At 48.9% G+C, this 286,606-nt stretch overlaps 1 protein-coding gene across 1 annotated transcript; it reads left to right on the top strand.

Moving 5' to 3' along the window:
- Positions 1 to 107,225: 107,225 nt before the first annotated feature.
- GALNT2 (polypeptide N-acetylgalactosaminyltransferase 2) lies at positions 107,226 to 286,337 on the top strand. The gene is made up of 16 exons (XM_082718864.1): positions 107,226 to 107,744; positions 199,966 to 200,059; positions 221,206 to 221,359; positions 251,571 to 251,669; positions 251,935 to 252,002; positions 252,243 to 252,308; positions 255,407 to 255,528; positions 257,986 to 258,073; positions 261,704 to 261,791; positions 262,973 to 263,076; positions 267,293 to 267,419; positions 271,485 to 271,577; positions 271,913 to 271,996; positions 273,996 to 274,122; positions 279,911 to 280,030; positions 283,697 to 286,337. Exons 1-16 carry the CDS (start codon positions 107,619 to 107,621, stop codon positions 283,850 to 283,852), a joined length of 1,716 nt encoding a protein of 571 aa, XP_082574990.1. The 5' UTR covers positions 107,226 to 107,618; the 3' UTR covers positions 283,853 to 286,337.
- The last annotated feature ends 269 nt before the right edge of the window (positions 286,338 to 286,606 follow it).

Here is a 286,606-nt window from a genome sequence, read left to right as displayed (position 1 = left end):
CTCCGTCCTGTGCCTACATCACGCACGCCCCTTCATCTCATCATGTGGGCATTTCATCATCTCACATCATCACTAGAAGGGTGAGCACAGTATGCTAAGATATTTTAAGAGAGAGACAGATCACATTCATGTAATTTTTATTATGGTATATTATTATAATTATTCTATTTTACTATGGTTGTTAATCTCTTATGGTGCCTAATTGATAGATTAATCTTACCCTAAGTATGTGTGTAGAGGAAAAAATACGGTATATATAGGGTTTGGTACCATGCACAGTGGTAGGCATCTTGAAAGCTGCCCTCTATGGAGAAGGGGGGGATCGCTGTATCCCTGAAATGCACTGGTTGCTTCTGCAAAGGTATGAGAGGGGGCACCCCCCCTCATGAGAGGCGCAGCCCATTTCTACAAAGAGACCATCATTCCTGTGGGAGGATAACACAGCCAAGGGAAGATATTTCAGTGTCTGGAGCATCAGGGAAGGGTGGTTTAAAAGGAAGGTTCTTGTTTGGGCTGGAGTGGATCCTGGGAAGCATGGCTGCGAGCCAGAATCAAGAAGACGGATGGCCGGAGGAAGAGGTCCACAGGCAAAACAAGGTGAGAGGACTTTAGGATCGTCCACATTGGTCTTGAGAGGCTGGTTTTCTGAAGCTTTCTGCTCCCAGGTTGGTGTTAACCCAACATTACCGTCCATGTTCAATGTCTGTGTGGAATCAAAGGCTTGGGGGGATAGAGGGTGTGGGGGACAAGAGACAGGACAGGATGTCCGCTAGCCCAGACTCATGCAGAGCAGCAGCTGGAGCAAGAGGCAAAGAGATGTTGGGGAGGTGCAGAGCATTTGGGGGGCCCAGGCTCCTTCCAGGCACACACAGTGGGGGCTCAGTTCATGGTCGTTGAACCAGGAGCATGGAGAACTTGGGACGTGTGGACTAAACAATAATGAAAATGATGAGTCCCTGACCTTGGGAGATTAGAATCCAGACAGAGGGATAGATCTGCAGACAGATCAGCAGAGCACTGCACGCTAGGCGGGCTGCAGAGCACGTGGAGCCCAGAGGACACTTTGCCTGGAGAGGGCTTCCTGGAAGAGGCAACATCCTGGCAGGGGAGGGTGGCTAAGAGGACAGCGTGAAGAACAAAGGCAGCAGAAGGAGGGAGGGGAAAGGTCGGCAGGTAAGGGTCAACTTGACAGTTTTTTTAATTTCCCAGGTCCTGTGCTCAGCCTTCTCCTTCAATCCCTGACTCCACGGCTTGCAGTGATACTTCCCCAGCGGACGGGCCCCGGAGACGCAGCTTGAGCCCTCTGATCCGTGCCAAAGGTGCAGCTCTGGTAAGAAGTTGAGCAGTGAAGAGGCAAAGCTCTCGGTGCGCCTGCTGCTTCTCCATCCGTGGCGGGTCCATGTGGCCAGCCACGCACTGACTCTGACGGCCTGTGGCTGCCCACACGCCCCGGGCTGCTTTCCCTCCATGCACCCAACCCTCTCCCCGCTGCAGTTTGGTGGTCCTCTCCCTTCCCTCTCCCTGCCTTCCAGCAGCTTCCCAGAGGGCATCCCGGAGGGTCCCCACGTTGGGGCCACTGACCCAGCTCTGACCAAATCACCCACTCAGGGCCCCATACGGCACACCTTCTGCTGGGCCTGTGAGTCCTTCCCGTGCTCCGTGTCAGCTCTCTGGAGCTGCTCTTCCTCTAATTGGTAAATGATTTCCAGATGTCTCCATAACTCATGTGTTTATTGCTTTCTTGAAAGACCATCTTCCCTTCGCCACGGGCAAGGCTATGCCGTAACAGAGGCATAGGGGACAGTGAAAAGAGGGGACAGTGAAATACATTTTCAGTGTCATCATCCTTTGAAAGAGAACAAATGGAAGTCCTTTAAGATGGCAGTTCCTTTCACGCCGTGATGGGGAGTCAGGAGCCCTTAAGTGCTGGCATCAGCTCTGTTAGAAATGAGTGTTTTTATTTTGGGCAGGTCGACGCATTTTGAGTTTGACTCAATTTTCCCATTTATAAAATAGATAAAATAGTGTAGTTCCCAGGCTTCTTTCTTCTGAAGAACATTAAAATCCAACTCTTGGTCACCCTCGCTCCCCTGACTCCCCATTTCCTAACACCTGTATTTCCACCAATGACATTATGACTCTGACTCCCCTCGGTGCTGACCTGATTGTCGATCTTTGACTCTTTCCCATCTTGTTATCCAAGTCCAGTTGGTTCCCAAGCCCTGCCGGTGCCCATGATGGGGACGCCACTACCATGGCCACATCTGAACCTAATACCCCTCTCAAATGCCTGGCCTCCAGATGCCATCACACTGGGTGATTTGGGGGTGATAGAAATAGTCATACCATAATTAAGATCTGTGGAATTCAAAGTGTGCGAGTGGGAAATGAGTGTGATGTCTTTCCTTCTGTTTATCTAATTGGGACCTCAGGTAGAAAGACAAAGTGAGAAAATTTCTTAGGGTATCTATTGCAGCATTATTCGTAATAGTGAAAATTGGAGATAACCCAAAGTCCAGCGTGGATGAGTCAGCGGTCGGATACTCAGCAGTGAGAACAGACAATGTCTAGCTACAAGCAAAAGCACAGAGAAATCTCCCCAGCACAATGTTGAGCAAAAGGAGCTAGACACAAAAACTACACATAAAATGATTTCCTCTATACAAAGCTTGAAACACAGTGTATGAGAGGAAGGGACAGGGGTGACTTCCAGGAAGAAAGGCGGGAACAGGGATTAGGAGAAGAATGTGGGATCACGTGGGGAACTGGTCTGCCTGTTTCTTGTTGTGAGCAGTGGTTACGTTGGGTGTGTTCTCATCGCAATAATTTGCTGAGCTGTATATTCGTGACTTGTGCATTTTCCTAAATGAGTGTTTATGGGAAAGAATTCATACTTAGACCTTTCCTTAGCATCTCTCCTTAAACGCACGGCCTGATTTACCTGAAGTCAGGAACTGGCAGCGTTCCACACAGCCAGCAAAGAAGACTGTAACATTTGGAACTTGTTAAACCAAAGTAACGTCTGTTGGTGGTTGCTACAGATCCTACAGCCTTTGAGTGAGTCAGTCTGTCAACAAATGTTTATTAAATACTACCCTACACCCCATTATTCTCATGAACTGCAGAGCCAGAGTTCAGACAACAATCTACCCAAGCAGGAGTGGAAAGAGCTTTTAGTTGCTTAAGCCAGGCAAGAAATTCTAAGCCTCTCCCTGATAGCCCTTCAGGGATTTTTCTCATCTTGGCCTCCTACCTTGAAATGCACTCTAGGGTAATGGAGAGAGTCTGGAAAAGGAAGAACCGAAGCAAAATAAGTTGGAGGCTAGAGAAGCAATCTTAGAAGATTCCAGACAGTAAAGACAAGCTATTTATAAAGAGTTTCAGATTGGTAGCAGATTTCTTTCTTTGTCTAGAGACAAGATTATGGTAATTTACGCCTATGGACTAGGAAGAAAAAAACCTGCAGTCCAAGAATCCTCTTCTCAGCCATTATTCTCTGGTCAGTGTGTAAGAATTTACAGAATTTGCAAGACACTGGTGTATACATTGCCCACACACCTAGGGCTGCCCCACTGTACAAATCCAATGGGCAAACCCATATGTATTCTATCCAATAAGAACTACCTGACAATTCACTAGCCAAATGAAAAAGGACCAAAGCAGAGACCTCAATTTTGGAAATATAAAGGCAAAAATAAACAAGATATATCAAGGTGTGTCTTTTCTCACTTGGCCACAATAGAATCCTTAAATGACAAAGAAAAAGTAGAACTTTCACAGCCATTTTATCTAGTCACAAGTCAATAAAGTTAGAAAAAAATATATAAATACCCTAGAAAGCAATGTAAAGGAGTACATTTTCTGTCAATACCTCTGTGCAGAGCAAAAACTTTTTATGACTGTAAATGCCTTTAAAAAAAAAGAAACCTAAAAATTGAGGTTGTATTTACCCATAAAAAGGAGGGAAAGATACAGAAAAATAATCCAAAATTGAAATTAGGAATTAAATAGAAAACAACAACAACAAAAATTTGAAAAGACAAATAATTCCCAAAGCTGGTCTTGGAAGAGACTGATAAATGGCTAATTTTCTTGAACCTAATTTATGAAGAAAAAGAATGAGAGAAGGAAGGAAGGGAAGGAGGAAGGAAGGAAAAAGGGAAGAAAGAAAGGAAGGGAATCTCTAGGGGAAACGGCTGATTTTCAATGAAGTACATAATAACAAAATTAAGAAGAAATGGGAACCTTACATACACCATTTCCACAGTAGAGACAGGAAAGGTGAATAAAGATTTATCACTAAAACAGATACTGAAAACAGCTTTAGAGTTGAGTTCTATCCAACCTTTAGAAAAACAGATTAATTCCAGTAATAGTTATATTATTCCACATATAGAAAAAGATGAAAGGTTTTCTAATTTATTTTATACAGTTGACACAGAAATCTGATAGAGTACAGAAAGAAAAACTATAGCCCAGTCTCATTATGAATATAAAAACAGAAATTATAATACTAGCAAATAAAATACAACAATGTATCAAAGGAAGTAAACTATGACTAAATAAGTTTTAGTCTAGAAACATAGGGGTGACCCAAATATCAAGAAATGAATGTATGAAACCGATTACAACAACAGATTAAAAGCGAAAATCTGTGTGGTCCTATCAATAGACTCTGAAAAGGTTAATAAAGCTTATTAAAGTTCAGCCACCATTTTTCAAAAGAATTCTAAACAAGATAAGAATAAGAGACAACTTAAATATGTTACAGGCTGTTTCTAGTCTCATTCGCTATCATCCTAAATAGCAATTCTAAAACCATTTCAGTCACCATCAGAAACCAGACCAGGATAACAGCTCTGCCGTTTTCCTTGAACAGAGCCTTAGAGGTTTTAACAAATGCAATCAGACAAGAAAATGAAATAATTGGAATACATATTAAGTGAGGAAAAGTACAATTGTCTCTTGCTGATGCCATAATTTTTTCTTTTTTTTTAAAATTTCCTTTCAGTGTTAACAGTATTCACTGCTCTTGCACCACACCCAGTGTTCCATGCAATACGTGCCCTCCACAATACACACCCCCAGGACCACCCAACCTCCCACCCCTCGCCCCTTCAAAACCCTCAGGTTGTTTTTCAGAGTCCATAGTCTCTCATGGTTCACCTCCCCTTCCAATCTCCCTCAACTCCCTTCTCTCCATCTCCCCACATAATTTTTTTTTTTAAATCTAGGTGAGGAATTTAACAAAGTAGCTATATGTAAGATAAATATACAAAAATTAATGTTCTGCTTTTCATACAGAGAAAGAAACAGTAAAAAATACTTTGTTCATAATAGTGACAAAAACAGTACAAAAGTCACACAAATAAATATAATGGTGAAAGTGATGTATCTATATAAAGAAAACCTTAAAATGCAGTTGAAATATATAAAATGAGTTCTAAATAAGGGAACAGATATGGCTTTTTATGGATGGGAAGATTTAATATCATAAGAATTAATTCATGTATCATTATTATGTAATTATATAATTTCAGTTAGAATGTTGACAGAATTTACTTCACTCTGAACTTAGATAAAATTATCTTAAAGTTCACTTGGAAGAATGACTAGCTGAGAAAAACCAAGAGAGATTTGGAAGAAAAACATGAAGACTTGTTTGTTCAAACATCTACTTGTAGTTAAAAGTTACTGTACTCGAATCAATATTATATTGACCTAGGAATAAGCAAATAGATGTTAGAGAGAAAAAAAATGGTCCAGAGGTAGATTTTTGTTTCAAATGAGAATTTAATATATGACAAAGATTGTGTGTCAACAAACAAGGAGGATTTTTCGGGTTTGTTTAAAGATTTTATTTATTTATTTATTTATTTATTTATTTATTTATTTATAGAGCGTGAGAGAGAGAGTAAAAGCAGGAGGCGGCGCAGTGGGCGCGAGAGAGGCTCCTCCAGCAGTCTCGACCTGGAGTGTGGAACCCAGCAGGGGGCTCGATCCTGCAACGCTGAGATCATGACCGGAGCCGAAATCAGGAGTGAGGTGCTCAGATGATGGAGCCATGCAGGTGCCCAGAGCACGGAGTTTTTTTTAAAAGAACATTCTCAAGTTGTTGACATGAGTTATCATTTGAGGGTTGGGGTGGGGAATTTCATGCAGTTGAAGTGGGGGGGGGACAGAGAGGAGGATTCAGCAAGTATATTTAACAATAAAAATAATCAAAATAGCTAGTGCTCATATAGGTCTTTGAGGTATTGGACCCTGATAGACATATATGTGTATATGTATTCTCTCTCCACACACATATTCTATATATGCACACATATCCACATACTTATGTATATACTCTCTATATTCTCTCTCTAAATTTTATATACATATATAAATTAAATATATGAACATTATTTTATATGTGTGTGTGTGTATCAATGAGATAAATACTATTAAATTCTATTACTGACCCACTTAACAGATGCTGAGACTGAAGTACTTTCTCAGAAAGTGAAGTACTTTGCTTTCTGAGTGAAGTTGCCAGAGTTCACACAGCTAACAAGGAGTAGAGTCAGGATTCAAGCCTAGGCAACCTGGTTCCAGAGTCTGTGCTCTTTGTAACCACACTGCCTCCTAAAAATAAAAGGGTTGCTTGAAAGACAAAAAGTGATGGGCACGACCTTGACACAAGGACTTCCTTAAGTTCGGCCACCTAGCCACCTTGTTTGTCCCACCTTAGCCCCAGCCCTGCCATTTGCATGAATTCCTTTATATATATACACCAGTGCAAAAGCTAGAATGTGATCCCTATTTATGGACCTGTAGGGAGATACATGATACTGACAAATGAAAAGGGCAAGTTACAGTGTAATAATTGGATTTCACTGAGAACAAACACATACGTGCAACAAAATGTTAAATAGGGAGCCCTGTCATATAGGGTCAGTTGGTAAATATCAGAGGTCAAGAGTCAGTTAAATAACAACCCTGCAAGAAAGGTATTCAGAAGTTGCAAAACTGGGGAAGACTCAGGAAGAAGGGGAAGATTTGTAAAGTGATTTCTTAGAACACGGTAGCCTCTGTGTGAGTCCCATTCCCCCATTTCAAGGAGAGGGCATTGAGGTCACCTTGCTTGCCTCACATCTAGGGAGAGCCAGCTTCAACAGACCCTCTTGGGGCCCGATTATCTGCTTCCAGAAACTGAGAAGCACACACACTGGTCCCAGCACACGCCCACACAGCTTCAGCACTTGGCACTGCCGCAGACAACACCATTCTCATTGCATTTTGTAGGTCGTGCCAAAGCCACTTAAGGCCTTGGCCATTGGCCTGGAAGGGACATGGCACAGGGAGAGAGAAGAAAGAGACATAGCTGGGAAGAACATGCAATTTCTCTAGGACGGGGACCAAGGTATAAGAAGCCCAGAGACCAGATGTGGAACCTACAAGAAGAGGAGTATCTCTTGGAATTTTTGATAAAGGATCCCATCCACAAGATTGTTCCCGAAGCGAGTGGTTCCTTGTTGCGGATGGTCTCTGGATGGCTGGCTAGGAAATGGATGCTGAGAGGTAGTGGGGTCAGCCACTGAGGCAGGAACCCCCTCACCTGGGCTGTGGGGTTGCAGGCATGGGAGTGAAGAGGGAGGCCTCCCAGGAACCGACAGGAATGGTCTAGAGAGCAAGGGGCCTCTTTACACACCCACCAGAACAAGTGGACTGTAGCCAAGAGCACCAGCCAAGCGAGAATTTCCCCCACCCGTCTTTGTCTTCCTGCCCCCCGCCCTAGAAGGATATGAGCTGGGGGAGGATCAGGAGAAATCTGCACCTTGAATTAATAATGCATTAAACAGGATATTCCAATTTTTTATCAGATGCTGAGTTTTGCCATGTAAAATGACTGACTTCCTATTTCTCCATGAACCAAGCCCAGTGAGTCTCTATCCATTAAAAGGCGATAAAACGCCTCCACTGAATGCATTTTAAAGAGACAGCGGAGGATGAAAGACGAACATGCTTGGACCGTATCCCACAGGCCCCGCTTGTACAACATCCCAGTTACACAAACAACACTCTGCCTTGTACCTGCACGTGTCATATGAAGGAGGGAGTGCAGGGAGATATAAGCCAGGATGTGGGGAGACAAGAGGGACAAGGCAAGGCGAGGAGGGAGCAAGGGGGCATAAAAGAGAAGGATGAGGTGTGGGGGTAAGTGTGGGAAGTGCCGAGCCCTCCAGCAGGCATGTTGAAACTGCTTCCCGGTGTTCCTCGGTGCCAGACCTGTCAGTATTTGTGGAACTGCAGAGAGCCCGAAAGCCAGGAGCCCCGAGATTTGCCCAACCGCTTCCCAGTCTCAGTCAGTCCCGTCTGAGAACCCCTGGGTGCTCAGGGTCTTGTCTTCCTGTGTGTGACGGCAGAGCTGACAGGTATCCTGATGAGGCCAGACAGTGGATGTCCTCTCTCCATGTCCTCTACACCCCTCAGCTGCCTGGTTTCCAGCACAGACAGCACTTTGTACATTCTGTTAAAATGTTATATTTTATGTCTCTTTCCTGGGAAACAAGTCCCTTAAGGGATAAATCATAGTCTTCCTTGTATATTCAATGGTTTTCTCATGGGTACTAATAAATATTAGTTGCACTAAAATACACCTATGCAGGCTCCTTGCTGGAAGGTTCTGAACTGAGTGACAGATGACACAGTGAGGACCCCTGTTTATGGCGGAACTTCCCGGAATAAGTCACAAGAACACAGAGTTCTGTTCCACCCCAAGGTCAGACTATTCGAGGACCATGTGGGGCATTTGCTCACATGCCCGTGTCAGTTTTTCTTTCCTTCCCTAGAATGTCCAAGAACATTGTCTCATTTGTTTACTGTTATTCCAGAACAGTACATGCCAGAGTTGAAAGAAGGGACAAATAACGGGCAGGTTTTTTCGGATGGGACCATGTGTTAGGGGTTAGGGATTCAGAGAAAAGCACGATGCAGTCCTTACCCTCAAGAATGCCACCTTCTGCCGTGGGGGTAGGTGGCAAGCCTGGAGACACACGGGTAAACAAATCATTATGGCACAGACTAGTATCTTAAGACAGTAGGGGTTTTGAGAGAGGAGAGCTGAACACCTCTGTCTCCAGACTGACAGTGTGGGCAGGATAGGAGAGGTTTTGTTTTGGAGGAAGTCATGGTGGTTGAGAAGTAGTCAACCTCTCCCCTCTAGCTCCATGCCCAGAATCATGTAAACTTGGAGACCTGCCCTAGACAGAGGGGACAGCTCTGTGCTGTGATTTGAGGTGGCCACAAAATCCAAAACATCTCACCTCTGGACCGCCACATGGCAGCAGATTCCCCTCTGACTTGCTCATTTCTCTGGTCACAACAGGGAGAAGAATTCTGCCGGAATAGTAATTCCCCCTGACCAAGCATCACGATTGGAGTCTGCAGAATTGGAAACTCAAACCAATAAAAATGTTGGTAATTTCTGAGAGAACCGCTATGGAGCAATGTTTGGACCCCCCAGACCACAGCTGTCTCATTCTTGTTATGTAATATACAAAATATAATACATGGTTTTAAATCTTCATGCTAGGTTGATTGTTAATATGGAATTTTAGGTTGAAATTATTTCCTCCAAATTTTGAAAGCATCCCTTTAGTTTCTCATAGCTTCTGGTGCTGCTACTGAGACCGCAGAGTCATTTCGATGCCCCATCTTTTGAATGTGCCCAGGTTCTCCCCACCCTACCTGAAAGGGTGTAGAATCTATTTGTCCCCAGTTCTCACTACTACACTGGGATGAGTGTTCATTTTCATTCATTGTGAGGAGTCCCAGAGGGGGTCCTTTTAACCGAGAAGTCGTGTTTTCTGCTTCTCTCTTTTTCTCTACCTTTTGCGACAGTTCTGTAAGTCTATCTTCAAACCTTTCTACGGAGTTACCATTTGGTTGTTTGTTTTCAATTTTTATTTCCTGATTTTTTTTCCGTGTCGGGGTAGGGGGAACCCCTTATTTCTATTTCACAGTTTCAGTATCTTCTCCAATATCTCTGACACTATTAAAGAGAATTTTTTGAATATTTCCTTTTCTTAAAACCTGCATCCTTCAAGCTGTGTGGTATTTATTTGCTTATTTGTATGCTTATTTGTCTTTTGTGATGCAAGTTTCCTGATGTCTGGTACTCCTTGGCTGCTTGGTGGCATTAAGAGCAAGGACTATAAGTCTAGTTGGCAGCTCTGAGCATGTGGGAGGGCTCGGCTATGGTGGGCTTAATCTTTCCCTGAATCATTTCAATAAGAAAGGTACTTTGTTAGGGAATACGAACCCCTGTGCTTTGTGCTAGCATTGAAGAGGACACTTACCTGAACAGACTGAACAGAGTTGGAAAGTGTAATTTAGGACTCTATCTGCTTTTTGAATAGGCACTCCATTGTTATACCTTATTTTAGCATTCTGCATCAGCTGATACTACCAGGTGTACCTGGTACCTCTAATTCCTGAGTATTCTGAAGATTGTGCAGTCTAAGCCAGTTACTTTCCCAGCTTGCTTTGTTGTTGGTTTAGAAATTATCCTTTGCTAGTCCTTTAAATCTTCTATTCCTTCCTGCTTCCAAAATTTCGTTGATGTTGCCTTCTTTACAGTTCTCCCCCTCCTTCTGGGGAATTATGCTTATGTTATAATTTTCAGACTGTGCTTTTCCAACTGTAGTTAGCAATCAATCAATCAGTCAATCTATTGCTCTCCTCTCCAAAATGTCCACATTCTTATCCCCAGAGCCTGGGAATATATAATTTAAATGGCAAGGAGGAATTATAGTTGCAAGTAGAATTAAGTTCGCTAATCAGTTGACCTTGAAATAGAGAGATTATTCTAGATTATCCAGATAGGTCCAGTGTAATCAAGAAGGGTCCTAAAAAGTGGAAGAGGAGGTCAGAGCGATGCAACATCAGAAGGAATCGATCCACCATCTCTGGCTTTGAGGTTGGAAAAGGGAGCTCATCAGGAATTCGGGGGACCTCTAAAAGACAGAAAAGGCAAGAAAATAGGTTGTTTTCAGAGCTTCTGAGATGTCATAAGGCCAGTCAACACCTTGATTTTAGCCCAATGAGATCCGCATAGGGCTTCTAACTCACAGAACTATTAAGATAAAACATTTGTGCTGTGTGTTTAAGCCACTACATTCATGGTGACTTGTTACAGCAATAGGACACTACCACATAAACCATGAAAAATTAGCTTCATTTGTGTTGCCTTCTAGCTATAAGAGAAAAAGTTAACTGGACAAAATAAATGAAACTATTGTTTTTAGACATTGGAAATGGTAGTGCAGGACTGTGATCCCTAAGACCTGGTATACAAAGTGAGACCTGTGATTGTTCTAGCTTTCTGCCTGAAGACCATTTGCAACCTGCAGTGCACAGAGGGAAATCCAACAGATCTCAGTAGTGTCACAAAGTTGAAGAGTCTAAAATCAGTGTTTAAAGAGAATAAGGAGCCAAGAATCTGTGGGATAGAGTACTGGCGAGGCCAGAAGCCATATGGAGAACGTCTAGGAATCTGAACAGGGATCTTCTTGGAGTGTAAGAATGCCAATCTGCACACAAATAATGTTAAATTCCATTAGGCTATGCAAAACCAACTTTTGGGGGAAGAAAAATTCCTGGGAAGCTATAAATTGAGCAATTCCCAAAATTCATACAGGAATCACACAGGCAGGAAATCATTGAGTCCCCATAAGTGGAGAAACTTTTAGGAATAAATGGGCCTTAAAATAAAATGCTTTGAGGGTGAGACTAAACCAGCCTTAGAGCAAAAGGTACTCTAGATTCACTAAAAAAATAAAACTGGAAAGCAGTTCCCCAAAAAATCAAGCTCCTGAGGCACCTGGATGGCTCAGTCAGTTGAGAAGATGCCTTCTGTTCAAGTCATGATCCCAGTGTTCTGGGCTCAAGCTCCATGTCCACCTGGGCTCCCTGATCAGCAGGGAGTCTGCTTCTCCCTCCCTTGCTCTTATGCTCTCACTTTCTCTCTCTCTCTCTCAAATAAGTTTTTAAAAAATATTTTAAAAAACTCAAGTTCTTTATCTTTGGAGGAGATCTAAGTCCAAAGCATAAAGTTCACAAACTAAAGCATTCAATCGCAAATGGGTGAACATTTAAAGAGGCAAGAATAAACGATCTAAAGCCAAGAGAAAAGATAGGTCAATAAAAATGGTCAACAGAAATGACAGAGGATGGAATTGTCAAAGATTTTAATTACTTACTTGCATATTACAAATACATACAGGATTTAAAAAGTACAAACACAATGAGGAGTGAGTTTGAAGACATAAAAAAATGGATTGAACTTTTAAAGCTAAAAAATAGTGTCTGAAATGGAAATTTCACTGGTAAAAATTAATGGCAGATGAGACCTGGCAGAAAAAAGATCACTGAACTTGAAGTCAGAACAACAGAAGACCACCAAGTGAAATACAGTTAGAGAAAAAACTGAAAACAATGAACAGTGTGAACTGCTGGCAAATTAATACAACATACAAATGACTGGGGTCCCATTCAGAGAAGAGAAGGAAGGGATATTTTAAAAAAATGCCAAGATTTTTCCAAATCTAGTGAAATTTATAAACCCACAGATCCAAGAAGAATAAGAAAACCCAAGGAAGATAAACACAAAGAAAATCACACCAAGGCACATCATAATCAAGTGACTGAAAATCAGTGATAAAAAGAATATATTAAAAGCATTCAGAGAAAAAGAATACTTTACACATTAAGGTGGTGGGTATTATGGAGGGCACGTATTGCATGGAGCACTGGGTGTGGTACATAAACAATGAATTCTGTTACGCTGAAAAAGAGATTTTAAAAAAGGAGGAAAGATAAGAATTACTGCAGATTTCTTGTTAGAAATTACACAAATCAGAAGAAAATGAAATAATATGTGGTAAAGTGCTGAAAGAAAAAAAAAAAGAAAAACATCTTTAAAAACTGCAAGTGAAATACTTTTTCAGATAACCAAAATTTTTAAGAATTCTTTGCCAGTAGGCCAGTAGTACAAAAAAATGTGAAAGAAAATTCTTCAAGTAGGAAAAAAAATGCTATTCCAAGTTAAAATTGGATCAATAAAAGAAGAGGCAGGAGAAATGCATTTAAAAGTGATCTAAAATAAACTTTGGAGAGTAACAGATATACCCATTTCTTTGAGTGTCGTAATTATTATGTAAATGTATACCTATGTCAAAATCCATCAGTTGTAATTTTAAATATGTGAAGTTTGGTGCATACCAATTGTGTCTCAATAAAGATATAAAAAAGTCATAGATTTGGAGAAAATATCTGCAACACACAAATTTGAAAAATGATGATGTGCATTTATTCCTCACAACTGAACCAAAGGAGATAAACCAACCCTTTGCAAATGGGCTAAGGTCAGACAGACATCTCACACAAGAAGCTGGAGAGGTGACAAAGCACTTGAAAAAGGTTCAACACCATTAATCATCAGGAAAATGATCATTAGAAGCACAAGGAGTTATCACTACACTCTCATGAAAATGGCTAAAATTTAAGACATTGGCCTCCCCAAGTGTTAGTGATAGAATAGAACTAGAATTCCTGTATAGTGCTGGTACAAACACTTTGCTGGGTTTTTTGAAAGTTAAACATACACTTAGCAGCTGACCCAGCTTACCTTATGATTTCAACTTACTTAAGAGAATGAAAACATATATCCATACAAACACGTGGACTTAGATGTCTTATTCACAAGAGCCAAAATCTCCAAAACCAGGTGAACAAATTTAGTTTTTCCACACTATGATATCTTATTCAGCAATAAAACAGAAGGAATGACTGATATATGCTACAACTTGAATGCATCTCAAAACCAAGCTGAGCAGAAAAAGCCAAACTCAAAAGACTTCATATTGTATGAAAGCCTCAAAAAGACCAAACTAACTTACCATAGTGACAGAAGGCAGATAAACGGTTTCCTGGGAACAGAGTTATTAGTGGGTTGCCTGTCAAGAGGCAGAAGGGAACTTTCTGGGTGATAGAAATATTATACCAAATATTACACCAAATATTTTGATTGTGATGGTGCTGATAGCAATGTACTAATTTATGAAAGCTCATCAAACTTCATAAAATGGGTGAATTTCATTGTATTTAAATTATAACTCAAGCACATGTATTTTGTTAAAGATTTTATTTATTTATTTGACAGACAGAGATCACAAGTAGGCAGAGAGGTAGGCAGAGAGAGGAGGAAGCAGGCTCCCTGCTGAGCAGAGAGCTAAATGCGGGGCTTGATCCCAGGACTCTGGGATCATGACCTGAGCCTAAGGCAGAGGCTTTAACCCACTGAGCCACCCAGGCACCCCATCAAGCACATGTGTGTTTTTTTTTAAATACTTTTATTGTCCCTTTAGTAAGGCTTAGGGAGGGAAAGAAATAATATGTGCACTTCGAATCTACTATCTTAACTAATAATTTTTTGGTAATTTTTGAAGCATCCCTATAGGGCTTGGCTGCATGTTGAGTACTCGAATACTTATATAACTCTTAATATTTTTATACTACTTCATAAGTTACAAGGACTTTCACACATATCTCATTTTATCTTCAAAAATACCTCGAGAGATTTGGCATTGATTTTTTGGATATGACACCAAAAACATAAGAAACAAAAGTAAAAATAGTAAATTGGACTACATCAAAATTAACAACTTCTGTGCATCAAAGGACATAATCAACAGAGTGAAAAGACAACTTATAGAAAAAGAGAAAATACTTACAAATCATATATCCAATAAAGCATTAATATTCAGAATATTACAAATCATATCTCTGATAAGAGGTTAATATTCAGAACATATAAAGAATTCCTACAACTCAACAACAAAGAGACAAACTGATTTTTAAAATGGGTGAAGGAGGGGCACCTGGGTGGCTCAGTGGGTTAAGCCTCTGCCTTTGGCTCAGGTCATGATCCCAGGGTCCTGAGATTGAATCCCACATCAGGCTCTCTGCTCAGCTCAGCAGGGAGCCTGCTTCTCTCCTCTCTCTGCCTGCCTTTCTGTCTGCTTGTGATCTCTCTCTCTGTCAAATAAATAAATAAAATCTTAAAAAAATAAATAAAAAGTGTAAAGACATTTCTCCAAAGAAGATATACAAAGGACAAAGGCATATAAAAAGATACTCGACACCGATAGTCCTTAAGGAAGTGCACATCAAAACTACAATGAGATATCACTTCATATCCATTAGGATGGCTGCTGGAAAGTAAATGTTGGTTTTGATGTGGAGAAATCAGAGTTCTTATGCACCACTGGTGAAAATAGGAAATGGTACAGTCACTGTGGAAAACAGTGCAGCAGTTCCTCAAAAATTAGAAGTAGAATCACCATATGACCCAGCAATTCCACCTTTGGATATGCATCCCCCCCCCCAAAAAAAAAAAAAAATTGAAAGCAGGGACTCTAAAAGGTATTTGTATACCCAAGTTTATAGTAGCATTATTTATAATAGCCTAGAGGTAGAGAAGCAATCCTAGTATCCACCAGCGGATGGATGGATAGACAAAATGTGCGATATATGTGTATATATACCCACAATGGAATATTATCCTGCCTTAAAATGGAAGGGAATTCTGATATATGCTACAGCATGGATGAACCGCCTGCTGAAGGAAAGAAGCCAGTATGAAGACATATACTGCATGAGTCCACTTGTACGAGTAGACCTGAGTAGTCAAAATCATAGGTACAGAAAGTAGAATGGTGGTTTCCAGGGTCGGGGTGGGGGGTTGGGAAGTTAGTGTTTAATGGGGATTGGGGGTCAGTTTTGTAAGACGGAAAGAGTTCTGGAGGTGGACGGTGGTGACGGTCACAAAAAATGAGAATGTGTTTACTGTCTCTGAACTGTATACTCAAAAATAGTTACGATGGCAAATTTTATGTTGTGTGTATTTTAGTATAATTTTAAAAAAAATACCCTGAGTTGGGGTGCCTGAGTGGCTCAGTCAGCTGAGAGTCTGACTCTTGGTTTTGGCTCAGGTCATGATCTCAGAGTTGGGAGATCGAGCCCCATGTCAGGCTTTGCCCTCAGCGTGGAGTCTGCTTGAGATCCTCTCTCTCTCCCCAATCCCTGCTTGTGCACATGCTCTCTCTCCCTCTCTTTCTCAAATAAATAGCAAAATCTTAAACAAAAACAAAACAAAACAACTTTGAGAGGCACCTAGCTGGCTCAGTCAGTAGAGCATGAGACTTTTGATCTCAGGATTGTAAATTCAAGTCCCATGTTGAGTGTGGAGCACACTTAAAAACATATAAAAAGAATAAAAAATACCTAGGAAGGTAGATTTCCAGCACCATTGTTCAAATGAGAAATGGTGGCTCTAGGTTAAACAACACGCCAGAGTCTTTTGGCCAAACTGGTAGCAGGGCCTGAATCAGAACCCAGATCTGACCGTGGACTCTGTTCTTTTCCACTTCCTGTTGAAGCCGGATTTTTAAAACTATGCTCAACTAATTGCAGAGGGACAACATGTTGTCCTAAACGTTTCCCAGGCAGGTGAATGTCTGGACTTCACTTTCACTTTCCTCCTTCGGTGCTCTTCAAAATGGCCCTGAGCCCACGGGCGGGGCAGCCCTCCCTTGGACAGCAGTGAGTGCAGAGAGTACCCTTCCCCAGCTTTAAACTGTGCTTCCATAGGACCCCAGACCATATGGCCACGGGGTCTGGATGAGGGTCCCCAAGCTGGGAGATGGGACGGAACCAGCGGACTGCTCAGCGAGAGAAGGGGGAATCTCCAGACTGTGGGATTGAAGGGGTACTCTGTTCTGGGCTGGTTTGAGACTTGATGTCTCCCTCCTTCAGAAACCTCATTAAAAAGCCTTAGGAGCACTTTTGTTGTTGTTGTTGTTGTTACAGGTTATTTTCTGGTGCCAGTTCAGAACTCCTTACCCTGTATCTGTGTCTAAATCGCATGTTGAACCCCTGCCTTCCACAGTCCTGGCCGGCCACCCCCTGAGAGGTCCCCATAACCTGCTTGTTCTAGCACCTGCTTGGTTCAGGGCCTGGCTTCACTCTGGAAGTTTCTGATTCTGTTGGGCAGCCACCACAGTGAACTGAGACCAGTCGCGGATGTTCCATTCCCTCCCCCTCACCCACACAGACTAAGTCTAACAGGCCAATGGGGCCCTCTTGCCTAGGACAGAGGAAGGCATCCCTGGGCTCCTGGATGGCATTCCCAGGGACCAGAGCCTGGCTCTTGCTTCCCAGGGCTGTCCCCGACTCCTCCTCTCTTGGGTTCTCCTGCCAACAGCCCCCAGCCCAAGGATCCTGAAAAATGACAAGACCACACCCCCACTCAGCCCCGCTTCTCATGGAGTGTTGATGCATTTTCTCCAGAACTCAGCAACTCCCTTCCTGTGTGTTCAGTGACAGTGACAAGATGCCACTCCCTGCTCCATGTCACTCCAAGACACACACAGGCCCTCCTCTCACTTCATCATATGCTCATTTGGGGAACTTACCACGACCTCAAAGTGCCGACAGACATGCACACCACAGACTTCTCTGCCCTGGATCCATCCCTACAGTGATGGGCTGGTGTTAGGGGTTGGGCTTAAACAATTAGCTCGTATTTCAAAAACACACCAGTCTCCATCAGGAGAGAGAATAAATGGGACATTTTTATGACCATAGCACATATTTGACGGGGACTTTAAATAACTTACAGCAAATACCCAGCCAAACACTGTTGCACAGCTGGGGATTTGCCCAAAGGGCACTGCTTTTCCTGAGCTACACCCTCCACTCAGAATTCAAGAACTCAGAGATGACAGAGTCATAGTTCTTTGAAAACAACTGGATTCCCCACCCAGAGGCTCCAGGCCTGCTGATCTACTGCATCTTCTAAAGGGAGATTATTCTTCTGAAAATATAGCAAAGGTTAGTGTTTGCTACCTTTCTCCTTTGGGACATCAAAATTGCCAAACTTTGGAGTTGCAAAGTGGATGTGTGCAAGCCATGAAGTCTCCCAGAACTGCTCCAGCTCCTCGGGCAGCACCGGTTACTAGAAGCTTCCCGCGATTGTAGCTGTGGCTGTCTCCTCTGAGAGGCCCTAAGCAGCCACTTCCTGCTGTGGTTGGCTCCCCTCGCCTGGCGGGTCCTCTGGGTGCTAATGATAGCAGCTACTGGCAGGGCCTCTCCTGTCTCTTCTAGCTCCGCTGCTAGCTCTGAATGTGCAGTCCCTGTCACCTGTGCTGAAGCCATGCCCACACTTCCATGTCTCTGCTGTATCCCTAGTAGATGCTGACCCTTTCTTGCCAGTCTACAAAGGGGAAGAAATTCTGACATCCAACCACACAGGCCCCACCCAAACTATCCCCTTAGCACTCCTTTCTTGTGCGCGGCAGCAGGACAGAGGCGTAGACACAGCCTTGTTTACTGAGCTCTGCCTCCCCCAGGCTCCCGGGATGGGTGCACAACCACAGATTCCTCTTCACCACCCACCTCCATCCACCTGTCCCCCACCAAGGACACAGGATGCACGTGTAATCAGGGCAAGCCCGCGGTTGGTTATTCCAAGGCAAATGCTGCTGGTGCCCAGGATACGTTAAGCTCCCGTGATCTCCGCAACTGTGGCCCCGGAGAGACACCGGCCAGAGAGCTGGGGCAGCTGGCGATCTCCCCTGGTGCTCTGGGCTATTCTGCTTTTTCTCTTTTCTCATCTTCTTTTTTCAAGAAGAAACCTAAGACCATTTAAAACACACATTTTAATATTCCAGTGCCTTGCTACAACACGGAGCAACAGTTCCAAAATAACTCAGCATCTGTAATCCATAATTTATCATCCAAATTTGTTGTGTTCAATTATTCATATCCTGCAACAGCGTGTCCCCAGAGAGGCAAGTGGACTCAAAAAAAATCTCGCCAAGTGGAGAAGATAGAAAAACAACCAAATGCTGCCATGAAGCTATCGAGGTAGTGTAGGCAAGTATAGGTTGTAATCAGAAGAGTTTCACAGAAGACCTTTCTCCAAGACCCAACAGCGTTGTCATTTGCTGCCATGTTTTCTTTCGAGGGGCAGGGGTGGTGGTGGGCAAGGTTTCATCTGGACATCTGAGGGGACAAAATTCCATCAACATTTCTACAGATGTTTATTAATCATATGCAACCTGCAAGTCACTAGGTTTGGTGTGACAAGATGAATCACATACAGCTGTTGACCCTCAGGAAGCTCCATGACAGGTAGCTACCAGAGCGCCTTGAGAGGGATTTGATTCCCTCTAAGTGCCAGAGGAGCCCTTGGAAGGTTTTGAGAACGAATAGTTTTCAGAAGAGCCTTCTAGACGCTGTTAGGGGAATTGATTATCAGGGACAAGAGTGGATAAATAGAAAAGTGTTCAGAGGCTGCTTCTTCCGTAGTCTGGGTGAGAGCTGGAGGTGATGGAGCAGGACAGATTGCAGAGGTGCTAACTAGGGAGCTGAGGCGAGACAGAGAGTCTGGGGTAGTTGCCGCTGGCGTGCTCGTGCTGCGTGAGGAAAAGAGAAGGGTCAGTGTGATTCCCGGATCCGGGACCAAACATTTGGGTGAATGATGGTGCCATTTGCTGAGGAGGAAACAACGGGGGAGGATGAGTTTCAGGCGTGAAATTAAGCTCCGTTTTCGATGAGTTCGGTTGGAGCTGGGTATTAGTCATCCACATGGAGAGGTTGAGGTGGCCATTGTGTGCACCAGTCTGAGGCTCCAAAGAGACGTCAGGGCTGGAGATAGACATTTGGAGGTAGCCAATTTATAGATGACATTTCAAGTCCTAGGAACTGAGAGTATTAGAGATGAGAAGAGGTTTAAGGACTGGTCTTTAGACATGCCCAAAAAGCACAGGAAATAAAGGGCAGGACAATTCAGCAAGCTGTCAGTTCCCTTTTAAGATTTCCTGAAAGTGCCATCCAACAGCTCACCAACTTACACTCTCATCTCCTGTGGGTCTGCACTTGGTTAAGCACAGTGCTGTTCCAAACGATCAAGAAGGAAGAGGAGGAGAATGTCTAATGTAGAGGAAATTAACAGTCCCTTCCTCTCACCAGTGGGACTCTGACGCTCCTCTTCTGATCCATTTGTCCACCTGTCCCTGGTCCAAGTACAGCTGCCATGCTGTAGCAGGAGATACTGGTGTCCCAAAAGGCAAAGAAGAAAGCATTTCAAGAAGACTATCAAATCTTTCCAAAGATAAGGCACTATGACAGACTATATCCAGAGCCTGGCCCATTGTGTGACCCCAGTGAACAGCTGAGGAGGCAAGAAAAGAAGAAAGAAAGGAGGAGATAATGAGGTAGGGAAGCAGGGAAAGAGGATCTAGACAATGATTTATAAATTTTGTAGATTTTCTTGGCAAAAGAGCACAGGAACTGGACCTGTACCAGCCATAGGCTCATCACTTACACAATGTGAGCCTCTTTTTACAACCCAACAAGCAATATTTCAAATACTGATTCTGCAGGAAGGTAGGGACTCTGACATATTGCTAGTGCTATTGTGAATAGACACACCCAGCCAGAAATTCAATGTATCAATATGAGTCAAGAGTCCACAAAAATGCATATTTTAACCTATTTCTGAATTTCTATCCTAATGAAACAGCTTCAAATATTCTCAAAACCATCTGTTCAAATATTGAAATAGCCTGGGTCCCTAATAACATTGCAGGAGAATAAGGCATTAATTGTTTAACCACTGTGGCTCAGTCTCCATTACTAGCATCTGGACCAATTCCTCACTAACACCACGGCAGGGGAGTCTGGCTACTTAGGTTAATCTGGAAGTCGGGGACTTCTGGTGGTGACAGAGGAAAAGAGGAAAATAGCATGTAATAAGAAATGAAATTAGTCCTGCTGATCTTTTAGGGGAAAGTGAATAATCAGTTCTAATTTTAGTTTCCGGTGTGAGATTGATAAGGAGAGATGTGTAGTGAGGAGATGCTGGAAAATGGATATCTTCCATAGAATAGGGATACTCTTAAATGAGCAGAAGCACTGGTTAGAACTCTGTGAGAGTGACTCCATGAACAGAAAAGGCAAGCCAATGTGTATAATATACATTCTGATTAAAACTATGCAGAGATAGATTTTCTTTTTTTACCTTTGGAGACTTTAACAATGTTTTTTTATTAAGCTATAATTTACATTAAGAAGAACTCACTTGTTTTAATGTACCATTGTATGAATTTTTTGACAAATGCATACAATCACGTAACCACCACCACAAGCAAGATACAGCATTGTTTCCTCACCCCAGAGAGTCCCTTCATACACTCTTTTTTTTTTTTTTCATACACTCTTGTAGCCAATTCTGTCCTTCTGCTCTAGTCCCAGCCACAGGCTATTCTGCTTTCTGTCTCTATAGTTTTGCTTTCTCCAGGACATCACGTAAATGGAGTATACGGGAGGCAGCCTTTTGAATCTGGCTCTTCTTACTTACCATAACGCACTGAGATTCACCATGTTACTGTATGTTTACGTCTTTTGTTCCTGTGCAGCATCCCATTGCATGGAGGGACTACAGTTTTTTATCCATTCACTAGTTGAAACACTTGAGTTTCCAGTTCTGGCAATAAATAAACAATAAATGTTGATATGCGAGCTTTGTATTTGGTAAGTGCATGTTTAACTATAAAAAAAAAAAAAAACCCACTAGACTGTTTTTCAAAGAGGCTGTGCCATTTTTCATGGTCACGAGCAATGGTTGAGAGTTCCAGGGGCTCCAGATTCTTACCAACACTTAGTATTGTCCCATTGTTGTTATTGTTCTTCTTGCTGTTGTTACAGCCATTCCTAAAGCTGTGTCATGGTATCTTATTCAATTTTAATGTGTATTGTTTTAATTATTAATGGGGTTGGGCATCTTTTTATGTGCTTATTTGCATATCTCATCTGCGTATCTTCTTTGGTGAACTGTCTATTCAAATCTTTTCCTCATTGGAGGCTGGGGATTGCTCTCTTTCTTGTTGCTGAATTTCAAGAATTCTCTATATGTTCTAGGTACTATACCTGTATCAGATATGGAATTTTTAATTGTTTTGGCTAAGTCTGTGGTTTGTCTTTTCCTTCAATATTTCTGTTTAAAAAACTGAAAAGGAGAACTCAACAATCTGTGGCCTAGCCCCTAGTCCCAGTTCTTTAGAATAAACCCTCAGCTACAGCAAGGTAGACTTGTTCTAGGATAATATCAAGTCTTGCCCTCAAATCAGTTGTACTTTGAAATAATCATGACTTTCATAGCCCCACCCTTCAAGTGCAAAGTTTTCTGGAGCTTCTGAGGCTCTTATGTCCATAAGGATTAGAGTTTCTTCTGCCTGGGTAACTTGGGAGCTTCTTGGTCTCCTCTTTGACTCCCAGGCACAAAGAAATACCTGTTATCAACTTAGGGAACCACCATCATGAATTTTCCTTAATCATTCTTCTGCTTTTATTTCTTTAATTGCTGATATATGTATCCCTCTATATACACTGTGCTAAAAGAAGAAAAACACAAAATCCTATACAATGTTCAATTAAAACCAGAGAGTTGGAAAAAAGTAGAAAATAAAACAAGGAAAAGGAGAAGGAGGAGGAATGAAAGAGGAAGAGGAGAAGAAACAATGAACAAGGGCAATGACTAGAAAATAGTAACAAATATGGTGGATATTAATCTAACTATATAAATTATTTAAAACACCCTGGTCAAAATATACCAATTAAAATCAGAGACTGTGAGTACATTTTCAAAATACCCAAATACATTTTGTCTATAGAAACCCACTGTAAGTATAAAAAAACATAGAATAAATGTAAAAGTATGGAAAATATATACCATGCTAACACAAGTCAAAAGAAATTGAGAGTTGCTTTATTAATTTCAAACTAAGCAGATTTCAAAATAAGGAAAGTTATCAGGGATAAAGAGAGTCATTACATAAAGGGGTCAATTATCCAAGAAAACAAAATCATCCTAACGTATACATGCCTAAAAACAGAGCATCAAAATACCTGGGGCAAAAACTGATAGAAATGCACAGGGAAATATATGAACCAATTATTATATTTGACACCCTTTTATTGGTAACAGATTATTTGGCAGGAGGAAAATCAGTAGGATATAACTGAACAACACTAACAAACAATTTATTTAATTGATACCTACAGAGTATTTCATCCAGCAACAGCAGAATACATACCTCTCAAACTCACAGGGAACATCTACCAAAATAGACCATATTCTGGATCAAAACACACATCTTAAGGAATTTAAAAGGACATAACTCATACAAAGTATTCTTTCAGACCACAATGAAATTAAATCAATAATAGAAGGATAACTGGAAAACCCCCAAAGTTACAGGTTACAACATACTTCTAAATATATATGGGTCAAAGATGAAGTCACAGGAGAAATTTCAAAGTATTTCAAACTAAATGAAAATGAAAATAACATGTATCAATATTTGTGGGATGCAGCAAAAGCAGTCTTTAGAGGTAAATTTATAGCACTGAATACATATATTAGGAAAAAAAGATAGATTTAAAATCAATAATCTAAGCTTCCACCATAGGAAGCTAAAAAGAAACGAGAGAGCAAATTAAATTTTAAAAAAGCAGGAAAAAAATCAATAAAACTTAGAGAAGAAGTCAATAAATTTAAAACAGGAAATTAATAAATAAAATCAACTACCCCAAAGACTGTTTCTTTGAAAAGATCAATAAAATTGATGGCTCTAGCTAGGTTAACAAACAACAAACAAAAAGTATAAAGACACAAATTACTATCCAAAGTGAAAAGTGAGCTTCACTACTGATCCCACTGATATTAAAATAATTACAAAGGAATATTATGAACAACTCTATACCCACAAATTCGATAACCCAGATGAAATAGCCCAATTTCTTGAAAGACACAATCTGCCAAAACTCACACAAGGAGTAGCAGATCATCTGGATAGGCCAATATCTACATAAAAAATGGAATTAATAATTAATAGCCTTCAAAACCAGAAAGTACCAAACACAAATGAATTCATGAGTGAATTCTACCAAATCTTTAAGGAAATAATTAGATCAATTGTCCACAATTTCTTCAAGAAAATAGAAGCAGAGGGAATACTTCCTAACTCATTCCATGAGATTAACATTACTCTAATGCCAAAACTAGACAAAAATGTTATATACAAAGAAAGGAAAACTAAAGACCAATATCTGTTATAAACATACAAAAAGTTTCAACAAAAATTTTTCAAATCAAATCCAACAATGTATAAAAAGAAAGTAGTGAAAGCTCACTTTTCACTTCGGATTGCAATTTGTGTCTTTACACTTTTTGTTTGTTGTTTGTTAACCTAGCTAGAGCCATCAATTTTATTGATCTTTTCAAAGAAACAGACTTTGGGGTAGTTGATTTTATTTATTAATTTCCTGTTTTAAATTTATTGACTTCTTCTCTGAGTTCTATTGATTTTTTTCCTGCTTTTTAAAAATTTTAAAATATCACAACCAAATGGGATTTATTCCAGGTATGTGAGACTTGTTTAACATTCAAAAATTAAGGTAATCCATCCAATACAATGAAATCCATCAGAACAAGAGCCTGAAAAAGAAAAATCATGGATCATATCAATAGATGCAGAAAAATTATTTAACAATATTTAACACTTGCTCATGATTAAATGCAAGACAAAAACAAAAACAAAGAACTCTGCCAACTAGGAATAGAGCAGAACTTGATAAAGAATGTCTACCAGAAATAATCTACAATTAACATCATATGGTGAGAAACTAAATGCTTTCTAACTAAGATCTAGAATAAGTCAAGATGTTCACTCTCAACCCCGCTATTAAACATCAGACTGAAAGTTCTAGCTAATGCAATAAGACAAAAAAGGGAAATAAGAAGTACATAGATTAGGAAGAAAGAAAAAAACTTGCCTTTCTTTATGGAGCAAATGGTTGTTCATGTAGAAAAACCCAAAAATCAAAAAACTATAAAAAACAACAACAAAACTAGAACTACAGTAAGTCTCAACATTATCAGATTAATTTACAAATCAATTGGTTTCTTATATACCAGCAAAGAGCAATGACAATTTGAAACTTAAAACACAATAGTATTTAATTAACACCAAAGAAAAAAGAAATACTTAAGCATAAATCTAACAAGATATTATAATACAGATGTGAGGAAAACTAGAAAACTCTGAAGAATGAAATCAAAGAACTAAATAAATGGGGAAATAGTCCATGTTCATGGATAAGAAGACTCAACACTATCAAGATGTCAGTGCTTCCCAAATTAATCTATGGATTCAAAACAGTCCCAATCAAAATCCATGCAAATTATTTTGTGTGTATCAACAAACTGATTCTAAAGCTGATATAAAAAGGCAAAAGACCCAGAATACCCAAAGTAATATTAAAGCCCAAAATTGGGGGACTGACCCTACCTGGCTTTAAGACTTACTATAAAGCTCCTGTAACCATGACAGTGTGGTATTGGTGAAAGGGTAAACAAACACATCAGTGGGATCAAATAGAGAACCCGGAAATAGACCCACATGAATGCAGTCAATGGATCTTGGCAGGAGCAAAGGCATTCTGATGGAGAAATGATGGTCTTTTTTTCAAATAACTTAAGAGCTGAATAGCTGAACTAACTAGACACATATATAGAAAAAAATAAATACAGATGTAAAACCAGCATCTTTTACAAAAATTAACTCTAAAATGAATCATAATCTATATGTGAAATGCAAAAGTATAAAACTTCTAGAAGATAAAATAGGAGAAAATCTAGGTGACCATGGGTTTGGTGATGACTTTTTAGATACAACACTGAAAGCATGATTCATGAAAGAAAGACTTGATAGGGTAGACTTCATTAATATTAAAAAATTACTGCTCTGCCAATAACGCTGTCCAAAAAATGAACATGCAAACCACAGATTAAGAAAATCTTTCCCGGGTGCCTGGGTGGCTCAGTAGGTTAAAGCCTCTGCCTTCGGCTCAGGTCATGATCCTACGGTCCTGGGATCGAGCTCCGAATCGGGCTCTCGGCTCAGCGGGGAGCCTGCTTTCTCCTCTCTCTGCCTGCCTCTCTGCCTACTTGTGATCTCTGTCAAATAAATAAATAATATATTTAAAAAGAAAATCTTTCCAAAACACACATCTGATAAAGTACTGGTACCTAAAATATAGAAAGAATTCTTAAAAGTCCACAATAAGAAAATAAACTACCCAATTTATTTTTTTTTTACTTTATTTATTTATTTAGAGAGAGAGAGAGCACAAGCAGAGGAGGGAAAGGAAGGGACAAGGAAAGGAATAGAGAGAGGACCTCAAGCAGACCCCCCACTGAGCATGGAGCCCAACTTGGGACTCAATCTCACCATCCTGAGATCATGACCTGAGTCAAAATCAAGGGTCAGACACTTAACCCACTGAGCCATTCAGATGCCCCAACAACCCAATTTAAAGATATGCCAAATACCTAAATAAACACTTCACCCAAGAAGACACACTGATGGCAAATAATCTTGTGAGAAAATGCTCAACATTATATATCGTTATGGAAATGCAAATTAAAATGAGATACCACTCCATACCTATCAGAACAGCTAAAACCCAAAACCCTAACAACACGAAACATTTTAAGGATATGGAGCAACAGGAACTCTCGTTCATTGCTGTTGGGTACAGCTGCTTTGGAACACAGTCTGGTTTCTTACAAAACTATACATGCCCTTACTGCACAAAGTGTTTATCCAAAGGAGTTGAAAACTTATGTCCACACAAAACCTGCACAACCATGTTCCTATCAGCTTTATTCATAATCACCAAAACTTGGAAGCAACCAAACTGTCCTTCAGCAAGTGAATGGATAAACAAATTGTGTTATGTCCATACAATTAATTATTATTCGGCAATAAAAAAAGAAAGAGCTATTCCTCCAGAAAGGACGGGAGGGATCTTAAATGCATATTGCTAAATGAAAAGAACCAGTATTAAAACCCTGCATGTTGCATGGTTCCAACTATCAGACATTCTGGAACAGGCAAGGTCAGTGTCTGTCAGAGGTTCTGAAGAGCGAGACACCAGTAACCTGAACACAGACCGTGACTGGGGACCAGAGCTCTTGTGTACGACTCTGTAATAGCAGGCACGTGGGCACCCAAAACCAAAACTTCTCTGAAAAATAGTCTATTAATTTTTTTAAAAATATAGAATGACCTATTTAAGCAAATACTCTTAAAAGAGAAACCTCTCACGGGGCGCTGGCTGGCTCAGGTGGAACATGCAACTCCTGGTCTTGGTATTGTGAGTTTGAGCCCCACATTGGGCATAGAGATGACTTAAATAAATAAGAACTTAAAAAGGGAGGGGGGTACCTGGCTGGCTCAGATGGTTAAGCGTCTGCCTTTATTTAGTTCAGGTCATGATCTCCGGGTCCTGGGACCAAGACCCATGTTGGACTCCGGCTCAGTAGGGAGCCTGCTTCTCCCTCTGCCTCTTTCCTCTGCTCATGCTCTCTGTCTCTCACTCTCTCACTCTCTCTTTGTCTCTCTCTCAAATGAATAAATAAACCCTTTTTAAAAGGAGAGAGAAACCACTCCCTAGCTTTGTTTAGCTATAAAGACCACAAATAGCATCTAATTCATTACCCTTGTTTCACCTGTGAAAAGACAGATATTCTTATGAATAAGTGCATTGTCTTACCCTGTATTTCACAGTTGGTTAGAGGCACAGCTAGGACCAGAATCCAAGGTTTCTGGCTCTTAGCCCAATTATTTTTCTTCCTGAAACATTGGAAATTGCACATTTTAATGTTTGCATAGTTTTTTAAAGATCTGCACTTGCACTTGGGGTTCCAAGTGGCAAGAGAGAGCTACTGACCCCACCGCCTCAGCCTCCCTCGTTTCTCTCCACTTCAACAGCCACCGTATGCTGTCCGCACACCGGGAGCCCCGGTCTGGACCCCTCAGCCCGAGGCCCTCCCTGGGCCAAGTATGAAAACATTTACCAAACACGCTGCGGTCTGCCACTGTGGGCCAAAGCCAGGGTCCCTGCTGATTTGCGTGAAACGAGATTTGTGAACCAGAGAATCAGAAGTAACTCCTGACATGTTCAAGGAGCTCCCAATACACCTGGACACTAAGCAGAGAGGGATCTGTAGGAAAAGTGAGACCTGGGCACGTTGCCTGCTAACTCAGTTTGAAGAATCATTCAAGTATCCATTCTTCCGTTGACCGAATATTTCTAGAGATCTGGGACTATACATTCTGAATCCATGGGAAATTCTAAACAGTTCCCAGACATATTTAATCTACATCAAAAATCCTTGGTGATCCTCTTGTCCAAAAGCAGGCTGTGAAGGCTGGCCTCCTTGGGGAGCAGACGCTGAGTGGGAGTTGGGCATGTGGGATGTGTCTGAAGGGGCGCCCCTCGGCGCTGTGGCTGACAGGGGAGGAAGCGGGAGTGGGCAGAGAGAGCGTCAGACTGGGATTGGAGCCCAACAACGGACTCAGCCCACCACACAGGGAACCCTGAAGCTAAAGTGACCCTTCAGATCCAACCCATCCTCTCCACCCGCCAAACTCACCAGTTGCTGTACGTGGGCTGCCCCGGGGAGGAGTATGATTTGGGGGGAGCTGACCCTCTGCCGCTGAGGCCGACAGGTGAAGGTGGCTTCTGAGGCATCCCCAGCATCTGAGAGACAGTCCTGTCACCTTAGAGCCTGCCACACAGGCACTCAGTCATTATATGCTGAAGGAATGAGGAATACCTTGAAAATCCTGTTACTTTAACTCGAACGTCCACTGTCCAGAGTACTGCAAAAACGTGGGTCTCCTGTCTACAACAGAAGTCCTTTCCTAGACCCCAAAGAGTTCTCTAGCTTTCCTTAGGAGGAGGGGCAATCAGGGTTTAGAAAATCTCCCAACTAGATCTCTACTTCTCTCTTTGTGTGCTTTTGACCTAGAGACCAGCGAGCCAACCTGTTCCATCCACTGGGTCACGCAACTTGCTGCCAAAATTAAACATTTTCTCTGTGTTTGACTTATTGACCATGAAAACTCTTCCCCAGTGGTCATCTGGCATCATCTACTTGATCGATAGGTCTCTCTCTCTTTTTAAATGTATTGATTTTAAAAATTTATTTATTTGAGAGTGTGTGTGCCCGAGTAGGTAGAAGGGCAGAGGGAGAGGGACAGAGCGGGAGGGGCAAGCAGACTCCCCACTGAGCCAGAGCCCCACATGGGGAGGGGGGATCCGTGGACCCTGAGATCATGACCTGAGCTCAAGCTGGACACTTAACTGACTGAGCCACCCAGGCGCCCCTGATCTCTAGGTCATACCTGCTTGATCTCCAAGCCGAAACCACTGTCAAGTCATCCTCTGGGTTCTTGGGGGGCAGAAGGGGGTTCTAAAAGAGGAAGGGGTTTGAACCAGCAACTGCAGTCAGCAACTGTTGGTCTCCAGACCTCTGCACCTCCAAGCCTCTCCTGGCCAGCGATTCAGGACTGTAGGGGATCAGGAGAATGCTTTGGAAGATTCTGAATGTTTGCATGGGTAAAGCAGTTTTTGAAGGGGTCATGCGTTTTTATGCCCAGTGATGGGGCTGGGGCATTCCGAGGAGAGACGGAGCATGAGGCAGAGTTGGGAGAACAGAAAATATAGGTTAGAGGATGCCAGGAATTCAGTTTGGTCAAGACATATGTAGGGGGGGAATGTTTCTAAAAAGAGAATTTTTTTAAGATTTTATTTGTTTGACAGAGAGCACAAGCAGGGGGAGCAGCAGGCAGGGGGAGATGGAGAAGCAAGCTCCCCGCTGAGCAGAGAGCCCAATGTGGAACTCGAACCCAGGACCCTGGGATCATGACCTGAGCCGAAGGCAGACGCTTCACGGACTGAGCCATCCAGGCGCCCCAGAAGGAGGGTTTTAAATGCCATGCTGGAACATTCTGGAAGTGGTAGCACACGCATGCCAGATAGATGACCAGAGTAAAGAGTGTGCCCCTTTGTCATGCAATCCACAAACGGCCAGTTGCCCAGGGAACGCTTGGCAACAAACCCCACGGGCCGCAGGAGTGAGCGCGCCCTCTGACAGAATGAGGGCAAAGGATCAACAAGAAGACAAACAGGTGCGTTTTCTAAGCAGAATTATCAGTAGCAGAAGAGATCAATACAAGGCCACAAAGCCAGCTCTGAAGTCTAGACAAGCCTCTCCTTCTGCGCCTCTGTTTGTATCTCTGTCCCAGGAGGACTGTCCACTGTCTAACACCTCTGTGATGACACAAGCCTCCCACCGTGGGACTCCATACAGAAAGCCTGTAGCCGCGTGGCTCCGCCTCAGCCCACGAGGGCCACTGCCACCCACACCTCTTCCCAGAGCAAACCCATCACGTCCACCCTGCACGGCAGCATTTCCCGAACAGCCTCCGATCATCTTTTCTGTAGCTGGAAAGCACAGTGCCAAGCTGCTCTGTGAACTGCCCCGGGAGGGCTGCCTGTTCCTGTCAATGCATTCAGAGTCGTACCTCAGTTGCTCCCATCCCTAGCCTGCGATTTGGAGAGCTAATGTGGACAGAAGTCCCCTTCCCCACACCCCTCTCTGCAGCCTCTCAGTCCAGCTGAGAGCCAGCCACCAGCCCCAGAACCCGCTCTGTGCTTTCTGTCTCCTGCCTTTGCCTCTTCTTCCTGCCTCCTCCCTGGCCCATTTTTCAGGACCTCGGTCCTGTTCTCCTCCAACCCAGGGGTAGAGCCCAGGTCTGTCCTTTACAGGGACCTGCCTGGAGCCTGATCACTAGCACAGTGGGCCGGACCTAGGGAGGCACTGGCGTGGAGGCACGGCTCTCTCATACTGGCCAGCGGGAGGGCAGGACGGCGGTGGACTCAGACTCCTTGAATGCCCCCAGGTTGAGAACCGTCCATACCCTGCTCACACGCAGGGGCAGAGCCAGGGGGTTGGAAGACCTAAGCTAGTGCAATTTGAGAGTCTACTTCAAGCAGAAGAATTCACAAAGTTCACAAGCCCATAGGACGGCAGGCACACAGCGCTAGGCTTCCTCCCTAGCCAGCCAGGGGCCTGGGGCTCAGCACAGCCTAGTCTCCTGTCCTGGCCGTTGGGCTCCTCCGACAGTGTGGAGGCGGGGGTGGGCGTCCAGGCCACGGAGCAGGCAGAGTCAGTCTTCTCACTGCACCCAGAGCCCGTTCACTCACTCCTTCCTTTGCTCCCTCGCACCCGCCGAAGCCAGGCTGTGTCTCTCTCCTGTACTGTCGCTTCGTGCCAGGCGTCCTGTGCGTGCAGTGTCCACACCGAAGTAGACCCCAGGGTGTGCCCTGGGGGCAGTTAGCACAAGGGGCTCCTGAAGCCTGGCCCGTGTTTCTGCCACAACCCAGCCCCAAGCACAGGCAAGTTCAGCGGTACCTGCTCCCCTCCTCACGGACACGTGCGGCCATCCCCCAGCCTGGCACACTCCCCCACCGGCAAACTCCTCCACACCCACTGGCAAACTCCTCCAAGACAGGGGTCGAGGCATGCTGCTTCTAGAAGGCTTCCCTTGACCTGCCTAAGCAGTTCCCGCCCTGACTTCTGTGTGTTCTGTGTGTGCCCATTTTCCTGCCTCCTGGATGCACCCAAAAGTCCCTTGTTGAGGGATGCCTGGGTAGCTCAGATGGTTAAGTGTCTGCCTTCAGCTCAGCGCATGATCTTGGGGTCCTGGGATCCAGCCCCCGGCAGGCTCCCTGCTCAGCGGGGAGTCTGCTTCTCCCTCTGTCCCTCCCCTCACTCATGTTTTCTCTCTCTCTCTCTCTCAAATACATTTTAAAAATCTTTAAAAAAAAAAAAAAAGTCCCTTGTTGAACATTTACTATGTCAGACCTTTCTGGGGCTTTGTACAACATCCCACGCATACTGGAACTGAATTAATCCAGGGCTCTGTATACCCCTCCTGCCCATTGGAAATGGGCCGGGACTGGGCTGGCAGCAAGGGCCAGGCAGGGCCGGGCGGTGGTTGGAAACCAACATACTCTTGGCACTTCTCACTGCTTCCTACGATCTGTCCTTTGGGTGACGTGTTCCTATGGAGCATGAACTCCCTTCCAGGCGGGGACCCTTTCTCACAGTTCATATACACTCTTTACTAAACAGCACCGGCCTTGTGCGCCGGGTCGGTAAATAAATATTCGTGGCATGTCAGTTGTCCCAATTCAAAAGTGGGCAGCCTCATATTGAGAATTCATCTCGCCTTCTACTCACCTTCAAGCAGCCACACAAAGATGATTCACTTTGGCCTTTGACAAAGACGCCCCGTCATTCATCAGAGCTCCGTCTCCCCACATGGGAGTCCCCCACAGCCCTTCCGGAATGATCAATGCAGCCCAGCATGCTGCAACCTTCTGTTTCTAAATCAAGCATCAGGCCTTGGGTTCCAGTGCGCCTGGGACTAGGGTACAGGTGACCCTTGATTCTCATAAACACACGCAATTCTGCAACCATTCCATCCACAAACTACAAGGGAAAAATTAGGTACCTGGACTGAATATTAAAGGACAAGTACACGCGTTTTGTAAAATGTGCTTTCAGGGAGGTTATGCTTTTAAGTTAGGATAAAATACGAGGATGAGTTTCGGTGTGGGTTCCATTGTTAATTGGAAATTTCACATCGGGCAGGTTGATGAACTACTGTTCAGTGAACTGTTGACTTCAGCTCAGTTGGTAACAATTAGAACACTACATACATACCACCTTCTTTAGAAATATTTGCTTTGTCCCCCCAGTGGTAGTTAAGATGTCCTCCTGCTAAGTTCCATAACACTAGGTGTCTTCCTTGACGCTGTCCTGGGTGCTGGCCACACCCCCAGGGAATGGGTCAGGTGATTCCTACTCTCTTGGAACTTAGATGATTCCAGCAAGGGAGGCACACAGGAGACAGACCCAAGCATCTGTTTCTTCTGCCCCAGGGGACTGCAAGCTCCTTGAGGGTGGGAACCACTTTTTTTTTTTTTTTTGAGATTTTATTTATTTATCTGGGAAAGAGATAGGGAAACAGGCTCCCTGCTGAGCAGAGAGCCCGATGCGGGGCTTGATCCCAAGACCCTAGGATCATGACCTGAGCTGAAGACTGAGGCCATAACCCACTGAGCCACCAGGTGCCCCAGGAACCACTTTTGAAAAAGTGAAAAAGAACAAAATAATAGAAAAGTCTTTGAACGGTGGGCTTCTACCGTACAGATTGCTTTCCTGGTGAAATTTCCAAGTTCCAACTGGTAAAGAGATCTTGGGCCCACAAGACAGTACTCAGCCCAGGACTCAGACTCCACAGGGACCAGGCAGCCAGACTTCTCCCAGCACTTAAGCTCTCCCCTTGCTCTAAGAGGGGAACATCAAAGACTGAGATAAGGGGTCAGAGAGAAAGGAGTTCTGGAATGTAAAAGTAATTTGGCTCCTTGATCTATTCTTATCTAAAAATCTTCCTGTGATTTCTATGAAAGTAATTAAGGCCTGGGGTGAATATCCATGAGCTTAAATGTGCCAAAGGCTGGTTACCTCCTCTCTTGTGCACCTAGAGTAAGACAGGCCCTCCGTTCACCCCCTCCCATCCTAGTCAATTTCCACTCTCCAAGTTATCCACCAGCAATGGAGCTGGTCCCCATCAGTTTGGTGCAAGTCTGGGAGAGTGACCCCTAGATGGATGACGACTCAAGCCCCATGATTAAGAAGGGGAGCCAAATGCAGGGGCAGGATCAGGCTTGGCTTCCTACATATTTGCCCTTTTACACTTTGTGGGGGGGTCCTTTCAACCCCAAACTGCTATTCTCCAGAGAAGGAAGGACTTCAAGCAATTTCTGCTAGCAAAGCACTGGGGCCCCTCAGGAGAAAACAGAGCCCCTGTGAGGCCCGTCTTCTTAGAACCCTCACTGCCTAAAACCAGGCAGCATTGGCTTTAGGATTCTGCTAGCCCCTCCGGGAATCATAGAGCACTCACCATCACTGAGAACCTTCCAGACCATCCTTGGCATACATTGTTCAAAAACCTCTCAGAGATTTTCTGCATGCCCCCCCCCAACCCAAACCCCAGGCAAACTGCTGGCAGTGAGGTCATCAGAACCTGACTTCCCAGATATTCACTAACTTATGTATGGGGACGGTACAAAACTTCGGTTCACTAGATATTCACTAACTTATGTATGGGGATGGTTCAAAAACTTCCTCTTTTGTGAAGTTTTAATGGAAAGGTTAGCATCCTTGAGAATCACGAAGGTTGTATGAGGAAGCTGCTAAGTCAGAAAAGGGTTTCATAAATAAGCTACCTTGCGATCACCTAGGGGGATAGTAATTAAGAGTTGCTCAACCTTCTGACTTTCTCCATACTGTCTTCCTTGTCCTATGAACTCTGAGTAACAGTTCCTGAAGACATTAGGATCCTTAGTAGGGATTCTGGTTTTCCAAATGTCCTCCTTTTTCACAAACGAAAACCCCAAGGCCCAAGACTCTATGATATATGTTTTCATTTGTAAAGTATTTACTCTTGTCTAGATCACCTAACCCAGTCTCGACTGGCATTGAGTTTGGGGGCCTCAGATGGCTGGTTGCCCCTCTTGGACTGCCTCACATGTGCACTGTCTTCCCCTTGAGGCTTCCTCCAGAAACTACCAGAGTCAAATCCTTCCACAGAAGGCTGAACTCACTGTCAGGACTGTGCGGTCCCTTGCTACCTACTACTCCCAGCAAACCTTCTGCTTCCTCAGTTGGCATCTCTGTAGAATGGGGCTACTCAACTTGCCATACTTCTGACTTGTGGATCTTGAGAGGATGGGTTGAGATAATGCATGTGAATCTCTTAGACAGAGTGACTTAGGTTTTCATAAAAGTTCACTACTACTTCTATTGTTGCTGTTTGCTCATAATTGGGGTTGTCTAGGGGCATTGCTGCTAATGTAGATTTGTTTCTGTTAAGCAAGGAAAGCTAAGAAAAGTTCCTAAAGTGACCCATATTCCCTGAAGAATATTCTTGACTGTAACTTAGGAAACATAGCACTATTTGTACTTCATAAATGGATCGTGTCTACTTTCCTGGCAGAATTTCCATGCATCCCCCTTTTTTTTTTCTTTTTTGAGTTTGTTTTATTTCCCCCTTTTAAATTCTAGAAGAGTTGGATGTACAAAATATATTTTTGAGGCTCACATATCTGAAGAAAATCCTTTATAACAAGGCATTCGCTCTCCTGTTATTAATAAGGATGTTAATAAATAATGAACTAGCCCTCAGAACTTATGTAACTGTGCTTTCCATCTTCAGAGGAATTTGCAAACATTAGTCCTCATAAGCATTGCTTCTATAAAGTAGGAAAGTATTACTTCTCCTCCATTTGCCAAAATATCACAAACACCCAGTAAATGAACCCCATGTTTTCTTAGTGTCCTTTTCTGTTATTATTTGTTTTTAACAGGGAAGAGAGAGAATTACATCTTGGCTTTGCATGTACTCAGTTTTCAAGATTTGACTATTTTTAACCATTGAGTCTCTTTACTCAGGAAATACTAGCTAAATCTGAGTCAGAAAATTCCAACTCGAACAGTCTTGTCCCCTTGAGGTGGGGGACACAGTTTGTTCTGTTTATTTTCACACAAAAAGGACCAGGCAAACCTCGGAACCAGAGCTGACCAATAGAAATTCCCAAAACCTGGAATGGTTCTATATGATCTACAGTCTTTTTCTTTTTTTTTCTTTTTTAAAGATTTTATTTATTTATTTGACAGAGAGAGAGAGAGAGTCATCAAGAGAGGGAATAGAAGCAGAGGGAATGAGAGGGAGAAGCAGCCTCCCCACTGAGCAGGAGGCCCGATGAGGGGCTCGATCCCAAAACCCTGGGATCATGACCTGAGCAGAAGGCAGGGGCTTAATGATGGAGCCACCCAGGCGCCCCTGTGATCTACAGTCTTGAGGCCGGCATCTGCCAGCCACATGTGGCTCCTGAGGGCTTGAAATGTGGCCAGCATGATCGAGGGACTGAATTTTTAACTTAGTTCAATATGAACTACTTTGAATTTAGACTGACGTTGCCACACGTGACCACAGCCACCATACTGGTCAGTGCAGCCTTAACACCTCTGGAAGAGGTCATCTCTACCCTGAAGAGGTATCATAGCCACAAGGAAAGTATATGTACATCCCTATTTTTAAAACCTGTTCTTTAAAGTGAGTTCTTAGATCTTTAAAATAGACAGATCTGGCCATTCTGAATAGTCTCTGGAAAAATCGGGCTTGGAACCACTGGAACCCTAGCAGGGCTGTTGATGTGTAATCGATCTTTAATGCTCTGTGCAGAGTAACCTCTGCATCAAGGTTATGTCCAAGTGAAGGGAGTGTATTTATTGACAAGCAGGCTGTCTCAGGTTCATGAGGAAACCCTTTGTGAACACTCCCTTTCTCCACCAGGCTCTTCTAGAATGGAGTTGCTTTTTTAAGTGTAGAAGGGAGCTGGAAATTAATAGTTTTTCTGAAAAAAGTGCCTGCCAGTTGGAACTACTGATTTTTTGGTTGTTACCAATTTGCTATTGAGCAATTTGTGTAAGTGCAAAATACAGATGATGCCTCAGTGAAAAGGAGTCCAAGAAGGGCAGGTCTTGGGCTGGAGAAGTGGGTCAGGTAGAAACAAAACAAAGCAAAACAAGATCACGGTGCTATTTGCAGAGGAAACAATCAAGCAATTTGAATCACTGCCAGAACAGAAGTCCAGAAATGCTTGTACTAGAAAGGCAAGTACCGTGGACTAGATGGTAGGAATCCTCAAGAAGTTATTTTTTTTTTTTTAAGATTTTATTTACTTATTTGACAGTCAGAGATCACAAGTAGGCAGAGAAGCAGGCAGAGAGGGGGTGGGGGGAAGCAGGCTCCCTGCTGAGCAGAGAGCCCGACATGGGGCTCTATCCCAGGACCCTCGTGAGCTGAGCTGAAGACAGAGGCTTAATCCACTGAACCACGCAGGTGCCCCTCCTCAGGAAGTTAAAAAAAATTTTTTTTTTAAGATTTTATTTATTTATTTGACAGAGAGAGATCACAAGTAGGCAGAGAGGCAGGCAGAGAGAGAGAGAGGAGGAAGCAGGCTCCCTGCTGAGCAGAGAGCCCGATGCGGGGCTCGATCCCAGGACCCTGAGATCATGACCTGAGCTGAAGGCAGCGGCTTAACCCACTGAGCCACCCAGGCGCCCAAAAAAATTTTTTTGATAGGAGTTAGTTCTGACCCAAAACTCTCCTGGAAAGCCTTGCAAAGTTGGGTGGGGCTGGAATGGATAGTTCAGGAGCCAGGCATGAAATGTGACACCCAGTGTCACCTGAATACTATAAATATACATGATATTATTTTCTCTTTAAATTTGTTTTTAGAGAGGTGGGAAGGGGTGGAAGGAGAGGGAGAGAGAGAACCTTACACAGGCTCCACCCTCTGCAAGGACTCGGGTCCATCCCACGACCCTGAGATCATAACCTGAGCCAAAATCAAGAGTCAGATGCTTGACTGACTGAGCCATCCAGGGGCCCCTAATATTTTCTCTTTAAAGCAGAACACAAGGGCAAGCAGTTATCAATAACAATTAACCTCAGATGGAAAGTACTGATTTATACCAAGGAAAGTACTGATTTATAACAAGGAAAGTACTGATTTATATCAAGGTATGTGAATTTGTAACTCGTTCTGTGTTAAGCCATCTTTTTTTTTAAGATTTTATTTATTTATTTGACAGACAGAGATCACAAGTAGTCAGAGAGGCAGGCAGAGAGAGAGGGGGAAGCAAGCTCCCTGCTGAGCAGAGAGCCCGATGTGGGGCTCGATCCCAAGACCTTGAGATCATGACCTGAGCAGGAAGCAGAGGCTTAACCCACTGAGCCACCCAGGCGCCCATGTGTTAAGCCATCTTTTAAAACACACTTAGAGTTAGCAGTTCTACTCATTGAATATAGGGGTTTTCTATCACGGCTAAGAAGTCACTCCAGGGGCTTAAGGCAACAAACACCATTTATTATCTCGCTTGCTTCTGAAGGCGGAGGTTCCAGAGTGGCTCCGTTGGATGGCTCTGGCTCAAGGCTTTTCTGAGTTTGCGGTGAGATGGCAGTGGGGGTCACCATCATCTGGAGGTTCGACTGGGGCTGGAGATCTGTGCCGAAGGAGACTGACTCACACGGCCGGCAAGCTGGTGCTGACTCGGGTTTTCTTGCACTCTGTGTGCAGCATCTTGAGAGAGTGCCTTCGCTGACTGCAACTGACTTCCCCTGCAGCATGCAGTCTGAAAGACCCGGTGAGGGGGCATTTTATGACCTGGCCAGAGAAGTCATGCCCCCTGCCCCCTGTCCCCCCTCCTGCCACATTCTATGAGGTATACAGACCAGCCCTGATGCACTGTGGGAGGGGAATGGACAAGGCTGGCTAAGCTCATTTAGAGCCATCTTGGAGGCTGGCTCCCACAACAGAAAACTTTTTAGAATAAAGGTATAATTGATGACTAATTAAAGCTACAATGAGATGACATGGTTTCCTATTCACTGAAGGAAGCATTTTATAGACTAATAGTGTCCCATGCAAGGGTCGGGGAGGAAGGGCCCTCTCCCTTCTGGTCGGTAAAGATGGTAAGACCACCTGGAGGACAAGAAGACACTGGCATCTCAGGTGTGCCCACCTGCAGTCCTGCTGCACTTCTATCTCTAACCACTGATCCTAGAGAATTACCCGTGAATTACACAAAGCACCATAGACTAGAATAAACTAGAATGCTCCCTGCATCTTTTTTTTTCAATAGTAACAGATTAGAAATAACCTGAGTTGTTTCTTCATAGGTGACTGGTGTAAAGGTTATACATCTCTGAATTTCCCAAAAACTGAATTAGAGACTCTAAATACACAAATGTTATAGTACGAACTAGTTTTCTGTTTGTTTGTTTTTTAAAGATTTTATTTATTTATTTGACAGAGAGATCACAAGTAGGCAGAGAGGCAGGCAGAGAGAGGGGGAAGCAGGCTCCCCGCTGAGCAGAGAGCCTGGTGTGGGGCTCGATCCGAGGACCCTGAGATCATGACCCAAACCGAAGGCAGAGGCTTAACCCACTGAGCCACCCAGGCACCCCATGGCCAAACCGTTAAAATGTACATCCATTGAAAGGAGAGCATGCAATGCTACTATAAAAAATTATGGTGATTATAGGCTGTCCAGGATTTCCTAAGTGAGAAAACAAAAACAGACTAGTATATTCCATATGATACATCTGGGGCCAAAAAAAAAAAAAAAAAGAGAGAGAGAGAGAGAAAATCATACTATGCACTTATATTTGCTTCTATCTGCATGAAGAAATACTAGGAGACAAAAGAAAGTAAAGATGGAACAGGTGGGAGAGGAAGGAGGTAGACAGGGATGGGGTCCACAAATGTATCTCTGTGTGTATCATGTCACACCATTCTGATTTTCGAGCCACTGGTGTGTGGCACCTAACGAAAAATACAATAAAATAATAAATGCGACATAACTTTCAGAAGTTCTGACTCAATTATTAACTAACTCTGCAGTCACAATCTAAGAAATGCCACTTCTCTGAGTTTCTGATTTGCCTTCTGTCGTGTGGATTCATTGGTCTTCGACCCCTGGCAGTCACTGGAGGTGTTTCCTCAGCTACCTAGGCTTGCCCCACAGCCACACTCCATCTGTCACCTCAATTATAGGTCTGGTCTCTGAGAGCACAGAAGCTTCTGGAGAACTTGATCCGTAACCCACATCTCCGTGGAACGCTCCCACCACGTAACTGCAGGGTGCAGAGGGATATCGGTGGCAAGAGCAAGAGCTGTGTCTCGTCCTACAGATGAGAGGAGTAGAAATGGAAATGAGAGGCATTCCCGCACCAAAGCAACACTAGATCAAGCCCTCGTCTGCAGAAGTCTCCTCTTAACCTACATCAAACCAGAGTGACACATGGAGCTGCTGGCACTTTCGAGGGCATGAGTATAGTGAAGGCAGAGCCCTTGGTTAGCTCCAACAGGGAAGGAAACAGGGCTCCAAATGGAAACAGCACAGAGATGTGGAAGGAGGCCTAGGAGGGCATTGCGGTGAGGGCAGATGAGATGTGGAAATGGACCCTTGGACCCCAGAAGGAGTTTGGAAACAGCAAAGACTAGACCTGCCTGCTTGGCACTGAAAGCTTAAAGCTGTCATGTTGATGAAAGCATGGAGGTTGACTTTTCTGGAAAGCATGCCGAACCGGTGGCAGTCAGAAGGAGGAGTGTGGCTCCGAGGAAGGAGCTTTCTGGGAGGGCTGTGCGCCCCCAGAGCAGGCTGGCTCTGGTGTAGGGGGCCCTCGCCACTCAGGCAAGCAGCCTGCAGGACTGCCTTCTCTCACGGATGCCAGACAGATAGCCGGTTCCACCCCCAGAGACGGATCCAAATCACCCAGAGAAGCCTGTCGCAAATCAGCATCTCAAACCTCATCCCTTGAGACTCAGTTTAGCAGGTCAAACGGGGACCCCAGAATTTGCAGTCCCAACAGGCACCCAGGAGCCTCTGGACGGTAGTGTGTGAACTGACATTTGAGAGGCACTTAGATAAATCATCTAGAAATGACTCATTTCAAAGTTCCATTTTCTCTAGAGTTCACTCTGCCCTGAGGAGAGGTCAATTATAGTAATCCTTTCAATTTCTTCTCAAGAAAGAAAATGATTTGGTTTGCCAACCTTTGCCATGGTGACATTTCCCTGAGAGTTCTGTATTTCATTGCCCAAATCCTAACTCCCTAGGAGAACACGGGGCTGCGGGGGGGACGTCATAACCACCCAGCACAGTCTTGTAAACAGGACTAATGGGTCCCAGTAGAGTAGTCCTCTCCCTGGAAAGGAGGCCTGGCCTCTTCAAGGGGGCTTGTCATGGTCCCCAGGCCATCTGGGCAAGGGAGAGGTAGGAGGAAAATGCACCATGCCGGAGTTGTGGGGGATCAGGGTTCGTGTCTTTTGTGGCCGGACCCTGAGCCTATCATCAGTCTTTCTGGAACCTTGGTTTTCCATCTGTAAATACATTAGGTGGTTTTTCAAATAGTTTTATTTTTTTTTTAAAGACTTTATTTTTAAGTCATCTCTACCCCTAATGTGGGGCTTGAACTCACACCCTGAGCTCAAGAATCCTGTGCTCCACCGACTGAGCGAGCCAGGCACCTCTCAGATACATTTTAATTAATTCTAGTATTTACCGAGTGCTCCCTTTCTCCGTCATACATGTATGTGTACACATGTGTGTATATATGTGTGTGTATACACATGCACATCTGTACGTGTGCATACCTTCTTCGTGTATAAACACACACACAAGCCTCATATATGTATTCTTGCAAAGGCACTGTGTATGTGTATATAAATACATACGTGTCACATACATGCCCCTATGCATATATATATTGCGCTTATACGTATGTTTATTTTCCATCCTTAACAATACCCCAAAGGTTTTGTGACTTCCGTTTTCTGGCACAGACGGTGAAGTCCCAGGACTGTAGGCATCTTCAGGCAAGTCTCACAGCTGGTGAGTGACTGACCCAGGATGTGAACTCGGTTCTCTCTGGCTCCGCAATCCAGACTCTTCCCCCTGTGTGGTCTTGTAAACCCCACAATGGATTCGCTGGAAAGACCAGGCTGGAACTCCCTCTGGTTTTTTTCAAAGCCTCCCGAGCACCGCCCGTAGGGGGCGCTCCATGTGTCGGAGTTTCTTGGCTGGCTTCCCAACAGTTGCCCCTGCTGTCTCTTGTGTCTGCTTGTTTCCTTCCCTGTGGACCCTCATACGGTTTCTCACCCTCCCATCCTTCCCAACTGCTTTCTTCTCCAGGCTTGGCCGGACAAGGAGGGACTGAGGCCTCTGATTCCTGCCTTGAACAGACCCCGCAGCGTCTGGGGCGAGCTCCTATTTCTAAGTCAGCCCGACTCCCCTCCCTCCCAGCTCTCTTGCGGAGCTCACAATCCTTTCACTGCTTGGACTGAGCACAATCCTTTCACTGTTTGGACTGAGTCCAAACCCAGCAGAGGCTTCGGCCTCTTCCGAAAGCTCCATACTCTGCATACCACGGCCCCATGCACTTCACAGACACGAGCCGGGCACCCCAGCTTTTGCAGTTACCTTTAGGCTGTCTTTGTCCTCCCCTTCCTCCCAGGGAGACAACACATGGACTCCTCCTTTGTGCCCAGCCACACTTGGGTCACTGACTTTAGCCTTCCTTGACTTGACGCTCTAGGGCCCCAAGCTCCCCTACCCAAGCTGGGGCCAATCCCAGGACCTTCCCTACTTGCCTCTCGTCACACAGGAGGGGGAGCTGAGCTATCTGTCTAAGCCATTTTGACTGTGGTGCACCCCAAGAGAGGCCTGGCATTTCTATCAGGAATCTCTCTGCACTCAAGACAACTCCAAGTGGATGTGGACTCTCCATTGAAGCAGCGGTCTTGCTGTCTGAGTGCAAGTTCAGGGCAATCTCCCATATCCAGCTGGCCAAGTTCTGAAAGTTTGATGACATACTACATGGGTGCAGATGTGGGGAGACCGCCTCTCCCATATACCTGGTGAAATTGCAAATTGGCTATAGTTCCAAGGAGAGCACTTTGACAGCATCTATCAAAATGCCAAATGTTGAATGCATATACTCTTCATATACCCAGCTGTTCTATTGCTTCTGTAATAGATCACCACAAATTTAGTGTGTAAAATAACACAGATTTATTATCTTGTGGTTCTGTAGCTCAGAGAGTTAGAAGGCTCTGCCGGTTTCTCGCCTCCAGATCTTAGGAGGCTGAAACCAAAGGGTGGCCTGACTCTTATGTAGAGTCCTGGGGAAGAATTTAGCTCCAGGCTCATTCTGGTCATTGTCAAAATTCAGCTCCAAGTGATCGCAGCGCTGAGGTTCCCCTTTCTTTGCTGGCTGTTGGCCAGGATTCATTCTTGGCTTCTAGAAGCTGTCCACATTCCCTGGCTCATGATCGCCTCCATCTTTAATGCCACCAATGGTGGACTGAGTCCTTCTCAAGATTCAGATCTCTCTGGTAACCCCACATCTCTCCTGTCTCTAACTGGAAAAAATTCTGCACTTTTAATGGTCCATGTGATTAATCTGTAGGCCCAAAGAAGCTAGGATAATCTTTCTTTCTAATCATAATCGTAATCATATCTGCAAAGTCCCTTTCACCAGGGATTGTAGCATTGTTACAACAAGGGATAAGAGCATGAGCATCTTGAGAGGAGAGCCAGTCTGCTTGCCACAGCCTCACCTGCACAAAACGATGCGGCTCTAAGAACGTTCATTGCAGCGTTGTCGCAACAGTAAAGTAACGGAAACGGCCCAAACGGGAATCAGTAGGCAGTCGGTTATAAATTACTGCTGATAGAATGAAATATACTTGGAAGTTGTTTAAAAGAATAAGCTGATACAGAAAGATCCCATTCTTGTATTTGGTGCAAAAAAGGAGAATATATAAATGTGACTATTTGAAGAAAGAAAAAATATATGCTATGTTTTATATATGTATAATATACGCTATATGTGCTTGTGTGTATATAAATGTATAAGCGCCCTTCGGTATATTATTTTAATAAATACATCAATCTCTTGGCAGTGGTGGCCTCCAGAGAGAAGAGTCAGGAGTCTAGAGGGTAGAGGCAGGATAGCAAGGTGAGGGCACCACACTGGGCGAAGCTGCCCACATTCCCAGCCACACTCTGCCTCTGCCACCCAGCTGAGTCAGAGAAAATAATCTCTTCTGGCTTCGTCTCTTCATCTGTTCATTTTTTTTTTTAACCTTCATCTCTCTATGCCTCCCATCCTGCTCTGTAAACGGGAATGGCAATAGTAGTGTGGTCTAATAATAGACAACCCTCTCTTGAGTTGTCGTAAGCATTAAATGAATTAAGATACGTAAAGTTTCCAGCGCAGGGTAAAGTCCATGTAAGTATTTGCTAACACGACCTGGTCAAAAATAAATAAATAGACTGGAGAAGACGGGGAGGGGGGATACGGCACCACATGGCTGACCCGGCGACTCACACGAGGATCTCCTGGGCGTCCACGCCAGTGTGCCGGCTCAGAGCAAGGGTCTAGAGACGGCAGTGCCTTGGTGTAGGCACTCTGGGACAGTGGAGTTGAGGCGGTGGTGGGCGACCAGCAGGGTCTCTGGCCTCTGGACCTGGTGGTTCAACCTGTGCCCCGACATCCAAGGAGGCAGTGGAGCCTCCACTCCATAGCTCCCCATCCATGAGGGCTTTCCTAGAGCTTTCGTGGCTTAAGAACAATTTTTGGAGGAGAACATGTCAGCCCAACGTCCCTTCTGCCTTTCCCTCTGTGCCCCCCTTGCACAGCTTCAGATCCCCGGATATGCAGGCCAGCCATACGTCAGGTGGCCAGCAACCCCTCTGTGGGTCTTGTTTTGAGCTGTGAAATGGGTAGATTAAGACGGAGAAGTTTCACTGGAAGAACCGGAGTCGCTGGGGCCATGTGCAGTTTTCTGAAGCTCTAGGAAGTGGTCTGAGAAAAATGCTAAAACGTTTTCAGAAGGAGCCATCACCGCCTGCCGAAGGAAGGCCTGAGCTGTGACGCCTTAGGGGGAAATTCAACTATTCCCATGATGAACCAAAAGGGAAGGAAAGGGAGAAAGGAAATAGGGAATTTGTACTAAATGACCTCACCTGGACGCTGGAATCCTGGAGATTCATTCTCAGCACTCGTCCTGCCAAAAGGAAGGAAGAAAAGAAGCAGTGAAAATCCCCTTCTCTCTTTTCCCTGATTTCTTTCTTTATTCTGCTCAACACGCAGCTTATTGGTCGAGGGCCTCCAGAAATCCCCGCCTTCCCCTCAGAAGCTGAAAGGTCTTTGTTGCAATGGAGTAAAAGTGGAAAGACCTTGGGCTGCGGGAATTCCCGGGGACCAAGCTGGCAAGGACACCCACCCCACAGAGGCTCTGTGACAGTCCCTGCAGAAGCAGAAAGGGTCATACAGCGTATACAGCGTACAGGATGGCCGTTCCCTTGTTTTCTCTCTCTCTCTCTCTCTCTCTCTCTCTCTCTCTCGGCTACATTTTGGATTTTGGCCTGTGGAGAGCAGATGCTCTGTCTCCGGGTCTAGACGGTCATACCTCCTGGTGAAACCCGCCCCAGAAGGTGGGTTCCCTGATTTCTGGGCTGCTTACTAGATGGAGGTGGGGAGCTCTGACCGAGGGCTGGCTCTGGCTTCTTGGGGAAGAAATGGGAACCACAGGAGCCCATGCTAAAGGACCCCAGTTCATTTCTGAGGAAGTCGACTTCCCTGTGACAGCACCTGCCACAGGGGACAGCGCTGGTCCCATGTGCCCACCCCCGCCAGGCCAGGCGCCCCCGGACAGTTCCCTGGGCACCGTCTCAAAGAGTTAACGCAACTTCCCAAGCACGAAAGCAATGGCTGCTTCCGTTGAATGAATGAGCAACGGCCAGTGCTATTTTTGGTCCCATTTTCAGGGTTTGCCTAACATGAAGTAAATCACTACTGTTTATCTTGGGGTTTTTCGGTTATTTTCTCTGGAAGCCCTATGCTGTGCATGCGCTGGAAGGCGGAAAGAGCCTGAGTGGGGGGGAGGAGGAGGCAGAAAGCTGAAGAGGGCGGGCAGGTGGCCACAGAGACCCCACGGTAGCGGGGGATGGGGGGTCCCGAGGCATGGGGGTAGACCAGAGAAAAGTGCTACCTGGGAGTTAACACTCGGAGAGCTGCTGTGCTCTTGTCTGCAGTACACAACTGGTCACTTTTGATTGACTAGGGAGATACAGTGGATGAAAAAAAATACAGACTTGCCATGCAACGGCCCTGGTTACAGTTGCCTGTTCAAATCCCTGCTCCCACGCTCATTAACTCTGTCTTCCCCACTGACTCCTTGGACTTCATAGCAGCCCTGAAAGGCAAGGGCTTCAAGGATCCTGAGCCTAGAGGCTGAGCAGCGGGCTCCGGAAGCTGACTGCTCAGGGTCACACAGGCAGGAATTATCTGAGCAGGGATTTGATCCCGCGAACGTAACCAGAATGGGTCCGGAGGAGTTACAGTGATGCACACCCCTGCCCTCGTCTGCAGGGGGGGTTGTAACAAAGTACATAGAGGGAGCGGCTTAAACAAACATTTCTTTTCTCCCAGTTCTGGAGGCTGTTAGTCTAAGATCAAGGTGTTGGTATGTACACCAGATTGGTTTCTCAGGAGGCCAATCCCCCTGGCATGCAGGCCTCTCTCTTGGTGTGTCCTCATGTGGCCTTTCCTCTGTACCCACACAGCCCTGGTGTCTCTCTGCATGTCCCAGTGTCCCATCCTTGTAAGGACGCCAGTCAGACTGGATCAGGACCCACACTAAGGGTCTCCTTTACGTTAATTACCTCTTTAAGACCCTTTCTCTGAATAGAGTCGCATTCCCGGGCACTGGGGGGTTAGGACTTCAACATATGAACCTGGGCGGATACTACTCAGCCCCCAGCACCCCCATGTCTCAAACAAGGAGACTGAGGCACCCAGTGGTTAAATTGTACAGCAAGTGGGACCAGCACTCGGACCTGGGCAGACCGGTTACCAAGTCCCATTGTCAAACTCTACCACACCCTATTTGCCAGCCTCTCCTACTGGGTCACTCCATCCCTTTATGCCTTGAGACCATGACCTTGGATGGTAGAAAATGAGGGGGCTGGGCTTACGAGAGCTGGTAGAAGCTAACATCAGACCCTGTATCTGAGGCAAGGACAAAAAGCTACCTCAGGAGAAGTGTCTGATCTTAGAATAAATCTGCAGGAGGAAAAAAGGTTTCCAGGAAGCCAGCTCTCCTGGGACACATTCCTCCAAAGGGGGCCATCTATCCAGACCCCTTAAAACCTGGTCCCACAAAGAGCTCAGGCCTGGAGTCAGACCAGAGTGGGTTTGTGTGGGATCTGGGCGAATCCCTCTAACACTCTGAGCCTTTGTCTCTCCTCAGGAAGGAAGACGCAGGAGGCTGACTGTGAGCATGACAAGAGAGCACGCATTCCAAGCACTTTGCACGAGGCGCTGTCCTGAGTGTGAGCCCGCCCCGCAGCCATGAGGCAGGAGGAGCTGGAAGGTGGGAGTCCCCTGTCTGCAAGGGAGTGACATCAGGCGGCAGCCCTGGGCCTTGATCTGAAACCCCTGTCCCTGCTCCTCTACCCTGGGACCTGGAGCGAGGAGACTGGAGGGTGATTCTATCCCTGCTTTTTGCCTTCCCCCCAAACCCCCCCCACCCCCGTTTGCAGGCAGAGCCAACTATGCCGAGAGGCTTAGAATTCCAGACTGATTTATCCTCTCTAGTGGTTTGTGAAAGCTGTGAGTTTGAGAAGAAAGTCAAACTTTCTGAGCCTGAGATGGGGGTCATGGGCCAGGGAGTGGGGGAGAGGTTAGGAGCGGTCCATACAAGTTTCTAGACAAAGCCCTAGGAGGCACAGGCTGTGTCCAGGCTTTGCTGCCGCTCTGAGGACACAGCAAGATTGCCTTGGCCTGGAGCCAAACTCATCCTGGTTTCTTGCCTCAGAATCCCAGGGGCAAGAACAAGCCTCTCTTCCATGGGAGAGAAGGAGGCAGGAATCCTGTCACTGAGGACTGGGACATGTGATGGGAACTTGCTCTGCCCCAGATGGGACAAGAAGCATCCCGGGCTCTGGGCATGGCCAGATCTTTAGCCAGGGCATCTGTGGCCCAGGGAGAACCCTTTATCTCCTTAGAAGAAGTGCCTTTCCTTGGGGCCCCTGGGTGGCTCAATTGGTTAAGCAACTGCCTTCAGCTCAGGTCATGATCTCAGGGTCCAGGGATCCAGTCCCGCATCCGGCTCCCTGCTCAGTGGGGAGTCTGCTTCTCCCTTTGCTCCTCCCCCTCCCCAGCCTTGCTTGGGCACACTCTGCCTCTCTAATAAATAAATACAATCCTTTAAAAAAAAAAAAAAGTGCTCCTCCTCATCTAGGAAGCCAGTCTACCATGGTTAATGTTGTCTACACCTCCAATGTCTGGGGGACTAGATGAAGAAGGTGAATAGTTTTGAAAATAACCAAAAGGAACCCCACAGAATCCAAAATGCTCATGTGACCAGGTGTCACCTTCCCCCCAAGAAAGCAGCCCAAGCAGCTGTGCCTCCCCATGCACCCCAGTGCAGGTGACAGAGCCCCAGGTGATTGACACTCCCTGGAATATTCAGAAAATGTATTAGCAGTGAGTTCTGGGCATTTCCATTTATTCTCCCCCAGTAAGAGGTGGGTAAAAGTCATGACACGAGATAAGATGATTATAATCACAAGCTCCATGAAATGAACAAGTTAGTCGTTCGTTGAGAAGCAATGAGATATGAGAGCACGCTGGTTACTGCAGAAGAATCCAGATAAAGGCAACTTTCACCACCTCTGTTGGTTCGTTCTTTCCTTTATTCAGTTCAATAAGCATCTATTTAGCTCCTGTGGTCGAACACTGTGCCAGCTTCCGAGGGTTTGCACGCTTTAGTACAAAAACACATGAACGTGATAAGTGGTTTGGTAGATGAACAAAGTACCAAGGGAGTGAAGAGGAGGGGAAGTTAATCTGGACCTAGGAAATCAAAGAAAACTTCCTGGAGGAGGCAGCACTTGAGCTGATCTCCAGCACTTAGAGATGGAGAAGAGCCTTACAGACAAAGTGTGAACACAGCTGTGGGTCAGGAGGGTCTCTGGTGGCTCCCGGGGTGGCAGGTGCCGATCTTGGTGTAGGAGGTGCTAAGACAAGAGCTGGACCCCTCTCAAAGTTGTCACTTGGCCCCAGGTCCCTGTCCTCAAACCACCTCCCCACCTCTTTTTTTTTTTTTTTTTTTAAGATTTTATTTATTTATTTGACAGACAGAGATCACAAGTAGGCAGAGAGGCAGGCAGAGAGAGGAGGAAGCAGGCTCCCTGCTGAGCAGAGAGCCCGATGTGGGGCTTGATCCCAGGACCCTGAGATCATGACCTGAGCCGAAGGCAGAGGCTTTAACCCACTGAGCCACCCAGGCGCCCCAATCTCCCCACCTCTTGACCCTCCATCTCTCTTTCCCAAATTCAGCTCTGGCCTGGTTCCACCACAAGCAGGAGGTGAGGAAGGGAATTATTAGCCTCAACTGTTACCACTGGCCCCTGCCCTTCATCACCCCTGGGCCCGGGTTAGACCTGGGACACTGTGCCCCTTTCACCGGCCTCTCATTATAGGCTGCGCCCTCGTTTTGCATCAGTACTGACCCGAAAATAGAGGGCCACGTGGGTGCCCCTAGCTCTCTCCTCACTCCCACCCAGGCCTGCCTGAGCCCACTTTGCCTCTCCCTCTGTCTTGTTCCTTCAGGTGTCCCTGAGTGCAACAGGCGCTAGACCCTTGGTGCTTTCCTTAGAACATAATTCCAGGGCTTTCTTATGCTAATGGCCTAGCAGGTTCCTTCTTTTCTTTTGCTAACTGCTCCCCCACCAGCCTCCAACAAGGGCCAATTGGGGGAAAACTCTGCTCACCCCACAGGCCATGCTGAATTCCCCTTTTCTCCCCCCCGGAATGCAGAACAACCAAATACAACAGTGAGGCGCCAGTGAGGGGCCTGGGCTGAGCAGCCGTACTTTCTGAGGGGGACTCTGGGGACTCAGTGCAGATGGATAAGGGTGGGGGAGGCGGGGGGCTGACAACAGTGAAATCTGGTGGCCGCTGCATTGTCTAAGGGAGACACGGTGAACACCTGAACGGAAAGCCAAACGGAATGAAAAGACATGAAGGCATGTGGGAGGTGGCCTACCAGGGTCCGCTGGAGGCCTGCTCTTAGCAGATTTAGGGGAGGCAAGATGACAGTTGGTGCTAAGGTTTTGAGGCTGGGTGACTGGGAGGAGGGCCCGGCTATTAGCAGAGTAAGGAAGGAAAGAGGAGGAACTCGTGTGTGTGTGTGTGTGTGTGTGTGTGTGTGTGTGTGTGTTGGGGGGCAGCTGAGGAGGCAGAAACATTTAAACAGGGACATTGAGTTAGGACAGTTCTTTGCTATAGCAGAGATAGACACTGTGGACAAGAGGCCACAGCACTTGGCACAAGGTCAAGCCACAAGGGAAGGAGAAATAGGGATGGCCCATGTCACTGGGCCTCAGAATGGCAGCGGAATGTTCTACAGCTCAGCCCTGGGAGGCCTGTCCCTCTGCCCACCACCCCTGAGAGAAAACCTCAGGGCAGTCCTAGTGGCTGTAAGGGCCACTCCAATGTGCTGTAGTCTCAGACTAAAAGCCTTTCTGCTCCTCATAGACATTTGCCCTCAGATACTCATGCTCAGGCTTCTGGCATTTTCCTCCTAACTCCAGCATGGAACTGGGCCTCTAGATCATGAAACCTCGTTCAGGGAGACTCTTTGGAAGAATAATGAATAAGGGTTTTTCCACGTTGCAGGAAACCAAGATCCATCAGCGAATCCTAAAAGAAGGCAGGCAGGAGGCAGACAGAATACTGAGTTTTGCCAGAAGCGGGCAAGGCATCATCATGGGAGCTCCTGTTTCTTCCCAGTGGCTGCTTATCACCCAGAGTGTTGGTCTCCATCCGGCCTCAGATAACAGTATGAATCACCTTCTCTTCCTCTTCCATGGGGCGAGCGAATTGCTAGCGGGAGATGGCGGGAGCTTCCCTCTTCCCTCCAGCATGAGCACAAGTGCGGAGAAGGGAAGGTCGCGGCTCCATGGGAGACGCTGGTGCTGGTGTCTTGCAACCAGCCCTCAGGATGGCTCCTTTCGTGGGTCACAAGCCCCTGGGCAACTTCCTCCCTGTGTCCTGTGTCCACCCCTTTGTCCCCACTGCAGCCCCCACACAGTCCGTTCACACTGCGGGGGAAAAACCCCACCGCCTGGGTGACTTAAACCACAGCAGCGTATAGTCTCCGGGTTCTAGGGGAGAGAAGCGCAAGCCCGAGGAGCGGGCAGGGCTGTTTCTCCTGTGGGCCATGGGGCAGGCCCCTCTGCCGGCCTCGGGCGGCTTGCTGAAAATCTCGGTGCTCCTTGGCTCATGGAAGCATCGCCTGGGGTCCCCACCTCCGTCTTTGCATGGTGCTCCCTGTGTCCAAATTTCCCTTTAATAAGGACAGCAGTCCTACTGGTTTCGGGCCCAGCCTCCTCCAGTGTGAGCTCCTCCTTCTAAGGAACTCCCCCTGTGCTGACCCTATTTTCAGGTCAGGTCACACTCTGAGGGCTATGCCTTCAACATGTGAATTTGGGTTTAACCCATAACATCCTTCCCTTCTCTCTTTCAAAACCCTTTCCCAAAGCCCAGAAGAATAAATGGGCTAACAGTCACAGCGCCCCCCCCCCAATACCTCCAACCAAGTATTAGTCTCACAAAAGAGGATCGGGACCCTCAGCATCTACAGGAAGCTCCACGGGGGAAACTGAGGCACCCACCAGGGATTCTCTGAGCTCTGGGCTTTCTGGAGCACCAGAAATCTTAAGGCACCCACCGGAACACTGCCTGCTGACCTTGCCGGGCCAAAGGCCCTCAGGCTCTTTTCTGCCCTTGTCTGAAGACCCTAGAGTCAGGACCCCATAGAGAATCAATGGTTTTCACATCCAGGATGTTTTCCCTGGAGAGAATTTTAGTCAATCCCAGGTTCAGATGTTTGTTTCTCTACCACCTGAAACACCCCTTTGATTAAATATTACTCAAAGAACACTTGGAGCTTTGGTCCATGTAAAAGAAAAAATAATTCTGTCTTGGTGCTCTCTGCTAATAAAGTTGTTTTCCTTTGTCCTTCTGAATTGCCTTCTTGCTCGGCGCCCTCCTCAGACCCCTTATCCATGAGATCTTGGAAGGACACCCTGTGGTTCAGGGCAAGGAGCTTGTCTCCGGCAGCCGCTGTCCTCTTTGCTCCGACAGTCAAGGAGGACAGTCAGTAGAGACGTGCCACATGTGGGCCTGGACAGAGGCGGCCCCCAGGAGGAGCCATGACCAGGTGTGTGAGATACCTGTTACCATGGGACCACCCCCAAGGGCCACCCCCAGGTGGGCCCCAGCCCCAGAGGGCTTGCCACCTGGGCCTTGTTGGAAATTTCTAAACAGGGTCAGTCTAGTTTGCCGGTGCACCAAAGGGAGCTCTGAATTATCGACGGGGAGAGAGGATTTCGGGATGAGATCAGGGCTGGAAGGGAAGAGCTGGGAATTTATCTTGAAGCTGCATTTGCATGCAGACCCAGTGGTTTCTTCTTGAAGAACGTTCTCGCCAGGAGGACGGGTGACCAGGACTCCTTGCTCACGGAGCTCTGGGGGAGCTTCCAACCCATCCTCAAGTGAGGGCTCCATTCTCCGCTCCCGCTCTTCCCTGAAGGAGTTGCACCTGTTTCCCACAGTGAGGCTGGTGACCTGAGCACCCCCAGCCCCCACCAATCTGTGTGCCCCACCCAGCCTATGCCCCTGGTGATGGACACAGCAGAGAGGGATGGTTCCCCGGATCCTGGCTGAGGGGACTCCTCCCTTCCAAGAGGAAATGCCTTCTACATCTTCACCGCTCAGTTCCCAAAGTGCTGGACACTTGTACCCTAATCTCTCTTTTGTCCAGTTTAGACCTGTAACTGGTCTCTTACTTCCGCTGACCGGGAACCCCACAGATCGGGCCTGCGGGCACCGTAGCCTACAAGCAAGGGCCCAGGAGCATGAGCTCATCCACCCAGAGCTGGGGCGCTGCCCACCTGTCCACCCCCAACTCCCCGAGGCTTGGACTCTGTCACCCCAGTCCCCTCTCTCCCGCCCCGTCCATGGGGATCAGAATAATTTCCACTCCACATCCCTGGGATGATCAAATGGAGCGGTCCACACAGCAGAGAGACTGTCTTGTTGCTGAATCTTGGTCATTGCTAATGGGACCACCATAGTCAGTGCCATAGCCTGAGAGAACAGTGGCTTCCAAGAACCCACAGTTCTTGCGGGAGTGACTTCATCGGGGTTCCCTGCAAGGCGGATGCTGAGACTAGTACGTGGGGGAGGTGGCTGATTTGGGTGTTGACCCCAGAACAGGAGAGCGGGAAATGGAGAGGAAGGCTGGGCTGTCAGGACTTGACCCTGTCAGGCCCTGGGAGAAGAGCGCCTCCTGGAGCCCAGGCTGGGAAGGACGGGAACTTTCCCTCCCAAGTCACTTGCCTCTCTAGGCTCACTCCCTGGGGCTTCAATTCCCCTGAACCGCCCTAGCATCAGACTCAGGGTGTAGGTAAAGGTCCTGAGGTAGAAAGTGGAAGGACACAGGCCCACGGCAAGTGCAGATCACTGGAACTAAGTCTGAATGCACGGTTGCAACAATGTGGGGGTTGTAGGAGGTGGTGGACCTTCTAGGGGCATCTGCTACGGGAAACAATACCAGAAAATGGGGTCCCCGTACTCACAGAGGCTGTGTATGTATAAGTCCTCACTTCTTCATTTCAGTTTCTTTGCCTTGTGTTGTCTTTACACAAGTAATAAATGCTCATGAGAAAACAATAATTTACAAAGTTGTCAAATGAAAGTAAACAAAAGCACCTCTCTTACCCACACCTCGTTCTCTAGAAGTTATTTCATTTTTATTGTTTCTCACGTTCCCCTCTCAGTACTCTGTGCACATATAAACACCAATACCCATATCTACCCATTTTCGCTTTCCTGCAAATGCATCCCAGTCATACATTCTGCTTTTTCATGAAATAGCAACTCCCAGACATTGTTCCAGATCAACGCTATAGATCTAACTTATTCTTAACAGTTGAATAGGAATCCATTGTGTGGTTGCCCCTTAGAGGACATATTGTCTCCTACTAACGGATGTTCAGGTTGTTTCCAGAATGTGCTACCATAAACAATGCTGCCAGGACCATTCTTACACGTTTTGCTTGCTTCTCCAAATATACCCATAGTGTAAGATGTTTGAATATCCTTTCATGAAAGCCATGTGTCTTTAAAACTTTCACATGTATTTACAATTTCTACGTGATAGCTAAATGGTTCTGTAAACACATTGTATCAAGTCACATTCGCACCAACAGTGTGCGGCCGTGTCGGCTTCCTCACAACTTGTCATGCTGAGAATTATCCAGTGTTTTCAGCATCGCCAATTTGTCGGGTAAAAACAATCACATCTGGTTGCTTCAACAGTGTAGTAGGAAGGATGAACATCTTTCCATGTAACCATTGATGACTTCTGTTTTTTTTTTTTTAAATAAAACTGCCTTTGTCTTCTTTCCACGGCACCGTTCATATTTTTCTTATTGATTTAGACGAGCTCTTTTTATGTCAAGAGGGTTTCAGTGATTGAATCACCAGTGTGAGAATTCTATTTGGATTCTTTATGTCAGACTTTCCCCAGACCTAGTTTATGATTTGAATCACTTGGGAAGGTTGATAAATTACACATTCCTGGACTCCGCCCCAGAATTCTGGATCCAGTGTCCGGGGTGTGGTCCAGACATCGGCACGCTTTTTTTTAAGCTCCCCAGGTGATGCTGACGATGAGATTACTCAGCAATTGGCATAAAGACTGCCGAGTTTATTACCCTCAGGTTTCTGTTTTTGTAAGACTGTAAGATGGGTTCCCATCTTTACAAACCTAAAGTAAGAGACTTTAGGTTTCAGGTCCCTGAGCCCATCAATGGTGGTCCTTCCCAGGTGTGTTCTCACAAAGGCTCAGAGGACAAGAGAACAGAGGCTCAGCACAGCTGACCTTGACTCACAGTTGACCTGAATCCCTCTAGGACAGCATTGCCTGAGGCCAAGAGAGGCCATGGGCATCCCAGCTCCCAGCTCCTGGCCTGGCAGATCAGGGACTGACCCCTGCCGGCCCCACACCCACTCCCTCTCAAAGGAGAATGAACCCAAGGCTTGCTCAGGGTAGAACTAGGGTGTGGCACACCTTCTTGATCTGGTTAGCTGTTTCCTTAAGGTGCCTCTTGCTGGCCCGCCTCCCTGGTTGTGGAAGGCTGACTCATTCTCCTTAGCTTGACTGACAGGAGCTTCTTCCCACGCCCCTACCCAGAGCCAAGTTCAACTCTCCATGATTAGACAAAGCTCTGGCCGTTGACAGGGAAGTGCGTTCCCCTCAATGAGGCAGGGAATCTTTCTTCCTGCTCTTAGGTCATCGTCATCTGGCTTTGCAACCCTCCCATGTGAGTATGCATTGCAGAAATTGATGAAATTCAGCTGTTTGTAACTCAGAATTCATTCTCCCATGGAGACCCTACTTGGATGAAAGTGAACTCCCAGCAGAGTGTATATTTCATAAAGCCCATTTTGTCAGCGGTGGGAGAGTCTGTGTTGTGTGAATGGAGGTCTCGGTCCTTGGACTCCTCACGAGATTTACGTGGGATCTGTGCTCTAATAAAAGACAGCCAGAAGGAAAGCAGCCAGCATAAAGCAGTTAATTAAAGCCGAAGTACACTTTCAAGGTGAGAGAGGGAACAGGTTTCTCTAGGGGGATGTGGCCCCTACGTTGTTCTGGAATTGGATATTACTGTGTCTCTCTGGACTGGGAGGAGCTGGGACGCACAGTGGGGTGGTCTCCAATGGAGGCTATTTCCAGTCCTTTGGGAAACTCCTCACACAGTTTTTGGCCCTTCGAGGTTGGTCCCCAAGCATCAAGGCAGCCTTTCTTCATGGGACTAGGTTGGGAGGGAGCTGTACCTGCAAAGCAAATGCATTATAATGAGTCCAGGGGTTACTCTGGGGCACAGGAGGAAGAGGAGAGCACTGGGTCTGCACCTGTAGCTCTTGATCTATCGGGCCCAAGGTCTTGGAAGACACAAGGGTAGAATATGGTGCTCCCCCTCCCCCATTGCCTGGGTTTTTAATATATAGCCTCTTTGTCACCATCCTTGCCTCTAGCTCTTGTCTCTACATTCCCCCCATCAAGGACTTGGACTCTGCCTCCGGGAATTCCTTCCACTACGCAGGTCTAGCATCTAGCTAACAATTTCACCCATGGGGTCGATGGATGTCAGTCCCAAGGGGTCAGGTGAACAGGGCAACAGTGTCCCCTCTCATGACCATGGCTCTTGCATCAGTTAGGACTACCAGAGGTGCTCCCCAACTAGCTCAACATGTCAGAACCTGGGGTGGGGGGGGGCATTCCCAGAAGTGGCCAGCAAGTCAGAGGAAGAGAAGCTCCCATCCTTCTATTCATTAATGTTGTCTATAAATTAGACACATTCAAATGTTCTAAGTTGGGGACCTCTGATATTTCACAGCTGTGCAGCTTCACGGTCCAAGTAACACCAGGCTAGCTCAGCCTATTTTATGCGAAGAAATGCTTAGAAAATAGATCAAGTTTAAGTTCATAAATAAAACTGATTTATAGATTGTAAAATCCACTTTTTTAAAAACTCTGGCACTAAAACAAATTTACGACTGGCCACAACCCACAAAGTCTGTTTCTTACTTTCCCTCAAAAAGGGTTTGATTTAAGCATTCTTCTACTCAAACCCTTCCAAATGCTGAATTCTAGTAACACTCCAACTTATCAAGACCGGCTCTGTTCCAAGGGGCCCCGCCCAGTTAGATGGTTACTTTGTCTCTAAAACTTCAAAATGCAGGATTGGCTACCAACCGTCCTCCACGCCCAAAGTGGCCCATGGCAAGTCCCCTCACTGCCCATGACTTTCCAGATCATCCCTTTGAAAGGTTAGGGATGGTCTTTCATAACGTCCTTTTCGTTTTTCTTCTTTACTTGTCATTTTGGGCGCGGGGTGGAGGAGGCAGGGCTGCCGCTAACATGGTGAAGGCAGAGATAGACCCGAAGGTTCTTAACACCTGTTAAAAAATTCAACCAAGTACATTGCAAGATCTAATCAGCTTTACTAAATGACTCAAGAATCCCTAGAGGGCTGCTCCGAGGAGCTGTACAAAATAGAAAGTTTTTATAGGAAAGAGGGTGGGGCAAAGAGTTATCAGCAAAAGAAAGGAGTGTTTTCAGGCAAGGTTACCTTCCCTCAGGGGGACGGATAGCGGGTCTTATTAGGTGGATGACATCATCTTCCTCTGGTGGCTGGAGAGGGCCTTATAGGTTTTGATCAGGAAATTCCTGACAGAGCGGTGAAGACTTCCATTTCTGGGGGAGGCTGAAACTGCAGCGAGGTTCGGTGTTAAGACCCGGGTTTGGCGACTTGGCCTCCGTGACGCCATTTTGAGCTTGTGGGGTTTTCCACGTGGGCACTGGCCTCCGGCGGTGAGGTTGGAGTTTTATGTATCCCTGTCCCTCTTTCCTACAGTCTTATCCCCTGCCCCTGCTCGACTTTTCCCCTTTACACATCTCCTCCAGTAGCATACTAAATATTTTACTTATTTATTTATAACCTTCATAAGGGTGGGCATTTGGTCTGGTTTATCCAGCCTTATCTCACCTACCTTAAAACAATGGCCGGCACATTTTAGATGCTCGATAAATATTTGCTGAAGGAGTGAATGTTGAGAATGTTGCTCAAGGTCTACCTGTTTCACATCAAGCGTTTATCTATTCCTTTGTTTATGAATTTCCTCCTCACCTTCCTCCTCCTCACAGCCTGCTCTTCCTTCTGGGTTCACTTTCCTCACCCCCGAAACACGTACTTCATAATTCTTCCAGGGAGCCTCTCTTAGCCGAAAATTATTTTAATCCTTGTTTGTCTGAAAATACCTCTGTGTTCCCCTGACTCTTAAATAATGTTTATATTGACATAGATTTCTTGGATATCAGTTATTTTTCTCTTAGTACTTTAAATCCCAGTGTAGTCCACATTCCGCTGTGGCTTCGGAGAATTGTACTATCAATCTAACCATATTTGCTTTTTCTACTGTCTTTTTTTTTCCTGGGTTTGTTTTTAAGATCTTTTTTGTTTGTTTGTTTAAGATTTTATTTGTGTGTGTGTGCGTGTGTGTGTGTGTGTAAGAGAGAGAGAGACCACAAGCAGGAGAAAGACAGAGGGAGAAGCAGACTCCCCACTGAGCAGAGAGCCCATTGTGGGACTTGATCCCAAGCCCCTGGGATTATGACCTGAGCCAAAGGCAGTCGCTTAACAGACTGAGCCATCCAGGTATCCTCTGTTTCTAAAATCTTCATGTCTGGTGTTCTGTAGGTTCTCTCTGATGAATAAACATATGGGTTTACTTTTCTTGATCTTGCTTGGGATTTCTTGTCACACTCTGGGCCACCACCCCTGTGCCCTAATCATCCCAGTTGGGGTACCGGAGCCCCCGGAATAGCCAACCCTGAGCCTGCATTCCCTACCTACTCTTTCCCCTGGCAACTACAATAAAGGTTCTGGCTCACATTCCCCCCTCTCTTCTACTTGCCTCCTTGACCAGCCCTGGTGCTTCCCCATGTGTCTCTCCTAAAGTGGTATCCCCCTCCTCTTGAAAGCTATGAGTATAACTCTTAGGGTACCTGCCTTGAGCCACTGGCACAAAATCCCAGAGACCCGGGTGCTCATAAACAATAAACATTTATTTCTCACGGTTCTGGAGGATGGAAGTCCAATGTCATGGTGCCAGCAGATTCACAACTGGTAAGATCCTGCTTCCTGGCTCATAGACAGCCTCTTCACTGTGTCCTCACAGAGCAGAAGAGGCAAGGGAGCTCTTGATAGACTAGGCAATAATTAGACAGGAGCTAGAGGCAAGGGCAGTGATGTAAAGGGGACACATTCAAAGCCCAGAGTAGAACATTCTGACCTTGTGGCTTCCAAGACCCCAAGGTTTAAGAGACCAAAGCCACAGGTGCAGAACATGCCCTCTCTTCTTCTTCTTTCTTCGTCTTCTTCTTCTTAAGATTTTATTTATTTATTCGACAGACAGATCACAAGTAGGCAGGGAGGCAGGCAGAGAGAGAGGAGGAAGCAGGCTGCCTGCTGAGCAGAGAGCCCGATGCGGGACTGGATCCCAGGATCCTGAGATCATGACTTGAGCCGAAGGCAGAAGCTTTAACCCACTGCGCCACCCAGGAGCCCAGGCCCTCTCTTCTTCTACCTCTGCCCCAGGGTAGCCCCCAGGTTCGCTATAACTCACTTGTATTGAGGTTTGGGGCCCCCTGATGGGGGAACCCTGCCATGAGGTTTGGTACAAACCTTGCAAGGTCAAAAAATCCCCTCCTGATCTGTGGGAGGAGTCCCCCAGACAACAGGAAGCAGCCTCCAGTAGAGACCATCCCATCTGTGACCCAATACCCTGCTTATAGAAAAAGAAAAATCCCCTGTAGCATCAGGGCCATTGCCACATCTGGGCCTATGCACTCTCCCACCTCGAGATAGTGCTAGCCTTAAGACCCTGCTTGCTACTTTCCTTTCCGTCTTTATCTGAGCACAGATCCTCATGTAAATCTTCCATGGGGAATCCAAGAACTGAGACCTCCATTCACACAACACAGAATGTCCCACCTGTAACTCTAGGGGCATTGGTTCCATTCATGAGGGCTCTGAATCCCAGAGGCCCCATCTCCAAATACCATCCCATCAGGCATCAGGTTTCCAATACAGAAATGGAGGACCGGGAACACCCCCAACACTCATTCCATAGTGAGGACAAACCCTCTTTTCCATGGCATCATTTCTTGACCTGTTGGCCTCACCATACTTGAATAATAATAAAATCTGTTTTTTAAAACAAAGAGGGAATGATTTCAGGAGCGCTAAGATCAAAGAATCTGGGGGCTCCAGAAACTACCAGGGCCAGTGTGGCTGGAACAGAAAGAGAAGGTCTTGTGGGCCTGTCCCTGGTGCACTGCCGAGAGTCAGGGTGCGATGAGACTGCGGAGGGCCTGGTGCCCTTTTCTTTTATTTCTGTATCAACTGAACCACACACCACTACTCCCCAGACACCTTGCAACTTTGCACTTTCCAGAAGGCCTTCAGTATGGAACCTCACCGAGTCTGTCCCAACACATTTTCTGGAATCACCCTGTTATGCTTCTTCCTCTTCTTTCCCTGAACTTACTGCTCCTCTCTCTCCCCACACAAGTTCTATCTTCTTTGTCCCACCGCTTGATCACTGAACTTAAGCGTAAATTTATCCAGGCTAATTTACTGTTGGGTACGAGTGGGCTACTCTAATCTCTGTGGTCTAGGAGACACATGCATCCATTTATTCAAAGAGCAGGTAACGTTCTTATCGAACATGTGTTAGGGGAGAGCTGCATTACACAGTTACAAGGCAACAGAGGACTTTCCAAGGGAAAAAAAAAAAAGCGATGAATTCAAAGGAGCAAGCCGAGGGGAGAATAGTAACCATACTGCAGAAGCTGTTGGAGGAGACACTTGGGAGGAAGATGGAAGTCCAGGTAGCTCTGCAGGTGTGTTCTGCTCACTCTAGCCTTCCTACCAGCCCAGGTTCATCCCCTGGTGTTTATGAACATTCCGTATCTCTACCAGTCTCCTTTATTTAAGAAACAAAACCAAGTTCTGTAGACTTTTGATTTTGTACTCAGCTTAGATCAGAGGATGACTATTTACCTTACATATCATTGGGTCTCCTGGCTTTTCATTCTGTTGAGATCGAGAATAGTCTCTTGGTCTTGACAAGAGATTTGGATTTCGTGCTGACATAAGTCAACAGAGAGCCATAGGTAGGTCTAAATCCCAGGAGTGGTTTTAAAAAGATTATCTTGGCAGCACCATGGGGAGTGTCTGGAGGAGCATTGATTACAGGAGAGATGATAAGGCCTCACAGAAGGCAGGCATGGGGGAAGAGAAAGCGACCAGATGAATGGCGGGTGAGTTTGGGTGACATCGTGAATGACCGAGGCTGTCTTCAAAGACCAAAAAAAAAAAACATGAGAAGAGTATTTAGGAAAAGGGCAGCAAGTTTGATTGGGCCTGATTGAGCATGGGGACGATTAAGCTTGAAGTGGCTGAGGGACATTTGACGGGACACTTAACAAATATGGAGATTTGGGGGTGTGGAGCTCCATGGGGAGGCTCCAAGTCACACGCTAAGGTTTGAAAATTGTAAGGAAGAGATGGCAGGTTAGAGTCATGAGAACGGACAGGAAATATTTGCATCGAAGAGCTAGAGAGTTCTGGGAAGGATCAGCTTCTAGATAAAAAGAAACAAGGACCATGATGGCCTGGGCCCGGGAATAGGGGATGTTTCTGGGAGAGTCAACGAAACAAACAGAAAAATTGAAAACCCTGCCTCGAATCGAGCAACTGGAGGGCACTGGGAAGCTTGCACAGGGCAGTGTTCAAGGAACGTTGAAAGGCAAGGTGTTTGGGGCTGGTGAGCAGCTGGTGGTGGGCAAGGGGCTGCCGACAGCCGACGTACGTGTCCACTGCTTCAAGAGGGAGGTGCTGTTGGGGGTAGAAGGCGAGCAAGTGGGTTGAGGGCAGCAGAAGGATCATTTTTTGACAATACTGGAGAGCATCACTGCACAGGAAAGCATTTTATTCTCTTCTGCCATGTCCTGGTGATGTATGTGTCCCATCCACACTCCCAGGAAGGGTAATGAAAAGGACAAAACAGAGAAAGATGGTCTTGATTAATAAAATCCCACCATGAATACTAAGGAAAGAAAGCTTAGTCTGTCTTGTAGTTGTTTCCGTGGGTGGCTGGACCATGATGGGCCTTTTCTTTCTGTCCCCTTCTTCTACCCAGAGCCCCTGAAGCCTCCTTCATCCCAGCAGAAAGCCAGATGGCACCCATGGAACCATGGGTGAGAGAGAGGAGCCGCACAACCCAGGACTAGGCAGGGTGCCAAGGCCAGGGGGCAGCGTCTCTTGAGCTGGACTCCATATGGTCAAAGTGACTATAGAATGGGTGGAAAGAGAAGACCGTTAGCCCCATCCTCTGGTCGAGGATCGCCCGACAGCCAACAGTTCCTGTTGAGGAACCGTAGCCTTTCCTCTTAATGCTACATGTGGTTGGGGTGCTTATGAACTGGCAGGAGAAGGAAAAGTGGGGGCTCCCAGGTAGCAGTGGCTACCGGACCGGGTCCAGGGCAGAGACCCCTGAGGCCACAGGAGGGGGTCCAGCTGGCTTGGGGAGCAGAGGTACAAGAGAATAGCTGCTTCCAGATGGGCTCCATTTTCTCTGTGGAGTAAGAGGTGAGGTCATTCTATGAAAGAAGGCAGAGGAGGTTTGAGGAGAATGACAGAGGCCAGACAGACTCACTGACAGGAAGGTGTGAGCGAAATGGTTGTGACAAGAGCAAGGCCCTCAGAACCTGGGAGCCCAGGTTCCCGGGGCCCAGGGCCAGAAGGACAGGGTAGAGCCCCCACGAGGGACTGCGTGGGGACGGAGGAGGAGGGAGGCCGCCGAACCATGTATCACCGAAAGGATAGAAAGAGAAAACCAGAATCAAAGCCAAAGAGGTCAGACCAGAGTTGAAAATATCCTCTCTCGCGTTCGTTTCTGCACAAGGCTTGGGTGGTGTAACTCCCTGGAGGAATTTTCAGTTCAGTGCCCTGGCAATCGACCTCATTGTTCTAATTACAACTTGGTTGCAATGCCCTGAAATTTGGGGATTAATGGTTAGCATTTCTGCATCCTCGAAGACTGAAGATTCAGCTGTTTCCTATAAAGTGTCACTCTTGTTGATTTCCTCTTTGGCGCTAGGCAGATCGGATTCTGCTTCACAGATGTGACACGATCCTGGAGTTGAAAATATCAACATGGAATTTGGGGGCATCGGGGTGAAGGGACAGTTTCCTGGGGAACCCCAACCTCCTCACCTTCATCTAGCCCACAGCCACCCACAGCGGTGTTCACGCCCAGCCTTGGGTGGGCAGTTAGAAATTGTGCCTGGGGGCCTGGTGAGAAGAGCGAAGCCAGCGTCACTAAGATTCCTGAATGGGGTTCTTAATTTGCATGCACCTGCGCTCCCCTCCTGGAAGAGGCTGATTTCCCCATCCTCCTCTAGCCACCTTCCGGGTCAGGACCACAGCTCTAATCCCAACACCTGCAGTTTAAAAGTGAGTGAACAGATACCCAGAAAGACCAGGCCACTTCCCAAGGTCATAAGACCACCCACCTACAAAGGAGCAGGAACAGAATCCAGGCCTCCTGACTGCCCCCCTTACCCCACCCCGGCCTGTCTCTAGCCTTCTCTACAACCGCACCAATTCCACCTTCTTTTGCTTCTGCCCAGTAGTATATGTGTGGGATGAAGAAGCCATGAGGACAAAGTGTACCCATCTTATTTCCAAACTGAGAGCACGCTGGGGGTGAGCGTGCCTAAGCTGCTCTGTCACCCCTGGCAGTGGGTGCTGCTCACCTGCCCCTCTGGGCTTTCAGGGGCTATTCAAAAGGGCCTTGGGCTTTGCCCTAGGGTAGCCCTCTCCCCACATACATGCATTTTGTTCTCTAGAAACCTCTCCATCTTGAGAGGCTCGGAAAAGTCAGAGGCTTCTGGAAGAAGAGATCAGGACTTGCACCATGAAAAGGCACTGGGGGGGGGGGGGGGTCACAGAATCACATCAGGCTCGAGCCTGCCAGGTGCTTTCATAATCTGGGCGCCTGGGCTGGCACAGCTCCGGGAACCTCTCCCGGGTTCCCTCCAGGAACTCCGAGCAGCGCCTCCGAGCTGGGCGCTCTGCTCTCCACATGCACTGTTGGGGAGGTGAGTGTCCGCCGCAGACTCGGAAGGCTTATTCATTCTCCTTGGGTCTGTCTTCAAGGGCAGTGGCTCTGTACCTACGGAATCAAAGCCACCCACTCATTCGAACTCCTTGATCTGGCCGCAACCTGCTGGCTCGCTCTTCTGCTCTCTCCCCTCCTCTCTCTGCCTCTGCCTCTCCATCTCCGTCTCTCTCTTTGAATGCTCTTCCACCTCCTTTCTGACGCTGCCAGCACGCACTGCACATTCTTGCCTCAAGGCATGTGCTCCTCTGCCTGATTCGGATCCAACACATGATAGACATTTGTTGAGCAAATAATTTTTTAAATGAGTGGATGGATACTGTGATTTTCGTCGGCCTGAGAGAGCTCCTTCCTGGCTCTCGTAGATTTTAAAATCCTTGTGTTCCTTAGACTTTACCTACTTTTCAGAACTAATCCAATACCCACTGTCCAAACTTACGCTTTGACCTCTTTCCTCTTTCTGTGCCTGTTTGCTACATAACCAGGCTCATTTAATAAAAATACCTAACATCTCTGGAGCACTCTAGAACTTACCACGTGCTTGGACATACGTTACTCCAGGCGGTGCCTATAGCAACAAGGATGGTTAGGGATTGGGGCTCTCTTGGCCAGATAAGAAAACTGAGGCTCCTGCCCAGAGTTGTATAGATCAAGAGAGACCTTCCAGAGGCAAAATTCACTCCCCCTCCTCCTGGACCGACTGTCAGATGAAGCCTGTTAGGAACAGATGGTCAGCCTGGCCCATTCCTGATGTCTGTGTGGTCCTTTATGTCCTTTGTTTTGTCCTTTATGCACTGGCTTTGCTGGTCTACCTGGACCAGGGGTTCTGGTCTGGTGAACACCTCATCATTCTCCAACAACCAGATGTTAAAAAGAAAACCTCAGGCCCAAAATGGCGTCACTTAAGGCAAGTTTCAACTTTCCCCAGATATGTAATTTTAGCCAGTCATTGAGGAATTTTCTGTCCAGAATAAGGAGGTGGTCCGTCACCTGGCTTTCTCCATCCTCTCCCCAAAGACTATCTACTCTTCCCCCTAAGGGAAAGTGATATTGCCTGAAACAATCCTCAGGTTTTTTTCTTTTGTTGATAAATAATCCTTTCTTTTCTTCTGCTGATAATTTCTTGACCACCCTCCTTCCCCTTTGTACAACTCCACAAACCAGAGCTCCTCTCTATTTGCTAAGTGGGCTGCTGCCTGATTCATGAATTGATTAATAAACAACTAGATCTTCGAATTTATGCAGTTGATTTTGTTTTTTAAAATAGGTAATCCACAACACATTTTTGATCATCCCCCTAAGTTAATTCTACCTTTCGTCCTCTCCAAGAGTTTGCTCACAGCAGGTAGTAATTATTAGACATTTTGAAACTACTAATTATTCAGGTAAATATATTTTTTTCTCATTTGTACATTATGCAAAGGGTAGAAACCCTGGATTTCCATATCGTGTTGATTGCTTCACCTGATTAAGTTTTTAATTAGATTAAATTTTGCACCAGTCAGAAGGAATGCAGAAATAAATTGGCTGATGCATGAATGCTCAGGATGTCCAGGCTTGAGAACAGCTGGGTGGAAGGCAGGAGGTATAAAGGGATGTAAAAAATGATGATCATCTACACTGGCTTCAGTTGAGCCACTCAAAACGGGGGCACCCAATCATTTTTATCTAGGATCATCCTGGGCCGCTGGAAAGCCAGGTAAAGCCCCAGAGTCTGGGTGCACAGAGATCTTTGTCTCAGACAAGTCCTTCAGTTTGAAGCTTTGGTTCATTTAAATGCAAATGTCCGTGGGAATGACTCACACCTTAGGGTACTATCAGCAATCTTTGTTTTTCTTTTGAGAGTACCAGGTGGGAGGTGGGGAGGAGCCCCCAGAGAAAATGTTCATTTTGCATTATGAGTCCAGTTAGACACCAATTCCCAGCGGTTCCCAGCTTGCACCTAGAAAGATTAAGAACTAGACACCAATTAAGTTTACTCTTGTTTCAGGTCAAGCTTCTCCTTCAGTGTGTCCCTTTTATGCATAGGGAGGCAGGGGGCAATGTCATCTTGTGGTTGCTTCTCTTCGAAAAGCAATTTAAAGAAGGACTTGGTTTTCTTGGTTTGTGTTTACCCTTGTGGCTTCCCAGAGCTTTATTTGCAAGTCTCAGCGTGCAGGATCTGTCTCTGGAGAAAGCCTACTTTGAATTTCATGTGGATTTGCCCCATTCTACAAGGTCCACTTTTTGTAGTTTCAAAGTCCCTCCTCCCTGCCCCGCCCCCCAGCCACCACCGCCCCCTGACTCTGAGATGTGGAACAGAAAAGAAAGTCCGGTTCTTCCCTGTTCCCGGGTGGGCTGATGCTCCTGTGAGCAAATGAACTGAATGGAGGACAGATTCCTTAGGAACTTCCGGGTGCTCCCTAAAAGTGTCTGGAAAGCTGGGGTCTCAGGTTTTACAGGCTCCTGTCCAGCAGGGGATTTACCTTTCTCCCCACATGGTCAGTTTACACACATGGCTAACACTGTTATCTCTCAGTCAAACTTATGTCTCCGTGACTTAATGAAATCAGTGACATATCGACCAATGGAAGAACAGAACAGTCCTCCAAAGGCCACCTCAAGACCGAGCCCCCCTCCCACCCCTGTCGGCTTAAACAGTGCTCCACATTGTGTTTGTAGAAGCAAGCACCGCATAGGACCAACAGCCTTCCTTCTTGTCCGGAAAGGTATTTTCAGTCATTTTTCTGTTTGTTAACTCCCTGTTCTTCATGTTCGTTCCCCCGTGTGACGGCAGCCATCCTGATGACGTCACTGGCAAGCCTCCAATTGTATGTTGTTCCCCTCTGACTGTGTCCTGCCCCCTCCCCTAGAGAGCAATGCGTTTAGACTACCCTGAGTCACCAGTAATCCAGGAAATCCTAAAACAACCCGCAGGAGAGACTTTGGGCTGCGAAGGTCTTTCATTAGGCAGATCTTTCCCTTCATTTTATTGAGATGTAATTGACATGGAACTTTGGATTAGTCCAAGGTGTAGAGCATAATGATTTGATAAATGTATTTATTGTGACGTGATGACCACAATAAGTTTAGTTAACATCTATCACTGAGTTACAACTTTTTTCTTGAGATGAGAACTTTTAATATCTACTCTCTTAGCAACTTTCAAATATACTATACAGCGTTGTGAACTATACTCTCCACTTGTACATGACATTTCTGTGACTTATTTGTCTTACACTGGAAGTTTGTACATTTACTCCACTGTCACATGTTCCCACTCTGCCTCCTGCAACCATCAATGTATTGTGTGTATGGACAAATTTGTTTGTTTTTTTTTAAGGTTCCACATGTAAGTGGAATATCATCCAGTATTTGCCTTTCTCTGACTTATATATTGCACTATACACACACCCATCCACCCACACACCCACCCACCCACCCACAAAGGCTGTTTCCAAGTTTTGGCTAATGTAAATAATGCTTCAATGAGTGCACTGGTGTAGATACCTGTTCCTTCATTTAAATGGTCCGTATATACAGTGGGATATTATGCAGCCATCAGAAAGGATGAATACCCAACTTTTGTGTCAACATGGACGGGACTGGAGGAGTTTATGCTGAGTGAAATAAGTCAAGCAGAGAGAGTCAATTAACATATGGTTTTTCTTATTTGTGGAGCATAAGGAGTAATACGGAGGACATGGGGAGATGAAGAGGAGAAGGGAATTGGGAGAAATCGGAGGGAGAGACAAACCATGAGAGACTGTGGACTCTGAGAAACAATCTGATGGTTTTGGAGGGGAGGGGGTTGGGGGTTGGGTGAGCCTGGTAGTGGGTATTATGGAGGGCATAGATTGCAGGGAGCATTGGGTGTGGTGCATAAACAATGAATCATGGAACACTGAAAAAGTAAAAGTTTAAAATAAAATTTTAAAAAGGGAAAAAAAAATACCCAGAAGTATAATTACCAGATCATAGGGTAATTCTATTCTCAGTGTTTGGAGGAGCTTCCATACTGTTTTCCACAGTGGTTGTACCAGTTTGCATTTCCATCAACAGTGCACAAGGGTTCCCTCTCACCACATTCTGTCCAGCACTAATTGTCCTATCTTTTTGATGGCAACCGTTTTAATAACTGAGAGGTGATATCTCATTGTGGTTTTGATTTGCATTTCCCTAATGATCAGTGATGTAGAGCACCTTTTTATGTCTCTGTGTTCTTTGAAAAAATGTCCACTTCTTTCCTCTGCCCATTTTTTAAATCAGATTGTTTCTTTTGCTATTGATTTGTATGAGTTCTTTACAGGTGGGGAGTATTAACCCCTTACCAGATACATGATTAGCAGAAATATTCTCCCATTCTGTACATCGTCTTTTCAGTTTGTTTATGATTTCCTTTGCTGTACAGTAAGTTTTTTAGTTTAGTGTAGTCCCATTTGTTTATTTTTTCTTTTGTTGACTGCTTTTGCTATAATATAAAAATAGTCATTGCTAAGGCCTATGTCAAGCAGCTTACTCTCTACATTTTCCTTGAGGAGTTTTATGGTTTTAGGTCTTAGGTTTAAGTCTTTAATCCATTTGGAGTTGATTTTTGTGTATGGTGTAAGACAGTGGTCGGATTTCATTCTTTTATGTGTGGCTGTCAAATTCTCCTAAAACACCATTTATTGAAGAGACTATCTTTTTCCCATTGTGTATTCTTGGCTCCTTTGTCATAAATTAATCAACCATATATGTGTAGGTTTATTTCTGCACTCCCAGTTCTGTTCTATTCACGTAAGTGTCTGCTTTTATGACAATACATATTGCTTTGATTACTATAGCTGGTAATATAGTTTGAAATTAAGAAATGTGGTACCTCCATTTTTGTTCTTTTTCCAGCTGTTTTGGCTATTCAGAGTCTATTGTGATTCCATTCAAATTTTAGAATTTTTTTTCTATTTCTGTGAAATATTCCTTTGGAATTTTGATAGGTATTGCATTTAAACAGTAGGAGGCTTTGGGCAGTATGCACATTTTAACAATATGAATTCTTCCTATCCATGCATACAGAGTGTCTTTCCATTTATTTGTATCTTTTTCAGTTCCTTTCAACCACATCTTATAGTTTTCAGTGTACCTATCTTTCACCTCCCAGATTAAATTTAGCCCTAGAGATTTTTATCCTTTTTGACACAGTTATAAATGGGATTTTAAAACAAATTCTTTCTGATAGTTTGTTGTTAGCATATAGAAGTGCAACTAACTTCTGACATTGATTTTAATTCCTGCAACTTTGCTAGATGCTTTTGTTAGTTCTAACAGCTGTTTTGTGCAGTCATAGGGCTTTCTACATATAATACCATATAATCTGCAAATAGGGACAGTTTCACTTCTTCCTTTCTGATTTGGATGCCTTTTCTTTTTCTTGTATAATTGCTCTGACTAGAATGTCCCATACTATGTTGAACAGAAGTGGTGAGAGTGGACCTCCTTGGCTTGTTCCTGACCTAGAGGAATTGCTCTCAGCTTTTCACACTCGAGAATGATGTTAATGTGGGCTTATCATATATGACCTTTATTACACCGAAGTATGTTCTCTCTATATGCAGTTTATTGAAAGTTTTTGTAATGAATGGATGTCAAATTTTGTCAAATGCTTTTTCTGCGTCTGTTGAGACGATCATATAATTTCTGTCCTTCATTTGTTTCCGTGGTGTATCACAATGACCGATTTGCAAATATGGAGCCGTCCTTGCATTCGTGGAATAAATCTCACTAGATCGCAGGAACTTTTTTAATGTGTTGTGGAATTTGGTGTGCCAATATTTTATTGTGGATTTTTGCATCTATGTTCACTAAAGATATTGGCCTGTAATTTTATTTTCTTGTGGCATTCTTGTCTGGTTTTGGTATCAGATGAAGGTTGATTTTGGCTTATAAAAAAAAAAGAACGAGTCTGGTTTGGGCTTATAAAATTAGTTTATAAGTGTTCCCTCTTCTTTTGTTTTTTTGGAAAAGTTTGGGAAGGATTGGAATTAATTTTTCTTTAAATGATTGGTAGAATTCATCACTGAAACCATCTGGCCCTGGACTTTCGTTTATTGGGATTTTTTTTTTTTAAGTTACCTGTTCAGTCCTCTTAGTAGTAATTGGTCTGCTCAGATTTGCAGTTTTCATGATTCAATCTTAGTAGATTGTATTTTTCTAGCAAGATCTTATCTCTGATTGCTCTCTTATCTAATCTCTGATTTCTCCTGGGCTTGTCCTAGGCTCCTAAAACTTCAGGGCTCGGCTTCCCCTCTGACCTTGAAGATTGCTTCAGAACTCTGGCCCTTACTGATTGATGTTGGCATGAAAACTGAAACCTATTCTCCTTCCTCGACATAGCCTCTTTAAGGGCGGAAGGGCTTTCATTAGACCAGAGAAATGGATTTTAGTACCATGTGATGAAATACAATAATTTTGGCAAAGAGGCAGTGTATTACTCAGAAGGAGGGTAGAGGTATAGATTAACATTACTTTATGATAAATTAAGAACATATGTTGTCATTCCTAGGGTAACCACTAAAAGTACAGAAACATTCAGCATAATGCCCCAGCCAAGAGAGGGAACCTGCAAAACCTGAGAGCTGGAGACTGAGCTCAAATTGGATAGGAAATCAAAAGTGAGAGGTCAGAACACCTATGGGATGATGACAGCCATGTTGTTCTTTCAGGGGGGAGCAAAAACTTCTAGGGAAACACAAAATGGACAGGTCAACTGCAGCTTCTCCCATAACTACTTATATTTGGTCACCTGTTTACAAACAGCCCTACGGGCCAAACAGTGCTGTTGCTCTGGCCCCAAAATGCCCTCAGCTGGGCATCAGAGATGCAGTTGGCATCAGAGGGGGACTGTGCTCTCAGAAATAGTTTGGCATCTGGGAAAATCTTGAAAAGTCATCTGCCAAAGGTTATTTTCTTCCTTATTTCTCTAAGCTTTACCTATACCTTCACTTTTTGACCCAGAGATTAGAGTTCAGCAATTACCATTACTATACTCACAATCCCATTAGCGCCCCAGAGACAAGACTAATTCTAGAACATAATTCCTGACGGTAACAAATAAGAACCAAAGAGAGTCCACACAGCTCGGACAAATGCCTGCTAACTAACCATGATTTATGAGTACCTCCATTCGTTAAACTGACACTTCTCCAGTGCTTACTATGTAAAATTATATTAAAACTGGCATTTCTTGAGCATTTGCTATGCCTCAGATGTGATTCCAAACATATTACTTACATTTATGCATTTAATCTTCCCCACAACTCCGCAAAGTACGTCTTATAATCATGTCCATTTCACAGATACAAAACTAAGGCACAAAGAAGTTAAATAATGCCAAGATTGTAGAGGGGCAGACTTGGAAATGAAATATGGACTGTCTGACTCTACCTCACACTGTTCTCCACACTGTGTATATGAGTTTCCAGAATGGTCTCTGCCCTCAGCAAGCTTTTTGTGTAGTAAGAAAGTAAACAGGTACCTGCAAAACCCTAAAAGCAGACAGACAGGATGAAAAATAAAAAAGAGTTGTAGGTGGTGTAAGAAAAAGGGAGAGATCGTGCAGCAAGAAGAGAGTGGTTTTGAAAAGATAAGGAGGATTTACTTCTACCAGCCTCATCAGTAAATATGAGCCATAAAGCGAGTATTAGGAAGAGACAGGACAAGCATGCCAACAGCAGATAACAATGTGAGCAAAGGCATAGATCAAGCAATGATTATGTTTGGGAAATGGCCAGCAAGCCTGGTTTGCCTGGAATGTAATAGTAAGAACACCATTTTTCACAGTGAAGGAAACTATCAACAAAACAAAAAGGCAACCAACTAAATGGGAGAATATATCTGCAAATAATATATCCAATAAGGGGTTAATATACAAAGTATATAAAGAAGAAATACAACTCAACACCAAAAAACCCAAGCAATCCAGTTAAAAAATGGACAGGGGACCTAAATAGGTATTTTTCCAAAGACACACATACAGATGGCCAACAGATACATGAAAAGATACTCAACATCGCTAATCATCAGGGCAATGCAAATCAAAACCACAATGAGAGGTGTGCCTGGGTGGTTCAGTCAAGTTGGTTAAGCATCTTGATCTCAGCTCAGGTCTTGATCTCAGGGTTGTGAGTTCAAGCCCCATGTTGGGCTCTGCTGGGCATGGAGACTACTTAAAAAAAAAAAAAAAACCCAAATGACAACAACAAAACCATAATGAGATACCACCTTACCCCTATTAGAATAGCTAAAATCAAAATACAGAGAATAACAAGTGTTGGTGAGGATGTGGAGAAAAAGGAGCTCTCATGTACTGCTGGTGGGAGTGCAAACCGGTATAGCCATTGTGGAAAACAGTACGGAGGTTACTCAAAAATTAAAAATAGAAACACCATAGGGTGCAATAATTCCAGTATTTGGTATTTGCCCAAAGAAAATGAAAACAATAATTCAAAAAGATGTGTGCACCCCTAAGTTTATTGCACCACGATTTAAAATAGCCAAGATATGGAAGCAACACAAGTGCTTCCTAACTGGAAGTCTGTATCTCCCACTCCCCTTCACCCACTTTGTACAACCTCTCCTTCCCCATGGCAACCATCAATCTAACTGAGAAATACAAATACCATATGATTTCACTCATCCATAGAATTTAAAAACATAAATAAATGGACAAACAAAAAGCAGAATCAGACCTGTAAATACAGAGAATAAAATAATGGTTGCCAAAGGGAAAGGGTGTTGGGGGTGTGGGTGAGAAAATGGGTTTGCGGGGGCATGAGAGATGCAGGCTTCCAGTTACGGAAGGAATAAGTTACGGGGATAAAAGGCGTAGCATAAGGAATATAGTCCACGATATTGTAATTGTGTTGCATAGTGACAGATGGGAGCTACATTTGTGGCAGGTATAGCATCACATAAAAACTTGTCAAATCACTATGTTGTACACCTGAGACTAATGTAACATTGTGTGTCAACTACACTCAAATAAAAAAGAATTTTTTTAAATAAAGATTTAAAGAACCTTCTCACCTATGTTGAAAAAAAATACCTTTAAGAACTTTACGCCCATTTACACCTTCAGCAATAGAATAAAATATGCCTTTCCAGCCGCCCCTTCATGGGCACTGACTATTAGAGTCATTTTGAATGACCTGTTGTGCTAACTTGTAAAGAAAAAAAAATTGCTAATATATGGTTTAATTTGTGCCTCTCTAGCTTACTAGTGAGAGTAAACATTTTTCACATATTTAAAACAAAACAGTAAGAACATGATCATGGTGATGGTAATGATAAGAAAAGACATTAATATTCCAACATACCAGACACAAGTCTAAGTACTTTATGTACAGTAATTCATTTACTTTGAAGCACACCACTGTGAGATGCCTGCTGTTATTATCCACATCTCAGAGAGGAGGAGACAAGGACAGTACTCCCATGAGATCACAAGGCTAGATGAAACCTGGGGTTCAAGTCCCCTGAAGACTGGCCCCTCATGGGTGGTAGGCTGCCTCTCTCCTGTGGAGGTTGAGTAGAGCATTAGTCAGAGTCACCGAGGAAAAGAACACAGGCTTAGCAACCTGGATTCAAACACCCATTAACTAGTGATGTGACCTTGGGCAAGTTATCAAACTTCTCTCCATATCGATTTCTATGGCATCAAATGAGACAACACTACCTGCCTCGGGCCACTGTGAGGGTCGGAGATAATGTGTGTAAAGTGCCTGGCACATGACTAGAAAGAGGGTCTGGGAATGCCAGGTTAAGGAAGTAATATCTAATTCAGTACATGCTCTTAAAGGCCTTCTGCAAGTGGCAGGATTGCAGCTGAGCTCTAGGAAGAATCATTTAAAAGAGTTTATTAGAAGCACAGGCTCTTAATTGGAATGTTCTGGACCTTGAAGGGAATTTCAGACTCCTAGGTTTAGCTCATCAGAAATTATGGGCATATCATCGAGGAATTCATCCCATGGAAATACATGTGCACTGAAGATAACTATGCAAGGGCGTGATATTTATAAACAAATAGAAACAACTGAAACATTTTTTACTTAAATAGAAGATCCAGGTTATATAAATGATACAAGGTATATAATAGAATGTTACAAAAGACATTAAAAATACTATTTTGGAGGAGTATATGAAGACTAAATGCTGCAGTATAGTCCACTAAAAAAAGAAGCAGATTGTAAAAAATATATATATTGTTTTATATATATATATATAAATATGTATATAGTATGACCACATAAACTCTCATATATCAGTCGTGCATGTCCATAAAAAACCTGAAAAGCTATAAAACAATGCTAACAGTATTCCTTCACCACTGGAATGAGGCATTTTTGTTTTCTTCTTTGTATACTCTCTATTCTCCAAATTTTCTGAGGGAACATTTATTTCTTTTTATATTTTAAAAAGGAATTATATATTTTTATATATGTTTAAAACCTTGGGTAAATAGCTTTTATTAGGAAATTTTTAATTACAGTAATAAACCCACGTGAGGGAGAATGATTCTGAAGTACCTGTCTGGTCAACATGGCAGGTTACCAAGGGCTTTGTTTTGCTTTCATACTGTTGTTAAAAGCTAGCTTTTTTGTTTTTAGGGTAAAGCTTCAGAATCTGAAATAATTTAACATAAGCCCGACCACATGCAAACGCTGAGATCTTTTTTCTTTGCTATAATTTTTCGAGAACGGAGGTTCACATCCCAGTGAATCAGGGAGGCGACGGGCGTCCCCAATCAGTGCATTGGTGTGAAGAGACTTTCCACATGGGCACGGTGAAAGGTTGCAGAAGAGGCATTAGTTCCGCTGAAGAGCTAAGGGGAAGATGCGGGCTTCATCTTACCGCTGACTTTCTTTCTGTTTCGGAAAAATCTCTGTGTCACAGCAAAAAAAAAACACATTAAATCATTAAAGTCTGTGCGCAAGGAGCTGAGGAGAGGTGTTTTGCGAACACTGTCGTGACTATTAAATCCATTTTACTGTGGACTATGATTTTATTTTCTTAAATTCACGGTGACGTGCTCCTTTGACTCATGTAGGGGGGCAGGCACATTGCTTTATGAGGTAGTTTCCTGGTTTAAAAAGTGCCCTGGAGGGCGCCTGGGTGGCTCAGTAGGTTAAAGCCTCTGCCTTCGGCTCAGGTCATGATCTCAGGGTCCTGGGATGGAGCCCTGCATCAGACTCTCTGCTCAGCAGGGAGCCTGCTTCCCGCTCTCTCTGCCTGCCTCTCTGCCTGCTTGTGATCTTTCTCTGTCAAATAACTAAATAAAATCTTAAAAAAATAAAAAATAAATTTAAAAATTTTAAAAAGTGTCCTGGAACCAAAAGGAGAATGATCAGCGAAGGGAAGTTCGCCTTTCTGGAAAATAGTCCCAGCAGACAGGCCATCTCACAGTTAGGAATGCATGTGTGCTGAGGACTCAGCCTAAGAAGGAGTAGAATTGTCACGATGAATGACAGTGTGTGTGGCAGAGGATGGGAGGGGGGGTGCAAAAGAGTTGTGGGGAGGCGAGTTCCAAGGGAAATTAGCACGATACTATACGTGGCTGTGCGTCAAATTTCAATGAGACCGAGGGCAGTGATTATAAACTTTCACTGGAGTTTGAAATGCTAACGTTCATTTGCTCTTTCTTAGGTATCTCTTCCAGTTGTAGGTATATACTGGGTTTCATTAAAGCAAATTTGGGTTCATTTCTTTTAAGGTTTTCTTTACATCCCTTGATATAATTTAAGGCACTTTGGATGCCAAGACTGGGTTGGTCTGGGCTGTTCTATTTGGAAGCGGTGAGTGAGGTCATGTGGGGATGTCATCAGTCACACCCAGCCAGCATCCTCAGGAGCGCAGAGGACTAAAAACAGAAGCATCTCAGCGAAGACCAACCTCAGGCAGAGGAGCTTGGGGAGAAAACCGAAATGAAGCAAGAGGTGAGAGCAACCCAGGATACAGAGAGATTAAGAAAGCCAGCAGAGAAAGCCTCAAGAAGAAGGAGTGATTGAAAACGTAATATGACAGACAGAGCAGCTGGAGGCTGAAGGTAGAGGCAGCTCATAAACCTGGAGAAATTCTCAGCAGAAAAGTGAGGGCAAAACAAATGGCCGCGTCCGCTGAGCTGTGACAGGGGGGACATGAAACATGTGTCATGCATTTGTGTATGTGTTTTCTAATCAGCTTTACTGAGATACTATTTTATAAATAGTAACACGTACCATTTCAAAGCATGCTTTTTGATGAATTTTGGCTAATGTATACAGTCGTAGAACTGCCATGCTATGGGACAATTCCATTATACCAAAAAATTCCCTTGTATTCCCTTCAGTCCATCCTGTTTCTCCCGAGGTCCCCCAGCAAACACTGATCTACTATGATTTTCTGTCACTATAGTTTTGCCTTTTTAAAGAATTTCGTGTAAATGGAAGTATACACTATGTAGTTCTGCTTCTGGTTTTCTCCACTTGGCATAAGGCTGTTGAGATACACCCTTGGTATTGTGTCTCAGCTATTTGCTCATTTTTCCTGCTCAATACTATTCCCTAGTATACCAAATAATATATTGTATTTCTAATATACCAAAAGGTGCTGACCCATTCACCAGTCGGTGGCTATTTTGTTGTTAACAGTTTGGGACTATTATGAATAAAACGGCTAGAAACAAATAAGAACATGTGGACATACATTTTCATTCCCCTTCGGCAAACACCAAGTAAAAGCAAAAGATTGGGGTGCCTGGGTGGCCCAGTGGGTTAAAGCCTCTGCCTTCAGCTCAGGTCATGATCCCAGGGTCCTGGGATCGAGCCCCACATCGGGCTTTCTGCTCAGCAGGGAGCCTGCTTCCTCCTCTCTCTCTCTGCCTGCCTTTCTGACTACTTGTGATCTCTGTCTATCAAATAAATAAAATCTTTAAAAAAATAAATAAAAGCAAAAGATTTTTAGGCATAAGGTAAGTTTACACAACTTTGTAAGAGATTTCTAAACTGTTCATCAAGTGGCTATATCATTTTGCATTCCCACCAGCAATGGGTGAGAGTTCCACCAAAAAATGGCAAGTTTTAGCAAAGTTGCCATGCATCTTTGCCAAAACTTGATATTGACACGTTCTTTAAATTTAGCTGTCCTAATGAGTATCTGGTAGAATGTCATTGGGATAGTGATGTTTATTTCCCTAATGACAAATAATGTTAAACATCCCTTTATAGGTTTATTCATATACCTATTTTAGTGACATGTCTGTTTAAAATATTATCTACATTTTAGTTGTGTTGTCTTCTTGTTATTGAGTTGTGAAAGTTCTTTATATGTTGTTCTAGATTCAAAGTCTTTATCAGATACATTTTTTTACAAATATTGTTTCTCTGGCTCTGGCTTGTCTTTTCATTTTCTTATAGCATATTTTAAATAGCAAAATCTCTAATGTTCATGATGCCCAATGTATTGATTCTTTCATGTCAATGATTTTCTGCCTGTTTCTTTTCTCTTGCCTTTCTAAAATTCCCATTATGCTTATATTCATATGTTTGACAGTATCCCACAGTTCTCTGATGCTATTTACTTTTCTTAATTTTCTTTTCTCTTTCTCTCTTTTTTTCTTTTCTCTTTCTCAACCTGAATAACCTCAATGGGCTTACTGTCAAGTTTGCCCAACTCAAATTTTTAGCAACTCAAATTTGCTGAATTTGCTGTTGAGTTCCTCTTACCCTTCATGTTAGGCACTGTACTCTTTGACTCCAAAATTTCTAATTTCTAATTGAGCATATATGCATATATAATTTGTATTAGATATATACATACATAATTTATAAGTGTTTTATCTTTATTAGTATTCTAATAAAATATTCTCTTTGTTGAGGCATTATTTTCATACTTCCCTTTATTTCTTTAGATATGATTACTTTTAGTTCTTTGAATTATTCAAACTATCCGGCTTGAAGTCTTGTCTAGTAAGTCTAATGTCTCTACTCCATGTGTGGTCTCTGAAATCTTTGCATGAATAACTTAGTGCTCAGCTTATTGGAAATTTCCTGAAATGCTTGGAACCAATGAGTTTCCCAGTCTTTGTTGTGGGGCTCTGTGTATATAGGGAGGTACACATACGACCCTAGTCAGTCTATATTTCTACCCTGGCCTTCACTTATTGCTTGCACACAGCTTCAAGGTCAGCCAGAGGTGAGGGTGTAAAGCCTTCTCAGGTCCTTCCTGAGGATCCTCATGGCCCTGGGCATGAACATAGCCATAGTTATACATATGAACTTCTAAATTCCCAAGCATATCTCAGAGCTTTCAAATCTTCCTATAAACATCTCATTCCCCAATGCTTATTTTTAAGCTTTTGGGTAACTTTTGTTTTCCCAAAATGCTAATCCATTGCTTCAGACAGTTGCAAGGTTAAGCAATTGCCTCTGACTGTTTCCAACAAACACCCCTTGAGAAAAGACTTTTCACGTTTGGCAAGCTCCCAGTTAAGTCAAATAAAGAGAACTCTTGAGAGTAGTCTCTTTTAACGAACCACCAAATGGGTCAAATAATGTCAGTTCTCTGGGAAAGGGGCTTCAGGGAGTTCTAATTTGGTTCTGCCCCCTCTACTGGTTAACAGGCTGCTGATTTTCATGTGACTGGTGAGCTGTTTGTTTTCAAAGCTACTGCAGAGTTGGGGAAATGGGCATGGAAATAGGACAAGTTAAAACACCACAGAACTCAACGTTCTTACTGAGATTTAGCTGCTTTGCTTGAATAAAGACTCCCCAGTTTGTTCCAAGGTTTTGGGTAACTTCCAGAGATCAGAAAATGTTGAATTTCACTGATTTTTTTTTTCCCCAGTGGTCTCATTGCCCTAATGGAAGAGGGCATTTTCAGAGGTCCGTACTCTGCCATTCTTGCTGAAACCCTGTCCCTTTGATCTTCTGTCTATATACAAATACCACACTCTCTTTAATACTGTGTCTTTATAGTAAATCTTAAAATCAGGTAGTCTGAGTATTCCAACTTGGATTTTTTTTTTTTAATTTCTTTTCAATGTTCCAGAGTTCACTGTTTATACACCACACCCAGTGTTCCATGCAATATGTGCCCTCCATAATACCCACCACCAGGCTCACCCAACCCCCCAGCCTTTTCCCCTCCAAACTCCCAACTGGTTTCTCAGAGTCCTCAGTCTCTCATGGTTCATCTCCCCCCCCAATTTCCCCCAACTCCCTTCTCTTCATCTCCCCATGTCCTCCATGTTATTCTTTATGCTCCAGAAGTAAGTGAAACAATATGATCATTGACTCTCTCTGCTTGAATTATTTCACTCAGCATAATCTCCTCCAGTCCCGTCCATGTTGATACAAAAGCTGTGTATTCATCATTTCTGATGGAGGCATGATACTCAATAGTGTATATGGACCACATCTTCTTTATCCATTCACCCGCTGAAGGGCATCTTGGTTCTTTCCACAGTTTGGTGACTGTGGCCATTACTGCTATGAACATTGAGGTACAGATGGTCCTTTTTTTCACTACATCTGTATCTTTGGGGTAAATACCCAATAGTGCAATTGCAGGGTCATAGGGAAGCTCTATTTTTAATTTCTTAAGGAATCTTCACACTGTTTTCCAAAGAGGCTGCACCAACTTGCATTCCCACCAACAGTGTAAGAGGGTTCCCCTTTCTCCACATCCTCTCCAACACACATTTTCTACTGTCTTGTTAATTTTGGCCATCGTAACTGGTGTAAGGTTGTAACTCAATGTGGTTTTGATTTTAATCTCCCTGATGGCCAACAATGATGAGCCTGATGTGGGACTCAATCCCAGGACTCGAGGATCATGACCTGAGCCGAAGGCAGTTGCTTAACCAACTGAGCCACCCAGGCGCCCCTTCCAACTTGGATCTTATTTTTTAAAATTATTTTGGCTTTTCTAGGTCATTTGCATTTACATATAATTTTAGATTTGGCTTACCAATGTTTACCCAGTGAACCTGCTGGGATTTTTGATTAGAATTCTCTAAATCTATAAATCAATTTGGGGAAAAGTGACACTAAAAATATTAAGTCTTCCAATTAATGAATATATCATCCCATTTATATAGGTCTTCTCTAATTTTTCTCAGCATTAGTATTTTAGTGCACAGGTCTTGTGTATATTTTGTAAAATGTATCACTAAATATTTTTTTATGTAATTACAAATAGTATTACATTTTTTAATTGTTACTATGAAGAAGTACAATTGACTTTTGTATATTGATATTGCTAAACCCACCTAATAGTCTAGCTACCATTTTTGTAAATTCATTAGTATTTTATACATGTACATGTCACATCTGTGAATATCATTAGTTTTATTTTTTGCTTTTGAATTCTGTGCACTTGGCTTTTTTTTCTAATTCATAGAATCAGTGAATGCCTCCAGTACAAATTGAAATGGAAAAAGCAAAAGCAAACATTCTTGTCTTGCTCTAGATCTAAGGGGTAAAGCATCTGTCTTTCATCACGAAGTATGATGTTGTAACAGACTGAGAAAATTCCCTTCCATTTCTAGTTTGTTGAGTTTTTAAAAATCATAAATAGGTATTAAATTTTGTCAAATACTTATTTTTGCAATTGCTGAGATCATCATATGGTTTTCCTTTTTGAAATCTGTTGACATGGTGAATTACATTGATTTTTCACTTGTTAAACCAAACTTGCATTCTTGGTACAAACTCTATTTGATAACGATATATTCTAGAGTATGTTACTAGATTTTATTTACTAAACTTATGCTAAGAATTTTTTTCTATATTCCTGAAGTATCTTAGTCTGCCATTTTCTTTTCTTGTAATATCTTTGTATGCTTTTGTTATCAGAACAACGTGGTCTCACAGAAAAAGTAGGAAAATATTCTCTCCTCTTATTTTCTTGAAGAGTTAGTATAAAGTTGGTATTATTCTTTTTAAATGTTTCATTGAAATCACCATTGAAGCCTCCTGGGCCTGGGGTTCTTTTTGTAAGAAGGGGTGTGTGTATGTGTGTGTGTGTGTGTTTTAAGAATTTATTTATTTTTTTAAGTTTTTATTTATTTATTTGACAGAGAGAGAGAGAGCATGCACAAGCAGGCAGAGCAGCAGGCAGAGGGAGAGGGAGAAGCAGGCTCCCCACCGAGCAGAGAGCTGGATGTGGGGCTCAATCCCAGGACCCTGGGATCATGACCAGAGCTGAAGGCAGACACTTGACCAACTGACCCACCCAGACGTCCCTGTGTGTGTGTGTGTGTGTGTGTGTGTGTGTGTGTGTTAATACATATACTCCAGTAGTATTTTGCACTGACTTTTGTTACAACCATTAGCTGATACTGGGGCTTTTTTTTTGTTCTTTGTTTTTGTTTTTGTTTTGTTTTGATTTGGTTTTGGTTCTAGAATCCCATCTAAAGTACCACATTAGCTCTAGTCATGATGTTACCATAGGATTCTTTGGGTTGTGACAGTTTTCAGACTTCCCTTGTTTTTGGTAACCTTGATGATTTTCATCAGTACTGGTCAGATAGTGCATAGAATGTCTCTCAATTTGGGTTTGTTTGAGGTTTTTTTCATGATTACGCTGGGGTGATGAGTTTTGGGGAAGAAGACCACAGAGGTAAAGTATCATTCTCATCACATTATTCCAAGGGTACATGCTACATGCTACATAACATGCTATTGATACTATGACTATCTAGCTGAGATAGTGTTTTTTAGGTTTTTCTACCCTAAATTTTCTTTTTTTTAATTCTTAGGAAGTTTGAAACTATATGTTTTTTAAAGATTTTATTTATTTTTTTGACAGAGAGGGAGAGCACACACAAACAGGGAGAGCCACAGACAGAGGGAGAGGGAGAAGCAGGCTTCCCCCTAAGCAGGGAGCCCAATGTGGGGCTCAATCCCAGGACCCCAGAATCATGACCCAAGATGAAGGCAGATGCTTAACAGACTGAGCCACCCAAGGTTCCCCTGGAAGTTTTAAACTATATATTTAAATCCATTAATAGATATGGGGTTATCTAGGTTCTCTAGGTTATCTTCCTAAGTGAAGTTTGTTTTTTCAACAAGGCTTGTGTCCATTTTATTTAATTGGTTGACTTTATTGACATAAATTGTTCATACCCTTCCCTTACATCATCTTAATGTTTGCAGAATCTGGAATGGTGCTCCTCTCTCATTCCTAATATTAGTAATTTGTGTTTCCTCATTGGTTTGTTTCTTCCTTTAGCAGACACCGAACAATTGTGATATATTTCCTTTTTTTTGGTTCAAATATTTTCTAATTTTCCTGTGACTTCTTCTTTGGCTCATGGGTTATTTATAAGTATGTCATCTCATTTCCAAATATTTCCAAATATTTTATTGGAAATTGACCCAAATTTCCATCTAGTATCATTTTCTTCTCCTTGAAGAACTAACTTCCTATAATATTTCTTGTAGTGCAGGTTTGCTGGTGATAAATGGTTCAGCTTTTTTTTTAACCTGAAAAGTTTTCATTTCCATTTTACTTTTGAAAGTTATTTTTGCTGGGAGTGGAATTCTAGATTGACAGGGTTTTTTTGACAATGCCATCCCATTGTCGTCTGGATTATATAGTTTCTGGCAGGAATTTTTTCTGATATTCTTGTTTTAGTTTCTTTGTGTTGTTTTCTTCTGGTTGGTTGCAAAATTTTCCCAGTATCTTTGGTTTTCAGCAATTTGATTATGATGTTCCTCAGTGTCATTTTCTCTATGTTTCTTCTGCTTAGGTTTTGTTAAAATTCTTAAAGCTGTGGTTTATAGATTTATCAAATTTGGAAAAGTTTTGACCATTATTTCTTCGATTGCTTCTTTTCCTCTCTCTTTTCCCAATTACGTGTTTATCAGACTGCTAGATATTTTCTCACACATCACTGATACTCTTACTTCTTTTCCTCAGCCTTTTTTCTCTCTGTAATCAATTTTGAGGAGTTTCTACTGCTATGTCTTTACTTTTACTGATATTTTCTCTTGCTGTTTTTAATCTACTATTTATTATAGTATATACTTTTTATTTCAGATATTGTATTCTCCATCTTTAGAGGTTCTATTCAGGTATTTTTTTAAAAAATCTTATTTACTTATCTGACAGGTACAGATCACAAGTAGGCAGAGCAGCAGGCAGAGAGAGATGGGGAAGCAGGCTCCCTGTTGAGCAGAGAGCCCAATGCAGGGCTCAATCCCAGGACCCTGGGATCATGACCTGAGCCAAAGACAGAGGCTTTAACCCACCCAGCCACCCAGGCTCCCCCTATTCAGGTATTTTTATATTTTCCATTTCTTGCCTCATCATGTGTGCTTTTTCTGTCTTCCTTGAACAAAGAAGCTTATTTATAACAACTATTAATATCTTTGTCTGCTATTTCTATCATTTCTGTGTCTGTTTCTATTGATTTCCCCCTAATATTCGTTCATATTTTCTTGCTTTTTGTATGTCTAGTAATTTTAATTACTTAATTAATTTTAATTAATCAAATTTAATTAATTAATTAATTAATTAATTTTGGGGATGCTGGATCCTCTTGTATTCCTTTAAAAAGTGTTGGGCTTAGTTTTAGTAGGCTGTTAAGTTACTTGGAATCTCCTTGCTCCTTTCAAGACTTGCCCCTTTTTCGTTTTGTTTTGTTTTTAGGACAAGCCTGTGAAGGCTTTAGTTTAAGTTTAATCTATCCCACTACTAAGAAAGGATTTTCCTGAGGGTTCTACCTGATGTCTGTTGCAGCACTACAACATCTCTTCACTCTGGCTAGAGGGAACACATGTTAATCCTATCCATGAGTGAGCTCTAGGAATGTTTGGCCTTCTGTTTTTCAGAGTGTTTTTCCTCCAAAATTCAAGTAACTTCCTTTCACACATGGGCAGGTCAGTATTCACGGAGAGACTTGAGTTGTTCCTTCTAGAAATATCCAGAATTCCTTGTGAAGTTCCTTTTTTCCCCAGTATTGTATCCCACAAATTCTAGCCACCTTGGCCCCCAAGTCTAATCTCTTTCTCCTCAACTCAGAGTGATCACCAGACTATTTAGGAACCCCATCCCAGCCATACAGCCAGGAAATTGTCTCCAGACACTAATGTGGAGCACTTACTGGGCTTATCATGTCTGTTTCTCTTCTCTCAGCAGTTCAGTCATGTACTGCCTGTGTCTAGTGTCTGAAAAATTGTTTCTTGTAATTCTGTCCAGTTTTCTATGACCTTTTGTTTAAGGGAGGAGGGAAAATTCAGTTCCTGTAGTCGATCATGGGAAAAGCAGATTTGTATGATACTCTTTCAAGTTTTGTGGTGAGGGAGGGGAAAAAAGGGAGTAAAACAGTAATTCAAGGGTTACACAGAATCCAGGGAATCTTTTTCTTTAGGTTGGAAAAGATACTTCCTCTCACACACAAGAGAAAATGAACAAAGGATAAAGACCATTAGAACTAAAGTTTGCAATTAAAAAGAAAAAAAAAATAACTGTTTTTCTATACTTTCACAATATTTCTGATACCAAATATGTGGTGGGCTTTCTCCCTACATCAGACAAATCTTACAATAACTACCTCGAGTTAGCACAGACCCCACCAGTTAAGGGCTCAGTCCCATAAGACTGTCACCTATAGTAGACATTAACCTCCAGTCACAGTCTGTAACCTGTACTTCTGACTAACCAACTATAAATCATGGTCCCCAGGACTCCTTCCTTGGGTTTAACAACTTGCTAGAATGGTGTACTCAGAGAAATGTTTACTTATATTTTATGTAAGATACAAATCAGGAACAGCTGACTGGAAGAGATGTATAGGTCAAGGTCTGGGAGTGGGGCTGCTCAGAACTTCCACACCTTCTCCAGGTGCACCATCCTCCTAACACCTCAGTGTGAACTTGGCAGCTCTCTTAACCTTTTGGTTAAGCTTGTTTTGTTTTGCAGAGGCTTTATTACATGACATGATAGATTAAAGCATTAGCTGTTAATAATTAACTCACCCTTCAGTATCTCTCTCCCTTTCATGGAAGTAGGGAGTGGGGCCAAAAGTTCCAACCCTTTTGTCATAGGTTTGGTTGTCCTAGTACATGGTCTCTCACACTCAGAAGCATTCAGAAAACCACCTCATTTTCGTGTGGATTACAGAAGCTTGTCATGAACAACAGAAGATAACTATTTTCATCTTTGTCACTCCACTCTTGAGCTGAGATAAAAACCAAATATTATCACGAAAGAGGCTCCGATGACTCTTATCACTTAGGAAATTACAACGGTTTTAGGATCTCTGGTCAGGAACCACAGACAAAAATATGTATTTCTTATTATATCACAATGTCACAGCAACATTGGGTAGAAAGTTTCAAGGAGCTCATTTCTGGAGACACTTATTTTCTCTGAAATGTGGGAAGTTCAGTAATCCAGTAAAAATGATGTACACCTTGGAAAATGGGAAGATTTAAAGAATAGCTGGTAGGAGCAGCTGGGTGGCCCAGTTAGTTAAGTGTCTGCCTTCGGCTCAGGTCATGATCCAAGGGTCCTGGGGTTGAGCCCAGTGTCCAGCTTCCTGCTCAGTGGGGAGGCTGCGTCTCCCTCTCCCTCTGCCTCCTGCACTAGTGTGTGCACTCTCTCTCTCTCCCTTAAATGAATAAATAAAATCTTAAAAAAAATAAAATAACAAGTAGCTGGTAGAGGCAAGGGGGTAAAGTAGAGTTAATTAGGGGGAGAAAAAAAGACAAGTGACCAGATTAGAAGACCCATACATTTGTAACAATGCTGATCTGGAAGAGAGGTAGCCTGAAGGGCAGGAGTCAACCCCATCGGAGACCCTTGACCACGAGACCACTGCTCACCACAAAAGGTCCCATGTTCATCGAGACTTATTGAAAGTCACTCCTCTAGGCTCTGTCAGCCACTGGAAATCCAAGCAAGATTGACACCCCAGAGCTTAAACATCATCAGTGCTGTCTTTCCAGCCCCATTCCTCAGCCTGGCTGGAAAGCCTTCCTGAAATCCTTGGCTCTTATTACTCCATTAAAAATAGAGAAGAGTTCATATGTGGCCAGACACTGAGGTCAGAACCACGCCTTTAACTCTTATGAAAGAGTGCCACAGGGTGGACACTCGGAGCTTTCAAAGAGGCAGTGTTTGAACAGGGCAGTTGGCTTCACCTGTAATGACCACAGATGAGGCCCTTTTGCTGTGTCTTGTTTGCCTGTCAATCATGGCCAGCTTTAGATTTTGGATTTGCCTATAGTCTCAGCTTATGACCCGAGTTTTGCCCAAATGGTTTATGTCAAGTGTGCTAAGTGACCCCAGTCAGGTCCCCTTTCTTCTTCCACTTTGCAAGTAAAGGTTTCACTTCACACTCAACTGGATATCTTAGATTTTGGATAAATTAGTAAAAAATACTCTTTTCTATGAGTACACATAGTCCAAAATAAGGGTTCCTAGCTTTGCAAGTAGATGTAGGCTGATTTTAGCACACCCCCCCCACCTCCTTGACTAGTCACCCTGGTACACACAGGGTGTGTACCAGCTGGCAAGGTACCCTTGATCTTCTTACCTTGGTTCTCTGACTTTTCTTTTGGCATTAACAATTAATAGCTCCTTTGCTGTCACTATTGTTAATTGATAATGCCTTCCAGGCTGGGTCCTGGACTCTGAATTTGCTGGATTTTATAAGTCAGTGCAGTTGCCCCCCGAGGTTGGCTTCAATCCCACCCAGGCAGGTTATACCTGCTGGCTATTTGCTCCCTACCGCTAAACCCTGAAACAATGAAGGTCAAGACAAGGTGATGTATTCAGAGAAACTACTTTTCTGTTGGGTCATGGAATCTAGTGCCACGGTCTGTTAGCGAGGTTGTTTAAGGTGAATGGAGTTTCGGGAGCCCCTTATGGGAATAGAGGTTTGGTTTCCCAGCCACCCCAATGAAGGAGGCTGTCAATGTACAGGACCAACTGGGCCTTCTTTTTTTTTTTTTTTTTTTTTTTTTAAAGATTTTATTTATTTATTTGACAGACAGAGATCACAAGTAGGCAGAGAGGCAGGCGGGGGTAGAGGAAGCAGGCTCCCTGCTGAGCAGAGAGCCCAATGCGGGGCTTGATCCCACGACCCTGAGATCATGACCTGAGCCTAAGGCAGAGGCTTAACCCACGGAGCCATGCAGGCGCCCCTGCAGCTGGGCCTTCTATCATTTCACGTTCCTGCTGGTCGCTCCTGTTTCCAGAAGAACGTGGGCCACACTCTTCAAACTTTTCAAACTATTCAAAATGCTCTCCAAACTAAGCTGATAAGCTGGCATTTTGTTTTGACCCCACACCTGGATGCTACCAGACTGACCCTGGGCCTGACCTGTGAGATCTTTTTAGGAAGCTCTTCATTGCGGGTGGGGTCTGGGCACTCTCTTGACTTCAGTCTTGGGGATCTTCTGCTGTTCCTCGGGGCTGCTCCTGGAGTGTGAGACGCATGAATACATGGAAGTCCAATTTCAAACTGTGAAGTGGTTCATTGAGAAAGGTTTGGTAGGAGAAGAGTCTGAAGCTGATGGCCAAAAGGTGACCTTGAAATGGGCCAAGGCAGTATTTCTCAAATTATGTTGTATGAAATGCTAGCACTACGGGCATTTAATGGGTAAAGAAAAAAATTGTCTGGTCACATATATATGAGAAATCCAGGATTAGAGGCAGCTAAATGGGTTCCTTTGTTGCAGGACTTCTCAGGGCTTTTATCACGCCAATGTCTGTAGTATACGTGCAAAGGAATTCAGAGTAAGTAGCATTTCCCAGACTTACGTGATTATGGAGCATCGCAGGATACAGGGACGTCGGTGTGTGGATTTTGTCTTCCGTCTTTCCCGTTGCTGCTCTCTCTGGGATTTTCAAGAGGGATTGTGGGCTTTCAGAGGTGAGGAGGAAATGCCTGGGCCCCTCTGCAGTCGTGCCAGCTGCATCTGAAACTGAGAAATAATTATGGAAAATGCCTGCTGATTATGTCTCTGAATCCAGCCCCTCCAGCCCTGAGCCCTGGTTGATTTCTATTTAACATTCGGCATGTGGTTTTCCTGCTCGGCTTTCTCAAACCTGCCTTACCAAAGCTGTTCCTGAAATATGCTAATAATTTCCTTTGAAACAACTGGCCTGCTCATTTAAAAGTGACAGGCTTTCTCTTTCAGCCCTGCTACTGAGTTCTCTTTGATGAAAGGTGTCTTAAAAATAAAGTTGTCTTCTCTGTTCTCATCCTGACATGACTGAGGGAAGAATGTGACAGGGAGAAGTTTCTCAATAATGACCCACCACCTCTATTTCAAACTGCTTACTTAGTTGATCCAAGGGGAGAGCTTCTTTCCACAGCAAAACCAGGCCTTGACCACTCTCCTATCTGACTGCTTTTAGTCTTTAGTGATCAGGGAAGGGCATCTGCTTGTCGGGATGAAGATTGTCCATGGTGACCGATAAAAGATGGGGTAGAAGCCATAGCAATGGGACAAAGAGGACTTGGCGAAAGCCAGAGGCGTGAGTCCCCAGCACCTTGCAGCTAACTGACTAACTAATCCATGCGTAAGCAAAGAGTTGAGCTGTTCATGTTTTCATAGGGCAAGTTCCCACGGAACAGGGATTCTGGTAGACCAGGACAATTCCATCTAGGAGAAGATGGAATTGGGGACTTTGAGGAGCTCTTCATTCAGCAGCCGCTCTCTGCTGTCAGGAGCAAGGCAGCGAGCCATGATGGGGGAGGAGGACACTGACACGTGTGAGCGGGGCCTTGACCTCTCTTCAGCTCACAGTACAATCGGGGAGATGCATAGGGACGGAGAGAATCATCATAGGATAACAATGTATGACACAGGTGAGTGTCCCGCAGCAGGTGGGCAGCAAAGAGCCCAGAGGAGAAAGAAGCCCTGCATGCTGAGTCTGCAGAAGGCTTTGTACAAGAGTCATGGTGACCTGAAGCTTCAGCTTTCACGGGCAGCAGAGGCAAGGGCCCTCCCGGACGACACTTGCTCCGGCCTCTGCAGCCTCCACTTCCCCCCACCTTTCCATTTCCTAACAGAAAATCGATTTAATTCTGAGTGTCTCCTTCTTGCCAGCATAGTCCTTGTCCTTTGGGAAACATTTAACTCAACGGAAGCCAATTGGCACCTTCTCTTCCCAGCCATGTCACTCTTTTGGTGGGGACTATGGCCTGAGTCAGTCCAATCAGAGTGATCTCCTGGAGTCTTGCTTGGGATTCCAGGGCAGAAGCACTCTCCCCAGCTAGACACCAGTGAGCGAGATCCACAGCCCTTCCTGCGCGGGTGCTCACCCGATGGCCCAAGGGGAGCCACCTGAGCCGGACAGCTGATTGGAGAAATACACTAGGATTTGATGCCATCGAGCCTCTGATCAACGAAGTTTGACACCCCTGTGTCCTGTCAGTGGCTGAGCTTCCTCTAGCTAGATCAGGAGAAGTGACATGGAGGAGAATGTTCAGAAGCCCAGAGAATGGCTGGAAGGAGGCTCTAGGTTGCCTATATAGACACACAAACACACACACACGCGCTCCAAAACATACATGCGTGCATGCCCATACCGTCTCACAAACACACATGTGTGTGCACACTCACAAACACACACTCACACACATGTGCACACACACAAGCTTCTCTGCAGAACCAGTATGAAAGAAGGTGCTGCCACCTCTCCCCAGGCCAGCAAAGAGGATGCCCCAGCCCAGCCCATTTCTGGATGTAAGCAGCATCACATGGGGGTGACCGATTTGGTCGGGTTTGCCTGGGACTTGGCCAATTTTAGCATTGAAAGTGTCATATACCCTTTTAGGACCAGGCAAACCAGTAGGGCTGGTCACCTTACTTCCCGATCAAAGCTTCAGGAGAGTGCAACCGATTGGCAGAACCCATGCTACCCAGCAGCAAGGGGGCGGGGCCTCCCCATCGACAAAGTGGCGGTTGCCAGGTGGCCAACGAACAAAATTCAGGGAGGTTGTTGACGGGGTTTTGAGCAGCTGAGATGACAAACACACTGGTAAGCCACTATCGCCAACCTTGCTGACATAATTAGCCATTTCTAATCAGACTTCTAACTTTCAGCCAGAGCATCCTGCCTGATCCAGGGGGCTTCTAGCAGCTTCTGTGAGCCCTTGAGCTAAACTGGGAGTGAGCGCCCTCATGTTATTCACAAAGGTGTGGGGCCATATGTCTGGGGCTTCCTGCACAGGACTACAGATCAAGCACGTTTTGGCTTGAGGTGTGGGGGACAAAGGAATGGAAAACTGTAGAATAGATTGAAGGGAGAGAAACAAAATTCATTGTCTTTGTTGAATGAAACAATGGATTTAACTTATCAACCTTGATGACAGTGAGCTGTGCTACCTTGCTGTGAATATGGTCTTTGGACTCTGGCACCAAGGTCCAGGCTAGAAGGTAATAAACCTAGATCCTGAATGTCTTTCTCCATGAACTCCCGAACAAGCAAACAAGGGTGTAGAAGATGGTGGTTTCACTAATCGTTTATAAAACTGTCTCCACTTCAGCATGTGGAGTTCTGTCAACGTCACTTACAATTGATGCTGGAATCCATGTGACAAGTCTCCAGTGGGGCTGGGCTGCCAGCCAGCTGGCCTGTCCCACAGCAATGCCCAAGTAGAAGAATGGGCTTCCCGCACCTCCACCCACCATGGCAACTGAGAGCCACAGTGGTAGAGCAAGACCCCAGAGAGGGGGCAGGAGGAAGGACAGATTAGCTCTGCTCTTTGCAAAATCCTTCCCCACACAGTGTCTGGTAAGCCCCAGGCAAGTCTCAGGTAGCCCAGAGAGGTAGGAGGACAGGTATAATGATAAAATTCCAAGGAGTGTGGCTCCCCTATGGTCTCATGGTAAGTAGGACAAGGCCCCGGAAGAAAAGATTTGTCACCTGTGGCTCTCTGCCTTGGATGGATGAGAGAGGCTGAGAGCAGCAGCAGAAGTAGTCTTATTTGTTAAATGTTGATCATCAAAAACAAAGCAGTAATTTTAAAAGGTTTAAATAGTTCCACAATTCCTGTCTTTGGGCAGAATCATTTCATTCTAGACTGGATTGCTTTCTGCATTTAGGCTGAACTGGATAGACACAAGCTGTAGGGTGTTTTTCCTCTTTACTCTGCACAGAAAAAATTAAGTTGTCTGAAGTTGCCAGATGTATTCGAGGCCCGTGAAAAGAACAATACCACAATAAGTGATTTGTAGCAGCCCCTTGAAAGTGTCTAAGCCTCATTCAGCTCCCTACTGTTCTGCCTCATTATACGCAGTCACACTCAACAGAGCAATACCTGGGCTGAATTGTCCTTCTTTGGGGAAATCTCACTTTCTTTCTTGTGTGTTCCTGATCCTCACACTCCTGTAACCTTCACACCCAGTCTGGGCTTCCCTTGTTCTCATCTCATCGGACATGGGGCTACTTCTGGATTTCTGCAAGCCCCCAGCTCTGACTCCTCCCTCCCCACCCAGCTCAACTCCCACCCCGCACCTTCTCCACGAGCCGCCTGGGTGGGCCTGCGCGGGCCCTTTCCACCGGCAGCCTGGAAGGGTTAGCCATGGTGCCCCACCTGCCTCCAGGCCTTAGCCATTTGGCGAGGGAGATACACTTTACTCAGTCCAGCAAAATCGAATGTTCAGTTCCTGGGGATCAGGGGTGGAACCTCAGAGAGTATCTCTACAATCTGTAGGTGGTAGGCCTGGGAAGTACAGAATGCAGGTGCTTTAGAGAGAAGAGAGAAGCAAAGAGCCAAACTGGGGGCTCTGGGAAGGGGCAGGGAAGCCAGTTCTCATGGAAATCTTAGTTCTGAGAACCAGTTCCTTTGGGGTCTGGCCACATTTCCTGACCTTCCTTTTTGTGCTTTAAAGCAGAAAGGTTTCTGTGGATTACACCCCTAACCATTGCCACTCTTGACCTCACTCTTAATTTGTTGGGGACACTTAGCTGACAGTTTCTGCCCCTAGCTCTACGGCAGCTTTATTCATACGCTAGCTTTACCATCTCGAGAGGAAATATGATCTAATCTAATCTCTATGTGTTATGGCTTGAATCATGTCTAAATGTACTAAAATTTGTACACTGAAGCCCTAATTCCTAGTTCCTCGGAATGTGACTGTGTTTGGAGTCAGGGCTTTTCACGAGGTAATTAAAGTAAAACCAGGTCATTGGGCTGGGCCCTCATCCAGTGGGACTGGTGTCTTTTTAAGAGGACATTAGGACGCAGACACACGCAGAGGGAAGATCACACAAGGACATAGGGAGAAGCCAGCCATGGGCGAGCTGACAAAAGAGGCCTCAGAAGGAGCCAAGCCTGCCGACAGCTTGACCTTGGACTTCCAGCCCCCAGAACTGTTGCTGAATGACTTGTTGAAGCCCCAGGTCTGTGGTGGTTTGTCATGGCAGCCCCAGATGACCAAACACCATAGATGCTCATCTTGGCCTAGTGCTTCCTCACATCCCCCTCAGGAGGCCAATCTCCACCCCTTGAAGGACTTCCTGGCCCGGAACTTCAACTCACATGGTGAATGTCTCTTGCTGAGGCTTTCCTGCCCCCATCTCAACCCTCCACTTCCTTCCACAGGCCAGGCGTCCCTTCCAGCATCTCTCCATTCACTTCTAACTCGTTTCCACTCCTCCCACATGTCAGGGACCCGCCTACCACCGTTGCTGTCTCAGGAAAGGAACAGGTGAGCCCCAGGGTGTGCTGAGGCCGATTGCTCCATCCCGGGGAACCCCAGGGGCCAGACACATCAGAGGTCTAGGTCCTGGCTGGATTTTCCAACAGTGGGGCCAAACAGACTTGGATACACTTGTCCCAAGACAAGCCAGTGATTCAAGAGATGAGGGTTTGGACAGGAGAGACAGGGGAGTTTATTTCAGGTGCCAGCAGCCTGGGGACATGGCAGGCTCAAGCCCTTACCGACCTCCCTGTCTGCAGGATGGACACCTAGAGTTTTCTGGGAGAGGCTCAGGGGGTATGTGTGAGACAGCAGGCAGAGAGGGTGTGATCACGGCTGTGGGGCAGGACGAGTTCAGCCCATGGTCATGGCGGGAAAACGGACATGGGAGGGGGGTGGTCTTCCATGCATTTCATTGCTATCAAGGCTTATCTGCTCCGGAGGCTGGGACGTTCCAGTCATTGCAAAACACCTTCATGGATGCATCCAGAAAGTGCGGCAAGAAGCAAGCACGAGGTGTTTAGTTAGTGCGTGAGTTAATCAGTCTGGTCTGTTTGTGGTTTTAACCTTGGGGTCCAAGATCCAGCCAGACTCAGATCGGCTGAGCAGGCGTCTGTGGCCTCACCTGTGTGATGTCCTTTCCTCAGCAGTCCCCACGTGGTTGACAGTGACGGGCCTTTTCACCAGATGGCCTGCCATCTCCTCAGACTCAGACTCACCTCGCCATCCAATCTGGTCCCCTTCACAAACTTCATGTCCTCAAACAGTGTCCGTTTCTTGATCCCTATCTCTCCGGTCGCCCCATTTCTTTGCTCCGCTTTGTAGCAAAACTCCAGAGAGCCCACTCAGTTCCTGCCGTCTGTTTCCCTTCCTCCCGTTCTCTTTATGCACGTGTTAGACTTACAGGGTATCTTACTGTGTTTGACTTTTAAGTATCGTTAGAGAGACCTCTGTCCCTGGCCTGCCTCTTGGTGTTGTCCAACGTGTCTCAGCTTTACACACCCTCTCCACACCCAGGCCCTCAGACGTCTGTCTTCCTGTGCCTCTCTCCCACACTCCAGGCACGTGCCTCTAAACTGCCTCTCGACTTCCTCCCTTGGGAGTCCCGACGATGGCTCAGACTCTACACATCCTGCCATGAACTTGTGATCATGATCGTCTGTCAAGAACCAGCTCTGGCTGTCACCTTCCTTTCTCAGCCGAGGCAGCTCCTGACTTGCAGGGAGTCAGGGCCAAGTCCTTGGGATCAACCTTAGCTGCTTTTTCCTCCCATACTCCGCCTCCCGCCTCGTAGAAAAACTTGTTGGTTCTACCTTCAAACTGTGTAGGGGCTGAGACTCTTGCTTCCTCCACTGTTCCTACCCTGGTCTGAGCTACCATCTCTTCTTGGGCCCTTCCTGAAAGATCTTCCTGCTTCTGCCCCCGCCCCTACCTGCCCCCTACAAAAAAATTTCAGCACAGCCGTCAGTGCCACACACCATGTCACTCTTTTGTCCCAGCCCCCCTGCTAGAGGCTTTTTGTTTCTCTCAAGAATAGAAATAAAATCCTTATGATAGCCCATAGGACCTTACAGTCTCTACTCACTGTGACCTTTGGTCCATCTGTGACCTCTTCTCTTTCACTTTCATTTTGTTCCAGCAACACTGAGCCCCCCGGTTCATCTCACAGGCCAGGTTAGCTCCTGCCCCAGGGCCTTTGCACCAGCCATTCTGGCTCCTGCTTGCGATCCCCTTCTCTCAGGTACCTGTTTGGCTAATTCTCCATTCTAGGCTTGGATCTCACCTGTTGCACGGGGCCTGCCTGACCGTCCCCAGTGCACGCACATCACCTACTCTCCCTTCCCTTGCCCTGCTGGCCTTCTGTCTGGGGCACCTTCTACCTCCCGGTGTACTGTTTACTTATTGATTATGTGCAATGTCTCGTGCCCATCGCTTCCCTTCCTGGTCTCATGGCTCTGCTGGAATAGAAACTCCAGAGGGAACCAAAGTCTGTTCTGTCCCAGATATAACCCAAGTTCCTAGAAGAGTGCCTGGCCCCAGGCACAGGCCTAATAGATATTGGTGGAAGGAAGAAATAGAATTCTCCCATAAGGCCATCCACCATTGCCCTGCATTCTCTAAAGTGTGAGGCTTGGGGGGCATCTTTCACACGGAGCCTCCTTCCCTTCGGAAACATCCTCATGCCCCAGGTCCCATCTGCCATGCCAAGGTGGCAAACAGTCCTCTCCACCCAGCACATCCTGGAATCATCTATTAAATTAATCTTTTTGAACACCCTGTTTTGGGTCGATCTTGTTCCCCGCCACAGCCTGTTGGACCAAGTTTGATGTGGGGCTCACACAGAGGCCGGTGTCCCTTCTCTGACTTCTCATAACTGCAGTTGAGGCCAGCTCTTGATTTAAGGATCTCCTGATCAGTAACGAGATTAAGCACAGTGAACCTTTTTTCACTTGGAAATCCAAAAGAGACTTGGGTCGAAACCTGGCTTGCTCTCAAGCATGTATATTCTATTTAAATTTTCTGTTGACCCCTTAATTGTCCACACCCCACATTTTGCCGGCTTATTTACAGCCTTCCTATCCCTTCCATGGGTGCATGCTCTGTCTTTCAAGTCAGGCCATACAGTTCCTTGAGGGCAAAGGCTGTTTTATACAGCGACACCTTGATTAGAGATTCCTCTGGAACAAGGATCATTTACTCAAAGTCAATTGTGTGCAAAAGTGAAAACAAAACATCTTCATAAATCATTCTAAGCAGAGCTGCCTGCCTACAGCTGCATGTCAGAAATACTTCAACGCTGTTTCTGTTTGTCTCCGTGGGTGCTGAGGTCGACAGGGCCCATGGCTGGGGCTGTCAGCAGCCGGGAAGGTTTTGTCCCTGAGCCTGCAGTCTTTTCCCTCCGTCTTGGGCCTCGGCAGCGCCGTCTTCAGGCTCCTTGGGTGACTTTTCAGGACGTACCCGCAGCTCCTGGCTCCCACTGCCCCCTCCGGAGAAGATGGGTCTAGGAGCCTATCCTTCCTGTGCGCTGATGAATGGTTGTATACATGACACCAGACGCTATGAGGTTATCCTCTGTGTTCCTCCTCAGCGTGGTCCAGGAATCTAGAACAGAGGCTGGCACCAAACACAGACTGGAAAATGTCTTTGTGGAACACGTGACTGTGCACTCAGGAGGAATTTATGCTTTGAAATCTTGATTCCCCCCATTACTCAAAGAAATGTTCAGGAGTTCTCCATTATCTTCATGGAGAGAAATGTGCTCCCTCCCTCTACCCTTTGAAGCAAAAATACCCCTGAAATTACTACTAGGCTTGTTAAATGGAGCCCATAGCTGGTCTGGCCTGCCCCAAGGTGACTTCCTCACCTCCTGCCTTCCCTGCTCCTTGCTGGTCCCTGGGGCTGTGTCCCTCTCTCGCGGACCATCCTCCTTGTGTCTATGGGGTGGTTAGGCCTCCCTCGAGTTCTCTTCTGCCCTGGCCCCCCTGTGTCCCTCATCCCGTTTGAGGTAAGACCTTACTTCCATTCACCCTGAATGCTGACCCCGCTTGGCTCTCATCGACTTTCCTAGGATTTCCAGACACTGATGTTTCCAGAACATGTGGCCCTATTTGGGATCTGGTCCAGGAATTTTCTTAGTATAACCTCTCATTTCTGACATCCTGGAACATCCTGTATTGTTTCCCTTGCCCATGAAGTTTCTGACAAAGACATTTTCCCTGGGACTGAGACATCTATGCTCACAGAGGTATGACTTAGGTGTTTTTTTAGAATCTCCCAAGGAATTAGACCCAGAGCAAAGCAAGTTTCATGACACGGAATTTAATCATTAGGGCCTCAAGGACAGGAACCCCATAGCATACGACTCCATTTCCCTTTCACTGTTTAGGGAAGTTGTAGACCCAGCACAGACCTGTAATAAACACCTGCTGAATAATTGATTGAGTGACATCCAGCCAAGCATGCCGGATGTTTCTGTCTGGCTACGATGTCTGGGATTTTTTTTTCCCCCAGGAAAAATTGTGATTATTTTCACAGCATTTATTCACCAGTTCTCCCTCATTTGTTCTTTTTCCTTTCCTTTTCTCCCAAGTTTTCATTTGAAAAATGTTATATAGAGACAAAGCTGAAAGAATAGAATAACCTTATTTATGCTTGTCTCTTGGATTCCACAATTAACATTTTTCTACATTTGTTTTTTTTTTATCTCTCTCCGTGTAGTTCTCTCTATGTATCATAGACCTATCTACACTTGTATTTTTATAACTCTCTCTATAAATATAAAAACTTTATTGTTGGCTATTCTGAAAGTCAGTTGCAGACATCATGACCCTTCACCTTCTCAATGTTTCCTGCATTTCCTAAGAATGAGGACACTTTCTATATAACCACAACATTATCACAGCTAAAAATTAATAATCATTTTGAAATGGAATCCAGTGTCCTTTCTTTTCTTCTCAAGCTGGAGATGTTTGCTTTTGGACTGCACGATGACCCTGCTTTCCAAATCTGAATTCCGGTCCTCGTTCCTTATGGATGCCTTGGGTTTGACAGGTATGGTAAGGTGCTATAGTTCATAGAACAGAATTGTGTTCACTGGCTCTTGGGTGATAGAGAGCTGTTTGGGCTCCAAAGATGGATTGTTTCCAGAACACACCATGTCCATCCTCAAGCAGCAGCCGGGATAGGGTTTTTTGGAGGACACTGAGGTCTGCCCTGGGTCCCAGGGCAGAGCTCCTCTGCCCATACAGCTATCCACTGTATGATCTCTCCCTCTTTTTAATCTGTCTCTAGCCTCCTTTATCTCTTGTATTGTGGAATAAAAACACTATATACAAGGCTCTTGGCAATTCTGATTCAGTAGGTCTGGGATGGGAATCTCAGGAAATTATATTTTTACAAAGCTCTCCAGGATTAGAAATCTGGCAGGGGGAAAAGGGGAACGGAAAATCCCCCATTACATGGTCTGCCTACACAACACTTCTCTGTACATCTTATGTATGTGTGTTTGTGGGTTTTGTAAGATGACTCCAATTATCTTTGGAAGTGAGTGGAGTAGAAACTATAAATAAATCAGAGACTTCCTCAGAACATCCACGCGCACCGGAGCCAATCCTGGGACGCTGCTGCTGGCGTGGGCAGGCGGCAGCGGGGGCAGGTGGCGGGAAGGCTGGGGACTTGGGGGGAGGTGACCTGGCTCTGACCTTGGTGCTGCTGTCTGCTAGCCCAAGGATGGTTTGGGATCACTTACCTGAATTCTCTGAGCCTCAGGCCATCCTCCAAGATGAGCAGAGTACTACCGGCCTCAGGAGGAACCCGATGGGATGGTACGTGTGAAAACACTGAAATTCACAGCAGGAGGCTAGTTGAGCTGAAGATAGATTCACTCGGGAACCCAGATCTATCTGGGGGACTGCTGGGGCAGGCACACCGGGGGTTCATTTACCCAATGAACTGAGAGGCCTCCCGGGAAGAAGCTATCACAAAGGAAGAGGTGGAGGGGGAGAGGCATCTGAGCTTAGGGAAGCATCTGCCCTTCATCCAGAGGGTTCTCCTGGCTGTCTGGGGCACAGGGAGGGACAGGCTATCATACCAGAGTGTACCAAAATGAAAGGAACTGGGTCTTTATTATCCCTGGGGAATGTGGGCAGGGCAGGGGGCCAGGCAGCCTTCAGTGGACCTGACCCTGGGTTCCTGCTTCCTGGGGCGGCTCTTCAGGTTGCGGGCATTAACAGAGGTCATACTGCGGGGGGCGCCAGGGGCACCGCCATGGAGAGGGTGGACAGGTTTTCTGGGAGTCTTGGGTAAAGGGATGTACAAAAGGGGGAGCTAGGAGCATGAACAGCACCTCTCAGCCGGTAGCAGAGCATTGCCAGAGAGAACAGGAATGACTACGGAGGACTTGGAGGGGCTGGGGGTCGCTTCAAAGCCACCAACAAGAATTCCCTTTTATAGGGCTGTTGTGGGGATGTTGTGTTTTCCCCCAGATCCCTGTGGCCTACGACCCCAAGCATTTTGAGGGGGGAAAGAGCTATGCGGGAGTGAGGGACTATGGTGCTGACATCCCAGCCCTCATTGGGAGCTCCTTTCCCCAGTCTGGAGCACGAGAGGCTGGGACGAGGCCCAGGCGGAATGATCCATGAGATGAACCGTGAGAATCAGGTGTGTGAGCAGCCCAGGTGGCCTGTTCATCATCCTCAATGGCCTGACATTCCCCTAATGTGAGGTGAGGAGCTTCGTGTGCACAAGCCCAGGAGGCTGCCTGGAGGCTTCTGGGGATGCTTCCAGCAGTGTGGGCTGCAGGGCAGGCGAGGGAGGGAAGTGGTGACAGGAAGTAGCTGGGCGGTCCCTTAAGGCAGAGGCTGGTGAGGGGGCGAGTTTCACGGAGCATTTATGGAGACTGAAAGGAAGTCAGTGATTCTTCATCCTGATGTTTTTGTTTTTGTTTTTGTTTTTTTTTTCCCTGAAGTATAATTTCATGTAGAAAGCATATCATAGATGAACAACCCATTGACCTTTTCCACACACAACACAGTAGGGAACCAGCACCAGCACCAGCCAGAAGGTCTCCGGCATCCCCGCAAGCCCCTGCTGTGCCATTTTCCTCAGACCCATCCCTATCCATCCAGGTGACCCATTTAGCCTGCGGTGCGGCCAAATGTTTCCTTGTCACTCACATGCCCAGGCTCTGTGGCCCTTGGAGTTGCTCTGGGCGAGGAACAGTCAACGGTGTTGAGCCTCCGTATAAAAGTAGAATAATAATGGCATTTGCTTCATCGGGCTGTTGCGAAGATTAATAATAATCACATAAAATAATACACGAACGGCATTTGGAACAGTGCCTGGCATGTAGTAAGCACATCGTTAATGTTTATATTTTTAGGCAATTGAATTCCTTAACTTAAATCATGGTGATGAATTATTTCTCAGTCTTGAGGCAAGTGAGGAAATTTCTGGAAAGACGGTGGCAGGTGGTCAGCACATGTCTCCACGGGGTATGTGGGGTTTTGAGCTTCTGTCACTAAGAGTGGCACCTTTGAGGGCCAGTAGCCCTTGACTCACACAGACAGAAGTGTTCTGCTCCAAAGTGTCCCTTCCCATTAAAGCCATCCTGTGGTGGGTCTTGGGACTCTGATGGGACCTGAACAGTGTTCTTTAATCTCACCTTTTGACAAAAACCCTCTGTGTAAACACATTTCAAATTTGGGAGTGGGGGAGAAAGACTTCTGAGAACCCAATCTTAGCGTTTAGCATTTTGGTCCTACTGACGGCATTATAATTTTGTTCTTCTGTTCTCTCTTAGTTGCGTATTTTGCCCTCATTCAAATACTGGAGACAAAGGGAAATGGAGCCATCAGATTATTAAAATGGTTCCGTGGTATAAAGACACAAATATCATTCAATTGTACAGGGTGCCTGATCTCTCTGATGATAGTAACAGGGACGGTGAACTAGCAGGAGAAATATCTAAGCTTTGTTTATGTGTTGCTACAAATATGTAGCTCTTTGTGCTGTACTATACAGTCAAGAAAAAGGCTCTAAGGGCTTCCAGCATGAAAAGATTGCCTTGCTAAATGGCAGTCACTGTTCTGTACATGCCAGGGGCTGAATGAAGGGCAAGTCCATGCTCCCGGAGACTTTGCTACTCAGCTCATTTCCTATAAAAATACAGAAACCATGCACGTGTAGCTGAACATGTGAGTGGAGGCGTGGTAGGAAAGGAAGAAAACATAAAAGGAATGGAAAGAAGGAGTTACGTGTGTGCCAGCTGCCTAGGGAGAAGAGATGCGAGGGTTGTAAGAGAGTTAGCCAATCAACGTTAGAGATTCCGGGCTTCTCACCTTCCCCTAATTTGCAGAATAACACTAATAATCAGGGTCCATGCACTTTAAGTTAAATTACTTTTTAAATAAAACAATACTAATATCAATAATATCATCCTTATGGGAGAGTCGCAAAGGTAATTCCCATATGCGCTTTACCCAGACTCACTCCTTCCTAATATCTTGCCATATCTGTTGCATTAGACCTTTTGAGAGTAACTTGCCCCTTGAGCTTAGGGAAGCATCTGCCCTTCATCTCATGTTTCCTGAGAACGAGAATCTCCCTGTGTGAGGACAGTGAGGTTATCAGCATCAGAAACTGCAATGCTGGGGCGCCTGAGTGGCTCAGTTGGTTAAGCGGCGGTCTTCGGCTCAGGTTATGATCCCGGCGTCCTAGGATCGAGTCCCACATCGGGCTCTTTGCTCAGCAGGGAGCCTGCTTCTCCCTCTGCCTCTGCCTGCCCCTCTGTCTGCCTGTGCTCGCTCTCTCTGACAAATAAATAAATAAAATCTTAAAAAAAGAAAAAAACTGCAACTCTGGGTGATAGGCTAAGGCCTGCTATAGCAGGTAACACGATACTCTCTCCTAATCTACGGGCCATACTCCAGTTTCGTTAATTGTCCTATCCCCATCCTCCACGGCATTCTTCGGTCCCCGACTCAGGATCACATACTGCATTTAGTTCTCATGTCTCGTTCTGTCCATTAACGTGCAATAGTTCTTCACCCTTCCCTTGTCCTTCATCATAGTGATGTTTTGGCAGAATACAGACCAGTTATTTTTTACAGACTGTCCCTCAATTTTGTTTTTGTTCCAACATTTATTCATTATTAGACTCAGGTTATGAATTCTTGGCCAGAATACCGAAATACTGATATGTCCTCCTCAGGGCATCTGCAGACACAGGCTATACGTCTGAGTCTCCTGAGCGATGGTCATCTCGATCACCTGGCCAAGGTATTGTCCTGTTTCTCCTCTATCCAGTTACTCAGTTCCCTCTGCAATGAATAAATATCCTATTGAAAGGTATTTGAGGATGCTGGAAATATCTTCTTTCCCATCAAACTCCCCTTTCGCCAACCAATCGCTATTGCGATGGTTGCAAGGGGGTGAGTTTCAGTTTTACCCTTCCCTTCACATTTATTGGTCAGCATGGAAACAAAGATCTTTCCTATCTCCTTTATTTGGTCATCTAGTTATTATCAGCGTATACTCAAAGATTCCCAATTTATTTAGTATTGATTTTGATACATATATTTCTAGATTTAGCCAGTGGGGGCCCTTCAAGCTGCCTCCTGTGATGGTTTAACATTCCTCTACTACTATTTCTTACTTACTATGACAACAAGGTCTTCTAGGTTCCTTCAGACCTTCGAGGCTCTGGTCATTGAATCAATGATCTCTCCAAGCAAACCTCCTTATGGTGGAGAATGGTGTTAGAGACCAACATCTTGTTGCAAGATGTGCTCATTGCTATTGAGGTATCATTGCTCTGGGATCTTTTCGGTGGACAGGTCTAGGGAACATACATGAGTGTGTATATGTATAAACATATGTATATATTTACAGCTCATACTACTAATTCTAATTCCAAATCTACTTCACAGGAATCTTTCTTGCCTTCCTCCCCCTTTCCTTGTCTTTCATTATACATCATTCCATATCATATTCCCTTTCTTCCACAGTGAATATCCTAGCTTCCCAAAGCAATACATTTTCTTACATGTCCATTGCACAATATGCATGAAACATTTTTTTTCAAAGGTTTTATTTATTTATTTGACAGACGGAGATCACAGAGAAGCAAGCAGAGAGAGAGGAGGAAGCAAGCTCCCTGCTGAGCAGAGGGCCTGATGTGGGGCTCGATCCCAGGACCCTGGGACCATGACCTGAGCCGAAGGCAGAGGCTTAACCCAGGTGCCCTGCATGAAGCAGTTTAATTGCCACACTGTAACACTATGAAAATCACATGAAGAAGAGTTCAACAATTGTTTGAAGTTCTTTCATTCTCTAGGCTATGGTTCTATGGCCCAAGTAATTTGTTCAAAAGGTGGGTGTGTTAGATCTTTTACCCCCGCTGCAAGTGTGGTAATGTTATTAATTTGCAGTATAGTTGGGTTCAGGTCTTTCTCTTTGGATTACATTTTTAGGATCCCCATCTTTGTTTATTTTATTTTATTTTTGGAGGCCATTAACATGTTTCCAAAAGTCAAACCTAGGAAAAAGAAGGTGTCACCCCTTCTATCCTCTCCACCTTATCCTCTTGCCCTTTACGGGTATCTCATTTCATTGTTTTCTGGTAAACCATTATTTTATGTGTGTGGATGTGTGCATGTTGCCAAAAAAAGCAGGCATTTGTACGTTCTCATGTTTTCCCTTATTCTTACAAAAATAGCATATAATTTATACTCTGTCCCAGTTTTTTTTTTAATTTAATAACATACCCTGGAAGTCACTCCATACCTGTTCACAGAAGTCTTCCTTATTCTTTCTTACAGTCCAGCCAACAGTGTTTTGTTAAGCTTTTGAATTTTTGCGAATTTGTGGGGGCTAGGGGTGGGATAAATAGTGTCTCTGTAGTGTTAATTTGCAAGTCTACTATGAGTGAAATGGAACACCTTCTCATATGTTTACAGACTCTTAAGATCTTTGCTGTGAATTGTCTTTATATATGTTTTTGCCCTTCTCAATGTCTGAGTTCCTTCTATGTTAGGATACTAGCCTTTTATCTATGATGCATGTGGAAATATTTCTGTCCAATTAGTCATGTCTCTTTTCAAAGTGAGGTAAAATATAGATAACATAAAATTTACCATTTGAACCACTTTTAAGTGCTCTGTGGCATTAAGAACTTTCACAGGCTTGTGCAACCGTCCCCACCATCCATCTCCAGAACTTTTTCTTCTTCCCAAGCTGAAACTTTGTACATAGGAATTGTCCTGCTCTAGGTACCTCATATTAGGGGGTTCTGTAGTATTTGTCTCCCTAAGACTGGCTTATTTCCTTGGCCTCACATCCTCAAGCCCCAGTGACTTCAATGACTTCAGACCACCACATCTAGCATCTAGCACCACATCTAGACCACCACATTATTATTTTTGGACTGCCAGGTCTGAAAGTTACAGTGACCTCAGATTTGTTGCTACACACAATGGAAATAGACTTCTATTGACTTTTTTTTTTGTACCCCCAACACTGTACAAAGTTTAAACTCTATCATATGGCCCTTACTCTACAACATTAATAATGGTTTTACTCCTCTGACCAAATCCTAACTGACAAATACTTTCATTGGGACTTGATGTTTTAGTTATAAATTGTTCTTCAATGTTCTACTTTAATATTACAATCACAGTTCCTGCTTTTTTTAGATTTTGGTTTTCTTTCCTTTTTTTTTTTTTAAGATTTATTTATTTATTTTGGTGGGGGAGGAGCAGAGGGAGAAAATCTCAAGCAGACAACCTGCTGAACACAGAGCCTGACAGGGGGCTCCATCTCAGGACCCTGAGATCATGACCTGAGTCTAAACCAGGAGTCTGACACTCAAGTGACTGAGCGACCCAGGAGCCTCTAGATGTGAGTATTCTTTTATAAACAGATTTTAAAATCTTTTTTTTTTTTTAAGATTTATTTATTTATTTGAGAGAGGGAGAGAGATAATGAGCAAGGGGAGGGGCAGAGGGAGAAGGAGAGAGAATCCTCAAGCAGACTCCCCGGTGAGTGCATGGTTTGACTGGGGGCTCAATCCCAGGATCCTGAGGTCATGACCTGAGCTGAAATCAAGTCAATGATCAACTGACTGAGCCACCCAGGCGCCCCTTGAAAATATTTTAATATGCAAATTAAACCCTTTTGTAAATGATATTATGATATGATTTAGTCTCAGCTCTGTCATATTATTTTCTTTGACAATTGCCACATGTATTATACTGTACTTACTACTCTTCTCCCCCCCCCCCCCACCTATCTGGTATGTATTCTTTGCTATTTTAAAATTTTTTGTCTTATGGTTTTAGAATAGGGTTCCTGATTTTGGAGAATATATATATTTTGCTTTGTGGCCAAGTTTTATATTTTTATATTACCCTTCCTTCCTTCCTTGTTTCCTAACCTTTCAACATTTGGCTGTGAATTTTACTGCCTGTTTAATAGTCAATGATATGATTCTGTTTTCTCTTTTCTCTTTCCCTTCTCCTTCAACTATTTTTAGCTGCTGTTGTTTTACTTTACCAGAAAGTATAATGTCTACATACTATTCTTCTGCCAATTAAATATATAAATGGTCTCCATCGGTCATTTTGTTGGTTTTTCTGTTTTCTCTTGGATGGGGGGAATCTTACTCCCCAGGAAAGGCATATACTGGTCTCTGAATTTTTGCACCCAGTTCCTTTCTGTGTGTTTATAGCTGCACACAGAAATCCTTGGCTGATATTTTCTCGCATTGAGCTTCTTGGTTCTTGTAAATGGTGCTCTGTTGTTCCCTGGCTTTGTGTAATGTTCTTCAGAAGTCTGATACCAGCCTAAATTTGTGATCTCTATAAGTAATTTGATCTTGATACCTTTAAAATCCAATAGTTTTACTAAGATACGTCTTGGAGTTTTTCAGGGTACATGGAAGTTACTTCTGATATACAATTTAGTTTTTTTCTTATCTTCGAATTCTCTTCCAGGATTACAGCATTTCCCCGTTTTAATTTTATAGTTGACATCACTGTATAAACACCATAGCAGTGGTACAGCATAATGACTTGACAAACATATATTGTGAAATGATGACCACAATAAAGTTAACATTCATCACCTCGTGGATAAAAAAAGAAAAAAAAGTTGTTTTTCTTGTAATGAGACCTACTCTGTTAATAACTTTCAAATGGGCCAAGCTGTATTATCCATCATGATGTAGTTACATTGAATATTCCATTGGAGATTATAGTTTTATTTACTTATTTATTTATTTATAAAGATTTTTATTTATTTATTTGATAGAGAGATCACAAGTAGGCAGAGCAGCAGGCAGAGAGGGAGGGAAGCAGGCTCCCCACTTAGCAGAGAGCTCGATGAGGGGCTCGATCCCAGGACCCCAAGACCATGGCCTGAGCCAAAGGCAGAGGCCCAACCACTGAGTCACCCAGGTGCTCCTATTTTTCTAAATTTTTTTTAAAGATTTTTATTTACTTATTTGACAGACAGAGATCACAAGCAGGCAGAGGCAGGCAGAGAGAGAAGGAAGGAAGCAGGCTCCCCGCTGAGCAGAGAGCCCGATGCCCGCTTGATCCCAGGACCCTAAGATCATGACCTGAGCTGAAGGCAGAGGCTTAACCCGCTAAGCCACCAAGGAGCCCTGAGGTTATAGTTTTAATACTAATTCTGCTTCCCTGGTGCTTCTGTGTTGAGGACTCTGGTTATAGGCGTTTTGGTCCTCATTTCCATTCATTCCAACCACTTCTCTTTGAACACTTTGCTTCTTTCTTTAAGTTATTTTCAATGTCTTGATTATTTTCTTGCCATTCTTTAGTGTCCTTTTACCTATTTTTATTTGACTCTATTCTCCCATGGGCACTTTGTAATTATTCTCGGTCTTTCAGGGAGTTCTGTCTTATTTTCAACTTCTTCCCTGAATTTGATCAACTTTTGTTGCATTTCTTCCTGTTTGTCTAGTTTGTTCTTAGTTTTTAAATTTCTCATTGTAGTTGTCCCCATGTGTGCGTATATGTACGTCTGGATGTGTGCACGTGTCCACATAATGCTTTGGTCAGTTTGGTGGTTTGCTGGGTGGTGTTACAATTCCTCCTGCTTCCTGGTTTTAGGGGTGTGTGTGTGTATTTTCATTAGCTGAAAATGCTACGATTCTTTTTTTTTTCCCATCAAAAACAAATGTGATTCCTTTTTCGTTTTTATTTTCTTTTAATGGTAGCTTCGTATGCTGCCAATCAGATGCTATTCTGTTACTGGAAATTTTGACACAGGGCTCCCAGTTCAGGAATGTTCTCTTCTATCTGTAGAGTGAAGTGCAGTTTTCAATAGGTCACGGTGTCTGGGGGAGGGACTGGCTGTCTTTTATTTCTGCAGGATCTTTAATTTGCCCTTTTTACTTCCTTCTATCCCTTCACTGCCAGGCCTCCAAAGGGCATTACTTTTTCTTTATTTGTTTGACTCTTCCCAGAAGCAAGGCTTCTTCAAGGCTGCCACCTCCTGTCCCATTCTCTTTCAAACCTATTCCCTGTTAAGTACCCCACCTGTGTTCTGTTTTAGTTCTTGGTGTTGGACTTTCTCTTTGTAGAGGTTTTAAGCCAGGACTTCACTTAAGTCCTTGGCAACAGCGCAGGGAGCTCTGCTGGAATTTGATGTCTTTTCTTTCTGCTACTTAAGAAGTAATTAGAAGTTCAGTTCCCGGCATTCCCTCTCCCAGTAGTGCTGAAGGCTTATTGGTGTTTGCATTTTGTTGAAGATGCGAGTGGAGATTCAGATTCATGAAGCTGCCATCATCCTCCAGACTGGTAAGCTCCTGGAATCACTTTTGAAATACCAAGTGCCAAGCAACATTTACTTTCTTTCCTAGGAGCACGGGAAACTTTGAGTGTGGCAAGGGCATCATCAAGGTTACCCAGATTCTGTTACAAGACAGATGAGTCTCCCTGAGATGCTTCTGTGTTAACTCTTCTTTCTTCTTTTAAGAAAGCAACACATTAAAAGGGAAAGATTGAAAAATATATATATTGCGTCCCTTCTTCCCCTTTCATGTTGATTAAAAACAAAATAAAACAAAAGAATCCTGCTATTCAGGGCTGTCCATTCTCGGAAAAATATTCTCTGGACTTCTCTTACTCTACCTGGAGGCTCCCACCTGTGACTAAATAATCACATGAAATGGGCAGCTGGGGATCAGGGATGGTTTGCTGCAAGATTAGTAAGAAAACTGCAGGGAGCAGCTGCGAAGTCGGGTCCGGCAGGCGGGTTTGCACCAAAACGCTCAGGTGGGCCGGCCGCTAAGGGTCCGAGTCGGTCCCCAAGACCCCGGACCCAAGAGGTGACAGCCTAGGCGGGGCGGCGCGCGGCAGCCTTGACCGCCAGGGTCCTGGGTGCGTGTGCACGTGTGTGTGTGCGCACGTGTGCGCGCGCTCCGCCCGGCGCCGGGCAGCCACCTGTCACTCAGGGGCCGCGGCGGGGAGGACGTAGAGGGGGCGGGGCGGCGGCCCGGCTCGCGGAGGCCCTCCCGGCGGAACCCCCGCGTGCCGCAGCCATGGAGACGCGGTAATCCCCTCCTCCGGCCCGCGCCTCGGCCCCCGCAGCCGCCGCCGATTGGTCGCCCTTTGCTCCCTGACCCGCCCGCCGCCTCCGAGGCCGCCGCTTCCTGCTCGGGCGCCGCGCCGCGCTCCCGGCCCGGGGCGGAGCTCGGGCGCTGGGCGCGCGCCGCCTTCGCCGCCGCTGAGCAGCTGCCCGCGCCGGAGGAGGAGCCGCCGCCGCGCCCTTCCCCTTCCTCCGCTCCTCCCCCGGCCCGCTCCCCGCCCGCGCCGGCCCCAGGCAGCACTCGCGAGCAGCGGCGGCCGCGGCCGGCGGCCGAGAGGGGAGAATGCGGCGGCGTTCGCGGATGCTGCTCTGCTTCGCCTTCCTGTGGGTGCTGGGCATCGCCTACTACATGTACTCGGGGGGCGGCTCCGCGCTGGCCGCGGGCGCGGGCGGCGGCGCCGGCAGGAAGGTGAGTGGGGCGCCCTGCCCGGGCCCGGCCCCCCTCCCCCGCCCGACTCCGCTTTCCCCGCCGGCCCCTCCCGCGCCGACGCGCCCCCTGCCCGGCTGCAGACCCCTGCTCCGACGTGGCCGGCCGGGCGCCGAGGGGCTCTGCTGCCCCTCCTGCTGGCCTCTGCCCGGACCTAGGCTCGGGCCCCCGCTCCTCTCCTCGGGCTTCCCAACCGATTCGCCAGGGCCAGGGGTGCCTCCGGCCCCTCCGCGCTCGCCCGGCTCGGGAGAGGGCGACCCGGCGCCGCCCCGCAGGGGCTGGGGACCCCAGACGCCTTTCTCGTCGCCCCCAGTCCCCCTCCGCAGACGTCCCCCTCTGTCTGCTCCACGTAATTGAAGTTGAGTCCTGTCCGGCCGCCGGGAGCCCCGTCCCCTGCGGCGGGAAGTTTCGCCGCGGGGGTGTTGGGACCCACAGAAGGGGGTGGGCAGGAGGGGAGGGAGAGGCGGCCGCCTTTGCGAAGTGTCAGGTACCGGAGACAGGAGTCCAAGTTTCTTCGCCGCCCTTTGGTACAAGCCGCCGCAGTCCTCACCCTGTTCCCCCTCGTCACGGGGAGTGGTGGTCCCGGGCAGGCCGGGGACGCTGCCCCTTTCTCTCCGTACGCTACCTCTGGGGGCGCGCTGGGGGGTGTGCGGTGGGGGGTGTGCGGCCGGCCCCGGGCCGGACTGAACGGACTCCCAGGGCGGGTGCAAGCGGACGGCCAGCGTGCCTCTGCGCGGGGAGTGAAGCGGGTCGCGGACATCCCGAACCGCCCGTCCCCAGCATCTTCCCTTCTCGTCCCGTGTGTTACGGCCGGGTCCGCTCGGCCCCCGCCGCCCGGCCGTGGCCCCCTGCCCCGCTGCCCGGTTACGCGGGGCCGGTCCCTGGTCCATAGCTGTGCTTGGAGCAGGCTCCCAGGGGCCGAGTGGTTAGGCCATGGGGACCGTGTAAGCCACCGGGACCGCCCAGGAGGAAATCGAGCGGCCAGAGACGCCCCAGCGGCGGGGTTCTGCGGCCGGGCGCCCGCTGGGAGCCCAGGGCTTTCGCGGTGCACATGCCGCCCGCGGGGTTGAGGTGTTTGGTGGAGAATCGGTTTTGAAAGCCGCGTTATCTTTTCCGAAATCCTGTAACCCTCATTACTGTGACGTTTAGTGGCTCGGCAAACCCAGGAAATACTGAGTTAATGGAGGTGGACCGCGGGTTGGGCTGGGACTAGGGAATGGTATTCTGGAACAAGGCAGAGGGGATTGACTGTATGAACAGACTTCCTAGCCTGAGAATCAGACCCATGAAGTCGAGGCTTCTTCAGGGATTTTCCCCCCTGGTTTGTTTGTTTCTTTCTCTTACTCATTCATTCATTCATTCATTCTCACCTGAAGGTATTAGATGAGGTAGGTATCTTGTTTGAGTCCTGGGTTTGCTCTGTCTGGCGGGGGCAGAAATGAAAAGTCTTTCCATGTGCTGGATTGGCCTAGCTTAGTCCTGAGCCAGCAGTGTGCTCTTAGCCCATTTTTTTTCTTTCCTTTTTTTAATGCAGGGAACTGCTGTCTGTGTACCTGAAGTCTCTTGTTTGTTTTTGAAGGGCAGCGAGCAGGGCATCCAGTAGGAGCAGTGCAGCCCTTTGAAAACTACAGTCATGTTAAACTGGAATTATTCTCAAAACTTTGCTTTGCAGAAAAATGGGCCTTGGCAGGTCCACATGGCGTGGTGTGCCGGTAGGACCTGGCAAAGCCTTCTGCCTTTCATGCAAAAGAAAAACAAACAAATAAGCCACACTGGTATTTCTCTTTCCTTGGTTTGGCACTTGCATGAGTACATGTGCTTAGACATAGCAACAGTGTGGCCTTAGCATCCAGAGAGACTGATTTCTCCCTTGTGGGCTTCAGCTGCTGGGTTTTGAGGGGTCCTCTGTGTTAACCCCTGAAGTGGTACCCTTAATTAAAAAAAAAAAATGCAAGAACTGTTTGTGACTTAGTGGCAATGGGAAGGTACAGAGATCAGGTAGGAAAAAAAATGCATGGGCAATGAACAATTATACATGGAGTGGTGATTTGGGATTCTATTCTGTCAACGAACCATAAAATTTAATCCTAGCCCTTAGAATGGTTTAGTGATTTGTCAGTTGAGAAAGAGGTGTGTAAATGCAATAGCTTTTGAAATCGCAGTAAAAGACTCATTAACTTAGTGTTGTGGACCCTGGTATAAAACTCGAAACCGTGAGACTGTTCTGAAGGGCTTGAATAGAGCCCTACTGTCCTGAATTTCCGAATCCAGAGTATAAAACTGCGTCGTCTTCCTTCCCCCTGAATTGTTTTCATGGATTTCAAGACTCAAGAGTCTTCAAATTTAGTTCATCCTTATGATAAAAGGAAATATGTAGTTTTTTTTGTTTTGTTTTGTCTTGTTTTTTTTAGCTTGCAAAGTATGGACATGAAAAAAGATCACGTGGTATGCAAGTTAAGGCAGAATTTAAATACTAGTGATAGTTTTTTAAGATGCAAGTGGAATGGATGTTTCTTCTCTTGCTCCACGCAACGCTATAGTAAGTCAAGCCTTTCCTTCCATATTGAGCCAATTTCTCTCTGCCCCGGCGTTTTTCACGGGGTACCAGTCTTCAGGATTAGGCTTTGGGGGATTGTCTGACTGGTGCGGGCCTGGTGTTTCTGCTGCTTCAGCACCCCCTCCCGGCCTTGTCACTGTGTGCCCTGCCTGTTAAATAACTCTTCTCGAGATGGTTATTCTTCACTTGGCAAACCCCAGAAAGCCACCCCACCTCAGGTTGCAGATCTAATAAAGGAAGACAGGAGCAGATGCTCAAAGGCAGTCGGACCATTGCCGCACCATCTGGGACGCAAGGCTGAGGTCTGGGGTGTGAGGTCAATCAGTTTCTGCGTAATATTGTCAAAAATCAGTGCATTTGCATTTGTGTAGATCTCTCCACTCCTCCCATAGTTTGCCCCCCCCCCCACAACTGATGCTTTGCACTCCAAGGATGCCTTTCCTTTAAGCATCTTAAATGCTCTAAAATTTTAATCATGTTAAGTCTCCCCCAGGCCTTGGCTCCTTGGATGGAGCCGTAGAAAAGAAGGGATTTCTGTTGCAGTGAACCTGCCTCTGGATAAAGTGTGGCTGTTGAGGCTGGAAAGGGGAGGATTTCCCAGTATGTGAAGCATGATTGCTCCTGAAAGAGAGTGTGTCCAGTCTGAGACCCCCCCCTTTTCTGTGCTGCTCCCACCCTTGGGAAGTGAGGGAAAGCCGTAGTTGAAGGACAGGACCAAGGGCTGGGCGGCCCATTCGCTTTCCACCTCCCCTCCCTGATGAGCGGGCACAGGGCTGCCCTTACTCTGGGCGTGCGAGAGTGGAGGACTTTGGGGGTGATCTTGCAGGAGGCATTTGGGGGGAAGAGGGAGTGATGAGAGCCCCCCTTGGTTGGGGCATGGGACACGTATAGGGGGACAGTAGGGTTTGAAACTGGAGAAGGAGTTGGGGACTGGGCTATAGAGAGAGGGTTTCGCACACCAAGCTGACTTGTTGGTTTTTAATTTGGTCCATCATGGGAAACAGCAGGGTGTTTTGAGCTGGGTGGTGGACATTCACAGGAAGAATGGCACGAATCCACTTATTGGCACTGAGTGACCTTAGCTCTCCACCCCCTTTTGCTTAGTGACCTTTACTAATTTAACGAGCTTCTCTGACTCTCCGTTTCTCCTCTTTACAGTGGGGATCATCATTTTCACCTTGTGGTGGCGAGCTAAATGCCAGCAGTAGGTGTTGGGGAACAGTAGACACGGAATAAATGGTTTAGAAGTTTGGGGGGATAAGGAAAAAGTAAAAGGCAGAAATACTCCTTGAAAATATATTGAACCAGGAATCTGCAGTGTCTTCTTGCTCTCTGGAAAATCGTTGACGTTTTTATTTTGTCTTTTATCCTTCATCCATTCCTCTGACATTGATTTGTTCAGTGTATCTGGACTCGGACTGAAGAACCTTGAATGACATTAAGGGCTGCCTTTTGGGGGAGGGGTCCAGACATGCCAACTCTCCGGAACCCCACTGCGGTGTCCCACCTATGGGCAGCCAGCAGGAAAGCTTGGGTGGAGGCCACACCTTTCTCTGTGGTTGGGTAAGCAGTGGGGGTGTCTCTGTGAACGTGGCCCGAGGTGGAGGTTTCTTGTGGCAAGGAAGCCAGCCTGCTCCATGCCCCCCCACCCCTCAGATCTGGGCTCTCCTCCCCTGCCCCTGTAGCCTTGCCTCTTCGGGCAGGGGGGGAGGTGGCCGTGACTGCTCTCCTGTGACTGCTACGAGATGGGACTTGAAGCTGCCACGTGCTTGGATGGGTGTCAGTAGAGCTGGGAGTCTGTGCGTGGACCTCGCTCCCTAGAGTCAGTCTGCAGTTTAAGGAAGTTCCATTGGAGATGAGAGCCTGAAGCCAAGGTAGGGAGGGCATTCGTGGTGGGAAAGCACTATAGCTGGAGAACCTGACAAAGGGCGCTGGGATGGAGACTGTTCTGTAAGGAAAACCAAGTTTCCTTGTTCCCTAGTTATATTGTGGCTGCCTCCGGGTGCTCAAACGTAAGGGGACAGATTGTGACTGATAAACAGTGCCAATGTGATAAGTGCATCCCTTCACCTCCCAGCAAGCATGCAGAAGAAGCTGCTGGACCCCGTACAGGGGAGGGTCAGCTTGCTTGGGCTGTCAGACCTTGAGGTAGGGTTGGGGGGACCTAGCTGGTAAAGGGTGTACGTGGGCTTCAGGCCCTGTCTGTCTCTGCACCGTATCTCCTCATGTGTGGTGGGATTCCTCTTCGGAACAGGGGAGGAGGTCATCGAGAGGTGGTCGATAGGTTTATGGCTTTAGATTCTATAATATCTTGTTTTGCCCTTCATGTTTTCCAGATCTCTGGAGGGCAGGAAGTAAGTTTGGGAAGAAGTCGATTTCGAAGCAGGCAGTGCTGGGCTGCCTACCTTCTAGCAAATCAGAGGCAGTGGGCTTGGTGGAAGGAGGAGGAGGAGGTGGTGAGGGTGAGGCTGCTGGCGGCAGAGACCCAGGCACATGCAGGAGTTGACTTTGAGGTTGTGGCTGGGATCCTGGGAAAGGCACAGGGTATTCCTGGGGTGGGGGGCAGGGGCAGAATCTGTGAGGTCTCCTAGCTGGCCCAGCAGAATTCATGGGATGAGAAAATAGCCATACCTGGCCAAATCCACTCCCCCTTCTTGTTCTTCTGCTTTTCTCCTTGTGAATCCTGTTCTGGAAGGTTTGCTGAGACATACAAGCCGTGTGGATGTCCACATGGAAACACAGCCATACGGGGCTGTTGCACAGATTAGAACAGGGGGATGCTTCCGTGCTGGTTATTAATTAAGTACCCATCTAAAGACCCCAAAGGGCTCCCAGCCCCTGGCTGTCCAGGTCGCTTCCCTTGGGCTCCCTCCTCCATGATCAGCAACCAAAGAATTAACACCTGCCACCGCTTGGCCCTTTTGGAGCCTGGGTGTTGAGTAGCACTCCTGTAAGTGTGCCACTTGGACCCAAAGAAGCGTTGCCTGGGCTCACTTCTCTGACCTGAAAGGTCACCTTTCCTTTGAGGCAATGTTCGATTCTCCTTACTACTGGGGACCCTGGTTCCCTTCCTGTCGTCTTGGAGCCTTGCCTCCAACTGCCTTATTGGTGAAGTTTTTGAAGGCGGATCTCCTGTCTGGCACTCCCACGAGCAGACTCTCCAGAGTGGGTTTCAGGATAGGCTGGCCCTGGTGAGAAACAATCCTTCGAGAACTAGATTGAAAGTGTTGGAGGGGGCACCCCAGTGGACACTCATGCCCTCGTAGAACTTGACCTTGTCTCTTAGCTGGCAGGAGGATTTGTGAGCCTTAGCCATGTGCTTGACCTGAAGGACTGACTCCAGGTGGTCTGGTTTACCTGTCCACTTAAGAGAGCCTTCTCCACCTTTCTCCTTGCTGACCACGTGCCCCTTTCTGGGAAATAAAAAGTCAGATGCATCAGCAAACAAGGCCTTCCATGGCGGAGCCCGTCCTCCTCGCCCTTGGTCCCCTGCCCTGGGTGGGTAAATCTCTGTTCCTGGCCTCACTTTTGCCCCTTGCTGCCTGGGGTGAGACATTCTGTCATGTCCCGTATTCCGGGCCCGGGAAACGTGGCATTTTAGACACATCGGGTTTCTTAGCGTGCCGGAATGTGGAAGGCAGTGATTCACTGGGACTGGGTTTGAAGAAATGGTCACAATTAATCTCCTCCTGGGCCTACATGGAAACAGCTTTCCTGGGCTCTCGTGCAGCCGCAGCCAAGGGGCAGCTTTCTGGGGCCGGGGAGCGGGCCAGTCCCTGGGGCTCACTGAGGTCTCGTGGGACTACCTGCCTTGGCAGACTGTGGCCTGGGCTTCTGCCCTTCTTAGTCTCCCAGGTCCCGAGTGCCGGCCACCTGGTCCTGCCGAGCTGGCGGTTTCTTGCCCACTGACTCTTCGGAGGAGGCAGGGTCAGCGTGGCTAGGACAGAGTTGCTGGATTTCCAGAGGCCAGAACTGGCCACATGGTTTGTCAGGGTTAAGGGGCCTTCTGGGGCGTCATCAGCCCAGAGGGGGTTGCTCAGTCTTGACGTGGTTGACATTTGGAGCCAGATCATCTTGGTTTTGGGTGTTGCCCTATGCGTGGTGGTGTTTAGATGCTTTTCTACCCCGTAGGGGACCACACTGCCAAGTGTCGTCAGGAGGTCAGAGTCCCCCCGCCCCTCATTTAGAGCCACTGCTCTGTCTCTGTTAACTTTGATTTCTTTCTTCTCCCTGCAACCTTTGCAGCTGGACCCTTGTAGAACAGGACAGCCTCTCTGTGAGGTCTGGGGTGGATCCCCCAGGTCAAGGGTTTTAATAATTAATAAATGTGTGTGCTGTTTGCACCCGCTGTGTGCCAGGCTCGGTCCTAAAGCTGCCGTATCCATATGAACTCAGCGACTCCTCGTAATAGCCCTTTGTTTCCTCTCATTTTGCTGATGAAGCCTGATGCATAGAGAGGGTAAGTCACTTTCCCAAGGTTGCAGAGCTGGCGGATGGCAGACCCAGACTCGTCTGTGTGCTGGGACTGCTCTCCGAGGTCATAGCATGCTCTCGGGCCAGGCTTCCCCTGCTCCCTTCCATGCATTTTGGCAGAGCTCTCATCCTGCCACACCGCGTCAGAAATTCCTGGAAGGCATCTTGGACCGCGCTCAGGAATGCCCTGATGGTAGCCTTGGTCTGTCTTGTTCTTTTCTTCCTTTTCACCTTTTGCGCCCTGAGAGGTTTTGTGTGTTCTTACCCTCCCCCCTGCTCCATGTCTGCCTGTCCGGAAGATGACATCCTCGGCTGCCCCTCTGGCAGGAGCAGAAATGACAACAGGCTCTGGTCCCTTCCATTCATTCTTTCAGTGACTGTTTCTTCAACCCCTGCTATATGACAGGCATTATTGGGGTACTTGGGAATATGGCAGCAAATATAACAACCCCTTTGCTCATGGAACTTTCATTCCCAGGGGGAGTTAGCTAGACCAAAACACGAGGGGTAAAGAAATGACACAGTGTGGAAACAGGTGCTAATAAGTGCCTTGGGAAACACAGCAGTGTGGGGGGCTTAGGAATGGGGTGGGCGTCGTCCTGTTACTGCGGTGGTCCCCCGGCTCGATGCGGAAGTGAGGTTTGAACAGGTCTGAGCCCATGCTGGAAGCAGGTGAATCCCTGGGGCTCCCTCCACTTCCCACGCAGTCCCTGGTTTTAGCTGTGCCCTGTCTTCTGGTTGTAGGTCCTTTTGGTGGCTTTTGCCACATAAACGAGCTGGTTTTCTTTCCTGAAGATTGTAGCTTTTGATTTGTTACAGGTGGAATTTCCTCTGTGATGAGGCAGCCTGGGGTCTTCTTGTCCCAGGGGTGTCGTGGGTGATGTGTGTACTCCTCTTAGTGACACTGGACACTGGTATGCATACTCCCGTGTCCCCAGCCCCCACCCTGGACCTGCAACAGCCCTAGGTGCCCGCAGGTTAATTTGCTTATTGACTTGACTTGGTAGAATGTGCTTGCCGAACAGTCTCCGTGCTTGCTGTCCGAGCTGATCTCTGTGAAATGCTGAGTTGGCCTGGGGGGCCGTCTGCTCTCCGTTGTCAAGTACGCCGTTAACTGACATTGCACACTGGCGGAGTGCTTTCCACGCATGTCATCATTCAATGAGAAACCCTCGTGGATCCCCGGGCACCTGCTTGGGGCACAGGATTTCTGCTGTGATGTGATCTCCCTGAGTTGCTATGGGGGTTGGGGCTTGTTGATTCCTGCAGGACAACCAGCCTGTAGGAACCCAGATGTCAGAAGTCTGCCTGACACCCGGGCCTGGGAGAGGTTGTTCTCGGCAACGTGGGTGACGTTGAAGCCCCGCATCTTGGAAACTAGAATGGACGTATGACTTCACTGCCCACGCACTTTGGAGGGAGGTGGGATGGTAGGAAATTGCAGGCCCTCCTGGTTCTCAGGGGGAGCCTCCGGCTGCTTTTCAGAGACAATGTTGGCATGTATGAGGGCCTCTTAAGTTTCTCTGCGGGGTTCCATTCTATGACGCCAGTGTGAGACTCGATAGAGCGACTGGAACACTTGCATGGCAGCAAAGGAGAGGTCATTTTAAAGACCTACAGACTGAGGGGCAATTGTGGTTTCTCTGTCTCTGCTTCTTCAGAGGCCAGTGTGGGCAGTGGACTCTTTCTTGGTGGAGGGCTGCTGCCCCAGAAAGATGACACACTTCAGTGCAAGGGTCCGTCCTAGCTGAGTCACCCAGGAGAGCGGGAGCAGCTGATGTAAATTAGAGGTCTGCATTTGGGAGATGCCCATAATCGAAGCGCTCTGTTATCAGGCAGAGGCGAATGGCGGTGACTCTTGTGCAGGGGGATGTCCAGGGCTGTCCTGGATGACGGGCAGCTTGGCCCAGCTGGGACGCCTTCAGTCTCACTGTCTTGGTGCTTTCCCCCTCAGGGGCTCTCCTGTTGTCCTAGATTTTGAGCTTTTGCTCTGTGACCTTCACGAGGCTTACCCGCTTTTCCTCTCTTTTCCCTACCCCCTCTGCCCACTCGGGGCCCTTCCCGGCTCCCTTGTACCACTCAGCTCACCTACTTGTTTTTTTTTTGCCGCTCATTTTTGATAATCACTGACTTTCCCCTTTGTGTAGAATATACACCTTTTTATCAAATCTAAGATGCTATTACTCATAAAACCGTTATTTTATGTACCACTAGGAAAAGAAAAGGAACGCTGGTCATTGAACTGTGACACAACGGTTTCTTTTATCAGTTAACATTTTTATTTGTCTACTTATTTAAAGAGCTCTTTTAGACTTAATTAGACATTGATTTTTTCCATATATCACTCTTGTGCACTGAGATCAGAAGCTCAGTGGAACATTCTCTGTCCGTCGAGTGCTGGGATCTGTGGAAGTCAGCAGGGTGCTCGGTTTTCCTTCACAGAGCTCAGACTCACTGACCAAACCAACTAGAGAAAGACCTAAAAAGAAAAGAGAAAAAAAGAAAGAAAATTAGGGTTAAGTTGAATAAGGACTGGAGAGTAGATGAAAGGAAAAGCATCATCATTGATTTTATTGGTGGCAGTAATGGTCTTGGGGTTGTTTTTTGAAAATCCTTATCTTCTGTAGACCTAATCTAAAGTATTTATGGACGCAATGATACCATGCCTGGAAGGAAAATTATGGAAGCATAAGAGAGGGCAGATGTGTTATTGAATATGACTGATGGATACATGGGGTTCCTCCTACTATTTTATTTTTGTGTCCTTTTAAAAGTTTCTGCTCAGTGGGGAGCCTTCCCCCCTCCCCTCCCCCGCCTGCCTCTCTGCCTACTTGTGATCTCTGTCTGTCAAATAAATAAAATCTTTAAAAAAAAATTTCATTAACTTTTTTTAAAAAGTTGTTTGTAGATGTTTTAGCTAAAACTAGCAAACCGGGTGAAAACTAATATTTTTGAAAAAGCAGCTTGAAGGCTGAGTGATAAAGTCGGTGCAAGGTTTCTGTTCCCAGTTTCCCTTCTCCCAGGTGATGCTGCCGCACAGCCAAGTGTCTTCCAGTCTGGTCCAGTTCGGACACAGTCTACCTGGAGACGGCATCAGGTGCCACAGGTCAAAGGCTCTGACCTACAAGATTGTTCTCTGCTTCTGATGCCAGGCGCAAGCCCAGGTTGTTCCCTTGCTTCTGACTAACAGGCTAGACATCGGAGGTCCCCACCACCCTTTTCTTGGGTTCAGTTAGTTTGCTAGAGCAGCTCACAGATTTCCAGAAACCCGTTTACTGACTAGCTGACTGGTTGATTACAGAGAATATCAAAGGGTCTGAACGAACAGCCGTATGAAGAGAGGCACAGGGCAAAGTCCCAAACAGAGAAGCTTCTGTCCTCGTGGAGTTTGGGGCCTGGCACGGTGGCATGTGGAAACCTTCTGGTTCTCCAACCTAGAAGCTCTCCGAGCCCCCTCCTCTGGGGTTCTTACTACAGAGTCATGATTGATCAAATCATTGGCCACTGGTAGTTTATTCAGTCTTTGGCTCTCCACTGGTTCCCAGAAATCAGGGGTGGGACTGAAAATGCCAGTCCCCTCGTCAAATGGTTGGTTCCTGTGGTGCTTTCCAGAAGTCATCTTGTTCGCATAAACCCAGTGGTGGAAGGGGGCGTGTTAGGAATAAGGAGACACCCATTTCACCTTTCTGGCTTTAAAGAGTTTTCAGAAACAGGGGACAACAGACCACATATTATGAGAAGAGACGCTCCTGTTGGCACTCAGGAAAGTCAAGGGTTTGGAGAGTCATGAGCCAGGAACTGTGGGTGGAGAGTGCGCCTGCGTTTCTCACAGATCATAGGAGCACGGTCAGCAAAGATCCATGTCAGCCTCGCATGTCCTCTGTAATTGAGGAATGTCCGGTGGTGACTCTTTCCAAAGGATGCTTCAGAGGTTGCCCAAGATCCTGGAATTGTCGCCTGTGTCAGCACGTGATTCCACTTCTTCTCTACAGATGATCTCGGGGTGCCTGGGGGGCTCAGTCGGTGAAGCGTCTGCCTTAGGCTCAGGCCGTGGTCCCAGGGGCCTGGGATGGAGCCCCACATTGGGCTCCCTGCTCAGTAAGGGGTCAGCTTGTGCCTCTGCCCTCCTCCGCCATCCGTGATGCTCACGCGCACGCGCGCTTGCTCTTTCTCTCAAATAAAATGTTTTTAAAAAATTATCTAAACTCTTAGGAGATGGCTAATTTTGGTGATTGTTTTGGTGGTAGAGTGTCACTTTAGGGTGTTTGGGGAGTTTGCCTACACCTCACCAGCCTGGAGAACCTATCGCCCGCCAGAGTCTGGTGTGCAGAGTCTGTTACACCAACCACACATCTCATTTGACAGGTGGGAGTGGGCAGGAGACGTGTCTTGGTGTTTAGTCCTCCTGCCGGCCTATCCATTCGTCCCAGGCAGTTCGCTTGTTGTTGTAAACAATCCATTAGGAGCTGCGGATGATTTGGGAAGCTGGGATGGGAGACCTTTAAATAACTGTATTACTCCTTTTTTTTCTTTATTTGTTTCCCCAGCAGAATATTATTGCCCGCACCTCGTGTTTGGCCTTGGCTTTGTAAATGAGCGACTTGTGACAAACGTATGATAATTCGTGTTTTCTGGACGGTGTCATTCCCGGTACTTCAAACTTACATCAGCCTTGTCGTAACACTTCAGAGACATTGCTCATTTATCTTTCATTTCTGGAGCTAGTTTTCTTCCCGCCCTGATGCGTGCGGTTTCCAGTGGGCCCCCGGGTTATGAACTTGCCCCCGCCAGGTCATGCAGGAACAGTGTTGGGGCTAGGATTGTCATGGTCCCCTGGCTACCCAAAATGCACCTTTGGAGAAGGTCCACCACGGCCATCCTGGTTTTGGAGCTGCAGCCCTGGGCCCGGGAACGACTTACACACAGTAGGTGCAGGCCTGGGGATCATCTCAGTGATCTTTTTCACTTCGAGCTGCCCATGAGCCAGGATGGGGAGTGGTCTGGGTTTTTAGAGCCCGAGGGCAGCACAGAAGGAGCCTAGCTGTGGTCGTCCAGGCTGCACTGATGGGCTCCCAGGGAACATCCCTGCATGAGGGCTGCCTAGTTTCATCCTCTGTCTACACTGCACTGGCCCCAGAGTGGGATTTCTGATGATCTAATCCATCTAGTTTTTCACGCCAGGCATCGGAACATACTGGTGTCCTTTCTACCTGCCCCATAGGTATCTTCAAGGAAAGTGCTCCTTGGTACTGTAAGATCTTATTTTAGGATTCAGCGGTGACCAGGAGGCCTCTGTGGAGGGCTGGAGGGTACCCAGGGTCTGAGCTACCTGCAGAGTGGTGTCTTGATAACCCAGACTCCATGTGTGTGTGACATGGGGAGACTTCGGAGCACTGGGAGTGTAGCCTGCTTGGCTCCCTGAGCGCTGGTGTCCAGAGGGAGACTGATTCTCAGGGGAATAACTCAGGAAATCCACGTTGGGCTGTTGGGAGACAGTCTTGCAGAGCCCAGAGAGATCGTGCAAGGAAGCCTTTGGTGGGGTGTGAGGCGCTGGGGTAGGGTGGCTGCTGGGGTATGTGGCTGGGGGGCCACAGGCCCGAGTTTGAAGTCTGGCTTCTCCAGTTAGCTGTGGACACTCAGGCAGGTTACTTAACTCTCTGTTCCTCGGTTTCCTCATTCATGTATGTCATCGGGTTGTTGAGTGAAGACTAAGTAGTCAGAACGAGGTCGGTATTCAGGTCATAAGTGCCCCAACCCCTGGTGCTGATGTAAAGTCTCAGGCTATCAGAGGGACGGGTGCTGGCTGGCGCCCCGAGCTAGGCGAGGCTGTCCTCTGTGGCCAGTGCTCACCAGCCCCGGGGCGCCTGTGCCCCCTGGAGCTGGCCTCCCTCTCCCCTGTTGAAGCAGACTGGCCTGTGTTCCCAGACAGTCCCTCCACCTCCGTGGACCCTGCCTGGAACCTTCACCTTGGAGGGAGGGTAAGGACATAAGGGATTCCTGTAGCCCTTCTCCTCTCCAGTGAGAAAACTGAGCCTCAGGGCCGGTGGGTGAGCTGCGCAGGGTACCCAGGCGGCAGGGGTTTGTGGACCCGAGGCAGGAAGCAGCAGGCTAGAACCTTCTCCCGTGCCTGGTTACTGAGAGCTGATTTCCTAATTTTACCCCTTAATCTCTCGTCTTTGCAAATTACACCAGGATGTGGGTTTTAACTATGTGACTGTATAATTAATTTTTTTTAACTCTAATTGGCAATTGGTTTTTTTTCAATACCTTGAGCTGTTATTATCCGAATGCGGCGTGTTATTTGAAAACTTTTCCACAAGGTTTTAATTAGTAAACGTTCTGTTAGTTTCATTAGTTCAGTTTCTGCCTTGCTTTTGAAACTGTAGGTGAGTGACAAGTGGAAGACAAATTAATAACTGTGGCAAGGCAACAAAGCCCCCCACCCCCATGAGGGCCGAGGACTAGTTCTGTCAATTAGCACGGTGTTCATGTGGTTTTCTCTGATGCCTCTAATTAAGACGACTTACAGCTAGACTGCAGATTAATAGATACACTGCATGATGATTTCAACAAGAATGTCCGTGCAGAGCCCCGGATGTTTGGTGATGACCACTCAAAGAGCCAGGGTTCTGACACCACCGGTACTCAGGCCTCCCTTTTCTCATCTGTGGAATGGGTTGTTGGAAGTCGGTGAGCTGCAGTGGGGGCTGGTGCTGACTGGTCGCGCGAGGGCCTACTTCTGTTTTTCCTGGCATGTGGGCCTCCAGCAGGTGCTTCTGGGGTCGACTCTAGGCTTCCCTGCTGGACAAGGGGGCTTGCTTGGAGGAAGACCCCCTAGTGGGTGGTAACCTCCTGGTGTGACTGGCTGCACTAGGGATTGGGTATGAAATCAGGGAAGGAAGACCCTGGTGGTGGGAGCTTTCCCTTCCTGTGTGACCTCCCTCCCTTTCTTGGACCACGTGGAGTCGCTGAGCATAGGGAGGTTCCTGTCTTTAAGGGGAGGCTTGGTGCTGAGCAAGACCAGAAGTGTCAGATAGGGGTTACCGTCTAAGGTACCGGAATTGGTCAGAGTGCAGCGTGGTTCCCAGGGGCAGGGGAGCCGAGTGGACCTAATGGATTAATGGCCTGAGGGAGTGAGCTGGTGGGAGGGCAATTTCATGGGTGTCTGCCTTCAAGTCCTGCCTTCCCGGTCCGCAGATGTTCAGGCTGGGTCTCTCCTCCCAAGACCCCTGGAGCTGGCCCACCCTTGGAGATCTGCCAGTGCCCTATGTCCCCAGAGGCGGGCTCTCCTCATGCCTCCCCAGCTCTCCTCGTGCCTCCTTCTCCCTGCGGAGCTCGGAGCTCCGGGAGAGTCTGGCCTGGCTGTATTTATTTGTTCCAAGAAGGGAGTGTTGCATTGTGAGAAGGGGAGTCTGGCTTTGGAGGTCTGCACACAGAGAAATAGTAGAAAAGCCTAGAAACCAGCCCTCACAGTGCCTGACAGTCAGGAAGCCCTGTGCACAGAACATCCCCATTTAAGTGCTAATTAGGCATCTGGGGCGATGGAGGCGGGGAGCCAGGCTAAGAGATGACCTTTAAAGGTTGTCTGCAGCCCTCCAATACTTGCGGCACATTGAGATGTCTCGAGATAGAGAATCCCCATTCTAAGGCACTGTTCTTTCCTTTAAAAAGGCTGTCTGGACGGTTAGGGGGTGCCCAGAGAGTTTAGGAGATGGACAGCACTCAGCATTTCATTTCCTCTGCGTGGTAACAAGGGGGACACTGTGTTTGTGCTCAACCTCTCTGCACTTCCTGGGACCAGCTGTACCTGTGTGCCTGTGCGGCCTTGAAGATCCCCCAGGGCAGCTCTTAGCCTCCCCCTGCCCCCAGAGGGGACCCTACTGCTCCCCCTTTGAGGGGAGGGAAGTGGTGCCTGGGACAAAGGAGGAAAGGGACTTGAGATGGGGGTTGGCCTGAGCTCTTCTCACCACCCTCTGGCACTGGGCTTTGTGACGACAGGGGAGGAGGTCTGCATCCCCACAATCCTGCTGGTCCAGCAGGGAGGGAGGCACAGCCTTCCACTGTTCCAGGGTCCCTCACCATGTGCCACTGTTGACACCTGGGACCCTCCCCCAACCTGCGGAGCAGTGCGGTGTGATTTCTGATCGCCTGCATCCCAAAGGCTATTGAGTGTCTGGAGGACTGGCATGTGCTTAGCTGCTCCCCTTTCTGCCCTCCTCCCTCTTGCAGAGGTGCTGTAGCAGCCATAGACTTTGAGGGACGAGGCCCTCGTGGGCCTGGGAATCTGCATTCCAGGAAGGGTGCAGGTTGAAGGCCACCCAGCCAGTACTGGATAGCCGTACGCGTAACTCCAAGGGGGGCTCACATAATCAGCAGAAAGGACTGGAGTGGGGGGCTTACATTTGGAGAAGAAAGATCCAGCCATGAGGATGTAGTAGAAGACTGTCCAGGCATGGAGAGGAATTGTGTGCAAAGGTCCCGGGGCCAGAGTAAATTTGGTGTGGTTGGGCAACTAACAGCCAAAAAGAAGGCAGGTGAATGGAAGCATAGTGGGCAAGGGAGGCAGCGGCTCAGTAAGCATTTAGGGACTTACCCATTTGTGTCATTGGGCTCCCGGGTGTGGCTCAGCACCCCGCACCCGGTTGGTGATCTGTAAACACTGGTCCGTGTCAGACTGCTGGGGTTGCCGTGATGAGGACGGCCACGAGCCCAGACTCGTGGAGGGTCTGCTGTTTGGTAAACGAGGCCGAACTATTGTGACACATGCTGGTCCTACCATGGCCCTTCCCTGGGCTTTTCCCCTGCTGGGTGACCTGGCCTTGAGTTCTGAGTCACTTGCCCGTTCATGCACCGGCTCTGATCTGTTACAGCTGTGGTCTGGCAGACGTGGTCAAGGGAGGGAGCCCTTTTCGTTTCTGGGTGTCAGTCTGGCTTTTCCCCCAGTGCAGTGCATCCTAGAGCATTTTTTTTCTCCAGAAAGACTGCATTGCTGTTGCGGCCGAACAGGCCCTGGCTGTATCTGTGTGCTATTAAATCAGCGGGGGGGGGGGGGGGGTGCTTCACTTGTGGGAGGAGTGCGGGGAGACACCATGCCGGGCTGCTGAAGTCGAGGCGAGAGAGATAATGAGCAGTAGAAATATCAGTTGTTTTTAAACCCCCTTAGTTCCTTCCAGCTGTACGTAGCGAAGAGGTTTTCATTATGAGCTCTCCCTCCACCCGTTCATCGTCATGAAACTGCTCTGCGTTCAGACTGTAACTGAGGCAGTCACCTCGGCTGAAGTAGTGTCCGGGCACTCAGGCTGTGGAGACCCACCCAGAAACTCGGATTAAGCAGCCTGTGTGCGCTAGTCAGCACAGGGCTGAGTTTCGGGAGCTCCCGCTGACTGCCTTTGTTAATGCTCAGTGCCTTCGATGACCATAAAGAAAAAACTGTGTTGGTAACACCACCGCCCTCTTCCCTAGAGGCTGGGAGATGTAGGACTCCAGTCGGATGGGATGGAGGTAGACTCCCGTTACGAAATGTGGGGGCGCCTCTACACAGTACTATCGGAGGCCTTGGGGTGGGTGCATGGGCCGTGCGTACCTCACTCAGCGCCCTAGCTGCCTGCAGCGACTTGCCGAGTGTTCGAAACCAGCTCCCAAGTTCTGGGAGGAGCGCAGGTGCTGCCGGAAGCATGCAGAGCGGCAGAGGCAAGCCCTGTGTGCTTCTGTGGGATGTCGAGACCCAACAGTAGGATTCTACCCCAGAACTTGGCCCTCTTAGGAATTGAGGAAAGTCTGCCCTGTGTTATGTGGAGAGTTTGGAGGTACAGAGTAATGAGACCCGAGGGGATGGCATCTGCAGTCATTGGAGCAAGAATTTAGACTGGATCGTGGTGATTAGCTGAGAAGGGATCAGTTCAGCCTTGAACCACTAGTGGGTGTATGGGGCGCAGGTGACTGGAGGACCACCTGAGTCAAGGGAGGAGGGATGAGCAGGGTGGCCTGGAGGAAGAATTTCCGTGCAGCACAACTCCCTCCCTCTTTGGAGGTTGGAGCTTTCTGTCTCCTATATTTTGAGGGGTGATCTTCCAGGCCAGGGAGGAAAACCGCTGTAGAATGTGCTCTCAGTGTGCGAGGGCATTGAGCTCCCTTTTTGCTCCTGGTCCCTCCTCGGTTCCACCTTCAGCATAGGACGTAACTTCTGCAGAAACGAGGATTCAGTTACTGATGGAGTCTCCTGCGTTGGATGTCTTGGAGCAGTAATAACTAGGATTAATAACGTGGTTTTAGGGCCAGCACCTTCTGCCCAGCTGTGTGTCGCCCGTGCTGCTTGTGCTTTTGGGGAACCCTGAGAGCGTGTGTGGGAGGTGGCAGGGGCAGCTTTGGGCTTTGGAGTCCTTGGCTGGGTCCAGTTTCAGCCCCTCCTACGGCTGTCTGTCCCTAGACAGGTGCCTGCCTTCCTTAAGTCTCTGTCACCTCCTCTGTACGATGGACATAACAGGACCTATTTTTGTTATGAAGATTAAATGAGATGTTCTCTGGGCAGGACTGTTAACGTGTTCTGGCACATAGGTAGAAGGTGCTCACTGTCGTGTGTCTGTGTGTGCATGTGCGCGTGTGCATGTGTGTGTGTGCATGTGCGTGTTGTTATGAGCTCGGCGGACGTTCATGTCTTGTCTGCAGCTGCAGCTGCAGGCATGTGTCCTGGTGCCCGTGCTTCTACGCACATGCACAGCCACATGCTCCCACGTCTTTGCTTCTTCCTGGCTGAGAAGGTGTGTACATTGTTCCGTTAGAGATGCAGACTTACTCTGTGTAGGTCAGCGCGTTCTTCGTCCATCGCAGGGAGAAGCGGATTTTGCCAGGGAAGGTGGAAATGAAGATCTGGTTCGGAGCTCGCTCTGTCCCCTTCTTCCACATGGTGGGCCCCAAGCAAGCCTCTGGCACCGTGTCTTCTGAACCCATACGCGGTGTTCCCGGAGAGGCAGGGATGTGGCCTGTTAGGGCATGCGTATTGTCCTTATCTCAAGAGATCCCTCATCTGATGACAATACTAATTAGTGAATTTCGTAAAGGCAGGATATGCAGATTTGAAGGAATTTGCCCAAGGTTGGCACTCGACTTGTTGCGCTGAAATGAAATTTCAAGGACTGCGGTAGCCTGGGATCCCGGCTTTTACTGTCTTTCTTCTCTCCCCCGTCTTCATTGGTTTTCTTTGCAGCTTACATCTCTCCTCTGCGCCCCACCCCCAAACCGTGGTCCAGTGTTTCTCAATCTGGGCACGCGGGCGGAATGCCTGGGGAGATGTAAAAGTACGGATGCCCAGGACCTACCCCAGACCAATAAAACCAGAATGTTGGGCCACAGCACTGAAGCACGTTTTAGAAAAAGCTCCCCACTCCTGACTCTCAACGCAGTCAGGTTTGGGATCGGTAGTTCAGGAAGGCATTACGGAGAGGTTCCATCTTTTGGCCATAGCCGTGAAATGTCACGGAGTCCTTGCCTGTATGTTTGGTCCATTTTGTGGACTTTGAATTTGAGTTGGGTCTTCTGTTTGGGTGCTTGGTTTTATATTCAGAGTTGAGTATTGATGAATGTATAAGGGATTGCCCACCGGATTACCGAATGAGACTCTTAGTCATGAGTAGTTATTCTGGAATCTCCAAGAAGCTTGCTGTTCACAATGGAAAATAATGAGACAGTGTAGACCTTAAAGAAAATATAACTTTTCTTAGAGGCTCTGGACTGAGTGAGTTGAGGGAGGGGGCTCCTCATAGTTCAGCAATCATGGATTTTATTCTTCTGTATTTTTTTCATCTGGGGTTTGGTTGTTTTGTTTTCATTGTTGTTGGGGTTTTTTTTGTTTGTTTGTTTTTTGTTTTTTGAGGAGGGAGTTTGACCCCATAATGTTGAGTGTCAGTGACCATGTGTTTGTAAATCTCCAGACAATCTATTCTGGATCATGTACCAACTGATTCATGAGAACTTATTCATGATCAGAGGACACTGACATTTGTCCTCAGCCTGCCTGTGAGCCCCTTATCTGCTGGGAGGACGTAAACAAAGCTGTCTGTCCCGGGCTGACCTGGCATTGGTGGGTGCCGCTCAGCTCCCTACACAGCCGCATTTGCTCATTTGAATGGAAGGTAGAGGACCTGCCAGGAGCATGTCTGTCTTTGTCTCCCAGTTGTCCCCTCTTGGGATGGGTCCCGTGCACGCTGAGAAGCAGAGTCGGGAGGGAACGGCCAGAGGTACCCGTGCATCTGAGGTTTCTGAAATCCGTGGGCTTTGGCTGATTTCTCTGTTGTAGGATAAACCGGCCAGAATTTAGGAATGGCATGAATAGGTTTTTATCCACTGAGAGGTTGAAGTTTTGTATTCATTTTCTTTATTCTGCCCAGTTCTGTGTGTGTGTGTGTGTGTATGTGTGTGTGTTAACGTATTTGTAGAAACAGTTGAGACCCCCACAGTTATTTTCTAAAGAATACCTGATAAATCTTCCAGTGTGTAAATCATGTGTAGTAAACACACAGTTAAAATAAGAGCAGCCCTGGGGTGCCTGGGTGGCTCAGTCATTGAGCGTCTGCGTTCGGCTCAAGTCATGATGCCAGGGTCCTGGGATCCAGCCCTGCATCGGGCTCCCGGTTCAGTGGGAATCCTGCTTCTCTCTCTCCCACTCCCCCTGCTTGTGTTCCCTCTCTTACTGTCTGTCTCTCTTTCTCTCTTTCTGCCAAATAAATAAATAAATAAATAAAATCTTTTATAAATCAATCAGTCAATCAGAGCAGCCCTTCAGCTGGCTTGGACAGAGCTTTGCGAGAGGAATTGCCACCGATTCAGGGTCTCTGGGTTTCCCAGGTTTGGAAACTCAGTTGTATTAGTTCACCTTGGAGGTTATCAAAGATTGGGGTTTCCATGAATCAGAGTTGTAAAATGCTGGTAAATCAGATTGACAGCTCATTAGCTGATGATGAGAAGCAGGCGTTGTAAGAAGGCTTTTGGGGGCTCATGTGCTCAGGAAACCACAGCAATCCTGGGTGAGCAGTGGTGTTTTCTGTAGCCTGATTTCCCTCTGCCTATGATGCCTGATGCATTGGCCTTCAGCATTCTGGGGATATTTCTGTGGATAGAATCAATACCCTCTCCCCAGGGTAGCAGTGGAGACTCATTTTTCACAAAAAACCAGTGTGCAATTTATTAAACCATTCTCTCAACCCCCAGTCCTTCCAGACTCGGCTCTGTGATGCCCAAGCTTGGACTCTGCATGTCAGCAGCTTTCTGCTATTGCCAGCAGCTCTCCAGCAGGCCCTCAGCGGTGGGGGAGGGGCAGGGGAGCTGCAGTCAAGGGGTCAGCAAGATGGGCAGCAGAGAAGGGACTTGGTCCTTCCCCTAGGCTTCCTCTTCCCATGAACAGCCCCCAGGGACCCCTTTTGGCTTCACCTGTGGCAGCTGAATCCAGTTCTCCCAGTGCTGGGGAAACCGCCTGCTGGCCCCCGCCCATCGTAGCATCCCATACTCAGAGCTCTGGGCATCAGGACCCCATCTCTGAGTTTATAAGGGTTAGTCCTTCCACGTCTCCCCTTTGTTCTCTCTATCGTCTTCCCCGGTTGCTACCTCCCTGATGCCTTAGTGGCCTGGTTAACAACTTTACACCCAGTGAACGATTTCTGTTAGAGCCCCTCTCTTCAAAAAGCTGGTGTGGCGTCTGAATTCTACTTGGGCCCTGACTGATACATCTGACTTTCTTTTCAACATTCTTTAGTATTCAGCTGGCAGAACTATTTCCTGAGACATATTGGTACTTAATTAGATTACGGTTTATGCTACGTTCCTTAGATTTTTTTGCCCAAGTCATCCTGATGAGGTTTTTGTTTTCGATTCCTCTCCGAGATTTGAGACACACTCTCTTCTCATCAGCTACACTTCTAAATCATCAGCTAGAGTGAGCTGTTTCCTGGAAAGATCGCCCCAGATGGCTAATGCCATTCATTCTCTTGGTTCTTTTCGGCTTTATTTTCAGAGGGTGGCATCTTCCAACCTTATTGCCAAATTCTACGCCCCTTATGTGACAACTCTGAGATTTCCTTCAACTTCTAGATGATGGCTCCTGTGTATTTAAGCCGTATCCACTTCTAGAAAGCTTTGAGGCAGCACATTAAAAAAAGCATATATTGTGTGTAAACAGAGACTCATTAAAGCAAGGGTTGAAAAATCTAGGGCCCAGTAATTTGCAGGGGTGTGGAGGTGGCGGCATAGGGTGGGGAAGAAAAGGGGGGAGAAAACAGAAGTGCTCAGGGAATTGAAGGATGAAGGAGAACGAACCTTAAGCGTCTCCGTTGGGCCAGATCCCGGGTGGTTGTTGCTCATCTGTGTTGAGTTTCATCCCAACGTAATCCTGCCTGATGGGTGTTATTATCCCTCATACAGAGCAGGAGCCTGAAGCCCAAAGAGTTGACCAAATAGGGCTCCGTGCCCCAGAGCCTTTCAGCAAGTCCACTGACACCAGACCGGCAGCTGCACACGAGGTTGGATCTTGGTGCCCAGAGGAAGTATGTTGGGTTGCTTAGCTCTCAGTTTCTAACAAAATGAAGCACTTCCTTGTGAGAAACTAATATTTCGTGGCCTTTACACTTGATGAGAATCTGCTGGACTTTTAAAGGTCACTGCAGAGCATAATGGATGGTGTCAGTTGGACAAAAAGAATATCAAACACCAGATGCAGGGTCACGCACGTGGTGGTTTATTTAAGTCAGTGCCCGAAGCCGAAGCAAGGACCTGGACTTTATCGCTGGGTAAAGGCTTTCTATGAGAGAGAACCATGGCCTCTGTGTGGAGCCCGCCTTCCGCGGCTCTGACCCAGGGGACCGTCGGCCGCCATGTCATCCTGCGTGTCTCTTCTTTCTGAGAGGCGGCGTAAGGCGGTATGAGGCGGTTGCCAAGAGGGCAGGCTTCCAGTAAGTGGGTTTGAACCCACTCTGTACCCTTTCCTGGCCACGTACACTGGAGCAAGCCCCTCATTCTGTCTGACGTCAGACGTCTCTCAGTTCAGTCCCTCTGAAGATGGGGGTAATAATGGTGTTATTGTTCTTTTGATTTAAATCCACACAGTTTCCTGGGGCTCCTGGGTGGCTCAGTGGGTTAAAGCCTGTGCCTTCGGCTCAGGTCATGATCTCAGGGTCCTGAGATCGAGCCCTGCGTCGGACTCTCTGCTCAGCAGGGAGCCTGCTTTTCCCTCTCTCACCGCCTGCCTCTCTGCCTACTTGTGATGTCTCTCTCTATCAAATAAATAAATAAAATCTTTTAATCATCATCATCATCATCATCATCCACATAGTTTCCCAAACCATCTGCTGTGAAAAGGAGTATATGTAGTAGAAGTCAAAGCTGTCTGAAGGGAAATAGAGCCAAACAGTTTGGGGAAAGGACATAAAGAGCCAGGTGGGTGGGGACTGACCTCCAGTACCGTTAGGTGTCTGTTAAGTATCCGCACCATCGGCAGGGGGCTGGCGATGTCCCCCTTTGAGAGGTGCAGCAGATTTCGATGTGGAGCCCAACCCGTGTTAGGAGCACTCATGACTCCTGCTGGGGTGGCAGGGATTAGAGTGATGGGGACAAAGCCCTCGCCACAGGGCTTAAATCACACATGCTTCCTGGTCCTTGGGTTTGCACTGTGATTGCCTGCCTGCCCCTCCACTGGAGGCGTTCTGCTTCCCAGATTGCCGCTGTCTGTCTCTGATCGAACAGCATGAGAGAGAAAAAGCAGTTGGAGTGAGCTGGGAACCCAGAGCCTGGCCCTTCCTCACGCATCTAGCCTGCAGAGGACTGGCGCAGTGTGTGGCCATAGGCAGCAGGTCTGTGGGTCTGTGACTGTCCTGTAGCTTGGACGGACTTTGGCTTGGCTCCTCCAGCGGGGAATAAAAACAGTGACTATTCCCCGTACTCTTCTGAGCATCTTCTTGAAACTGCACGAGGCAGTTTTAGCCTCTCTGTGGACGGACGGCCAGGTAAAGAGGGGTTAATCGAGTTGCTTTATGTGAGAGACCTGGAAGTGGGGAGGTTGGAATTGACATCTGCTTGGGCCGGGACTGGCCTTTGCCATCATACACCATTGCGACCCATGCTACCCGTTTTAGTGCGTACTTCTCAGACCTGCACCGAATAGTTCTGGCGTCCGAGATGGTAACTCCGGTGCCCTGTTGTGAGAGAGTGTCTCCAGTGACATCTGGCAGGTCCCCCTCCCTGTTTGCTCTGCGTGTCATGTCTCCGTCAGGTGCTATGTTTATTCCGGCCAGTCTGGTGGCTTACTGGACCACTGAATGGCCAAAGTGGGGTTGGGGGGAGACACTGGGCTCTGGAGGCCCAGCCTTAAGAGGCCTGGCAGGCTCTGCCTGTCTCTCCTAGAGCCGGGCTGCTGTGTTTTGAGATGTCCCAGCGGCCTGCTAGAGAGAGCAGCCCTGGAGAGCTGCCCGGAGGCTCGGACACGTCATGGGGGAGATGGCGTGGAGGAGAGCCACGGGCCTGGGCCTCAGGTGACAGAGGCCCACTGCCCTTATGCCCAGCCCCTGTGGCCTCCTTCTGGGGGCCCTGGTGGGCAACCCAGAACTGCCCAGGCAACCCAGAGTGTCCCAAGATGGCCATAAGTCATTGCCATGTAAGCCTCTGAGGAGGGCTTCCTGGGGAGTGGATGTCATGGGCTTCACCACGGGTCCGAAGTGGGTTGTTGTCACGTTTCTTCTTGCTGAGCCAGACTGGCTTCACTTGGGTTTGCTTTCAGTTTTAAGAAAACCTACAAACCAGCCTGCGTTCATGGCATCTTCTCATTCTAGAACCTGCCAGTGTGCTTTGAGCCGTGATAGAAAATGTTCGCTCTTCATATTTTAATTACTGAAACTGAACATATTAAATATGTACTTATCTGTGATAATTATGACGGAAGAATTCCTTATCAGTGCAGCTTAGTCATTTGCTTAAGTGATTTAAATGTAGTTGTTAATCTGCATGCCTTGTCCAAGGGGATCCTGAGCGGCAGGGTGGTTAGGGGAGATGCTGGCTGCTTTCTACTGAGAGGGCCAAGAGGGCCTCAGGACCCCATAACAGCTGCTCCTTCCTGCCCTCACTCCTCTTCAGGACCTCCTGAGTGTTTCTGCATTTGACTCTCCTCTTATTTGAAAGATTATATTTTCTACCCATTAGGCAAAGTCTTTATTTATTTATTTATTTATTTATCAGAGAGAGAGGGGGAGAGAGCGAGCACAGGCAGACAGAATGGCAGGCAGAGGCAGAGGGAGAAGCAGGCTCCCTGCTGAGCAAGGAGCCCGATGTGGGACTCGATCCCAGGATGCTGGGATCATGACCTGAGCCGAAGGCAGCTGCTTAACCAACTGAGCCACCCAGGCATCCCGGCAAAGTCTTTTTTAATTGATAATTAAAACAGATTTTTTTAAAAGATTTTATTTATTTATTTGAAAGAGGGAGATGGAACTTGAGTAGGATGGATGGACAGAGGCAGAGGGAGAAACAGCCTCCCTGCTGAGCAGGGAGCCCGATGTGGGACTCGATTCCAGGACCCTGGGATCAAGACCTGAGCTGCAGACCGACTGAGCGACCCAAATGCCCCTCTTCATAATTAATTCAGTTTTCCAGTCTCTTCCCCATAATCCTTAGCAGCCCGGGTGTCCTAGGTGGGGAGCTGCTGTCGATGTTGGATCTCCTCTATTCGTGTATTTCTTCTCAAGGGAGGAATCCATTTGTTCTGAATTATATATAGTGTAGAATCAGTGGGACCTGAAACCTGGAAAGGTTTCATTGACTCTGAGGTCCTCCAACTCAGGCTCCCAGTCTGTTGCCTTCAGCAACAGATGGCAAATAGATTCTGCAGAATGAGTAATTCCTTCATTTCTGTCTGAGTGGTTTGTTTAGAAGCAAACAAAATGATTCCCTCTTCCTATTAAATTTGTTGTGAGAACATCAGGAACATACCGAGTGACTGTCCAAAGCTGTCTCTGGGAAGAGGGGCCGGAGATTTCACAGTTCCGACCCGGGATCGTGTGGGACCTTGGTAACATTACTTGCTGGACTCTTAATTTAATCAGCTGTTAATCCAGATTCTTTGAAACACTAGGTACTTTGCTCAGGAGATACGATTTTTATCATGTTGACATCACCATTTTTTTCAGCGTCTTTTCAGTGTATTTCCTTTTGCATGGTGACCATTTTTAACGAGTGGTGGTTCGGTGGCATTAAGTCCATTCACATGGTTGGGCATGCGTCCCCATCATCCATGCTCCCCTAGAACTCTTTCATCTTGTAAAACTGAAACTCTGTCTCCATGCAACACTAACTCTCCAGTTTCCCCGCCCCCAGCCCTTGGCCAGCACCATTCCGCTTTCTGTCTCAAATGAATTTGACTCCTTGAGGGGCCTTGTAGGAGTGGAACCATGGAACGTTTGTCCTTTTGTGATTGATTTATAACTCAGCATCCTGTCTTCCACGTCCATCCTCGTGGTAGCAAGCGTCTGAATTCTCTTCCTTTGTAAAACTGAGTTATATTCCGTTGTATGGCTATAGACCACATTTCGTTTATCTGTTCCTCTGTCAGTACATTGACACTGGAGTGGCTTTTACCTCTTGGCTGTTGTAAATTATATTGTTTTGTACATTTTAGCTTTAAAAAAATGAGACAGTTATCTATCTCTTATATTTATAAATTTTGAAATATCTTTTCTCTCTCTTCTTTTTTTTTTTTTTTGAGAGAGAGAGAGAGCATGCCTGTCTGTACACACAGGAGGGAGGAGCAAAGGAGAGGGAGAGAGAGAGTTTCAAGCAGACTTTGCACTGAGTGTGGAGTCCAAGTTGGGCCTCAATCTCACAACCCTCAGATCATGACCTGGGCTGAAACTATGAGTTGGAAGCTTAATCGACTACGCCACCAAGGCACCCCTTAAATGTCTTTTAATAGTAGAGAATTACGGTAACATGTACCAAGTACACATTGTATCCTACTTAACTGGTTGGCAGTTTAGGGTGACGCATGTATCTGAGTCTTTAAGTTGGCCTCTATAAAACTGATAATACTGCTAATTTGGCTTTGATTTCAGACATCAAAGATGAGTTAATATGTATGACTGCCCCTCATAAAAGAAGAGTATGTAAATGCTAGTAGTTAATACCGGAATAAATTCTGAATGTCCTTGTTTGCATTCAGGGTAAGCAGACATTTTATAACCGCATTTTTCTGGAAACTTCAAACACTTTACACTCACTCTTTTTAGTATGGACTTAAACTATAAGGGGTTACCTGTGGAGTTATGAGGTTTGAAGGCATATCTAAATATTATGCAGGTTTTCTAGAGTCAGCGTGGCAGGACATCCTGTCCTCCCGGAGAATGCCAGTGTTTTCTCTTTTTTCTCCCCTCTTCTCTCTTTGCTGGGCCCTATGTGTTCCTACAAGATCTGAGGGTTTTAATGTACAATAGCATACTTTCTAGACTGCATGTACATGATTTTTTCCTTTCCTTTTTTCAAGCTCAGTGTAGACCGTCTTTATTGGCAGTGCAAAATAGTAACAAATCCAGCATGATGGAAAAGGACGTGAGGCACAGCTCCCCTTCCCCTTGAGGGCCCTGTAACCAGGCATGTGGTGCCCGGGCATTTGACTTGACTGTGACTACTTTGGGCCCAGCAGAGGCTTCTGGAGAACAAGTTCCTGGGCAGGAGGGCAACACCTCAGAAGGAAAGGGAGAAACACCCCAGAGGTGGCATGGGCTATGTCCTGCCCTAGGTTCCTTGGCCCCTGCCCGCCGCACACCTTAACCACTCGGCTCAGGGTGGGGGTGTTAAGGGACTGGTCTAAACCTGCCTCTCTCCAGACTCGTGTATCTAGCTACCTTATACCTCAGTTTCTTTCCCCATAGTGTTGATCCTGTTTGGACCACCAGGCCCTGTTGGCAGCCCAGCCTGACCCGAAGTGAGATGTTCCCATAACGTAGCATATGTTAGTCCCTGTGTGGGTTGCAGACTCTTGGAGGCTGCTCAGATCACTGAGGGCTGGCCCTGGCTGAAAAGACCCTCTCCAGACAACAGAAATTAATCCCAGAGGATGGGCATCGAGGCCACCAGCCAGATGTCTTGCGGATTTGCCGTGCCCCTCCAGGGTGTATCGGTAGTGCGTCGGGACTGCCTAAGATGGGGCTGGAGATACGGGGGGTTTCAGTCCTGGGTGAACCTGGGACATTGGCTAGAAATTCCAGCTGGTCTGGTGTTACAGACCCGATCGTCTGTTGGGTTTCAGTGTCCTGATGACGCAGTCACATCCATGAGAGAGGGAGATTCAAGGCTTCAGCAGTGTCGTCTCACCGTAGACTTTTAGTTGCCTCTTGGCAGGACTGGCTTTCCATGTCCTCCTGTTTCCTCCTGGCTGTCTTTGATGGTGGCGTTTCTGCAGAGGACAGCAACCCACCCACCATGTGCTCTGGGCCTGCTTGCAGACCTAGAGCCGTCTGAGTGCCCCCCACCCCCCCGGCCCAGGTGTGTTGTCCTGTTTTGTCCCTTTTGCTAATTGCCAGTCGTGCAGCAAGGCTATTGCACGATCCTATGGTAGTGATACCAGGGTTCTCAGAGCCGCAGGCAGGGGACGGCCGGAGCACGTCACTCGGATGTCTCGGGGAGTCTGGGACAATCAAGAGAGGGAAGGCGTCCTCTTTGTTACAAGTGTCTCGAAAGCAGTGGTGTCTTACTGCGTTTGCCGAGTCTGCAGCAGGTCCGTACAGCCTGGACTCTTCTCCCCTGGCAGAGTGCTTCACGTGTCCCGCACTGTGATGCCCGAGACAGGCCGGCGGGGAGACCCGGCTTGGAGGTGGCCAACATGACGTGTGCCCGCCGCAGGTCTTTTGACGACTGCCACTGCCCTCAGAGGGTTCACTGTGGATAGCTTACTGGCATTTTGGCCTTTGTTCCTGGAAGGAGGCTTTTTCTTCCCCCATGTCTGTGAGGCCGCCAGGTGGGAGTTCCCGGAGTCTTCCTCCATCTGGCCATGCAGATGGCTTTGCAGACCCAGGCAAGAGGGCTCCGTCCTTTCTCTGGGCCCGCGCCTGCAGGAAAGGCCAGTTGCTCCTGTCACTCTCCGCTTCGTGCCAGGGCTCTGAGACGTCTGGCTCTAAGGAGCTGCTTCAGCCGTGGCTTCGTGTCCCGACCCTGTGTGTGTGAACATTTCATTAAGAGCGTTTACTTCTTCTCTGCTCAGACCCGGGTGCCTCGGGGGCAAGGCCCATGGTTTGTCCTGGTGTCTCAGGCCGTCTGTGGTGGAGAGTGGGAGTTCGGTGTGGTGTTTGTTCCATGAGCGATGGGGAAAGGAAGGGTCAAGTTCTGGAAGCTGTGCTCACGTGCCCCAGTTCCAGGCCATGCGCCCATCCCTCTGCCTCGGTTCTCTCAACTCTAAGGTGTGGCCGATCTTCCTCAAATGGCTCCGGAGGACGCTGGAGAAACTTCCTTGGTTCCCTGCGTGCCGTGCGCCTGCTACCGTGCGGAGTGGGGACATCCAGGGTGACATCGAGGGCTTGTTTTCAACCTGAGAAATCCTGTAAGCTGTCACTCACCTGATCCCGCAAATGAGCGGGCACAGAGAGCTGCATAACCCGCTCATGGTCACAATACGCTTTTAAGTTAGTTAAGTTAAAGGGTATCAGGTGTGCAGGCTGCCTCAGTCCACAATCCGTGTGTGTGTGTGTGCATGTACATAGAAGTATATACATGCTGTACCCGTGTGTGTGTATGTACTTGGGAGGTGGGGGGGATACACGTGTATACGCACATGGTGTATGACACACTTAGGTCTGTGTGTGGGAAATATGCACACACACACACACACACACATACGTACTGTTCACCCTTGAACAACACACTTTTAACTGTGCAGGCCCACTGACACGCAGATCTTTTCCAAGAAGTAAGGCCCAGTATTATATAAATGTGTTTTCCTTATGATTCTCGTAATGACATTTTTCTTGAACTTCACGGTCAGCTAGAATACCTCTACGGAGTATGTGTCCTTCGGCTGTTTATGTTCCCTGTGAGGCTTCTGGTCCACCGCAGGCTGTTAGGAGTGAGGTTTTGGGGGGACTCTGAAGTTAGATGCAGATTTTCGACCACTGCAGGGGGTGGGTGCCCTTAACCTGCCGCGGGGTCCCAGGGACAGCCGTCTCTGTGCTTACAGACGTTGACATTTCCCCTGACACCTCCTGAGTGTGCTGTACACCGGCAGGGGGGGGAGCTCGTTCTGATTTGGCTTCAGCAGTAAATGCTGCATGAGCACTGCCTGCCCCCCGCCAGGCTTGCCTTCCTTGAGGGGCTACGTGCGACCCTCTGGCCCTTGTGGTCAGCTTCCACCGCTGCTTCTGGGTCCAGTCGCTTCTGTACCTGTCTTCTCCGATGGTCTGCCTCCCCTGCAGTGTCTCAGGTGCCCGAGTGGGTCTGTCGACCCGAATGCCCTAAGCCTGCGGGGTGTACTCCCAGCTGGTCAAGACAGAACAGACGCCTTTTTTTCAGAGGACATAAAAGGTTCTTGACATGATCCTCATGGTGTTCATACAAGTTTTCAAGGCCTGGTCAGCCAGACTCTGGGCCAGGAGTGAATGTTGACCGAGCAGTGTAAGGGCGATGGAGGGAAGCACATGGGTCTGATGTGGAACCACGGTTCTGTGACTCTGGGACAGATTCCTGCTCCTGCTTTCCTGGGTGCGGTGATTTCTGTTCTTCCTCTGCTCAAGAAGCTATGTGGTACGGGTTCCTTTCCTGGCCTTTTGGAGCAGGGTGGCCTGGGTTAGAGGGCTGATGCATGGTGAAAAGTTCCCGGGGGAGGCTTGGGGGATGGTTTATGTATTCCCTTCCGGTCCCTTTGCCAAACAGAAGCTCATGAAGTGGTCGGAGCGAGAAGTCGCCTCCTGAAATTAGTTCTCTTCGCTTCCCCCGGCGCGGGGGCTGTTTGTCCTTCTGGGTGAACCATCCATTTTGTGTAAAAGTGCAGAGACAAATTGTCCACCAGAGCAGCTAATTTTAGGTGCTAGTAAAGTTTAAGGGCTTACGAGACTCAAACCTGTTTCTGTTCTTCCAGAAGCACTTGTTTCCACCTGCAAAACAAGCCCAAGTGCTTTTTTTTTGGGGGGGGGGGTTATTTATTTGAGAGAAGGGAACGAGAAAGAGAACACAAGTAGGGAGAGAGGCAGAGAGGGAGGGAAAAACAGGCTCCTCATGGAGCAGAGAGCCCGATGTGGGGCTTGATCCCAGAACCCTAAGATCATGACCTGAGCCGAAGGCAGAGGCTTCGCCATCTGAGCCATCCCAGCGCCCCAAGCCTGAGTGTTTTAAAGTCCGGAAGGGAGAGCCCAGATGAAGCCCCCTGAGGGCAGATGTGTCTCATTTGCTGCTGCGGAGCACCTGGGTGGGCACCCGGGAACCCCCGGCTGGCAGCTGGGCCCTCCCTGCCATAAATGCAGGGTCGGAGCATGCTCCTGGGAGCTTCCGCTGGGGAAGGCAAGTGCGGCTCCAAAATAAATCAGTAATTTTGGTCTCAAGAGTGAAGTGGTGTCTCTGAAATGGTACGCCCAAATGGATGAATTCCTGTCTTAGAGTTCCCAGGTTCTTTTCCCGATGAGTTCGTGGCAGATGTGGTTCTATGGAGAAGGTGTATACCCCGTTCGGGGGTCATTGTAACATTAGTATCTGCAAGAGTGGGGTGGACATTGCTGGTCGATCTGACCTAAGGCTGCACGGGCTTCTTGGTCGAAAGGACAGGCACGGGGTGGGAGAACTTGGGGGACAGCCTGTGACTTTTTTTTTTTTTTTTTTTAAAGAGAGAGCTACGTTGCTTGCAGTTTTTCCACGTAGGCGTTGGTGGAAACCCAGATTCCGTGGGGCAAATAGCAAAGGGACCCTTGGGTGGTACAGAGGTTGAGCCGTGGCCTTGGAACGCTGAGGGGCTGTTCTAGGGTCAGCAGTGGTGAGGCTGGGTCAGAGGAGAAGAGCCGAGAATCCTCAGAAGTGGCAGGGAGAAGGGTGTTACCCCAGGACTCCCTGCAGTGGAACCAGAAGTGACATTCTGCTTCTTGGAGGTCATACTGAGGCTGAGACCCAGGTCTTCCTGAGGCGGTGCTGGGAATACAACACCTTGTGGCACGGGGATCCGACAGCCCTGGTCAGGTTTTGGAGACATTTTCACAGGCAAGGCTGTCCAGAAAAAACAAGTTTCTAGAAAGAGCTGTTTCCAGAGGAGAGGGTTATGGCCCTTTGTAAGTCATCGGAATTGTCCCTTAGATTTCAAGGAGCCCCAGACCCCCTTAATGGGTGTTAATAAGAGTTATGGACTCTCTGTTTGCACATCCTGGGACCTCATGGGGCTTCTGTTCTCTCCACCTTAGTTTATCTTGTTCTTGTGTGTGGACATGAGTGACTGCGGCTCTTGTGCAAAGGGAATTATTTTTCATGCAGCGGGAATTGGGTTGAGTGTGGAGATGCTCTCCCACAGATGCCTCCTTCTCCCAGGCATGAACACCCACAGCCAGGAGCAGGCCCTGTCCTCAGCCTCCAGGCTCGAGAAGAGATGCAAGCCGGCCTCCCGGTTGTTCGGGGCAGATGTGGGCGGGTTGCCGGGGCCTGTCTTTATCCCTGGGGCTCTCAAGGATAAGTGGCTGCTTCCAGGAAAGAGCTTCTTGCAGGATTTTCTGTGTGGCTCTAAGGAGAGGAGGAGGTGGCTTTAAAAAAAAAAGAAAGAAAACAGAACACCAAAGCCCCCAAACCCTGTAATTATCACGTAGACACTGTTGCAGTTAACCCAGATTTTGGCCTCCATTCTGGAACAAGTTCGCTGGTGAGACAGACCCCTGATTAGGTAATGGTTTGTCATTTATTCCTTTCCTTCCTAGTCATTTACTCGGCGAGAGTTGCTCCTACCTGACCTGGGCTGATTGCGGAGCTGCCTGTCCTGGAGTGAGCCAGCCTTCTCTGCAGGATTCCCTACTGGGGTGTTGGGCCTTACCCCGGAGAGCCATGTGTGGGCTTTAATTAACTAATCGACTCACTGGTACCGTGTTCCTTTATGCCGCGTACGGCAGCATCGGGGCACAGCACCCTGGGCTTCTGCGTGTTCTCCCAGGATGTGGGACTGGGATCCCGGCCCCGCTGCGGCCGGCCGGCGAGCTCGGGGGCTGGGACCTGCCACAGGAGGCAGGGCAGATAGGCTGGGACTGTGTCTGGCACAGGGCCCTCTCACCCAGTGTCACCTTGGCCCCTTTCCCCAAAGCTTCGTGGAACCTCTCTCTGACAAACCCCTGCAGTCCTGTCTTCCGGGGAGTTGGGCATGGCTGGCCGGGGAGCCCCTCTCCTTGCGTGGTCGTCGGAACCAGGTGGTGGGCCTCAGAGGGTGTAGCTGACATGTTAGCCTGAGGATCTGGATTCTCAGCCCCAGGCCCCCGGCTGGTGCTCTAGCATCAGAAACGGGAAGCTTGTTAAAACCCCTGCCTTGATGGCTGCATAGTATTCCATTGTGTATATATACCACATCTTCTTGATCCATTCATTTGTTGATGGACATCTAGATACTATGCAGCCATCAAAAGAAATGAAATCTTGCGTATCATGCTTAGCGAAATAAGTCAAGCGGAGAAAGACAACTATCATATGATCTCCCTGATATGAGGAAGTGGTGATGCAACATGGGGGCTTAAGTCGGTAGGAGAAGAATAAATGAAACAAGATGGGGTTGGGAGGGAGACAAACCATAAGTGACTCTTAATATCACAAAACAAACTGAGGGTTGCTGTGGGGAGGGGGGTTAAGCGAAGGGGGGTGGGGTTATGGACATTGGGGAGGGTATGTGCTTTGGTGAGTGCTGTGAAGTGTGTAACCTGGCGATTCACAGACCTGTATCCCTGGGAATAAAAATATATGTTTATAAAAAATAAAAAATTAAAAAAAAAACAACCCTGCCTTGAGTCACAGAGTAAATATGATGTGCCGAGTGGGGGTGGGAGGAGGGAACAGGTGGCTGGAGCTGCTTCATGCTCGCTGCCCACTTAGGCTCCCCTCTCTTAATAGGGCTTCAGGAATCCTGGAGCGCCTCAGTTCCTGGCCCTGGAGTTCCACCCAGGTCCCCTGTCACTTCAAAATGTAAATGAAACTTGCAGAGCTGGGAGGGAGGGGCCCCCATTCCCACTCTTGCCTTGGGTCCCTCGGCAAAGGCGCCCCTGAGCGGCGATTGGCCTGTTATGTGGGTCTTGGCTGCTCGCTGAGCTAATGAAGGGCCAGAAGGAAGCTTCTATACCGGCACTTGGGGCTTTGCCAGGCTGAGTCACAGCTGACTTGGGGAAATGCCACACAGGACGCCTTCAGCTCCCCCCTGTTCTAAATGGAGGTTTGCAACTGCATACTCGGAAGATGAATCAGAGTGGGGGGAAAGTGTGCAAGACAGACTCAGCAGAAATGGAAGTGTGGGCGGGCCACGGAACAGTGCTGCATGTGGAGACCCACACCTTCAGCCCTGCTCGGTCCTCACTGATGCCAGAGGTAGGGAGGAGGACGGAGTAGGGGTGTTCTGTGGTGGAGCAGGTCCATTCTGTTAGTCTGGCCAGGCTTTAATCCTCTCTGGCACAGGGTGCCCTAGGCACAGAGGCCTCTCCCCACCTCCTCAGCCTGGGGCATGGCAGTGGGGTGGGGTGGCGAAGGCCAGCCGGTGGGAGGCAGCGACTCTTTCAGACTGTGTGACGTGTCACCTGGGGAGCTTTGAGAAAAGTGTCCCCAGGCTCCATTCCAGACCCACTGAGTCAGAATCTACAGGAGTGATGGGGAGTCTGGAATACGGGCAAGTTCCCAGGGGTTCTCATTCTCCAGTGGCCGTCCACTGCTCACTGGGCTCACACTGGCCTTGGACCTCATCCAGGCAGGACCAGAACCTGAGTTCCTGGCCACCCTGGGTTCTCCATCAACGCCAGGTCTCACTGATTCCAAAATGCACCTCTTTTTCTCTCTCATTTTAACATCTCTGAGATCAGGATGTGTCTTAGGAGGGACAGTGTTTCATGGTTTAATTGATACCATTTTTCTTCCTAAGTGGCATGTAAAATTAATGGTATGCCCGGCAGTGGACGGTGGCTCGATTCAGTGACCCGGGTTGCTCTTGCTTGAGCTCTTGGGGAGGCACACTCTCTCTGGCCTGCCTCCTGTAACTCACGGCGGTCGGCATGGAGGAGGTGTTGATGCTTTCAGGAACAGTGACATACAGCAGTGGGGACTTCTGCCCCTGTCGTCACAGCGGGGCTTTACAGGAGACTAATACCTGTGGTTTACTCTGGGGAATCGTGTCCCATTGACTCATGAGGATGATTATCCCCATTTTCCTGGACACTGGCCCCGGGGCAGTCTCCGAGCAGCTTGGTCAGGAGGGATGGTCCGTAAGTGACGGAGGAGCGCTGACACCAAGTCCAGTACCCTGTGTGCCTGTCCATGTACCCGCTGTCTTTCCGGCCTTTCTTGCTCACCTTTGTTCTCGGCCCTTCCTGGACCCCAAGAGCGGTCCGGGTGGACACAGTAACGATGATTCATTCTTTGAGCCCAGTCTTGGAACTTGACTTCTGAGTAGCCAGTGTTGTGCGATAGTTGCCCTTAACCACTTGGAGACTCTGCTGTCGAGGGCATGCAGGCTGCTTCGGCTTGGGGCTGCGTGCTGGAGAGTTGCCAGCCATCGTCTGCTCTGGGTCCTGGACTTGGAGTGATCGCGGGGTTCTGTGTTCTCCGTGCAGATGAGCCAGGGATCTCTGTGCCGCAGGCTTGTTCCTCTGTGTGAGCTTGGCTGTGCCTTTCAGGGCGGGGGTTCCGTTGCCCATGGATCGGGGCATGAGGAGTGGCCTGGGCAGAGAGGGGAGATAACTGACCCAGTGCCTGCTGCCAGGAGCTGGTGCATCCTTGTGACCCCGGAGGCGGGTCCCTGGACACCCCTGGGCTCCATGTCCCTAGACACCTGGGGCCCCGTGTCCCTGCAGTGGCTGAAGCCATTGGTGATTTGGCCGCTGTCTGGGGACCTGGTCGCGGAGGTTGTGACCTCCATGCTGCTGTTTTGTGTTTAGCTTTAGTCCTTGTTCCTTTTATTTTACATCGAAGGCTTTGGGGCTTGAGATGGGAATCAGATGGTGTAACAGTAAGGATTGGGTGCTTGCTGTAGGCCAGGCATCGGTGAGACTGTGTTTGGGGTACCCCTCATTAGCCCTCATTTAAACAGTCTGTCTTAGTGGGCTGGCCACGTGCCGGTATCCCAGGCAGTCCTGGGACGCTCGCTCTGCTGCCCCAGTGTGGCGATGGCTGCGTCCCCTTTCACTTCCACGGGGGGGGGGGGGGCTCCCATTCAGAGGAAACGAGTTCATCCTGTTCACATGCATCATCTCATTTAGTCCTTAAAACAACACCGTTATTCTCCCCCGATTTTCCGCGCTGAACGGCCCCACATCTGTGAGACTTGCCAGTGAGCACGTGGCAGCAATGTGGGGTCACCGCGTGGATCCAGGCGGGCCGAGCCCCAAACCCCACCCTCAGGGTTGCACAAGAATAAGCTGGTTCCGGGAGCTAGACCTCAGTGCCAGGAAGGCTGGGCTCCCCAGGAGTACCCATCCTGGTGATGGAGATGGGGGATGGCAGCCTCCCTGCAGAGATGGAGATGGGGGATGGCAGCACCCCCCCCCCGGGGGGGGGCTGAGAAGGCCTGAGAAATGCAGGCCATTCCTTCCTCTGCGGGGGGGTGGGGGGTGGGGGGGGACGACAACACATCAGCTGCTTGTGCAGATGGAGAGGTGGCTGTCCTTGGGAGAAAATGAACTATAGTTCCTTCTCACAGACTGTGTGTGTGTTCTAAGTTGTTGATTAAAGAAAAGAGAATTAAAGAGATCTTCTAACTTCCAGATAGATTTTCTATGATTGAAAGTAGTTTCCATATTGCTGCCAGAGCAGGAACTTCAGAGGGTGGTTTATATGAATAATTAAGACAAAATATTTTCCTAGAAGATGTTCCTAAGACTTGAGATGTTAAGAATCAGAGTGCAGGTTCAGGGAAGGGAGGAGCAGAGCCTGAGCAAGTCCCTTGGGGAGCCGTGGTGGGGAGGAGGCTGCCTCTTGAGGGCGGTCGTGTTGTGCGCCCGGATTCCTGGACTCGGCAGCCTTGGGCAGGTCTCAGACCACCATTCTTTGTGCAGGTGCGGACAGGTGGATGTTCGCGGTGTAAACTGTAAGGTGCTGTGCAAGGTGTTGCTGAGTGCTGCTGAGGTCTGGGCAGGCTCGTTTCTCGGGCTTGCGGGGTTGGGGTACACACAGCGGTAGAAGACAAGCTCGCAGCCGCCGGGAGCTCTCGCCCTGAGCCATGTGGAATCACTCAGCCCTCCGAGCTGATTCCATACTCAACCGCTGGCCTCCCGTGGCTGTTGGAAACACTCTCCTAAGACCCGTGTCTCCCTAAGAGGAGTGGCCGCCGCAATCCTGTAAAGGGGTTCTAGTTGGTTCGGGCGGTTTTTCTCAGAGGAGTGAATTCAGGTCAGATGCTTCGGGAGTAGTGGGTGAGCCCACCCAGGTGTTCCTGCTGTAGGCAGGGGAGGAGCAGGTGGGTGACCTGCCATGCAGTGGGCATGGGGTCACACTGGCTCCCGGGGGGTGTGGTCCAAGGTCAGCAGGAGGCCCAAGGTCAGCAGGAGGAGGGCCGCCAGGCCTGCCAGGTGCACAGGCGTCATGGTCCTTCTCCCTGGGACCTGTGTGTGTGTCTGAGTCACCTGGGCCTTGGGGCTACCAGGCGTTGCTCCTGGATTCTCTGGCCCAGTTGGGGCTTATTCCCACGTACAGACTGTGGCTTGATTACCGTTTAGATCATGACTCCCACTGCAACATTATGAAATTACTGCATCTATAAAGTTTAGACCCACCAACATTTAGAGACAGTGGTGAAACGGGTCAGGGGGAAGCTGTTCAGGTTGGAACTGAAGGGTTAATAGCAGAACTATAACCGGATCCTGCTTATTGAAAGACAGCTCCTGGGGCACCTGGGTGGCTCAGTGGGTTGAGCGTCCTGACTTTTGACTTTTGTTTTCGGTTCAGATCGTGATCTCAGAGCCGTGGGATCGAGCCCCACGTCAGGTGCTGTGCTCAGCACAGAGTTTGCTTGTCCCTCTCCCCACTTTCTCTCTATCCCTAAAATAATTTTTTTTTTAATCTTAAAAAGAGTTAGCACTTTCCGTTTAGAGTGTGCACTTGGTTTCATTCATCAGGGTTCAGCAGAAACCAGCCAGTGTTTATGCCGTGATCGTCCTGTGCTCTGTGGGCTACCAGAGACGGGTAACATGCTCTAAGACCATATTCACCCTGAAGGAACAGGCATGACCCTGCTCCTTTGGAGCTGCAGGCTTGTTCTGTGGAAGGCCTTGTTCAGGCTCAGAATCTCCTGGGGTAGGGGGACAGGCATCAGCAGCCAAGGTCAGGAACCACTGTTCTCAAATAAATCGCCCCTCCACAGCCGTTTTCTCATGTCTCTGAGAACACTTGGTTCCTTTCTCCCTGGCGCGGTTGTGTGGCTTGTTTTTCCCACCCCAGGTACTGGTGAGGCACGTATGCTGGGCCTTGAGGAAGAGCATGTGCACACGGGCAGCCGGGGCAGGAAGCCCCAGATGATCCTTCCAGTTAACACCCCCTTTTGGCTCACTCCCATTCACTGTCACCTTGCCACTGACCTTGAGGGGGTCGGGGGCAGGGTGGGGGGCTCGGAGAGCTGCCCTTGAATTCTCCTGCCCAGATCTGAGCACACATCTCTTGCTTCAAGTTCTTGTAACGCAGCTGGGTCCCATCTGGATGTTCTGACAGCTCGGCAGCTAGGGTGCTGGGTAACCAGTTTAACTAGATCTGACCACCTTCTTGCAGTTAGGGGTGCTGGCTTGGGTAGCGCCTTGGGCCCTCTGCCTTCTTCTATTTCTTCCATGGGGCGGCAGCCCTCTTGCTCACTAGTGGACTAGGAACTGACCGGCTTTGCTTGGTTTCCCTCCTCATGAGGGGAAGGAAATAACAGACATCCATCTGCTGTGAGGCCCGCAAATGCTTAGCTCAGTGCCGGTGCCGACCTAGCACAGTGAACACGAGTTGTTTTTCTGGACACCACCTGCCTCGCCCCGCCTCAGGCCTCCAGACGGTCCCCCAGAGTCCTGGAGCACAGAGAGCCCAGGGAGAGGCGGGAGGACCCAGGCTGCCTATACCCTGTAGGCTTTCTGTTTTTGTGTTGGAAGACCTTTCTTCCCCAGATGACCCTTCCCCACTCCCTCATAGGACAGGAGGAGCCTAGTAGCAGTGCCGGCATCTGCTCAGCAAGTATTTTTCGACTGGCAGACGGTGCTAGAGAAGTTGAGTGCTCCACAGTTGTGAACTTGGGGTCCATGGACACGTAACACCAGAGGCAAGGTCAAGGAGATGCCGACTCCAGACTGGGAGCTGGTTTCAGAGAGGTGGTGGAGATTTCTTCCTCATGAGTGCCCTGGGGCAGGAGGGTGTGGAAAGCCGCACCCAGGCCTCTAGGCTACTTTACCCATAGTCCCTTGATGACCTCTGACCGCAGTGGAGACTGCACTTTGGAGCTGTCCCTTGGCCCCCAGGAGCAGTGTGGCAGGAGTGATCCTGGGACTGGAGTGAGCAGGGAAGCCTCTGCTTGCAGTGTGGTGGGCAGCCCTCCGAAGAGGCTGAGCCCTGCCCAGCATGGGCGGCTTGGGGGCCAGCAGTGGAAGCGGCGTGGGAGGAGTGGTTCTCAGCAGGAGGAGGACCTCCGAGGAAGAGGGGACAGCCCGGGTTTGGGAGACGGAGAGGAGAGGCGGTGGGCGGGGGCCCAATGGTCGGGGGTGGTTCTTGGGGTGGGAGACCTCCGGTTGGTGGCAGTGGGAGAAGTTCCAGGGGTCCTGAGGGAGACCACAGACTGGAGTGATTTTAGGAAGCCCAGCGGCTGCTAGTGCCCCTCGGGACCTGGGCAGGAGGACTGGGGACACAGGGTCAGCCCCGGCATGCAGGGTGATAGGATGGTGATATGCTTAGGGAAGAGCTTTCTGGCAAGCAAGTGGTGAGCCCCCAAGTCAGAAGGCCACACAAGTCCGTTTCATGAGTGTGCTGGTCGGGTACCTCACTTTGGACATGGGTCACGCATCATTCCAGGTCCGCTTCTGTCTCCATCATGGATCAGAGAGAGAGAGACGCCCATGTGGCCTGTACCCTGTGTGCCTGTGACCTCACCTTCTGGTAGGCACTGGGGCACGGTCTCTCCTGCTCAGAGTGCCACCGCAGGACCCTGACTGCCCACTGGGTCGTCCCTCTAGTCCCTCTGGTTCCCTCTGTCTGGCCAATGGCTCATATTTTAGACGCTATGGTGGGTTTTTTTTTAAAGATATTTATTTATTAGAGAGAATGAGTGATGCAGGGAGAGAGAGAGAAGCGGACCCCCTGCTGAGCAGGGAGCCCAATGTGGGACTCGATCCCAGGACCCCGGGATCATGACCTGAGCCAAAGGCAGACCGTTCTCTGACTGAGCATCCTGGTGCCCCTCAATGGTACTTTTTAAGTTCTGTGCCTCCTTCGCCCTCTCCTTTGTGTTTTTCCTGTGTGGTAGGGACATTTTAAGGGAAGAAAGGGTCTCTGTCTCTGCTCTCCGCACACTCTTGAGGATGGAACACAGAATGTTCTGGGCTGTTCTTGTCTGAGTCACTGGGCTGTCCTGAACCACGGGGGCCAGGACGCCCCATGAGCATCACATAGGGACAGGACTCAGGGTGACCCCAGCATGGCTCACTTGGATGTGTCCCCAGCCCTGGTGTCTGCGGAGTGCTTGACTTCTGCCTTCGGTTTCTCCTCTTACACTGTGGGGATGACCAGAGGCTTGCGGGAGGACTGAAGGAGCGACTCTGATGGGGCCTTGGACACAGTATAATGCGATAACCCGCTCACCCTGCTGCCCTTCCTTATTTATTTGGTTTCTAGATGTCTGTGCCTAAGCCCTGAGGGTCCCTCTCAGCCATGCTTTTCTGTTTTGGTTTTGTTTTGTTCCATCTCTAGGATTTTTCTGGGGACTCCTTTGGTCTGAGACTGGGAATGCAGCTGCGTTGAGCGGGAGTTCACAGGGGTTTGGACCTGAGCTTGGCCTTGCAGGAGTCGGGAGGCTGAGCTGTATAGTATCCTTCAGGCAGGTGGCTGGTGCCACCACAGGACCTCGGGGGGAATCCACGCTCTTCTCTTTAATGCAAGAGGCTCCACGACCAGGCAGAAGCTGATTGTGGCCGAGTTGACGGTGTTGTGAGAATGTGTGTGTGGGGTGGGTGTGTATTGTACGTAGGTGTGCGAGCCCCTCTCTATGTACACATGCGTGTGTGTTTGCGTGTTACACGGTGAAGCTTCCCCACTCATTTCTGACCGATGATGCTCTTTAGTCCTCAACAGGCTGTCCCAAGAGAGCAGGGTGGGGGTATGGGGGGGCCCAGTTAGGCTTTCTCTAGCCGGCTGAAATCTGATTTCCTTTTAAACCCCAGAACCAGGCCTTGAATGGAAACAAGTTGGCTATTACGCCTCTCACTGTGATTAGCTTGTTGCCTCAAATTAATTGTCAGGTTGCCTGGAACCAAAGCTCCCTAAAATGAAAAGTGTTTCACTCTGGAATGTCTTACGAGGAAAGAGAAAAAAGTACCGTGAACGCAGAGTCTTAGAGCTAAGGACCTGAAATCTGGGCGCAGACTGCTTCTTGCTCCTTTGCTGTGTTGCTGGGAAGGACCACCGAATTCACGTGCGAGCCACCTGTTTTTGTCATTCTTTGGTTTTTATTTATTTTTTACTTATTTATTTTTAAAGATTTTGTTTATTTATTTGGCAGAGAGAGACACAGTGAGAGAGGGAACACAAGCAGGGCGAGTGGGAGAGGGAGAAGCAGGCTTCCCGCCGAGCAGGAATCCTGATGCCGGGCTCGATCCCAGGGCTCTGGCATCATGACCTGAGCCAAAGGCAGACGATTAAGGACTGAGCCACCCAGGCACTGGTGTTCTTTCATTTTTAACAAATGTTTTAAAAGGTCCTCTTGGTTATAAGCAAAAGCAGCCTGCCGTGGGCTAGCTGGGGCAGAGAAGGGGATTTGTTGTGGGGAGTGGGGGTGTGTCCTGTGACTGAGAGTAGGTCGGCTGCTCTGGCCTCAGAAGGCCAGATGGGGAGCAGGATGTGGATGGACTCCGCCCAGAGCACAGCCTGGGTCACGGCTTAGAGTGCAACAGCTCCCTGAGGTCACTGCTTCCTCCTCTCTCTGCAGAGGCTTTCCTCTGCCCCGGGAAGCCTGCGTCTGCTCACAGTGGGTCTGGCCTCTCAGCCTCGATGGAGCCTGCCCCTCCCTGAGGAACCCAGTGGCTTGGCCGAGCGTGGGCGCCCACTCCGGGTACATATGGAGGGGGCAAAGTGTGGCCTGTGCGCCCGGGCTGAGGCACTGCTTGAAGAAAGGCGGCGCTGGCCCTGCCTGCTTCTGGTGTCCAGGAGTCTGAAGAGTCTGAAAGCACTTTGTTTCCAGCCCTGCTGGAGACGTTCCCCGGCCTGAGCTGCCAGGAGGCAGGTGGGCGGGTGTGGGGAGAGGTGGCCGCAGGGCCCGGGGAGCATGTGGTCTGTCTGGAGGCCCAGGACTAGCCACTCTGCCCAAGCCGGCCCGCTGTTGGTCCTCTCCCAGGTGATTCCGTGTAAGCCTTCCCTCTGGTGGGTGGTGTGAGGGTGGTGCAGGGAGGAGGGAGGGGTGGGCAGGGAGAGAGGAAGCGTGGCTCTCTGCTGGGGGTCTCCGCACTGCAGATGACCTACTGTGGGCTGGCCCGGGGAGCAGGTAGCCCACGGGGTATGGGGTCAGTACCTAGTCACCTCCGAAGGCCCCACCTCCTAACACTGTCATAGTCGATGTTAGAGCTTAAACATGACTTTGGGGACAACACGAACGTTTGGACCCTGTGTGGCTCCTCCCCTCCTGACCTCAGAGCCTTGGGTCGTGCCGTCTTAGTGACAATGCCATCCCAGCCTGGGTCCTCACCCTGTGAGGCTTGATTTGGAACTCCCCTCCTATGGGAGGCCCTTGCCCTCAGCCCAGGCTGATTTAAAAAATCATGTGGAGAAGTTCAAATACACAGAACTAGACGGAAGATAATTATGAACTCCACGTCCTGTTCCCCGTGTCCCTGCCACCATCAGCCTAGGCGTGGCCTTGCCCCATCTGTGTGCCCTCTCAGGCCCCAGAAATCACTGTTTTCCTCTGTCTGTATTTTACTGTATTTCTCTGAAACATAAGGGCTCTTAAAATAACTCATAGTACCATAAATCATCAAATATTCAATTGTTCAGATTTTCTGTTGGTTCATAAATGTCACAAATTTATTTTACAGGTTTTTTTCTTAATTCAAGACATAGAGAAAGTCACCCTGATGATTCATTTTCCTTTAAGACTTTCTAAATCACACGCTCTCTCTCTCTTTTTAAATCTCTCTTGTTTATCATGGTTTGGTTTGTTTTTGCAGTTCATTTGTTCAGGGAGCTGGGTGTTCGCCCTGCACTTGCCCAGAGTCTGCGTTTTGCTGGTCGCGTCCCCGTGGCGGGGGCTAGCCGCTCCCTGTGTGCTTTACTTCCTGCGGATTCGAATCTGGTTCTAGAAGTACGATCAGATTCAGGTTTGATGTTCGATCTTTAATTTCTGGGGAGGGTGAGCAAGATAATGTTCATCGTTTGTGGGGTCACGCTGTTCAGTGGGCGTCCCACGGCGCCTTCCGGCTGTCTGTCTGTGATGTTGGCCGCTGTGGCTATCCCGTGCCTGGTCCCCAGTTCGCAAGGACGACAACATCATGGCGTTTTCATTCCGGAAACCATTTTTAATCTCCTTGCCAGAATACTTCTAGAAAAGAAGCCTCTTCCTCATCCTCGTCTGCTTACCTTGGGGCACTGCCCCTGTGGGAGAGACTGCGCCCAGCTTGATTCTTTCTCTTTCATTTATTGGTTTTCAGGCAGTTGTGACCAAATTGAGTGTTTTGCTGGGTTTGATTTGGGTTTGTATCATTATGAACTCATGGATTTAAATATGTGTTTCAATTTGTTAATAGTTTCCGTTCTGTTTAACCGTCACATTATCCCCGCCTTATTCCAGGAGCCCTTCTCTGGGTGGCTTCTAGGTCCTTCTGGTGTGATCCTGGTCGCCCTTCATCACTGTCTGGCTATCTGGCATGGAAAGATTTCTGGGGTCACAGTGTGCATTTCTTGCCCCAGACCTGGGATCAGCCATTTTCCCAGAGAGCCTTGGTTCCTTCTATTAGGAAGTGGTGTGTTTGTAGCCACTGTCCGGGCCTTGGTGTAACTGGCTTCTCATGCCCCTTCCTTGTGCTTTTGGATGCCTGGCTTGTAGTTCTTGCCGGTACCGCCACCATATGCTGCAATTATCTGTTCCCCCCGTGGTGCCTTCCATTACCCAGGGGATGGGAGTCGCAGGGTCAGGATCTGGCGTGTCCTCCTTTGGACGCTTAGCCTCCAGCTCCCGTCTTGCTATGTAGTACATCTGAGTGTAACACCTGCTGACCTCTTTCTTCTTTCTTTCTTTCTTCCTTCCTTCCTTCTCTCTCTTTTTTTAAGATTTTATTTATTTGACAGAGTGAGCATGAGTGGGAGGGGTGGGGAGAGGGAGAAGCAGGCTCCCCACTGAGCAGGGAGCCCAGCACGGGGCTTGATCCCAGGATCTGGAGATCATGACCTGAGCTGAAGGCAGACGCTTCACCGACTGAGCCACTCCAGCGCCCCTGCCAGGGATTTCTAATGCCTCCATCTGAGTTTCTCTGGGTCCCACTCCCAGCCTGAATTATAGTGAAGTTATTACATGAGTCAGGGTAACCTCCTTCTCTTCCCATAGTCTCGTCCACTTGGTTCCGAGTGGTCTAGGGCTCGCTGCTCAGGAGCTGCCTTTTAATGTTGTATATCTCGATCTGCTTTGTGGGCGTCGCCTGTCCCGTACTCAGCCCAGGACTGTCGCTGCCAAGGGTGTAGCTCCTGCGGCTGCCACGCTGCAAACCCTCTTGGTGCCTGCGTCCTCTCAGCGCGCCCCTGGAGTTTCGCTCTGTGGAACGCAGTGTTCCGTGTTTGGATGGGACCCACGCACCTCTCCCCTCCAGTGGCACCGTGCCAGCTGGACACCGCTGTCCAGACCCTCGTGGCTCTGAGCTGGATGATGTGGAAATGCTCCGTTAGCTTCTTTTCTGCCCTTCCTTCCCCAGGAGCCAACCTGCCTCTCTTCTCCAGGCTGCCTGGGAGAGGAAGCTTCTCTCTGACACACACACACACACGCACACACACAACCTTCAGTGAAGTTGTTTCCAGGGCCCATAGCCCAAGGTCATCTCACACAGCCAGACGTGCTTGAGTCTCAGGCTAGGCCATCTTGGCATACCTTCCAACCCATTGGTGAAAATAAAATTTCCAGTGACTAACTTAATTTTTTGATAGCCTGAATGGCTCATGAGCAAACTTTGATGTGGACAGCAGGCTAGAAATCAGTTACTGCTGGTTTGGACCTCCCGTCTTTCTCCAGATTTGTTGAGAGCTTTCCCGAGGACGAGTATGTACCCGGTGTGTGTCCGTGCTCCCTGCGGAGGGTGTTCTGAGAGCGGTGAGGCAGCTAGAGCCTGTGGCTCTGCTTCCGGACCCCGCTGTCTGCCTCCCGCTCTTCCCTCTCTTCCGCGGGAGCATCGGTCCTCTGTGGGCCTGCCATGTGCTGGCAGAGGCCTGTGAGGCTGCCAGGACCTCTGAGCCCCTCCGAGCACTGGAGAAGCAGCTCCCGACATTGGAAGACGCACCAGCAAGGTGTTCACACACAGACAGGCAGCTCTGCTGTGCTCACCTGTTCTTCCCTCTTCATGGCCTTGTTTTGCCCCCTCGCATTCTCTGCTCCTGCCTCAGTCCCTGTCTCAGCTCCCTGGATCTCGCCTTCCTTTAGTCCCTCTCTTTCCTGACAGCTACGTCCTTGGGAAGGAGAACTCCAGCCCTGTTTCTGAATACTCCAGCTTTGGGCAAGGAGACCTTTAGCAAGGCTCTATTTTTTCTGTAAGAGAACACTGGGATCTGTTTTTGTTCTGGGCAGATGTCCTCTTTTCACTGAGGTTCTCTTGAAGATGGATGGTGTCCCCTTTAGAACCTGCTATTGCTGCGTGTGTGTGTGTGTCCCCCGCCCCTTGGAGGAGGGCACACGGGGCTGGGGGAGATCAGTTGACTTTGTCTTAAGGAAGAACAACCGGATAATGTCCCAGCCACCGCACCAAGCTCTTGACATACAGAGTCAGGCCTCCCCATCGCCCTGGGAGGACCCACGCCATCACGGGAGCCAGGTTGTGTAGCTCCTCAAAAGGGGACACTGGGAGGATAGCAACTTGCTCAAGGTCACACAGCTGCAGGCAGGGAGGGGAGACTGAGAATTTACACCCAGGTCTCACGGATTCTAAATGTTTCCCCTTCCTTCCTGGATGGTCCACCCTCTTGTAAACAGCATAGCTGCCAGGACTTGGCGGAAGGCCATTTCCTTCACGGACCTCTGTCCCGCAGGCGTGGGTTGACCGTTGTTGACTCTCACAGGTACATTTGGTTAAGCAGAGGTGGGTACACCGACTCGTTCATAGCCGGGTGGGAAGAAACAGGGTGCAGCCCTGCCTTAGCCAGGTTCTTTCTGCATTCGGTCAGGGTTTAAAGAGTATGAACCCCAAACCTTGAGGCCCCCAACCAGTCGCAGCACACAGATTCTACGTCTCCCCCAACCGGTTCTGTCTGGGAAACTGATGCTTTCTTGGGTTGCCCGGTTGGCCGGGAAACGAGCACTGTGGGGACGTTCTGCGTCCGTGTTTGTGCTTGCACTCTGTCTTACGTTTCTTAGTTGTGCCTTCTTAATGCCCTCTTACTCTTGCAAGCTCGAGAAACCAGAAAACCACAGTCGATCAATCCGTGCAAGGGGATGTGGATGGTAGCGCCATGCGTGTTTTCCTCCAGAGGAGTTTGAAGGCCTCAGCTATTATTAACGTTGAATTTATTATCTATATTTAGGATGAACCCACTAAAGATGACTCGGGGATGAACTATAAATCTGCGCGTGCATCCGCACACACGTGTATGCGTGTGCCCACTTCGGGGCGTTGGCGCACACCCAGGGATGCTAACATCTCCGCAGGGTTGTGGCTCATGCTTTTCTTGGTTAGCAGTTGGAGTGCCTGGTGTCCCTAGTTAATAGTGACTTATTTGGGTTTGTGTTGAGTTGGGGAATGCATTGTAGTGGTGTGTCAAGGGATGGCTATAAAATCAGGAGACTGGATATTTTTGGGGGGGGGGTGTTATTTATTTATTTATTTGAGAGCGAGAGAGTGCTGGTGAGGGGAGGCGGAGAGAGAGAATTCCAAGCAGGCTTCGCACGGAGCATGGAGCCCGACGCAGGGCTCGATCCCACGACATCAAGATCGTGACCTGAGCCAAAGGGCGCTTAAGGGACTGAGCCACCCAGGCATGCCAGGGAGACTGGATTGAACAGACTCATCAGTAGGGGTGTGTTCAGAGGGGGCGGTCTTCAAAGATGTTGTTTTGGGAGGGGTTTGGCGCTGATTGACAGATTCTGTTGTCTTTCGGAACCGTGTTGGAACCCCACCTCCGGTGTTGTCACCAATGGCTGGTTAGGGCTGGGGCCGTGTGCAAAAACTGGGCTTGCTGAGTTTCTGACCAAGAGTGAAAGGACCGAGCTTGACGTCCCGCCCTGTTTATCACTCTGGGCTCTGAGTGATAGGTAGCCATTTTCAAAAATCAAATATGCCTTAAAGGATGAAGATTATGCCGTTTGCTCTGGGGGGAGCCCATCCATGAGAGGGGCTCCAGGAATATTTTGCATAATGGCACCCTCATGGGCAGATCAGAGGTCTCCCAAGGGGACTATCTCGAAGGGTAGCCTACACGGCAGGTGTGGGAGCCCTCGCATCGGAAAACAGCCCACCTAGACGCAGCAGTTGGCCGTGTTTGCATTGCCACCACTGCGAAGCTTTGACTCCTGAGTGTTTCAGGCTTCTGGGAGCTGGTCCCTCATCACTTTCCAGTTTTGTCTTTCACTTTGGGATCATCCTGCCTTAATCTGTATTGCGACAGACCTTTACTACATTTCTAAGAGGACATTCCTCCTTCTTGTCTTTCTGCTGGCATGAGAAGGGGAATGTGTGTGTGTACGTATATAAGATTTAGTGATCGATTATTTATAAGGTAGCAGGTGTACTTAAGCCTTTCTCCTGTACTGTGGGAAATAGAATGTTTTCATCACTGCCTTTGGTCCATGTCAGCCCCACGATCCTATGTTTCGTTTCTCAGCATCTGCGGTATTGAAATGACTTGGACCCTTAGGAGACGTGATATGGAAACCAAACCCGAAACCCACATGGCACAAGTGCTCTGAAACTGTGAGGATGCCCTAGGAAAGCTTTCTTAGTCATTCTGCTCCAGTGGTGAACTTGGCCGGCCCCAAAGTATAGCTCTCGCTGTGTGATTAAAACATGCACAGAGTGACACGCAGGTGAGCTAGAGATTTTGTCCCTGTCCTTGGGACTCCTCCTGGCACTTAAACTACTCACAGGCCCAGCTCAGATTTTAAAAAGAAACAGATCTGTACGATGTCAAAAATACCATCCAGCATGGATTTAGATGAAGTTAAACTAAGGGCCAGTTTGGATAGGTGCTTCCTTGTGGTAAATTTTTATTATTTCCTTCTCTTTAATTGTTGATGCAAACACGGGGACTAGGCGAGGGGAACTCACCAAGTCTTAAGAATTCGGGTGTTGGTTTGTTGATAAACATCACCGGGAGAACTGTCCGTCTACCCCGAGAGCCCTTCTGACCAAGCTGTGGGTGTCCCTGTTTGTGACACCTTGTCACCAGGGGAATGTTTAATATTATTAAAACGCAAGGAAAATGTGATTTGTAGTACTATCAATATCTGCCTGTTGCATGAGAAATCTCTCTGGTTGGCTGTGTCAGGAAGAAGCTGTGGGGTAGCCCAGTGGGAGTGATCCCACAGCTCTGGGCACCTCAAGGAAGTGGGTGGCCGTTCTCCTTAGAGAGATCGGAAGCTGCTTTCCCCATGTTCCAGAATACACCAAATTTCTTCAGGTCCTTGGAGAGGGGTTTTGGAACCTTCTACTGATTTTTGCCCTGAGTCCTTGCCGTAAATTCAGCAATCAAAATGGGGGTCTTGGGAATATAGAGTCCACTGGAGAATATGGTCTTTCCCTCTGAGAACGCAACCATGTGGTTATTAAATCCGGGTTACCGTGCTCTCCTCGATCATACAAATACTGGGAGATCACAGCGTTTGTTTGCACCGTGTCTGTTTTCTCGAGTACTGTTCCTCACCAAACAGACCACAGCCTGATCTTCCGATTTTGCTTTATTTCTTGACGGAGTTTAAATGACTTGCCGTGCCAAACTGTTACTCTTTCTTTTTGTTAAATGTGAAGGCTTCCCAGGCCTGGTTATGCATTGTTGGCTGAAAGATGTTTGAATAGACTTCCAAAGAAGGCTGCCAGAGTCTGAAGTCAGTACCAGTTTGGGGCATTTGCAGATAAAGATGTGCTTACCTGTCACACAGTTAGAGTACAGCATCTCTTTCCGCACAGCAGACCGAGAAGAGGGTAGGTGGGAAGTTGTCCAGGTTGGTGGGGGACAGCAGAGAAAGAAGGAACAGATAGAAAAGGTCTCTGTGCTTTCCAAGTTCTACAGTTTGCTGGGTGGCCCTCCCCGAGGATGATACACCAGGCCGGGCCGGAGTTTGATAGCATCACATGGTTTAAATTAAAGGCAGATTGAACGATGAGAGATGAAAGGTTGACTTTCTGTGTTTGGATTGTGAGTCTTTCAGCCAAGACTGTTTCTTAAATTTTGTATCTATAATATCGCACCTTTGGAAAGGCCAGTCCCATTTTTAAAAACTCCAAAGCTGTGTGGAGGGCTCATGGGAATGTCTCATGAGAGCTTCTAGAATGTGCTAGGCTGGAGAGCTGGGTTGGTAGCTGTCCAGGCAATGGGGAGATTGTACTATGGCGTGAAGGGTCCCAGGGAGCTTTGTGTTGGGTGACCAGACTCTGGGAGCTTCTTCCCTTGATATTCCCGTCTTCCATTTAAGTGAACTGTGAGGTTGGTTTTAAACATCTTGTCCTGCTTTGTGTTGTCCGTCCTTCAGCACTGGAACGTGTGTGCCGGTCCTTCCGAAAGGGATTTTCGGCAGAGTTCCCGATGTCCCCCTCCTGTCAGTCTTCCCTTCCTGCAGTCCTACGTTTCAGTGACCAGAATAGGCCGACGTGGGTAGGATGGGGGCCTCCCAGGCGCGTGGGGTCCAGGCGGAAGCCACGTGGTGATGGAGAGTGGCCCTGCGACGTGGTGAGGCTGCGTGTCAAGGGGAAAGAGGGAGGACCCCTATCGGACTGGGGCAGGGAGGCCGTGGGAAGGCCTCCTGGAGCAGGGACCGTTGAGCCGTTCCTGAAGACTGGTGAGTTCCCCAAACGAGAGTGTATTGGCTAGTGGGTGGGTGGCTTCAGGGACGGCCTGAGCAGAGACCCCAAGATGGGGAGCTTAGTGGAGTGGGGCTCCTGGAGGGGTGGGTGTGGGACCGTGCTGAGGGAACACACAGTCTGAAGCCTGGAGTAGGGGCACGGGCAGAGCCAGATCGTGCAGTCACACGGAGTGCAAAGAGGTGCCTGGTGAGGAGTATAGTCTGCGGGGAGGTCGGCGTGGGCTCTTGGGGCTCTTGGGTGCCGTGAGGAGGTGGGTGTGAACGGGACAAGGAGCTGCTGGCGGGGGACCCGGGTGCCTCCTCACTTCGGCTTGTGTGGGGCTGTGGTTGCGGCCGAATGTGTGCTGATGCTTTGGGAAGGTTGGGGCGAGGAAAAGAGGGTCCCTCACCCTGAGGTGAATAGAAATAGGTCAGCACCCCTGGGCCAAAGAGCAGGAATGAGAGCAGTAAGTCAACGTCCACACTCCTGGCCAGGCCAGAAGGTGTCACGTCTCTGAGTTGGACAGGAGCCGGCTTGCAGGCTTCTGTGGCCTCCATGGGACGCCGTCTTGAAGCCATCCAGAGCGCCACGGGCTGACGGCATTTAGCACTGGACGGCGGGTGCCCAGGCCTGAGCAGTCTGAGGGCTCTTTCCCTCAGGGCTCGGAGTGGGTGGGGAGGATGGCCACAGCTGATGTTTGTTAATAGAAGTAAGCCTTGAGGTTGCAAACTCACAGCCTAATTGCTCAGTCGGGGGTTTTACATTCCCAGTGGTCAGTTAATGGGATGGATGTTAATATTTTGCAGAGTGCCAGAGCCTGAGAAAGACCCGTAAAACAAATGCTGCCTCCTGTGGGGTGCCATGTGGCACTTTGTTTGGAGAGAGGGACGGGGTCACAAGGTCGTCCTCCATCCCGCTGTGAGCGACACACTGGCCTTGGGTGGGGGTGGCGGGGGGACTCCCTCCCTGTTCACCTCTGCGCCTTTCCTCTTTCGGCTGCCCGGGAGGATGGCCTGCATGGGTTGATTTAAAATTCATGAGAAGTTGCTTTTCAAAAAAGAATCAAATCTCTTGGAGCACCTTGCTGGGTCCCTTAATTGTCCCCAGCGACATGCCCGCGCTCTCAGTTCCGCAGGGCTGTTTGTGTGCCATCCCCTGCACATCGCTGGGCGGGTGAGCCTCTCCAGGTGTGAATTAATTGTGCTCTAACTCACTCCTTGTTGCCGGAGTATTGCTTCCAGGGCGTGTAATGTCGAGTGTCTTTGCAGATCAAGACAGAGTGTCCTCGTGGTCCTGCCCGGAAAGTGGGCAGCAGTGGCCCTCCATGTCTCTGAGGTTCCCTAGCCCTGTGGCCTTCATGGGCTGTGGGCTGCTGGAGCTGGGCTATTTGCTTTGGGGGTCGTTTTTCTCTTCCTTCTCTGGAGGTTCTCCCTGCAAGCCTGATGGTTGCAGGAATACTCTGTGGGTCCTTGCAAGTTGCCATGGGGGCGGGAGCATATGGGCCCCCAAAAGGCCACCGTGCAGCACGGCTGTGACTTAGCGCCCTTCCAGCCCATCGGAGGCCATCTGTCCTGCCTTCCCAACAGGCCTCCTGTTATAGCTGCTCGCTCACACCCCACTCACCATATGCAGCTCGTTCTAAATGCAGGTGCACTTGTGGATCGGTTACGTGGGGTTATGGAGAAGAGCGGTGTCTGCAGAACCTCCATCCAGGCGTCAATGGGGTCACGCACGTTCTCGGGTATGGCTAATGCAGTGGTTGTCTGCGCTGGCCTCTCTGGCCCTGGAAGATGGTTCGTGCCTCTCCCCTTCCCCCGAGTGCTCAATCCGTCCAGGCATCCGGGTTCCGTCTCATTTATTAAATAAAGATCCTCAGCTGGTTCTTGTACTGGGGTTGGAAACACTGGTTTCTGGATTGGTCTCCATCGACTCACCCCGTCTTGGGCAGGGAAGTGCTTGAGAAAGAAAAGCAGGAACTATCTTAGAGTAGAGAAGGGACTTTGATAAGGATGTTTACGGGATACTTTTCTCTTTTCTGGGTACGTCTTGCCTGAATGGTCAGAGTACCTGAGCATTGGCAGGGAAACATCTTCTGGACTCCTCTGTGTCCCCGTCTCCCCTTCTCCTGGAATCCCCCCTGGCCTCTGCCAGGCACACTCTTCCGTTTGACCCGAAGGTCCCAGCCTAGAAGAACCTTCTCGAACCTCTGTCTACCCAAATCTGGGTCAGTGTCCCTAAACTCCGTCCCAGGACACCTTGTACTTTCCCTGTCCAGGACTCCCTGTGTCCCCGCGTCCTTCCGGGCAGCGCATCTGGGCACAGTCCGGATCGTGGTGAGCACAAGGAAAGGAGCTTCTGGATGATCGTACCCTTTTCTGCGGCACCCGTCACACGGTTTTCCCTCCGGAGCCGCATGGCCGCTGTTCGCGGTGCATCTGTAATGCTGTGTATTTTGGGCATTCTCATAGTTTTGTGATGAGTTTGCTGTTCGTTTGTAGTCTGTTTCTAATCTGGCTCATTAGGAATTAGCAAACTTGTCTCATGCTCAAAATAGATTATGTTGCCAGGATTTAAAGCCAAATTCTGACTGCAGATATGCTGTGAGTTTTTCTATTTCTTAATACTTTTTTCCTTTCCTATTCTCTAGCCCATGTGCTATTTAGGGAGAAAAGCCACAAATCTAAATCTTTAGAGAGGAGACCGTACGCACACCGAGTATCCTTTGGGAACAGCCTCGTGCCCTGGTCCTGAAAGGTTCCTTCCTTCCGTGATTCACTTAGCATCAGCATCTTGGAACAAAAGTGACCCCCCCCCTTTTGTCCCAGTCCAGGCACTGCGTCCCCAGCGTCCCTGAGGACAGGCCTCGCCTTCCTGTCGGGATTCCCTGCAGCCTCGGGCTGTTGTCTGAGCCACAGGGAGTGGTCTGGGGGACCTCATTTTCCTTCTGTGTGCAGTGCCGTGTTAGGGTGCACAGTCCCTGAAGGCACAGCCCCTGTGTCTGAGGCTTCTAGTCAGCTGATACCCACCAGTCTGGTCCTAATACCTCTCTCAGTGTCCCAGTATTTGAGATCTACTCTCCTACCACCTTCTTCTGCCCCCCCCCCCCCCGTAAATGACAGAACCCCCTCCTGGCCGCCTCGGGCGACTGTGTGCCCCTTGGACCTTCCCGACTGGCGCTGTGTTCCCTTTGTGTGCGATCTCCCCGTCCACCCTCGTGGATGTCAGCCGAGAGTGGAGGCTGCCATTGCTTCCCTTGTTAAGTAAATTAAGTGGCTTTGGAAAAGCACTTAACACAGGGTCTGGCAGTTAGAAAGCACTCATTAAATGCTCATTTCTAGATGCTGCTGTGTGTTCACTTGTGCAGAGGCTCCACTGTGCCCAGAGCCCAGCGGGGAGGGGCCCAGCGGCCCCCGTGGTCGCCCCCCATTGTTGGCTGGGCTGCCTGAAGGTGCACCCGTTTTGCATGCAGGGGCTGTTTGGGGCTCACTGAGAGCCAGCCAGCACGAGCCACATGGTATCTGGAGCGCGACGGGGCCAAGGCTGACCCTGCCTCCTCTCCCAAGTAGGGTGCCTCTGCCTGTGGTGCCCCGCGGAGAGACTGGGACTTCCACTTAGACAGGTTCAGTTGTCTGAGAGACAGCTCCATGCGTTTAGGGTCAAGCTTGACTGATGATGGCTAGATCACTGTTGTGAGTCTGTGGGCCACCAGCAAGGCAGCACACGGGGTCAGGAGGGCAGCCAGGGGGCTGGATGGACCTATGGTGGAAGCAGGAGGATGAGCTAGGGGTGGAAGCGGGCAGGAGCTGCAGCGGGGTGGGCCCTCGCTCCTTCCACACCCAACGGCCTTCTTTTTCTCCTGGGACTGGAAAGCTGGAGGGCAAGCCCCCAAGAGGTAGGAACGCAGGGACTTGGCCGTTCCAGGTGTGGGGTCCCTGGGGTAACTCTTCTGAGCTGGTTTTTACAACCCCAAAAGGGACAAAGATGGGGGACATCAGGACCTCCAGCCCTGGAACTGTAGGCTTACTGGATTTCTGGAGAAAGAGCACAGTGACACGTCTCCTAGGAAGGGCTTGATGGCCATCTGTCTGGCTGGACCCATGCTGTGGCTCCCTGGTTACACACTGAAGCTCCTGGAACCCTGGGAAAGCCCATGGAGTGCTTGGTCCTGGGCCCCTGCATCCCGCCCCCCCAGCATGGTGGTGAAAGGCAAGCCTTTGAGCTTGCCTTGCCCCTGCCCCTGGCCTTTGTTGTCGGGCTGGGTGTTGCTGGTCAGTGCAAAGTTAGGAGTCTTAAGGAAGGTACCACCCTGAGCCGCTGGGAGCTGCAAACCATCTCGGAAAGAAGTGCGGGATGGCAATCCTCAAATGTGCTTTTCTTCCATCGCGGACAAGCCAGAGGTCGAAAGGACTAAACAAGTGATGAAAAGCACGCTCTGAGCATTTTGTTGTAGAGGGAAGGGCCTACTGTACCAGATGCTTCTCTCTTCTTTCTAAATACCTCTAGAATGTGCCTGCTGCCCTTTGCTTTGGAGTTGTGTTTCTTGAGCTTGGGGTGAGAGGGTGAGAAGCTTCGTGTTTACTGCCCCCCTCTTTTTATAGAGCTGTCGCACTTTCATGATCGAACTCAAGAGCACAAGGAGCAGGAAGAAATGATATGGGATCCATGCATAGAAGCGACATGGGTGTGGTTCCTCCTAAGCTTTGATCTCTTTGTTTCTTAATATATTTGATATAATAACACGTTAGGCTTTTTCTTTTTCCATACTTGAAAATTTTAACAGTACATCATTAGGTATTTTTATGTGACCCGAAAAGTCTTTCTTTATGAAGATTGTATGGATATGTCCTAGTCTACTTAGCTAATTCGCTGCTGGTCATTTAACCTACAGTAACGTTTTTTCCCAAACCTTGGCTGCATTTTTCACTGTTTTCTTAGAATAAATTCCTGGAGTGGAACCACAGGGTCAGAGAGTTTGAGCCTTGCTAAGACTTGATAGGTGTTGTGAGCTCCTTTCCAGAAAGGTTGTACCAGTCTATGCTTGGACCCAAAGCCTCTTTTGTACCTTTGCCACTGGGAAATGTTAACATTTGCAAATAAAATCTTTGTTCCTTGCCTAAGGGTGGTTGACTTTGTCATTTTCAATACTTTAATTCTATTGAACACTGTCTTCCCCTGTGTATTCACTGATTCTGTTACCTGTTTTTTTCATTACTTTGTATCTGCTGTTTAATAAGGGTTACAAATTATATTCCTTTGTCTATTTCTGGGGCTAATATTTTTCGCAACTTTTTTTCTTGTCTTTTTTAAACAGGGAGGACCTCACTCAATGCATTTAAATCCTCATTCTTCTCTGTGGTTTCTAACACTGCTTTGAAGCTTAGACATGCCCTTCTCATCTAGAAATCAGATAAATAATAATTACATATTCTTCTGGTGTTCGCTTTGTTAGCTTGATTTCTGTGTTTAACTCTTCATCCATCTGAATTTCTTGGGCACCTTTGAGAAGTGGAAGTCTGAGCTGCTCCCCGCCCCTTCCCCCCGCCGTCTCCTCCCAGAAGCTGAGCAGTGGTCCAGGCTTGACTGCCATTCACGTTTTCTTCGTTTCCAGGGGAGCAGTTTTTAACTGGCCCTCCCTCATCCTCCCTTCCTTCTGGGTTGGGGCCAGGTGGAGGGCGTCCCAGGCTGGGTGGGGAGGACTAGCTTCCTTGACTCAGCCTCTTTTGATGCCAGTGATGCTCTGTATTGACAAAGCTCTTGCCCCGAGTCAGCTCACGGGACATCTCCTGGTTGGCGTCCTCACCCTCCTGGCCACGTGAGGGAGAGGAGGAGAGGCACAGGGCAGGGGAGTGGGGGGAGGAGCTAAGTGAGTTCTCCCCTTGTCCTGGAGCCTCCTAACCTGCGTGGTCTGCATTTGAGTTCCAGGCTCCTCCCCGTGGGCTGAGCTCCAGGAAGACTCAAGTCCGGTCTTGGAGCCTCCACTTGCTTGAACAGACCATTGAGGAGTCTGCCTCAGTTTCTCCATTTTTATTGATGTGAGAAGAGCGGAAATTAAAAACCCCATCTGGCTTATTACCTCTTGTGAAGCTCAAACAAGACAAAGTATTTAAGAGTGTGTTGATGCCTCTAAAAGTTAAATAATGAAACGTTACATAACTTCAAAGCATGGCAGGCATCTTAAATTCAGTCTGAGGTGCTATGGGTTGTAAGGGATGCCATCATCTTATTATACCTAGGAAGACAAAACAAAACTGTGACCAGGGTGTTCTGCCATCAGTTTTAAGACTGACTTCCGTTTCAGAGATGTCAGGATAGAAAAAGTCATGCACCTCGGAGCAGATGATATTTGGTGTGTGGACATGCATCTCCTGAGGGGTGTCCTAGTCACAGGCCTGGATTTTGGGTGCTCGTGTGCAGAGCACGGGGGAAGACGGTCACTGCGATACCCATATCTTATTCTCCAAAACCGAATTTTCATTTTGCACTGATTCCTGAGGCTCGTTTTTCCTCTTTACAATTTCACTTTGTGGTGCTTTTCTTAGAGAAGATGCGATTCTCCAAATTTCTCCATCTCATTTCCATTGTGCTGACAGAGAAACTCTGAATTCAGCCCAGGTGCCTTCCTCTTGTCTTTCTTTGAATCGTCAGGCCGAAGCCACAGAAGCCATCAGCACCTGCCTTCCATGTGGAAGCCGGCAGCCCTTCATCCTGTCCCCTTGCTGAGATGCGGAGGCAGGGGGGCCTTTGCCGTCTGGCTTTGAATTTGAATTCTGTCTCCGCCATTTATTCTTCGAGGGATCTCAGACAAGTGCTATCTTTCTGATCCTCAGTTTTTTTCTTTTAGCAAATGAGGGTGAGAAGATTTTTTTTCCCCAGCGTTGTCAAGAGAATTAAAGGAGCTGATGTGGGCGGAGCCCCATGAGCGCTTCCCGGGCGCGCTCCAGCTTCTCCGTAAACATCACTTTCCTTCTTGCCTCTCTTAGAAGTCGGGCGACAACAGGGTGCAGGGGTGTGTGTTTCGCTCTGTCGGTCGGGGGTCAAGGGCGTACACTTGAGCCAGCACGTCCATTTGCGTGCCCTCTTGGATTGAGCCTGATCCGTTCGCTGCTTTCGTCTTCCCGTCCAGAGTCCCCATCAGCAGCAGTGTCCAGCCGTGGGCTCTCTCTCGAGGACCCTGCCACAGACCTCTCCGCAGAGAGTAGGGCCCGTGCTCTGCTTGCCTGAGTTGGCGAACTGTACTTCTTACCTATAACCTAGCATTTCAAAACACAGTTGGGCCCATAAGGCCTGTGTCAAGTTCTCTTCCAGATGTGATTTCTAGCTCAGTGTGGCCCCCTGACCTTCCCTGGGGCCGGACACACTGTCCTCCCTGTCCAGATACGTGCGTCCCTGAAGAGGGAGGCGTTTCCTTCAGGTGGCCAGCGCATCGGGCTTCGCCTCTCGAGTGCTGCACAGGACAGAGACACTTCGGAAATCACGGGGCAGTGCTCTGCTGTGAGGCTATTATTAGACTCTTCAAGCCCCTGCTTGTCCGTAGCCTCACAGGACTTGGAGGAGGCAAGTGGGAGGAGCTTCCTGGGAATGTCATTTTGCAAGAAATGACAATGTTGATTATGTGCTCCAAGGTCATTCAGCAAGATCATACAGTAACCCTCGACCCGAGAGCCCACCAGCCGCGCGGCTTGCTTTCCCCACACCTTAGCTCCGGCTCTTCTGGGCTCCTCTCTTGGCTTCCTTTCTCCTCGGGCTTCTTTGACAGTGTGTGTCGTGGGGCAGTGAGACAGGTCGGTGGGGACCGGGGTGGGGAGAGCAGCATTTAGCAGTCGGCCGGTTGTCCCTAAGCTAATAGACCATTTCGTGGAGACAGAAGGCTGATGCTGTCCTCCCAGCAGCTTCTGTTTTGTACCCCACTTCCCTAGAGGAGCAAGGGGGCTCCCCCAGGGTCTCCGCGGTGGAGCCAGACGGTACTGCTCCTTCTGGCATGAATGGGTGCTAGGAGGCACGAGTGCTTTGTGGGGAGAAACCACATGGTCCGTCTTGCTGCCGTGGCTCCATCATGGAACAGAGTGTGGGCGGGGTCTGTGCTGCATGGCAGAAAGCCTGCGTGGACGTGGCAGACGCAGCAGGAGGATCTCGCTGGGAGCCAAGTCCATGTCTGACTCACGCCGCACTCAGCGCTGTCTCCCGGCAGTGTGCGTGGCCAGGCGCGGAGGCTGGGAGTGGGTCTCACGCCTCCTCACCACCCCTACCCGCGAGGGTGCCGGCACGGTTCTGGCATCGAGGGAGGACTTCCTTGCGCTTCCGAGGCCAAGAAATGGCTGTGAATTACTGAAATTGTTGGCGGAAGGGTCTTGACCCCTCACGTGAATGCTCCTGGCCCCAGGGTGGGAGCCCGCTGCCAGACTCTTGCACCCTGCCACCACTGTGCTGTCCGCTGGGCTTTCTGGATGCATCCTGTGCTAGACTGCAGCCCAGTTTACTAAACACACTGAAAGGAGGGAGAATCAAGAGAAAGTAGCATTTGGCTCAGGGTTGCAATTGTATGTGATGGAGCTTTGATATTCCTTCATTAATGAAGATTGAAACCCAGTCTTAGACTTTTGCTATTAGAAATAAAGACTTCAGGACTTTAAATGGTGTTGTTATTTCCTAGCTTTTTAGCTCTGATTTGCTTTACATGTTTGCTGGCTTCATCCCGACCCTCTCACGCATCCCTTTGACCTTTTTCTCCTTGGATTGCGTTCAGTGACCTTCTGGTAGAAAGAAGTGACCTTGCTTGTCACTGCTCGCATCTCTCCCACGTCCCCTGGCTGCGGCCCCGACCCACCACCTTGTCAGCTGTTGACCAAGCACCTGCTGGGGACTGAAGCCCAGGGCACCACCCCCCGCATCTGCTCTCTGGGAGTTACGGTCTGCTGAGACCAGCTAGAAGCTTCTGGCTCTTTCTAGCCGCTACTGGCCACCGACCGCTGGCAGTCACAGCTTCCCTGAGCGTCCCTTTCCTCGCTGTCGAAATCAGGAAGGTTCATCCCCATCTCTGAGTTTTCATATTTAAACCAGGAAGTTTAGGTGAACACTTAGGAAATTTTATATGTAAATGAGGAAGTTAGGTGATGTTTAAGCATAGGTATATGTTCTGTTTAGAACACTGCGGTAAACCAGGGTCGGAGTGGCAAATCGGAAGAGCCTTGGTTTTCGCGTGGAAGCCCACGTGCTTTTTCTTGTCCGCGTCTGTTCCTTCTGACGGAAGGTGCCTCTGTCTGTGTCCTGGATTTCCTCGTGCGGCTCACTTCCACGGCGAGAGGCTTTTTTGCAAACACATTACAGTTCCATCCTTCCCCTCCTACGCCTGATTCAGTCTGTGTCGGTGTTTAGATATCATCGTGTTTACAAACCCTCCTCCTCAGCCCCCCTTCCCTGTCTCCTCAGGGAGAGGCCTGTGTGCATCTCCGTGGCAAATGAATTGTCTAAATCATTTAGCATAAAGCAAAATGCGGTGCCTCCGCTAGCGTGTGCCTTCACACAACCCACTTACACAGTATTTAAATGTCTGCAGAGGACCTTCTTCCTGATTACTAAATGATGGTGTTAAGGGGAAGGAAAAAAAATAAGATCTCCACTTTCCTGGGTCCTTTGTGGTTTTGGAAGAGCTCTCTCCTTATTTCTCTGGTTTTGTGTCGTTCTGGGAAAATGTCAGCCTTCCTTGCAAATGTGTATATTTTGGAGCAAACCACAAATAAGAATGCGTAGCTATGTAATAAAGATTCTTAAAACCATGAAAGCAGATGATGTGTTTTTTTTCACGTGTGAATTAGGTTGCCCTAAGGAGAACCGCAGGAATCGGCTTGTTTCAGAGACGTTCACGGTGTTTCAACAGTGTCATGGGGTCTTGCTATGACCACTGAAAGAAGGGGCTTACACTTCATTTAAGACAGCCCCAGGCTTCAGGTTTAGACCTTGGCTGTGCTCCTTACTTTGCTTAAAAACATTTTTTTTTTAAATGGTAGTAAAATACATAAAACATGAAATTTGCCGTCTTAGCCATTTCTCAGGGTACAGTTAAGTGGCATTAAGGGCATTCACACTGTTGTACACTCATCACCCATCCAGCTCCAGAAGTTTTTCGTCATCCCAGACTGTAATTCTGTCCCATGAAACACTGACCTCCTCTTCCCCCGTCACCCCCGGCCTCGGGCCGCCACCGTTCTATGTTCTGTCTCCAGGAATTTGGCTACTGTTGGGAATGCCATGTAATGGAATTGGTCCTTGTGTAACTGGCTTATGTCACTTGTGTGATGTCCTGAGGGTTCTTCCATGTTGTAGCATGTGCCAGAGGTTGTTTTTTCCCTTTTAGGGGAGTTTTACCTTATGTATGTATCATGATTTGAAGATCCTTTCATCTGTAGGTGGACACTTGGTCTGCTGTTGTGACTCCGCTGCCGTGAGCATGGGTTTTGGATTATCTGCTCAAATCTGTGCTTTCCATTCCTTTGAGTCTGTACTCAGAAGTGGGGTTGCTGGGTCATCTCTGGTAATTCTCCTTTTCGTTTTTTGAGGAACCACTACCCTGTTGTCCTTAACGATTGCACTTAATCGATTGCACGATTGCATTTTACATTCCCATCAACAGTGCACAGGGGCTCCATCTCCTCATTTCTCTACCTCCTTACCCACACTTGTTGTTTTATGGGTTTGTTATTTGTGTTTTGTTTTGTTTTTCCTGATAGACTTACTTTGCTTCTTGACCTTGGGTTGTTAAGAGAATTGAATGAGTTGACACTTGTAAAGGCCACCGAGCCTCCTAAATGCTCTGCAGGCCTGGCTAAGTGATTCGTGTCGTTTAAGTTTATGGACAGGGAAGCTGAAGGGAGACCCTGAGACCGACAGCAACACATGCCATTCCTCAGGGCCACCTGCTAAAGGGCACAGACAGCGCCGTGCGTCACCCTGAAGCCACGTCTAGATGGTAGATTGGGATAAGTCTCCTTTTCTCTTATTTCCCACTGTTGTAACAGGTCCTCCCCTTGTGTTCGGCACGTGATTTCAAAAGGACTATAAAACATTTTTTGTTTTCTGTCAGCTCATTATGTGGAACTTCAAAAATCGTTATACTTGGTGTTCAGGTCAGTCCAAGGGGCTGGGCTGTTGCAGGATCAGGAGCCCCCGCAGGGGCAGAGAGGGAGGGCAGGGGAAGAGAAAAGGGGGAGAAGGCAGGCATGTGAAGGTAGGCCAGGTCTTGTGAGTCTGGGGGTCTCCAATGTAACTTCAATAAACTGGGCACTGCCTGTTCTATTCAGTCCCTTAATAAAATACATTTGCTTTTTTGCTGATGCTCTCTGGTTACTTACTGGTCAGCTGCTTCTCATCCCCCTGCCTCACCTGGGTGGCTAGGTAGGCTGTTTTACATGGTTTTTCTCTGAATACTCACTTAGAAATTAACCTTTTAATGTTCATTTTAAGCCCAAAGCATGGATTGGCCTCTGTGCATACTGGGGGTGGGGGTGGGGGGGTCCCCAGCTGAGTCCTAGCAGTGGCTACTCTTCAGAGCCCCCATGTGTTAGACAGCCAGCCCCAAGGCCCAGCTAGTTTTAGAGGAGGGGGCTGGAAAGCTGCCTGCGTGTGAGCCGCTGGCAGAGAGAATGGTGCGAGCTCAGTTTGGCTTCTGGTATTCCTGGAGCCTGAGTCCAGAGACGGAATCCTGGAGTCTTTTCTAGTAATGGACCCTAGGAATCAGGGCACTGGGGCATCCTCTGGCTCATCTCCAGTGGGCGTCGTGACCTGGACAGGCCCCCACTCTTGGCTTCCAGTTTCTGCATCTGAATACTCAGGGGAAGAGAGCATGTGGCTGGCTCTGTGGCAGGTAGTTATTTTCTGGTAAGAGATGCAGAGGGGCCCCCTGTCCATCTGTCCATCTATCTGTTGTAGCAGCAGCAGTGGGAATGAAACGCAGAAACTGGATCATGAGGCACGTTGGAAGCAGTCACAGTGTGGGTGTGTGCAGGTGGGGACATTTCGCACAACACGTCGGCTCCTACCCTTCAGGTCACCCTGACATTCCATCAGGACCTGCCATGGAGGCCAGCTGCCTTTTCTGTGAATGCCGCTGTTGCTCTGCAAAGAGATGTGACAGATGCAGAGGGGACCAAGGAGAAAGATCTCGTCGGCGCTGAATGCTGTCTGTTTTTCCTTGGCTTTATGCAGCATATGGTTTTCGCGTGGGAAAGTGTCAGTCCCACACCCTTACTGAAGCCTCTGGTTTTCCCAGGCCTCGTTGCTGCTCTGATAATTCAGAGGGTATTAGGCCTGTCTTTATCTGTGATACCACGTGGGTGTCATCCGTAAGATGGCTAGACTTCCCAGCTGTGACAGCTGTTCGTTGACGTTTCTTTCAGGCAGCTTTCCACTGTCACCGTGTTCGGTGCTAAATGGCTCATTTTGTTTCTCCCAGATGATGTTCCTCCTGTCATTTGGGCATTTGTCAGATACCAAGAGTTTTGTTTTTAATGGCTTTAATTGCTAACCTTTGAATCTTAATCGGTTTTAAAATAGCACCCTTTCAAACACAACGGCGCTGCTGAAATCTGCAGAAATAGGCTCAGCTTCCAAAAGCATTGCCCGTGAATGCTTTGCAGCCTGGTGCCTGCAGCGAGGAGGTGTGTGGAAGCAGATCTGGGTCAGCGTTTTGACCTAGATCATGATTTAGAGCAGGTCAGGGGAGTAAATGTTACTATGCTGCTTTTGGGCCGCGTTTCAAAGACATTGCCCTTTTACGCCAGGCTCATTGCTCCCTTATCTGGTGTGACTGCAGTTAGGGTCCAAGGGTGCTTTGGGGAGTGAAAGCGAGGGAAAGTTAATAATTATAGGGGGACATAGCTCCAGACCAGGATGCTTGGGGTCACTTGCATATCTCCAAATGACCACAGATCTGGTGGCCTCCCCGTGGTCTCTGTTCCTTGCCACGAGAGTTATGATTATGATCATAATAAATATATAGACTTTCAATAATTTTTATTTAAAAATTTTTTATTATGAAAAACCTGTGGAAGTAGATGGAATGAACTGTGTACCATCTGTCCTGTCGGTAGTCACCGGAATTTTACTGTGCTTGATTTGTTTATCCTATATGCATTTTTTTTTTTTTTTTTTTTTTTGCTCCTGTACTTTCAAGCAAATCCCAGGCATTGTTTTTCTCCTTGTGATGCTTACTTCAAAGGAAGTATCACTGGCCTTGTGTCCCTATTCTCAGGAGGGGTGGAAGGCAGAGGGATTAATTAGAGGCTAGAGGACAGAGAAAAGCTGCATTTAGAAGGTGTCAGACACCCTCATGGGAGCTGGCTGATTGGGGCAGAGGTTATGGTGAGCGTTTGTGAAATCATGGCTTCCAAATGCCGAGGGGGCTCTGTTGACCTTTGGCAACCTCCGGCTATCTCCCCACAGGCCTTTGGGAAAGTTCTCTGAGTGAGGTCGGGCTCCCTTTGCTCTCCTAAAGCAGGGAGAGAAGGGGCTGAGCACCCCCAGTGGCTCCACGGCAGCCCCTCCAGAGTGAGGGCATCTGTTCTGCTGGGACATCTGCAGACTTTCTCACTGGTTCCCCTCCTTCTGTCTTATACCAAGACTGTCCTGGACCACCATTTCTCAGAGTGTTGCTTGAGAATGGGCTGATTCTCGTCTTGACCCTCTGAAGCAGAATCCCTGGGGGAAAGGGTGGGTTCTGAAATCCACATTTTAAGCCCCTGCCCCGGGCCCGCAAGGCTCGGGGGTCTCTGAGTCAGGCCCAGGCCTCGCAGGGTGGTTTCTCGTGGAAGCCAGGTCTCTGGTCTGTGCACATCAGTTCCCTGTTTGTCTGGTGTTCAAAGCCAGGCTCCAGTTCCCTTTGTATTTTGTTTTTAAAACACTTTGGTGGTGGGTGAGAAAATGCAGCTCAAGTCCATGGCTCTCAGCCCCCCTGAATCCCTTGGGGATATCTGGACCCAGCTATCCAGGGGCTGAGGTTGGGGCTTAGGGACTTACACATTTTTAAAAAAAACAAAAATTATGCTTCACAGCTTGTGTGGAAGGATTGGTGTGTGCGGGGCGTGTGGGTGCTGGTGATGGCCCCTGTGTAGCGGGCACCAGAGGCAATCGGGTTCTGTCTGCCGGCCCAGGTGGGACGTGCCACAGAGGACCAGCTCTCATCTCGGTAGCAGTGTCTCTGTCTGGGCTTGGAAGGATCACGCTGGAAATGAGGTCTCTGTTAAATAACTTCATTACAGAGAAAACAGGGGTTCACACTGCTTGTTTTCTTCCCCACTTGCCCAGCTCCTCCGGGACGTGTGTGTGTTTTCAAGAAGCTTAGGGCGTGCGTCTTCGCTATCCTGGGATTAATTATCTAGAAAAGAGGGAAGCTGGGCCAGTCCTCTTGCAGGCCCCTCCAGGCAGCCACTGCCAGTGTGTCTGGTGCTACTCGGGGCTTCGGTTCCAGTTCTGATCTCTTGTGAGATTTCTGTCTTCTCCTTTGCTCCTTATTGATCTGCAGATGCTTATGTTTTTGGGCTAGGCTAAAAATAAGCACTTTTTCCTTCTTCCTCCTGATCTGGGAATTAAAAAGACAGTCATTGTACTTCTGGTCTTTGGAGTCAGGTGTGAGAAGCCGATCAAGGCAGGCTGGTTATTTTTGCCCACCGTGTTTCATGTGACTGGTTGGGGAGCCCCAGAGGAGCAGGGCAGGGGCGGGCTGGGGTCCTGAGTCAGGTCTCCAGCCACAGCGAAGAACTGGACCACACTGGTTCACGCCGTGTGCACAACTACCCCTCCTGCTCCAGTACTTTTTGGTTAATAATTTAATCATGTTTCGGAATCTGTCCTCACTCTGAGAAAGAGCTTCCTTTTCTATCTAAGCATTGATTGGAGGCCATTGCCTCTCTCCCTTCCTGGCCCGGCTGCGGTGAGAGCAGGCGTACCTGGCCTTGGCGTTCCACCATGCCTCAACCATTGGATTCACTCTTCCTGTGCACGCGGCACATGCAGGCTATCGCTGAGGACCCAGCCCTTCAGTTGGGGAGCTGGTGTTTTTAGGAGAAGGAAAGACACCAGAATGATTGATTATGATGCAGGGCGACCAGGCCTGAGCCGGAGGTGTGGTCCATGCTGAGGGGAGGGGGCCAGGCCTGAGAAGTGTGATGGCAGGTCAGGGAGCTGCCCATAGCTCGTGCTGCCTTGTGTGCTTTGGGGGGCAAGGGTATGTCTGGAGAGGTGCCTGTGGGAAGCGTGTAGGGCCCTGCATGTGGCTGAAGCGTTGGCCTGGCAGCACTGGGGGGAGGGGTGGGAATCCAGGCTAGAGGCAGGTGGGCTGTTAGGAGGGAGGGGCTGGAATCAGAAACGGGAGGCAGAGTCCAAAGAGCCCGGGGCCCATGGCAGTGCTGGGGGCAGTGACAGAGAGGGTGGTGGCAGCACTGAGTCCAGGGAGGTGGCCGATGGTGCTGTCCTGTGATAGGACACCATCCCCTGTCTGGAGGAGTTACTTTCGTGCTCCTTTCAGCATGTTGACACCTGACCGATACACGTGGCAGCGAGAATGACCACCCCGAAACTTCTCCCTCTGTCATTTCCGGGGTGCAGGGATTTGTTTTTTATTACAAATATTTCTTATGGTGAGGCACCTGGATGGCCCTGTCAGAAAGCATCTGATGCTTGGTTTCAGCTCAAGTCATGATGTTGGGGTCATGGGATCAAGGCCCAGGTCAGGCTCTGCACCCAGCAGAGGGTCTGCTTGAGGTTCTCCCTCTCCCTCTGCCTCCACTCCGCCCCCACACTCGTGGTTGCTTGCTTTCTCAAATAAATCAATGAATCTTTAAAAATTTTTTTTAAAAACCACCTTTATTATGGTGAAAACTTCTCACAGACAGCAGCCTGCTTCCTGGAGAAGGTGCGGTTTCGCCTGGCGCTCACTTGGCCTGTCCCCAGCTCCAGGCAGAAACCGAGGGAGAGCCGGGGAGGCTGGGAGCCAGGCAGGCTGGACCCTGTGCTGTGGGGGTGGGTGAACACCTCTCCCCTGGGACAGAAAAAAAGAGACACACAAAGGGCTGGTTTCCCTTTCCTGGCCCCGTGGTCCCTCGTCTCCCACTCTGTCCCCTCTTCAAAGGCCCGTCTCTCTTTCAGCATAGCCCTTGCCAGCTGATGAGCTCGCTGCACCCTGTCAGGGGCTGAGGCTTTGGGGTCACTGTTGGGAGAGGCCCCGCCTCCCTTGCACAGGAGGCTCCTGTCTCCGTGCCGCCAGGACTTTGCGCTGAGCGGTATTCCAAGGGGCGTGTGTTCAGTGGAGGCCTTTGTACAAAGCGCTTGGACGGAGGGAGGCCCATGTCCCGGGTCTTCATAGCGGCCGCCACCTGGTGCGTCATCCAGTTTGCTTCTGAAACTCTTACAGCTGCTGGTAACCATGCAGGTGCAGCCTTTGGCTTCTCTGTGTGTCCAGCCCAGCAGACATGGGACAGACACCCCCGCTGCCCCCGACTTAGGCTCTGAGTCTTAAAGGCAGAGGCACAGACCCAGCCGGCAGAAGCAGCAGCCTGCAGGTGAAGGCCACTCACCCCCGGCCCCTGCCAGCCAGGTCAACCGAGAGAGCCCCACACGGGCCAAGGGCTCATGGAGGCAGCGCACATGGTAACCAGCTACTTTCCTCCCGCGTTGACATTGAGGACCCTGATCCCCTCCAGGGGCCTTCTTAAGATCTGGACCATTTCAGTCCAGTCTCCGTGATGGTGCAGTCGGGTGCCCCAGGCCCACTGGACTGGGAGAGCCCACCCCTCCCTGCTGCCGAGACGGCCGGACACCTCGGTCCTGCATGTCTCTCCAGGAGGATGTGCCTCACTCCCTTGAAGTCTGTTCCTGGGCTTCAGCCCCTCCAGGGGCTTCCCTTGTGTGAGTCTGGGTCATCTGGTCGTAGGAGCTGCTGCCGCTGCCCTTGGCTCCTGAAGTCGTCTTGTTGCCTTGATGTCCTCTCTGCTGGCAGGGAATCAGTGCGGGGCCGCTGAGGCTTTGGGAGCTCTGGCCGGGCTGCTGCCTAATTGTAGGCTTCTGGGCCCCGCCACGGCTGGGCCATCTGCAATTATGGCGGTCCTCGGGTCTGTGTTGTGGGGAGGGAGGTTTCCAAGCTGAACACATCCCCTCTCCTTCGTAGCGATTCTGAGACAGGCCCCCGTGGGACACGCGTGCAGGAGTCCTTGGTGTGATGGGGTGCAGCCCCTGTTTGAGGATGCTTGTCTGTTTAGAGGACTGGAAACGTGTGTGCACGTCCTGCTCCGTGGGCCACCCCGGCTGGCTGAACGAGGCAGGCGATGGGGTTTGTTTGGGTTTTGTTGTTTTATGTCTCAGCCTTGTACATATACACAGACGGGTATATTGAAGACTTTCACATCCAGAGCTGGAAACTGTAGCGAAGCACCGTTCCCCCGTGGAATAGCGTGGAATAGCGTGGCATGACGTAACACCTGCGGAACTGCCCTCCAGGCTCCCCTGCTGCATGGGGTTGTTGTGTCTGGCGCTCGTCACTGAGTCATTCCAGCGAGGCCGCGCTGGTGGCCGTCAGAGCAATCCACTCCTATGCACCGGGAGGCCCCTGATTTAATCCTCACCGCCACTTCCCACCATGCCCGCGGCTTTCCTAATTATGCCATCATGCAGAGCGATGGCCACACAGCGTGCCAGCCCCCGGGATGGGGCTGGCTGCCCACGCTCGGGGACCCAGCCGGCCGGGGACCTGCCGGGTTGCTCCCCCTTCCTGGGCCGCGGAGCTGGGGACTCACCGGGTCATCTGCGGTCTGGGCAGCCCGCCCGCCAGCATGTGCTGCTGTTTCTTGTGTACGGAAGACTCACTTCTTTGTTTCCCCAAAGGAGGCCTGAGATAGAATGCCCAGAAGAGACTTCACAGGCTTGAAATGAAAGGCGGTATTTGCTACATCTCCCAAGGTGGCATATTTGTGCCCAGAAACTTATGTTTGGATAAAAAAAACAAAAATCCCCTTTTTTCTTCCTTTTTTTTCTTAAACTTTGAACCTATTTCTGAAAGCGACTTTCAGAAGGTAGACTAAAACAGCAACTTCAAGCCTCCTCTTTTCTTCTGCTTTGTTTTTGTCAACAACCTCCCCAGAAAAGCGAATGTCTCCATTGGAGTTTGAGTTGGGAATTGGGGAGGGCTGCATATCTTACTTTATTCTGAAAGGAAAGTCTGATCTCTTCTGTTGCAAAAACCTTTCTTACAGAGATGCCTCCCCCCCCCCCCCCTTATAATGGTTTCAGAGTTCTTTTTTTTTCTTTTCTTGTCTCATTTTGAAACTCGGAGTTCTACTTATAATTCTGCCCAGGGCACCCCTGTCAAACTAACACGGTGCTGGGCCTTCCAGAAGAGGACGTGCTGGAACACCAGCCTTCCCGTCAGCCTTCCAAGATGGCAGGAGGCCCGAGAACGGCCATCTTCCCACCCAGGGGCTTGACCTTCCAAATGGGGGCTCTGCTGCTCGCCTCTGATTTGAGTTTTCAGGATGGACGCCTGCTGCCTTCTCAGCCTGTCTTCTCAGCCCCTAGGAACCCAACTTTGCATTTCCTCCTGAGGAATCTGGCCTTGTGGTCCCACAACAACTCAGAGAGCCCCCAGTTCGGGGGTGGGTGTTCGCGACTCTTAGGGCTAGAGTGGATGCCGCAGGGGTGCTGGTGTGTTTGTGCTTTTGCGTGACGTCATTCACCTCTTTTCAGTTTCGGTTCCATTACCTGTTTTGTGTGGCCACCTAGATTGGATTTTGTAGCTTTGTCAGCATCGTGATCCCAGGGCCCTTGATGGCTGGTTGCTGTGGCCTTCTCCTCCCTCCTCCTTACCCCTGTCCCTGCAACTTCTGGGAGGCAGGGGCCTGAGGGTTCGCTCCAGTAGCGCCTTCTGCTGGAAGCTCCTGCTCTGTTTCCATTCAGGCACAGGGCTGCGTGTTTGGGTCCAGGTGAGGGTGATGAGAGAGGCGGGGCTTGTCCATCCAGATGCCTCCAGGAGGCCAGTGGGCATGGCCCAGCCAGAAACGGAAGCCCCTCTCAGAGCCTTTAGATGCTAGACAGGTAGTGCAGGGCCCCGTGTTTCCTTGACGAGGTCCCAAGACCCTGACCGCCCATCCTCCCTGGTGTGGCCCCTGGAGGAGGAGTTCCGGTTCTCTGATCTGCTCAGAATTACCATCCCCTGGGGTCCCTCTCCTCCTCGGCTCTGCTCCTGCTGCGCAGATGTGAGGAAGGAGCTCACAGGCACAGCTCCTGGACTGCTTCCGTGCCTCAGCTACAGGTGAACGAAAAGAAGGCCCTCAGAGGGTCCGGGCTGTGGGTTTCCCTTTTACTTCTGTGACTCGGGCTTGAACTTGGGGCCTGTGAGTGTACCTGACACCAGGCTGGAATCTTGAACAGGACTCTTGCCAGGACCAGGGCAAGTTTTTCAGATTTTTAAGTCACAAGCCATAAAGCAGATCATGAAACTGCTTTGGGAGGATGGCATCAGTATTTAAAAGAAAAATTAAATAGAAGATACTGGAACACATCCCATACAGCAAAGTAGGTAGTATTGTTTTTGAAACTTGCTATATATATATATATGGACGTGTATGCATATATGTGTGTGTGTATGAATCTATACTATATATAAAAATATGTGAATCGTGTACTGGGTCTCCACATCCAATTTAGTTCTTCCAGTTGAAACTGCTGGGCTAGTGCGTAGACAGGAAGGAATAATGGGAGAGACTGGGGAGGGGAGAAGCTCCCTTCTCTGGTTTAGAGCACCTGCTCGTGTTTTGGGTAAGTGACAAGACAAGCATCGTTGTCACGTGCAGCCTTGATCTGCTCCTCCTAAATCATAGTCTCCGGGGGGCAGGGTCTCTTTCTGCCTGCCCGTCCCCCGCATGTCCCTGAAGCGCCTGGTCCCCAGCCCCCAGGCGCACCCCCCTGATGGTAAGAGCCTTCTTACCCCGTGATCCGCTTCACTACCTCGTGCCTGCCTCTAGCTCGGGACAGAAGATCACTCCCATCTCCCCGCACCCTCAGTTTTTTTGTGAGCAAAACTTAATACTTGGTGACCGAACTTCGGCGCATTCAGTCTCTCTGAGTACGTTTCAAGGAGGTCACACGAAAACAGATAATGAAAACTGATAGCTCCACACTGAGCCGGGGACGTGCGGCAGATCCTCGCCGGTCGTCGGTTCTGTTCTTACATGGGAGAGTTTCTCTGTCGTTTGATTTGATAGACTCCCTAAACAGCCATTTAGGAGGGCTCAGCCCCTAACACTTTAAAGATCCAGCCATCTTTCTCTTCTCTGAATGTCACAATCAGCGCATTTTGGTGCCTTCAGGAAACAAACACCCCCGTGATACCCTCTTCATCGAAACCGGTTCATTGCAGCGACCTTGGTGTTGATTTACTCTGTCCTTTCGGAAAATCCTTCACAGAGAACGTCGAGTTTTGTCTGAGGATGCCTTCTCAATTCGCCAATCTCCGATCCCCCAAAGTGCCCTCCTGACCCCCCACCCCTGCTGTCTTTTCATGATTGCGACCCCAGAGGTCTCGGTCGTGAAAAGTCCTTTTGTCAGACACAGTGAGCTCAGCCTGTCTGGCCGTGGCCCTGCGCCCCACTCCTGCGAGATGGATTACAGCCATTGTTCTGCTCTCCTGGCCCGCCTGGCACACCAGCAGCCCGCAGGAGGCAGTGGGGCCCTGGGTGGGGGGGCTCCCGCCGGTGGTCCTGAACAGTCCCTCTCCTGGCTTCACTGGAGTCTGGTGCAATTGATACGTTCATAAAAGCTCCTGGTGTCCAGGCGTCTTACCAGCTTCTGTGCTGGTTGATTGTGTGGCCCTGTCGGCCTGGGTGTCTCTCCCATAAAGACTCAGAAATGGTTTCTTTTTTCACCCATTATTTGGAGAGCATAATAAGTCTCTGTCAGATTAGCTTCTTGGAGGCTCCGCGCTTTCTGAAAAGAGCTTGCATAATCAGAGTGTCTGTTGAGCTGTTACGCCAAGAACTTATCCCCGTTGTGCAACGGGAATATATATTTTGTACATTTTAAATATTTCTCCATTCAGTCCTGTTAGAAATCACGCTGCCTGTGCTTGGAATCGAGATGTCACCTGGCAGGTGAGTTTTTCTCCACAGCAGATGAACTCTTCCTTGAGTAGGACCACAGGCCTTTAGCTTGCTGACCTCCGCTCCAGCTCTCCCCTAGTGGTTCGGAGCCCATGCTTGCCGCCTTTGTAGGAAACAGTCTTGAGCCTGGTGGAACTTGAAGAGATAGCTGCAGGTCAGTGGGGAAACCAGCAGCTGAGTGACAGGTATCTGGGTCTTCCCATTTGTGTATTCTGCCCCCGCTGTGAGATCTCTGGGGGAGAAGAGGTATTAGAGGTGTCCCCCCCAAAAAGATACAATGAATCTGAACCCCCAGTACCTCAGAATGTGACCTTATTTTGAGGCAAAGTCTGTACATGGATGGTGCCCTTATAAAACGGGGAAATTTGGACTCAGAGACTGGGTTGGGTGGGGTCTGGGGCTGGGGCTTTCTTTTCCAGACCTCAGGGCTCTCTCCCAGGTAGGGTTGGCTCTCCACTCAGTTTTACTTTTAAGTGCTTGAGTTTCGGTGTCGAGCCCGTGGCTGGCTTCCAGGCAGTGTCCCGGATTTGTGGGTCCCCTTCTGTCAAAGAGCGTCACTGCCCCCCACATCTGGGTGGGGTGAGGGTCCTCCAGTTTCTGCCCAAGGATTCTTCAGGCCGCATAGGCTGAACTCTGGCTGTCTCTGTCTCCCTCTCCTGCTGCCTCTGGCTCTCTGTCCAGGATCTCTGTCTGGTCTCTGCTGTTGGGCTCACTGCCTTAGAGCGGCCCCTCCCTGCCTTCCTCCTCAGAGCCCACCTCTCACTCCCAGTCAGTGTTTTAGCCAGGCTGGCCCTGAACCGATCCCTGAACCGGTAAGTGCTACAACTAAACCAGGAGCTTTTCAGAGCGGCCATTAACTCAGATGTTTAAGAAAAAGAAATGTTAGCTTATTTCAGGAACTTCAGAAACAGATCTGAAATCAGAATGCGTGGGGATAAGTCATTACGGTTCCCCCCACCCCACATGTTATGATGGGGTACAAGGGTAGGGTGTATGACTGCACAGGACCTCGTCTCTCGGGCTGGTGGCGATCAGGCAGGACTCTCACAGCGCAGTCCTGTGGGCAGAGCCAGGCTTTGTGGGTCTGATGCTTTTGTAATCTGAAGACCATTCCCAAGAGAAGGAGTGATTATAAACCCAAGACTGAATTCCCAAGTGAAGAGCACAGACAGAGGAAATCACAAAAGGTCGAGAATCGCCCAGTCTCCCGGGGCACAGAGTGCTGACCAGGAGAGGTTAGATCAGGGGCCAGATCAAGAGAGGGCCTGAAGCTTCTAAGAAGCGAAACCCCAGCGTCCACAGATTGCACTCAGGCTATGAGCAGAGGACGAAGGGATGCTCTAAAAAGGCACATTCCCCAGTGGCTTACAGTGGTGAAAAGAGGGAAGCGTTGAGAGTCAGATCGGGAGACACCGTGGAATTCATGCCACACACTTGGGCTCCCTGGCTGTGCAGATCGCCAGCGGTGTGAGCCACGCTGGGGTAGGACCCTTGGGACACAGAGGATGGGGTGTGGGGTGGGAGGAGATGAAGGTGACTGGGAGCTTTCTGCGGGTAACAAAAAGGCTCCCTCGAGATGGATTACAGCCATTGTTCTTCTCCCCCTGCCCGCCTGGCATGCGGGAGCGGGGGTTGGGTGGCCAGTGGCCCTAAACAGTCCCTCTCCTGCCTTCATTGGAGTCTGGTGGCTTTATTTAGTTCTCTAGCGTGTTGGGAAGGCCGGTGCCCTGGCCTTGGGACACTGAACATTCCTGTTTGGGAGACAAGAAACAGACGTTATTTGAAGAATACTTTGGTTCTCTCATTGGAGATAAATGCAGTAATTGGGGACTTGATCAAGGACAATAGAAAGCAGGGTCAGGCTGGGCTGGCTACGTTACATTATGATTTGGAGACACTGTCACACCAGAGGTGAAATTGAAGCCAGAACCCAAAAGCTGGCAGGGAATCCGTGAAGGCATTCATCAAGTCATCCTGGGAGAGATCTTATCGAAGGCCATGAACTTTGTAGTCACGTGACCCTGGATCCGTGCCGCCTCAAGCTCTGAGGGTAGAAGCAGAGAAAATGCAAGAACTTCCTGTGCAGAGTTGGAATGAGCATTGACTGAGGGACTGAGGTGGGTGTGAGCCACGGAGCATGGTGCCTGGTCTGTAGTGAGCGCGCTGACATCAGACAGGAAAGCCATGCAGCGTCGTGTGCGCCTGTGTAAGGCGACTTCGTAGAATACCGAAATGGTGATACCAAGTCCTGGCGAGGCTATAGAGCAACTGAAATCCTCATGGTGCTGCTGGGGAGGCAAAATGGCGCAACCAGTTTGGAAAACGGGTTAGCAGTTTCTTACGAAGGCCGACATGCGCTCCCAAGCCACCCAGCTGTCCTGCGGCGGTGGCTCTCCAAAGGAAGTGGAAATCCGTGCGCTCCCAGAGTTCCTGATGGCTTCATTCACCCTCGTCCCATACGGGAAATGACTTGGCCACCCCTCAGCTAGAGGACGGGTGGGCGAGCTGTGGCACCCAGAAGGCCACTTACTGCCTGATGTCACTCACGTGATGTTCTAGAAGGGCAAACTGCAGAGACAGAAGGCTGATCAGGGGAAGCCGGGGAGCCAAGTTAAGGTTCACGGGGGAATTCGGTGGGTGACGCCACTGCTGTGTGTCTGGCTCCTGGTGGTGGTCCTCGGATGTGCACGATGGCCCCAGCTCACAGAGCTGCACACTAGAAGGAGTTTCCTGGAGGAAAGGACACCTAAATTGAAAACAAATCATGAGCCAAGTCAAGGGACTAAGGGAACCTGCTAGAACAGGCCTGGAATTGGGCAGCTGGGGGGTCAGTGTGAAGGAAGCTGGGTGGGGAGAGTGGAGCCTGGCTGCAGGGGGTTGATGGTGTTTGTAGCTGAGGAGATGTAAAATGGTGAGCCTTCAGGATGACAGTGGCATTTTGGGGGTTGCTCTGGGGACTGATAAGGGCCTGGCCAGAGGCCAGTGTGTTTCTTCAGCATGAGGGTGAGGCCAGGGCACAGCGGATCTGCCAAGGGATTGTAGAGAGGGGCTTGAGGCCATTGCTAACATGTGCTGCCTGTTCTAGTGATAGGGTCACTAAGGTACGAAGCCAGAGACTTTTGTTTCAGAAAAATGCCCAGTACAGACGTGCAGGCCGAGGCCTCCAGTGACACTCACAGACTTTGCCTCCCAGGGCAGTGGGTGCACTGGAGAATATTTTGAGCCAGAGATCCCCGACCCCTGCACAGGAGAGCAGAAGCGGCCAGCAGCCGGCCTGGCCTGTGGGAAAGCTTCCCACCCTTTCTCCCTCCAGGGAAATCAAGTCAGGTTGACTCTTCCTCGGGAGCTCTTGGGTTCTGCTGTCCTTGTACATGTAAAGATTTTGTACTGGCCGCCTCCAGGTTGGTCGGAAGAACGCTGCCAGATGGCTTTGTTCATGTCCATGCAGAGCGCTGGGCAAGCAGCCACACAGAGAACCAGCCTCGGAGGCGGCCTTTCCGCGAGCCCCCCCCAGCCCATGCCGCTCAGGTCCGGAGCCTGGGCAGCCATGTGTGTCCTCACATCCCGTGCCTACAGTGGGCGAAGGGGCCGATCCCATGGGTCTGGGGCGCTGACACTGCCTTCCGGTGGGGCAGAAAGTCGGGGTTGGACTAGAGCTTCGTGAGAACCACTCTGAAACCGTAAACGTGCGCGCTCACCCTGCCCGGGCCCAGCACCAGCCACCCTGCGCGTCCAGCTGCTGTCCATGTGATGCTTTATTTCCATGGGCAACGGTCTTCTCTTCTCCTACTGGTCGCTCCTGCCTCTGCAGAAATGTCCAGTCGCATGATTTGTGCTTGCACGTGATGCCAAAGCATTCCACTGCCTTCTATGGAGATGTTGACCTCTCCCTTAAGTTTACTAGGAGCGTCTCAAGAGGGGAGATATTCACTGTGATACTTGGGGGGGGGGGTCAGCAAGAGAAGTTCACCTGATTATTTTGTTTCTTTATTTGTACCCCCGTTTTGCGTTTCTGCCGGGTCTGAAGGAAACATTTGGAACTGTAGTCTAACTTGGGACCGCATGGGCCAGATTATCCAGTGGGAATGGGATGGTCACTTGGCTTGGCGCGTGGCCCTGGGGCTCCACACTGCTGTGGCCAGCCGCAGGATCACACACCAAGTCCACAGGGAACCGTGGGACGAGCTGTGATCTCAGGGTGCCAGCTCGCGCAGGGCCATCTTGGTTCCAACGGGGTAGGCTGCGCCAGTGAACACGGTAAAGGCTGGGAATTGGGTGTCTCCTGCAGAGCAGGCCAGGTGAAATGTTGGTCAACCCCAGCAGTGGAATGCAGAGCCTCCCCACCACCTGCAGGCACCTTGGCTCCGGCAACAGTGCTCCTCCCCTTCGCTTCATCCCTTTCTTACCAGGGACCTGGCAGGCCAAGGTGCCTTGAGGGAACTGGAATCCTGGGAGCGTGCCAGCTTTGTGAAGCCCTCGGCCAAGGCCTGTTTGCCAGTTTATTCCTGGCTCTAGAGGATTTGGCCGACATGCCTTTCATTCCTGCTTTTTGACCCAGAATGACTACTGAGAGTTTGGAGGGGTGTGTGGGGAGGCTGAAGTCACAACCCTTGGGGTGTGTTCTTTTTATAGGAGCTGCCCAACCAGGTGCTTCTTCCCCATCTTCTGGGCCAGTGTCCTAAGCCTCTGCTCACTGGTCAGATCTTCGTCTCTTTTCTCCAGGATACCTGCTGGCATCTGAAAGTCCCTCTTCAGTTGCCTGGGTGGCTCAGTTGGTTAAGCGTCTGCCTTTGGCACTGGTCATGATCTCAGGGTCCTGGGATTGAGGCCCTCATTGGGCTGACTGCTCAGCAGGGAGGCTGCTTCTCCCTCCCCCTGCTTGTACGTGCACACTTGCTCTCTCTCTCTCTTTCTGTCAAATAAGTAAATAAAAATCTTTTAAAAGAAATTCTAAAGGTCCCTCCTCATTTCATCCCAATGAAGAGTTCTCCAGCCCATCTTCCATATCACAGCAGAGGGCTGTTGTATTAGTTTCAGGATTGCAGTATTAATAACAGTGTTAATAACAATAGTAAGGTAATTAAATACGTAGTATGCATCAGGTATTATGCAAGAAATCCCGTATGGCGACCATCGGCTGCTGTCCCCATTCTTCAGATAAGAACTGAGCCTGAGGGAGGGCGTAGATGTGCCCACGATCACCGGGCACACCTTGTACTCAGCAAGAATGCTGTGTGATGTTCTTGAGGACAGGCCCTGACCATGCACTGTTCTCTCTCCATCTCTCCTGGCTAGCAAAGGACCTGGCCTGCAGTAAGCATTCTAAACCAGACTTGTTATGTTTTTTGGTTTTTTTTTTTTAAGATTTCATTTATTTATTTGACAGACAGATCGCAAGTAGGCAGAGAGGCAGGCAGGGGGGCGGGCAGGCTCCCTGCTGAGCAGAGATCCCGATGTGGGGCTCAATTCCAGGACCCTGGGATCATGACCTGAGCCAAAGGCAGAGGCTTAGCCCACTGAGCCACCCAAGCGCCCCTAAACCAGACTTGTTAAATGAATCCACTGGCTCTATCTGAGGTGGCTGCAGAAGCTCAGAAACTCAGACCTGCTGATGCACTGGCTCTCCTGGATCCTTTTTTATACTGACTGAAGGGCACGTATGATATTTCAAATGGAGGCTGTTAGCCCCGACGGTGTGGACGGCAGTGGCTTTGCTCTGTCTAGAATCCTGTGACTGAACGGCCCTTCCGTGTGCTTCCACAGTTTTATGGGCAGCAGCTATGGAAAATTGCTTCCTGTTTTCTGTCAGCTGTCATTGAGGATTTCCTGTATTATTTCATTCCACATCCTTGTCTGTTATCTGTTGCTGAGGCATAGTGGCCTAAACAGGAATGATTTATGACTCCTGATGACCCTGTGGGACAATGCTGCAGCCAGTGTCTCCGGGTCCGGGGCTCAAGTGTGTCCCTGCAGCCAAGTGAGGGCTCGGCTGGCTGGTCCGGGATGGCCTCACTCACGTGTCCCACAGTGCTACTGGCTGTGGCCTGGGGTGTTTCCGTATCCAAATGGCCAGGTTTAAGTGCCGGGAACCTCAGTCAGCTTCCTTGCAGCCTGGTGGCCCCTGGGGCTATGTCCTGAGAGGACACGTATAGGCACCTGCACTTACAAGCCCCACCTCTTGCCTTGTGGTTGCAGCATCCGATTGGTCAGAGGGGGTCACAGGGCCTCTCCCAGTGGCCAGGAGGGGAGGGCCCTTCTCCTCCAGCTTCCTCAAGAGGAGGAGCCCAGATGTGTTAACCACCGTGACTTTCATGACAGATTTAGGATTTTGCCGCAGAAATTAGGTCTCTCTTAAGGTACTTGTGACTTCATTTGGGAGCTGAAAATGCAGTTTGTTGAAGGGCAGCCTTTGGATCTGGGCTGAATGGAGACACTGACTGGATCACCTGGCGTTTTGCCTTTGACAGGTTACTTGTATCCATTTTTCCTAGCTGGTAACTGATGCTTATTACACCCTAGTGTTCGTTCCTGTTACTCCTTTTACATCTGTCCCTGGGAAGCTCAGAGTTGAAATTCAAGTCGACCTCAGCATCTCGCTTCCCCATTTCCTCAGTCTCTGTGTCCCAGCTCCTTTGTGTTGCTCATTAGGTCTTTTGTTTTAAGCTACCCAATCCGTTTTGGAAGAAGATGGGGTAGAAACCTTTGGTAAGACAGACCCACTAGCAAAATCACTTAAAAAGTTAAAAATTCCCGGCACTCGCAGTTCACTGGTTTTGCTGGTAAGCCTCAAGGTTCTAGTACTATTGCATTAACTTGTGTACACAGGAATGAAAGTGAGTTTGCATGTCCTGCTTGATTTTGACTCAGATGGACTTTGCCGTTTGTCACAGCCACATAAGCCAGCCAACTTCCTAGTGCATTCCTTCCGGCATGTCGGATGTCGGTACATCTGGTCCACCACATCCTCAAGGTGTTGCAGTGAGGCTCCTGTGTCTAAGCATCTGCTCTGTTTAGGTACAGCTGCTCTGATCCTCTTGGAGGCTAGCATTCTGGATAATGCTACCAAGAATTAGAGAGATGGTCATTTAGAAAGTTCTAGAAACTGGATTTGCATCTAATTCTTTCTTGTTTCAAAGACAATGGGCACATGAATCTTTGGCCTCCAGAGGGTAAATTAGCAGGTCATAAGGCTCTTTGGAATGCAGCATTTAAAAAAAAGAAGCCATGTCAAAAGAGAGTGTTGAGAGTTCCTGGGTGGCTCAGTGGGTTAAATCTGCCTTCAGCTCAGGTCATGATCTGAGGGTCCTGGGACCGCGCATCTGCTCAGCAGGGGGCCTGCTTCTTCCCTATCTCTCTCTGTCTGCCTCTGCCTGCTTGTGATCTCTCTCTGTCAAATAAATAAATAAAATCTTAAAAAAAAAATAAAAGAGGGTTAATATCTCAGACCTCAGTGTGCAGTAGAGATGATCTACAAGCACCACTTGGAATGAGTTCTGTGTAGTTGGCACAGCTTGGTGGCCATTCCTGATTCTCACAGCCTACAGGTCTACAGTGGACAGAAGGCTCGTGACAGGTTATCAGTAGCAATGAGGTCATGGGTAACTCAGGTGATTTCTTGGGCCTCGTTTTTATTGAGAACCTGCTGTGTGTCCGGCCCTGCCGATATCATCATCATCATCATGCACGTTATCTCATTTAATTCTTGAGCATCGCCGTGGGTGGAAAACACGACTCCTGTTCCTGTGAGCTCCAGAGCAGGAATCTGGAATCTGAATTTGCCTGCAAAGCCCAAGCCTCCCGCAGATGGCCTTCTCCCCAGCTTTCCCATTATGATTAAATGAGATAAAGCATGTGAGTAGGGAAAGCAGCCTTTGAAACGGAATGTTAGTGTAAGATTGTAGTTTTCTGAAATTTAATGAGAGTAAGAGGAGGATGGGCATCCCCGGTTCCTGTCTCACAGACTGCAAGAGGGACGCTTTACCTAGATGAGCTGGAGTTCCTTCCATTCTAATGACCTTGGAGGGTGCCAAGTCAGCCAGGCCATCCCAGACCTGGCCTGGTGTGTTGATGGAGCAGGGAGCCTGGGCTGGTCAGACCCTGGTGTGACCCCGGATGTGCTGCCTGTTTGCCACAGACGCTCAATTCTCTGTTTGTTCTCAATTTTCCTGTCTTTGAATGGGGGCGTTTATACTACCTCTCCAGAATGATAGAAAGAGTGTCCATGTAGCGACCCTACTGCTCCTGGCACCTAGGAAGCTCTCTATAAATGTCTGCTCTGTGGAGGTGTCATCACTGCCATTGTCATTCCCATCCCCTCTGAGTTCTGCACTAGAGCAACGGGCAGGCGGGCCGTGGACGGGCAGCGGGGGGGGAAGAGCCATGCTTTGATTTCTCTCTGCACATGAACTTGCCTCTGAACTGCGCGTTAGGGCCCAGCGTGCCCCTTATTCAGAAGGTTGGTGCCAGTAGTGGCCGTAAGCACGCAACCTTCTGTTGACCAGTTTCTGGAAGGAACACTCAGTAGGGAAAGAGATACATGCAGAGGAGGTGGGCCCCTCCATAGGACTGGCAGTGCCAACACCCCTGCCCCCCCCAACTCGGCCGCCCCCCCCCCCCGAACAGCAGGGACTCTTCCCATTCTTGGGGGAAGGGGCTACCTCCCAGGCTTCTAGAACAGTGTGCTGACCTCAGGCCTTGAAAGCAGAGGCCAGGTCACACCCATTTCTAGGAACAGCTCCTGTATCCCCGCAGATATCCCCAGGCATTTTGGGTGGCATCCTTACCCTCTGGCCAGATAAAAGCCAGCCGCCACAGTGCCTTTTGTGATGTAAAACAGTGGATAGGTTTAAGGTTCACCCTCAAAATGTGTCTGTGTTTAAATTTATTATTCATGAAAGTAATTTAAAAACATGCCAGAAAGTTTGAGAAGAAGAGACAAAACTCATTATTCTTCACTCTGCCACAACCATTTTTATTTTAGTGCGTTTCACTCCAGGCTAATCCATATGGCTACGTCGTTTCTTATAGTTGTTTCATCGTGTACATAAAATTTTGTTTCCTGCTTTTTCGTTTAACATAGTATAAGCATTTGCATATGGCTGTGTGATCCTTATAATTATAATTTTTAATGGTTGTATAATATTCTTTTGAGGGGCTATAACATAATTTAACCAATCTCTTATTGGTGAATACATCCTTTTCTTTTTTTTTTCTTAGACACAATGCTGCAACATTTGTGTCTAAGATTTGTTCCTTATTCCTGGTGAGTTCATTAGGATACGCTCACAGAAATGCGGTTTCTCAGTTTAAGGTTGTAAGTGTCTTCCTGGTTCTTGATATGTGGTGCCCAGTTGCTTCCCCGTCAGGTTGGACTAATTTACAGTCTCTCCTTTTGCTCTTTAAGAAGAGAGTGGGACATGGGTGCCTGGGTGGCTCAGTGGGTTAAGCCTCTGTCTTCCACTCAGGTCATGATCCCAGGGTCCTGGGATCTAGCCCCACATCGGGCTCTCTGCTCTCTCTGCCTACCTGTGATCTCTCTCTGTAAAATAAATAAATAAAATCTTTAAAAAAAAAAAAAGAGAGAGAGAGAGAGTGGAACATCTGCAGCCCGTGTTGTAATACCACATACTGGAATAGTGTGGAAAATGTCCCAGCTGTTGGCGGCAGAGAATGGACGTGTAAATAAATGTGACGGGGTCGAGGGATCAAACAGCTTGTCCCTGACCAGAGCTGTCCATCCTGTCCCAGGACAAAACACAGAAGGGAGGGAGGTTCTGGAGGCAACCAGCCCCCATGGAATGTGCCAGCAGATGGTGCCCAGCTGGGTTGGGCTTTCCTTGTCCTTGGGGGCAGAGTATTGCTGCGGAACCCCTCACACCAGGGGATGGATGTGAATGAGCCTGGAGCTCCAGGAAGAAACACTGTTTGAGGGGAGTCTGGAGGGGTCTCGCGTCAACCACCTTTCCCCCCATATTTGCTTGTCTATAAAATGGGCTAATGATGGACGGTGCTTTGTGAAAGAAAAACTTGGGATTAACAAAATGAGAGCCTGGTGAGAAAAACAGATTTCGGGCAACCATTCTAGGGTTTTGGGGGTGTTCACAGGGCAGGCAGAGAGGCATCGAACCCCAGATAAAGGGAATGTTAATGAGAACAGTGAATTTTAAATTACTCTAGGTAAATGCTGCATCGTTCCGCTTGCTGTTACTCATTTGTTAGAAACTTCCGAAGACTCCTTCCCACTGTCTCACTGAGATGCTCTTGGGCTCATTTGCCTTCACTGCCCGTGACGTGCGTCTTCCGAGCTGTGCCTCACACGTGCTGTCTCTGGTCCTCTAGCCACATGCACTGATTTTCTAAAAAGACCCATGTGGGTCCCCGTCATCTACCTACTGTTCTTGACATGAATCGTGATTATGTTTTCCAAGCGTTCAGGTTGCCCGGTCTTGGCGTTGGTTGTGGCGGTGTGCAGGGCTTGGCTCCCCGTGCCGCCTTTCCCAGGGTAGCTTGGGGGAACCGCCTCCTCTCCCCTCACTTCTCCCCTGCTTTCCTTTTTCCAATATCAGATCTCTCTGAATTTAATTGGCCCCAAAGAAAAGGGAATGGAAACCTCATTTGTGCTTGGATGGAGAGAACTTCCGTCGAGGGGCACGGGGAATGTACTATAAGGGGAACCCGGGGCTGGGGGCAGAATGGCTATGTCCCGCTCGCTGGGCAGTCAGGAGTCAGTGAGAGAAGACCAGCCCGCCGTGCTTGGTGTGGGTGAGGCTTTAACAGGAGAGAATCCCTCCCGCTCATACCTGGCCAGCTGTCCCTGACCTGGGCTACTGGTGATTTCTGACTCTGATGACCTGTGATTCCATAAGGGGGAGGCAGGAAACATAATTTCAAATTCTCCATTTACTTCATAACCCCAGGCCCCCTTGGAGCCCTTAGCATATCATTCTAGGACCCATTCAAAATGGGTCTGATGTCCATGGAGAATTTCCCCTAAGAGAGTTCCGACTCCGGTGGTTACAGAGCTGAGCGAGGAAGGAACCAGTTGTAAATGGTTCAGCAAATGGGCCAGGGAGCGGCACCTGCTGATGACAGGGGAGCATTGGGACGCGGTTCTGCGAGATGAGATACATCTGGGAGCCGAAGCTGCCAGGGTATCAACACCCAGGTCAGGGTGCTGCCGAGCTTGGAGGAAGCCTGGTGGCCACTGTGGTGGGGGAAGGCGGGGCAGTGGCAGGGGTGTGGGACGTAGCGGCGAGGGGGGAATCTCAGCCAGACAAGGCTGACCGGGATGCCACCTGTCTGCCCCTGCCGGCTGCTGCACACCGTGCCGTGCCACCTGCCTCCATAACCTTTCCGTTCCCACTTTTTTCTCGTCTACTGGAAATCAGGATTTCCTAACTTTAATATACAGCTGGTCTTTGCAAAAGTCACGGGAACATAATTTTCTTTTATTTTTCAGATTTTATTTAGGGCGTGGGCGCGTGACTGGGGATGGGGCGGAGGGAGAGAGAGACTCTCAAGCAGACTCCCTGGAGTACAGCCCGGATGCTGGGCTCGATCCCATGACCCTGATCATGACCTGAGCCAAAATCAAGAGTCAGACGTCTGACTGAGCCACCCAGGCATCCCAGTAATTTTCTAAAATACATTTTCGTTTTGTTAAAAAAAGACATTTTCTTGTCAAGTTGCTGCAATTCATCATTTCCCTAAAGTAAGAGAAACTGCTTTAGCTAATGTTGAAAATTCTGGAACAAGAAAGAGAGCAGCCATGAAGAAGGGGCTTTGCCTGAGACCCCCCGCCCCCCACCCAATAGGAGAAGCTGTTTCTCTGTTTACAGGAAGAAAAAGGTGGAATCAGATCAAGTGATAAAAGATGAGGTCATAAACAGCTCCTTAAAATAGCAGGTGCTCAGCTAACTTATGGGCTCTAATTCTGCCAGCCCGTGTCTCCGTATTAAGAGGCCTGCGGCTCCTGCGTTTGGGAATGTTTATGACCTGGCCCGAGAGCCGAGAGCCGTCTGGCTTCATAAACTCTTACTTAGAAGCAGGAATGAGGAAAAGCTGCATGTTAATATTCTGCCTTGTGCTTCCCCCCTGCTCTGGGCCACCTACTGCTTTGGTCATCTACTGTGAGCATGGGAGTTTAGGGTGGATTGATTGCTCTTGAAAAGAGAATTGTGGTGTGAAATAGATTGCTCCTGGGCTCTCTGTCTCATTGCAAAAATTGGCTTTAAAATCAGCATTTATCAAGAGATTCACACCTTAGCTCCCTGCAGGGAGAGGGAGTGGAATTAAAATTGCTATTAAAAATTGACAGGCACCCTAGAAATACATAGTTGACAGATGTTGAACCAGCAGTGTTTAATGTAATTATTTTCCTTTTATGTAAATAAGATCTATGCACGCATTTAGTTTAAGATTTTTTTTTTAACTTTTTTAGAAGAGTTTCAGATTTGCAGAAAAACTGGGAACATAAGTGCAATGACTGTCATATACCCTGTACCCAGTTTCCCCTGTGGGGACTATCTCAAATTAGTATGGTACATGCATTATAATTAAAGAACCAATACCGATCCATTATTATAAACTGAAGTCCCTACATTATTCAGATTTCTTGAGTTTTTCCCTAATGTTCTTTCTCTTTTCCAGTACCTGCCCAGATCCCACGTTACAATGGGTTGTCCAATCTTTTTTTTGGCTCCCCCTGGGCCATGACGGTCCTCAGCCTTCCTTGTTTTTGATGACCTTGGTGGTTTTGAAGAGTCCTGGTCAAGGATTTGGTAAAAAAAAATTTAAAAAATCCCGCATTTGGGGTTTATCTAGTGTTTATTTATCTAGTGTTTTCTTCATGATGAGACTGAGGTTTGGGGTTTAGGGAAGGAAAATCACAGAAGTAACATGTCTACATGTTAGCAAGTCAGTGAACGAGCTAATGACGGGGAGGAAGGAGGACGTTCAGTAGCCTGAGTAATGAAGGAGAAAGAGGGGCGAAGGCAGGTCCCTCCGATTGGAAGAAGGCAAGTGTGATGTTCTCAGTGATGGGACTTGGTGTCTAACTTGTTTAATGCCTTACAGTCCACTGGAGCCCTGTTAGATCTTGTGGGGTGGGATAGAGAGGTCTTTACATTTCTGTGTTGCGTATTAGAAACTCGAGGGCCCTGAGCTGCTCAAGGTGATAGGGACCAGGGTTCATTTGCCCTGCCCATGACCCATCCCAAACCTTTCCTCGTCGCATCTTAGGCTCCAGAGTTTCTGGATTGAGTGGGCGGGGTCACCAATGGACATTTCATCTGCACGTGGCCACAGTGCTCCCAACGGAAGATTTTTGACTAAGTTAAGGCAGTTGACTGTGTATGGAGTGAGTGTTCAGTCTGGCGGCCCTGGCCCTCTGCACGTTAGAGAAGCTAAAAAGCCAGGTGAAAAGCTCATGACTTCAGTCCAATTGATCGTCATAGTTCCCAAATAAAGGGTAGCCCCGCGATATTTCTCACCCGCCCACGTTTCTCTGAGATTCCACTGGACCATAAACAAAACAGTGACCTTTATCATATTGTATTTCTTTATTTGTGAGCCAGTGATTATGTATGAAGCAGCCTTGACTTGAACCCGCAGTAGAAATTTGCCCCTTACATTTTAGCAGCACTGAGTTTCGTGAACTCGGCTAAAGAAATGAGTGGGAAAACTTGTAAGTACCTCAGTGAAGCTAATGGTTCTCCACCCTGACTGTGCATTAGAGCTGCCTGGGGAGCTTCTGAAAAATGCCCGTTTTGACTCTCATCCCCATGCTGGGGCAAGGACCAGCCTTGGAGAAAGCCAGGAGACTTGGCCTTTCTGTCTTTTTTTTTTAAGATTTTATTTATTATTTGACGGAGGGAGATATACAGCGAGAGAGGGAACACAAGCAGGGGGAGTGGGAGAGGGAAAAGCAGGCTCCCCACTGAGCAGGGAGTCTGACACGGGGCTCGATCCCAGGACTTTGTGATCGTGACCTGAGCCGAAGGCAGACGCTTAAACCACTGAGCTACCCAGGCCCCTGCTTCCTATCTTTTGATAGTTAACCTGAATAAAGGTTATGGAAACTTTCAGGAGGCTGCCTTTGGAAGGTCCCCTGAGCTTTTCCTCCTCATCCAGCTTGTTTGACTTGCTTTCCCCAAGTGATGAAATACGGCGTCAGGGATTCTCATTGGTGCGTGTGTACAAAATGCGTGTTCAGAAATGGTCGAGTGACTGAGCCAGCATTGTTCTGGTCTCTACAGTATATTATGTCCCCTTCCTGTTCTGATGACGATTAGGAAGGAAGAGAATACTCTTCAGGTTTTCAGTGGGAACTCTTACTTAGAAGTAGAAATCTTTTGTCCCCCCCATCTGTTTTCATGCCTCATTGCTTTGATTTAAAAAGAAGTTATTAAGCATAGTTGATAGACAGTGTTCTAGAAACCGTCTCTTTTATAAATGCATTGATGTCAGTATTTGTAGGGTAGAGGCTTCTGGTTTTAACCAAAGTTTGGTCATGGTTCACAGTGACTTGACTCCTAGCCTAGCTAAGGAGGCTTCCCCTGATCGTTCTGTTTCCCAGTGAGTTGAAATTAATTTATCATTTTCTTAATGGGTCACACACCCTGTCTGGAACATAAAGTTTCATCAGTGACACCTTATATCAGCAGGTTTTTTCATCCTCTCGTAAGAAGATCTAGGAATTATTCCTCTGTGCTAATCTGGTGGGATACCCACCCTGAAGAATTAGAAACAGTAAATAGTCCTTCTGTCTCTGGCTCAGTTCATCGTGAGAGTGCTGCGGTTTGGGAGGTCCTGGTCTTTAGCAGGAAACGAAGTCTGCTCTTTAAACAGTTTGCTTTCAAGTAAACAATTTAGTGGGCTGTGGAAATATAAATGATCACATCTTTTTAACAGATCTAGCAACCTGGCTTCCCCCCTCCCCTCATGGAACTCGAATATTCCTGTACGGCTGGGTTGTGGCGGTCATGATCGCTAAACAGTCATTAAATAACAGTGGGAAGTAGACAGTTGATGAGGAAAAAATCAAGTAGTCATTCAGATGGTATTTTTGGTTACTTCATCTGCCTCTGAGCATATGGTCTAGTTGGCTGAAATAATTTAACAGTGACAAAATATATTTCAGTAACGGGAGATTAAAAACAACCTATTTATTTTCTTTTTTCCTTCCACCGTGATATTTTTATCTCTGCTAACAAATACAATGTTAGCTGTTTAAAATTTATGGAGACAGCCTCTGCTGAGTCCGCAGTATACCCCGACCTTCATCATCTGTTTTACGTGTGTAAGCGTGTTTGCTTCGGCTGTGGTTCATGATTCAAACATGTTACTACAAGTGGTGTTAGTCTGTATATTGGCCCATAGACAAGAGGTCAATGTGAAATGAAGTAACATTTTTTACTGGGCTGACTTGACCCTGCCGTGACTCATCTCTTGGACCCCCGACCCTTCGCGGCTCCCATGTGTGGGTAACTGACTGACTGGGTCCCAGCAGTGTCCTGTCTCCCCGTGGAATATTCTTGCCTCGTCTCTGCCACTCACACACGTGGTGGTTTTAGAGCCACCAAACAATCCTCACCGATTGTTTGGTAGTCTTTTCCTCAAAATGCGGGATCTCATTCCTCTCCCCTTGACTGTGGGCTGGACGTAGTGAGGCGCTCCTCCTAGTCAACAGAATGTGATGGCATCTGGTTTCTAGGACCAAGCTATGAAAGGAGTCCTGCTGTCTGCCCCTCTCCCTCTGTCTTTCTCCCCCAGCCTTCCTGTCTTATCAGATCTCTTCCTCTGGGGGAGGCCAGCTGCCATGTTGTGTGGGCACTCAAGCAGCCCCACGTGTGACTCCGTGGTAAGGCACTGTGGCCACTAACGAGCAGCTGTGTGAGTGAACGATCTTGGCAACAGCCACTCAGCCCATTCAGACCCTAGGACAGTGGCAGCCTCGGCTGACATCTTTTAATGGAAGCCTCCCGAGCGACCATGAGCCAGACCCACCCGGATTCCTGACTCTCAGACGCGCTGGGAAATAATAAATGTTCCTTGTTTTGAGCCTCTTGGTTTGGAGGGAGCTTGTTTTGCAGTGGTTGATAACACGATAAGTCACTTAGCCCTTCTGGGTCGCTTTTCTCATCTGGGGCAGGAAACAGGGATGAAACAGCGCCCTGAACGCGCCGATGACAGTCTGTTCGCAGGTGAAAGGCTGACCCTCTCTGCTCCCCCTGCTCGGGCCCTTCTGCCTCCTCACCCACCTCCGCACACTGACGTCTGTCTCTAGCAAAAGCCGAGCCCACTTGGTATTTATCTCTTCTTGTTTTGAAGCACAGATCGATCAGACTGGGAATATGGTGGGAGAACTGTCTTTTAATAACTAAAGCTGTATTTACACTTAATTAATTTTCGTAACTACTCAGTCAGCCAACCTATTGGAGCTACTGTTTCTGAAAGGAACACCATTTTATTAAAACTCGTTCTTTTATCTTTTTGGGAAAAGGATGATTTTGGCCGTTGTGCTCTCTAATTGCGGGAGGTCAACAGACGTCGCTCAGCCCTTCCCTTCCATCCGATCCGTCTCCCAGCCTGATTTAATTTCATCTGTGCTCCAGGCGATAATAGACCCTGTCTGTCGCGCATGTTTATAGGAACAGTGCGGGCAAAGTGCTCATCTCGAGCTTGTGCAGACTGTACAAGAACTCACCGAGTTCCAGTACGAGTAGTAGGAGGCTGCGAGCGCAGGTCGGTCAGTAAGTAGGAGGACAGGAAATTGGGTTTGCGCTCGCTCTGGCTCACATGCCCACTAAGAGGGCCCAGACGGTCTCGTGCCTCGGGCGAGGCCCTGCAGGTCATCCCCGTGGTGTGCTTTAAATGGCAAAGTCGGGTGGGGGTGGCGGCTTCCTCGGCTCCGCGGTGGCTGGTGGGGTCGGCCGGCCTCTGCTCAGACATCCCGGCCAGCGCCCCAGGTGGGGCCAGAACCACCCAGCCCACCCTTGCCCACGCTGGTCAGCAGCATGGGCTGTCTGCGGGCTAGTCACTGTGCATGCGGTGTCACAGCCCCCCACGGATGGGCTGCGGCCTGTGCAGAGCAGGGTGACCAGATCGCGGGCTCTGGATTCCCTGCAACTCCTGACCCGGCGTCCCTCACATCATTGCTCCTCTCATCTCAGCAGTTTACCCATGCCACTGGGAAGAGGACCTGTCTGCCACCGCGTCATTTGCTCTTACCGGGGAATAGACAGACGGATCAGTTGGTGGCACGTCTTGGCTGTCGGCGGGCCTGGGCACGCGAGGCCTCTCCGAGTGTCTGTCCCACACGTTCCCCTGTGAAGCGAGACTCCGCGGGTGTACATAAGTCCTCCAGTGTATGTGGCTGTATGGCGGGGAGTTGCTCTAAGGAAATGCTTCCTCTGCAGAGTGGACGAGGCCGGGCCGATCCGTCTGAGCGAGCAGCGGGGCGATTTTTCCCAGCTCTGTTGTTAGGAAACATACAGGAGCAGTGCCACCCTCAGAGCCCTCCTGCCCTCCAGGGACCTCAAGTGCTTTCGGACCCCAAATGTATGTGTGATCGGTAGAATGTATAAGAAGGTGCTGGCTCCATCTGGTCCCCAGGAATGCTTAGGGCCAGCAGGAACTGTGAGACCTTCAGCCCGGTGGCCCAGTGGACAGAGGTTGGTGGCTTCCTCAGACCCCCGTGGCTAGACCCCGAGGCTCCAGCTCCTGGGTCCCGGCTCTTCCCAACACGCCGTGTGTCCTGCCTGCCCCTAAGGTGTTGGCATCCCCTGCCCCCCCCAGTCTGGGACCCTGTTCTCACTCGGCCCACCCCTCCCGGATGCTCTCACACACTCACCAGCAGCTTCTGTGGTCTCCTGCTTTTCCAAAGCTGCGACCACGTGTCTTCCAGTGTTTGCCAGCTACCTCTTGGTATCTCGCAGGAACCCCCAAATTTCCCAAGCAGACTCATCCCTCTTTCCCGGCGCCGCTCCTTACCCCTCCCACACCACTTGTTCGTGTTCCTCAGCAGGAGTGACCCTCCTGTCCAAACATGCAGGAAACCTGCAGCTCTGACTCCTTCCTTCCTTCTTGCTCTCCCCTTCCAATCCCTGCCCCACGGCTGTGCTGACCTCCTCTCCACATCTCTGGGACCCAGACCCGAGCAGCTCACTACGGTCCCTTACTGCATTGCCCTACTGGCCCCCTGGCCTCTCTTCTGTCCCCTCCATGCACTCCCTACACTACAGCCAAAGCGATGTTTCTGGAACCAAGTCTCAAGTCTCAGTATCTTGCCGCGTCCGTGTCTGTTTTCTATCTTCCACGCTGTTCCCTCTGTCACGACTTTCATCTCCCCGACCCCCATCATTTCATCTCACCAGGTCAATTCTTGACCCCCTCAGATCTCTGCCAAGGTGTCGCTTCTGGCACACAGGATTCTCAGAGCCTTCTTGACACCCCCAGCTTGCCCTGCCCCCGCAGTCTTCAGGGTATGTGACCCTGTGCCATCATCATTGGATGCTTGTCTGCACCCCATCAGGCACGATTGGCCAAGGTAAAGCCACCTGGTCCCCACCATGTCTCTGGAGACTGTCTTCCATCCAGCAAAGGCCATGGGTCAGGGTTATGGGAAAGAGTGGAACATGACAGGTGTCTGGAAGGGTGAGCTGTTGACAGGTGGCAGGTCCTACACAGGCAGCCGCTGTCGTAGGCAGTGAACCAGTCAGTGATCTGAATGATCAGGCATTTACAGTGATCAGACATATGTGAGATGCATGGTTAATACGTTGTTTTGCTTTACTTGTGTATGTCTGCTTGATAGAGGGGGAAGATGTTTTATCTAAAGGTACTACAGTAGAATGATTGAGACCCCGGAACCAATACTAAATCCCCTGGGTTCGAATCTAGCCTTGTTGTGTCCTTTGTGCTACGTAAGCTCTCAGTGCCTCAACCTCCTCATCTGTAAAATGGGGCTATCCAGAGCACCGTGCAGAAGATCAGGGTGTGTGCAGTGTCTAGAGTGGGGCTTGGCACCTCCCAAGCACTCTGAGTTTTAGCAGCCTTGGCGGGTCCTTTTCTCCCTCTAGCTCCTCACTCTCCTCTAGGAGCAGGCGCTTACCATGGTCATTCTCAGTTCTTGACTCGGGAGTCCAGGGTAAAAGAGTCCTTTGAGAAAGACCTCTTAGAAACGTATCCTTGGGGTCGTGTGATATTGTGAGACTCGGGCTCTTGTCACATGGTTTAAATGGAGTCCCGACTGGAAAGAAGCCACCTTTAGCTTCTCACTCTCCGTGTGACCGCCGTGGGCAGGCTGCGTAGGTTTGCTGACCTCCACATGCCCCTCGTGAAACAGGACTTGTAAGCAGCCGGGTGACCGTGGCAGGGACGAGAGCACATGATGCACAGTAGGGATCTGTCAGCGGGGCTCAGCATCATTTCACCCGCTCGGGACATAGCCTCTCGGCGCGTTCTGGGCTCCCGCTCTGGCTTTGTGGTGGGGGTGCTGGATCAGCAGCAGGAGGGGAGGTTAAGGAGTGTTGCATGTGGACTAGTCGGTCCCGCCTGTGGGAAGAAGGAAGCACTTACTTTCCACAGAAGCGTGGATGGCTGACCCCAGTGTCGATTCTGTGAACCATATAGCCGGTGCCTTGGTTCTCACACGTGGAAAGTAAGGCACTGGCCCCATGAGCAACTTTCACTTTCGATTTTGTTCAAGTACAAGGTTAAATGGTTTGATCCATTAGCTAGTGTAATGCCCCTGGGGGAAAAAAGTTATTAGCCACGGAATGCTATAAGCAAGCTGCAAAGTAAGAATTAATAATGCTTAATTAAAAGTCTGCACAGCGTGACTCTGGTTACTTCATTACTTACTGAATTTGTATCCGCATGTTTCCATATATTGTCAAGGTTGTAGGTTAGATTCTCTCCTTCCCATGCGTTTGCCAGGCTTGCTGCGAAGTCATAGCAGGTAGTAAACCGAAAGTTTATTTTTAACCAGAGAATCTCAAAAGCCAATTTATGAATACTTTTGAAAAAAAATTTGCAGCAAAAGAATACTTGAATTGGGACACAGATGCATTTTAATACCTTTGTTAAAATGCAGGGTAAAATCTTCAAAAGTCCCAGCAATTGGGGCACCTGAAGGACAAAGGCCTTGTGATGGCTGGGTGGGGCTAGGACTGCCAAGGCATGAGGGTTCCTCACCAGCCCCCTCTTTCTACAGTGGGGTCATCCTCCTGGGTGCCACACCCATCATTTCCATGGTGATCGAGCCAGCTGTATCCCCAAAGAAGCTGCTGAAGGGAAAGCTGGCTTCAAGAGGGAGAAGCTTAGGCATGGTTTCTCTTTGATTACTGTACCGTTTGAGTAAAAATGCAGATGATTGGCAGAGCAAGTTGCATTTGGAGAAAATGTCAGCTTTGGCCCAGCCCCCAGGGATTGCCCTCCTTGAAGATCTCACTTTACATTTTGAAGAGCCAAAATGTCTCCGGTGGTCAGCTTTTGCACAACACGCAGCCCATGCCGGCCCAGAGGAATGCTAGCTGGACAGACCTGTTTGGAAGTGGTCTGGTCTCCCCCAGGGGAGGGCTTAACGCTGCGGATGGTGCAGGTGGCCTCTGCTGGGGGACACGCCCAGTCGACAATGCTGGGCACGCAGAAGTCTGGGTAGGAAAATGACTAGCCATGGGACATTTCTGATCTGGGTTATATACAGAAGGGTTTCTTACTCGATTTGCCGAAATCGGATTCCAAGTGGTTGCGAAATATATTTAGCTCTGTGGTTATGGCGATGTTTTTTAGTTTGATTTAATGTTGATGGATTAGAGTAAATTGTTGGTCCAGATGAGCTGAATAAATTCTGCCAGAGCTTATATCTTATTCTGGTTTCACATTAAACCCTTAATTTACAGCTCTGTTCTATTGGCAGTCTTATTAGAGTGAGCCCTAGGAAAAGCTTGGCTGGCCCTTCCTCTTCCCTCCACTGTTGCTCAGTGGAATTAAATCATTTAGCAACCTCAGAGGAGGGCTCCGAGGGGCCTGGAGGGAGAATTTGCGTCCTAGGGTGTCCTTAAACCATCTTAAGATGTCTGGAGAGCTACCCTGATTTTAATGGCTTTAATTTAACCACTATTGAATTATTTTATTTAATCTACTCTCCCCATCTCCCTTCCCTACCTTCGCAGATCCACAGAGCCCTGGGAATTTCCGGAGTATTTCCTTCCCACACTTAGGCAGTGCAAATATTAAAATGAAGAGGGAAGTAGAAATCCTTCCTTGGAAAAGGCCATTCCCATACTGTTGTCCCTTCATGTCGCCAGTGTCTGAGAAGTCCTGGGATGCAGGTCCTGGAGACGGGAATTCTCTCTCCCTCATCATTTGCATCCCCAGGGGCCATAGACATCTTCCCACTTACTGTTGATTGAACTGGTGAATGCAGATATGCTTGAGAAACTGATCAACTCATATGCTGTCTTTGTTCCCCTTAGGAGGACTGGAATGAAATTGACCCAATTAAAAAGAAAGACCTTCATCACAGCAACGGGGATGAGAAAGCACAGAGCATGGAGACCCTCCCTCCAGGTACTGCAGCTGTCCTCAGGGACCTGTCCACCCCTGGGCTGGTGGCTGGTGGCTGGGAAGTCCTCTTGCTCAGAAACTGAATGAGCTGACTGTGGCCACTGGAGCCTGCGGGATAGAGAATGGATTTCATAGGGCCGCTGGAGACACTGCCCTATAGCAATTTGGGGGTCTTCCAGCCCATTAGTGGTTGGTGAAATAAGTTTCCTAGGAGATGACCAGAATTTGTTGAAAGAAATTAAAAAAAAAAAAAAAACAGAATAAGATAGAAAACACAGGATAATATATCAGTTCACAAATTTTTTTAGAAGACTAGTTTTTAGAGCAGTTTTCAGTTCATAGCAAACTTGTGCATAAAGGACAGAGATTCCCATATATCTCGGGCCCTATACATGCGGTGCACCTGCCCCACTGTCAGCATATCCTAGCAGATGGTCCACTGCTACAATCAGGGTACCAGCATTGACACGTCACAGTCCCCCGGAGTCCATAGTTCGCATTACGATTCACTCTTGGTGGTGTACACTCGATGGGTTTTAACAAATGTATGTGGATGTGAATCCATCATTATAGTAACCTATGGAATGGCTTCACTGCCCTAAACATCCTCCATGTTCCGATTCTTTAGTCCCTCTCTCCCCACAGTCCCTGACAACCACGGATCATTTTCCTGTCTCCATAGTTTTGCCTTTTCCAGAATGTCATATGTTTAGAATCATACAGTATGTTGCCTTTTCAGATCAGCTTGTCTCACGTAGTAATACGTAACAAAGCTTCCTCCATGTCTTTTCGTGGCTCGTTGATGTATTTGTTCTTACCACTGACTAGTATTCTGTTGTCTGGACCAAAGTTGATCCATTCACGTACTGAAGGACTTCCCAGTTGCTTCTAAGCTCTGGGAGTTGTGGATAGAACTGCAGTAAAGAGCTGTGTGCAGCAAGTTTTGGTGTAGATGTACGTTTTCAGTTCATTGGGCTAAATACCGAGGAGTAAGACTGCTGGGCCATATAGCAAGACTATGTGCAGTGTCGTGAGGAGCTACCAAACTGTCTTCCAAAGTGGCTGTACCATTTTGCATTCCCACCGGCAGTGAAGGAGTTCCTGTTGCTCCACATCTTTGGAAGCATTTGGTGGTCAGTGTTTTCAATTTGGACTATTACAATAGGTGGGAAGTAGAATCTCATTGTTTAAATTTGCATTTCCCTAGTGATATATGATACTGAGTTCTTTAATATATTCATTTATGCTCTGTTTATCTTCTTTGGGGAGGTATCTGTTCAGGTCTTTCAACCATTTTTTTAAGTGGATTGCTCATTTTCTTATTGAATTTGAAGCACTCTTTGTATATTTTGGATAATAGTCCTCCATCAGATATGTCATTTGCAAATATTTTTTTCTCAGTCTTTGGCATGTCTTCTCATTTACTTAACAGTGCCTTTCCCAAAACAGATAACTTTCATTTTAATGAAGGTTAGCTCTATCAGTTCTTTCATGGATCACGACTATGATGTTTTATATAAAAAGCCATCACCATACCAGAGATCACCTAGATTTTTTTCCCTATATTATGTTTCATATGCTTTATAATAATTTGGTTTTATATTTAGGTCTGTGATCCATGTATAAGTTTTGTGTCTTGATTGATTGATTGATTGATTGACTGATTGATTGATTTATTGCTTGCCTGTGGTTGTGCACTTGTTCCAGCACCATTTGTTGGAAAGACTGTCTTTGCCTCATTGTATTGCCTTTGCTCCTTTGCCAAAGATCAGTGACTCTATTTATGTGGGTCAATTTCTGGACTCTCAATTCTGTTCCATTTCTGTATTACCCTGTTCTTTTTCCAGTTACCACTTTGTCTTGATTACTTTATGGTAATTCTTGAATTCGGCTAACATCAGGCCTCCTACCTTGTTCTTTCTCTTTAATGTTGTGTTGGTTATTCAGTTTGTTTGTTTGTTGCCTCTCATATACTTTAGAATCTGTTGACACTCACAGAATAACTTTCTAGGATGTAGATTGTGACAGATTTATGATCAAGGTGGTAAGAATGACATCTTGATATTGAGGCTTCCTACCCGTGAACATGGAATCTCTCCATTTATTTAAAGTTCTTTTTATTTTTATCATCAGATTTAGGGTTCTGCTCATATAAGTTTTATGCCTGTTTTGTTAGGTATATGCCAAAGTATTTACATTTGGGGGGCACTAAAGTAAATGGTATTCTGTTTTTAATTTCAAATTCCCTTTGTTCGTTGTTCATATATAAGAAAACCATTGACTTTTATATAATATCCCTGTATCTTGCAACCTTGTTGTAATTACTTATTAATTCTAGGAGTTTTTTATTCTTTCAGGTTTCCTATTTAGACAGTCAAATCATTTGCAAACATCTTCCTTCTTAATCTGTATTATACTTTGTTGTTTCCTTGTCTTATTGTTATTGCATTAACTGGGACTTCTAGTATGGTGTTGGAAAGTGGTGCCATATTTCTGATCTCAGTAGGAAAGCTTCTAGTTTCTCACCATTAAGTATGAAGTTAGCTCCAGGTTTTTTGTAGATGTTCTTTATCAAGCTGAAGAAGTTTTCTTTCTGTTCTTAGTCTGTGGAGAGTTTTTATCATGAATGAGTTGGATTTTGTCAAGGGGATTACATTGATTGATTTTCACATGTTGAGCCAGCCTTGCATATGTTAGATCCTACTTGATAGGTATAATTCTTTTTGTACACTGTTGGATTTAATTTGCTAATATTTTACTGATTTTTGCATCTATATTCATAAGAGATATTGGTTTGCTATTTTCTTGTAATGGCCTTGTCTGGTTTTGTTGTTAGGATAATGCTTGCTTCATAGAATGAGTTAGGAAGTATTCCCTCTGCATCTATATTTTGAAGGAGATTATAGAGAATTAGTATGGTTTATTCCTTAAATGTTTGATAGATTTCACCAGAGAACCCTTCTGGGCTTAGTGCATTCTGTTTTGGAAGTAGATTTCTTGTAGATAACATATAGTCAGTTGGGTCTTGTTTGATCGATTCTGACAGTCACTGTCTTTTAATTGTATATTTAGACTATTGCCATTTAAAGTAGTTGTTAATATAGCTGTCTTGATATATACCATATTTATTACTCTTTTCTATTACTTGCCCTTGTTTTGTTCCTATTTTTGTCTTCTACACGTTCTTCTGCTTTCCGTAGCTTTCATTGAACATTTTATATAATTCTATTTTTCTCTCCTATTTTTTCACTTTTAGTGGTTGTTCAAGAGTTTGCAGTATATATTTACAATGAATCCAACTCTAATTTCAAATAGCACTATCCCTCTTCACAGTTAATGTATCTTATAACAAAATATTAAGAATCCTTCCCTCTCGTTCTTTGTATCATTGCTGTCCTTCATCTCACATATATGTGTGTACATAGACATGTACATAAGCATACATAATCAAATACATTGTTGCTATTATTTTTTTTGAACAAACTGTTCCCTACTAAATAAGAGTAGGAAAACTAAAGTTGTCATTTTACCATCACTTATTACTTCTCTGATGTTCTTACTTACATTATGGAGATCTGCCCTATACCATTTTCTTTCTCTCTTTTAAGAAGCTGCAAGACAGGTCTACTGGCAACATATTGCCTCAATTTTTGTTGTCTGGGAAAGTCTTTATTTCTCCTTCACTTTTGAAGATTATTTTCACAGAGTATAGAATTCTAGGTTGGCATTTTTTCTCTCTCTCAGCACTTAGTTACATCATTCCACTCTCTTCTTGCTTGCATGGTTTATGAGAAGTTAGATAGAATTCTAATCTTTGTTTCTCTAAAGCTATTCCCCCCCTCCTGTTTTCTTTCAAGAGTTTTTTAAAAATCATTGATTTTCTACAGTCTGAATGTGCTATGTCTAGGTATAGTTTTTGTTTTTGTGTTTTTGTTTGTTTGTTTATTTGTTTGTTTTTGTTATTTATCCTGCTTGGTATTCTGTAAGATTTCTGGTCTAACATTAATCTGAGGAAATTCTCAGTCATTATCACTTCGAATAATTCTTTTATTCCTGTCTCTCATTCTTCTCATTCTGGTATTCCCATTACCTGTGTGTGTACACTCTTGGTAGTTGCCCACCATTTCTTGGGTACTCTGTTCTGATTTTTTTCAGGTTTTTGTTTTTTTTTTAATCTTTGCTTTTCCATTTGGAAGTTTCTGCTGACTTATCCTCAGACTCAAAGAATCTTCCATCAGTGGTGTCTAGTTTACTGATGAGTCCATCAGACCCATTCTTCATTTCTGTTGCAGTGTTTTTGATCTCCAGTAATTCTTTAAGATTTTTTAAGACAATTTTCATCTCTCTGTTTACATTATTCATTTGTTCTTCCATGTTGTCTACTTTTTCCATGAGAGCTTTTAACATACTAATTATGGTTGTTTTAAATTCCTGGTATAATAATAATTCCAACATCCCTGTCATATCTGAGTCTTGCTTTGTCTCTCTTCAAGCTATGTTTTTTTAGCTTTTTATTATCCTTGTAAGGTTTTCTTCAACACTGGGTATGATGTGCTAGGTGAAAGGAACTCCAGGAAATAGGGCTTTAGTGATGTGGTGTTAAGTTCTAGAGGGGAGAGGGGACACTGATATTCCTATAATAGGTCTGTGTCCTGGGCTGTCACCTTCACAAATGCTTCTCAGTTTCTCTCCCACAGAGGTGGGACTAGGTGGCTAGAGGTGATTAAAAAAGATTAGTTCCCTTCCTCCATGTAGAAGGCTAGGGGCAGGCTGAAGTTGACTATTTCCCTTTCCCCAGGTTAGTTAGGATCTGATAAACTCCCAGTAGGTTAGCTGTGGTAGAATAGTTTCCCTTGAGGGCAGGCATTGTTAAGAACAGAATGCTCTGGGGGCCCCTGGGTGGCTCAGTCATTGGGCATCTGCCTTTGGCTCAGATCATGATCCCAGGGTCCTGGGATCAAGCCCTACATCGGGCTCCCTGCTCAGCAGGAAGCCTGCTTCTCCTTCTCCCACTCCCCCTGCTGTGTTCCCTCTCTCACTGTGTCTCTCTCTGTCAAATAAGTAAATTTAAAAACAAAAAACAGAATGCTCTAGCATATTTCAAAATGATTCCTTTGCCTTCTCCCCCTGCTGGAAGCTGGAAGGGATCTGTCTCGCAGTATTCACAATGAGAAACCTAGTGAAGCTTCTGGAGGTAAAACACAGACATATGGGACCCCCCACCTGTGGCTGATACCCCTGGAGTCTTTATCTCTTGGGCTCGTCCACAGGACCTCCAGCTGTTCATCCCCTACAGCTCGGGCTTCATTACCCAGACGGGGTTTCCCCAGAGCTTGTTGCTCCAGTAAATTGTGATTCTCTGTATTCAGCTGTTGGTCTCTCCAGTTTGGGGGGTGGCAGGGTGCTCTCTGATCTCGCTTCTCTGAGCCAGCTAAGAAGAGTTGTTCATTTTTAGCCTTGTGTTCAGCTTTTTGCTTATTATTATGGTGGAGTGATGACTTCCAAGCTCTTTACACACTGGAGCAGAAACCAGAAGTTGGTTCATGGAATTTTTACTTTGGTGGTGCTGAAGAGTTTGTATATTCATGTTTCTTACCGAGATTGGATAAGCTTCATCCTGGGGGAGTATAGGCTGTCCTTTGTCTACACCCTTCCTATTGTCCCAGGTGCACTAGATGGGAATGTGTATGTGCTCGCAGTAGTTGTGTCTGTTAGGATGGTCTCCTCTCTCCTTCCCCAAGTCCTAGGTGAGTCATGCTGCCTGAGCCACAGCTCCTTCCTATGTAAAACAGGCATTACCCACGCAATGGGGGAACATCTGAATGGAATACTTAGCTAATAAGGTTTTCTTTATCATAATGAATGAATGCTTCTGCTGTGTGGATTAATGAGAGATTTCCTGTGAAACATGTGTTCTAGTGGATTTTAAGACCTATATACAGAGAGGAGGAGGAAGCCATCTTCAGGGCGTATCCTAGACGTTACTAGTAAGAGTCCCACCCTCGTCAAAATCAGCTCAGTGGTGGTATTGACCCTGGCTTTCATGCTTTCAGCTGTTATACCGTTGACTTTCTTCAGAAATAGGAAGGTACTGATTCTCCTCTTTTTTGAGTCATTACCGATAACTCTTGATGAAGGCCCCATGTCCTTTTATTTTGCCAAAGGAATTTATCTGTTTTTATTGTGACCTTTTTTTTTCTCACCAAATCAGCATACATGTGAGTTTTTCCTTTAGAAGTTATTTTGCTATGGTTAAGAAGCCCATTTTCCACAGAAATGATGGGCACTGCCAGAATTTTGTGGTCTGGAAGGAACCACTGTTCATCACACTTGTCACCGTGTAAAGTGGGTTGCTCAGAAACTCAGTAGCTTCCTGTGTTCTAGGTGTTGGCTATCTAGCAGTTGTAGACAGATGGGTGGGAGGAGGCAGCACGAAGCTCAATATAGGAGTCTTGTGTCTTCCAGCATGGCCCCAAAACCCACTGACGGATGTAGGAACTGGAGTAAAGAAAGCAGTGGTGCATCCCAGGCAACGGCTGCAGCTTCTTTGACCAAACACCCTATTAGCAAAAAATAGTTGAGTATAGATCACTGCCTATGTTAAAATACTCCTAGATTAAACACATATTACCACTCGAATCTACTAATGCATTCCAAAGCATATTTTAAATATGGTAGTGAAAGGGATTAGGAAAAATACTTGAAAATCTCCACCATTTCTTTACCCCAGAAAGGTGTCTGACCTCGCCCCTCTTTGGACACCTCTGCTCTTGGGTCAGTCATGACCACGAAAGCCCAGGTCATTGTTTTAGCTCGATTTTTTGTTTCAGCCCAGCCTGCTTTGGGGTAGAATCTGGAATTTCAATAACACATGCCCGGCAAGTAGCGTGGCCGGAGGGAGGCCTGGACACAGGGGCCTGTTGGAAGCTCAGTCACACGTGCTCCAGCTGTAGATTCATGGGGCTTGATGTGTATGGACCAAGCTGCGCCCTGAGCCAGAGCACAGCCGAGAAGGGCTCTGTGAGTGCCATGCAGGAGCAGAACCATCTAGGTGAACACCAGTTGCCAAATTTATAAGCAGCCCTGTCCGACATTTGCCTTTAGAGACCTGTGATTTCCTCACCAAGTTCTCCAGTCGAAACCCTGTCCGTGAAGGAGGTCTAGGAACTGGGAGAAGAGATCATTCATCAGGGAGACCAGGTGTGGCTGTGACACAGGCCACTCTTGACCTTGCTCAGGTCATGCTGGCCGGGAGTCCTCCTGTGGAAGCTCCCTAAAACCCCCGGTCCCTCTGTGACTCCTCCGTCTCCCTCCATGGAACCGCACCTGGTCTGCAGCACAGGCAGCTTACAAGTCCTACAGTTCCCTGCTGGTCGGCTGAAGGAAGGAGGTTGTGCTGTTTCCTTTGCTCCCAGAATGGGGCTTCCTGGTGCCCTGCAGAGTAGGCCGTGGTCACACTCGTGGGGAGAGTCCTGTTAACCCCCGCCCCTGCCCCCGTGCTGCCCCCGCTGGCTTCAGAGAAGGAGCTCAGCATTCTTAAATGAACACATTCCTCCAGGACGACTGCTCTCTAGAAGTTGAGGAGGAGCCTCCCTCAAGGTTCGGGAACTCCTGAGCGCGTTGAGCCAGCTCTCCCCATGTCCTGTTTCCACCGTTTCTGCCATTTCTGAAGTAGTGGCTGCATAGCAGCTAGAATGTGAGAGCGGTCTTCGAGAAGCACAGGGAGTGGGCACAAGAACAGGACAGCATCCCGAGCCCGTCCCTGGGTCTCGGGACTCAGCACCACCCCCAGGTGTCTGGCCTTAGAAAAATGGTGACTATTTTGCTGTTCCATTTTCCTGCTGTGTGAAACAGAGACACTTTTGCTCTCTGAGGGCCCTTGATTCTGTTGTTTTAACTCTGTCTTTCTGTTGCCTTTCAGTCTCTCTTCCCAGATTGGGATCACCAGTCACCCTGCTTGGAGAGGGGCTACGTCTTTGGGTTCTCCCCTCCCTCCTTGCAGATTTCACGTCTGGAGTGGAAGGCCTTTGGCCCCAAGGTGTCCAGACCAATTCTTTCCAGTTCAGCCCCTGAAGTTTGTTTCTGATGCTGATATTCAAAGTGTTGTTTCAAAGAGAGTGGATTTTTTTGTTTGTTTTTTTGAAAACTTGATGGGGACGAATTTCCCCCGCCCCTAGGTACAGAAGAACTTCTGTTTTGAAAAATTAGTCTTTCCCAGTAATTGTCCCTCCTGCATTCTCTTCTCTTGTGTCCTCGGCTGCTTCTCTCGGTCTGGTTGATGAGATTAGCAGGCAGGATGGCCGGGTATGCCAGACGGTGAAGAACAGAGGTGGGACAGGGTGGGAAGGCCCGGGTCTGTCTTTGGGGCTGGCTGGGGATGGGGTCCTTCCTAGGAAATGCTTGTTCTCCAGATGGTGACGTGTCCTTTGGGAGGTTTGGGGGATTTTTTTTTGGCCTTTCTGAAACCGTGGTGTCATTCCCATGTTTCATTATAATGTTGTGTAAGGGGGCGAGGCCTCCAAGAGACACGGATGGGGAGAGAGTGGAGACGGGGGTGCGCCGATAACATTTTGGCTTGTCTGGGAGGTACCCCCCCTCCGTTGGGCTGTCTTCTCCCGCCCCTGCCCTGCCCACTGCTGCCTCATTACCCGAGACAGTAGATTTCTCAAAACAGAAATTGCTCACGTTCAGGCAAAGATGAATGGCACGGGAATGGCGAAATGTGTCATAGAGCCTCCTTCACCGTGTGAATTGTCGCGGATGCTAATGGAAACGTTTTAGCTTTCCTGCTTCCCACCTGCCGGAAGAAAGATGAGATGAACCACTTGTGTGTTTATCCAGCACGGCTACAGAGTCGGGAGAAACGCTCCCTGACCTTTGCTCCTTCTGAGGGATTTACTGGGTTCCAGCATTGTACTTTTTTTTTTTTTTTTTAAATCATGGTAAGATACACATCCCATAAAAATTTACCATTTTAACCATTTCTATACGTACAGTCGAGCGGCACAAAGCACACTCGGACTGTCATGGAACTATCCCTCCATCCATCTCTAGAACTTTCCCATTTTCCAGACTGAAACTCTGTGCCCGTGAAACACTAACTCCCGTTCCCCCTCCCCCAGTCCCTGGCGGGCACCATTCTACTTCCTGTCTGCTCCGCTCCTCCCGACCCGTCAGATAAGTGGGATCATACAGTTCTTGTCCTTCCCTGACTGGCGTCTCTCACTCAGTGCAGCGTCCTCCAAGGTCATCCATGTTGTAGCCTGGGTCAGGGTCTCCTTGCTTCTGAGGGTCGACCACTCCTCCCTGGTATCTCTCTGTGCCATGTGCCCTGCGAGCTGCATTGTCCAGGGGTCCCTGTGTGACGGCTGTGGGACGGCAAGCTCCGTGCGCCTCACTGTGACCCAGGCCCAAGGCCCGGGGCTCCGCACAGCATTGTCATTAGGAAACGAAGTGGCTGAGTAGCCTTCGGGGAAGCATCTTTTTAAGCAATGTGTTATTTGTGGAAAAGTTAAGAAATTCAGATAAGCAAAAATAAGATTATTCACAGGTGCCCCACACCCCACCAGCCCACAGTGACTCCTGGGACTCCTCCACTACCTCTTACCCACACCCGTGCTGGGCTTGTGTCCAGCTGTGCTTACCCACCTGGCTAAGGTGGGCCAGATGGGCCAGGCCCAGGCATGGGAGGCCTGGGGCCCCAGACACCATGTCTGAGTCAGCTCTGGGGCTTTTCAGTGTTTTTGTGAGACGTTACAAAATGTCCCGTACTCCTCCAGGCAAGTAACACTGCTGAGGATTTGGGGGATTCGCTGAGACGTCTACCCACACATGGTCCTCTGTCCCGGTAATAGTCCCTCAGCGTTCTCCCCGAGTCTGTCATGGAGGATGCCACCCTCCTCCCTCCTCCTGCCTAACTCCTCCCTCAGCCTCCTGGGATGGCTCAGGACAGGACAAGCCACAAGCAGCCCCTGCCAGCCACTTAAATCAACATTTTCCTCCATGCGGCACCATACTGGATTTCACCTGCCTCTTCCTGGGAGTGTCTTATCATAAACTCCTCCTCGTGTCCATAAATGCTTCCTGTACAGCATTTTTAATGACAGTGATGTAACCAGTTACCTAAGCCCTTTGAACTTATCCCGCATTGTAGGACCTAGAGAGGGTTTCTAGCAAACATCCATCGAGGTAAATCGTTATATGCCCCTAATTACTTGCCTGAAAAAAATCCCTAAAAGTGAAACTGCAGGGTTAGTGGCAAGGCATGTGCTTAAGGGCTTTTCTTTTTATATCAATTGCGAAATTGTCTTCCAAAGAAGGGGACTGTTTCCTTGCCCCCCAGCCAACATTAAAAAACAAACCTTCTAATGTCCTTCCCCCAAACCTTCCAACAAGGAGGAAAGAAAAACCGAGGACCTAAATCAGGTCAGTAGCCAGGAGTGTGATAAAGCTATTAAAGTAGAATGGTCTTGAACTTGAATCTGTCGAACTCGAGCATCCGGAACCATTCAGACGGCGGCTCGGCGCTGTCTGCGCCGGCATGCCGCACCTGAGCTCCTCTCCTCCGCTCCGGGCACAGGGTTTTCCAAGATGCTCACAAGCTAGAGTAGATCCAGATGATGTGACTCAGATGTGAGGGGGCCGGAAACACATCTGATGAGGAGGACTTAAAATAACGGCATGTTTTTACAGAAGGCCTTAGACAGGGGAAATGGAATCGTGATGTCCAAATATTTGGAAGGCGGCCACAGAAAAGAGGCTGAAGTCTCATTTTTTTCTCTCTGTTGGAGACTCGGGAGAGTGGAAGTCACAGGCAGGCAGTTCTTGTTATTGTATAAAGAAGCTCATGCCAGCAATTCCAGCTGTCTGGTGAAACAGGCTCCTCTTGAAACAATGACTTCTCCATCACTGGAAACTCCCAAGCTGTGGCTGGAGGCTAGGGGCTGTGCTGAAGAGATCTTCCCACACTTGCAGAGAAACAGTGTCCCTGGTTCCTTCTGCCTCCAATCACAGGGGATGTCCGTGTTCAAGAGACTGGCACACGACTTCAACTCAGAGACTCCATTCCACCAGCCACCACGATGCTGGGGAGGTGAGAGGGTACTTGCCAGCAGAAGTGGGACCTGCACAGACCCTGGGGTGCCTTTGGTGCTTCCTTTAAACGCCTTTAAAGTGAGTTGTTGGCCACAGTGGAAGGAGCACGGCATTGGGAAGAAAGAGAGCTGGGTTTGCACTGTGGTACCTTCATGTTTCACCTTAACCTCTAAGTTTCCATTCCCTGATCTGTAAAATGGGCACAGTAATAATAATATATATTTTCCAGGGTGATTGTATGGTGTGGCTTGGGTTTGGGTGAAGCGTCTGTCCTGTGGTCCTGGTTAATAGGCTCCCTTTTTCTCTGCCTGTACCTTCCTTGTGTCAGTTTCAATTCTCTTCACTTGGATACCTCTCCTAACATTTGGGATAAAATAGGTGATCCGTAGAGACCACGTGCAACAAACTAGAGTCATTATAATTAGACACTGTCACTTAGGGGGAAAATGAAGAGTTTCTGTTTAAAATTTGGAAAAGAGATAGACGAAGATTCCGTGGTTTGCAGCCAGGCCTAGGCCTCTTAATGCAAAGCAGAACTGTCTCACGGCGTTTTTGTAGCTACTTTGATGGCACCAGTCATTTTAAATAAATTAAGGGTACGTACCCTCTAACATTGATTTTTTTTCTTTTATTTTCATTAAGTGATTAAAGGACTTCTAATCTCTTCTTCGAATTTCCTCTTTCTTCGTCCTTAAAAATGAGCTGTGTAGGATTTCTTATTCCAGGAGACAGCGTCTCATGGGTGAGCAAAACTTCCTGTCCTACCAGCTATCCAGTGACAAGAAATAACAAAGTATTATTTACATGTCTTTGTCACTAAATGGATATATTTGTTTGTGGCCCCAGCCTTGCCCCAGTCTCCCCTTTCATGTTGCAGCATTATGACCTTCTAGAGGAAAAATATTAGGGATTTTTTTTTTTCTCTTAAGCATAGTAAAATTACATTCCATTTGAGATCAACCAGGAGGTTAACATAAATCTGAGAGCTTTGTTCTTTGATTTAAAATACATTCTATTTCCCTTCTTGGCTGCTTTCCCGTAAGGGGGCTGCTCTGTTTTACACAGACTAGCTTTCAATTTGTTTAAGACGTCCTTTCCGGGGAGGATTGGAGTGAAGGACTACAACACAGCATAGCCATGATAGAGCAGCAGTGAGTGCAGAATCCAGAAGCTTCCTGGCCCCTGGGCTCCCCACCCCCCAAATCCGCCGGCCTGGTGGGACCCACGCCGGCCCAGGCACTTTCCTTCCTCTCGTACACCTGTGGGTGTGGACAACCAGGCTGTCCTCGGGGACACATGGCAGCCAAGTCCTGATCTGCCCTATGTCATTGACATAGGGACCATGTGGGTATGTCCCTGAGCACTCGGGTTTTCATATGTTTTGTGATATTAACCCTTTGAAGGTTCCTTTTCATAGATTGACGTCATTGTTGCCTTAAAGATGAGGCTTAGTGAAAGGAAATTGTTACAGAAGAAATGGTGTCCTTTGGCAATGTGGCACTCTTTTAAATCAAATTTAACTGAACGAGTCACCCAAATGCAAGCAGGTCCCTGGTTTTAGGGTTGGTGATTAGGAGCCTCGAATGAGCTTTGCTGTGGAAATGCCATCCTGGGTGGCACTTAAGACCCCCACGGTAGTTGGAATGGGTCCCCGACCTCAGGCCACGGAGCAGGGCCTCCCGTGGGCTTCGGCACCTGTGCTGCCGGCGGTCTCCGTCTGGGCCCCATGGACCATGTGTGCTTATGATCACCAGCTGGTCTCTGCGCCTAAGGCCGCCATGCCATTCCGCAGTGTGGATGAGATCTAGGCAGGTGGTGGCGGGGGGACGGGGACTGCGGATGTCCACTTGGAAGAACAGGATTCAGAAAGGTTAGAAGTAGCTCGGGAGCCTGCTGGGGTAGATGACGGGGAGAGAAGACGGTCTGGCTTCCAGAAGCATCACACTGCAGAGCCTGGTCTGTGAAGGAAGCAGGTGCGGCAGAGGAAGCGTGGAACCACGTCAGTCAAAGGCGTGAAAAGAAAACAAGAAGAAATTGTTGGGCCTGAGGTTGGTGTGACTGGGGAGCAGGTGGTAATGGCTGTGGGGTGAGCAGGGGGACGTCTGCGGCGTGGATTGGCAGGGATGAGTGGCAGGAAGTTGTCTTCTCACTACCAGGCTTAAGACCCTTTCCCGCTGGGGCTGTAAGGGGAGACTCATGAGGTCCAGGTAGGGGTCTGGTCCATCCCTTCTGCTCTGGGCTCTTCTCCCCTGAGGTGGCTGCCCTGGGCCTCACCCTCTCTTACCTCTGGATATTGGTTCGTGTGGTTGCAAGGTTAGCAGGGGACTGGCCCCCCCAGGCTCCCAGGAGGCCTCAGGGTGATGATCTGAGGGTGCTGGGTGCAGAGCAGTCTTGCTTCCTTCCCTGGACTGGCCTCCACTCCCAGCAGAGACCAGCTCAGGCAGGAGAGGCGGGCCTCTAGCACCGCCGTGGACCTGTGCGAGCAGTCACAGAACGAGCCAAGGCTGTGGGCACTGCCCCGGTTGCAAACGGCTGCACTTGTGCGTTACTTCTTTGCATTATTAAACATACACCATGTCGCAGGTTCAAGGCTGGGCCCCGGCTAGAAGCGAGAAGAGCAAGCAAACAAGCAAACAGACCAGACAGCAAAGAGAGCTGCGGGCAGGCATTGTGTATGCGTGTGCAGGAGCACGGGGGTGTACCTGGGCCTGCACAGGGCCTGGGGAAGGGCCCGCAGAGGGAGGCCAGCCCTGGCCCTGTGCTCAGAGCTAGGGCGCCAGGGGGAGAACGCAGCGCTTGTCCCTTTCTTGGTTTCTATCACCTCCATCTAGGCACTGATGTCCACACCAAGAAGGGTGCATCTGACGTGGCAAAGAGGGAAATTGCAGGCAGAAGCTAGGTGAAGCGTCTTTAGTGAATGCGTCCCTGGGTGCAGACGGACATAGAGACAGGCACCACGAGGTCTCGGTGAACTCTGCTGAACCCGCTCAGCACTTCAGCAGGGCATACGTGGTGGTCTCTGTTTTCAAGGGGGAACTTAGTTCCTTCCTCGGCAGAATTTTGAGTTCAGTTATCAGAGGGTAGGAGCTGTGATTGAGAAAGAGGGAAGAGGAATGCTGTAGCGAGAGTCCATAGCGGGGGACATCGGGAGGGCCTCCTGGAGGAGGTGGCCACGTTGAAAAGCAGCCCTGCCTTGCAGTGTTATGAAGTCTCATTTGTCGGTACACACAGCCCGGGCTCTGCGCAGGTGGGTGGAGGGCTCGGTTTACTGAGGGTTCACGGGTAGACTGTAGAAGGCAGAGGAACGAGGCTGGTAAGAAAGGGAATAAGATCTCAGCCATAAACAAGTAAAGCCACACTGGGGCCCTGGGTTCTGCTGTGGCTCCTTGTCGAGAAGACGGGACAGGCTTGGGGGACAAAGCAGGGCCACGCACAATGGAGGAGAGCAGAGATTCCTCACAGGTTCAGGGCCACGAGCAGTAGGCTTAGATCAGAAAAGATGTGCTTCTGGGGACCTGGGACTTGTCCTGGGGAGTGGGCAGGGTCTTCCTGAGCAGGGAGCAGAGGGGGCAGGTGTTTGGGGGGTCATTTCCCCCCTTACTTTGGAGGCTCTCCCACTGAGCGTCCGTCCTTCTCCCCACAGCCACAGTCACTTCCTGGAGTGCAGATTTGGTCAGCACTCTCCTGCTCGAAGCTTCTGTGCTCCTGGAGCGCGGAGAATGCCGTGGGAACGCTTGAGCTGAGGCTGAGACTCGGTGCTGGGCACAGGCTGGCCTTCTCCTCTTTCATCCCCTGTCTCCACACCCCCTTCCCGCCATCCCACTGCAGCTTCCAGTATAGCCCTCCCAGGGCCTAGCAGGCTCCTGGTCATGCCTCAGGACACAGCCCAAATGCCCCTTCTCTGGGGCTCTTTCTGGCCCTGGGTCACAGACTCATCTTGTCCGCATGTGTAGTTCTGGACCAGAGGCCGCGTTCCTTCTTGCATGCTCTCTCAGGACTGGCATCCTCTCCCTGCCGGCCTGTGGCACACAACTTGGGGAAGACAGAAGGCAGAGCATGTCTCCTCCAACATTAACAACTTCCTTACAGTATGTTGGCCCAAAATAGAACGGCTGTCATAGGCAGTGAGCAGTCCCCCAGGACTGCACGTGTGAGCGGGGACAAGATGCCGAGCGGCCCCTAAAAGAGAGTCTTCCAGCTGTCAGATGCGACCGGGTGGGTTCCGGGGCTCACCAGGACGTGAGAACCTAGAGATGGGGCCAGAAACCCATTCCCACCCTGTCCACATACACACAGCCTGCACGGCGGCCCTCCGTCCCCATCCCCTTCTGAGCAGAAGGAGGGCGTCTGTGTCTGCGGCTGGCACCCGCCGGCCCTCAGGGTGGGACGGGGACAGGGCGGAAGGGTAGAGGGAGGGACCCCCTGGCCTGCAGGTCAGGCTGCTGGGCGCTGTGCTTCCTGCCCCCACACTTCTGGGGGATCTGCCTCACTTGAGAAATTCAAAACCAATTTAAGTAAGAAACTGAGGGGCCTCGCTGATCATAACCCACAGTGAAACTTACACGATCTGAGAACAGGCCACTCCAACTCCCGTGTTCCAGCCTGAGCTCTGTCCTGACCCTTCCTCTTGCCAGCAGTGGTGCCCCTGCTTCTGAGCAAACCTCCCCTCCGCTCTCCCCTGCCCCCGCTTGGGAGTGTGATGGTATCACACCGTCCCCCTGCTTGAGGCAAGCAGAGACTCACCCTGGGCTTATTACTTTTTCCAAGTGTTTCCTAGGAATCACAGACACAGGTTAACTTACCCATGCCCCCCCCCCCCGTCTCGCGGGTGGAAGGGGGCTGCAGTGAGGGGTGAACTGCCCTCCTGCGTGTTCTCACCTGACCAGGTTCTCGCAGGGACCTTGGAAGGCAGGTGAGGTGAGGTTCCCTTCCACTTCTTCCCGCTCCTGCCCTCGGGTCAGCTGCAGAGCTGGGACACCCGGGGAGGCTGTGGGGGGACTGGAGGGGTGGTGTCTGGGCGGCTCCCAGCGACCCTCCATGAGGAGCCTAGGTAGGGGTTAACACCAGCAAAGTGGGGGTAATTGTGTTTGTGTTTGGCCCGTTCTGCTCGTGAAGTCAGTCAGTGTTGTACATAGTCGGTGGCTTAGTAATTATCGTTGCTGTCATTATTTCATTTCTTTTTCCAAAAACTTCTGCGGTGAAATATCGTTCTGATTGTGCCCAGACTGGAGGGTATCACACCGAGCTCACGCCTGGGTCTCTGTCCCGGGGCCCTTGCTCCCCCTGGCTGCTCCTCTGCCTGCATTCCGTGATCGCCGGCTGTGGACCTCCAAGCCCCATCCAGGAGCCCGACGTTGGCGTGGGACCACCCTTGACCTTGTGTCCTCAAGGTTCTCTGCGCAGCGAGCGCAGATCCGCCTGGCGAGCTCGCGAGGGCAGCGGCATCGGCAAACAAATGGAAGGGGCCACTGTCCGGCCTGGGTGGAGGGCACTGCTCAGAGGCGGGTGTCAGCAGTGCGGCAATCCCACTCTTCAGAGCCCATCCAGAGCTGTGTGGCTTGGGGCAGTGTGCAGGGTCTGGGGTGTTTTTTCAGGATCGGCCTCAGGTGCCTTAGACCAGGTGGAGACCATCCGCAGTAGCTGGGTCAGCAAGCAGGTGTGTGCCGCCCGCACAGGGTGTTGGGGCTCGTGGGGGAGAAGCAGCAGCAAACTAGGAGGAGGTTTGGCTCTTGGGTCAGGGGCTCCTTCCCAGTGCAGCTGGGAGGGGAAAGCCTGTGCCTGGGGCAATGGGACACAGGTGGGGCAGCACTGGAAGTCTCCCACTTCAAGGAGAAGCTTGACCTTGAAGGGCAAGCTTGACCTTGAAAGACTAGGTGGGCTTGGGCTGGCCTCGTGTGTTCTCAGAAGGCACAGGGGACCGAGGGAGGCTGCCTGAGGGCCGGGCTGGAATGGGGAGGGGCTCCTCACCCAGCCGCATCGGTCAGCATGAGGGCCCCAACAGGTGGCTGTCTGCACAGTCACCATCAGGAAGAGTCTCAGTCTTTCAGAATTTTAGGTTTCGGCACTCCCAAGGCCAGTCCGTCCCTCCTCAGAAAAGTCTATCTTCTGGAAATCGGTTTCTTCCTCAGCATTTTCATGACCTCATTTAATAAAAGAGCCGTTTTCACGGGCCTCCTCGGGGTCATGCCCACTTTCTGCTGTCGTGCTCTTTAACTGCCAGCTGTTTTCCTATCGTCTTTGGGGATGAAGCCGGTCTCTGGCTTGTCCTATAAAGTTCTCTATCTCGGGGGTATTTCCTGCCCACTGCTTCTGGCTGGCCCAAGTGCATGGTCTCTAGATTTGCTTCTGTGTGCATGTTTTCGAAAGCTCTTAATTTGCAATGTGCTTTCTACAAATTTTAAAGAGGCGGTGGAAGTACAAGATGATGTATGGATGGCATTTTTTAGAAGTCGGGATGTTCAGACATTATGTCTATTTTTTTGGTTATTTCACTCCAGCCTGTAACTTACGCCCCTCCTGTTCTGTGCTCTCTGCACTGGGGGATTCCCTTGCTGCCTGAGGCTGGCCTGGGGCATATGTCCCCTTTGGAAACCCCGCCCGCTCTCTGTCTTGCCTTTCCCTCTTCAGGCGGCTCCAGCCCAGGGAATTCTATATAACACAGAGTATCTCCTTTCTATAATGGTTCTTCAGCCCCGCGTTTTTCAAATTACAGGTTGTGACCCTTTATTAGAGGATCTGTCACACCCACGTAAGAAAAATAGACTGGATCTGTTCACACGCAGGAAGGGTGAAACCGTCTTCTCGGTTTTGTGCATACATGCACATCATGACATCTGGGACACGAGAGAAAAACGCGTGTCCGTTAGTCAAACATGTCCCTGCTGGCTTCCAACATCCTGCTAAACTTTCATGGAAGAGAAACCAGTTAGTCTTTCTCCAGTAAAATGATCTGATGCCGTGGGAAAATTGTCACAAGGCAAGGCAGAGCCCCCAGGAGTCCCGTTGAAGATGTTCCCGAGTGGGCAGCAGTCACGGTGTGCTGCCTCTGAGTGGTTCCTGCCGTCTCCGGAGGATATGTGTCTGTCACTCCTACTCATTGTTCAGAGCTCAGCTCAGACGGTCCTTCCCCAGGGAAGCCTTCCTGCCCACCCCCCCATCTGCATCAGTTTCCTCTGTTAGATGCCACCACAAACTACATTTCCTGCCTTCAGAGCACGTGGCCCAGTTTTTAACGACACATCGATCAGGATGGTCACTGTATGGTCTGTCTCCTTCCATCTTCTAGAACATGACCTCCACGGGACGGGTCTAGTTTTGTTCATTCAGGAGCCACTGCCAGGCCTAGCATATAGTCCACACCCTAGTACAAACCAGTGGCCTCAGGCCACATCCCCCCCCCCCCCCCCCGCCTCCCGGTGACTGACATCTGGCATCCCATAAAACCCTCTGCTGTACTCGAGTCTTTTCCAGAAAGGGGGTGGGGGTCTCCTAGCCCCAAGATGTGCAGGTGGGATCGAAGCCCCAGGAGCTCCTTGGAGGCCTTGGCCCTCAGCCACTGCTCTTTCCACACACACACCCACCCCGACCGAGAGTGAGCGGACCTCGTGCTTACTGTCCCCAGTGCTCCTGGTGAGGCTCACGTAGGGCGTAACCATTAGTGACGGACCATCTTTTGGGTGACGGTCTCCTCTCTGGCTGTGGGTGGGGGACCCCACAGTTCCCGGTTCCATCGTGCAGACTCATCGTTGCAGTAAAGGGTATTCAGGCCAGTAAGCATTGGTGGGAACCAACTCACTGAGATTCTGCAGTTAAGTGTCACAGGTATGGATTCTAGCTGAGGCACAGGTGGGGGTTTTTTCCTTTTCTGTCCCCAAGAGTCTATGAGGCAGAAGGCAGAAAGATGGGGAGAGAGGAGGACTGGTAAGTATTTCTAGGGTTGCCTTAGTGTGCAAAACATGTTTCCCCCCAAAAATGTTTGGGAAACATTTTATTTTAGGTGGGAGAAAATGCTGCCACTCTGGCTAGCTCCTGTGACCCGACATTTATCGGGGGCGTGGCCTTGCCGTAGCCAGAGCGCTCCTGAGTCATGAAACTGCTTTTCCATTTGAGAGACCGGACCTCTGTGACCCCAGCCATCATTTCCACGGCAACCAGCTGCGATGAGATGGGGGTTTTGACCTCGCAGGACAGTTGCAACAAGAAGCAGATGAGCTTTTGGATGGGAAATTTATTCTTTGGCCTTGAACAGATCTGTAAGTGAATCTCAGTTTCCTCATCACTGACACAGAGAAAGGAACCCGTTGTCCTTTTGATTGTACGTGGAGAGATCGTGTTGGAAAAGCACGTGTGCAGGTATTGTCGATCTTACCTAACCAGCCCCACCAACGCTTGACATGGGGCAGAAGGACAATCACCTGCACCCACGGGTCTGTCCTGGGTCGCTGTCAGCAGGCCTGCTATCACCTCTCTGACCAGCATCTCATTGTTAAACCGGCTTCCTGGCTGGTCCAGGACAGGTAAGCTCACTGCCACCCCTGGGCCCTAGCACTGCGGTTCCCTGAGCCTTTTACTGTGTTCTTCCCAGAGGCCTATGTGGCCCAGTCCCTCCCTTTGTCTGGGTGTCTGCTCAGAGTCCCCCTATGAGAGAGCCCCATGGGACACCCCATATGAAATAGCAACCCCAGAATAGTCAGCCCCTTCGTGCCTTTTCTTCACAGCTTCTGTGACCACCTGGAATTTCGTGAGCTTCGTGAGGCAGGGGTGTTGTCATAGTTTTCTTTTTCTTTTTCTTTCTTTCTTTCTTTCTTTCTTTCTTTCTTTCTTTCTTTCTTTCTTTCTTTCTTTTTGAGTTTGCTGCACATAATAGGCCATTAAGTCCTCCTGAAGAACCTTTTTTCATTGTTTTAAATTTACTTATCTTTAGGAAAGTGTTTCAAAGAATAAAACCCTTGACTGCCATCCTGAAGGCATCCCGCAGCCGTCTGAAGCCAGAGGGGACATCGGGTCCTGAATTTTCTCTTTGCTTTGAATCTGTCTTTCTTCCGCCTCTTTCCCTGAGAGTGTGGAGGCCGTCACCTGCTTCTCCAGGTTCTGCCCTCATTGCGCCCAGGCTTGCCCAGGCCCACCCCGCCCCACAGCCCTTCTGCTCCTAGATCCCAGGCTACCGCCAATACAGTCCCTACGCCAGATCCCAGTCGAAGCCCCCTGCGCCGCTGTTGTGTTCCTGGAGAGCCCGTGCTTGGCCCTTTGGGGCAGTGGCTGCATATCTGGCCGTGAGCCCGGCGCTGCCATGCCTCATACCCTCTCGACACGTGTGCCTCGTGGTGTATATAGTAGGAGCGGCTCTGTGTCCCCCTGGTGGGGTCGGACACGGCAACAGCTGCAAGAAGAATCCCTCGGGGCGTCTCACCGAGGGGTGTTTGGACAGCCTGTGCTCGGGGGCATCATTGTTGGTTTAAATGTTTATTTCTTTGGGGCACCAGGGTGGTCCCGTTGCTGAAAGCATCCAGTCTTGGTTTCAGCTCAGGTCCCAATCTCAGGGCCGTGAGATCGATCCCCGCGTTGGGCTCCACACTACGCACAGAGTCAGCTTGAGAGTCTCCCTCTGTCCCTGCCATTGCGATTCATGTGCACGCATTCTGTGTGTCTCTCTCTCCCAAAATTAATTAATTAATTAATTTGGACATTATCTCTTTCACCGTATCTGAGGTATGTTGGGGCATTACTGTAATCCTTGGAAAGGTGGGACGAGCAGATGTAAATCTCCTCTCTCACAAAGTGTGCACAACACCGTGCTTACGCAGGCTTTGGTTGGCACAGACTCTTGTTCGCAAGACAACACCTGAGGTCCATGTCTCTGACTTGCAGGTTGTACACTGTCCAGTGGACGGACATGACGGCGCTCACTTGGGCTGTTTTCAGCTAGTTTGCTGATGACGGTTGCCAGGAGAGGAGGCCCCAGGCACTAATTCCTAAGGCTGCACTGTTCCTGTGATGTGTGCTGGCCCCCCAGGCTCATTTCCCCTGGTCCCACACCCTCTGCTCTGTCCTTGCAGGAAAAGTGCGGTGGCGGGACTTCAACCAGGAAGCTTACGTTGGAGGGACGATGGTCCGCTCTGGACAGGACCCCTACGCCCGCAACAAATTCAACCAGGTGGAAAGTGATAAGCTGCGGATGGACAGAGCCATACCCGACACCAGACACGACCAGTAAGTATGGAGTTGGGAGTGGGCCGGGGCCTCACTTGCTTTCTCCCCACAGCCCAGTAAGTAGCTTTCACTGGGCCATTCACATTTTCCTGTTCCTCTGGGCAGCTGGTTGTGTGTTGTGCCTTCTACGGGTGGTGAAGCTGGAAAAGTTCTGGGGCTTGCGGCAATGGGACTTCACCCGTGGGAAGTGACAGGCCCATTTGGGATCAGATTCTAGGCTTTTGGATGGCCCGAGGCAGCATCTGGAGGCTGAGGGTTACTGGCCAGAGCATGGGAGTCAGCAGGGGAAGTTGTGTTCCTGGTGTCATGTCCACTCATCACTTGTCTTTTCTAAAATCCGTGCACACACAAGCATCATTTTCCATCATTCAGCAACTTCGTCGGCAGGAAGAAAATCTGAATTCTTGCTTATTAAGACAGTGTAAGTCGGAAATGCTGTAGAGACTAGAAAAGGGAAAGAAACAGCCCAGCAGGGTCGGTGTGAGACTGAGACAGGAGGCACAGGGTGACCTTTGACCACACCAGGAGCTCTTGTCTGCATCCTTCTCTTGATTCTCCGGAGATCTGGGAGCTGCAGGGGGAGGGCACCCCAGGGTTCCTCAGGCTTCGCCGACGAGGTCTCCAGACATCCTAACATGCGTGTGTTCATCACCACTTACCAGGAAAGTGATATCCCTGGCCCTTGCTCTGACCTTCCAGCCTTGCTGCTAGGAACCTCTGATTGGGAGGCTGTTCACACAGGCTTCACTGGGAATCATCTTGTTTCAGATCATTAGAGAATAGGCAGCTGCATTTGGAGGGCAGCTGTTTTCCTGGGGGCTCTGTGGGCGTTCCTGCTCACTGAGTGACTTGGGGAGTCCTCCCTCTGTCAGGGATGGTACATCACGGATGTACATTTATTGTGACTCAGACGCTGTGTCTGGGTCCTGGGACTCCAGCCAGAAAAGTCTTGTCCTGTCCTGGTTGGGGGGTGTGGGGTGTGGGGGACTACCTATGCACCAGGAAGCAAGGGGGTTCAGCCCCCTGAGGCTTGAATAGTGTGTTGCAAATCAGTGCGTTTGGGCCCCCTCGGAGGTAGGAAGGCCAGGAAAGACCCCAAGGAGTGACAGGTCCTGAGCTGGAGGCCTCTGGAAAGAAGGACAGGGAAGAGGCTGTGACAGCCCGCTCTAGGCTTGCAGGGAGCCAGCCAGGAATCTGATTGCTCTGGGTGAGCACCGGGGATTGAGAGGAGGGTAAGCTGATGAGAGATGAAAGTCAATGACATCACCCACGGACACATCTTAGAGTTTGCCCTTGTTTTCTAAGTCTGTAGCATATGTGGAAAGTTTTGTGTTTGGTTTTTTTTTTTTTTTTTTTTTTTGGTCTCCTCCTTTCAGGGAAACTTGACCTAACTGTGTAGACACAGTTAACTGCCAGGTGGACTGCGCAAGTAATAAGCATGCAGTGTGTGTGTGATAGATTGAATGTAGGAACACATTTGACCCATGTGTAAATGTATGCGGTATGTGATGTTAAAATCTTACCATTTTTTTAGATTCAGTCCAAAATACTGTTTAATGTCTACTGTGATCCAACCGTCCTTTCTCGGGGCAGTCCTGACCCTGCAGCCCTCGTTCAAGTCAGCACTTAAGTTAGCACCCTCTCTAAACTAGGGCTTGCTGCCGTGGGATCCAAGGACCCACATGGAGGCTGTGGGACCCTAAAAGTCCCAAAGCTCTGTGTGCCACCCTGGGGCATGGCCATGCCTGCCTGTGTCGAGAGAGGTCCTGGGTGCCTGGGTCCCCACCACCAACCATCTCCAGGCTAACTGGCCTGTGTCAGACGCTCCTTGGGACACCCTCGTGCCACCCACCAGCCTCGTGGCGCTGGACACAAAGGTGGTCCTCATGGCACAGATAACAGGGAGGCTCCCACTGTGTCAGAACTTGCCCAGTGCCTAGGAGCAGCTAACTTAAGGCCAGAAAGGGGCAATGTGGCTTTTTAAGAGGGGCTGGGCCTAAACCCAAGAGAGTGGTTAGAGATCGAGCGGACTCCCTGGTGGCTGGATTCGACTGTTTGGAGCCCCGTCTCGCTGAGATGGTACGCTGTCACTGCTCCACTTGGGTACGAGTGTTTTTCTCTGGGGCTCTTATTCCGTAGTCTTTTCTTTAGAGCCGCGAGAAAGTGTCTCTCTCGACTGCTCATCAGAGTCTGGACAGCGGTTCTGCCGCCAGTGTGAGCCCCTGACAGTCCCCCAGACCATATATAGACAGACGTCCCTCCTTTACAGTTTTTGAGATAGGACTTCGTCCAAACAGGTGTTTGACACTTCGTCTCAAGGTGGGATGTGTTGGGGGGCTAGGGGGGCCAGTTTGAGTTCCAGCTACCGTGTGACGTTCGTTTGCATGTGTTCAGGGAACAGCTGGGATGCCTTCCCCGTTTGTTTGACTTCGGCTAAATTAAAGTCTGCCCAAGTCCAGCGGATGCCTGGAACTGAGCCAGCACGTTGCCCTCAAAGTGTGAGCTTGAGGAGAACTGCTCCTATTAAATGTCAAGTTAAGGAGATCAAGTTACGTCTGTGACCCCCTTCCCCACTCCCCGCTGTTTCTCTAATAGCAATTAAGGCATTTGACCTTCTACACAAATGTCGCGTTTTTTGTTTGTCTGCCTCTGCAGTATCCCCCTTGGTCTGGGATTATGGAAACCTTTGGATTCAGCCTTCACTTGGGATAAATCTGAAAGCAAAGGGCATGGTTCATTATGACCAAGGTGTCTGGAGTCCCACAGATCTTGGTCACAATCCCAGACTCTCCGGTTCTTAATTTTGTGGCCTTTATCATTTGTACGATGATGTCACACAGTCACCTCTGGTTTCCGTGAGGATTAAACAGAATGTTCACAGGGGCTGGTTCCTCCTCCCATGAGATTTTTTTCAGGGACCACGTCAGCAAGGAGGCCTTTGACCTTGATGGCCTCCCCTAGGAGTGCAATCTCCTGGCCCCATGCCAGCATTCCTAATCCCCCACGCCCTTGACTTTCTCCACAACTTATATCACCCCCTACACACCATGCATTTGACTTATTTATGCCTTCCTCTGTCTCTGCTCCTCAGAATAGTGAGAGCGCGCCCGGACAGGACGACTCTCGGCACCCAGTGAGCTTGGCACGTATGTGCTGAGCCAGTGTATTAGTCAGCACAGAGCCTGACATATGGTGAGCGCCCACTGAGTCATTACTGATATTAACAGTCACAAAAGAATAAAGGAGGGTAAAAGGGAGAGTTTTAAACAGTGGAAATCAGATGAACCCTAAATAATTCCACCATGTTTATGTTCCTCCTGGACTGGAAAGCACTGCAGTTAGCATCCTGTCTGTCGTGTGGGACAGATACAAGGGGTCAGGGGTTCAAAGCCTTGCAAAAACAAAAACAAAACAAAACTCCACACATTTGGGTAGGTCTTCATTACGTTTTTATGTGTATAAAAAAAAATTCTGTGCCAAAAAAATACAGAGAAGCAGGAAGCCTTGAAAAGCTTGCCAGGAGTGAAATCTTAGATCTGACATACAGGAAACCCTTAGAAATTAGAAAGTAGAAGCCCATGCTGTCCTTGAAATACAGTTTCTCCAATCCAAAAAAAAAAAAGCTTCTCTACCTCATTTGATGTTACTTGAAATCTCAAATAAGCTATTAAGACCAAAATAAAATTTAAAAAACCAATGGCAATTTTGAAAGTGCTGTTTCAGACTCTTGGTTTCTTCCCTCTCCCGCCTCTGGGAAGCTGTTGTTACTGGCCCGGCAAAAGATGATGCCGGAGCAGCCTGGAAAAGATCCAGGTACACGCGCACTGAAGGGGGAGCCAGCGGGACACGCTAATGGATTGGACGAGGGGTGGCGCACCAAGGTTTATGCTAGAACAAAGGAAGAGACGGGATGCCTTTACGTGAGATGGGGGAGGCTGAGTGGAGCCACTGTGGGGGACGCACCCGGAGCTAACGTGTGCAAGTGTTCCATTCCTGACGCAGTTCTAGATGGATGTGTGTCTGGTGTATGGGAGAAAGGCCTTGGTGGCAGTGTGAATTTGGGAATGGTCTGTGTGCAGATGGTGTCTAAAACCACAAGTTGAACGCATGTCCAGCGAACACAGACAGAAATAAGGAGAGGCCCAAAGACCAAGCTCTGGTCCACCATGGACATTTGGCTGTAAATGCGAAGCCGGTGCTAACACTTGGAGGACGGTCCAGCATGGTAGACAGCTCGCTGTTTCCTGTGGGCCATGAGAAGTGGAGAAGTACTCTTGTTGCCTTTTTAGAGGAGGGGTATGAAAAAGCCTTGCCAGCACCCAACTCAGAAGGGTTTTGTGGTATTTGTTTTTCGTTTACATTTGAGTGTGTGTTTTGTTTGCCTTGCAATGCGTCTGATGGCAAAGTCAAGTCCGGAAATCAAGTGCAACCCAAAAAGTTTATAGAATATTGTTCTGTCTGCTGCGGAAAGCTGGAGCTGGTTTGCTTTAAAATTGTTTATAGAAGTAAAATCAAATAAACCTTCGGGGGGAGAAACCTTATTATCCTGTTTTCTTCTTTTCCCTGTCAGCCAAACACCATTCCTTTTCATTTATTTATTCAAGTTGCCGAAAAACGAGAGGCTCTTGGAAAAAGAACAGGTTTTGTTCAGGTTGCAAGAGTTTAACGATCAGAAAGTTTCTCTCTGTGTCACTGCCCTCTCCTTTGATCACTAAGTTTAAAAATGAAGGGTTTTGAAACATTTTGAGTCTACCACTAGAACACTGCTCCTGAGAACCGGGCTGCCTCGACTGCATCCCACAAAGGACCCTTCTCTCAGAGAGAAGTGTATCCAAGCTGCCCACCTAATGGGTTCATCTGGCAGGCACTAAATCGAGAAAACACTGTTTTTACTCAGTCCATAAATTAAGAGTTGTAAGGTTTGGTTTGGTTTTCTTCAAGATCATCCCCGAAGGGCTGTGTTTTGAACCAGTGTTTTAAGTGTTTGGCAGTGATGCTGCCCAAACACAAAGATCAGGACTCGGGGGGGGGGCATTCTTCCTTCCTTTCTTTTATTTATTTATTATTATTATTTTTTAAATTTATTTATTTAATTAATTTATTTTTTTGCAAAATTTCAACAAGAGGCAGGCCTTTAAGTCATGGGCTGTGCTGTTTATCCTGGCAAGAACGTCCGCATTCCGCATTGATGTCAGCTGTTTTAAGAGCCGACGATCGGGATTAAGGGTTGTAGGGAAAGATCCGATCTGAACTTCTCATTGTGGATCCGTAAGAATAAACAGAGTGGAAGCCAAGAAAAAGTTTTCTACATAAACTCAGCCGCTTGGAGGGACGCTCGGCTGCAGGCGATGGTCATGGGACTCAGGGTTTGATTTTTAGGAGAGCAGAGGGTCCAGGGAAACAGGAGAAGTGCGTCTCTGCAGGGACTCTGGCTCCTCGTGAGTGGGTGCTTGAAGGTGGGGGCATTCTTAGGCGGGCCCAGGGCTTCGTTGTCATTTCACATTCTTCTTATAAAACGGATATCTTACAAACACACGCAGCTGACCTCCCGACGTGGTAGCTGCATCCTCAACAGCCCGGCAGGGCTCAGACCCCTGAATGTCTGGCCACCCGCCTTGCAGATCTAGCTGCACCACCTCTGTCCCGCCATCCTGGCGTGCTCTAAGTTCAAGTGCCTTGGGGGCATCTGTGGCCAGTGGGACTGAGGGAGGATGGCTTAGCGCACCAGCAAGCCTTTAAAGTCTGTTCGATAATCTTGATAGCAGAATATTTATTGGGCATTTTATCCGTCATGGCCTGTGCTCGGCCTTTTATGTGCACTGACTGTATTTAATCAGCTAGCACTCCCGCCAAATAGGGAGGGAGAGCATTCCGTGGGTGATGTCATCCACCAGTCTCCAGAGAGCCGGCTCCTGAAAGCCCTGGGGCCTCACCCAGCAGGCAGAGTGGCTGACCCCGTGCTGGCTGTGGGTGGTTTCCTCCTTTGTCCTGCAGGAGTACCCTTAGGGTGTGGCAGACAGTTGGGGTACCCCAGCCCCCACCGAGGCACCACCTCTATCTAGCGCCCTGAGCCCATGGAAGTCCAGGCACATTACCGTTGAGAGGCCATGACATTGACCGCGTTTCCACAGGCCGGATGGTGAGCTGAGCCTCAGAAGCTGGGTCCCTTGCCCGTGGCCGTGCACGCCTGTTGGTGGAGGAACCGGGGTTGCGGGCACCAGACTGCCCACCCAGAGTTCGATCTCCAGTGTGGCCACCTTGTCATCGGTCTTCATGGGTGTCTTTCTCCTGCTCCTGGTTTTCAGGCTTAAATGCACCTAAAAAGCAGTCAGAGTTGGAGACTCAGAGCCAAACGCCTGAGCCACATTGGCCCTCCGCCGGCCACCTGCTGATGGAGTCCGGCGTCTTCAGTTGGAGAGAAGCAAGGTTTCTGTTTCTCTCCCTCCGGCCTCAGGCGCCCCACAGGACGTCATGGAAGAACGCGCCCCATATCCATTCCCACCGGAGAGGTCTGGGTGGGCAGTCGGGGGCGGCCGGCGGCAAGGCTCTCCGTCACCTCATCCTGGGGCCTGACTTGCCCCTTTTTGTGCACAATTCCAACCACAGCCCTGCCACTGTTCACCAGCTTCTTTTGTCTTGTGTTTATTTGTTTCTTTTTTATTTTTAGTGTTTTGTAAAACCAGCTCCAACAACAGGCTACTCTTCTTTTCCCCTTTGTGCGTTCCCCTTTTTTGTCTATTTGAGGCCTTATCGGCATCTAAAATAAAGAATGCCCTAGACTGGGAGACAGTATAAGGCACAGACAGTGAAGATTGTCTGCCTCTATTAGCGGCTCTGATGGCCCTGGTGGAGATCTCCTCTTAAAAGATCGGTCGCCAACATCTTGAAAGCTGAATCCCCGAGTAGCTGTACACGCACATGGCTGCGTTTCCCTGGCTATGACTCTGGGTTATAGAGATGGCATGGTCCTAAATGAGTCATGTAATTTTGTTTCTTTATTCTTTGGTTCCCTTTCTACCAATATCCTGGGACTACGGTGATGAACACGAAGGTTCTCCCTCCCGGCCCTCAAGGAGTTAGCGGTGCAGTGGGAAAGGCTGGCGGAAATACAGTTGCACAGTCCAGGAAGGGCAACCAGCCAGCTCAAAGTTGTGTTCCGTTGCCCTCTCTTCTTTGGGTTTTAGACCCGTTATGAGAGGCCCTTATCCTCTGGGCAGCCCGGCCCTTTTATCGTCATGAAATGCCCTCTTTACCACTAGGAATGCTTTTGTCGTGCTTAGTATTGGTAGAACTGCCCCATCTTTCTTTGGCTTATGGGTTTCTGTTGTCTGTTTTTTCCCATGCTTTCATGTCCAGCCTTTTTTCGTCTTACATTTAAAGCGTGTCTTCTGTAAGTAGCAGCTAGTTGGGTTTTGGATTTTTATCCACTTCAATAATCTTGTCTTCTATTTAGACTGTTTAGTCCTTTTACATTTAGTACAAGTTCTGACGCATTTGGGTTTCATGCTAGCATCCCTCTGTCAGTGTCCTCTTCTGGCCACCTGCTTTGTGTTCCTTTTCTTCCTCTTTTCTGCTTCTTTTGATGTAAGTATTTCCCTCTCTATTAGCTTGTTGCATTCTTTACTTAAGAGAATCTAATGTAAGTGAATAATTGTATTATTTCCTAAACAGTGCATGGGCCTTATAGCTCTTTCTCCCATTAGCTTTCCTCTCTCCTGCTTGATGGTCTCTTTTGTCATATGGTTTTGTTCTCTCTTTATGTGTAACTCCACAGGACATCTTCTGTTTTTTCATGCAGTAAATATCCTTTCAATTTATTTGCATATTTGAGTTTCCATTTTTCCTCATCTCATAATTTTCACTTTTCCCGCAGGACCGCTTTTCATCTGCCTGAGAACTTCTGTTAGTACCACTTTCCTGGCAAGGAAAGCTATCCTTTTATGTGTCTGAAAGCACCTTTATTTCACTTTTAGTTTTGAAAAGTATTTTCACTGAATTTAGAATTCTAGGCTGACAGTACTTTGGGCACCTTTATGTGGTCTTTCTGTTGTCTTTGGGCTTCCATTGTTTCTGGTAAAATATCAACTGTTGATCTTACTGTAGTGCTTTTTTTTTTCAGGCATTTTAACTTTTTCCCTAGCTGCCTTAAAGAGATTTCTCTGTCTTTCGTTTTCAGAAATTTCACTGAAATGTGCCCAAGTGTTTCCTTTGTATTGAACCTGTTTGGGTTTGTAGATTTCCTGAATTTGTAGCTTCATGTCTTTGATAAGTTTTGTTTGTGCTCCATGTTCTCTCTCTCTCCCCCTCTGGGCCTTAATTATGTCTTCGTTAGAGATTTCTAAATGTCCTTGCCCCTCCTGTGCTCTTTTCCATATTATTTATTCTTTTTTATTCCTGTGCTTTAATTTAGGTATAGTCCTATTGGCCTTGCTTCTGGTTCACTAATTCTTTCCTCTGCTCTATCTGTTTTGCTTTCAAGTCCGTCTGCTGGTTTCTTAATTTTAGCTAATGTTTTTTGTTGGGTAAGAACAAATATAGAAATATTTAAAGGCCCGAGCTGGTGTTTTCATCTCCAAAAAGGAGTTAGTTTTGCTCCTGGAAGACAGTTAAAATAGGGCAGGTCACCTGGGTCAGGTCTGAAACTGAGCTGGCATAAAGCTGGGTTTCAGCCTTTCATAGACCTCTGCTGAGTTTCCAGTTCTCTTTTTCTACTAGGAAGTAGCCCTTTGGGATGCCACCTGGAAGCCCAGGATGTTTATTCCAGCCCCTTTTCCTTGGCAAGACCTGAACTCCAGTTCTGGGCTCTTCAGCTCCAGGCCACCTGCAGAACCTTGGCTTCCATCCCCACCTGCAAAGCCCTCACTTCTGCTTGGCTTACCCAGTCTCATGGCTTCACACTGCTTGAGGGAAAGAGGATCAGAGAACACTGGCCTTACTCTGGGGGCCTCTCTTCTTTCTGGGAACCTGGCCCTGTAACACCCAGCTGCCTTGTGAACTCTCCAGTGCCTTCAGAGAGATTTTTTTATGTGTTTCATCCACAATTTCTAGTTCCTTTTAGCGGGTAGATTGGTCTATACCAAAGAACTTTACAATCACTGAAAACAGGAAAAAACAAACAAACAAACAAACCTGAGTGTCCTATTTGGAATCCAAACTCAGTCTGAATCTTGACAGTTCATAAATTTTGTCCTGAGCAGCATTGTCAATCACAAATGAGAACAAGTAAAAATAGCTGTGGACTTGAGTAGTTAATGGCTCTGTCACTTAACTCCCCGACTAAGGTCAGAATAGTCTCTGTAACCTCTGGGTTTCTTATCTGAAAAAACACGATAATGCATGCCCTCTCCATCTTACCCTTTGCTATTAGGCTCGGACATCTGGGAAAGACTTCATAAGCTGCAAACACCTACACAGATACAGGCTATTATTGTATTGTTATTTTACGTGACCAGCAGCTTGTGTATATGAGAAGTCAGCTTTGAGCAAGGACTGAATTGTTATTCTGTTAAGCTTTACTCTTGATATGTGTGTGCCATTGAGGGCAGACCTTCAGCCTTCTCTGTATGAATGCCTCCGTTGTGCTGAGGGGTAAGTGGGTCTTCTCGTGCAGATGCGACATTGGAGAGCATTGCTGTTGACCAAGAATGGTCGAGGAAATAACTTTGAAACGGTGATTCCACCTATTTAAGAAAGAAATTAGAGCAAGAAAAATGGGGGTCATCAGCAAGTTGTTGGTAAATGAGACGAATCTTTGGGTCTGAGCCAACCCCTGTCTGTTGGCCACTCACTTGAATGTGTCGCTTCCCATCACCATGTAACTGGTAAAAACTTTTCTTTTTAAATAGGAGGATTTTATTTATTTTAGGAATTAGTCAACACAGGATAAACTGTGTTTCAGCCTTCTCAGTCCCTTGGGCTCTATATTTTACTTTTCTGAAACAATACGATTTCAGAGATTACTTGCGACTTTTTGATGAGCTGGAAAGAAGCAGCGTCACCCCTCGATGTCACCTGTGTCCTTACCCATCAATGCCTGCCTGCTCAGCGATGTGACTGACCACTTCACATGCGTCCTGGAGTTTTAGGTGTTAGTGGTGGAGCCTATGAGAACCCACATCTCCATCCCAAGCTGTAAAATTAGAAGTACAGACTTTTAAAATAACACGCATCTTAACTATACCAAATCAATTGGGATTTCCTCCATCTGACAGTGATGAGAGAAAAAGAAAATCCACATCTTTGGAAATTTGAGTCTATTAAAAGAAGGAAATATCCCAATAGAAAAATTGCACTCAGGTTTGAAATTTTATATTCAGCACTGATTTCTTTTGATGCTTGCATTCATGCAGTCATTTAGCAAAGCATTTGAGGACTTGCTGTGTCACAGGTATTTTTCTGGTCGCTGGGGAAACGTGGTTGAACAAAACTGATTTTTTTTTTAAATGGCTGCCTTCCTAGAGCTTACGTTGCATGGGGGTGGGGGAGGTTAGAAGACAGTAACTAAGTGTTAAAGTCAATAACATGTTAAAGGCATTACAGAGAAATAAAAGAAGGGTGGGGTCAGAGAGTGTGATAGTCAAGGTCAAAGGTCCATTGAGTGCTTAGCCACAGCAAAAGAAACAGCTAACAAAATGAAAACGTACCAACAGAATGAGAGAAAATATTTGCAAATCCTATATCTGATAAGGGGTTAATATAAAAAAATAAAGAGCTCATACAACTTAATAGAAAAATATTTAATAATTTATATATGTATAATTTAATATATAATTTAATTTAAAATGGGCAAAGGACTTGAATAAATATTTTTCCAAAGAAGATACATGAATAGCTAACAGGTGCATGAAAAGGTGCTCAGCATTTCTAATCAACAGGGAAATACAAATCAAAACCATAATGAATTATCATCTCATACCTGTTAAAAGAACTGCCACTCAAAGACAAGAAATAAGAAATGTTGGGCAGGATGGGAGAAAAGGGAACTCTTGTGCACTGTTGGTAAGAATATAAGTTGATGCAGCCACTATAGAGGACGGTGTGGAGGTTCCTCAAAAATAAAAAATAAAGGGGCACCTGGGTGGCTTGGTCGGCTAAGCACCTGCTTTTGGCTCAGGTCATGATCCCAGAGTCCTGGGATCGAGCCCCGCATCAGGCTCCCTGCTCAGTGGGGAGTCTGCTTCTCCTTCTGCCCCTCCCCACTGCTCGTGTTCTGTCTCCCTCTCACTAATAAAGCTAAAAAAAAAAAATTAAAAATAGAGCCACCCTATGATCCAATAATTCTTTTTCTAGATATTTATCTAAAGGAAATGAAATCACTGTCTCAGAGATAGCTACACCCATACACCCCTATGTTTTAGCAATATTATTTATAAAGCCAATACCTGGAGCAGTGTTAACTGTACATTGATGGATGAAGAGATAAAATCTCTCTCACACACACACACAAATATTACTCAGCCATAAAAAAGAAGGAAATCCTATCATTTGTGACAACATGGATGGACCTTGAGGGCATTATGCTAAGTGACAAAAGTCAGACAGAGAAAGGCAAATATTATCCGATCTCACATGTAGGTGGAATTGGAAAAAAAAAAAAAAGGAAAAAAGGAAAAGAATAAGAAAAACAAATAGATAGAAAAGAGATCAGATTTGTGATTACCAGAGGGTGGGGGTGGGGGGAGAATTGAAGGCAGATGATCAAAAGATAGAACACCCAGTTAGAAATAAGTACTAGGGATGCGATAGACAGCCTAGTGAATTTGGTCAGCACTATGTTTATTTATTAATTTAGTCAGTATTTTATTAAATAAATAATTATTTTAAATAATTATGTTTTTATCTTTTATCTCATTTATTTTATTTTTATATTAATTTATTTAAAAATTTTATTAAATCATTTAGTCAGTATTTAATTAATTTATTAATTTAGTCAGTATGCTATGTTTGAAAGGTGCTAAGAGAGTAGGTCCTAAGAGTCATCATCATAAGGAAAACTAAATGTCTTCCTTCTTTCCTTCCTTTGTATCTATATGAGATGATGGATGTCAGCTAAACTTACTGTTGTAATGACTTCACAATATTAAGTCGAGTTATTGTGCCATGCACAGGTTATGTCTCTGTAAAATGGGGAAAATATAAATAGGTTATTGGGGAAGGTTCTCACTGACAGGAAGGCATTTAGGCAAAGATCTGAGGGAGGAACAAGGCAGCGTCATCCTGGATAGTGGGGAAAGGGTTCTCTTCAGGGGACATGGCAAGGGAAAGTTCTTTGAAGAGGGAGTGCGCCAGGCACATCAGGGCGGCCAGGAAGCCAGCGTGGCTGTGCAGGGGGAGTAGGAGATGTGGCAGGAGTCAGGGCATCTAGGAAGCCTGGAGACTTATGATAAGGACCCTAGGTTTTCCCCTGAGAGAGATGGGAGCCACTGCAGGTTTTAGAGCAGAGTTACATCATCTGAATTAGGTGTGTAAAGGATCCTTCCTTTATAGGTGGCCGTGTGAAGACCAGGCTTATTGGGGGGTGGAGTGGAAGATGCAAAGACAGAATCCAGGAAACCCATGGAAGTGACCCTGACAGTGGCTCGGAGCAAGGGGTTAGCAGAGGAGCTGGTGAGAAATGGTTGGATAATGGATGCATTTTGAAGGTAGAGACAAGAAGGAGGCTGAACAGTAGCCTGCAGAATGCGAAGGTTGAGGCCAGGGTCCTTGTCTGAGCTGCCTGAAGAAGGCCCTTTACTGTGAGGGGGAGAGGGAGTGCTGGGGGGTGCCACCACCAGACTGCCTGAGTTCAAATCCTGGCATTCTGTTGGCGTATCCCTGAGCCCCTTGGGCCACTTCCGTCAGGTGTAAATTGGGACGATGGCAGTGGGCATTTCATGGGACCGTGGTGAAGGGAGAAAGAGTTAATCCTTGTAAGTTCCTTAGCACACAGTAAGTGCTACAGGAACGTCTGCTGTGGTTAGGGGAGCCTTACTGCAAGGACTTGGGGGGGACCCTTTGATCCAAGTGGAAGGGTCAAGTGAGCAGTGGAGATATGTGACAATCTGGAATTCAGGGCACAAGCCTGGATAGAAGTTACCCATTTGGGATTTTGAAACAGTTCTCTGGTATTTAAAGCCACTCTGCTATCCATCCCTGAATGTGTGTCACTAAGCCCAGAGATACTTCTGATCACAAAAATGGCTTCAGTGTTAATAGGTTTGTTCTTCATGGAATTTTTCTCTCTTCTGGTGATTATTGAATTTCCTCCAGTACTTACACTGTGACCCTTGAAACCAACACCTTTTTATGGTTGATAATTTTTATATTCTCTTCTGTTAAGTGCGAAGGCCAACATGGTTCTTCCTCTTGGTACTCATGCAAGTACTACATTTTAGCCCCAGAGAAGTTCCCAGTTGTTGCTCTGAGCTAGAAGGAAAACAGGGCCCTGCCTGTCTGGTTCAGGCTGTCTGACATGGACAGGCCCCTGGGACTGTGAACAGCCCACATGGCTTGGAGTGCCTTTCTCTTCCTCTGGCCTCCCTTACAAATGAAATCCTTCCTCTTCTTGCCACCCTCTGCCTAGTCCCTGACTCCCCCCCTCAGACCTGCTGCAAGCACCTCCCTCCGCTGACTCGGGGCATTGCCTGGACCCGCCACCCCAGGCATCACTCCTGCCTGCTCCTTCCCATGCAAGAAGTCACAGAAGACCCCAACAAGCATAATCCCCTTCTGACCCCCGCCCCCTGGCCTGGCCCTGCCTCCTCCCCCTGCTCATCCTTCAAGACACAGCTCACCTAGCTTCTTCCAAAAGAACACCTCCAACCAGGCCCATGCCAGGGACTCCCTGCCCCCAGCTGACATCTCCTGCAGCCCATTCTCCTTGTGTGCTGGAGGGGCTCCCTCATTTCAGAGCTCACACATTCTTCCCCTGGTATTTAGTAAGTTTCTTGGGGATAGAGACTATCCGTGCTTAGACATCTCCCCAGTCCCTCACTTAAACTCCTGAGGAATTCAGATTTTTTTTCACTCCAGATAGATATTACATGGATTTATTACATAATATCCTTAATTCTGGGGCAATACCTTGTAATTAAATGCTAATATTTTTGTGGGAAAACTTAATGAGCAGTCACATGAAGCTAGATTAACAAAGCTGGTATATCTCAGTCCAGGTCACGCTTTACTTGCCAGATGAATTCAGGTGGGCTCAGGTTTTGCCACAAAATAGGATATGAGTTGGTTTTTTGGTTTTTGGGGTTTTTTTTTTAAGAGTTTCAAAATTGGGGAGTGTAGCTCAGGGATTATGGACTCGTAGGTCAATAAAGAAGAGTACAAAGTAAGTGTCCTTCTGTTGCCACATGATGACCAGCACCTAGACCTGGAGGGACCAGAGCCTGCCCTCTTCTGCATTACACAGTGTTGAGATGAAGACAACCCAGGTTAGCAGACGTATTCACCCTCAGGTCTATTAGATGATGGAGGAGAGGTTGGAGAGGGGAAAAGAGACCCTGGGAACAGTCTTCAAGCAGCTTGATCTCCTGGAAGGCTTCTGGAGTTACCCTGGAGATCAGCACTGAGTGCAGCTGCTGATACACTTCTTAACTCCCTTCCTCTCCGCCGCTTGCCCGGGGAGCCGATCTAGATCTCATTTGGTGGCTCCTGTTAAAAAAATGTCTCCATTGGCCCTGTTGACTCTAGAATCGCATTTGTAAAGAGGGGTCCAGCAGTGCACAGTGGTGTCATCATCTCAGCACTTTTGTCAAAGCCTCCCAAAGGGCAGAGGGCACTAGGATTTGTCTCTGCTGGGATATAAGCAGTCCCAGCCCCGAGGAGCTCAGAGTGAGACACAGATGACAGGGCGGCTGCTGGGGGTGGCGGTGACAACACCCCCTCCCACGGTTGGCAGACTGTCTTCAGCAAATCTGCCCCTGTTTCATCTAAACAGTAGTGAGCAACCCAGAAGGCTCTTGCAGAGGACAGCTTGTATCAGACCTCCTCAAAGGACTCTGAATTTCCTTAACCATTTCCTTTCCTTTTGACATTAGCTTTTAAAAAGTAGATATACATTTGCTTATATTACTGCCCCCCCCAAAAGAAATCATACCAGAAAGTTCAAAGGAATTTAACCTGATCTAAAAATCTCAGTAGGCAGGGATAAGCATTAGCATTCTTGTGAATGCCCTCCCTGATCTGTCTTTTATATTATCCTCCGATAGTTAGATGCATGTAATTATATAAAAATACGTTACTATATTTGCTGTTTGGCATTTCTCCTTTCTTTCACTCATTGATCCACAGGAAACATTTTAAATAGAGCTTTCATTTTTAATGGTTTTATATATTCCATTTTATGTTTAGTTAGCTAGTTCTCTGGTGACGGAAGTAAGGATTGTTTCTTTTCGGTTTTAATGGTAACGGTGTTGGGGTGAGTATTTTTGAATAACCTTTTTGTGCCCACTCATTTGAAAGGAAGTCCTGTTTTAAATGTCACTGTATTACTTGGTTCTGAGAATCTACCAGAATGTATTCCCTATATTGCTGAGTTTGGCGACTATTTTATTTTGGGTTTTGGATTAAGATTCCTAATTGAAAATGATCTGTGGTTTCCCTCTCTCTCTGCCTCCCTTCCCTTCATCTGGCTTTGGCTTCATGTTTCTGCTAACTTTGTAAAACGAATGTTAGAACAGTCATCTTTTAAAAAGATGCTTAAAAAAACTTATTTACAAAGGGATTATTTCCAGAAGTTCACCTATAAAAGTCAAAACCTAGAACCAATTTTTGTTTTACTCAAAGAAGCCCTTTGGTAACTTTTAAAAATTCTCTCATGGGTGTTGACATATGGTGGGTTTGTCTATGTTGTATTTGAATTAATTTTGATAATTTGTGTCTTCCCAGAAGATCATAAGTTCTGCTCTGTTTTCAAATTTATTGGCGTGTATGGTGTGCATATGCACTTAAATCTCTTCTGTTTAGAAGTGCCAGGGGTTTGTCTCTCTGGTTCCCCCCCCCCCCCCGCTTTCTCTTCTTTGTCTTTTACCCTTTCTTGCTTTGATCCTTAGGAACCAAGAGTTGGGATTATGCGTACATTCTAAGATTTATCTGTTTCTAGCACATTCATGTCAGCCTTTATTGTTTTATATTTTCTTCCCTCTGCTTTCTTCTGCCCTCGGTCCCCTCCACCCCACATTAGAACTGGACGTTTACTTTATGTCTGTTACATTTGTTTGCGTACAGCGCTTTGGCTGAATCTCCCCTGTTATGAAATGTAGCATTATAATTTTTGTTGTTTATGCTTCCTTTTAAGTAACCTTTTATTTCTTACTCATCTGGAATTCTACTTTTGGATGATTCTTTAATACTATGCTTATTTCAGAGAGAGTTTCAAAATTATAAGAAATTGATTTTTTTTCTTTTTTACCTATTTAAACTTAAACTTCTTTCTTTTCTTTTCTTCCACTTTATTGTGGTGTAGTCAGACATTGCAATATGGTGATTTGACTTGGAGGTCACGGAGGGCTTTATTTGTGGTGTGAGATCAGGGATGGCCGTGGCAGCTCACACAGTCGAGTGAGTGTTTCAGTCCCTGACACTATGCTCAGCCCTTCGCAGGCATGGCTCATGTCATTCCTGTAACAGCTCTGAAGTAGGTGCTCCTGCTGGTATGGGGTTTTATACTTGATGAAACAGAATCCCCAGGTTGCATACCTCGGCCATTGGAGATTAGGTCTGACTCCAGAGGCTACAGTCTTTCCTTCTCATTTCTATAAATATCTGATTTTTATTTTTTGAAGGCCGGTAGTATCTATCATTGTTTCAAAGTTCAAAATTCACCTCTTAAACCAACTGGATTAATTGCATTGGAAACCTCCTGATCCCTATTACCATCTACTCAGTAGAAGAATTTGAAGCTCCTATTATAGTTTGATGGGTTTCTGTTTATTTCTAAGAGTATTTGTTTGATGTGTTAGACTGCTGTGATTTGGGACCTAGAAATGATACATTCACAATGGGTTATACCTTTATTAACATAAAATTATCCTCTGGCATTGCATCTGATGTTTTTCTGTTTTGCTGGGCATTTTACTATTTATGATTTTAATATCCTGCTTGTTCCTACTTCTGCTTATTCTTGATATATTGTCTTCTGTTGGTTTTCTTTTTGTGTTGTTGGTGTCATTTTGATTAAGGTTTGTCTTTTGTAAGTATGCAGCCAGCACTGTATTTTAATTTTTAGGCCAGCTTAATTGTCCGAAGTGTAATCAAACACTGTGCCATTTTCATGGTAGATCTGTTCTCTGATTTTTCATGTCACGCTGGTTTTTTTTTTTTTTTTTCATGCCTGTTTTTCTCACCATTTTCTTTCCTCTGTCACCTGGAAAACATGTTGTGTTTTACTTTGCTGGTCTTCTGTTTGTTGGTTGTTTTTCCCTCCCATGGCTAAGAAAGTTTGTTTCCTACATGGGAGTCTACTCGTTGTGCCTTTTCATATTGATAAGAGTTCAACAAAGACACTGAAGTTAAAGAAGTGTTGGTTTAATGGCAAGAATAAGACCCTATGTATTTCCAGGTGACAAATTAATGTGGTTTTACTCTCTCCCACTCACTTTCTGGTTTTGTTGATTTACCTGGAATTCGACACAGATTATTGTCAAGATTATTTTATATAATCATTTAGTTATATTTTATATAATGATTTTTTTTAAGCGGTGTTTCGTTTGAATCACCATATATTACCCAAGCCTGTTAGACTGTCCTGCTGAAGTAATTTTCACACGTCCTACCGTATTATGCTGTAAGTTGAGTTTTGTTTTGTTTTGGGGTTTTTGTTTTGTTTTGTTTTTATTTATTTATTTATTTTAGAATAGAACTTCAAATGTATTTTCAGGCAGCTTAGATAACTGAAATGCTGTGTGAGCTTACTCAGCGTGAGAATTACCTTTCACTCCCTGGGTACACAAATGGTAAATTCAAAATGCCCAGAATTCCTTTGGCAATTTTTTTTTAAAACTCTTCTATGTTGTTTCATGGTTTTCTGTTTAGTATTCTGATCAGGTTCACTTACTATGTTTGTCTGTTAGGATACTTTAAGCAAAAAAGACATTTTATTAAATTATTTAACAGGAAGTCTGGAGGCAACCCCCAAGGCTCCTTCAGCTGGCTGAGAACTGATGTCTTTGCCAATGTAGTCAGCACTTTTTTTTTTTTTAACCTTCTGGTTGTAAAAAGGCTGCAGTAGCTCCATGCATTGCAACGACTTTGAAGACTTTAAAGGGGTCAGAAGTGCTCTTTTCTTCAGTGGCTTATTGCTTTTCTGGGCCTTGCCCAGCAGACTTTCTCTGATAATCCCTGGGCCAGAACAGAGTCATGGCTCTCTGTGACCACGATGACTGAGGCTGGGAAAATGAGTTCATCTTGGGGCGGTGAGGACTTACCCCAGGGACCAGGCACTGCACCCAAAAAGAGATCTGTCAGAAAGGAGCAAGAGAGGGTGATTTTTTGCAATACCAAGAAGAGTGTACCTCCTTCAGGTGTGCCTAGTGGCATCCCACTAGGGGTAGGATGCCAGAGTCCAGAGGACTGAGCATAAAACGTAGTTAACTGTCAGTGTCCAGAAACATCAGACAACCTTATCATTCTTTACCATAACATGCCATTCTGTCACTAACTAGAAGTCGATGTGTTTTTCAAAAATTGCAGAAATTGCTGTTACATTTGACGTGAGCAGGGATTTGGGAACCAAACAAATTACCCTGACATTGGTTGGAAAAATGTGTGCATGCCACACTGACACAAACACGGGGTGTTTGGTTCTCTATTTGGAATACTGATAGGCTGAGGCCACAGGGGCAGTTAAATTAGTGAATCTTTTACTTCGAGGTTACATACTTAACATCTTTTTTTTTTTTTTTTAAGATTTTATTTATTTATTTGAGAGAGAGAGAGCATGCACGCACATGAGCAGGGGGGAGGCACAGAGGGAGAAGCAGGCTCCCCACTGAGCAGGGAGTCCAATGGCGTGAAGCTCGATCCCAGGACCCTGAGATCATGACCTGAGCCAAAGGCAGGCATTTAATTGAACCACCCAGGCGTCCCTATTACTCTTGCCCAAGGGCATCACGGGCTGTGTGCCATCAGCCATGTAAGGGAATGGATCTGCCTCAACCTGCAGTTATCAGTCATTGTATCCTTACAGGAAAAGCTGATCTTTGTCCAATAGTCAACAACACAGAGCCATTAACTGTATCTTTCAAAAGAGTGGTCCTTCCAAGCGTAATCCTTGACGGCACATAGCTTTCTTTTACCAAGTTCAGAAAATCCGACTGGCTGCTCAGTAGCCACCCAGGCTCCATTATTTTGAGGCCACGGCTGCAAGACAAAGATCCGCGGCAGGGAACAAAGCCCACTGCCTGTATAATCCCTAAGAGAGACGCTCTTCAAGTTTAGTCACTTTAAGACAGCAAGGAGCAGATAAAAGCCCGTCTCTGCACAGAGCAGTGAGAACCAAATCTCAGTCCTCAGCTACTTGGAAGCAGAGTTGGTGTCGCTGGGCGGGACAGTTGGTGGCTGGTTCCCAAGGGGGACAGGCAAGGGGCGAGAAATGGAACATGTGGTTCTTCTTGTCTGATACGCAGCGTGGGCTTCCCTCCAGAGAGGACAGCTTCTTCCCTGGCCTCCAGAGGAACGAAGTGTGAAGTCCTGCGCTCTCCGTCTCCGCACAGCCTCCGGGCGAACGGCAAGCTGGGGCGGATGGCAGAAGCGTCCTTGGCCGCTTCAGGAAGCTCAGACAGCTTCATCCAGGGCCATAATTTTCACAACTTGCAATAGCTCTTGACTCCTGAGAAAGTTCTTGGTTGAAATTTCATGCCTGTAAAGCTGGAGGCAAAGGGCAGATGCTGGGCTTTGAATGAAAGAACAGTTTGACTCCCATCACATGGTACTTGCTGCTGGTGGCACGTGGAAACCTCACGCTTTCAATTCCTGGGGGAGGACACCGTGGGTCCCACGTGGCCCTGTCTGTGGCCAGCGCCGAGAGGGGGTGTTCAATGAGCAAAGAATGTGTGTTCACGCATCGCCCGCTGCCCGGGGCCTGTGTGTCAGCTTTTGCCTCTGGAACTGCTGGCTTTCCAGGGCCATCAGAGGACTTCCCGGCGAGCCTGGGAAATAAGCCTGGCTTGAGTGTCTTGTGCCACAATGAGGACAAACATGTTGTTTGAGGACGGGCTCCTGTTTCTATGCAGTTCGGGGTACAAGGACCTGCCATCTTCGAGAGCTGTTTTAGACTAATAATTTCAAAGTGAGACAAACCCATGGTGATTAATGGGGCTTATTCCCATCTCCTGCCAACTAGATTTTTAAGAAGCTTAATTTCAGATGGGTCCTGTAGAGGTTTTTAAATGTCTTAGGATTTGGTTCTCTTCCGCCTTAAGAGACCTCTGTACATGAAGCTCTCTAGCTATTAGGACTGATCAGAAATTAGTTGATTAGGTGGAATATGGTGCCATGATCATGGTTTGGAGGATTAGTCAGAGCATGTTTTAATTAAATGAATGCTATACGACAGTGAGTTAGCTTTCTTCTTTTTCTTCTTCCCTTTCAATTTTTACTTCCGTTTCCAACACCCCTTCTACGCCAGGGTCTGTCCAGCCTTCCTAGTACTCTGCAGCAAAACTTGGGCCGTGGGAGGCTGATTATCAGCGGGTGCCCGGAGAGGAAGTGCTCAGGGTGCAGGAGGGGTCCCACCCAGGCTGGCCTGGACAGGCTTTTCATGCCCTGAGGGTAGAGGGCCAGCCTGTTTCAGGCACATCCTACCTCTTGAGTCCAGGCCTCACAGGCAGGCTGGGTCTTCTTCCACAGGACCCTGGCTGTGTTGGGGCCTTATTCTAAAGGCCTTAGACTTGACTAGACATGTCGGGCTTCACAACCATGGAAGAGAGTGAGCAACACAGCCCAGACCGGGTCCTTACTTGATAGACACTGGGACTCGACTCAGCTTGAGATGTGACAGGGAACGGGAAACCAGGATCTTCTAGAGAAGTAGTTTTTTAACCTCTGTGCTCTGTGCTTATCAGAATCCAGTGTCTAATTCCAGAGCTCCTCGGATGAGTCTGATAAACCTCCCTAGTAGAGGACTGACATCCCTCAGTCTTCTGCAAAGTTTCTTAAAGTGAGGCCTAAGAACAACCTCGCATCAGCTTCACCTGGGGAAAGGGGGAGCTTCTAAAATCAGGTCCTCAGGCATCACCCAGACCTACTCCAGGGGGCAGGACCAAGGTGTGTTCACCTTCTCTTCAGAGAGTCTGACACTGACTCTCCAGACTTCGGGGGGATTAGGAGCCAAAGGACACTGGCATCTTGAGTGACGTGTATGTGCCCAGCAGGTGCCCGCACCCGGTTTGGCTGCAGCCTGGCAGGTGCCCGGCTAGACCGCTTGTGTGGGAAATGGCAGCTCCTGGGGCTCCACTGTGTCAGGCCTCCGGAACACATGCGGACAACAGACCTGCCGTTTTTATCCCCACTGAAATGGAAACCACGCAAGCATATCTGTGGGTGAGCACAAGGGGGCCAGCATGCATTCGGGGCCTCTCTGGGGTCACCTGCTGGTCAGAGCCTTCGTCCCAGTGTCCCGTGTGTTAACGTCTCCTGCTCACACATCTCCCAACACAGGCAGCGAGCGAAGGGGCTGGGAAGTGACCGCTTGAATCTATTTAGAGGTTTTTGAAACATCCAGCCTCGGTCTCCCGGTTGGTCTCACCCAGCCAGCAGGTGTGCGTGGAGGCTGACACACCGTCAGGGGCTTGGTGTGCAGGATACGGCGGTCCGCGCAGCCCTGGGGCTCCTCCCTCCGCTGTTCAGTCTCCCCGGGCCCGTGGTGTGTGCTTTGACAGAGGATGGAAACGTGCCACGTCCCTCTTTCCTGGAGTTAAAAAGCAAGTCGTGACAACTCAGGCCACTTCTCCCCATCTCACCCCGCCCTCCTCTTGGTTGAGGACAGAACCGCCTCTGTTTCTGCCTCTGGAGAAGCTGGTTGGATTTGAAGCCGCACATTTGCTCCATAGGGGAACCCAGGCCCACTTTGCGACTCAAAAAGGAGGGAAAACACAACCGGGAAAAACCTCAACAGCAGAAAGAAAGACATAATGCAGGGAAAGAAACATCTAATGAGCTAGAAAAACACAAAGTAGAGAGGATTATATAAAGCTTGATCTTCAAAAAATAGAGATCTCCAAGAATACTGATTAACCAAAATAAAAACCATGATTAAATAGTATTAGGGGAAGAAAGCACAGACATTACTCCAGATCCAGTAGAGCTCGGAAAGACCATAAGAAAATTGTAAGTACACTTTTATGCATATAGATGCGACAGAATTATGTGGAATGGATATTTTTTTTAGGAACGTGGAAATTGAAAATTACCAGAATCACTCAAGAAATAAAAAGTAGGAATAAATACAAGCCACAAAAGAATGTTTCGACAATAAAAAATTTGCCTCCCCTGTGTAAAACACAGGCTGGTTTAAAGAACAGGAAAAGAGGGCGCCTGGGTGGCTCAGTGGGTTAAGCCACTGCCTTTGGCTCAGGTCATGATCCCAGTGTTCTGGGATCGAGTCCCACTTTCGGCTCCTTACCCAGCAAGGAGCCTGCTTCTCTCTCTGCCTCTCCCTACCACTTTGCCTGCTTGTGCACTCTCTCTCTCTCTGACAAATAAATAAAATCTTAAAAAAATAAAAACAACAACAAAAAAAAAACAGGAAAAGAGGGAAATCTACCCCATTTGTTTCACAAGGTCGGGAGTACCTTGCTGTGCAATTGGAAGAGGAAGGCATAAGAACAGAAACTCGGAGACCAATCATGGATATGGTTGTAGATTCAAAAGATGTCAACCAAATACTCACAAATCTAATATAGCTCTACTTAAGAATAAAAATCACAATTAGAGTTTATTTTAGGACTACAAGTACGAGCAGTGGAAACTTTTTTTTTTCTTTTTTTTTTTAATTTTATTTATTTATTTGACAGAGATCACAAGTAGGCAGAGAGGCAGAAAGAGAGAGGAAGGGAAGCAGGGACCTGAGGACCCTGAGACCATGACCCTAGCCAAAGGCAGAGGCTTAACCCACTGAGCCACCCAGGCGCCCCTGGAAACTGTTTTAATACAATTTACCTTCTCAGTGGATTAAAGAAGAAAAGCTAGGGGCGCCTGAGTGAGTCCATTGGCTGAGTGTCAGACTCTCAGTTTCAGGTCAGGTCACGATCCAGCCGCCCACTGGACTCCCCGCTCAGCATGGAGCCTGCTTGGGATTCTCTGTCTCTCTCCCCCTCTGCTCCTCCCCCTACTTGCATACATGCCTATGTTCTCTCTCTCTCTCTCAAATAAATAAAATATTTTATAAAAACAAAGAAGAAAAGCTATATGACCACCTTAATAGATGGAAGGAGAAAAAAAAATCAGTAAAATTTAGCACTTACGAGGAAATTTCCTTAACCTGATTAAAGGTATCGATAAAACATCCTCAGTAACATTATGCTTAATGACGAACATTACTCACATGGACCTTGAAGATGGGATGGAGGCAGGGATGTTCTCTACTCCTGTTTTTTGAAATCGCATATCATGCCGCAGGCCATCACCTGCGCCTTATTAAGACAGGAAATGTGATACAGGTAAGAAATGGAAAGAAAAGGACAAAATTCGGATGAACTGATCCATGGAAAATCCACGAGAACCTACAAACTGTCAGAACAAAGAAGGGAGCCCAGTGAGGTTGCCGAGCCCAGCATCCATCTACAGAGACAAGCAGCAACACTGTCCAATTAGGAAACAGGACGGCAGACCCCAGTCTTTAGAATGTAGTTAGGAATAAAGGCAATGCAAACTTTACTGGAGAAAATTAGAAAAGTACAAAACACTAACGAAGAAGGGGGTGCCTGGCTGACTCCTAATCTCGGATCCTGAATTTGAGCCCTACACTGGGTTGTAGACATTGCTTAAAAAAACAAAACAAAACAAAACAAAAGCAAGCCAAAAAAACATACTTGGAGGTCCCCAAAATACTCTACTCGCTATTACAAAGACATGAATTCTCTTCAAATTAACGTGGGAATTGAGTACAATGTCATACAGTACTTTTCTCGGGAAACCTCAAGAGCTGATCTTTAAATTCAAAAGGAAAGGCCCACGGCCCCAAAGAGCAAATAAAAGTCTTGAAGAACAACACGTGGTTGTGGGCAGCCTCCCTTGTCAGACGTGAGGACTTACTTCCTGATAAGGCAGCGTGGCAGGAATACAGGGCTGCTCGAGTAGGAGCAGAACAGAAGTGGAACCAGAAATAGAAGCCTGCACATAAAAAATGCCATGTGACAAGCAGTGACATTACGATTCCAGGAGGAAGTAATGAGCTATTAAGTAGTGCCGAGACAATAGATCACCCGTGTAGGAAAGATGAGACGCCTTCATCCTGCTGTTCAAGGGAGCACATGTGAGTAGGCGGAGAACGTAAATGTGGAAAGTATTTGTAAGAGTTAAAACATCTGGAAGAACATCAACATGCGTACATCGGTGACCTCGGGCCCCGAGAACATTTCCCGAGGGCCACAGTTTGAAAAGCCAACTTAAAACATACGTTTGACAGAAGACGTCACGAACAAAACCAAAGGATCTGCCACAGGCTTGGAAAAGAGTGTTACGGGGCATCCGGTGGACGAGGATGATGTCCAGAATATACAAATAGCTGTCATCAAGTAATAGTGAGGTGAAACCCTAAATCGAGAAGTTAGACCAAAACTATGAGCAGGCAGTTAACGGAAGAAACCCTCCACCACCTCTACACATACGGAAGGATGGGAGGCCTCTAGTGACTGGAGAAATGGGAATCGGAGTCCTGAGCTACTCATTTCATACCAATCAGCCTGACAAGATGAAAGCACGCCATCCGGACCGAGGTGGGGGCGGTGAGACCGTGGAGCAAGACGAACTTGTCCTTGAGGGAAGGAGTTAAGCCACTAACAGCCGCGAGAGAGTGCGGTCCGGCTCTCTCGTGCCCAGTTGACGAGGGACACCATCTACAACAGCAGTCCCACCTGGGGTAGACAGTGCGGAGAAGCTTTCTCACGCCCGGGAAGAGACAGTGTCTGCTGCCACGACATCCCTGATGGAGAGACGCTGGCGAGCCGCCGAGCAGGGCCGGGCCGTGCTGCGTGCCTGCTGTGGGAGGCTCCAGCGGGGACCGTGCGGTCAGTGGAGCGACGCAGATCAAACCGGGCGTGTTCCCAAAAGGTGCACAAAACAAGTCACCGGGCAGTGTCACCCGTATAAATTTCAAATATACACAAAACAAGACTGTGTATTATTTATGAATATGGACGTGCATAGACAATTGAAAACATAACGTAGGGATAATGGCAGGACCAAATTCAGGAGGGTGATTACCCCTGGAGAAAACGGGGTTGGAGGTGGGGAGGACACAAAGGGACTGAACTACTACCTGTCACATGCCAATGTTGTGGAATAGGTTTTGGGTTTTTTTGGTTTGGGGTTTTTTCTTTTGTTTTTTTTTTTGGGGTTTTTTTGGTTTTTTTTTTTTTTTTTTCAGATTTATTGATTCATTGCGGTGGGTTGGGGGGCAGTGGGAGAGGATCTCAAGCAGACTCCGTGCTGAGTATAGAGCCTGACGTGGCTCAATCTCATGACCCTGAGATCATGACCTGAGATGAAATCAGGAGTCAGAAGCTCAGACTGAGCCACCCCGGCACCCTGTACAATATCAGAGAACGGTGAGCGGAAGGTGCGCGGCTGGGCGTGTGGCACTCTCTAGGCTGCGTGTCTGAAATGGTCCTCACGCATACGTACACTGACGGTGATGGTGTAGAGGCTGTCTGGGCCGAAGCAGGCCGGCTGCCTCTCTTCCCAGGAGGCCGCGGGGGCCTTGTCACCGTGGTGACTATATCATGGTCCAAGACTTGACCCTTAGCTTTGCAAACCCAGAAACTTCCACTTTTTGCTTGTTTATTCACTTTCCTTTGTTTTATTGTCAGCAAACCAAAGCTAGATTTGTCTCTCAGGTGCAGACTCCAACTGAATTCGCAGACTGAGTCAACCCAGAAGAGCAACTTAATAATTTATAAAGAGGAACACATAGGACAGCACTCAGAACTCTGAAATCCCATGGCCCTGCCTGAGCCTGGTGGTGGTCCTCCCTGAGCTGGTCCACAGGAAGCAGAGGCACAGCTGGAGGGTGGGTTGTGGGTGCACGGTGAGAAGTGTCCGCTGCAGAAACAAACATCCAAGGTTTCTGTGGCCAGCAGATTTCCTCCGGCTCAGGACTCCAGCCTGTTATCAGAATACAGGCTGTGTGTTATGTTCAGGGTCGTGGGGTCTACACATCCCCCTTTTGGGACTGGCCGGAAGTGCCCCGCGGGCTTCGCAGAGGGGCTGGGCAACTCTGAGCACCCGGAGACCAGACAATGGCTTGACATGGTTGGAAACATTGCTTTTTTATCTTTTAAGGTGTGTCTTTTCCATCCTAGAAATCCGTGTTTAGGCTAACATAGAGTCATGCTTAATTACTAATTTAATTACTAAATTAATTGCTATTCAGCCAACTTGCTCAGTATTTTCCTTACAGAATCTGAGTTGGACAGACATATCAGGGAGATGGAGCATGTTAGCCCAGTGTTTCTTCTTTCCTGTCCCCCTGAGTTTGGCCACCATCCCCGCCTCACTAAGTGCGGCTCTGTACCTTATAGACGTCCCGGAACTCTCTCGCGTATTGAAGCCTCCTCCTCTGCCCCCTTCTCTTCCATTCGCTGAGCTTTTCCTGCAGCCCTAGGAACCCTTCTTCCCCTGAGTGACCATGCTGTCCTCCCCCAGATCGCCACGTGCATTAGTCTGTCTCACGCCTGTCACACTGGCCTCAACGACAAGTTCACAGGGAAGACTCCATGCTGACCGCCACATGCTGATGGCCGGCACCAATGGTACACAACCACCACATGTGCATTACACCCCTGAGTTAGAATTACAGTGGCCTTCTTTTTCATACATTTTTATTTGATTTTTCCAACAACCGTGCAAGATTATGAGAGCCATCTTTGCAGATGACACAGTTGGTAACCAAGGCTACCATAGGCCCTTTGCGGAAATACCGGACCAGCCGGGATTGTGGGGAGCAGTGGCGTACTGAGGGGCAGGAGAGCAGAAAACACGCATGATTCAACTCCTGTATTCCCAAACAGAGCCCCTAGCTTCCCCGTGCATTGGGGGGTACATTCCAAGCAATGCCCGGGGTTCTTTGATCTACTTTGTGTTCAACCCCAAATATAACCCCCACGTCAGAACGATCTTCCCCGGAGACAAATTCATTCTTCAGAAGGGCTCAGGAGCACGTGGGCATGGAGATCTTTAAAGTCTGCATCTTACCGGCTCGGAAGTCACCCGAATGACCACTCTAGTACCAGACCCGTGGACACTCTGGCGTCCTTGCATCCCCAGCATGTGACCCAGGGCCCCGTCGTGCATCCCCGGGTACCCACGGCTTCCACCTCCTGTCGGCGGCAAACCCGTCCCACCACGGGCTTGCAGGGAGCTGCAGTCCGTCCCCCACTCCCCGGGAGAGCTCCAGCCTGAACATCCCCAGCAGCCGAGTCCCCCAAGGAGCTGCTGTATGGGGCCTTGTTTCACTCGCTCTGCAGTAGTGAAGACAGCTTGGCACGGCTGGGAGTCTTTAAAGGCGAGATTTATTCCATTTCTTTTTAAAGAAATTCTGCGCTCCCCCTCCCCCTTCTCTTGGCTCTGCGTGAGGAGTTGGGATCTGAATCCATACGCGTCCGTGCGCACATACCCTCGCAGCCGTGGGGTGTAAGATACTTCTCCGTTGCTGCTCGTTATCCCTTTTGCCTTAAAGAACGGGATGCCTCCTGGCTGCCAAGTCCTAGCGGAACTTGGAGCCTTATGAATATGCAGGGGAGTTTTCATCAAACGATGTGGAAGCAGCAGCCCTTTGTGTTCTGGAAAAAACGTTCCCAGGGCCCCCCTGAGACTTCCCAGCGCTCGCAGAGCACGAGGCTTCCCGTGGAGAAGAGGAAGCCAAGAGGGTAGGGCATGATTGGATTGATGAAGTGGACGACGCCTCGAGGAGCAAAGGTGCTTCCCTGGTTTAGTCCCCCCATGCCCCGGCGGCCCGTGCTCAGGGAGCCAGGGTGCACCTGGCCTGCCCCGCTCAGCGCTGCGCACTGGACTGCGTGGCCCCTCACCGCGGAGGGCATCACTCTTCTCATGCATGACAGATTGCGTTGGGGGAAGGACTGCCGTCAGGAATGTGTTCACAGCTGAACCTTGCACACCCTCCCTTAATCCAACAATTGGCTAATTCTGAAAATGGAAAGAAAAGGAGTGACAGTAAAACTAGTCTATCTGTCTCCTTGTCATTAAAGACGCGGCTGCCGGGAGCCATAATGAGGTACCATATCAATTCCAGAATGCGTTTTTGTCCCCCGGACGGCAGTGACAGGTAGATGATGCGGTTTTCTCATGATTAATGACAGTCGGGCTATCCAGATAACCAGAATAAACAAAAGAGGTCCATCTTGTGATTCTGACCTAATTGCTTCTTAATTGCCTGGCTTTTCTTGCTTTTTTTGAGAATGTGCTCCTCTGAAATCGTTTTCCCAGTCAGGAGGGAAAACGAGTGTCTCATTTTCCTCAGATGTCCTCATTTGTGTGGAACTGCTGACCGTTGTCCATGAGCCACTCGCGCGGCCACTTTAGTCCCTAACTGCGTAAATGCTTTTAGCCGTGGCTGAGCTCCAAAGGTGACTTTTTAAAGAAATCTTTGCGCTCTTCCCACCGATTTGCCATTCAAGATAGATGCCTTTAATTCTGGAAGCGGATCCCTCACAACGGTGGTAAGCTGCATTAAGGGCTAACAGGTAAAACAGGGTTTTCAAAGTGTCTTGGCACCGTGGAAGGCTTCCAGCGCCCTCGGTGCTAGTGGCAGCGAGCATCCCTGTGTGAGGGCAGGACCGCCTGCAGGTGCCAGAGGCCAGCATGGCCAGACCTCCTGTGGGTGCCACAGACAGCTCCCGCCCTGCTGCAGGCTCACAGCAAAAATCTCTCACTTTTCCCACCCTGACTACAAAAACACGGAGAACGGTTTCCCTCGGGGCAAAGATGCTTGATGGTCTCCCCAGCCTTTTTTCCAAGCAGGTGCCACCATTTTGGAAACTCTCCCAATGCACTGAAACCCCAAGTTGATGGCTGCCCAGTGGTCCTGACAGGCGGTGAGCCTGCCGCAGAGTTACCGCTCCGTGTCCGGCACCATCCCCGCCCCGCCGGCATGTTCTCCGGGTCGATGGAGCCCACCTCAGAGGGTCCCCTAGGAAGGTCTCTGCTGAGGTGGAGCCCCCTTCCTGGGTCATTCTGCCTCTGGTGTGGGATACTCTAGTGTCTTCAGCCTCCAGCTGGCAGAGTCCTGTTTTTCAAAAGAGCCATTCCGTGTCCTCACAGTCTTGTGTCTGTTTGTGGAGAACAGACTGGATAGATGCCTTGCGTTGGTCTGCCCGTAGTTTCTCCTTGGCTCCCCCAGATCCGCTTTGCAGTCCTGGGGTTCCTTCGGCTCCTTAAATGAAGGGTGAGAGCGGGCAGGCTCAGGAGCCCCCGTGCCCTCACCCTGCCCCAGCCTGGCAGGGTGACAGACATGTGTCCCTGCTGCCTTGGTAGAGGGGTAGGAGGAGAGTGGTCAGCGGGGCAGTGGCAGGTTCCACACACAGCTTTGCCAAGAACCCCAGAAGCCCCGTGTGCTGCTGAAGAAACGAGAAAAGAACATCGACCCGCAGTTGGTTCCAGCCCTCAGAAATACCCACTGCGGATTGTGAAAAGCACATCTCTGAGGTGTATCTGTATGTGAGAATAAGTGGGACTTCACTGTTTTAAAACACGCTTCTTTTTTTTTTTTTCAGCGTTAGAAAGATGTTCTCAATATGTTACTTTCCGCCGAAGTCATCTTTTAAAATGTAACTCCGGTTGTGTTTTCCTGTTTCCTTATGTCCCTTGTCACTTCCTCTCAGAACAGGCCAGTCCCTCCTACGGATCACCAGCTCGTCCGAATATGTCCGCCGTGGCCGTTCGGGCTGCCTGTGCTCCCCAGAACCTTCCCGAGGCCAGGCCGTGCTCCCCAGAACCTTCCCGAGGCCGGACCAGGTTCTTGTTGAGGGAATGATCTTTGCTCTTCCCTCAGGTGTCAGCGGAAGCAGTGGCGTGTGGACCTGCCGGCCACCAGCGTGGTGATCACCTTCCACAATGAAGCCAGGTCGGCCTTGCTGAGGACCGTGGTCAGGTGAGGGCTGGAGAGCCCCCCTTCCCCACCATTGCTTGCCTGCTGCACCGTATGGGAGGTGTTCCCCAGGAGGGGTGCTGGACACGGCCCCACGGCCCCAGCTGTCTGGGGTTGGGGGATGGGGGGGAGACAGGCAGGTCACCTGACCACAGCATGAGCAGTGGCTGGTGGCTTCTCCAGCCAGGGTCTGGGACCAGCATGTGAGAATTCCCCACCCCAAATGATAGTCGTTAAAGACCTCCAATCTTTATGTTTGTTTCCTCAGTGTGCTTAAGAAAAGCCCACCCCACCTCATAAAAGAGATCATCTTGGTGGATGACTACAGCAATGACCGTAAGTACCAGGTTGGCTTCCTCCTCCATGCCCGGCCGGACTTCCGAACGCCAGCTTCCCTTAGCGTGGCTGCTAGTGACGCATTTCCCAAGACAGCCAGAGATCAGGGCCTGCAAAAGAAGGAGTGCCTCTTTGATGCCCCAGGAGAGTCTCTGCCCACAGATGACCAAGATTCACAATACTTGAGTGCAAAACCCTTGTACATGGGGTACCACATGTTCCACTTCTCTCTTTCCCTAGCTGAAGATGGGGCCCTCTTGGGGAAAATTGAGAAGGTACGAGTTCTCAGAAATGATCGGCGAGAAGGTAAGACTCTTTTCTTAATTCCGTACCAAGACTGTTGAATTCTGACTTTTCCCGAACCCGGCAACGACTTAAAGAAATATTTCAGCTCAAAGAACAATTAACTTTCCAGTCTTTTTGTCTGTCTCTCTCAACCAGCGCCTCTTGGGAGCCTCTCCCGGCAAAGCCTAGGGAGGATGTTCAAAGCTTAATTGAAATTGTTTGTATACTAGAGCAGGAGTTCAAATTACATTTTTATTTATGTATTTGGGAAATTGGCTCCTCTCTTCCTTTTACCATCGAGGAAGGCTTATCAGTCCCTGGAGTAGTAGAGTTTAGAAGAAAAACAAAGATTTAGCAATGAGAAGTTTAATGACTCCATGCTCCAGGCATCTGATAAAATAAGGGGTTCGAGTTTGACAGCCCACTGGAGGTGCGGCATCCCGAGAAGGAAGCTAGCGCTGCAATTACATGCTTATTGGATTTTGCAAATACCAGCTTCAAAACCTGCTGTCAGTCTTATCTGCCGGAGTTGGCCTCATCAGTCGACTTTATTGGCAGTTACAAGAGAGACTCCAAAGGGGAGGTATTACTTTGAAGTGTCTGGAAAGGAGACTAAAATCGCAGGGTAATGACCATCCCGTGCATCCGTGCTGTCGGAGGGCACGGCGGCTGGATTCTAGACTCCACCGTAGTCCGGACACAGATGCTTTAAAACAGGCCATTTTCGTTATTTGAGAAGGACTCTGTTGATTCTGCAGCGGTGGTGCTTGCGATCCCTGATCAATATGCGCTATTTCTTCTGGTCCCCTGGACAGTCCAACAGTCAGTTCGTCTTAGCCTGAATTTCATCCGTGTTAAAGTGACTGAGCCTGTTAGGACCACGCCATCAGCACCGTATTTTAACCAACGAAGGTCATCAGTCCAGGATACGTAAACAAGGGGACCAGCTTGCTCCGAAGCCAGCTCCGTTTGCTGGACTCCCCATCCGTCTCCCAAGCTTAGAATAAGCCCAAACCTTGAGATCAGACTGAAAGTCTTGCCTTACGTTTGCTTCCACACAAACCGCGTCATAACTTTTTGAATTTAAGCCCAAAGTGTTTGCTAGCACAGGGGGGAAGAAAAGAAGAAGAGGTGGAAAAGAGAGAAATTATTTTTCATGTCAGCATTTTATCCCTGACCTATCACTGGCTGGCCTCGTCAGGGAGTGCCATTAGCCTCCGAAATGGGTCCTTCTCCGTGCTTTAACTCAGCATCTTCATTTGGGTGAGAGCCCGCATTGACACTGTTTCGGAACAGGGTGAGGAGAGGCCACCGGGGGAAACAGAGGGTGGGACACTGTTCGAAACAAATGAGTGTGCAACGGGTGAGCAAGAACACACACACACACTAATGTCTACGTGTGCTTGGCTGCTGGTGTGTAGGTGCGTGTGTATCCCATATATTTGAACGTACAGACGGGTCCCTACGGTACTGCTGCTGGATGAGAGAGAAAATCAGTCATATAAAATACTATGGCAGTGAAGGAATGGCTTAGCTTTAGTCAGTGCCGAGGGTTGTAGTGATTCTTCATCTTGCTGTTTATTAGAATCAGCTGAGGAACTTCAGAGATGACCTTGGCACGCAGGACTCCTGTGCCAAAGTCTGCGTCCCTGGGGTAGTCACCAGCTGAACCCTTCGATGGTTCCCTTTCACCCACTGCTTGGGGTCTCCCCTGTGCCTGAGGATCCGGCGGTCAGCCGAGGATTTGTGGGGAGGTGCTCTGCCAGCCCGGGGGCTGCCTACCTTTCCGGGATCTCCTTCCGTTTCCGGCCACTCTGGAGACCCCCGACTCTGTCCTCTGATGCCACAACCCAAAAAGGTGGTGTTGCAGTGGGTCATGGAGTAACCTTGCGGGAAACGTCACCAGCACGGGCCCTCCACTTCACATGATTCTCTCCTTCTAAGGGTTGAGCCCCATCCAGTCTGACTGCTTCTGCCTGCTCCCTGGCCCTTTCCAGTACGAGAAGCCTCATCTCTTTTCCCTCCCGTGGCACGCAGCTCTGTAAGAACCATGGAAAACCCATTTTGACTACAGTGTACGAAGCAACTGAAAACACTGGCCCTCCCCCAGGGGATACCAGAAACCACGGGTCATACGGACCCTCTTTAGACTGTTTCTTAGGCACCGTAAGAGACGAACGACAATAATGGTAAAATAGGACAGTCACAGCAGTATACTACAGAAAAGTTAGGTGAATGTGGTCCCTCTCAAAATACCTGATCCTACAGCACTCACCGTTCTCGTGCTGATGGGATGATAAAATGCCCATGTTGATGAGGCAAAGTGACGTGTGTGACAGAGACATAGTGACATAGCGTCAGGCTACAGCTTGACACTTGGCCTTCTGAGGAGACATCAAAAGGAGGGTCATCTGCTTCTAGACTACAGTTGACCATGGATAACTGACACTGTGTTATCCACGTGGAACCACAGGCAAGGCAGGGGCCATCTGGGGCCCGGCATCCACGGCAAAAGCCACTGATGACAACCGCCCTACCCTGTGACGCAGACAGCACTTGTGCTAAGACTTCGCATGATCGGAAAAAAACTGCATTAGGCACAGTCACAAGTATATAAGTGGTATTAATTTGACTGATATGGAACCAATTTTGTTTAAAAGCCAGTCACCGGGGGTTCGTCCCAGGTGCTGTTGGGCTGCGCGAGGTCATAGGAAGACAAAGATACTTGCAGCTCTGCTCTCCGTTACTGCCCCCGACATCGGCCCCTTCAGCCCCTGGAAGTGTCTGAGTAACACCTTCCATGGCCCAGTGAATTATAAAACCCTGTGGCTGTGTCAGGGGAAAATAGTTGTAAAAGTCCCACACCCAAGTGGCTCGATGGAGGACAGCTCATTGCATAAAGGCCTGTCTCAGAGGGCAGGCGTTCTGAGAGGGTCGTGCTCCCGGGCGCCCAGTTCACTTCGGAGGAGGAAGTGCCGGCAGTTCTGTCCCAGCATGGATCCTTCCGCCCCAGTTCGCGGGGGCCCGCAGAGCCGCATGGGGTGTCCATGCCGGGGGCTGGAGGACACCGTGGCCTTTTTCTCAGATACCCTGACGCGCTTTTGAAATCCCTTCCGCAGGCCTGATGCGCTCACGGGTCCGGGGGGCCGACGCGGCCCAGGCCAAGGTGCTGACGTTCCTGGACAGCCACTGCGAGTGCAACGAGCACTGGCTGGAGCCCCTCCTGGAGAGGGTGGCCGAGGTGAGGCCCGGGGCTTGCGCTGCGGTTTGCCTTGATGCCAGAGAGGGGAAAAGTCCGCGCTTGGGCATCTGTTCAGAGAGCATTTTACTAACCGTGGGAATCTGTGGCTGGGGAGGAAAGCACCTGGCAGGCGGGGGACAAGGATCAGCAGAGGCTGGTGAGAGCCTGACTCGTTTGATGCCTTTTCTTTCCCTTCGGAGGACCTTCCTCCCCTGCCTGCCGCTTTGTAGCCAACCCTCGGAACGCAGACCAGCGCCGGGCCTCCAGCAGGTGCAAGCCGGGCGTTGGCTGCCTGAGCCCTGAGGGCCAGGGTATGTGTCTCCTGCCTGCTGCTCGCTGAGAAACCCAGCCTGTGGGCTTGCAGTGGGACGGGGGCCCGCAACCACCCCATTGAGGCTGTCAGGGTGACCCAGGCTTGCTCTGTGAACCTCTGTCTCTAGAAACATCGCCAGTGGTATTCCTTTTGGCCTGTTGCCATGTCTCTTGCCTTTTACTTCTTCTGCTGCCTTTCTTTCCTCCCGACTGAGAAAGTGTTTCTTAGGAAAGTGATGAAACAAACTTAATGAAAGTACTAGAGAAATAGGAAATGCACAAGTCATACCTTTTGCAAGTCAAGCCTGACGAGGATGTAGCCAACGGATAGTAAGTCATTAGATACTAACTAACCACCAGCTACTAGTAATTACGAGGTGACGGTAGTGTGGCTCTGTGCACTCATAGTAACAGTACGGTATTCAGACCTCTTTACTAACCACACGTTAGACACGTTACCTATTACCTGGGATCTGGCTCTTACCCCCATTTGACACAAGAGGGACTGGGGATCCAGGGAACTTGAATTACACATCCAAAATTCTTACAGGAGGCAGAGCCAAGAAGGCAAAGCCGGTCCTAGCCCATCCCACACTGAGCCCTCTGGCACGTCACACCCACCCAGCTGAAGGAGGAACCCCTTGGAAACCCCACTCTCCTGTAGCCCCCCACCCAACCTCTCCCAGGTCGGTCTTCACAGCACAAGGCTGTTCCCCGGGTGGCAGAGGACACAGAAGCCACAGCCAAGATGCTAGCATGTGCGGAGACCCCATACCTCCACGGCGGGGACCATCACAAGCCTTTACAGTACCCTCTCCCCAAGTAAGGATGGAAGGAGTGGAAAATTATAAAGCTCACTAAGTCCCGTCCTATCAGAAGTCAAAACAAAAGAAATGGACGTAAAAGCCGAGCACAGTGTGTTCTTCGACTCCCATCCCTAGGCCCAGGCGGACCCGAGCGAGAAAGATTGGACTGTCCATGCCTAGGGCCCGCACGGGGGTTTCTACCCCGTAAACTTACACCTGGGGCTAGTGAAACTTGAGATTCTTCTTCCATCTTCCCCCGACGTGTTCTGTTGCTAGCTCTGCGGATTCTGTTACTCGTTGTTTCTCGCAGTCTTTCTTATGGTGAACACGGGTTCTATAAGCGGCTCGAGGAAAGCATTTACTCTTTTTTGTTAACAAGCCACGTGGGGCAGGGCCTCTCACCAGCGTCAAGCATCTGATTATCTTATTTTTTTTTTAAGATTTTATTTATTTATTTCACAAACAGAGATCACAAGTAGGCAGAGAGGCAGGCTGGGTGGAGGGAAGCAGGCTCCCTGCTGAGCAGAGAGCCCAGCGCAGGGGTTGATCCCAGGATCCTGGGATCATGACCTGAGCCGAAGGCAGAGGCTTAACCCACTGAGCCACCCAGGCACCCCAAGCATCTGATCTTAAACAGGGCAGGAAAGTTGAAAGACCGTATGTTCCCAGACCACCAGAGTAATGACTGTGGCAGAAAGAAATGCCTCCATCTAAGGGGGTATATGTTTTGTCAGGTGGACTCACAGGTGAGATGTGCTTTGAATCTGGGATTCTTGAGTTTCCTTGGGTTACCTTCAGCCATAGCCATATCCATGTGCTCCCCACCACACACACAGACGGGTTCCCAGCATCGTTGCGTGGCTCCCTCCGCCGAGAGTCCTTTCTCAGCACTGACTGCAGCTCACAGAATAGGACGCTTAAGGACAGCTGAGCTTAGATTCTGTCGGAAGGAGAGTAGCCCTGTGCCTGGAAGTTTGGGTGCCTGGGGAAGCAGAAGAGAATGCGGGGGACACACGGGGGCAGTCCTGGCCATCAGCCTAGGCAGCAAACGCCGGAGGTGTCCCATGGCCACAGCTGTCTGCTAGCAGGGAGCGATTCTCTCTGCCTGCTCCCTGTTGACGTCACTTGGCCCAGAACAGACCCCGTCTGTGAAGGCAGAGGGTGGGTTTCGTGGGATGGGGAGCCCCAGCGCCCCCGCCTGCCTGGAGTGGCAGATGGTGGGAGGGGTGGCGGGTGTCCCTGACGCTGCCGGACGCCGATGCCTGCCCCTGGCGGGGCGGGATGCTTTGTTTAGTTTGTGATACTGACTCCCCCCCTCTGTTGTTGATTTGTTTTTCAGGACAGGACGCGGGTAGTGTCCCCTATCATTGATGTCATTAATATGGACAACTTCCAGTACGTGGGGGCGTCCGCTGACTTGAAAGGCGGTAGGTGCCACTCCCGGTCCAGCCTGCCTTGCCCTGGCTGTCCACACGATGGCTGGTGACTGCTCCCGCTCAGTGTCACAAGTACAGTGATGCCGCGTGCTCACCTCCAGCGCACTTGCCGCAAGCACAGATGGTCTCCATGCCCGACAAGTAGACTTTCACAAAGAGAGGAAAATGGCCTTCTTTCCCTTAAAGAACTTCCTGCACTTCCTGTTCTCCTCTTATCTCTTTGACCTTCTGTGGCTGTGACGACATGTGGGGCTTAGTACACAGTTCGGGTGTCTTTTTTTTTTTTTTATAAAGATTTTATTTATTTATTTGACAGATAGAGATCACAAGTAGGCAGAGATGCAGGCAGAAAGAGAGAGGAGAGGAAGCAGGCTCCCTGCGGAGCAGACAGCCCGATGTGGGGATCGATCCCAGGACCCGGGATCATGACCTGAGCCGAAGGCAGCGGCTTTAACCCACTGAGCCACCCAGGTGCCCCCAGGTGTCATTTTTAATCAGAGAAGATGAAGTTTTACCAAGTCAGAGGCTGGGCCAAGGTGTCACCCGAGCTGACAGGCGGTCTGTGCTGAGCGTCACAGAGCTCAGGGTTTGCAGAGGGGAAGGGCTGGGCTCGCCTTCGCTTCCTCTCTGACCCCGGCGCCCCTGACAGCCTGCGTCTCCCTAGTGGCAAAGCCAGGTCACCACCGGCTCCCGGCGACCACCCCTACCCACTCGTCACCCCTGCATCCAGCTGGCTGTGGACGCCTCCTCCCCACCTTGCCGACCCCCCACATCCTGCTTCAAGGGGCCACACCGGCTTCCTGTCGGTCCCCACAGCCTCCAGATGTGCTCCTTTACGCCCCCCAACCCAGGCCCCTTGAGTCACTTGTCTCACGCGCTCGGCCTTCTCAAAAACCATCAGAGGCCCCAAAGAACGTCTGCTCATGTGGGCAGTATGTGTCAGCACTTGCTGTATTAGGGAGTAAAGCCAAGGAATTGTTAAAACACAAGACGCTGCAAGTGCCATGTCCTCTTGTCCACCAGAGAACCGACACCACGAGTTCTGTAGCTTCTGGAAAACCCCATCATGCGCTTTTGAAGGCAGGGCGTGAACAAGGCATGCGAGGTCTTAGTGTAAATATCAAAGTAGCTTTGGTGGGACGGACCCACGAAGGGACCAGCCTGGAGAAGCCCTGAGCTCACGCCGCACTTCGTGGTGCTGAGAGGGGTGCGGGGACCACATTGGCCCCCTCGAAGGAACTGGTCCCGTGGTGTCTGGCTCTTACGAGTTGTCCTTGTGTCCCTGGGGCTGGGGGGCTGGCGGGGCCCAGCGGTGAAGGCTCTGTGCTCTGAAACCCCACTGGTGGGCAGCCACGCCTCTCAGAACGCCAAGCGGCAAAGATGGCTCAGGGCAGCTGAAAGAGAGATCAAAGCCTTTGCCTTCTGTTGGTGTAATCTGTTCACTATTGATTCCTTATACCTGAGATCCATGGTTTCTTTCCTAGCTGTCCAGCACCCCGGTTTCTTTATGTGAAGCAAGGGGCTGCTTTTCCCACCACTAACACTTTGAGCTGATTAGAGAAGGACGGACGGACGGTAGTCACACAGACACACAGACACTTAGTCTAGCATCAAAAATAGAAGACCATAAGACTATAAAACTGGGCATGACCTCAGGAAACAGAGTGCTGAGACATTCAGGGAGACCCTGACCTCCCATGTCACTGAGGGCTGGCCAGGTCACTTCCGGGCCTCAGCATGCCCATCCGAGCAGTGGAGGGATAGGAGCGCCAGCCACAGAGGGTAGTGGAGGGATGAGAGTGGCCAGCGTGAGGTCAGCAACGTGCGTGAGCAGCTCCCCCATCCCGAGGCAGCAGAACAGGGCGGTCGTGGTTGGGGGACACTCCTTACATCAGGACCCATAACATTCAGAAAAGATTCTTGCAAATGGTGAGAAGCTTTGGGGTTTTAATTAGCAATAATCACGCCTCGGATAAACCTCATTGGCTATGATACTGCCACTGCGCAAAGCTGAAGCTTTGGGGTTTTAAAGAGGACTGATCCCTAGTTATCAAGAAAGCAGTGTTCAGAATGTTTTCTTCCCTGAGGATTTAAAGAGCTGAGATTTGACGGCTCTCTTTTCCCTTAGCAGCTGCTTATTTGAGAACCGGTGCAGGGACATAGATGCCCTGGGGTGGTGACGGGGAGGGGAAGGAGGGGGACAGTGCAGTCCTCCTGCTGGGTCAGAAGAAGAGGAGGTACAGATTTACTCCAGGAGCATTTTCTCAAATCTCTTTAGGAAGAAGAATCAAGGATGATGTTTTTAGCAGATCCTCAAAACCTAATAAAGTTTGTCTCTTTGGACCAAATTAATAAAATAACAGTGATCATTCAAAAAATGCAGATAACATTATGTCAACAGGCCCACTGAGGCCTTTGCATTGTCTGTTCATAACCAGGCAGGACGCTTGTTGTTTCCCTGGTTGAAGCAGGCCTTCTGCCTCAGGGAGAGCCGAGCTCTTCAGGAAAAGCCTGTGTGGGGCCTGCCTCAGTTTCCCCTCTGTGCTGCTGTCCCTGCCACCTGGGCCCCCAACGGCTCACTGCCTCTTTGCTAGCCTGCTGCACTTGACAGTGACAGCCGGGAGACCTTTTTAGTCCCATGCACTTGGTTGGGCCATAAAGGATCCTGTGTGGGTCCTGGAGACCTTTCAGCCCACGCCTCCCAGCCTGCCCTGTTCGGGCTGCAGACGCGGGGGCTGGCAGGGCAGAGGAACATTGACCTCGGAGCAAACTGAAGTCCAGACTTAGGCACTGCTCAAGTCCTGCCTACCAGCGGAAAGCCTGGCAGCACAGAGCTCAAGGTCCAACGGCCCTGGAGTAGTTAGGTTTGGCCGTCAGACCTTTGGAAATGCAGTGAGCCATCTGTTACCAAGAGTGGTCTCCTCGTGCGTCCTGAGAGCATCAAGTGGGGTGGACTGGCTCGATGCGGGGTGCCTTCTGCATAAGGGTGTACCCGACAGCTTGGGCCAGGGGCCCACGGATGTCAGAACCACGTCCAGGTACTCGGCCTAGGATCTGCTGCCCCGAGGTGCCTGTGGATTCAAAGGGTGAATGAGGACAGCTGCCGTCTTAGAAATCACAGCCTGCTTCCCACTTTGCCACTTCCTTTGGCTCGTTTTCACCTAAAAGGGTCCCCTCTGCCACCTCGCCCCCTATGGTATAGTGGCAGTCAGGGGTCCTGAGGGCTCCGAGTTGGCTGCCCAGGGAGCCTGTGCTTTCGTCCCTCCCCCGGGTACTTTCACCGGGGAGAGGGGAGGCGGCGTGGTGGCAGACTTGAGTTTGCTCCCTCCTCAGCAGCTCTCTGTTCCCTGTCAGAGAGATTCTCAGGCATTTTACTGTAGGAAAGGCTGACCCACATTTTCCGTTGGGGAAGGAGTCGGTGTGCGCCCCCCCACCACCGCTGGACCCCCCCCCCCTCTGCTGCTACTTTAGCGGTGGTGCTTTTACTTCATTGTTTTGCTACATGTGGTTTTCAGTGAGTCCAGTCCAAGTATCAAATACGTCTGAGCCGTAAGGGACAGAGCTGCCAGGAGCGCACTCCATTCTCGCCAGCACCCTAACGTTTTGTTTCTTTTCCGGCAGGTTTTGACTGGAACTTGGTCTTCAAATGGGATTACATGACCCCAGAGCAGAGGAGATCCCGGCAGGGGAACCCTGTCGCCCCCATAAAGTAAGTGCCAGGCATCCCTTGGGGTGCCCCTCCCAGGTAGGCCCTGGCTCTGGCCCCGGGTTTCCTAGAGACGTGGTTTGGCTCTTCATCTTCCTGCCCGTCGGCGACACCGTTTCCCCTGTCCTGGCTCCAGGAAGAGTTTCTGCCCCCGGGTTATAGACTAAAGTACCATGAGTTTTCCTCAGACGGAGCCCATAGATGAACTATATGAGGCAGATCTACGAGTTCTGGGCATTCTCTCATGTTTGTACGGTAGAACGGTTTCCAGCAGGACGGGCTCTTCAAGTTGAACTCGGGGACCAGGGAAAAGGGCAGGGCCGGGAGAGCGTGATTCCCCCCTGCTGCCCTAACTGGTCCACTGCCTTCCTGGGCTACCTCTGCTTGCCTGCTGGCCCATCGAGGAGAGCGCTTGGAGCCATTAACACCCGGGTTTCGGGTCCTCAGGCCATGTCCTGCTGAGGAATTCAGGCTGGGAGTTAGGAGTCAATCCTCTGTGGCTGGGCATGAATGTGGGGTGTCTCTTCAGGCTAGGCTCACAGTTAAGTGGCAGCAGTGCCACAGACTTCTGCCACTGACTTCCAACACCGACTCCAGCACTGACTTCTGGCAGTGGCCACCCACACTGGTCACCGGCACCAACAACACAGTGTGCCAGCACTCGACACTGAGTTCTCAGGGCATCTAGGGGGATGGAAGTGGGGGCTCAGTTGACTCCCTCCCAGGCTGAGGAGACACAAAGGTGGTGGGTCCCAGCTGACAGGAGGAACGGGCTCCAGGATGAGGAGGAGGATGGCTGACGTCAAGCATTTCCCAAGTGTGCTAAGAGCTTATGTGCATTGTTTTTGGTAATCCTCTAAGGAAACTGAGGCACAGAAAAGTCAAGTACCTGCTTACGGCCGCTTGTCAGGGAGTGCCCCCAGCTCCAACAGTCACTCTCCCGGGAGGGGACACTGTCCAGCCCCTTGCACTGTGGGAGTGTCCGAATAGGGCAGGGGGGAGGCATTAAAAGTCAGCAGTGGAAAAGCAGAGTGAGGGCATCCTGAGCTCTGAACAGGGCGCCATGGCTGCGCCGTGGTTTTTAAAGTTAGCTCATAGAACTGACCTTGGCATTAAAATGCAGGAGCTCTAACCTTGACCTCTGGCCTGTCCCCTCTTCCCTTCTACCTTCTCTGCCTTTCCAGAACCCCTATGATTGCCGGCGGGCTCTTCGTGATGGACAAGCTCTACTTCGAGGAGCTCGGGAAGTATGACATGATGATGGACGTGTGGGGAGGAGAGAACCTGGGTACGTGAGAGCCTGGGTCTGCACTTTCCCGTTCTGAGGAAATCAAGGCTTTTTCCTGCCCAACAAGGGCATCGAAATGAGAAGTAGAAGCTTTGAAGAGGCTGTTAGGCCAGAGCTGGCGGTGTTCAGGAAGCCAGTTGGGAAAAGAACCACAGAACTGTAAAGGCCTTCACTGTTCCCTGCTCGGTGTCAACCCCCAAACAAGTATAAATAGCATCCCTTCCACCATTGTGTCTGGGGTTGGGCGTTAAATCCGTCACCCTCAACTAGAGCACAGGATGCTAGAAGACAGGCACTGTCCTTGAAGGGAAAGGCAGACTCGATAACATCCTCTGGATCCAAGCGTTCGGATGCAAGCTTCCAAACACGGGGAAGCATTACCGGCCGTGGGCTCCATGTTCAAGCCACGTGGGGTGGGAAGCCAGCCCGGGCCGGCCTCGTAGGGTAGACGGCACAGTGACGCTGGGAGTCCCGTGGTGCCGAGAGGCTGTGGCATTTAAGCCCTTCTTGACTGTTTTGTGAGTGATTCTAAATTGGTTGATTTTTTTTTTTGTTTTCATTTTTAATAACCCATGCCAATCAGCCTTAGGGACGTTTAGGGACGATGAAATTTTGTAGACTTCGGTCTACATTACTAGCCGCATCATATTTATCGCGGTAAGATAAAAAGACTCTTCTTATTTTGTTCTATTGTTGGTTTAGAGTTTTCTGCCAGGGTTCTGAGCAGTCTCGCCAGCCACTGATGCTGTTGAATCAATCACCCCGGCCCTGGGTGGGCGTGCCCTGGGAGAGAGTGGGCAAGGACAAGCAGGGAAACATGATGTCACTGTCATATTTAGTACTTCTACCTCTATCAGAAACTTGGATTTTTTGTTTGTTTGTTTAAAAGAAAAATCTAGACTAGCCTCTTATTTTTCTCTGTTTTATGATGTTAAAGTTGGTGATAACATCTCCACTGTGGAAAATTTGTCTGCCGTTGTTTGATATTGAAACCTTCTCTAGGCTCAGTAAGTACCCTGGGACAAAGGACCATGCGTCCAACTCCTTTTATTTAACGACACGTTGACAGGCAGGGAGGACTTGTATTAAAGTCGTTTGAGCATGAAAGGCTTCAGAAGAATTATTAACCTTCTGAGGAGAATTCTGAGTCACTCTTGCTCCGCACACATCTCCCCATGCCCCGTGGGGGCCCGGCCAGCCAGGACCCCAGTAGTAGTAGCCAGGACCTCCCAGTAGGACAGCACGTCACTTGGGTGACCATCTCCTGAAGCCGCTGTGTGGTTTTCCAAAATGTGTGCTGTTAGCCGAAAGCATGGATTCGGCACATGAGGTGACAGCCAGCTTTGTGTCACAGGGTGATTAGTGTTGATTGTAGCATCAAAGGGGACATCTTAATCTTAATCATCTTAAATGACCTGGTTTGTTTGGTGGTGGTGGTGGTTTGGTTTTCTATTCATGCAGCTGTTCTATAAGAGAGGCTCCCCAGAAGGACTTGAGGGGCCTGGGGTCAGGGTGGGGTGGGGTGGGGTGGGGCGGGGCAGGAGGGGCTGAAGCACCCCTTCCTGGGCCCCGTCTGGTACCTTCCCTCCCCTTGCCTGGCTCGATAAAGCTGCTCTGCTCCCCACTGTCTTCAGAGGTCAGCAGGCGCATGGGTTTCGGCAACAGGAGTCCCCGTCTGAGTCTTTCTTTCTGAAACCACTCCGACTCCGTTCTCTGAGTGCCGGGTACACACTGGCAGTGTCCAGCCTGTGTGACCTGCGCGGGCGTGAGTCAGGAGAAATGGAGTGCAGGGGTGCAGGAGTGACATCCAAAACCTTCTCCAAGCACACCCTCTGCCCCACCAAAAGGAAGCACCGCAGCTTCCGCTTTTCCAGCTGGTCAGACAGCCTCTGTAAGCAGTTAAAAAGACAAAGAATCGGATCCCGAGCCCCTGGGAGATGCAGGGCTCAGGCTCCTTGGGCATGTTTGTCCTCTGTGCATGTCCCCGCAGCTTTGGGATAGAGACTGTTTTCGGCTTCTGGTACACCTGCTCATCTGATGCTTTCTTAGTTCTTTTTTTCTTTCTTTCTTTTTTTTTTTTGATTAGAGGATGGCTGACATACAGTATTACAGTTTCATCAGTGTCAGGTGCACAGCATAGAGATTTCTGACAACCCCATATACTTCCTTTCATGAAGGACCAGGGTCTTGCCTAAGATCCCAGAGCTGGTCGTTAGCAAAGGCCAAGATGCCTAATTCAGACCAAGTTCTCTTGAGGAGGAGCCATTCCCTACATTGTAGTGACCCCAAGTTCAAGTGAAATCAGAGCTGAACGTAGTCATCGTGCGTGGTCTTCAAAATCCCCCGCCTAGATTCCTGAGTGGAACCCACTCCTTTCAGGGCTTCCCCCTACAGCAGCCACAGGACCTTCCTCCCCGCACCCCAATTTTGAATGTTCTGGTTAGACAAACATGCGTTTAATTTCATGTCCTGAAATACAGAGAACTTCTTATTCAAAGTGTTATTGGACACGAAGAAAGAAAAGTCAGAAGCCCTTCATTGCAGAGGCTGGGGTGGCCATGCCCCTGCGTTTCTCAAGGCTGCGAGGGGATTGTTCCAAAAGGCCCGGAACGGCGGCCTGGGTCACTTGTTTCCAGCCACTGGGGTGTTTCCTCTACGTCAGCTGTGCAGTCTGGGCACCTGCTGCCGCAGACGAGGCCTGGCCTAGAGGATTTCCCAAGCACCTCACTCGGGGTCTATTGTAGTCCCCCGACCCCTGACCTCTCCATACTTGCAGCAATGACTACTGGTTCTGTGGATTCCGTCTGGCCTCCTCACTGTGTTCTTGATGTCGAGGAAGCGCCTGTTCATAACAACCACGACATTGGCTATGGCCACTCGGATGGCTGGCGATTACGTCAGGTGCCTGGTCAGCGGATGCCAGGCTGTTCCAGATGCCAGCGCGTGCCGAGCTTTGTCAGAGGACAGATGCTCAGGGCGGTGAGTGTGTTGGTGTTGGCCTGAGCATCGCCAGCCCTGGGCATCGACGTACTCCTGCAGGTGGCTTCTGTGTCCAGGCAGGTGAACCACTGGTGACTGGCTGGGGAACTCCGTGGCCAGCTTTGAGGGATCTGTGACTAACTCAAGCGTCTTTGGTCACTGCTGTAGTCCAGGAGGCACCTATGAACTCCGCAGGTGACTGGAAGCCTGCTAATAATGCACAGTAATGGATAAGCATAAATTGTGAAGCTTAAGGGAAGCATTTTTTTCTCCCAGGTAAAGAAAGCCCAGGTGTACGGTAGCGCTCAGTGCATGGAAAGGAAGTTTAGAGGAAGATGGTGTGTATGGTGGCCCACTGCAGTTACGATCAAAGCTTTACCATGTGGCCATTTCGTGCCTTTTGATGTTTACACACCTTCAGCGATCGCTTTTCTAACAGTGTATATGAAGCAAGTGCCAATGTCATATTCCGTGGTCCCAAACCAGCTAGTGAAGGATTCAGTGCAAACATTTTGTTGTTCGATACTGCGATGCTATATGGACATGTGTGGTCTTATGGCCAGGGTCCTTTATAATCAGAATAGACCAAAGATGCACATTTTTCTCAGGGTGACTCATCTGAATCTGAAAAAAACGTTTCCACGTGCTCACTCTCTTTTGAACTTGGAATAGAATCATTTAGTGGAAACAAGGGATTTGGTAACATTGATCTCATTGACTTCCATAATTCAGATCTGTCCTAAAATCTACGATTGCGCCTGCCCCAGCTTAGGTAATTTGTATATTTCTCTCCTTTTTGTCTACATCATTTCACATTTCTGTCAAACAACACCGTTGTAGAGACCCCCTCCTGGTGAACCGAGTGGGAGTGTTCATTCGCTCTTTTTTGTCTCTCCAACTCTGTTGAGTTGACCGTTTGAAGTTGTACGTATAAGGTCCCCGACTTGATGACCTGACAGACATGTACTTTGTGAGATGCTCCCTAGAGCCAAGCTGATTCCCAGATCCGCTGCACCTACTTTCCGGAGTATGACACGGAGCCGGGAGCCCGGGGTGTGTCGGATGTCTGCACCATAGAAAGTTCTAGAGTGTGTTCCCTTATTCCCACCTCCTTCAGCCGTTGAGGGCACGAGCGCCCTTCGATGGGATGGTGGCGGGCGGGTGGGCGTCAGGGCCCCACCTGGGGCAAGAGCAGCCCAGGGCTCTGTCAGTCACCCTGTCTCATTCCTCTTCTCAGAGATCTCGTTCCGAGTGTGGCAGTGCGGTGGCAGCCTGGAGATCGTCCCCTGCAGTCGCGTGGGACACGTGTTCCGAAAGCAGCACCCCTACACTTTCCCGGGTGGCAGCGGCACGGTCTTCGCCCGGTAAGTGTCGTGACCAGGCCATCGGTGACCGCCACCCAGACACTTAGCCTTGGGCTGCACAGAGACAGGTGTCCTCCACCAGGATACCACACACCACGGACCAGGGTCACCGGTACGCACAGCAATGTGCCTGTCTCCTGAGGGCAGTGTGCTGAGAAGTCGCACCCTAGGACAGTCTCAGAGAGACACAGCCGCAGTGACGGAGGGCGGACGGGGCTGGGCTGGGGCGTGACTGCAGAGGGGCTATCCAGGCTGCGGGTGCCAGGCCGCGTCCTGATGGGTGGTCACTGCACCGATCTGTACACGTGGGAAAACGCACACAGCGGTGCACCCCCAAGAGCTTATGAGGAAACATGATCGTGGAGAAGACGAGCTTATTTTTTTTTGTATGTATTGCCATCCAAGGAATAAGTGTGAACAGCGTGTAGGTTAAGCCGTACTGAACTCAAGCCAGAAAATCTACACAGCACGTAGATCAGATTTACGGTAGATTCTAGGTATGTCTCGGCAAGCACGAAGCTGCCAAATGAAGAGCTTTCTGAAGAAAACAGGCGAATTACCAGTCGTGGGCCCACGGCTTTTTCTAGGGAATTCTCTTCATGCTAAAGATAGAACAGCATATAAGCCAGCCTGCCTGGCCTCCGGAGGGGGGAGTAGTCAGCCTGGGGTATGAGCTGAATAAGATGATTGTAACCTCTGATAAATGCCGTGAACCAGGCAAGATGTCCTGTGGCTGAGCATGAGAGGGACGGGGACAGGTTTGCAGGGGGCCCACAGCCAGGGGAGGAAGTGGCGCCCAGTTCAGCCCCTGCAGGACGAGCAGGTCCCTCGGCGCTGAGGTCAACGTGACTTCAGAGCGGGAGGACCCCAGCAGGACTAGAGCCGAGAGAAGGAGGGCAAAGTAGACAAGCTGCTGTGTGGGTCATGGGAAACCGGATGTTATTCTGAGGCCAGGGGAAGCTGCTGGAGGCGCCTGACCTTTGAGCAGGTACCTGAGTTCTCTGTTTTAAGCTCTAACGAGCAAGGTGACACCAGGAGGAAATGCTGGTGTGAGTGTCCCTCCCCTCCCCTGCTCTTCTAAGAGCTGTTGCGGTGGCCCAGGCCAAGGAGAGGTGGGGTAAAGAGGGATCCAGGTCCCAGCCCCCTTCCAGCAGGCAGCATTGACCGTGGCCTGGCCCTGGCCAGAGACCAAGAGCCAGGAATTAAGAGCAAGTCCATGACCTTCGGTCCTAGGACTTTGCTGACCTGCTGCTCCACAAACTAGGAGCACTTGAGAGAGGGTGGAAGCGAGCTGGGGAGAACAACTAGCTTATCTGTTGTGTCATATTTTAAAACTTGGATTCCAAGTACAGATCACACAGTATACACATATCACACAGCAGGTAGTTTCAGCGTAGAGATTGCGAGTTCTGAGAAACTTTAATGATGTCAAACAGCAAGTTACTTCTGACCAAATGGTCTTCTTTCAAATTCTGACCTTTCTCAAGTGTTGTCTGCTTTGTTACTGTTCCTTATTAGAAACAAAAGTATGTTCTTATCCAGTGAGCTCTACAAAATGAAACTATGATTAGTTTTTTTTCCCAAGGACAATGCAAGATTCCCCCAAAACCTCCTGTGTAGACACATCAAATACCCAAATCACATTGGTCGCTACTAGCACATGGCAGGCTTTTAGAAAAGAATGTGTTAACACAGAGAGAATGTTGCTTTATACTCTTCTTTTTTAAAAAGCACTCTTCCTTAGATAGGAAATGTCCTCACTGTGTTTTGTGGCCCAGGAGCCTGTCCATACACTAGAGGCCTGGAGAGAAGACAGACCCAGCCTTTCTGTATTTGGGGCAGCAGAGATCTGCTGGCCTTCCATGAGGCTTCACAGCCCTCTGCCTCCAAGGACTCTGCTAAAAGATAAGGAGGTAGAATCATATTATTTCTGAAGTCCCCCTCCAGTTCCAAGTTCTCTCTGATGTCCTCCGACCTGTGGCATTTTGATTTAAGTATTTCACCATTTAAAAATTGGGCTTCAGAAATAGCTAATATTCCTATAGTATGTTGTGTGTGTCTAGCTGTTCTGAGTACCAGGCAGATATTAGCTCACATCATTCTCATAAAACCTTGTGAACTAAGTGCCATAAAGGAAACTGAGACATAGGGAGGTTCAGTCCCGCAGTCCAAGTTCACACAGGCAGAAAATGCCAGAGCCGTGTGGTCACGTGGGCAGTTGAGCTCCAGATTCCAAGTCCTTCCCACACGTCGAACTCTCTAATCCAGACCTGCAGGGGCCGCTAGTGCCAAGGTGGCTGGAACTTGTCTGTTAGGTACAGATTGAAATGGGCACCAGAACAGGTGTGAAGGCTGATCTCGTTTGTGTGGGTTAGTCAGTGAGTAAGTGATGAATGAATGAATGGAGCAGGTAGCCCCATGGGGTCTTACAGGCGCTGTTTTACCACCCCAGCTCTGCATGTGGGCACCCACACTCAGTGGGGTAAGGTGTTATGACGCACCTGCAGCTTCTTAGTTCAGTCCCCAGTGATGGTGGCCACATCCCCTAAGACCGGATGAGAGGGATCCCACTGGCGTGTTTCTCGCTGCATTTCCACTTAGCGTCCCACAAGCCCCTTAAGAGACTGGAGGGCGCTGAGTGTGAGCTTAAACACATGTGCTCATTAGAGCCCCCGGGGCGAGGGAAGGTCCCCGTCAGAACCGTAGCACAGTGGTGCGGTTGAGCCTTAGACAGACGTTTGGTTTTAGGGTTAGAGTTAACAGCGACACTCTATTAATATGATTGATATTAAACAGAGGAAACCAGTGTTTCGAGTTAGTTTCTTACCGGACTTTCTTCAGCTACCTCCACCAAGCCGTAGAGCTGGCCCATGCGAGCCACACCTTCTCTCTGCTGCCCGCTTCCTGGTGGAGCTGCTTTGCGCTGAGTATGGGAGTGGGCGGAGGGAAGCGCAAGCGAGGGGAACCAGGACACATCAAAGCGGACCCTTCTGGGGGCCCCTTTCGCCACACACCAAGAGGACTGTCGGGCATCTCATAGGTACCGAAGAAACATTTGAATGAATGAACCGAACCCAGCATCGAGCAGGGCACGGCGCTAACTCATTGAGGCTACGTACGGGTCTTTCTCTAGTAACTGGACAGAAAGATGGTGCTTCGCATTAAGAATTAAGAAATGACTTAATTACTTAATGACTTAGGAGATTAAGAACCACTATGTAAGCAGAATTCACAAAAGCCATTGAAGCCATCAGGGCTAAAAGGGACCTCCGAGATGCATGGGTGCAGTCCTTTCGTCTTACCCACGAGCGGTCCAGGTCCTTGCACACCGGCCCTGTATGCCAACGTAGCTTGTTCCAGTGGCCTTAACTGATCACACGTCATGGTTTTGAGCTGTAAGGAGGTGCGGTTCTGAGATTTAAGCATATGGTGTTCTTGACTGTTCCATCTGGGTCCCTCTAGCATGGTGTAGTGGGCGGGAGCCCCGGATGTGGGGCTGCAAGCTTTTCTCCCCTTCCCATCACCTGTCCTTGTCCAAACCAAACACTCTTTCAGCTCAGGTCTGCAGGGGGAAAAGTCTTTTTAATAGTACTTACCTATTTTTTACCTTTTCCCCAGAGCTGTCTAGTCACGTTGCAGCCATGATGAGGAGGGCCGCAGAGGCCAAGGATTCCTTGGCTGTCCTCCCCTGTGCCAACCGCCCATGCGTACATGATGCAGGTTACCGTGGTGACGCCCTGTATCCTTCTTGCTGGTCCAGCCTGAGTCTTTTCCTCCCAGGACCTGCCTGTGCTGCAGGTCTGACTGCCTTTTGCTCTTTGACAATCTGTTTCTGTAAAAGAAGAGAAGGCGAATTCCGTTTGCTCAGTAAGCACCCGCTGACTGCCCCCTACCCACCAGTCTGGGTGCCGAGCGGGGACAGCCTGCTCTCTGCGTCCGTGCCACCACTGCCTGCCCACTTCGGGGGCCCTTCCCAAGTAGCCCTCAAAGCAGACAAGTGCACACAGAGTGACGCTGACGGAAAGAAGGCAAATCCCAGCTCAAGAATCCTTATTTTGTTTCTAGAAACACCCGCCGGGCAGCAGAGGTCTGGATGGACGAATACAAAAATTTCTATTACGCAGCAGTGCCTTCCGCCAGAAACGTTCCTTATGGAAAGTGAGTGTCACTTGAGCCTCTCCTGCCACTTTGCTCGGGATCCTGGCGGGGGGTGGGGGAGCCTGTGCTCAGCCCCCACCCCACGAACCATCCTGCTGCCCGAGGCGAGAACCGTCGCCCAGGCTTCAGAGCAGGGGCCTCTGCTCAAGGCTGGGCAAGGGCACAAGGCAGGAGGCATGTGGGAGGTGGGCCAGGGCTGCGGGGACAGGAGCATGGATGGTCCAAGCTCCACTGTCTGCCTCTGTCCTCTTCCCCTCAGCAGCTTTCCAGATATGATGTAAGGAGATTGTCCGTTCTCGAAATTGGTGAAGGAATCTTGTTTCCCTCTTTTCCAGTATTCAGAGCCGACTGGAGCTCAGGAAGAAACTTAGCTGCAAGCCTTTCAAGTGGTACCTGGAAAACGTCTACCCGGAGCTAAGGTAAGTAAACTGCGGGGGGTCGGGGCCTTGCTCTGCGAGGGCTTAGGAGCCATGAATGTCAGAGGCAGGAGGCCCTGAGAGGTGACCAAGTTAAGCTTGTGGCCCTGGTGAGAGGCCGGGAGCTGGGGCTTCCAGCAAGAGCTGTGTGTCCTCACCCCGCAGCTGTCCCTAATCGCTACTGAGAAGTGCTCCCCGAATGGTGGCCTCCTGCTGGGTGACCTTCCTGTTCTCCACAGAGGCGGAAACAGTCCCAGGTGGCACCTCGTTTAGCTCACGCCCTATTGGCTAGAGGACAAGGGCTGTTGTCTCACCCTCTCTGTAAGTGGCCCAAGGGGCAGTGCCCAGCCCGCCCCGGCTCCAGGCCCTCCCTGTGCAGCAGGTGCCTCTGCCTGGCCTCCCTGCGCTGGAGCCGCGCGCAGCGCTGACACGCAGAGAATGAATCCACTCCCTGCCCCTCTACCACCCTCCCGCTTCGCTCCTGCTGCCCGGATGCCAGTGCCCATCCTGTGGTCCTGTGAACAGAGGGCAGTACCCAGCAGAGCCTGGAGACCAGACCCCTGCCTCCAGGCTGCGTCGGGCACTAACACTGGGCCCCGCTTCCCTCCGGGAGACTTCCTGGTGGCAGAAGTGCTCTTCTGCGGCTTCTGTCTACACCCGCTGCTTCCTCTTGGGCTAATGGCCGCTCCGCTCCCTTGGGGAGCCCTTGAGACCCTCCTCAGAGGCCTGCAGGTCTGCGGGTTTCAGGACCCATCCGAACGTCATCCTCGTAAAGGGATTGCCAGACGGGTTTTGCTTTAACGTGGCACATTCCTCCTTTCCCAGCGAGGGCGTGGCTCCCACGCAGGGGCAGCTGGAGTCACCACCATTATCCTTCAGGCTAACGGCTCCTTCAGAGCTCTTTGTCCCCAAGGTTTGTTTGAGCGTTCCCTAACGCAGCTGTGCCTCCCAGCTGCTCTTCACAGCCATCCAGCTGTCCCCCAGCAGTGGGGACAGCAGGCCTCCTCCTCCCTTGGGCCCCGTCTGTGACAGGCGGCTTGCTCTGAGGCCCGAGAGCAGACTTGGTCACCCGCGGGCAGCCGCTGCTCATTGTCTCTCGCCCAGCCCGCGCGGCGCTTCCCACTATGGCCTGCAGCCCCGTCATGGGGACTACTGTGCTTTTGCCGTCATGGTCATCTGTGATGTGGTGGGTAGTGCTACCAGCCAGAGTGAGTGCAGCTTCGCATACCGCTGCTGTGGGGTGCTGGGGGCCTGTGCCACTTGTCTAGAACACTGAGTCCCACACTGGCCGGGGACGCTGACACCCCCATCCGTGCCCGGCAGGGGAGACACCGACCTGACATTCATGTGTGTTTGTAGTGCACACTGCTGCTCACTGGGCGCCCCCCAACCCCGTGCCCTGGGCCCTGGGCTCCACGTGCTTGCAGTAAAACATGTTCCGTGATACTTGGAACAGATCTGCTTCACAGTTGCTGTGCAGTAGGGTCCGCGGTTTGGGAGGACAGCGAGAGATGTCACAGCAGGTGTGGGGCCCAGGCCGAGCACAGCCCCGGGTGGAATCCTGAGGCATGTGGCCCCGCCCACACGTGCCAGTTCTGTCGGTGGCTGGCTGCCGGACACAGCCACACGGGTTCTCCCCTCTGCCAGGAAAAGGTCAGATCCCAAGTCTGCCGGAAAGCCCAGGGCCGTGGGGTCTTACCTCATGAATTACTTTTCTGAAGAATTTCCAACAGGCTGACAGTGAGGAGTGGAGGAGCTTTTCCTTTCCAGAAACGTTTTCCTGGTACGGAAAGAATGCTTCTCCAGCTTGCAGTCTTCACTCCGGGTTAGAAATCCAGGGCATTCGAGAAATGCTGCCCTGCTGACACAGCCCGCCTGTGGGAGGGGTCCCTCTCCTCTCAGGGTTCCTGCTGCCGGAGACGGACTCGCCGAGTAAGGGGGTGCACGGTGGGAGTTGGGGGACCTGTGGAATTAAGCAGATGGTTCTCCTCTTGCTTTCCAGGGTCCCTGACCACCAGGATATAGCTTTTGGGGCCTTGCAGCAGGGAACCAACTGCCTGGACACTTTAGGACATTTTGCAGATGGTGTCGTTGGAGTCTACGAGTGTCATAATGCAGGGGGGAACCAGGTATGTGTGGGGGGTGGGCTGCAGCCCCTGCAGGGGCAGGCCCCAAGCTTGCAAGTCCCTGCTGCTGCTTCTCCTGTGACCCATGGTGTCTGAGGTAGCCTGCGGCCCCGGCTGGTCACCCACACGCAGGCAGTCCCAGGCTCGGGGTGGGATGTGCCAGATCTTGAGCGATGCGTGGAGCCTGCCATCGGCTCGGGCCGGCCTCTGCACCACAGCAAGGGACACTGCGGTCACCACCGACATCCGGCATCTCTCATCAAGGCAGGCCTGCAGGGCTGGTGGCCTTCCTCCTCTTCCTCCTCATCTTGCCACCACCTCTGTCATCCCTGTGGCATGTGCTTGTGCCCAGAGCACCTGTTCTGTGTCCCCATCTGTGTCTGGTCTCCAACTAGCTCATAAACACCTGCTCGGGCCCCAGTTTTAATAGGCACGGACCCTGCAGCTGCTGCCAGAGTCATTATCGGCCCCTGCCTGTTAGATAACACAGGCTTAGGTAGAGAATATTAACAATTACTAGCTTCAGTCTGACACACACACACAGCTTGTCCTGGATGCATAAAGCCCCACACCTTCTGTCCTCACTGAAAATAAAACAGAGAAGTAAAGGCCTGTTGGGCCTAACATGGCCTATATGTTCCAGAAGACAATGTTCTAGAATAGCAGTTTTCCCTTAAAAAAAGATAGGTATTTGGTAAAATGTGGGCTTTGCACCCAGAAGAGTCTGGGTCATGCTAGGTATTCTTATTTCCTTGAGAATGTGCCAAGCTCTCTGAGGACCTACAGTTTAAATGGGGCCATTGGGGGATGGGGGATTAACTAAGTGTTTCCCAGATTTACTGATCACAAAACCTCCTTTAAATAGAACCCTCTTTAAGAGAGGGCACCTGCTTTTACATAAAGTTGGTTGTTCCTAATCCCCCCAGGGAGTATCTGGGTGGACTGCGACCCCCAGATGTTTCATCCCCTCTCTTCACTTGGTGATGTCATCTTAACAGTTGTTTGGACCGGTCTGGACATCCTCAGTTAGACAAGGGAGGTGGAGGCGGCTTCAGGCGGCGGCCAGGGCTGGCCCAGCGCAGACATGCCACTCCCGGGCTCCCAGGGTCTCACCTCTGTCCTCAGAGCCTGGCCTCTTGGTCCCACAAGTGCTCCCCGGGGACAGGCTGTGAGCTTGGAGTGAGCTCCCAACCAGCCTCGGGGTGCAGCCTGGTTTGGGGTGCAGCCTGGTTTGTGGATTTTGAGTATTTCAAAATGTTAGGAGGTGTTAGGAGTCGGCCAGAAGGAAAAGGTCTAAGTAGGAAAGAAGTAGAGTAGGAGAGAAGACTCCAGTCAGGCCAGGTTTGTTGGGTGGGGATAGGAGGGACAGAGGACGCCGTGCCTGCCAAGAGTGTCTCTGCGTGTCCTTGTCAGGCCTTCCGTCTGAAACTCACCATGGGTGCTCACTTCGGCAGCGCATATACTAAAATTGAAACACCGTGGTTCCACTTTCTGCTGGGGACCACGTGGCTTGGGGTCCCACCGATACGCACGGCAGTGGCACATGGCGCAGGTCTGCCTGCAGGAAGCCATGCAGGGACGCAGCGCAAGGAGGACTGGGGCTTTGGTGTGAGGCGGAGGCTGAGGGCGCCGGGAGACGTGGGGTTTTATCTGTCTCTGGCCAAGCCGGAATGAAAATACTGAAGTGCTGCCTTCCAAAAAGGGAAGCTTTGGACGGCCTGGAACACAGTGGATCCAATGAGTCTCCAGAAGCAGGGTCGTGCTCCTGGGCCTGCTAAGCCCCGGGGCGCTTCTGGTCCTCGTGGCCAAAATTCAGAATTTGGCTAATGCTCCGGTCTGTGGGTCAGGATTCAGAGGCGGCGCAGCCCCACATTACCTGCCGTCTCCATTGTTGGACTTGTTCCTGTCCCAGGCTGGCCTCACCCTGCCCCCGGTTAGTCACCGGGGTTTCCCCTTGGTCACGTGTGCAACGTTCTGATGATTCAGTGACCATTACAGGGTCCTCCCTTACAGCAGCTCTGACCAGTGCTGACTCCATGCATTTGGAAGGTATGTACGGTGGCCGATAGGGATTTCCCGCTGCCCCCACCCTGCCCTCCCCAGGCACCAGCTTCGGTCCTGGGTGCCGTGTGTGGCTCTTGCCCATGTTGCACGGCCTCAGGGATGGATGGTACCTTTTACCCCGTGGCTGGTCACAAAAGCTTCCGTGGTCTGCGTGGTCGCCCCCACCTGTGATGACTGGTGGCCGTGGCTCTGGATCCCCAGATCCTGCCTCCAGGCTGGTCTCTGAGCCCACGAGCCCCGCTCTGCAAGCCCATGGGGAGGCCGATCAGCCTGGCCTGCCGGGCACATGGCTCCCTCAGGCCCGTCCCCTGCGCGGTTTTGCATAGCTCCCCCTTTTTTTCTCACAGCTGTCCTGGTTATAGTCCCCTTGTTCGTAGGCACAGGAGTTGATTGATGATGAGCTGCCCTCAGGGTGCCGTGTGTGGGGGAGGAGGAGATTGGGATGGTGCAGGAGGCCACCCGGAGCTCCCGGCTGTGTGCGGGGCTGACGGTGCTGGGCCATGGCCACGCCCAGACTTGGGCTGTCCCAGTGCTGTGCCTGGGGCTGCCAGGGAGAGCAAACAGTATGGCCTGTGCAGAGCATTCCGTTCCCTCTTTTTTTGCCTTTTGCCCTTGTGAGACCCTGGCTGTTCTCGCACTGGGCCGGAGGAGCTTTCCCTCCCCACAGCAGATGTCTGCGGAGTCCTCGCTGGGCCAGCTGCGGGGCGCTCGGGGACCCTGGACGGGAGCACCCAGTCTTGCCTGTCCAGGGAGCAGGTTTCTACCATCTCAGCCTGCTTCCTGTGGGTTTGTGCTGGAATCACCCCGAGAGCTTTCCAGAAATTCTGATGTCAGGTCCCCCGTCCAGAGAGCCTGATTTTATCGGCCTGAAGTCCCAGAGCATTGGGGTTTGTGAAATCTCCCCAGGCAGGTGATTCTGAACGAGCCACTGCACCATGAGGGTTTTCTAGCGGAGGAGGCCACACCAGTGGGCGACGGGTTTCTCCCACACCCTGGGGGCCCACGTTCCTCCGTGGACCAGCCTGTGGCCTAGAGAGCAGCCTAGACCAGCCCCAGCAGCCTTGCCCGGTCTGCTGAGAATGTCCTCCATCTGCAACACCCGGTGAGGTTCTCACGGACCGCGTGTGGCCGCAGAGCACTCAGAATGCAGCCGGTGTGACAGAGGAGGTCAGGTGTTCAGCCCTTTGGTTCAGCCAAGGTGGGTGGTGGCCACCACATCGGGCAGCGAGGATCCGAGGCAGCAGGAGGCCCGGGCTCAGGCGTGCTGCTCGCGGGTGTGCCGACGCGTGACCCTCCCATGAGGAGGCCCGTCCGTACTGATGGAAAGCAATGTTGTTTGAGTGCTGTGCCGCCTGGGTGAGAAATGAGAGGGTAAGTGGCGTTTCCTAACTGTAGACACCGTCCTTCTTATCTGGTTTCTGGCGGAGCCTCAGCAGACACCCAGGAAACGGGGAAATTAATGGCCGTGCTTTTTTAAGAGTGGCAGCTCAAAAAAGCAATTCTTAAATATTTATGAACTTTATTTTACAAATTCAGATCATTGAAATGCAACAGAAGAACAAAGTGGCAGCCAGCTCTGTTGTTTGCACAGCTGAATTAGTTTTCCTGGAATTCAGTGTAAAGTCTGCTGTAAAATAATTAAACACACAATAGCAAGGAGGTTGTAGAAACATTTGTACGTGAGCTTTCCCTGAGTATCTGCAACCCTTCCAGTGTCTTTTAGACACCTGCTTCCAAGAAGCATCTAGAAGCTTACCCACGAGTGGGGGCGGGTTCGTGCCGGTACTTCACGCGAGCTGCGCTGGAGGCACGATACGTATCTCAGTGACTGAAAGGTGGGGTGCGCGTGCTTCTTCCTGGGGGGCATCGAATGCCACCCTGGGATACAGGTGACTCTTGAGTGCCCGTTGGGACCTCAGAGGCACTGGCTGTTGGGGGAACAGCCTGACGGTAAGTTGGAATCAACCCTCAAGGGCGGCGTGGGGCCCTTCCCAGAGAATGCTCTGCAGAGCTCACTTCCAGGGACCGATGGGGACAGATGCGACAGGGCTTCATGCTCTCCAGTCTGAGAGAGGCTGAGGAAAACAGTGAGAGCAGGTTCTTCCATGCTCAGCCTTCCAGGGCCTCGGAGAGCCTATGTGTGACTTCACAGAAAGACACGTGGCCCAAACTCACTGTTCCCCAAACTTACTTGACCTGAAACAGACTTCTCACAGAATCCCTCCAGGAGCACACTTTGGGAAACAGTCATTAAAAGGTGAGAACAGTGAAGCCAAAGAAAAGGAGGCAGCCCGGTCCCAGTCTGCCTCCCTGCTAGGAGAGGAGGAAGCCCCAACAGCCCAGGGGGCTTCTCCGGAGCCCAGACTTGCGGCCTGTCTCAGGCAGATCATCTGTTCCAAGGTGACTGGGGCACTGAACAGTGAGGCTTCTTAAAAGGTAATTTATTCCCTCCCTTACCTCTGTCCCCTGAGAACAGAAAAAAGAAAGAAAAATAATTTCTCTGTTGCATTTAATTATCCGTGTACATTATCCGTGGGTGAGCCATTCTCCCCACTGGAGAGCCAGCCCCGGGAGGTCGGGGCCTTGCCTGACTGTTCACGGCCGTGGGTCGGGCCCTGGGAGGGCACCTGAGGCATCTCGGGACACCATGGACCGTCACAGGAAGGATGGCTGAGTCGTAGCAGCTTTCCTGGGCAGAGAGCAGAAAGACATACGCTGGTAGGGAGTGTGTCCCGGTGGAACTCTGGGTTGGAAGTTGCCTGGCTGCTTCTGGTTCCTGAAGGCTCACTTGGGAATTGACCCATTTGAAAGGGTCGGGTCCTAGAGTGGAGGTTGGAAGCTGTCTCCTCCTGTCCCACCCGTGGCCCCTCCGAGAACCTTCTGCCTGGGGCCTCGTGCTTCCTCACCCATCTTCTCCATGTTCCCCCGTCCTGTCCTTTTAGAGTGTCCTATAAGTGGTCGTGCTCTCAGCCCTTAGTGTGTGTGTGTGTGTGTGTGTGTGTTGTAAAAATCATAAGCAAGTTATTTTAGCACTCTCTGGCTCAGTTTTCCATCTCTGAGATGGGGTAATAACAGTTTCTCATGGGGCGTAGTGTGGGCGCCTGGTGTTGGCACGAGGTATGTGTGTGTAAATACCCAGATCCGTCCCTAGGGAGCTCAGGCCTTAGGGAGTGTCAGCAAACCAGCTCACTGCGCAGTGAGGCCGCATGCTGCGTATTTCGCTACACGCTCCATGTGTAATTTCCATCTTCACACATTACAATCCACATTCGTAAAGGCTGTTTCCAAGCCACACTGCAGGGGGGCAGAGTCTTTCCAAAATGATGCAGGCGGGAACGTCCACCCTGACCCGTCCGCCTTGGGGGATCCACACGTGGGCCGCCGTGTTCCCAGCTCCCAGTCCATGGTAGAGCCCTGGGTGTGGCGCTCAGACACGAGCTCCGGGCTGAAACCGTTCATACTGTTTATCTTAGTTACTCGTGTTCTCCAAGCGCTTTTGCCACGTCAGTCGGTGAACTTGGCGCTGCCCTGGGCGGCCCCCCACTCCCACCCCCCAGCCCTGGCACGTCCAGGTGGAGACCTGCCCTTCAGCAAGAAGTCACGTGTCGGCCCTGAGGCGGCTAGGGGGGCTCGGGATCTCTGCTCGGCGGTAGGACCCTGTCCCTCTCGAGCCCCGTCACTCCACCCTGTGCGTGGTGCGGCCCTGACCCCCTGTGCTGTGTTCCAGGAATGGGCCTTGACGAAGGAGAAGTCAGTGAAACACATGGACTTGTGCCTGACGGTGGTGGACCGGGCGCCGGGCTCTGTTGTAAAGCTGCAGGGCTGCCGAGAGAACGACACCAGACAGGTAGGGCGCCCCTGCCCCTCAGCCCAGCCTTCCCGCGTGCCCCCTGTGGCCTCGACCACCTGCTCCTTTGTCCCATCGGGCTGCCCTGTTGGACTTCGGCTCCGGTCGGCCGCCGTCTACCACCAAGCTAGGGAGCTCCTGGCCGGTGGCAGGTATCCATGAGCCCCGTGCTGGGCAAACGTGGGGTCGGGGTGCTCACGCTGCGTGCGGGATGTGCATGGTCGTGGGCAGCTCCGTGAGTGCCCTCATCCCGGGGTATGTCTCTCCATAACTTATTTTCTCCAAAGATTCATTCACTTTTTTTAGAGAGAGAAAGAGAGCAGGGGGAGGGGCAGAGGCAGACGGAGACTGGCAAGCAGACTCCCTGCCCAGCGTGCAGCCCGACACGGGGCTCGATCCCGGTACCCCAAGATCATGACCCAAGCCGAAATCAAAGAGTCGGAGGTCCAGCTGGCCGCCCCCTTCCACAGCTTCTTGATTGATCTGCTTCTGTCTGTGCCTCACCCTCCAGCGAAACTGAGGGGAAGGGGCCACATTTGTGAGTTCGGCTCCTACGAGGGTCTGGAAGCACCTTCATTAGGTAGGGGCCTCAGCACCTCCAGGTCAGTTCCTCCTCCCCGTTGTGCAGGTAAGCGGAGCCGCTGGTCCCTTCTCCAGTCCTTCTTTGTAGCAGCCCCTCGTACGTGCGTGTCCTGAGAGTGTGTGTCTGGTGGTGCTGGCAAACACGGGAGAGAGGCGGGTGGCAATGCGTGTGCTGGTCTGAGTGCTGGCCATGACCATGGGAAGCCCACCGCGTTCTGCCTCCTCACATCCCTGGCGAGTGGAGGCGCAGACCTCAGGCCCAGGAGGAGGGAGGCCCTGCCGGCTCGTGGCTTCTCCACAGAAGCAGAAGCACAGGGGGCCACGCAGGTGTGCGGCCTTGGGGGGTGGGAGGGACTACGGCAGGTGGGGACCTCGGCCCAGACGCAGAACCCGCTGAGAAGTTAGCACAGCACTGACCCACAGATAAGTACTAGAAGAGAAAGCAAGCTTCATCACCGCGTCACCGAAGGGAGGTGTTTTCATTCTGATTCACTCCCTGTACTGATGAACCCACGGCCCTGAAGTAAAGACCTAGCGACACACCTCTCTCGTCAGCCACCAGTCGGCTGTTGCTTATTTCTGGTGACGTTCTCGTTCTTTCCACTCTACCGGGTATTTCAAAGAAAAATTGCCTGTTCTTATTTATTCATTAAATTTTCTGCTTTTTAAATTTGCAAAAATGCTAAACGAGGAAGTTCAAGTGGGTGAGACCTCATACACATACACACACTCTCTCTTTCCCGAGTGTCTGTGGATTTATACCTTCCGACATGCCACCGTGGGGAGCACTGGCTTGTCTCTGTATGGTCCCTTTTTATGGAATACATAGATGTAGAGAAATGGAGGCACAGAGCCAACCACAGCCCGGAGCCTGAGTGGGCTTCTTGTCCGAAACATTTTACCAAAGGAGAGGTTGGACCCACGGAGTCAGTATCTCTCCGATGTCACCTGGGAGGACGCAGGCTGCGACCAGGTCCCTGGCTTCAGGGAAGTACTTGCATCTGTCCATCCCTGGCCTGGTTGTGGGGTCTGTCCCCGGCTCTGTGGAACTCCAGCCTGGCTTCTGATGGACGCTTGAACCCCTAGAGGAGTTCATTCAGTAGGAGCTCACCTTATTTCCAGAGCGGACAGGTGTTCCTGGTGCGATCCCGGTCCTTGGGAAGCATAGGGTGCCACGGAGAGGTTCCCACCAGGGGAAGGGAGTGTCCTGCAGGCAGCTCCTCTGACCCCGAGACCTCACCAGGTGTGGAGCCCTGTGGTCCTGTTCCAGCAGAGCCTTGAGGGCCCAGAAATCCAACCCCTGATTAGAGACAGAGCTGGAGTTGGATTATTTTTTTTAAAGACCTTCCATTTAGCTGAGGCTTTGACACCTGACAGGCAGAGCCGCTCCAGAGAAGAGAATCAGATTCCATTCATTCCATATTCTTTGTCAAGCCTGATTTCTGCCCACTCAGAGCAGCACAGGGCTGTCTGCACCACAGACACACTTTACGTGACAACGGCAGAAGCCCGAGTGAGGACTGACTGACAGCCAGGGAGCCAGAAAGGAGGGATGACGGGCAGGCAGCCGTGACCTCCCTGTGCTCAGCTGATTGCCCTGAATTTCACTGTTGGCAGAAGCTCTGGGTTTGCGGTGGCCTGAGTGAGTATCACAGGGCCCCCGTGAGAACATCCCAGCATTCTGTTCTCGCACAGAAGGCCGGTTCTCGGGGTGCCGGGTTCCTCTCTGCCTGCCCTGCCTCCTTGCCCCCATCCACTTGCCCTCTGAGAGGAGGCCCCTCAGCTAATTTTATCTCAAAGCCGCACCTTCTTGCCAGCTGGACGGTTTGGTTTCCAGGCACGTGTGTGTGTTCGTGTTGTGTGTGCATTTGCTGAATCGGGAAGGGGAGGCAAGAGGAGGTGAATTCAATTCCGTGGTGTCAAAAGGATTTGCAGAAATACTTATGGAAAGGAGCTTGAGTGCACACAGTGTAAAAAATTAATTAGAATCACAGACTCTATTAATGAAAGGAGATCTTTGGGGAGAAAAAAGTGTGATCTTTTTTTTTTTCGTTTAAAGAACAAATAGACTTTTACATGGGGTAAACAGCAGGGGGGGGCTTAGACTTCCTTTAGGCAAGGCTGTGGGCTTTGTTTTCTTTCTTGTTTGGTTGGCAGATCAGTTGGTGAATTGGTGAGTTGGTTGGTTTACTCGTTGACTGACTGAGTGTGGTTAGCTGGTCAGTTGAGGGTGGGTTGGTTGTTGGGGTTGGTCTTGGTTGTGGGGAGGCCGTACACGTTCGGATAAGGAGATGTCAGGCCCTGTATTCACAGGAGTTGCATTTGGAACTCAGCAAATATTGCTCGGTCCCTGCCGTGCAGAGTGCCGGGGGCCCCGGAGTGGCTGAGACAGGTTTCTCAGACCCACCAAGGAGCTCACAGACTCGCAGAGAGAACAGACAGTATAGAAACGGGTTCCTCAACATGGTAATTCTGTCCACTCAGGCATCTCTTTCCCTCTCGGCTGGCTGACACAGTTCCCCTGGTTTAATTGAGCCCGAGACCCTACGTGGGAGTGTGAAAGTGCTGCCAGGTGACAGCCTCCAAGCCGGGCTGCCTTCCAGGAGCCAGGGGCGGGATCGGGGTCCTCTTTGAGCTGACTCAGCTTCCTAGGGCTCCTCTGGAGGCAAAATAGCATCAGATGAGGCCTTCTTGTGGATGAATGCACATCTCCCCAGGAGGCACTCTAGCTCCAGTTCTCGGGTTACTGACCGAGGATGGGCAGGTGCCCAGAGTGCTGGAGCTTGGATGAGGGGTGGGGCAGGACACTCAGGCCCTGGCAGGTGCAGAGTGGAGGTTTGGAGTTGCGAGCCCGGCAGAGAGCACAGGTTTGTTTCCTGGATGCTCAGCCGGCCCCGGGGCTGCTTGGTCTTGGCGCAGTGGCTAACTCCTCTGTTGTGATCCAAGATCCGCCCCCCACCACCAAAAAAGAAAAAAAGGCTTGGCGTTTTTGCTCTTCATATAGTTAGGAGACCCTGCCCATGGGTCTGTCCCCTTCCGTCTTGTGTGCGCTATGACCGTAAGGCCCTCTCCTGTCTCCTGCAGAAATGGGAGCAGATCGAGGGCAACTCCAAGCTGCGGCACGTGGGCAGCAACCTGTGCCTGGACAGCCGCGCGGCCAAGAGCGGGGGCCTGAGCGTGGAGGTGTGCGGCCCCGCCCTGTCTCAGCAGTGGAAGTTCACGCTCAACCTGCAGCAGTAGGAGAGCCCGCCAGGCGGCCCCCACCGGGCCCCCACACCGGCCGGCTGAGTTTGGAGATCCTGTTTTCGATTATGTTTCTTGAACTTTCTGCGAAACTATATACCTCAGTATTCCATCATGGTCGGAACGTCGGAGAACGTGTGCGAGGCACGGGGCCTGGGTGGACGCCGAAGAGGCTGGGAAAGACCCGCTCTCCTCGTCCCATGGGAGGCAGCTGGGCCCCCTTTCGGAGGCCGCCCCCTCCCCCTGCCCACAGCGACCCCCCAGGGACGGCCGAGGCGCGGGCCCCAGCGCGGCACAGGGAGAGCAGAAGGGGCATCGCTGCTGTGTCACCGTGAGGAACACTCTGGAAATCTCCATTTTTGATCCCATCGAAATCATGTCTGGTTTCTGCAACGGTGACCCGAGTCATTTTGCAGGATTACGTCATACGTCCCTGTCCCCACTTCTCTGTTCCCGCTGTCTTCCCAGCACAGACCCCCCTCTTCCACATGATGTACTTGCTCTATTTGAATAGGAACTTTCTACGGTGGGACAGTAAGTATAAATATATATAACAGAAAGAATGTACGGTCAGTTCCCTATGGTTTCTGTAGGTCGTCCTCATCTTGTAAATTCCCCACAAAGCAGTTAGTTCACAGCCGTAAGGAAGAGGGACGGGACCCTTTGGGGCGGGGAGAAGGTGGCCTCCAGCGCCTCCCCCACCCTGGAGCCCCACCAGTGAGCAGGTGCTACAGGGTCCACGGGGGGCTTCCCTGCCACTGGGCCCCAGGAGGCTGGGGTGCTGGGGGCCCCTCCACTGGCTCAGCTTACAAGCCACTGCTCGGTATTGGAACCTACTTTCTGTGCCCTTGGTATCTGGAAACCAGGATGGGTTATTTTTTTTTGACAAACATTACTTTGGGTCTTTTTAATTTTTTTTTTCTCTTAGGAAAAAACAAAAAAACAAAACCAAACCCAGGCTCCCAGCTCCCAGTAGGCGACCATAGGAAGCTGTCCTGGGCTGTCATGGGGCGAACTGTGTGTGTCCCAGGAGCTGGTCCCTGGGCTCTGGAATCTGGCCTGCTCACGGGGTCCCTCCCTGGCCCAGGGGCCTGCTTTTGGTCATGGAGGATTCTGGGAACAGAGCAGGAGGCTTGTGTGTTAGGAAGCAGATGTCAGTATAAATCACAAGCCTGTTAGGAACTAAAAGTCATGACAGGAAGAGATGCCCAGGAATGTCCCTACAGCAACCCCCCTTGCCTTTGCGGTGGCCCCACGGTGACAGGGCAGTCCAGGCCTCCCACGGAGGGGCCCCGCCCTCCCTCCTTCTCCCCTTCCACATGTGCGCCCAGTCTCAGAGAGGCTAGCCACCCCGCGTGGTGGGAAGTGTGTCAGAAATGTACCTCCTTGGGCCCCGAGGGGAGGGCCCAGGAGGTCACAGAGTGAGAAATGGCCCAGAAGATTCTGCTGGGCTGATAGTCTGCAAAGTGCCACTCTCTTCCCTGCCTCTTTCCTGTTTCCAAAAGGGAGTGCTACTGTTTTTTCTTCCTTCATTGAAAAAGGCCCATGTGTGTTTGCTATGGGTCACCGGGATCAGGCGTGGAGGTGTGGCTGGGGGACTGTCCTGCCTTCCTTTTGGCCTCTGCCCAGTAGGCAGACATACGCTCAGTGGACAGGGAGGCCGTGGCTGGGTTACCGCTGCACACCCTGTCTCAGAGACCGGTCTTGACTACGGGGAGGCCTCGGAGAGAGGGCTGGGTACCTGTGCAAGGCAGTTGAGTGCAGGTGGGGCAGGAGGCAGTCTCAGCCCGGGCACCTGGGTCCTCCTCTCAGACCCTGTCCCCTGTGAGCCACTGCCCATGTTCACCAGAAATATACCCCATGGCCAGCAAACACATTTGGCTTTGATGTGCAACAAATTCGAGTCAGGTCCTTGACGCGTCCTTTCCTCGCACACCCCCACCCCACCCAGAACCCTCATGGTGCCTGTACCATCAGGACGGGCCCACCTGGCTCCTGGGGTCGCTCCTCGACCCTGAGCTAGGGGTGCAGGGGAGTGAGTGGGTGCAGCAGCCTGGGACCTCGTGGGCCTTGTGAGCAGAGGTGCAGCTGGGCGGGTTTCCTGGAGGTGAGCTATGTTTACAAGACAACAGTGTGCCAAAGTGACTTCCTGTGGTTGCGTATTTCTTAGTCAACGGAACGATCCCACCCTCGCACTCCGGTTTTTACAAGTACAGATTCTCTCTCCTAAGAGCCCTTTGAGCAAAGTGTGGCGAAGCTAGTTGTCCTCTCTGTGGTGGTCTTTCTTACGTCTTCATTAAAGCTAAAATGATGGTCTCTGTGAGTATGTTTTGCAAATTCAAAATATAGTTTGGTAATTTTTTTTCCAGTTGATTTTTAAAAAAGAACTGCTGTACAGAGCTTGTACTTTGTCCATTTTATAGATGGAAACCATCCTTGAAAATTGTTTAACTTAAATAAAGAGAAGATACTTTATAGATAACACTCTCTGGCAATGGCTGCAGTCATTCTTGGTGCGTTACCGGGGGAGGGAGGGTGACTAGCATCTGGGGGTGTGGGGAGACGGTCTGTCTTCTCTGGGGCCCCCCACTCCATGACCATTTTTTTTAAGATTTTGGGTTTTGGGGGGTTTGTTTTTTTTTTGACAGAGAGAGAGAGGACTGGCACACAAGAAGGGGCAGGCTTCCCACTGAGCAGGGAGCCCGATATGCGGCTCGATCCCAGAACCCTGGGATCACGACCTGAGCTAAA

Source organism: Mustela nivalis, assembly GCF_964662115.1.
Source record: "Mustela nivalis genome assembly, chromosome: 2".
In the NCBI taxonomy this organism is placed as follows: domain Eukaryota; kingdom Metazoa; phylum Chordata; class Mammalia; order Carnivora; family Mustelidae; genus Mustela; species Mustela nivalis.
This window is presented reverse-complemented; position numbering and strand designations above follow the sequence as displayed.

Bases quoted from the DNA above. Each gene is read 5' to 3' on its own strand.
- GALNT2 (XM_082718864.1), top strand. From the start codon at position 107,619: ATGCGGCGGCGTTCGCGGATGCTGCTCTGCTTCGCCTTCCTGTGGGTG. The intron at 258,074-261,703 runs GTAGGTGCCACT...CTTTTCCGGCAG, and splicing joins GTCCGCTGACTTGAAAGGCG to GTTTTGACTGGAACTTGGTC. The intron at 271,997-273,995 runs GTAAGTAAACTG...CTTGCTTTCCAG, and splicing joins AACGTCTACCCGGAGCTAAG to GGTCCCTGACCACCAGGATA.